The sequence below is a fragment of the Aythya fuligula genome, chromosome Z, assembly GCF_009819795.1.
Source record: "Aythya fuligula isolate bAytFul2 chromosome Z, bAytFul2.pri, whole genome shotgun sequence".
NCBI classification, from domain to species: Eukaryota; Metazoa; Chordata; class Aves; order Anseriformes; family Anatidae; genus Aythya; species Aythya fuligula.
This window is the reverse complement of record NC_045593.1, coordinates 29,007,710-29,296,067: the sequence shown is the minus strand read 5'-3', so window position 1 is coordinate 29,296,067 and position 288,358 is coordinate 29,007,710. Positions and strand designations below refer to the sequence as shown.

At 38.9% G+C, this 288,358-nt stretch overlaps 2 protein-coding genes and 1 long non-coding RNA gene across 6 annotated transcripts; 1 reads left to right on the top strand and 2 right to left on the bottom strand.

Annotated features, from left to right (window-relative positions):
- Positions 1-16,700: 16,700 nt before the first annotated feature.
- On the bottom strand, positions 16,701-31,608 carry VLDLR (very low density lipoprotein receptor). Its single transcript, XM_032205624.1, has 19 exons — positions 31,506-31,608; positions 27,059-27,178; positions 25,975-26,097; positions 24,986-25,108; positions 23,206-23,577; positions 22,986-23,108; positions 22,784-22,906; positions 22,218-22,337; positions 22,016-22,141; positions 21,438-21,609; positions 20,897-21,121; positions 20,617-20,735; positions 20,103-20,242; positions 19,848-19,989; positions 19,388-19,534; positions 18,390-18,479; positions 17,934-18,011; positions 17,656-17,825; positions 16,701-17,340 (listed from the first exon to the last, which is right to left on the bottom strand). The coding sequence occupies exons 1-19, from the start codon at positions 31,606-31,608 to the stop codon at positions 17,305-17,307; spliced, it is 2,652 nt and encodes an 883-aa protein (XP_032061515.1). The 3' UTR covers positions 16,701-17,304.
- A 301-nt stretch (positions 31,609-31,909) lies between these two features.
- LOC116500803 lies at positions 31,910-33,128 on the top strand. The gene is made up of 2 exons (XR_004254342.1): positions 31,910-31,941; positions 32,889-33,128. It is a non-coding gene; the product is annotated as an uncharacterized LOC116500803 (long non-coding RNA).
- A 122,748-nt stretch (positions 33,129-155,876) lies between these two features.
- Positions 155,877-275,236, bottom strand: SMARCA2 (SWI/SNF related, matrix associated, actin dependent regulator of chromatin, subfamily a, member 2). Of its 4 annotated transcripts, XM_032205273.1 has the most exons (35): positions 274,980-275,058; positions 274,151-274,199; positions 265,709-265,969; positions 257,488-257,611; positions 250,109-250,438; positions 249,191-249,292; positions 245,503-245,752; positions 240,338-240,464; positions 238,960-239,133; positions 238,561-238,734; positions 233,825-233,995; positions 229,768-229,821; positions 228,027-228,157; positions 227,764-227,824; positions 224,861-224,961; positions 224,370-224,517; positions 220,942-221,105; positions 219,139-219,205; positions 218,476-218,586; positions 216,909-217,151; positions 216,494-216,607; positions 214,419-214,526; positions 211,803-211,889; positions 210,858-210,904; positions 207,461-207,627; positions 204,270-204,433; positions 202,099-202,326; positions 194,413-194,490; positions 190,618-190,836; positions 176,306-176,523; positions 163,110-163,215; positions 162,223-162,324; positions 158,725-158,857; positions 157,002-157,144; positions 155,877-156,379 (listed from the first exon to the last, which is right to left on the bottom strand). In XM_032205273.1, exons 3-35 carry the CDS (start codon positions 265,931-265,933, stop codon positions 156,344-156,346), a joined length of 4,707 nt encoding a protein of 1,568 aa, XP_032061164.1. In that variant the 5' UTR covers positions 265,934-265,969; positions 274,151-274,199; positions 274,980-275,058; the 3' UTR covers positions 155,877-156,343. The 4 variants fall into 4 exon arrangements, with proteins under 4 accessions (XP_032061164.1, XP_032061166.1, XP_032061163.1 ...); XM_032205275.1 differs by lacking the exons at positions 274,151-274,199; positions 274,980-275,058 and adding an exon at positions 275,217-275,236; XM_032205272.1 differs by lacking the exon at positions 274,151-274,199 and having other exon boundaries at positions 274,980-275,061.
- Positions 275,237-288,358: the final 13,122 nt, after the last annotated feature.

Genomic DNA, 288,358 nt, shown 5'->3' with positions numbered 1-288,358 from the left:
ACTAATGTTTCCTGTTCCTATTCATTGGTTAGTACAATGCCACCTTTATAATTACCTTTATAATTTATAAATTAGCTTTATAGAAGTTTTGGGCTAAACAAAAATGTCAGTAACACAACCTCCCTCCAAAATAAAATAAAATAGAATAAAATAGAATAAAATAAAATAAAATAAAATAAAATAAAATAAAATAAAATAAAATAAAATAAAATAAAATAAAATAAAATAAAATAAAATTGTATTTAACTTCCCCATTAATATGTGATAGTTACTGTGTTGTCAGCCTGTCCTAACTACCTTATCATTTCACTGTTTACTGCCTTAGAGAGCAGCACTTCATACTTATAGACTTCAAACACGTCTTACGTAAATTCATACAGAGGCCACATAGGAGTCAGGAATGTTCAGATGACAGGGTGTGACTATAACTAATTAAATGCCAATCACTTTCATTGAGATGACTGTAGTGATTAATGCTGAATTGGATAGGAAAAACATCTGTGCTCTGCTTCAAAGAACCCAGGGATACAGATACCTTTTGTATTCAAAGAAAATCCACTGTGATTTCCCAGCTTGGACTGCTATTTCCTCTACTTGCTGCAGGTGTAGAAGCTTACTTCTGACTCTCAGTGTTGGGATGGGACTTTGCTGCTGTCTTGCCTTCTCTATGCCTGTCTAAAATGTGAATTTTTGCAGTGAGATCTCCCAACCAGTAACTGTTCAGACATGTTATTATGCCTAATTAAAGCATAAAAGGACTGGCAAGATAGGGAAATGAAAGAGGAAAAAATACATCCTGTGTTTTTCTGTTCTCTGTTAGCTGCTTGCAGGAATGGAAAAAGCCACCAGCTGCTCAGTGATTGGCCAGTACATCAAATGAACAATTTTTATAGCTCACAGCCCTGTTTTAGGCTGTTAGAAAAGTGGGTGTAACCCAATACATGACATTAGTACCTAGGGTTTTTCATGACTGCTGATGCTAAGGCTCTCACCATTTCCACCTGCTTGCACCACAGTGTGCTGTGCCCAGTCCACAGATCCACCACTTTAGCAGGCAGCCAGCAGTGCAGGAAGGCACTGGACCTCTCCAAGCCCATGTGAGCTGGGTTTCTCTTGCACAGCTTTACAACCATTATTTGTTATTACTTTTACAGAGCAGCAAAAACTGAACTTGTAATGGAACATGAAAAGTTCGACAGATGTATAGATAAGGTGGACTGTTTGTCTGATTGATTTTGGCAGGAAAGATTAGGTACTGACTTCAATAGCTATATAAATATGTGGCAGGTTAAACGCTCAATAACCTTAGAAATAGATTTATACAAATGCTGTATAGTATTCCTTTGCTTTCTCCAATAGGCACAGACTGGGACCTCATAATAACCATAACATTCATTTGGACCCCAGATGGTCTTGCAGGTGATGCATCCAAAAAGCTGTGATGCAATGTCAGAAGCATTTTTATTAGTCAGCCTTTGCACTATGGTAGCACCAAGGAGAAACTCAGCTAAGGGTCTGTGCTTTCTTGACATTGATAAACCTTTAACGAGGGAGATATCAGCACATTTCAATTTATATGTAAATAGCTGCAAAATAATGATCTGCAGAGGAGAAGGAGCAGTTTAGAGGACTACCTGTAAGGTCTGGAAATCTCTGTTCCATTTCTCTGCTCCAGTATTAACAATGGTCTACAGTGGAGCAAAAAAGATTATCATTCTACAATAGTTGTTTGGCATTGTGAAAATAAGTCAGTAATTTTTATTTGTCAATGTGCTTCAACACCTCACCATTCATCATAAGGTGCAGTTATGAGCACTCACAGCAGAGATCCCAGTGGTCTGTCTGCCACAGTCTGTTGTTATTATAGTAGCAAATCACATAACGGGAGCAAAGCAGTGAAGTTTGTGTCAAAGTGAGTCACTTCATTTTTTAGTTACCACTTGATTTTTATTTTATCAAATTTAAATTCTATTCTAAGGAAAATGTTTTCATAGATGAAAAATTATAGCCTGCAGAAAATATCTGCAAGTAAATAGTTAGGTGGATAAAGGAGTATGGACACATGTATTTCAGGTTTAAACCAGGCTTATTGGCTGAACATACCAACTTGTACTGTCAGCTTGGGGCAGTTTTATACACAACCAAAATAAATAGCAACACCATGGACCACAAAGAGGTTTGCACTGATTGAGCTAAATTGGCACATTTATGTATGTAGAATTCCCCCGTAACCACTCTCCCACCCAATAGGGTACACCCACCCTGCCCTGTGGGGAGAAGAGCACAACCCCCATCTACCTGGGGCATTCAGCTTTCCACTAGTGTAACAGTTCATGGAATTTCTGCTTTAGTGTTGTATTCCACATATCTGAAGTATATGGGCAGGAAGTTGGCTGGAGAGGCTGTTTGTTTGTTGTTGTTGTTGTTCTTGTTGCTGTTGTTTTTTTTAATTCAGCTGTGTGGCACAGCACTTGGCCTCAGTCATTACCAGTTACAGGAATCAAATCTTTCTCTTAAGTCAGTAAAATCTCAGAGACATGACCGCCTTCCAGCTTGTTTGACAAAGGCACATAATCACAAGAGAGTTGGGCTGGTGCAGAACAAGCACTTAGATAACAACCTACAAGTGGAAGAACAATGGTGCTATTCTAATTAGTTAAAACTATCATTTAATGCGTTTTAAAACATATTGTACGATTAAAATAGTAGAAAATGAAATAAGATTGCTTCCTTACTGCAATTGGAAATTCCTTTGAATTCATTTATTTGAAATAAACAAATGCTTATTTCAGTCATGGAAAATAAACCCTATTTATTAATTTCTATATAGATAAAATATTTTTAAACACATGGTCTGTGGTGGAAAAGAAATTGAATGTAGTCTAGTAAGGATCTCTCCTCTGAAGCACAATTAAACCTACAGCTTAATACTCAAGTGTAAGAGTTAGTTGTAGAGTGAAATTATTATAGGCTGCCTTGTAGCATAAGGTGCAGCCCTGAGCCTGGGAAAAGTCATTAACATGAAAGACAATGGAAATGTTAAACTGGGAAAATATTATCTAGTGATTTTCTTTCCCATCTTTCTTAAGAAAGAAAGGACATTAATGCAATATAAGAAACAAATCGAAAGAATCATACTGAGGAAAACCTAGTTACAGCTGATCTAACAAACCTAATTTACATGCTTGCATAGTTGTCTCCCAATAAATGGAGAACTTAGGATCAATTTTGAGTATGATATAACCAGTGTGTGTGTGTGTGTAGTAGATTTTTTTTTTTCATTTAATTTCTTGGATTAATATATGCTAAAAGGTGGTCATAGGCCAGAAAAAATAAATAAATAAATAATTGCTTCTTTCTTCATATCTTTATTGGCTTGCCCTTTGACAATATCATATTTCAGTGTCTTCTGCCAGTTGAGTGACAGACTGCCTGATTGAGCTTTATCATGTTGCCCTCTCGTGGGTGGACACAACAACATGTCATAAGCAAAGCATTCATGATGTCATAGTTTCAGCCTCTGGTGTACATATGACACAGAAGACAAAAGTTGTAAAACTGATATTTATCACTGAAAATTTCATGGCTTACCTTGTTGTATTTATTATTTTTCTTCCATTAAATGTTCGTAGTCTGCTAAATAACAAAAAATAAATTATATTATTTCTTTAAACCAATTGCATGTTCTTCTGTTTCAGACATCTTGACATTCATGTTTGTTATTGTTGATGATGATGTGCTGTTTGGTTTTTTTTTTTTTTTTTTTTTTTTTTTGGAAACACTGACACTAACATGGCTCTTTCTGCTTATTTAGCCAACATATCCTAAAACTACTAGATAGAACACAGTGCTTCTGAATAAGCCAGAAGATAAATTGTTGCTTCCAATTACTTTTGTCATCCTTTGTTTGTTTATTTATTTAAAGTAACATGGATAATTCTGCTCAAGTATTTGAAACTGTATATGACCACTTCCACTCAGTTTTAGAATGTCACTATTTAAACACTTTATATATATGTACGTTTTCTTTGCATAACTTCAAGTAACAGAATCCCTTATGCTGTAGAATGTCAGTGAGACACTGTATGCTAGCAATGAGTTGCTCAGTCTGTAAAAAACAAAGGAAAACTTCTGTTTTCTTAAAGTTAGATAGAAATTTCTCCCTTGGCTGAGGCATATTCCAGTCTCGGATTGTGACCTTAAAGCTTCACAGGTTTCTTAAACTCATGTAATTGTGGCAAAGCCCATCAAATCAAGATTAAATTGTTATGCAATAGGCCTTCACTGTATGATAGAAATTTCTTGTATCTTGTACAGAGCACTCAACAAGCCACCTGGTAGTTAAGTGAAACTCGAACATTTCACTGTAAAATGTAATTGATACATCTTGATAATCTCTTTGTTTCCATTACCATTCAGGCTATCCTGGTACTGGAGATTACTATTCTGCAAATTGTGTCCTGCTGCATTTAGTAGACTGTTACTTTCAGACTATTACCATGGCTGTGAAGCTGTTTCTTTGAGGAAAACAGGTTCCAGTCCCAGGATTTGATATTTTCAGCAGACTTTTAGGAATGGCTGTACTCCAGAGTCCAGGCAAACCCATCAGATGTATAGAATCTCTGACATGGAAAATTGTATTCTTGTGCTGTTCCATCAGTGTATTGAAAATGGCATCCAACTTTGAAGCAGGATCCATGCAAAACAAATATTCATAATAATGTTTTGTTTTGTTTTGTTTTGTTTTTATTATTGATCTGTGATTTTCCATTTCCCCCTTTATCCAGAACAAATAACTTTATTGTGAATTTGTTGAAAACAGGGCAAAATGTTGTGAATATTTTTGCAATTTTTTTGTTGTTGCTGTTTCACTGAAAGGATTGTTTAAAATACCATTTTCCACTCATCACAATGCTACACATAATGTTGTTTGTTATGGCTGGATACAATCATGCACATGTCTGAGTGTGTGCCTCTACTTTTTAGGTGCATGAAGTGAATTTTAATTAATTGTAGCTAGGATGGAAATGACAACAATACGACAAAACCTGCAGCTTGTGCTGTAGCAAATAATCTATTCTTGCTGCAAAATGACTGCCCTCTTCAGAGGCTGGATTATATTCTGTTTTGCCTCTTGTAGAATCACTTGGCCATACACAAAAGCCAGACAAAACGTCGGTCAGGCTTTAGTGCTGTTTGACTGCCGTTTGGCATGCCCATTTAATTACTGCACAAAGTCGAAAACAATGCAGATTCAAGCTTCGGGTCCCGTGTTAACTTGATTGCACAACTGGGTCTCCACATTTAAAAACAGTTGAACAAAAGAGCCACCATGGAGTGATTAAGATTTATTTGGGTGCTGGAGCACACAGCTGCTGTAGGGAGGAGGGAGGGAGGCGGCACGCATCCTCAGGGCTCGCCTGTGCTTGGCTCAGGTCCCAGACGCGAGGAAAGGAACTGAGCGACCGTGCAACCTTTGTGCTCAATACTTCCTAAGTGCCGGCTTGATCCCCCAGCACAAAATGGACCTGTCTCACGGAAACACCACTCAGCCCCCAGATTTGTGAAATTCACCTCCAGACGGGTCTGTGGCCCTTCTGTGCTGCTGAAGCAGAGCAAAGCGGTAAAGGCTGAGCGAGGACGGGGCTGTGAGCTTGTCTTTCCTAGATTTTCACAAAATTTGATTTCTTCACCAAAACAACTTGAATGCTTAGCAGTGTTTTCCAAAGATGAAAAAAAAAAAAATCTTTTCACCGCTTTGCTGACATCTTTAACAATACAGGGGTGACCTATCCTGCAGCAGAAAGCTGTCTCTTGCTTCCTGAATTACTGATTATCCATACTGCTCATGTTTGCTAATGACCTAAGGAGCCTGTTGAGAAGGCAGAGTAGCAGAAATTAAAAATAGAAGAGTTATGAGCCCAGTGTTAGCACAGAAGCAAAACACTTAATTGTGACTGTTTTTAACGTGACCAATTATGGTGCAAATGTGCCCATTTTCAGGGATTAGACAGTGCAGAATCTGATTTAAGATATGCAGAATGAAAATTATTATCTTCCCAAATAAGGGAGGCCATTCATATATTCAGTTGTATAGCTTTAGCAAACATGGAACAAATTGCTGATTTATTTTTGTTTTTTAATGTCATCAGACTTTTTTTTTTTTTTTTTAACCTGTTTTTAACAACAGGTTTTATTCAATTGTTCATTTTTAAAACAGCAACAGCTGAGCAGGCTGGCAGAGTGCATCCAAATGTTATGCCAGTGTCCTTTGCTGTCAAGACAAAATAAATAGTATAGTGATGCAAGTTGCATTAATTTGATTTTTATTTGATGTCTTTGGGATGAATGTGCTAATCAGCTCCATACACTTTCTTTTTCTCACTTTCACCTTACTTGTTTGATAAACTCTGCACTTGTATAGGACAAAGATATTTTAGTACAGTAATAAGGGTCACAGTCACAGAAATGTGTTATGATTCTGTTAAATTTAAGAGGAATCTTCCTTTTTAATGTTCTTAGTGGCAGAGTCTTATAAAAGTAAGCAGAAGCAGCTGAAGGCCATCCATGCTATCTGCTTAAGGCCTTTGCTCCTATTATTAGCTTGCTGCTTCTGAAAGTGCACTTGTGCTGAGTATGTTAATACATGACTGTGGTAAGCATGTATGAGACTTCGGAGCACCATAAAGCCAGTCCAAATTATTCCTGAACTTCCCATGTAACCTGAGCAGCTTCAGACCTACTGTGGCTCTTATTTCTTCAGACTGTGGCTCTTATTTGACAGAAAAATTAAGCATGTCTTTATGCTCAAAAGCCTTACCTAATCCTGAAGTACATTTACTTTCATTAAGAGAATTATGTTAATTGTGCCAAAGAAGAACACTTTCTTTAATGGTTGACATCTGTATTCGGTCCCTTAGTGTTTTCAAAGAATATCACCATGTATTGTGGCACAGTACCAGAAAGTCTTGCTGACTGCACTCTAAAAGAAATGAACATCGTAATGATATATTGGTCAGCAACTGAGTAATAAAGGCTGACCTAGTTTGAGAATTGTGAGATATTTAGTTATTTCCATAAAGAAGCAGGGCACAAAAGGACCTGGATGTCCTGGTGGACTGACAGAACTCGAGTCAGCAGTGTGCACATGGGCTGTGAAGGGCTGCTGAACCTGAATACAGCCAGGATGTCACCTGATGCCATTGTGTGCCCCTCCTGTACTGGCCCCTGGGTACAAGAGTGGGCAAAGAGTAAAAACAGAAGGACTTTTCTCAGGACAAAAGGACAAGAGAAAGCCTTCTCCAGGTGCAGAAGGAAAAGTATGGATTTAACACATCATAGAAAAAAAAAATACTCTAAAGTCTTCAGGATGTGAGAGCTGTAGCCCTGCACTAGGCTACCCCAAGTTTGTGGCAGCTCCATCCCCTGGATGATCAAAACTTTTCCAGACAAGGCCCTGAGCAGCCTGATTTAACTTTGAAACTAGCCCTGCTTTGGGGGTGTATTAGATGACCTCCAGTGAGCTTTCTATAGTTCTGTATTTAAAATCCAGTCAATGACACATTATTTTCTGTTTACATGCCTTGTAACTTTCAAACTTGCTTTTTGCATCTCAGACTAGTGCAGTACAATTTGCAGAATAAAAACACTTCATTTATGTGGTTGCATAAAAATTATTCATGCAATTTTGGTTCTCTATCTCCTTAAGCACAGCATGCTTAACGCAAAATATTACAACAACAGTGAAGTTTTTATGAGGCACATCAGATACTCTACCTACTGAGAAAACCACAGTAGCAGAGCACTAGAAACCATCTCAAGCTTTTGCTAAAATTTGTCTGAGAGGTGATATTGGCCATACTTATACAAAATCTGACTGTACACATGTATGGTATATGTATGAGTGTGCATACATGCACATGTGTACCCCCATACTCCACTAGAGCCTTACAGGATCTAGTTAATATTCACCAAGCTCTCGTGACTTGTTACAGGTGGAAAAATTGATGCTTAGAATAGAGATTTGCCCTAAATGAAATGGGAGACAAATAGCAGAATGAATGGAATATACTTTCCATTTGCTTACCACGAGAGCTATTTAATGGCCTTTCATACGTACCTAATCCAAAAGCAGCTGTAACTCCTTACGCAGCACAGGGCAGTATTGTCTAGCCATACCTCTAAGGTCCATGAACCATAAACAATTGAACATGATGGACTTGAGCACAGAAACTCTAACGTGCCAGGGGATCCTGTGACAATACCTCTTTGTAGCTAACTATGTCAGCTCGTATGCTTTAGAAGATAAATTGCTGAGTGAGGCATTTTCTTCTGTTCCAGGCTGAGGATTTCTGTGAATTTTGCACATTTGTTTCCCCTTTCAAGAACATTGTACAGAGTAAATTGGACTGTGTTGGTACACTTGTCTGTGTATTTCTTTTAAAAGCAAACTGTAACATCCAAGGAAGTCAGGCCATAAATTTTTCAAGCTGAACAGACATTGATTTAGTTTCCTTCCAATTTGCAGCATATAAAAAACACTAAAATGAATTAAAGCACTGATAGTGTATACTCCCTGCTACTGACTTATTATGGCCTTCTTAATCCTTATCATTTCAGTAGCTGAGCTGTGCCAAACTGGTCTTCTGGACTTTCATTCATATTCAAATGACTGGGACTGGGAATACTTCTCACCTATCCTCTCTGTACTTATTGCAGCTCATAAAGTAAAATCTGTACCAAGAGGCATACCCTGCAAGACAAGTTAATGTGGCTGCTTCACCTCTGACTTTTACTGATTTTATGTTCTTCTTTGTAATCAATTGCTCCAGTATTTCTATTCATTTCTGAAAGTCTTAAATAATACAGAATGTCCTTCTACTTGCTTATTCTTGTTCCTTTGTCTCAAGAGATAGATGAGTCATGGTACACTGATCTTGGAAAGAGATGGAGCCTTCCTGTATACCCCAGACTACTGGGATTTACCATAGTCTGTGTGTGTGGGTCAGAGCCTCATCCTTCAAAGAGCAAAAAGGCTGTCACTGCAGGCAAAATTGAGGCCTTCCAGACTGTGCTTTTTTTTTTGGCTGCCTGACTTTTTGCAGCATGAGCAGCGGGGTTTTTGCATGCCTTGCTAGTGTTTTTGGGCTTACCCGTGCAATAGTTTCTGATTGCTATGTATGTGGATCACATTCCTTCCTGAGACCTATGGTCAGGACAAAAAAAAAATAAATAAAAATTGAAAGTTTATTTAACTCTATGGAGTGACAAAAACATAACAAGTAGATAATCCAGACTACCACCTCAAAGTGCATTCACCACCTTGTGCACCTTGTGGTTAGCAAACATGACATGCTCTTCAACACCAGTGAACTCAGTTTTGTTCACCCTCTTTGTTTACCCATCTTGCACATCTCTGTCCTACAAGACCTTATTTCAGAGTATCAAGAGTCTTCCAAAAAAAGGGGATGGATGGGGGTGAGTACAGGCAAAGAGGAAGGTGTCAGACATCCAGGTGCAGCAGAGGCACTGGAATATTCTCTACTGATAGTTTGCTTCCCCATACCAGGCCTATGGCTCAGCCCCACCACCTGAGGCAGTGTGAAGCTTCCCTTCCTCCCTACAGAGAACAGAACAGCAGTCTGACACTGTTTTAAAACCTCAGGAAGTGAGATCTGGATTAACCCAAGAGTTAGAATAGCTAAATGTGAGTCCCATGTCCCACAGTGGTGGTGAACAACACTGGACTTACCAAGTATCAGGGTTTCCCTCTTTTATTTTTGAATGTGTGCAACTGTGGTTTGCAAAGAGAAAAAGGCCGGTTACAGTGAAGTCTGCAAGTTCCAAACTGACATACACATACTAATAATCACATACTGTGATTATTTCAATTCTTTGCAGATCCATTAACATAATTGTTAAGCTCTACATGACTGGGCTGGATGCTTGACTTCCTCCCATTCCAAAACAATTTAAAGGCACATTCATTTTTTCAGTTGTCCCTATGGTGCTATGTAGAAAAGTGACACATAGTGTTTGCTAAATTAACTAACTGCTGTTGAAGTGTCAGACAACGAGGAGAAGAACAAAATAAATATTGGGTCTAATTATTAGTGCTGACTTCTTTCTCAGTGGCTTGCAGATGCCCCACTATGGAGTGGACCCCTGTAAGTGCTGAACTCTAGATGGAAGTGTTGGGATAGTTCCTACTGAAAGTCATATCAGGGTACTAAAGGTGCTAAACAGCTTCCCACTAGGGATTCTTCTTGGTCAACAGGGGACCTTTGGGTGGTGTAATAAAGCTGTGAATACCTGTTGCTTGCAATTGATCTTTGAATTACCAAAAAAGCTAGTAAAATGTTAATCTCTTGGTGACTATTTGTAGCTGGTACCTAAACTGGTGAAAAAAAAAGTCTTTTTTTTTTTTTTGGTCCCTCTCAAGTGGATACAGTGCATCAAATATTGAAACACAGTTCTCATAACACCATTTAAATTAAGCTGTCTCTAAATAAGTGGCTTTACAGCTTTTCTTTCTCTGTGCTCATTTAACATAAATTACACCAGCAATGGAGACTGCCAAAGAATAAAAAGGATTATGAAGAGCTAGCTGTTTGTCTATGGGCAGGTCATTTTATAATCTATCAGCTATTCAGTTCCAAACAATTGTGCAATTTTTATTACTAAAGCAAGATAATAGATGTTTACCTGGTAGGATCACAACCAATAGCTCAGATATAAATTCAGTGGGGATACACACACACCATAATTACTTTGTCCTATTCTTCAATTAAAAAACACAAACTCACCAACAAAAAAGTGGGTGCTTTTCTTGTTGCAGCTCAGTGAAAAAAAGTAACATTCTCTTCTTCCTGGAAAACCAGAATGACTACGTTGTTCCTGCATCAATAATTGCACCTGTAATTTGAATTTTTGTACTGAGGTTTCAGTAAATGTCATTATTTGAAAAATGTTTGTTATGGTGAACTTCTCATAACGCAGACTGAAATTTAGAAACCCACTGTTTTTCCTAGAAAATATTCTCTAAAGGAAATAAATAAAAAAGGTTCAAGCTTCATACGTGTGGCCTGCAGACTACAAGAACTTGAAGTAGTAATATGTGTCAAAGTATAAAGTTCTTAAGCTATTCATTTCAGATGAAATTGTAGAATAAAATGATGCCCCTTTTCCTGGCTGAGCCAGCCCTGCGCTGCAGCCTTTCAGACCAGAAGTATCTTGCTGTTTGCCAAACCTGACCAGATTTATCAATGTCCTTCCTTCAGTTGGAGGCTGAAACCCAGATGCTGTACCCAGATAAGGTCTGATGACCACTGAACAGAGGGGGCTGTCTCTGCCTTCTCCTGCCTCTTTGGTCTATGCCCCACTCACACTGCTCCTGTCACTGCTGTCCCCTGTTGCCTGTCCCCAGATAGTGTTGCCGCAGGGGTCTGCCGTCCCAGTGCAGGGCTTAGCCTTTGCCCTTGCTAAATTTCATGGGGTCCCTGTCAGCCTACTCCTCCCGCCTGCAATTCTGCAGTCCTCCCAGACTGCAATTCTGTCCTTGAGTGCACCCAGTGGTTGTGCCCCCTGTCAATTTGTTGTCTTCAGCAAACCTGATGATCACTTCCTCCCTGCCTGATAAGCATGTTGGATTCATTCCAGGATAGATCAAGTAGCAGCCCACTTGTTACCCACCCCCATGTAGGGCACAACCCATTAACCACATCTCTTAGAATCCGAACATCTAAACATTTTTTCCCCCTTCTCTTTATCCTTCCATTCGGGCTGCAATGTATCACAGTTTGTACACAAGAATATTGTGGAAGACAGTGTAGAAAACCTGAAGGAAGGCAGGTCATTAAGGTGTGAGCAACCCTTGGTAACTCCATGCAGACTCCTGCCAGAGACCTTCCCCTTCACGTGCCCACCAGCATGTGCTGTATCGTATGATTGAATACATCTCTCAAATTGTGTCATACAGATTGATAACAGTATGTAGGCAGGGGGGATAGAACAAGCACAGATTAAAAACTTTTCCTTGACCTTCCCCAACCATGTTACTTAGACTTCTATGTCCCCATAAAATGCAGGCTTCTAACTACATGTCCAGTCAAGGCCTCAGAGGATTCAACAGCTTCTTAGAGCACATACTTAATAGCAGATTTCATGAGTTAAAAAACCTCAGACACAATCTGTTATGCAGGTACAAAATCACAGGCTAACTTTCCTGAATTCAAAAGGATAAGTGATAGATGTAATAGACAGATTTTATGTGTATGTTTTTTTTTTTTTTAAATATATTTAAGGACTAAAGAAAGCAATAAGCAATGCTTTTGCTGCACTTGTATGAAGCTTCAAAAGGGACCTTAGAGCTGGCAGCACTGCTCCTGTATGGTTATGACATTCTCTGTAAAGCATCAGCCCTTTCGAGGGACCTTTCAACAATAAATACTTTCCACTGGAGGCAAAAAGCTGCTCACAATATTTAAGGTAATCCTCTCAAGTTGCTATCCAACTATTTGAGGTTTAAGCCTATGTACTAACACTACAGTAAAACATTTTCATTTCCAAATAATTTGAAGTTCAAATTCCAGAAATCATGTCTATGGAAGGTTGGGAAAAAGGACCTGAAAACCACCTAATTTTTCTAGAGAGGGCATGTCCACAGAAGAAAAATAAACAAATAGTAGAATGTAGAAGGTTTCTTTTAAGTCTTTGTATTTTAGTCATTTATCTTGAATTAATGCTCAGTGTTTTCTATGTTCAAGCAATTTATTATGCACAAAAGAGTAGCTTTTTTACTTTTGGTTTCTGTTATCTGTCGAGCTTGTGGAATGCATTTTTTTCCATAGAATAGGTCTGATATTGAGCATTTTCTATTACTTGGCAAAAGGTGTGTACAGCTCCTGACCAGGGCCATGGAAGGGAGAATTAAGACCAGTATCATTCAACAAGCAGTCTTTATTGTAGATTTTGAACGGCCCAACTGTATGATTTCACAGAGTCTCTCTGTCCTGCTCTTAAGACTTCTTCGTGGAGAAGGGGAAATCTGCAAAACCTTTTCAAGAGAGTGGAAAAAAAACAGGAAGCCAGGAATGTATTAAGTTGGCTTTTGCACTTCAGCAGAGCAGAACTCTTCAAGCATCTTCTTCTGGCAACACAAACCATTGGTGTGAGTCAGGTCAACGGTAAGAGAAGTGTGGTTCTTTGCAGACATACTGTGGCAGGTCTACAGCAAGCAGTGGCAGGCATTCACTTGCACCCAAGGCTACTGAGAGTACTTCCAGAGCTGTAAACTTCCCCCCTCCCCCGCCTTATCAGAGGTTTCCCACACAAATTCTTCCAGCTTAAGTACTTGTCTCTGACCATTTTCCCTAATCTATGGAGATTCAGCACTCACACAAAAATAGATAGATGTGTCTTCACTGTATTTCAGCAAAGATCTGATGGGAAAAAAAAAAGTTAAGTATTCTCATTAAAAATGTAGGCAAATAAAAGTTAGCTTGGGAAAAAGCACACACTGCAGCTACCTTGTAGAGGAATGGGGTGGAGAAAGGGAAGAAGTGAAGCACTGAGCAATTTCAATTCCCTGCATATGTATCTTCCTCTGCTTTTGCTGGTATTGTAGATATTTTACATTACATTGCTCAAAGGCAGATCAAATAGTAGGGAGGAAAGAATGTGGGAGCAGAGGGATGCTATTAAAAGAAATTTGAGTATTTGTAAGGGAGGGAAAAAAAAGCAAACACAGTTTTAAAGCTAGCTCTGCACTCACATTGGCTAGCAGACACAACAGAAATAAGTAGTAGCCAAAACCAGAGGGCTTCGAATTCAGCCGGGATAAAAAGAATTATGTTATAACCTCGAATACTTCAATAACCAACTGAAGCCATGTTTATGCATCTATTGGCAGCATGTTCTTCAAGAAACATACAAAGCCAAGTTACCCATGAAACTTCAAAGGGGTTATTAATGTCACATTGCTCTGGGAGCCTGTGAGATTGCAGCTGAGGAGCCCAGGCAAGGATGAGCTCCTAGAATCCATTTAGCAGCCATCAGCACAGCCACAGGCTGCTGCAGAGGCAGTGCTTTGTGCAGCTACACCACCTTCATTAGGTGCCAAAAAAAGTCACATGACAGCAATAAAACAGAGACAGAGACTTGCAGATGGCAGGAGAAAGAAATTGTTCAAAGATAGTAAGGCATTTGTCTATGCAAGTTGGATTTTTTTTTTTTTTTCCCCTCTCAACAGAAAGAATCCCTGACTACTCTCCAAGCCTGCTGTGGAAATAAACAACTTCATAACTGAGAAATGAAGAGGTGGGGCAGAAAAACATAAGTGAGATTAAAAGCCAAACATTGTCTATAACTAAGAGAAGGCCATTTTATATAAGCCCCTGCTACTGCTTGATATCTCCCACCCCTCCACAGCTAAGCTGGTACAGAAGCTGAAGAATGGTAAACAGAATTAGTTCATCAACTTCCAGACTTCAGTTTCAGCCTCCACTGAATGTTAATATCAGGAAGAAGTGCCTTTATTGATTATTCTGTCTGCCTTTTGGTATGGTACCAGTGACAGCAAGGAACTTTAGCAAGAAAAAGGAGCTGTACATCTTCTGTGAAAAGAATAAAAAGGCAAAGCCTCTTGCCTGCATTTAGCTACCATGAAAGTTCATAATTAACAAGCTGGCTGAGAATTCTGTTTTAGGCTTTGTCACATTTCAACACAAGTACTTCAGATTATCCCAAGTTAGACAGCTAAGAGAAAAAAAAATATAGTTGAACTAGTAACTAGTAACTAATAACCCTTACATATCAGGGTGAAATAAAGTATCATAGAAAATATTAGCAAAATAGAGTATTCTTAACCAGAAACTTAAAAGCTCTCCTTACACTCTGATCTTCACAACTCATTTTAGTTCACGTGCATTCCAGAGATAGCAAACATCTAGACACAGACAAGAGTTGCCAGAGATGCTGGCTGAAGCTCCAACTCCCCCAAGAGTAGTTCACTTGCTAAATCTGCAGAAGTTGGCAGCTATCCTCATCTGTCAAGAAATACACAGAAGAGCATTAAGAGAGCAGACCCCAGATGTAAATGCAATGAGAACAGACATTAGAACCAAGTCCAGGAACTGATCCAAGTCCTGTCTTGATTTTTATTGTTTCTATTTTAGTGTGAATGATAAAGAATGATTTAACAAGTCATCATGAAAGCATGACCAGAAGATTTTAGCTTCTTCCACCAAACCATGGTGGAAGGTTTGAGGCTATGACAGTGAGTAATTTCTTCATCCTGAGGGAGAAATTAACCATTTTATCAGACCTGCATTAAGATTAGCCACAGTGAAGTATAGCACCATAGCACCCCCAGTTACAGCTCATGGGGGGTGGCAATTCAAGGCCAAGATCCTCAAGCCCAAGATTTACGAAGCCAAGATCCAGGAAATAAATTTGGCATAAGTACACAATTGAGAAGAAGGTGTTCTGAGAAGGTGTTTTGTCTAGCCATTAGAGACTAAACAGTTTTACCACAAAAGCTTCTTATTTTTGACTCCAAACCTAATTGCAGAGCAAAATACTTGAACCACAAGACTTGCAAGGTAATTATTTGCAATCATTCTCTATTGCCTCAGTGAACTATACTTGTGCAGAGAATAAGAAACAGACTAGGTGCTACTAAATTGAGCATTCAAGCAGTATGGTACTAAACTGTTACCAGCAAAATAACTGCTACCGTCTCAGTCAGAACAGTTGTAGTTTAGTTTTCCTCTTCTGCTGTCAATGAAGAAAAAGGCTCCAGCACGGGACATGATCTGTATCTTAGAGCCACTAAGATGAATTGACCATCCAAGATGGGTTACTAACAAGGTTCTCTGACAGAACTTTTTTTTTTTTTTTAACTTCTGCTTGCATTGTACCTTGAGTGATTTAAATTTACAAGATAGCATGCTGAGAAGAGATTGGCATATCCATGTACTTCATCTGTTAAAGGCAGAGCATCAAAAGCAATGAAGCACAAAGGTTAGCCTTACTTACACATCTGGCTCAGTACCTTCCATCCCATACAAAAATCAGACAGTGCCTTTGCTCCCCTAGAGAAGAGGACAGTATTTCACAGTGATGCACATTACAGAGGACTTCTGGCATTACATATGCAGCAACAGGTGCTTTTTAGCCCTGGGACTCCAGGAGGAGGCTGCTGTGATGAACAACCAAGTCACAGTTCTATTCCTTTATGCAAGCGTAGCAGGTAATAAGACTCCACTTACACTGGGGTTGCCATCAAGAATAAAATGTGAAGTACGAGCTAGCAGTAGTGCTGAGTTGTTACAAGTACCTTACACTTACCTGGCCAGCAACGTTGACACCTGTCTTCACAATGTGTCATTGCTGTCAATACTACCAACATGCAAGTGTAGTTCAGGATTGACACTGACTAAAAATACTACCTCAGGAATCCGGCTATGAAGCAAGATGCATTCAGTCCAGAACTCTGCAGACTCTTAGTCTTGAGTACAAACCTCAGTTACCTGGCAGGTCAGCATTATCTTAACAGTCTGGGGTACTACTGAAATTAACTTAAGACAGTATTTTATGCTCTGGCTGGCAGCAGGGTAGCCCACTAAAACTTCCAACTTAGGAGATACTCATTTGACTTCAGGGAAGGAAGAATAATGGAGACTATAATACTTTAACTGCTTTATTTTCTTTTACTTTCCCCCCTCCTTTGCATTTAGGATTTACAGTGATTTCTCAAAGAGCATTCATACCTGTTGAGCTCTGTGAGAGACATACAGGATTGTTTCAGTCATACATACAAAATTACTTATGCTTACAAATTTTTGGCAATCATAGTAACCCGTTTTTTCCTATTGCCATTGCCCCCACTATTGAAAAAGACAGTGTACAATAATTTACATTTGAAGTATTTCAAAGTGCTTGATAGTGATTTTCTAGGAATAATATTTACAAGTGGCATATACACATATGTACAGCTGTTATAGCACAAGTTGTGGCTGGAATATGGCTTTCTATGGAAAGTGCTTTGTATTTGGCCAGTGGTGTTACTGACTGACCAATTCAAGGTTACTGATAAAACAGTAGCCACTAAAAGCTGAATTGTTGTGGACAGGTATTTACAGTTGGTTGTTAAGCTGTATCAAACAGCTATTTACATAAGTGTTCCATACATAGAGAAAGTATCTTCATTCTTCCAAGAATGGAGGAAGTCTTTCAGCCACAAACCTGTTTATCATCCCCATAAGTGTAAAACAAGTAAACTAAAAGTGATTGCTGATCCAGTGCTCAAACCATATCGTCATCTGTGCTTACAACAGATATCTGTAAAAAGATAATGACAAGTTAGCTACAGTTTTACCAATGAAGAATACAAAACAACGCTAGGATCTAGTTCTGCAGGTTAGTGATCATATTCAGTTCTGGTTTACTCCATCCCAGTTATAGGGCAGCAATTGCCTACTACAATTTTAATCCTGATTAAAGTGATGTGTTCTTAGCTGATTGAGCCTAGTAGTTTAGCTCTAGCCAGTAGCGGAGACCTCTCCCAAATTCTAGTCAGATGTAACCTGGCAAGTCTTTGCTGTGTCTACTCTGAGGACTAGCCTGGAGCTCAGGCACATCAACAAGCTTGCTTACCGCAGGGTAGGTGTGTCCTACTGAACCACTGTGTCTTCCAATATCAATAGTGAGGTCCTCTTCTGTAGTTTTCAGATAGACAGGATTATCAAAATTCATGCTTTTCATGTTCTTGTGCTGCCAGTTACGCCACATGAAGTAGCCAGCCACCACAGCCATCACCAGCAATACTTTAAGGAGAGAAACAGAAATACAGAGCAGTGTCAAGTCAAACACCTGAACAAGAGTGGCTTATCCCATCACAAGAGTCCCCAGTAGTCAGCACATGCTGTACTCACAAATGGGAAGAACAGCCCAAGCTCCTGATGTTCCTCTGGCTGCAGCTACTTCAGACACTGTACCACTGATGTTGAACCCTGTGTGAAGATTTGTAGAGTAGTGAGGTTGCTTACTGACAGATTTTGTCAGTTGGCTTACTAAGACACTAAGCCCAGAAGTTGGGCTAACATTAACATGTCTACAAGAAACTGCTAAGAGGTTTCGTCTTATCTTAGCAGAAAGCTTTTATTACTTGCCTACTTTGAGCACTCCTGGGATTTCACAGAACCCATAGGTTCCATAATGCTATGAGCTAACTCTGTTTATCACTCTTCAGCTGTTGTAGTTCTACTATATACATGAACTGTCCTGTATTCTCTACTTGCATGCAAATGAGAAACTTTCAAGTAAGCTAGTGGGTCAGTTTGCATTTCACCTCTCTAATGTTTAGCAGTCTGAGTTATTGGGACCAGTACCTCCAGGAACTAGTCCAACAGTTGGAGATTTTTCTGTTCTGCTGGTATCTTTAGCCTCAGTGTAAGCCACAGTTGTTCCAGTACCTGAAACTAATTATAGATCAAGAACCCAGTTAATCCTGAAGTTCTGCAATGGCTTAGTTATGACAGCCATGGCAGTGAATGTTTAGCAGATGGCAGAATGGTCATGCAGCTTGTTAGCTTTATCAGAAACACTGACAATAGTTATTTCACGATGTACATGTTCTGCTGAAGGTGTTGATCAAAAAATCCCAAGAACCAGGGTAGACAGTTATTTCAGGTATAAGCTCTACATATGTAAAATCATTAAAACCAAAAGCCACCCCAACCCCTCACTTCAGGTTCTCTGTGTAAGAATTAGTTCCACAGACTTGCTAATCAAGTACTTTATCTATAACAACACTTTAGAGAAGCTACTATCCTCAGACACCAGAGGATCACATCCTCATATTCACTGCTCTGACTGTGGCAGTCAGAGTCAACATGCAATACAGTGAGTGACACCTTGCAGCTCCTAGTTCCACTAGACTGGACAAACAAGCCTGCCAGATAGCCAGTGCTCAGGACAGTAGGAGCAGTATGTTTCTTTCAACATGGAAAGTGATGTACACATCCTTCCCTGGTCAGCAAGATTAGCCTACCAGCTTTTCAACATGGTTATTTATACATTGTGGAGCAGTGTTAGTTTATACCCCTTATTTTATAAGAAAGGGGCTAGGCATGTTTTGTGTGCATGCTTGCTGTCTGCAGAAGCCATTGGGTGATGGTGATGATGCAGAAGCCAAGCATGGACTTTGAACAGCACCTGCAGATTTGAAGAGCCAGCTTAAGGCATGCCAAAAGATCTCCAAGATGAATTACATCAGATTAACTCATGCAAAGCTGTCAGTTTGTACTGTCACGTTTGTTTCTTACAGATTCAGTACCCCTCCTTCTTCCCCACCAACCACCCTAGGAAAAAAAGTTTGTTACTATACCTGCACATCTCAGACCATCTTCCTGCAAGAAGTATCCAGCAGGACATGCACAGGTATACTTTGGAGAGTGTTCGTTTATCTGAGGAGCAGGCAGGCACAGGTAGCTACAGCCTCCATTTGCCATGTTCTCTTCACACCAATTTTTACCTGTTGGCACAAGTCAATTTTAAGCAATTGACAGGAGTGAGCCTTCATGCTCCAGAGGTACAACTTTTTTTTTTTTGCTCAGGAATCACTCTAAAATTGTTTGCCTCTGCAGGTTATGTTTGTGCCAGCTCTGCCCAAACAAAAATGAATTGCAACTAAGCCTTCTCTCAAACTGTGAGAGGTAGAAGCTCAAGTAGAGGTGCCTAGGTTGGAAGCAGACAGCAATACAGGGAAAGGATACCATTTACCAGCACCCATGCAGAGCAGCCTTTATAAAAAAAAATATAGAGTGACAGAACAAACTCATAGCTACCTGAAGGCTGAACAAGTTCGTGGTAAATGATGATGTCCTGTGCGTCATTGAGGTTGTTTACTAGGGTAACCAATTCAGATCCAGTAAATTTGTTGGCACCGTAGACTGCTTCATTCTCTCCATCAATCCAGTACACACGGTCCTAGAAGACAGTCATTATATCCCATTCACTGTGTTACTATTACCACCGTAACTGCTAGCCACACACTAGCAAGAAGAGGAGCTCTGACAAGTACTACAGCAAGTCATTCTTACCTCAAATATTGTTAGAGCAAGAGGATGAGGAAGGAACATATGAGACTTTAGTACAAGTCTACGATCCTGGCCATTCAGGTCTATACTTGACAACATATGTAGTTTAGAATCAAGCCAGTACAGTCTGCTTTTTACAAGATCTAGGAGGAAAAAAAAAAGACACATTCACTGTCTACACAGACAGGATATCCAAAGTCCCCTGCAAAGGCTGAAACAACTGCAAGTACAAGAATAGTTGCTGTTTTGCCAGTTTCTTAATGTATAGGTATACACATTAGACTGCTGTAGTGCTGTTTAAGTGACCTGTACCTTGACTAGAATACAGAACAGTACAAGGAAGGCTACTGTTTCAGCATCTGAAGGGTGCTGTGCCTGTTGCAGTGTCTCCAGGCATGTAGGAGCTTCCCAATCTCAAAAGCTGAAAATAGTTCCCTGAAGGATGACCTTGGCTTTTGTAGCAAACAGACTTCTAAAGCTCCAGAATACCTCTGGCACAGTGACAAGTTCAACATACCTAGAGCAATTCCATTAGGCCATTGGATTTCTGTTGTCACAAGCTGCTGTCTGTCAAATCCATTCATTCCTGCTTTTTCAATTTTTGCTGGCTCACCCCAGTCTGACCAGTACATAAAGCTGTGAAGCAGAATTTATGTTGTATAATACACTGCAGTATGTAGTATTACTCTTAATTATGACCATTTGCTAACAAGTAGTTAGACAAAGACTGCCTAAGTCAGTTATTAGAACAGAGTACCAGTAGGTCTGTTCTCTAAAGAACCAGAACAAAGACTTACCCAGAAAGAGGATCTACAGCAATAGAAGCTGGCTCTCTCAGCTCAGAGAGAAACAAAACTTTTCTTTTTCTGCCATCTAGACTAGCCACTGAAATGGTCTTTGCAGATGAGTCCGTCCAGTAGATGTTCTTATAAACCCAGTCAACAGCAATTCCTGCAGGGCTGTGTATGTTGTCCAGGATTCTGATGTGTGTTCCAACTTTATCACGGGTATCAATGGAAGCACTGGAAGACAAAAGTTACTTGCTTTCACCCCTTCCTCCAGACACTATTTGACACACCTCAAATACTGCATATAGCTCTTGGGCAGGCTATTTACAGAGATGTACTTGTAACTTTCCATAAAGTACCTTTGGTTCAGTTGTAGCAGCAGTTACAAAGTGCAATAAGCACACAACACAGTAGTTACATGCACTTGTCCTAAAGACTTGAGTGCAGATGATACATCAGGAATCTAATTCTCTACAAGAGCATCCTGAGCAAAATGCAGGATGATTAGGGAAGCATTCTAATTCTAGATTTAGGGGCTGAGTCCACTTACCTGAAGATCGCTTTTTGGCTAAAGTCAGCCCAATAAAGCTTTTGCTCAGCAATATCAGCATCTAGAGCTACAGTGTTTCTTAGCTGCTCTACTAGCTGAATGTACTCTTTCCTCTCAAGACCGATCTTCCTGATATCCCGGCGGTTGGTGAAAATTAGACATGGCTCTTTTCCTGTGAAAGAGTTAAAAGATTTATCTATATCTCTAGACATATAGCTTCAGACTGTTCTTTTACAAAAAGATTTAAATGTCACCATATTTAGTATTTTCCATTCCACACTTGCTAATAGATGTGGACAGATATCTTAACTGTACCCTACCTCATCCTTTTCTCCCTCCACAACTTCATGGGGAGGGTCTTTCTGCCCAGGGAGCAGATGGAAACAGTTTGTCAGGTAGGTATGGTAGCCTTAAATGCTGTGTCAGACCATGAGATGTTAAGGGTGTCCAGGTCTGTACAATTTATATTGGGATCAGCAGAACTATTGACATAACCACAGTGGCATAAAATACACGTCACCTGGTACCTCATCTTAAAATGGCTTTCAGGCTTAGGGATACAGAAATCTTATACTTACCCACAGCTTTGCACACTCCTGTAGCAAGATCCATCTGATAGCCACGGCTACATTCACATTTATAGCCACCTTTCAGGTTGATACAGATTTGACTACAGATACCAGGGTTTTGGCATTCATCAATATCTGTGAAGACAATAATTTCATTTGTTCTCATCCCCAATAACATTGGTAGGTTCCATATTACCCACAAGATACTTGCCTCCGCAGGTTCTCTTGTCTACAAGCTCAAACCCAGCTGGACAGTCACATTCATAGCCAATAATGAAATCTCTGCAGATGTGGGAGCATCCACCGTTGTTCACCAAACATTCATTTATGTCTAGAAGAGAAATGGCCAATTCTTAGACGGCATACATATGTAGTCTTGAAGTCTCAGTCATGGAGTGCTTTAGCAGATATCCTGAGAAAATGGATGGGTATCTGCCACATCTGCTAAACCACACAGGTGCTTCAAGTCATTTGCAAGACTATCTACTCAAGACAGTATTTGCTCAGCTATCAACATTTTGCTTGCATTACAAGTGGTCTAGAAGCCTCAGTCTTGGTCTGCTGCTACCATTTCAGAGTTTAGTGGCCTCAGGTACCTTCTGGTTATGGAAGAGTCATCCCTTGAATCAGTATGGCTAGGATAGAGATAGCCTATTAACTGGGTTGCTCGCTACTAAGGAAATGCAGATGGGCATTCCAGTCCAACATCTGACAGCTCAGAAGGTGTAGCCAGACATGTCTAGTGGTCAGCACTGTGTAATGAGCTTGTCCACTTACTGCATTCCTTCAGGGGCTCATCACTCCAGTCCTTGCAGTCTCTTTGCTGGTTACACACTTTATTGATATCTATGCATTCTCCACTTCTGCACTTGAATTTGCCAGGTCCAGAGCACTGAATAACTGATAATGAAGACAATGAGGAAAACTACTAGCTTCAGAAATTCCATGAAGTCTTTATTCTTGTTTAGGTCCAACTTACCATTGTTACAGTTTGCTTCATCAGTGCCATCCAGACAGTCTCTCACACCATTGCACTGCCTACTCCCATGGACACAGTTCCCATCTTCACATCTGAACTGGTCTGGCCTGCAGGTCCGAGAAGCTAAGGACATAACCATTACAGAGTTAGACTCCCAAACCCCGCTGGAGAACAAAGGCCAAGGAACACCTCCTAAAGAAGAGCAACCAAACTAACTTACGGCAGTTAATTTCATCACTTCCATCCTTGCAATCAGGATCTCCGTCACATCGCCACTTCTTGTGGATACATTCACCTGAGCCGCACTGCACCTCACTCGCAGAACACTTCACTGGAGGTGCAGGCTGGCGGCCACACTGCTCCAAAGATTCATCCGAGTGGTCAGAGCAGTCAGCATCATCATCACAGACCCAGCTGATAGGGATGCAGGTAGAACTCTTGCACTGGAACTCATGAACACCACAGGTAGGAGGTGCACACTCCAGCTCATCACTACCATCACTGCAGTCATCTTGACCATTGCAGACAAAGCTTTTGGAAATACATTGCCCACTACTGCATGTGAACTCTGCTGCACTACAAGTCACATTGCCTGGAGTAACAGGAGTGAAAAATATTAGCAGATTATCACAAAAGACAACTTTTGAATGAAGGTGTTTTGCTTTGCAGGCTCTTTGCTCCATCAGCAGTGATCTGACAGTAGGTCAACATCATGTTGATTGCTCTAGAAGAACCCAACTGACCACCTGCAGGACGCTTTTGATACATACAGATTATCTTCCTTGTTTTAAGTGCCTGAGTGAGAGGGAGTGCCTCAGTGAAAATAATCTTCTGAAGCAGACAGGCTGTTCTGCTTCAGAGTGCTAGCCTTTGGGAAAACAGGCTCAGACCCTGTGAACCAGAGACAGAAGGTAAGAGAATTGCTAACTCTGGAGTACAGTCTAAGGTTTAGGTAGCCAGATGGTCAGCATGCACTGTAGTTTGAAATTGAAGTGTTTTGTGCTGGTCCCCAGGACAGCAGTGGCCCATTTACCTGGGCCACTGGGGATAAACAGAACAAGATCTTGCACCAGTTAATCCTGTGGCATTAAGCACATCCACACAACTTATGCCAGTACAAATTATGCTGGTTTATTAGCAGTGTAGCTAGCAGCTCAGTATGCCTAGGCTGATAGTTTTATCAGCTTCATTAGAAATGAAGTCTGTGAATCTGTCAGATTAAAGCACTTGCTTGCTGAGTAAGGCAGCTACCCCACAGATGCAGAGCACACATCCAGAGATCTGAATCTCATTAGTCCATCCAGGCACAAGGTAGCTCTGGTAGAAGCCAACCCTGTGGCTTTGCTTACAGTAATTTTGTCTCGGGACACCTCAGGCAAGTCATATGTATCAAGTTCATTAGAATAAGCCAGAAACATTGCACTCTAATGCTGACTGCTGCAGTTTCACTTGTGCACTGGCCTGAAGTTGCCCCTCAACACTTGAAACCTAGCTTCCCTAGTCTGCATTTCCAGACAAGTGTGCAAAATACTGTAGGTCAGGGCTATGAAGCGCATCAGCTTCCCCCTTGGCCACAAGTCCCTGCTACACCTAAGAATGCTTACACTAACAATCCTAGCCAAAACCAGGACAAGGAGACAGATTATTAGTATAGGAGACGAATTATTAGTATAAGCAGCAACTAGAGTTACCTGTTGAGAAATACTGTGGAGAACAAGTTCTGATGGTTTGCTTGACATATAACTATGCCTATGGCTATTGCCAAAACTAGCCAGAGAGCAAGACAGACATTGAATAGTTTATACTACTGTACATCTTGACGTAACAGGGTTATGGAGTGTTAGAACTAGTCTGTTTTGTTAAACAGGCTGCAATACAAATACAGGTTTACAGAAATATTGGTATGAGAAATTTATCTTCCCAGGTATACTGTCCAGCTAGCTCCTTTCCAGACAACTCAATTTCAAATAGAGTTATGCAGCCACCATTTTGTCCCTTACCACAATTCTCTTCATCTTCTCCACTGTCACAGTCTTTTTCACCATCACATTTCCAGGACACTGGGATACACTGGGTTGACTGAGGACCACAGCTGATTTCATTTACCCGGCATGTTCTCATATCTATTGGAAAGAGTTCAAGTTCAATTTAAGAGTTCTGAAATTTAAGAGCTACTGATCTTGGGTTTTAGCAGTTGTCCTGAAAGTTGAGTCTGAAAGGCTTCAGCTCTGGACACAGCTGCAGTTAGATGCCAGTATCCATCTGAATTAATGGCTCTATCATGGAAGTAGTTACACTAGTTAGTAGTATTTGGTAAATCTGTTAGGAACTGGAAGCATCTTCTAAGAGTATCTTTGTAGTGGTAGCTTTGTGATTGCACACCAATTACACTGTAGAAGCTTGAGCTATAATACATAATAGCAGGTAGGAATAATACTAAAGTGCAGTTGAACTTGGGGCTGAAATACAGTGACTGCTCCTCAGTGTAGATCCCACTAATACAGAGAAATGAAGCTTTGCAGATCCCATAGATCTATATCCCTTTAACTACTACAGTTAGTACTCGCTAACTGCAAGACCTCATAGTCAGGGATCAGTCTTTTTGCTTCCCTCCTCCCAGCACAAAGTAATTCACTCAGTTTCTACACTAGCTTTGGTTATCTTGCAGTGTAGTTGTCTTGGAGGACAGTGATCACTCTGAACAAGACACAGCCTGCAGTGTTGTGCTTAGTGACAGTAAAGGTAAGAAATCTTACACTCGCCAACTGTTACCAAGTAGAAGTGCAGATTCCCCACACAATTCTGTAACCTTTTAATACATATGTCTTGACAAGACTCTGATGTGGCCAAAGCCAAGCTAGCAGTTACAAAGGTACATGTCCAAGACAGGTGAAATCTTTTTAGGATGAGAGCCAGGCTGCAAGCAGGCAAGAAGTCAAGATACTACAACCTGCAGGCTTGCCTGCACTGACATGCAAAGCTCACTTACGACACAGCTCAGCACTCTCGTCAGACCCATCTTCACAGTCCGGATCCCCATCACACTGCCATCTGTTTGGCACACACTGACCACTGTTGCACACAAAGTCAGATTCAGCACACGTCTTCTTCACTGCAAGAGACAGGACAGACACTGGTTTAAATACCAGAGGTTAGCTGTTCTGTTGCAGCTACAGATTTGCTGCCTTGCCCTAGTGAAGTGATACAACATCCTTAGTTTTTGGATGTCTGGTGTCTTCTTCCACAAGTCTAACACTTCCTAGAGAGCTACCCAGCACAGAAACATTTATCTTCCTGTAATCAGGCACTGAATGACTGCTAGTGCAAAGGGAGACTATGCAGCTAGAAGAGCTGCTACTTCAATCACATCTGAGTTAAAGGACTATTAATAATAATAATTATACTCATATTTTGAACTTCATGCTTATTACCACAGCATTGGATTTGCAGTGTCATTACATAAGTGTAGTATATGTAACCCAACAACAAGAGTTGGGGTCTGCTTGAGCAGACTGACAGTTCAGCTACACCAGTGCTGGATATGGATTCTGCTTTGCATTGTCTCTAAGTATTTAGAGTCATCCATCTTGGCCTCCATGTCTGCATAAAACACAAGTTGGCAGACAGAGCTAGAATTAGTGTTTATAGGAGATGCAACAGAATCACTTTCACACATAAAAGAGGACATTTAACCATGGAATAGCTAACAGCTGCATAATAATAGCAATCAGTTTCTACTATGTTTTCATGCAACAAACAAGAAGAGGCTTGCGTTCAGCTCTAGGCAATTACCACACCAGCAAACAATTTTTTTCATTAGTTTTTCTCTTATTTACCAGATCCAGGAAACTTTCAGAAACCTAAGAAAAACTCAACTGTATCAGCTTGATACAGGATATCTAGGTAGTCCCCTAGAATTTCTAGGGAATTTGTCCTCTATTGTGTATTCCAAATGCAAAAAGTGATGGACAGTGTAAGCATCTCTCCAGCTATCTACTTTCCACCATTAACCCCCTTCTGCCAACTAGGGAGTATAGCTACAGAGGGATTACTTCTTTTGGCTGAATACTCACCACAAGCACTCTCATCACTGCCATCTGAGCAGTCTTCATCACCATCACATTTCCATAGTAAAGGAATACAGCGTCCATTACTACACGGGAACTGGGATTCTTCACATTTTGCTCTAGCACCTTCAATGAAAAAAAGAATCTGAGTCTCAGTCCTGTTCAGCAGTATTTTCCTTCACTTTCACCCACTGCTGATCAAGGAGATATCCAGCTTAATGGACAGCATATCATCAGCACAAAACTATATCTGAGCTCTGAATCTTTTGGTTGTAGTTACCTTATTCAACCATGACAGCAGAACCAGAAGCTTTCCATCACAGTACAGGTGCCAAGATTAAGCAGTATGACAGTATACTCGTCAGACAGTAGTAAACCAGCCTCAGTGTTCCTATTACTGAGCTTTTCTTTTTAAGGTAGGGTCTAGTTTGCAAGGGAAAAGGATGCTTGTACACAGGTTCCTGCTGTCAACAACCTGACATTGCATTCTAAAAAATCCTTAGACTTTTGGCAAACAGTTTAAACTTGACTAATGTTGACCTGAATTCAGTATTCCCCTGCTCATACATTACAATCCTAAGATGTCTCTAAAGATAGCTGTTCGATTTATTTTTTTAATATACACCATTTTTTCATGATATAAGTTACTTCAGCAGTAGTAGTCCTGAAGCTTGGAAAGTTATAACAATGGACAAAGTTAGTTGCTACCATCTGGTTGTCCCCACAAATGAGGGCAGAGATATTCCTTAGTATACCCAAAAGGAAGTGTGATGACATATCTAGATCTTGCTCATTAAAGGTAGGTCAAGTGTAATATACTAAGAGAGCAAGATAAATTATCACTTCCTTCTGGAATCAAGTCTGTTATCTCCAGACTGGTAAGTCTTAGCTCTTAGTACACTCAAGTTAGGTACTACATTGTGCATGATGCTTAAAGTGCCTTTTTCCAGAATACCTTCAGTTCTGAAACTGTATGGCCCTGTCCCTCAAGGGAATGTTATTTATCTTGAAGTCCTGCTATAACCGCTGCTAAAAGCAGCAGCCTGCTGCTTCAGCAGCTACGGCAGAGCTGTTCTATATAATGCTTACAGGCATGTGTATGATTTTATGAATTAGTTTTGGCTGCACATGCCCATGGCATGATGCAGAACTCCTGCTACTTCTTGATTTATTGCATCATTTAATGGAGGTACTTTGTGTTGGCATTCCAAGGGTCTGGAAGGGCATCTAATTTTAGAGAAACATTACTTGTTATTTTATATCTTCTGTGTATGACATGCAAAATGCAACAGTTTCCAAGAGGAAGATATTCAGCCTTCTGAAACTGATGCATTTCACATTACCCCATACCTGAGAGCTAGTAATGTAATGGCAAACCCTGGACAGACTATAAGCAAGGAAAACAAGGACAGTTTTACCTGCTGAGTGTCTTATGTAAATTCGCACTTGAAATAAAGTATTTGAAACAGCAGGTTATTGAGCTGTGCTGATGTTTCAGCAGTCTTACTGGTCAAGTAAAACACTAACTCACTTGTCAGAGTCAAGCAGTAACAACTCGTTTCCTGTGAATTGTTTAAAAGTTGCCAAAGCAATTGAACATCAGCACATATGCTCTCTACTTCCATGCCTCCTCTACTTTTCAGAGGGAGTGTTATATCAGCAAGCACTTCCCAATAGAATGGCTTTGCAAAGCTACCACTACTTGGTCAGGAGTGGTCAAAAAAGCAGCTTGCCTAGCAGTGCCAGAAGGCAGGCCTCAGGCAGAATACATGGTACAGAAGCCACAAGTACCAGCTTGCTCTTAGCCTAGCATCACCCTGTTATCTAGTAACTTCTAGCAGAAATAGACTTCTGCTTGCAAAGCTTGATCACACATTATTGCAATTATTACTGTACAACTAACTAAAACATTAAATGACTGCTGCTAGTTTTGAGATATTCTCATCCAGGCTTTCAGAGTGGGAACAGACAACCTTTCCCAAAATAGCATGCTAGAGATATTAGACTAAGCCTGCCACTCAGGAGATCTCAAAATAACTCCCGCAGTCTACAGTTACTCTATTTCAAGCTAGAATAACTCAGAAAAGGCTTGCAAAGATTACACATTACATTCTGACTTACAAATGCATTTGGTCAAAGTGATGTTACAACAGGGAAGCTACAAACCAGGCTAAACGAAACAGGAACTTGGAATTACAATTATAACTTCACAATTGTGAGCCATTCCAAGAAGGTGTCATCTCTTCTGCAGTTGATACCAAATGAAGTGTCAAAGCAACTACTTCTATTAGCCCATGAACAAGTAAAGAACTGACAGCACCTAACACCCACCCAGGCGCATGAAGGTAAAGGTCATCATCTGTTGATGCTCCTGAAGACGGCTGTCAAACTCTAAAGGTTACATGGAGTGAGCTCCAGTTAAGGTGAAGGCTAGCTCCAGTCCGTAACTAACTATGGTCCCTCCTTACAGTAAGCACAGTTCTGCAATACCAGGTAAATGCTACCCATCTGATCCACTGCTTTTTGATACTGCCAGTTGCAGTCACTAGACATTTAATTTTTAGATCAGTATCAGTTCACTACTAATTCAAAAGCTTCTCTGCATGTGCTAGTCAAGCACCTTCACACCTTCTCTTCTTAGACGTAAGTCTTGGGCAAAAGATGTTGAGGACCTGTAGCTGCACAGCCTCTGATTGCTAACAAGAATTACTCCACTGTTCCCCAGGTTATCCACTCACTAGAAATTGGCTTATAAGCAATGATGTGTGCAGGGTGAAGAAGCAGTTACAATCACTACGTAAGTTAACCTGACAATTGCTTTACCTTCTTAACTCTGCAGTCACTGTTTGTCTCAGGCCCTTAAGCAAGTCATCAGATTACTTGTCTAGGCAGCCTCAGACATGTGACACTTGTGTGCTGTCATCTGACACCAAGTCCCAGAAAAGCTTGCAGTAGTGATTGGGAAACCCTCATACAGGAACTAATGAAGTAGACTGCCTCTAGACCCTGGCAATTACAACTATTAGTATAAGAGCTGGTGGGCCACTGTCTCACATTGAAGGATGAACTGGACCAACTTGGAAGACTAAAGCTGCCCCCATTTTATATTCGAGTACGATTTCTAACTACAGTGAACCAGCAGCTTCAGCATCAGCCAGTTTCAGCCTTCATTTTACAGCTGTTTAAACAAGGGGGTCCATATCTGTTGTAGACTAGGCAAGGAGCAGTCTACATGATTAGAAACTGAAGGGTGATTTCTCCTTTTCCTTCTTCAGTGAGGACCCGATGCAATCTTCTCCTTGCTGGATTCTACCCTGCAAGCCCAGTGTAGGAACACAGCGCACTGTCGGGACTACAGGGTAGAATTGAGCATACTTAATTCTATATTCAATACTACAGGGTAGAATTAAGCCAATACAACCAAGATAAAGCACTTAAGTATACTTTTGGGTGCTAGTCAGGAGATTAACAGCACACTGTTAATCCCAAACCCTCAACTCAAACAAGATACAACACAGGCACTAATTGCCCACCTCCCAGCTAGACCGGGAGTCTGGACCTCAGTTTCTGGAGGGAAAAAAGGAGCCGGCCAGTTGATTACTACCAAGAGGGAAATATTTTTAGTTGACCATGCATTTTGTTTAACGCACAAGTTACACCGCCTTCGGGACAACTGCGACTATGCTGGAGACGACCACGACTAAGGGCTACTAGGTTTGCAAGAAGGGCTTCGGCGCTGGCAAGACTCAACCTTGCCACCAGGTGGAGATCCTAAGGGATCGTACGGTGGTTGCAACTGGCCCTGAACTAAAGCCATGCCAATGCTGCTGGATGCCACAAAGCCAAAGTTGCTTGCAGAGTACTTTGACAACACCTCCAACACCGCCGGCTTTCCGGGGGGTCCTCTCCCTCCCCAGTCACCCTGACAGCTCCGGGCCGGCGTACCCTCCCTCACCCAGAGGCATCGCGCTGGAATCCCCCCCCCCACCCGCGGCAGCAAGCCCCCGGGGGGCTCCCCCGGGAGAGTTGCTCGGGGCGGGGCGGGCAGGGCCGGCCGCGGGATCGGGCCCACCCGCGCCATCCCCGCGCGGCCCCGGGGGAGCGGCGGCACCTCCCCCCCCCCGGCGGATGGGGGCGGCGGGGCAGACCCCAGCAGCTCCCCCCTCATCTCTATCGCCCCCTTCCCCCCGAATCCCCTCGAGCACAGCCCATGAGCAGAACAAAAAATAATAATAAAGAAGCGGGTGCAGGGGAAAGGGGCATCGCGGGGGCTGGGAGCAGCCCGGGGGTGCGCGCCCCAGCCCTCCCTCCCCCCCCCCCAAAAAAAAAAAAAAAAAAAAAACAAACAAACCCCAGGCCCCTCACTCACCGTCGGCAGCAGAGCACAGGCAGGCGAGGGCGAGCAGCAGGCAGAGCGCCCCGCAGCGCGGCAGCGCCCGCCGCCGCCCCGCACCGTCAGCGGAGCCACCGGGGCCGCCGCCGCCGCCGCCTCCTCCGGCACGGCCGCCACCGGGCGCCGCGGCGCTCCGCTCCTCGCGCTGCCGGCCCGACCGCATCGCCGCGCCGCGCCGGGGGGACAGGACGGGGGGAGAGGGCGGGAGGAGAGGCGGGGAGGGAGGCTGGGGGGTGGGTGGGCAGGCAGCAGCCGCCGCCGCGGTCGGAGAGGCGAGGAGGAGCGGAGGGAGCCCAAGACACGCACGGGGGGGAGGGTGTCCCCGCGGCGCTCTTATAGCAGCCGCCCGGCCGCCCTGCGCGGCCGCTGGTGACTCACGGCGCCGCGCCGGGCCCCGGTTGGCTCGCCAGCGCCGCCCGCCCCCGGCTTCCTCCTCCGCGGCACCTGCAGACACCGGCCCGGCACGGCTCGGCTCGGCACGGCGAGTGGCCCCAAGGTGAGTGGTCACCACCCCTCCCCTCCCCCGGGCTTCCCCGCTGCCGGACCCTGCCCCCGGTGGGAGCGAGGTGGGGGGCTCTGTCCGGGGATACCGGGGTTTTGCCTGGGGGTACCGGGGGTTGCGGGGCTTTGCCGGGAGGTGCGGGTGTTGGCGGCTTTGTTTTCCTCCTTTGCTCCCCCGCAGCGCCAATGCCGCGCCCCGCCACGGGGAGGGGGTGTCGCTGGGCCCCCCGGCCCGGGCAGCGCTGCGAGGCGTGCCGGCATCGCGCCGAGGGATGGTTTTCGCCCAAAAAAGCGTTTCTTCCATTTGGACACCCCCCCATGATTGCGTGCTTCTGCTCGCCTCCCCCCCCCCCCCGCCTCTGGAGCAGAAGTTGACTTAAACGAAGCAGGCGCTGCTGTTGGGGATGAAAATCACTACTTCTGCATTCTGTGATGGGGGATTGTAGTTAATTAGTAATTGCACAAAATGATATGCCAAAGTCGTGTAATTACAAGCTTAACCTTTTATTTTAAGGTGGAGAATTGGTAGTTTTATTCTGCATCTGTAGCCTTTCAAGCATCCAATTATGTCTTGGTGAAATGCAGAAAGAAAAGGCAGATCCTTAAAAAGCAAACGTGGTTTTGTTCACGGCACTCTCAAAGTTTACAGCTGAGGTTTAGTGGCCCTCTTTTCTTTATTCATTTATTGTTATTACTGTGTTCTGTGCTATTAATATTTTGGCGGTGACATAAACCTCAGAAAGCTTTCTTCCCTGTCTGTAATTGATTAAAGATCTGGTTCTAATTTCTTTCCTTGAAAGTGAAGTCTTGAATTAAATCAGTATTAGCTTGGTATTTTAAGTCATTTTCAGTTATGAGGATGGTTCCTCTAATGTAGCAAGCCTCTTTGAGACTGCATATATCCTGTATGTCTTAACATATTTCTGTATGTGTTATTTGCAGAGTGAAGCTCTTCTCGAATCATGTCCAGTTGTATCATAATTCCACTAAAGCCAAATCACACCACTGCATGAATAACGTCGGAGTGGATTATTTCTTGCAGTCACATAATGAACGATCGTCCAAGTGGGCAAATGGTTGATGTAGCAGGGACTTGCTAAAAAAGGCAGGATTTAATTTCATGTAAATGAAGTACATCTGGGACTGGTATTTCTGATATGTGTATAAATGTGAAGAGAGCAACTCCTTGCGCTTGTCTCCCTACAGCCCTCTTTCCTCATGGCGTCATGAGCAGGGCAAAAAAGGCTCTGCTTTCCTGTTCTGCCTTGGATATAGCATTGGCTATTACAGCCATGACCTTGCAAACATACGCTGCTTCAAACAAGAAAAATCTGTTGTGTACAAAGGGGTTGGCTGGGGTCCTCAGGAACATGCCTTTGTGTAAGCAGTACACTGAAAATGTGGTTCTTGCAAATCTTCCACCTGACACATTGCCTTCAGTCGGGTGCTCACTGTTGCATGGTCTGCTGTGCTTTGGACTGAACATCATTTTCACAAATGCCCTGTTATCATTACAGAAATATTTCATTTTCAGCAGCACGCAGCAAGACCCCAGTCATGCAGAAGTACATGGCTGGACATAGCTTAGTATATGCTAGTAGCTGATGGGAGTTGGTTTGTCTATGGGAGGTACAGATTTACTGGAGGGGAGAAAAGTGGTCTGTGTCCCCTGCATTACCCGTGCTACATTAGTGCCTTCACCTGGCTGTGTGATGGGGAAGCCACTTACTATCTTGGATGTACCTAGACCTTTGCACACCTGTAGGTTTGGACTCCAAAGCAGAACTTGTTGAAAATATTTTTTTATGTTTCAACTAAGTTCAAATGCAGTGGTAAGTGCATGAGTCTGATCACCCCCAGCTGTCGTGGAATCTCCAGAAGAGGACCTCAGATGGAAAGGATCTCTTCCCTTTTTCAGTCTTTACAAGAGCTCTGCCTGTGTAAGAAAAGGACACATAGCCTGCCTTTCGCAGAGGTCTGTGAGATCTCTTGGAGCTGGGAGCTGTCTGTGTTGAGGTTTTGTGCCTTTGCACAGCTGTAGTCTTGCAAAAGTCTCATGTGGGAATGGGACGGTGTCTGGGGGGACCTGCAGTATGTGCAATGTGTCATGTCTCTTTTTTCATACACACAATGACTCAAGTCAGAATAGATCTATACAAGAACAGCAGAGTAAAACTGGATTTCTGTTGAGAATACGCACATCTGGGAGAACACCAGTCCTGTCTTGCTAGTTATAAAACAGGGGCAAAGCAACCAGGAGACCCTAAGATTTAGGGAGAGTGACGAAGTTTGTAGAGAACAAAAGATGGCTTTTGCAACTGTAAGTCATTTCATCATCAGTCTGGGAAGTGCATTACCATTGCTTTATTTCCATGTGTGACCCTGAGTCTCTTTCAGTTTTTGCTATATCTGCTCATGTTGTACATCTTCAGCTGTCAGTAAGTCAGGAAGCTGCAAACGGAAGGTGGGTGAGAAAGTGGGCTACCTCAGGGAGTGCAGAGACCATGTCTGAAGGGAAAGCTGGCATTGTCACTGCAGTTAAGCAAGTTCCTGTAGTCAACAACAACCTCAAGTACTCTGCTTGCTGTCAGAAATGGTATAGATCCATCATCTGGAGCTTGCATTAATACATATTTGCAATAATGTTATTAAATGTGCGCTATAAATACACATGGTGCTCAGAGTAATAGGCTAATATTTCCAAAAACATTTAGGCATGATCCAGGGCTAGTTTCTAAGATCAAAATGCTGAGAGATCAGAGAAAAGTATTCCTAAAACATGTTTCTAACAGTGGCTTCTACTGTACTGAGCAGAGAGATTCAATGGAGTTTCACCAGTTGTGAAGTTTTGTCATAGACTTCTCATCTGTGATAGGAGGATGCCCCATCTTTGTGGCACTTGGAACTGTAAAAGGTCAAGCGATAAATTATATTAAATATTATGTGTAGTGGTTTTATTATTGCTTCTTATTGCTTGTTATAGAGGAGCCTCCAAATATGTGTTTTTTTTTCAGCCCTGTAACTGGTAAGTATTCTTGAATATCTTGTGATATCCCCTTGAAAAAAGCTGGAAAAGATTGCCATGAAGTTCAATGTACCGGTCAGGTATTGTCTTTGCCTTGAAAAGTGACCCAAGTAACAAGAGATGGCATCACATTACCTGTCCTTTTGAGAATTGTGGTGGATATCGGGCCCAAGAGACTTTGCAACATCAATTCACCTGATAATGCCCTTGGACTTATAACAGACCTGGATTCTTTGGGATAATTTACCCTTTGGTTATGAAGTGTAAAGTCAAGTTGAAAAAGAAAATAAAGAACAGAAAGGACCTTCTGGAGTACACGTAAAATATGTGAACTAAGTGTGTTTGGTGTTTCTTTTTCTTTTTGTCTTAAAGACCCTATAACTTCCATTTCCAAATGCGTTCCTGAAGCACTGGGATTACTAATTCACCCTCAGGTCTTAAATCAATGAAACTTTTGCCTCCAGTTACTTTGGTGAAGGATGTGAAGTGATAATATGTCCACAGCAGCAACTTAATCTAACAAAGAAAAGGAAAGGCACAAGGGTAGAACAAGCAACAGCTGCATATCATGGGATAACATCCTGCCTTAGGATCACTAGCAAAAATATTTTCTTCAATGTGTGCTGCTATCAAAGACATTTTTTCTTTTTTTTTTTTGTAAGATCGCTGCATACCTGAAATGGCAGTAATCGAAGGAGCTGTGCTTGTGGCTGTATTTTGGAAGTGCAGAGCCAGGATCTGCATAACTGACTTCAGTGGAGATGTACACAGCATAAGAGAGCATCCTTTGGGCATTATTTAAAATAGGTATGTGCATGAATCCCTCTGATCCACATCATTTCATGGCTATATTTAAAGGGGGCAAATTTAAGATTCACAAACATTTCCCCCTTCCAATTATCACCATCCGAGTTATAAAAATGAGGCAGAATAAACTGATAGGTTGCTCTTTATTTTAATACAACTTTTTATGATTTTTATTATTTTTTTTTATCATTAGTGGTACAAGACACATGGCTAGTTCGTCTCTGAAAGATATTAGAAAATGTCTCTTTTGGTTGTATTCTTTGCAATGGAAAACACATTGGATAAATTCTTGGTCAGCCAACATGGATTGGATTTTGCTGCTGATTTCTCTGAGGACAAGAGCACAGCACACTGTGATGTAAATTATCATTTTTCTCTTTATAGTCACTAATGGGTTTCCCCTGTCTGTGAGGCTCTAGCATGTGTGATATGAGCAAGGACACAGTATTGGAGGACCTCACAACAGTTAAAGACGTGATAGGATCAGAACCTGGAAGTACTTACTTTGTTTTCTAGACTAATATCCATGTTTCATTGGCAGTACTTTGCTGCACATACTTTGTAGGGAGAATATGGGTTTCAAAATACCTGTGTCCATTTTGCAGCTGTGTGGGTACCTCTGTATTCTTATGTTTATCTTTGCAAATTAGATATTCTTTAAAAGCATCATTCCCTCGTGTGACATACAAGTAATGGGAATTCCATATGCTTAGTAGTAAACTAAATATAAATTGCTGATACCTCAAGATTTATTTTCAGTATAGTTAGGCTGAACTATATTTTGATATAATTTATTTTATTATATGTTTTATATACTATTTTTTCCTGTGAGATCTAGTCCTGTTAATAAAAAGATTCATCCAAATTCCTCCAAAAGCATGTCTATAAACTTCCAGTGGAAAAAAAAGATGAATTTGAAGTTTGTTTGCATTTTCTTATTGTATGCTCATGAGTAATAGTGACTTTGTGGAAGTTCAGAAGCATCTAATATATGTGTTCCAAGACTGTATATTTGGTGTGGCATGATATTAACATTTTTGTTCTTTGCAAAGGATGGAAAGTGGTGGTGTATGTTAAAAATAACAAATATGATTAATTGATTAATTAAACAGGTTAAAACTTCAGATTGTGTTGTGCCTATATAGTGTAGCAAATTAGAAGGGATATAGAAAGAAATGTTACTGAAAAGTTTTCAATGGGCCATAGTGTTCTTTCATGCTAGTGGGGAGGTTTTAAATTGGATAATGAAATGATGAGGGTGTAATTGCAGACATGAAAATAAATATTACTCTCCCTTAATAGTAACTTGTGGCCAGATGATCTGTAATGTTTTGGAGATGTTCAGATTTGATGATAATATGGAAACAGATTACAGTTTATTAGGCTGAATATGGAAAATTCTGAATGGGTTCTTGATCTGCATAAAAGGTCAACAAATGTGGAAGAAATATGTTTCTGTGTAGAAGGGTATGCAGTGGAGAAATGTACTGGGGGAGTTTTCTTGTTAATTGGGTGGAGAGGCTGTGGCACTTAGCAGAAAAAGAGTAAACTAAGGACATGGCTAGTGAGCTACACTGGGCTCATCAGTTCTTCTAAGTGACAGTGAATTGTGTTTTCCCTGTCCCGTATTTGTTGCAAAAATGATCTGTTGACACACAGTGTTGCCTACTTATATTTTAAATGCAAATTTAATTTTTCATCCCTCAGGGTGTTGCAAACTTTTGCTATTTTCATCAACTAGCCTTTCTACTCTCCGTATGTTTGAGTTTAACATTTTTTATTTATTTATTTATGTTTGGTTACCATTATCTGAGTGGTAGTAAAAGTTTTGATGGGTAAGTGGTCAAGTTCTCTGATGCAGGTGGTGGTTTACAAGAAGTGGTAGACAGACTTACAAACTGAAGCGATGTGCAATAACGACACTTCTTTTAAATTTTGAATTACATTGAAGTAGATCATTACTGATGTCTTTATATGCAAGATAACATTTTTTCTGCATGCTGAAATATTGTTAGATCATGCTTACAAGGGAATTGCTTCCATGGAATGAAATGTTGCTATGAAATTCAGTTTCTCTATCTGTTTAAATAACGTGATATAAATGAGTCCATTTATAGCAATACAAGACTCTGACTTTCATTCTGCTGATTAAAAATCAGATTTCTTTGGCCTGGGCTATTTTAGGACATGCCTAGGCAGGATAGATATAAATATGTTTTATTTTGTAAGGTCAATTATTTCCTTGTTGCGAATGTTTTCAAAAGGAGAAATAAATGTTTATAATAATAACCAGAAGGGCTGAAGGGAAGGTTAAGTCTAGTCTAGTGTCATGCTGCGTAAATTTAAGTCATAAGGAAATAATAAATTGATTATGCATCATGTTGCAATCCTTTTGAGGATTGTTTGGTGATGGGGGCTCCTGAACTTTTTTTCTGCTTCTTTCCCCAATGATGTTTACTGTAAACCTTGTCAAGAGTACACTGACATCTCATTCCTGGGACAATCTTCTGCCTTCCACATAAAATTTGTTTCTGTTCATTTTGTTTCTAATTCTTTTGGGTTTGACCTTTGCCTTCAGTGTCTGTGCCATTCTACCATGCCCTCTCTCAGCCCTCTATTTTCTAAGCTGAACTAGGAAAATTCTATCAGGCACTGTACTGGTGATAGATAGTGCCTCTAACAATTCAGCTCAGACCATCATCCCCTCTTAAATCATCAGCCCCAGCTTAAATCCACCTTTCCCAAGCTTGACAAAATAGAAAGATGGGTGGTCCTCCAGGATGTACAGAATTCTGGAGTGAGTCTCATCCCAGCCCTCCTATGCTGACATTAATACTCTCTTTGCTAGAAATACCTTAACTCTGTGCCCTTTTTTCTAGCTGCATCAGATGGCTCCGTGGTCTCCGTTGTTGGTAACCACCTACCCTCAGTATTTAACTTGAAGTTCAAGAAATGGGAATATACCCATTACCTCTGTAATCAAAGGGGAGAGATAAGCACTTCTGTATGACAATTAACAGACATTTAGGCAATTTCTGCTGTTCAGTTTAATATGTCAGTTGTCTATTAAACGTGCTGTCCAAATTTTTGTCCTTAATTTTATTATCCACTTCCAAATTTCTGTGGCTAGATTGCTGGTGGTGATTTTAAATAAATTGGTCCCATGGCTGAGCACAGATGAACTCTGTTAGTAACCTCTTTTAACCTGATGTTTTCTTTCCAATATTACTCATCATGTTCTCTTCAAGGCATCTGTTACCCATCTGGCAACTCTTGTACAAAATTGCCAGGATTTTCTGCTTAACCAATATTTTCCTGTATAGTACTGTCAGATGCTTTGCTGAGTCGCATGTAGACTAGATCTAGATATTTTGTTCAAAATTCAGATGACTTATGAAGAAATGTACTCAAGTTAGCTGGGCACTATCTAATTCTGGTAAGTCCACATTGTGCTGTTTCCAAGCACATTCAAATTTAACATGTCTTCCATATTTGCCTTAAAACCTTGTATACTATTGAGGTAAGACTGGAGGTCTGATTGACCAAGCAGTTCAAGCTCCTCTTTTCTTCCTTTAAACAATGTCCCTTCTGTTCTCTTAAAGCATGTGTCCTAGGAGAAGGACTGTCTACTCCACTGCAAGATCTCTGGAGTTCCAGTTCCATTTCATTTTGGTGATTCTTGCTCCACATCCTCATTTACATTAGCCGTCCTACCCTTCACTGTATCATCATTATTTCATTTCAAAAGTGAATCAAGTATTAATGCAGTTACAGAGTTACACTTAGAAGATATTTAATCATTATATCTTATGCAACACATACATAATGCACTTTATTTTTTTATTTATTAGTACATTTGATGAGCCTTTGAAGGAATTCCAAACTCTCAAAAAACATTCAGTTCTGTTAGCTTTTTTTTTTTTTAATGGAAAAAATAATTCTATATATCATTTTATTTGAGATAAAGTAAGTCAGCCATGTTCATTCAGGTCAAATCTTATCCTCAGATCTGGTGGAAAATGTGATGAAAAGCAGACGTAAAAGTGAACCACGACAATATGGGTTTATTGGCTATTAGGCAATGACCTTTACAATCAATTATATCCAGAAGTATTCAGGACTGATGGCTATCAATAGTATTTGTCCATTATGTGGAAATTTAAGTCTTTTCTACTAACACCCTGTCCTAACACATTTCTCCCTTTTAATACCATAGACCATTTAATACCGTCTAACCATTGCCATAAACTGGGGTGGCCTGGCAGACTCCAATGCAGCTCCAGCAGAGCTCTCCTTTTCCAGGCTGATTTTGACTCAAAGTGTTTTGTTTGTTTGTTTGTTTGTGTTTTGTTTTTTTTTTTTTTTTTTTTCCATCTCTTTTACTGAAGTCTAGCATGTTATTAACATACACTGTCATAGCAAATACTTCTCTTTATCTGTTGGTACCTGTCTTTGAAATGTAGACATGTACCCTTTCAAAGCTGTGCTTTTGTCATGATTGCTATTCCACCATGTTTCTGTTTTCCTTTTTTTTTTTTTTTTTTTCCCCAGTTTATTATGATCTCTGTAGTTAGTATTACTCATTTCAGCACCAATTAAGTATGCTCTCTCCTGATACAAGATTATAAATCTTATTGGCATATAGTGAATCATTCCTTAGGTTTTTGCAGCAGCATTGTTTTTTTTTTTTTTTTTTTTTTTTTTTTTTTTTTTTTTTTTGGTGTGTGTGTGTTTCTTAATATATCTGTGAGGGTGCTGAACATCAGGTTAAATGTATTGGTTGCCTCTGTAAAAAAAAAAAATCCAGGTGTTCTTGGACTGCTCAGTTTTGCTGTGCATCTGCCCAGTAAAATGGAGATAAAAGTGCTTCCTTGTGTCAGAAGACATTTCCAAGAAGTATACTTATTAATTATTAGCAAGTGCTCAGGTAGTTTGGTAAATACTAGGGGCATAAAAGAGGCAGTCTACAGCCTGCAATATATTCTTACTGTATGTATGGCTGAATACAGAGGACGGTAGTTAATAGATTTTTAGTAAGGAGTAACTTGACAGATTTTTTTTTCTAAATGAAAATTTAGGAAAACTTGAAATACACCAACAATTTTATCATTAAGCCAGCAGGCATTAAAAAATAACCTGATTTCACAAATAAAAAGTGAGAAAATACAGTAAGATTGTTCCCAAAGATAAATGCAAAAGTCTTTGTACATTATTTAGCCAATTCTAACAGTGCTGTTACTGATGCTTTTGATTAGTAAAGCCACACATGTATTACATATACACATATGCATATATATGTACATATGTACATATTTACATATATACATACATGTATATGTTATTGTTGACGTTTTTGACCTTTCTTAGGGAAATATGGTCCATGATTTAAATTTTTAAATTCATCTTGATACATGTAAAAGGGAATCACTCTCACCTATATAGAATAAAGCTTTTGTTAGTAGTTTCTATTATGAGATCCTGTTTTAATGCTGAAATTTTTATTGCCTTTCATTAATTTCAACAATGATGGCTTGCTCTCATGTTTCATGGCAAAAGATTGAAGAGGAAAACAGTATTTGGGAGATGCTGAGAACACGTTGAGCTTTGCTCTATAAACTTCCAAGTTTAGGCTGTGTTATTTGCTATTTGAAAGCAGGGTTGTCAGGGTCTTTTGAATATGTCTTTCACTGTCTTGTTAAACACACCCACATTTTCCCAGGTTCGTATAGTTGCAATCTTGCTACATTTAGAATAGTGAATGTAATCTAATCCCCATACTGTGAAAATTGCTTTAAAAAGGGAGAAATTACAAATCCAGTAGCAGATGATGATAGAAAAGTAAGATATACAGTAGAAAAAGACACTGAAAGAGCTGTAATAAATGGAGGACTCAAGAGATTTACAATAACCGACTATAAATAATTGCAGAGATAATAGTATAGATGAAGAAAGGGAATTATCCACATTCTCAGAAGAAGGAAGAACAAGGTGCAATGGCTTGAAGCTGAAACAGGAAAATCTCAAGTCATTAAGATAGTGTCTCTTACAATGAGAGGAATTGGGTGGTGAAGCAGTGTGTAGTGCAGTTTCACTGCAGATGGGCTACTGAGGCCTTGGGCATTTCTACAAGGTGGAGCTGGATAGATTATGTGACAGAGATGAGACTTTCCAGCTTCCATAGTCATTTTAAATTTGCAAAAACTACTATGTTTCTCTGTATCATCTGTATTAAATCCCACATCCTTCTACAGCTGCCAGTCATGTTCTTCCAATGGGATGTCATGCTGGAATTCATCCTGCAGGCAGGATCATGAGTCCCAGAGACTTCAATGAGGAAAGGGTCACAACCGTTACATCTTCCATTGAAATAGTGCTTTCTGCTTTGGTTTTCCAAGCATGCCTTGACTCTCTCTGGCTGCTGTTTACTCAGCCCATTGTGACCAGGTTTTCATTATCATCCTTATTGTCAAGTTCAAGTGTACTGCTTATGTGTAAGTATCACTGATGCCTTTGACAAGTTGCCAAGGAACCCCCATTAGTTAAGAAAGACGTGAAGTAAAAGGTATGTCTCGTTCTGATATTTCAGCTGTGGGTGATGGTTGAAGCTAGCATGCCAAAAAGGTCAACTGTGATCCTATCCTGTTTCCACTTTTTATGTGTGTTGCTCTGGTTATTGCTGTTAGTGACAAAATCTCTCCTTTTCTTTCTTTTTTTTTTTTTTTCAAAACAAAACAAACCTAAATCAACAAAACAAACAAAAAACTATTTCCAGCAGATACATACAGGTATGTGTATTTTTTATTTATTTATTTTTTAGGCTTTAGTTGGATTATTTAGAGAAAAAAATTAATGGCCCCAGTCCTTTTGCTTTTGGCTTGGATATGGCAGAAGCCTTTGTGGTGTCATAACATTCCAGAAAAAAAAGCGCACACACAAATTATAGGAAAATTATTTTATCTTTTATCCTCTTATGTTAAGAATTAGAAAAGCATAGCACCCTTTATAGGTACTCATTAGTGTAAATAACTGAGAATAACTACCCCTATTTTATCTGTGGTGTTTTTGGTAAGTAGTCATTCCTGTGACGGGTAAAAGCCAAGGAATGTATGTTTTGATATTTGTGAGTTCCAGGCTCTCACATGTTGTGCATTGGTCTCCACATTATCTGTGGCTGTCACCAAAGTAGTTCTTTGTCGTTACTGCACTGCTGTGAATGACTAACCAGCAGTGGAATTTCCTGCCATTAACCCAAGAGTTGATTCAGGGGTGGTGGAAAGTTCCAAAAAAAATGGCCCCAGTGAGAAGCTATGATATGGGAATGTGGCTGTGTAACAACGGCAATGTGACCAGCTTTGGTGCTGCATGCTGCTCCTCATTGGGAGCTGACAGGCCAACCTGCATGGGTTAAGGTCAGTGCAAGACCCAGGCCTTTATCAGCAGACTGTTAATGGCAGTGAGATCTGCTCTGTTTCTTATTTATATTACAGGGAAAGAGCTCTTTGGTACTCACTGACATGCTGTGATCCACAAATATTAATAATTTAAGCTTTGTGACAGTTCAGGGGAAGAGCTTGTGCAGATTAGCCTCAGGGATGGCCCACAAGACTGGTTCAGCAGGAAGGCAATTGCCATGGTAAGCTGTCCTGGTTGTTTACTCACTTCTTGCTGCCTCGCTGCTTGATGGAGTCCCAGTGCTGTTTTATTTGTTTTGACTTCTGAATGCATTTTTTGTCTCAGAGATTGTTCTGGACGAGTCATCCACAGGAACTGTGCACCTCAAAGAGGGTCTTGGTGGCTAAAAAATAATAATAATAAAAAAAAAGGCTTTGGTGTAAGCACCCAGATCTTTATGGAATTATAGTGCTTTGAGTTGGAAGGTACCTTTGAGCTGGAAGGTGATTTGAGATAGCCATCACAGCTTCACCAAAGGCAAATCATGCTTGATTAACCTGGTGCCTTCCTATGATGGAGTGACAGCCTCAGTTGACAAGGGAAGACCGACTGATGTCATCTACCTGGACTTCCATAGGGCTTTTGACATAGTCCCCATGACATCCTGATTTCAAAATTGGAAAGATGGATTTCAAGGGTGGGCTATTTGATGAATAAGGAATTGGCTGGATGGCCACAGTCTGAGAGTTGTGGTCAATGGCTCTATGTCCAGGTGGAGGTCAATGATGAGTGGTGTCCCTCAGGGATCCATCTTGGGACTGGTACTGTTTATTATCTTTATCAATGACATACACAATGGGATCGAGTGCACCCTCAGCAAGTTTGCAGAAAAACACCAAGATGAGTGGTTCAGTGGACACACCAGAAGGAAGGGATGACATAAGGTTCAACAAGTTCAAGTGCAAGGTGCTGCAAATGGGTTGGGGCAATCCCAAACATGAGTACACACTGGGTGAAAAACTCACTGAGAGCAACCCTGCAGAGAGGGACCTGGGGATTCTGGTGGACAAAAAGCTCGACATGAGCCAGCAGTGTGTGCTTGCAGCACAGAAGGCCAACTAGCATCCTGGGCTGCATCAGCAGAGGGTTGGCCAGCCGGCAGAGGGAGGGGATTGTGTCCCTCTGCTCTGCCCTTGTGAGGCCCCAGGTCTGGGGCCCCCAGCACAAGAAGGATGTGGGCTGTTTGAGTGGGTCCAGAGGCGGGCCACAAACATTATCGAGGGGCTGGAGCACCTCTCTTACATAGAAAAGCTGAGAGAGCTGGGGCTGTTCAGCTTAAAGAAGGGAAGGTTCTGGGGAGACCTCACTGCAGCTTTTCAATACATAAAAGGGGCTTAGAGAAGAGATGGAGAGTGACTTTTTACATGGGCAGATAGCAGTAGGGCAATGGGGAATGGTTTTAACCTAAAAGAGGGGAGATTTAGGTTAGACATCAGGAGAATTCTCTACTCAGAAAGTGGTGAGACACTGGATCAGTTTGCCCAGAGAAAATGATGACCGGTCTCTGGAGATGTTCAAGACCAGGTTGGAAAAGGCCATGCGCAACTTGATGTAGTGGGTAGCATCCCTGCCCATGGCAGGGGGGTTGGAACTAGATGATCTTTAAGGTCACTTCCAACCTATATTGTTCTATGATTCTATGAACGAGATCAATTTGAATACCAGTTATTTAATAAAGTCAAAGTATTTATACACTTATGATGCTTAATGTTAGGGTCTAAGTTCTATATTTGGGCCTAAAATTAGAAACATTTTGCTGCTCCCTGTGAAAATTAAGGAATTCTATGTGTCTAACTCCAGGCCTCTGGTTCAGTAAAAGTGTCTGGGATTTTTTGCTCTTCTGTCCTGGTGTAACTGTGAGAGTAACAATTCCTAATTGATTGCTGAGTAGCAGTTTGCCAAAGGCATGCCTGGCAGCTGTCTGTGTATAGCTAGCTGCTGTGGTTCTGCTTTCTTGGATATAATTCAAGCAACAGACTTTCTTCCCAGGCTTCAGTTTTGTCCAAGGATATTATATTATTTAGATATATAGATTTAGCAGCTGGGGAAATACTTACATGGACACTTTGCTAATGGTTTTGCTCTGATTTTTGAAGAGTTTACTGGTATTTCATGCTACAACTTTAACAGAAAATGTTTAATATCCATGCATGGAATCACTCTCTAGGTGTTGGTAAGTATCTGTGTAGACACATAAATAGGGAAAATATGTAACACTGTGTATTCTGTAATATGGAGATGGGTCAGCACAAGCAAAAGAACTGCTTCAAAAATATGTGTTTGTAAAGGTACAGTGCAGTTGCTGTCAGAAACCTAAAGTACAATGGTGTAAATGGGTGTAGAACTGTCTTATGCCTATGGCATAATTAGCTCTTAGTATTTGTTATTATTTTATACCCGTTTTAAAAGATAATTAATATTGATGATAGTAGTAAGTAAAATCTTAAATCTTCACCTATTTTTTTGAACGTATCCAGTGAGACTCTTATCAGACTTGGGGGTGAACAAAGACTGGTGCTAGCTTTTGCCAGTATAAATTGGCATCTGGCTAAGTACAGCTGGAGGTAAGTAGTTTAAGGCAGACTTAATGAAAAACTGGGTTAGGTGATCCCTCCAGAGTCATCTGATCCTCTTCCTTTCTCTAGGGAGGGCTGAGATATTCCCATGTCACTTTTGACAGATGTTTGTCTAACGTGTTTTTAAAGCCCTCCAAAAATGGAGACTCAAGGCATTTCTCTGCAAGAGCAAGACATTGCTGACATTTCAGTTTACCCACAGATTTCCTCCCCTTATTTAAGATGCATTAAGCTTTACTGGGAGAAAGTTAACTGTATGCTGAGGATGCTACATTTGGCTGATTATATGTGGACAAGAATGAGAGGCTTTGGGTGCATTTATGCAAATTTTAAATTACATAGTTTTATTCTTGGTTAAATAAGCCAGATGTTGCTTAAAGCATGCTTATCTTAATGTATGCAGTGATTTTCAAGGACACTTAACAGAGAGCTGGCAACTTCAGCTACAGCTGCTCTGTGGGGCAGAAGCAGCCCTGGGATTACAAGTAAATTCACCTTGTGAATTGATCTGAATGTGACTTGGCAAAAAAAAATCACACCCAGAGTCAAAGGATCTGAGCCCTGTAAATGCAATGCTCAAGCCTATGAGTTGCCGACTGGGCTCCATGCACATACAAGTCACGGAGTGGCTGGGTGATGAAATCTACCCTCTGCTAGCCAGAGGGCAGGATCGCAGCCAGCAGCTCTCTCCCTTCCTGTGTGCTTAGGCGGTGGGGCCCGTCGTCACTCCAGCCCTGCTTCAGGGGAAGGGGCCAGATCCTGCCCAGGCTTCTGCCCATCTCCTGTATCTGCTTCCAAGGCAGAGTTTTCCATGAAATCATACTTTTGCACTTACAGGTTACAGAAAAATAACAAGGTCAATTAGCAAATACTCCTTTACTAGGGACCTCTGCAGGCTCCCAATGATTATTTTCAAGTGGCCAATTCATCTAGTAACAGATACAATCCTGTGCTGCAGGTCCTCTCCACACCAGGTTACAAGACATCTTTGTTCTGTGGAGTATATGGACATCTCTCTTCTCACTCCCACCTTTTGCAGGATGCAGCTCCTGCAAGTTCATGTGGGAAGACTTTCCTCATGGAAACTTGAGCATCACACGCGGTGTGTGCAGGTGCAGTGTGGTACCACTACATTCACAGACAAATTCATATCTGCACAAAAATATCTCTCCTATTCTTTCTTCCAGTGGTGAGCCTCACACCTCCAATTTGAAAGACCAGACTGAGTAGTGTTTGATAGAGTTTGCCTCACCAGAAAGATGCTTGAGATCGTTGTCTTCAATGTTAATGTAGGAAAGAAATACTTACCTGAACACCTGTTGTTTTAAAGTATATTGTTTCTTTATACTTGCATACATTAGATGACTTGACATAAAGATTCTGCATTCTCCTACAGCTCAAATTCCTAGAGTTAAATTGTTATCAGCAGCAGAATTGCACAAGAATGTACATGGCAGAAGAACAATAGTTCCATTATGACCTACTAACATTGTAATCTAATTTGAGTTAAAAAAAAAAAGACCTATATGTTAACGTCCAGTAGAGTAGGATAGCTGAATGCATTTTTTATAATAGGTAAACAGGAACCTGTTTTTAAAGGAATTTTTGTTTCAGTATTATTATAATTGCTATTTCTGATTACTTCAATATTTTGGTTGAATAAATGTTTCTGACTTGTACTGCCTAAACAAGCTCTGTTTTATTTTGATTTTGTATTGCTGTTCTTGTTTAAGGTTAGCATGATTAAAAAGCACACAATGTTGAAAAAAACTTTTTAATTAAAGAATACTTCCTCACTCTTGTTTCTTGAAGCACTGCAGACTTAGAATAGTCTTAATTTACTCCTAATGGCCTAGATTAAGGGTAATGGTGTAACTGCAGTGATCAGTTATAGGCTATATCAGAAACTGAACAGCTCATAGTCTCTAATGTATTTCCTGTCATGGCAGCAATGGGAGGTGGGATGCTCTGTTACCTCTGTTTTACAGGCTGAGGGATCTCAAGGCACAGCTTAAACAACTTTCCCCATGTCATGGCAGGACTTCTATGACAGAGCAGAGAGTTTGAGTAGCTGAACCTAAGATACTCTGTCTCTGAGTCATATTAAAATCCCATACAAAATTGGTGCACTTTCCCATTTGGACTAGATTATCTGTACTGCATGTTAAAAACAGGACCATAAGGTATTCTTCGCATAAAGGAAGCTTATGTGTCCCTTTAGGTCCTGCTCTTACCCTACTTGGAGGTGGTGTGGATCACTCCATTTGTATCGTGGCTCTTTGTTCTCACAGACTACTCTCCATTCCCACTGAAGACATTTCCTATGGGCATACTTTCTAAGGTACTTAGTGAGTTAGGGTAAAGGTACCTGGGGGCATGGGGAAAAGACCAAGTTCAGGTTGCATGTTTAACCCCCACTATGAGCAACATAGGTTCCTAAGTCAGATGGGCAGTTTAAAAACATTCCCTGCCCATTCTAATGAAAATCTGGATACTGGTCTTTCAGACCAGTTATGTATGCAGTGTGGCAGCTGGTACTTACTCCCATTCCCAGAAGGGGAAAATATTGATTGTTTCTTTTCTGTTATTGGATTCTGTGTAGCTGAGCTGTCTCCTTACTGCAGGCAAACCACATTCACCCATTAAGTTCAGTTGCTTAATTAAATCATTTGAAAGTTTCTAATTTCATTATGCCGGTTGATATGCTTAAATTCATTTTTTTTTTTTTTTTGTATGCAAGCAAAATTTTTTCCCAGCTGTTTGAAGACACATAAATAATGATACCTTTTAAAAGAGCTTTGCTTTCACAAAGTCCAGTGTCACAATTCCTAATTCAATTTTAAATAAGCTGTTAAGAATACAGAGATGGTTACAAGTTACATAACGACAAATAATATCAACAGTTCCAAAAACAAACAAACAAACAAAAAGACTGCTGCTCATGACCAAATAAATAGGCCACTCTTAGCACTAGGTAGATGTTACACAGTAAAGGTACTTAATTATTTCATAACTTAGTTAGAAGCCATTGAGTTTGTTGTTGAGATTTTAGATGTGTTAGGTGCACACATTCAATCCTGTAGGAAAATCCAACATTATTCTGACATGCAGAGGTTTGCCAGACTGATGTGAGTTGACAGAATACCTGCCTAAGGTACATGGTGTGTATATACCCCATTTGAAACACTGTTTCAATTTTCTGCCCAGCTTACTTAATAATGGGCCTAATTCTTCTGCATTGATTTTTAGATTTCTCCTTCCTGCTCCAATTACTTACTAACATCTAACAGTGGTCATTTTTTGCACTGTATTTTGTGTAGTCTCTTACTCCTTCTGTACTGAGTTTGGTTTTGCTTTCCCGTTTGTTTTTCTACACTTATTTTGCTTTCCGTTTGCATAACTTCAATGTCTTAAGAGATACGGAGCTTCAAGGCATTCATCTTTGACAATAATCTTATACAGGGGAGAGAAAGAGAGGGCAAGAGGAAAGTTCCAATTGTATATATGCAACAGTGCAAGTAATAAAAATTCTTGCTTTCATGTCAACAATGTTGTGGTAAATAATTGCAGCAGCACTTCTGAAATGCATATTTACCAATGTCTTAAAAAGACAAACTTTGCTGAGCTGCCATAGTGCACTGATATTCATATCAAGTTTGAACAAGGAACACGGCCAAACTTTCGGTCTGTGAGACATGTCAGTTACTAAAATGGAAGAAACATAATGGTGTTTCATATGCCTTACAATCCAAGGTAATTATAGGAACATTCCTTAAACAATATGGAAATGTGTGGCTTCTGCAACAAGAGACTCAAATGGATCCTAAGATTTATTACGAATAAACAATGCCAGAAGATGACTTTACAGTCAGGATATTGTTTCCTTTGTCTCAAAAGGGAAATTCAAGTGAAATACAGAGCATATATGTTATATGTAGGATTGGAAGTCTTGTGGAGAGAAGCTGTATCCTTCAGCTTGATTACTGTGTCTCTGTCTACATTGTTGGTTGCACACAAATTCCCTTTGCTTGTGCTCTCAGCTGTCTGGACACAAGCCACCTCTAGTTCAAAAGCATGTTTGTGAAGCCCAGCCCAGATCGCTCTGCCTCTCAGCACAGCATATTAGCTCAGGCACAGTGTCACCCTAACAAGGTCACAAGGGTTTTCAGTTTGGAGCTGGCTGGGGGCCCATTATATTGGTGTGCTGGCAAAGGGAGCTCATATCTGCTAGTTATAGCTCGCTACCATAGATTAACAGCATGCCAGGACTGGATAGACATCCATGTAAGCTGCTGCTTGGCAATAACATACATGTACTCTAAAGTTCTTTTAAACAGAATTGCTTTATTTGAGTAAGCTTGTAAATTACTTGTGGTCTGGGTCATTGAAATAATTTTAAATGTTATGAAGATACAAATACATATCAGCTGGTTAATGCATACTTAAGTTACTGCTAAAATGTCCATGTAAAGTGTAGGGCAGTCAGGCACACCTGACCTGGAGGACAGTTTTACCACTCAATCCTCACAGACCTGCCTCTACCACCACCCCTGCACAGCTCTGTGGCTCAGCAGGAAATCACCAAGCCTTCCCTGAGGGACATCACAACTTGGGTGTTGTGCTTCACCTCACTGTTTTTGAGTCCCCATCTGGTTCAGGCACTGGTCTGCAACAAATCAGAGTTTCTTAAATCTAACCTGAAGTACCACAACAATTTATCTTGACAAAATATTTTTTTTTCCTTTTTTTCTTAATATATATATTTTTATAACTTACGTTTGTGTACTAGAGGTATATGTATGTTGCTTCATTTTACTTTTCCATGGTCAAAACTACATTTTCAGTATTGTGATATCAGAATGAAATCTTTTGAATGGAAAAGACCTTGACATTTCCTAGACATGTTAACAGGAAGAGTTTTCACTCACCTCACTATGAGAAAATAAAACAGTGGAGTGTATCAAAGAATCTGTCTTTGACATATGACATTGTAGAAGAGGATGGAAGACTGACCAACGGGAAGTAACTCCATATTTTCCATCTTTCATGCCTCATTGGTGTCTTTTCTGATAACTTTAAACTTCAACAAATACTGCATGATAAGAAGTCAAAGATGAAGAAGTATAAAATTATTTATTTTATTTATGAGGGATGGTTTGTCAAAACCAGGAAACGCCTTAGTGATGAAATGTGGTTATTGTATATTTGTAGCTAGGTTAAAAAAAGACTATTCTTCTATGTGGGATCATCTGCTAAACATACTATTGACAGGCACATCAGGCACCTTGTATGGCCACCTTTGCAATTACTATTATGGAGTAGCATTTAATTCTTCAGTAAGAAGTGTCCCTTGAGGAGCAGGAGATGAGGCAAGACTAAAATTCACATAGTTTTAAGTTACACATTTTTCTATAAATAGAGTGCCTATTAAAATGAAAAAAATAGAGCACCTATTAAATCTGCCATGGATTTCAGTGGGAACAGAAGTGGGTCATAGGTCTGCATAGAAACTCAAAAAAAATAATGAAATTATATACATGGCAGTGCCAGCACAATGCCCCAGATTCTCTGGGAGATTTTGTACTGTTCTTTTTCCACATAGATTTAAGTTCCTGCAGTAACTCTTGATCTAATAATGTTCATATTTATAATACATTTCAACAAAACGGCATGATTAGCCTTGTGTTCTGGAAATTGGCTTGTCTCTGTGGACAAATTTTATCAACTCTCATTATTTATATCTTACCCACAAGCACAGAAGTTGCATAGTAACCAACCCTCATTGACAAGGCTACCTTATGACTGCAGCATAGTGAAGGTGGCAAAAGAGGCATTTAAGGCCTGCCAAATTTAATTTACAGCTTTTACATTGTCAAGGTTCTTTATGTTTCTACCTCAGTGTAGCAAGGCCATGGAGAGATGGAAGAGTCATGCCTATGTCTGCATCAATGGAGAAGGATCAGTATTACAGCTGATTGCAGTGACTAAGATTCTGAATGAATGAAGAGCCTGATGTTGGGCTGGGAAACATCAAATCTAGGCAAAATACAGCCAATCTTCTAGTATTTTCCATGTACCACACTCTGAAAGAGGTTTCTTTTATAAAACAAAATTCAAGTCCTAGTTCTGCGCAGTGTCCAGTTTTTCTCTTCATTTATTGTTTTATCATTACATTTATTACAGACTGGATTCATCATTAAACATTTTGTGCTGCAAACAGAAGTAGAGGTTATGCTTTTTGTACAAATAAATTTATTTGGAATATACATATAGCCTACACACAAAGTAAAATAGACTTATGTCAAAACAGTGACATAGTCTCCACCAACAGGGTATATTCAGTTTTTGTTAAGACTCTCAGAAGTCATGAAAGCCTATTATGAAATCTGAATATATAGTAGGTTTTATAGAGTTCTTTTAAATTACACAGTCTGGTGATTACATACAGGTGTGACTGCTGTGGTAGAAAATGACTATTTATAATTCAACTAATCTATACCTAAAATTTTTATATTACCAAGAGACCTCACAAATTAAGATTAAATTAAATTAAATTAAACCAAATAATAACATTAATTTGAATTAGTACCTAGGATGTAATACTGTAAACGTAAAGCTGTGAGCAACATTGAAATGAAGTGTTGCCTTGGAAATATGAGACCATATGGGTTGACATTCCAGATCAGATTATTGATTCCTGTCATCATTAGCAGTTATGATCAATATTTTAGTTTCAAGACAGCTGTTGTTGTCTGCTTCTAACCATTCCTGCAATAGGAGTACATCATAGAACAAATTCCTTCCATGAGTGATTGATCCATTTATGCCTATAAAAGAGATTTTACTACCCTTATCCTGCTGCTTGCATGAACAACTTGAAGTTTTCGATATTTTGTTATCTCTCCTGAACAGCAGAGACATGCTGACTGAAACACATGGATAGGAAAAAAAAGTTGGATGTAAACTAACCTATCTTCTGTGCTATTCTTTAATATCTACAGACAAATAGAAAGGGCTCCTGCCAAATGTGTGGGACCTATTTCAGTTATAACTAATTCCACTGGAGAACTTTTCACCAGTATGTAAAATCCTCCAATTCCTGAGTATTAGGCTGTATTGAACAGAGAGCCAAGAGATTAAAGAGAACACTGACCCTCTCCTTAACTCTCGTAAGCACTCAAGGACAAGAGAATATAAAACATTTCTCATTTAGATTTCTAAGTTCACAATTCTGTCATGTTTCCTTTGCTACAGTTAATTCCACAGTGACTGTTACTGGTAGTGGAAGTTCTGGATTCTTTGTCAGTGTTCATCTATAGGTTGGCTTTATCAGACATTCTAGTTGGCTTCAGTAACCCAGAAATGTAGTAGATTAGGAAAAAGTGTGGAAAAGTAATCATGCAAACAAGAAAATGGAAGTTCCCTTTGCATTTGAAGATGCACTGGGCTGTCTCCTTGGCATTGTGTAGCATGTTATACAATGGTTTAGCTTAATTGGAACTGTAAATGTTTTCATCTTCTGTATCTCATATTTTAATTTTCTGTGATTTTTAATTTTAAGTTCTGACAAGTGGCATTTTTGCAGAGTTCATTGCATCATGGTTTTTTCCTCTCTCTGCCCTTGCAGAGATCACAGATGGTATGATTCCTTTGCTAGATGTAAAGTAATAAAGATCTCCAAAAAATACATATGTTTCAGAGGTGGGGGAAGTGTTTATCCTCCTGGTTCAGGTTTCCATCAAACCTTGCCATGATATCATTTGTTGTCAGGTTAAGGAAATGCCAAGTCTAACTTGCCATGATGCCATTTGTTGTCAAGTGAAGGACTTTTCTGTTGTCCTGCAGGAGCTAGGGTGTCTTCTCATGACAGTCATTATTTCCATTGACGTATCAATATCATCTGTGCATATTGTCACTCTAGTAGATGATGACTTGGTGTATTTTTTTTTTTTTACTGGATCCAGCTGAGATAGTTAACTGTCTTCATAACAGCCTGTACAGTGCTTTGCTTCGCATTTGTGGCTTGACAGGGTTAGCTATGGCTGAGTATGCTATACGATGTTGTGCTCAACAATAAAACTGGAGGAAGGTAGGAAAAGCAGGGATGTTCATGATGATGGCATTTGTCTTCCCAAGCAACCTGCATGCATCTTGAGGCCCCACTTCCCAAGAATTGGCTGGACTTCTCTCTGCTAGTGGAGAGCTGGCAAATAGATTCCTATTTTTCTTTGCATCCAGATGCAGTTTTTGCTTTTCTTACTAAACTGCCTTTATCTCAACCTATTAGCTTTTCCATGTTATATTTTCCCTCTCTCCTGTCAAGGAAGAGAATTGAGAGAACAACTGGGTGTAGGTCTGGAAACCAGCCATGGTCAACCCACCACAGTTGTCTGACATAGGACAGTATTTTAAGATAGGACAGAATAGGACAAGCCTAATCAGTCTCACTGAGGATGTTTGGCATACTTGGTTATACAAAGTTCAAATTATTATAAGTACCCAGGCATTAGGATAGTTTTTGTTCACACAGGAGTAATCAGAACAGGAGTAGAATTATTATCAATGTGAAAACCATCTGTGTGGAGTGCATTTATAAGGAAATGCTACTTCTTCAATAGATGATGATCTATAGTTTGCAAAATAAAAGATGAAAGATTTGATGTAAGTTTAAGGCAGTATCATTACTCAGCCTTCACATTTTTCTCTTCCACACATCCATCCTGTCTTCACAGTGACTCAAGAGCTCCAGAGCTGTTAACACAGCTGATAATCGGAAGGGTTGCTCACTCTGCTACCAGCAGATGAGATAATGTCCATACAAAAACGAGCTTCAGACTGTATATTCTGCAAAGGCTTAGAAGCAGAGAAAGGTGAAAACCTACACAAGAAGTGTATGGGGAAAAATACAGAATAAAATGCTAGTTTGTGGTGAGAAAAAAAGTAGTAATTCTCATATGCTGCAAGGAGCACAGTGCCTGACAAAGCAAGGTAAAACATCCGTGGATGTTATGACTAAATTCAACTCTCCAGCCAGCATTTCCTTGAACAGTACAGTATTGATTCACTCAACCATATAAAATTATAATTAGCCATGTCCCAAACTCAGCACAGACTTGCTGAATAGGCTATATATACAAGATCCTTGTAGCATACTTAGGAGGCACCATGACATATGAAATGACTGTTAATATCAAAAATCAAACATTTTTTTCCCAAAAGCAGCTGTAGCACAGCTGAATTCTTGAGGCCAAAAACATCTGTATGGAGATGCAAGTGTCATATGCAATCTGAAGATAGAAGTTGGATAATTTCTGCAGGTAAATATGGCAGCAGTGTACTGTACACATAAGCTTCTACACTGAATAAAAGAGTGAGCATGAAATCCTAGCTTAACCAAAAGGAGTACAAGCCTTGCCATGGGTATGACAGGATCATAACTACACTAATCACTATGTCTAGCAGAAACTGGTAGATAAGGGAACACATTCACTTCAAGATCAGCCTACAAGGGTGTGAGTCCACACCCAACTTGAGCATGGTGCCACAAGCAGTGGTGTGCTTGGTTCTTGGAAAAATGACAGCAGAAAAGCCCCTGCTTTTTGATGAACAGGTGGTAAGGTTTTGTAGTTGAATGTTCGTGAGGCTGTAAATGGAGCATGAAAAGCCTGCCTGTAAAACACACATTTCAGAGGTTTTTCCAGAGACTGGTGAATATCAGAGCTGGATATTTAGCTGAAAACCAACTTAGAAATGTTTTTTGATGTTTCTTGAGGAAATTTCAGTTAGGAACATTTAGAAAACAAATCATTCCAAATCATTCAAGCAAGTGACAACAGTTTTTTTTTGTTTGTTTGTTTGTTTTGTTTTGTTTTGTTTTGTTTTTTAGTGGCTCAGTGGGTAGTTCAAGCATGTAGAACTATGATTGTCTCTACAGGCATGAATTCTCCCATTCTGCTTGTAAGGAGCACCTTGCACTGGAAGCAGGGAGCAGGAATAGAGCTGGTGTGTATTATGGTAACATAAATCATAAATACAGTAATAATCATCAGCAAATGGGAACACCATGCAGATTTTTCTGAGAAGGTTGCAGAAACATCACCCCAGTACAACAGGCCATGCCACAAGGGACAAGAGAGCAGTCAGGATTCTTATAATTGAAATTAACTGTATGTTGTTTCAATTAATTGTTCCAATTAGTCTCTCTTTCTTTCTAGTTATGTCTTTCTGTAACAATGTCATCTGGGATACTAGGAGAAATTGAAAATGCCCTAATGGTCAGATGCTCATCAGTTAAAGAACTTTCTATTTCTAATTATCTCCCTGAGAATATTTTACTGTGAGAATGGCTTTTTTTATAGGTGGAATGAGTTGTTGTTGTTGTTGTTGTTTTCTTTTAAAGACTTTTTTTTTCTTTTTTAATTGCAATATTTCGGTTGTCAAAAAAAAAAAAAAAGTCTTATTATAGAGGAAAAGAAGGAAATGGTTTGGTTCTACCTACAGGGACTCTCTTCCTCTCTTCCTCTTGTGTGTTACCATTCACAATGATTTGGCATGTAGGGTGTGAACAAAGCAACAACATTAAATCACTTTATTTTCCAAAAAAAGAAGATCCAAAATAATAACCCAAAATAAAATTACTGAAGCTGCTTTTATGAAGTCAGATTCTGAGGTACCATTTAAATTCTTTAATCAATGAGCTATTTACAACAAAGATTAACAAAGAGTGGTCAGGTATAGATGCAGATTTCTGCATTTATATATATACATATATATTACTTTTTAAAAACGGAAAACCAAATTCTAAGATCCAATATCAAAAGTCTCTCTTATTTTTTTCCCCAGCTTTTATTTACTCTGGGTGTTCATATGGTACTAAAAGTTTCTATCAGTTGTTTTCCTCAAGGCTGCAGATGCACAATGACAGAAAGCTCTGGCCTGAACTATGGCCAAACAGATACTTTCTTCCACAGACTATTACCATCTCCAAATCCAGGTGTAAGTATCATACTACCTTGATATGCTAAGACTCTAGAAGACCATCTTTTAAATAAATTTTTAACAGTGAAGCACACCTTTCACCTTAAGCTTGACCTCTGAAGACTGTGCCTTAATAAAGGCTTTCTGTTTAAAAGCTTATCTACAAGTTGAGGTCTGCAGCTATCTCTGGGGTTAGCTCATGAGTAAGCACACCTTCCCATATGGTTTTCAGGCAACAGGACTGTTCAGGAAGCTGTAGGCTTTTTTTCTGCTTAGCTTCCATTAAGAATGTTGAGACAGATTCCAAAAGTTATTGTAATATTGTTCCAGCTGTGACTAAAGGATATTTTGTCACATAAAATTGAAAAAATACAGAGAAATGCACCATATATACCAGCTGATATGTATCTTATATATCAGCTATATTATAGGAACAGCACATGAAGCTTTCATCAACCCTTAAAGATATTTTAGCAAAGTGACTTAACTGAAATACCTGGTCCTCCTGTCTCATTTCTCATCTTTGCCTAAGAGAGTAACTTTACAGTAGTCACTACATATTTGAACAATGGATTACTTTATTTCTCTCTACTATATTTGTATATATGTGTGTATGTGTATCTATCTATTTGTATGTAAATATATATATGTATGCATGCATTTTATGAAAGTTATAAGACAACCACCATTTTAGCCCTTGCTTATGATTTCCATGTAAATAAACCTGCAGTTCACCACAACCTTTAATTCAGTGAGGTTTATAGATTCTGCATTCTCAGTATTTGTTGTCAAAGGTTGCTGACACTTTTGGAACCTCTCACTTAAAATAGGATCAACAGCACATGAAATAGTCCATTTCTAGATCTAATTAAATTTATTACCACAGCATTTAGACAGTCATAAACATAGTGTTTTACAAACCTGTATACTGACAATGTAATCAGTTTGATAAGCTCAAATGTTGATAAAGAAGAAGCATCAAAATCAGCTTATTGTAGATTGTTCACCCCCAAAAAATATTTTTAAGGTAGTATTTGTAATTTTGATATGTGTTGTTCAAAGTCTTGTACTCGTTTATTAATTCAGAGAAAAAAAAGAGAGTACCTTACCCCCAAAATGCTCAAAAGCTGTAGTATGAATTTGCTGTATCCTGTCCTTCCAATCAAGATATTTACATAACCATTAATGATTTATACAGAAATGTATTCCATCTTATTTTCTTCCAATTTATGCCGCTTTCATGTGTTCTTGTGGGAGTAAGAAGAAAGACTACATCAGAACAAAGCAGCTTTTGGCATATGGTAAATCATGGCTTCTCAAAAACCAGTAATGCATTTCTCTGTTTACACAGGATTCCCAGAGTGAAAATTGAATGTTTCTGTCCATATGTAATGTGTAATTTCACAATAGTCTTAACTCATAGGCCATGCATTCCTGCCACCTCTTTTGTGCTGGCATTAGCAGCTACGTTGCTGTACTGTGAAAATGCAGGTTTTTTTTTTTTTTTTTTTTTTTTTGGTTGTGGGGAATAAGCATTCAGTTCAGCATCATTAGTGAGTGTGAGTATTCCACATTGTTTGGGCTTCTGCTGATTGTGAAATGCACCACTAGCTGGGTGGGTAAGAAAAGAATGTGTTTATCAATACCGTAAGGCTGTATTTGCACTGTTCTTCATTATTCATCCTGCATGAGAAAAGTAAATCAGCTAAAAGAAAATTAGTCGGAAAGGTATATGAACTACCTACGCTATCCGGGCATGCTGTTGCTCTTTGCTTCTTCTCCATTTCCAATACTTTCTCACTTGATTGAATTGCTAGTCATGTGTGTGTTTCCTACTAGGACTTATCAATTGTTCCTTCTTCTCCATGTTCATTTTCTGTCTCGTGGCTCTTCGTTCTTTTTCTTAATGCTGAAGTCCTTAAATTCCTACTCTATTTCTAGCTGATTCTACAGCACAGAATAGGATTGCACAGCAGCTCTTTCGAGGAGGACAAAATGACACCATTTGCTTTTACTCGTAAGCAGACCCTGGTAAAGAATTTCCAGTACCTATTAATATTGAACTTCAAAATCTTTGACATATCAGGTTTAGGAGATGGATGACTAGACTACATAGTGGTAGCAAAGTGAAAAAAGAGAGGTTGTAATCTTCTTCACTCCTTCATTGTAATTAATAGTAACAATAGGCTTAGGAATATTTTTTCCATGTATCCCAGTATATTTATTTAATACTGGAGTCTATTCTATTTTTATAACATTCCTCTTTATTTGTGGACAGAATAGAGAGTTAGAAAGAATAATGTCTCCTGAAATAAGCCTGTTTGTTCCCTTTTTATGTGACTTCAGAGACATGACCACTGTCCTGTTTTCTATGAGTTGTGGAGTGCTTGTCATCATTTTATTTTGATTTAAAAAAAAAAAAAAAACAAAAAAACAAAAAAAAAACAAAAAACAAAAAACATAAAAACATTCCCAGGCAGAGTGCATTCTGGATCAAATATATGTGGACTGAGATAGCAAAAACCTCTCCCACTGGTGTGTGCCAAGTGGTTTGCTACATACAAAATCCTAATCAGGGTACACGCATCAATTTTTAACCATGCAGCTGCAAAGATCTGCATCTCTTCATCCCATCTGACTGGTGATTTTGGCATTCTTTGTCTCATGCTACTATTTCAAGCTGATCTATTGCCTCTTTCAGTGAAAATACTTCCCTGTTCCCAAATGTCTCACGTCCATAAGTATTCCTATGCCCAGGTGCATTTGAAGTCTGCACTGGGGTCAAAATCTCTGTTCAGCAAGGAAGGCTGTACCCAGCCCAGGAGCTGGGGAAACAGCTTCAGCAAACAAAACAGTAGGAGAAGGGGCCACAGGCATAAGGACTGTGTTGAGTGACGGCACAAAGACCAAACTGAGTGATGCCAAAAGGATATCTTTATGGGCAAGTAGACTAGTGATCTTGGAGGCAGTCTCTAACTGGTCTGCAGAAGGAAAGAGTATGCTCCTTGAAGAGGTTATTACATGGAGGAGTCCTTCATTAGTTAAGAATACATCTGGTTGAGGCCATCTTTTGTGTGATTCCCTGATGGGACACTGATCTGAGTCATTTCAGGCTCTGAATTGTCTTCCTTGCCATCTGAACTGCAAGGTATTTTGACAGGCTTTACAACTACAGTCCCAATCTTTTGTGAAAGAACATGCCTCAGATTAAAAAGGTGACTTCTAGATAAAATTACTGAACACAGTATTTGGTGTTAGAACTTTATTTATTTATTACAGCAAAGCAGTCCAAATACTGGCTCCATTATTATTATCGTTGTTGTTGTTGTTATCCTTGGGAACCTGGGGATCAATTCCTGATCTCAAATAGATCAAATTCTAATTCCTTTCTACCCAGAGAGAACAGGACCTCTTGGTACCAATGGACAAGACTAGGCTAATTTGTGCAATGTATGCATACTTCTTGAGAATCTTCTGCAGCACCTTTGCGTGTGTGTGTGTCTATGTGTAAGAGCTCTTGGCTAAAACAGACACTGGTGAGCACATTTGTCTTCCATCCACTTTTGTGGGTATTGTCTAATATAATTCCAGAAACCAATTCTTGACAGATTATCCAATTTAGCAATTGGATATTATTTACTTGAATAGTCTCTAATATCTTAGAGGGAAGCAGAAGCCAAAATTTAAAAAACATTATTTAACCTGTAGTCACAAGAGATTCATCATTACAGTAAGTTTCTAAAACTTCATCTGATAGTGCCAATCTCAGATAAGGAAAAGAAACTGAGTTGGCTTTACAGCCTTTCTTTCCACTGCAGAACCTCCTGAAAGTCTATTTCTCTTGGCTCAAATCTTGCTTATCTCACAGCAGCAATTATTATTACTATTTATTATTATTATTATTACCACTGTCTTCATTTTTTGATGTCACATTGTGGAGGATTTCCAAGCATGTAAGCAATGTCTCTCTTTCCAAATTCAGAAATGCAGTTTGGTTTCAAACCTAATTTCTTCCTTCCTTAAGAAAATATTGAGATGTTGTTAAGGTCTTTGTTTCTTAGGTGTCTGTTTTATCCAACTGTTTATCAAAAAAACCTTTTGGGTCAATTTCTCAACGCTAACTTGTTCTGTGCACTTTCTCTCATGATCCTGTTATCTTGAAAGAATCACAGAATCACAGAATCATCTATGTTGGAAGAGACCTCCAAGATCATCTAGTCCAACCTCTGACCTAACAATAACAAGTCCTCCACTAAACCATATCACTAAGTTCTAAAGCTAAACATCCTTTAAAGACCTCCAGGGATGGTGACTCAACCACTTCCTTAGGCAGCCTATTCCAATGCCTAACAACCTTCTCGGTAAAGAAGTTCTTCCTAAGATCCAACCTAAACTTCCCCTGGTGAAACTTTAGCCCATTCCCCTTTGTCCTGTCACCAGGCATGTGGGAGAGTAGACCAGCCCCCACCACACTACAGCCTCCTTTAAGGTACCTGTAGAGTGTGATAAGGTTGCCCCTGAGCCTCCTCTTCTCCAGGCTGAAAAATCCCAGCTCTGTCAGCTGCTCCTTGTAAGACTTGTTCTCCAGACCCCTCAACAGCTTCCTTGCCCTCCTCTGGACTCTCTCGAGCACCTTAATGTCCTTCTTGTAGTGAGGGGGCCAAAACTGAACATAGTACTCGAGATGCAACCTCATCAGAGCCAAGTACAGGGGGACAATCACTTCCCTAGCCCTGTTGGCTACTGTTCCTTATGCAAGGCAGGATGCTGTTGGCCTTCTTGGCCACCTGAGCACACTGCTGGCTCATATTCAGCCAACTATCAACCAATACTCCCAGGTCCTTCTCTGCCTGGCAGCTTTCCAACCACTCATCTCCCAGCCTGTAGCACGGCTTGGGGTTGTTGTGCCCCAGGTGCAGGACCCATCACTTGGCCTTGTTGAACCTCATACAGTTGATCACTGCCCATAGGTTCACCCTATCCAGATCCTCCTGCAGAGCCTTCCTACCCCCGAGCAGATTGATACATGCACCTAACTTGGTGTCATCTGCAAACTTACTGAGGGTGCACTCAATCTGCTCATCCAGATCATTGATAAAGATATTAAAGAGAACTGGCCTTAGTGCTGAGCCTTGGGGGACTCCACTAGTCACTGGCCTCCAACTGGATTTAACTCCATTAACCACAACTCTTTGGGCCCAGCTACCCAGCAAGTTTTTAACCCAATGAAGTTTACGCCAGTCCAAGCCAAGAGCAGCCAGTTTCTTGATGAGAATGCGGGAAACAGTGTCAAAAGCCTTACTGAAGTCAAGGTAGACCACATCCACAGCCTTTCCTTCATCCATCAGGCGTGTTGCTTTGTCATAAAAGGAGATCAGGTTCGTCAAGCAGGACCTGCCTTTCATAAACCCATGCTGACTGGGCCTGATTGCCTGGTTGCCCTGCAGGTGCCGCGTGATGACACTCAAGATAATCTGCTCCATGAGCTTCCCTGGCACTGAGGTCAAACTATAGTTTCCCAGGTCTACCCTCTGGACCTTCTTATAGATGACTATCACATTTGCTAGCCGCCAGGTGACTGGGACCTCCTCTGATAGCCAGGACTGCTGATAAATGATGGAAAGTGGCTTGGCCAGCTCTTCTGCCAGCTCTCTCAGCACCCTTGGCCAGAGGTTGGACTCGATGATCTTGAGGTCTCTTCCAAACTAGAAATGCTGTGTGATTCTGTGATTCTGTGTGACTTGCATACATTTAAGTGCTGTAGCAGGTCACCAACCATTTCCTCATGGATTGTGAGGGCCACATCCTGCTCCCCATCCCCTTCCACCAGCTCAGGGTACTGGGTATCTAGAGAACAACTGCTCTTGCTGCTAAAGACTGAGGCAAAGAAGGCAGTAAGTATCTCAGCCTTTTCCTCATCTCTCATCACTACGTTTCCCCTTGCATCCAGTAAAGGATGGAGATTCTCCTTAGTTCTCCTTTCTGTGTTAATATATTTATAAAAACATTTTCTGTTGTCTTTAACTGTAGTAACCAGACTGAGCTCCAGAAGAGCTTTGGCCTTTCTAATTTTGTCCCTACACATCCTTACAACATCCTTATAGTCTTCTTGAGTGGCCCGCCCTCTTTTCCAAAGACCATAAACCCTCTTTTTTTTCCTAAGCTCTAGCCACAACTCTCTGTTTAGCCATGCCGGTCTTCTTCCCCGCCGGCTCATCTTTGGGCACGTGAGAACACACCGCTCCTGAGCCATTAAGATTTCCTTCTTGAGGAGTGCCCAGCCTTCCTGGACTCCTCTGCCCTTCAGAACCACCTCCCAAGTGACTCTGCAGAAGTGACATCTGCAGAACAGTAGACCCTTGAACAAGAGTGAATCTGGATGGTACAGACCTGGCAGATGATGTTACTCGTTTCCCAGAAATGAAACAGCCTTCTGAGGCAATAAGCAGCAAGTAGGAGAATTTGGCCAGAGTAGCCAAATGCCGTAGCAATTTCTAGCAATTTTAGGCTAAAGACCATAATGCAGCTGAAACAACATTAAGGCTTCTCTCACTTACCAAAAGCTGAGGACAACTCCAGTGGAAGTCTGGGTAGAGGAAGACTAAATAAGAGAAGGGAATTTATCCTGACTCCCATCTGTCCTGAGTGTGCATAGAAAATCACAGGTGCATCTGGGGAGATGATGTAGAATATGGGGCTTTTCTGCTAATGTGTAACAACAGCTGAGCTACAGAGGAAGAAAAAAAAAAAAAAAAGGAAAAAGAAAAAAAGCTTACCTGAGAATCAGACAACAACTCAGTTTATCCAAAGACTTTGAAAAGATACCTTGTACCTTCAAAACTTTATATGGGATTTTTTTTCCCCTGTGATATACAATCTGTTTTGTGATAGTCAGCCTGTTAAAGCAGTTGCAATGATTAGTGCTACTCTGAGCAAAAATATAGTTATTCATTTTCCATTTTGTAAAGCTCATATTACATAGATTGCTTGCCATAGAATCCTAACTGATAGGAAAAATTAATTCAGTAATTAAGTACCTCTCTGGAACAAATGGACCTATGAGTATTCCCAAAACATATGGTTCAAATTAGTGTTGATCAAGTCATAGCATCTGCATTTGCCTCACGTAGTGGCACTTCTAATCAACCAGAGCAGTGCTTGGTACTTACTCCATACAACTTATCCTGCTAGATATCTTCAATGGAACCCTGAAAGCAGTTGAGAATGTCATTGTGAATGATTAAATAACCTTACTGGCTTAATCCATTTTTAGGGCCTTTGTGTTTAATTCTCTAGCTACAGACCTTAGGGATCCAAGGAATATTGGAGACAGCAGTTCTTGTGGACCTGGAGTTAGACAAGTTTCAAGGCTCACAATGATAAGAGATACTACTCTGTCTTCAGATTTAATTCTGAACTCTAAATCTTCAGTTTTAATTCTCCTCTAATTCTGAAAAGGGAAATATTGTTTTAAGTGTTTCGAGCAGTCAGGATCTTCAACTCACCAGTTCAGATCACTTAGATTACCAGCTACTCCAGACCTCTTCAGCCCAGGGGTTTAAAGCTTAGTTTGCTTAACAGTAGTGTAATGCTGGAAAATCTACAACTACTTTGTTAAGCAAGCTTGTAGCTTTTGCAGAGGGTGTTGATTCTCCATGGAAAAGGTCTTTTCTTATTTCAGTAATATAAGAGAAAAGGATAGAGACAGAGAGTCAAAATAAGCAGAAATCTTTAAATGGCTTTTACTATGATTAAGGTTTTTACTTCTGAAAAGGAATAGAGGTGGTACTGAAGGGTATCTCCCTGCTGCTGAATGATAGCACTATTACAGTGTTGTGTGGGTTTATCTGTGCTATGTATAACATAGATAATGTTATGTAATCTTTATGGTAGAGATAGCATAGCTAATAAAATCAGGCCACACCCAGTGGCATGGACTTGTGTGCTAGCAACTCAGACATAAACTGTTCAGGGAACTGGGCTATTCAATCTCTTCACGTTATAGCCTATTAAGTTTCTTGCTAACTGCATAAGTAATAACACTGGTTAGTTGTAAATGATCTTAATTTCCTTTGGGAATGGGATAACAACATATTCGAGTTGTGAATTTCTATGTGTAGGGAATGCAACTCAGCTACATCTTGCAGGATCTGCTTTGCTTCCAGTTTAGTTAAATTTATTTAGTTGGCAGCTGATTTGTCAAAATTAGCTATCATTTGTCAGGTATTTGTGACTGCTGGAAATGTACCTGAATTTCCACTTCCTGTTTAATTAAACTGAAAGACTTAAATTTTTAATATTAATCGTCGATATTAAATTTCAAAGGATTTGGTGGAGGAAGGAGCATCTACAGTGCATTTCACACTTTACTTTCATATTGCAACACAGCAACATAATTACCTTTTCATAACACTGTCTGGCAACTTAAAACATCACATAGACACAATAGTCTCTCATCCCTCTCTTCCCCCAACACGAGCTCACCAACTCCAGTCCTCTTAATCACAGGGCATTATGTTCCTCTGGTTCAAGACCTCCACTGAAGTTCCTTGCATAGACCAAGTGGGATCCTAGGTACAGGAGAAAGTTTGCTGCTTGTTTGTTGTGAATTGTCATGATGTAGAAGAGGTATCTGTTTAGTAGCATCTGTTGTTGCACTTGTTGCACTGCATTTTCAACTTGTGTCTTAAATGTGCAAAACACATTCACAGAGCAAACATCTAAATGTCTGCAACAGGTTAAATACCCTTAAAATAAAGGGTAGAGAGAAAGAAGAGGAAAGCCTGAAAATGGCCACAGATTACTTACACAAATGGGAGTTTTAAAGGCAACAGGAAGAAGTACTGGAATTACTGGAAGTATTGAAAAAGGAAGAAATGATGTTTGGAAACAAACTATGTTTTGTAACTTGGAAATAAAGAGATTACTTATGTGTTTGGAAACCCTTCACAGCACATTTAAAGATGATGTTGCTATACCTCATGCCATCATAGTGTAGCGTCTAACACTTGGAAACAAGAGATTGAGGGGGGGAAGTCTGCTCTGCAGAAGAGTCATATGCATGCATGGCCAAGGGCATAAGGGAAGTTGTTCACTCTGTCAGGAGAACTGGAGATATGGACAGCCTCACACTTGAGAAAACAGCAGGAACAGGGTTTCAAGTGGGAGGTAGAAGGTTCACAGGCAGTGAGTCACGTTTGTTCCTTGCTTGGAGTCTTCTGAACGAAGAACTGCTTTGTGTAATTCTGTGTGAACAACTGATGTGTGACAAATATAGGCAGCCCTCTCAGAAGATGTCTATATTCCAAGTGTGTTCGCCAAGGGAGATGATTTGTATTGACAGACCTCTGACTCCATTATAAACTCGTTTGATCAGCTAATGGAGATGCTGGAATTCTTTCCATAGAAACCTGTGAATCTACTACATGGGGTCAATGACTCAGGACCATTCATGGGCAGGTCCTATCAAATGTTGAGTGCCTTGCAGATCACAGCATCTATGGACTGACACGGGGTTGTCTGCGAAAAAAGCTGTGACCCCACCTCAGCCTGCTATATTTCTGCTTGAGAAAATTTGCCCTGAAATCTCAAACACTGAGGTTTTCTTTTTTAAAGAAATCACAAAATCACAGAATCACAGAATGGTTGGTGTTGGAAGGGACCTCTGGAGGTCACCTGATCCAACCCCCTGCTCAAGCAGGGACACCTGCAGCAGGTTGTCCAGGATCATGTCCAAGTGACTTTTGAAGATCTCCAAGGAGGGAGACTCCACAGCCTCTTAGCAATCTGTGCCAAGTGGTCAGTCACCCAGAGAGTACAGAAATGTTTCTTTATGTTTATACACAACCTCTTGTGCTCCAGTTTGTGCCCATTGCCTCTTGTCCTGGCACTGGCAGCAGTGAAAACAGCCTGAGTCTGTCCTCTTGGCACCTTCCCTTCAGGTTTTTATAGACATGGACAAGATCCCCTGTGAGCCCAAATGTAAGTGGTTCCAACAAGTCATGTCACTTATCATGTCACTAGTGCAAAATAATTCTACTTCCAAGTTCAGAGGTGGCTTTACCATTGTGTGGGAAAATCCCCATGAACTTTGGAAAAAACTCTGGAATCTCTGTGGATAACCTGCTGTTCATTTATATATAAAATATCCCCAGTGCTTCCAGAGCAGAGATTTTCATGAGTTTCTTAAAATTTCATAAAAGCTATGACTCTGTATTTAACTCTATTTCTGTAGTGACTTGTTCCAGGCCAGAGTCCCCTTCTGAGTATCTCTTGGTTTTGTTTGTCACATACCTGTGAAGAGCTGCATTGCCTCTAGGAATTGTCTAGGTAGATGGTGGGCTGAAAATGGCTTCTGAAACATATTTGCTGTTTTTAAATTGTTTGGTCTACATATTAGCTGTGGGGCATACAAGAAGAAAAGCTGCAAGCTGTCTTCTGAGCCTAATGGGTTCAGTGGATAAAATTGAGCAGGACCTTCATTTACTTCTCACAGACTGAGAAACAGAAAAGTGTGGTACAGCTTGTGTTGAGCCTTAGATACAGTGAATTAAAGTAATCCAGCTCATAAGTGCTCATGCCTTGGTCATTGTGACCATTGCTTATCTGGGGAGAACGGTTGACTCCTGCTTGGCTGTAGGTGATAAAAGGCTTCATCTTCCAGGCTTTATACAAGCAGCCTGAGGGCTTGACTTGATGCCCTTTGAGACATGTTGTATGGAGGATAAGGCCAGTCATTTTGATAGTTCTTCAAAGGATTTCTATTCCCTAATCAGCACTACCTCAGCCATACCGGCTCCTCCTGAGATCAGCCTTGAGGCATGCTAATGTGCTATCGGACATCACTGGTGGTGAGCAGACTTCTAGTATTTGCTGGCAGCAGCAGTGGGTCCCGTTGAGCTCCTTTACTGGAAAGGCTTGAAGCAGTCCTGGCTCTGGGACCCTTTCAGTCTTTGCACACAAGGACACTATCTGCCTACATGACAGTCACACTACTCAAAATGTGGGTTACGTTCCTAGACAAGCTGTTGGTCATCTGTATGGAGCTGAGAAGACAGTCAGCAGCGAAATGATGCTGCTCTCTGCAGCAAAGGAGAACTAAGATTGTTAATGCTCCTGAGGCCTGACTTGTTGCTGTCATAGGTATTACAGGGATTGTGCATCTCTGTTCCTAGCACAGCCAGTGGAAATTTAGTATTGCAAGACATGAGATAATTTTCCACACCATCAGTGGTGTGTGGTTTCTCTTTCTACTCCTCTGGAGCATCTTCTTCCTTAAGCCATTCACCTTTCAGTCTCCCTGTCGCTGCTCTCATTGGTGAGCCTGGTGGTCCCAGGGGAGTCCTGTGTATTTCAGACCACTGACATTCTGCAGATGTCACAACCTCTATGGTGTTTATTGCTATCAGGTCCTTTCACAAGCATTTATTTATTTACTAGACAGACATTTCCTCTGCTCTGAGAGGCACCATATTCTCTCCTCATTGAAGTTTTGGGAGTGGAAACAGCAACTCTGTCATGTACTGTTTTCCTTTTGTGCAGAAGGTTTTGGAGTGTTGAGCCAGTGGTGCTTTACCTCATTTCTAAGCAATAACAGCTTTATTAGCCAGCCTTTGCAGCTGGACAAAGAGGGTGGTACACCCTTAAGCTACATACTTAGTCATGGAAATGAAGCTACTTCTGTAAAAAAAATGGGTTGCTGAAGGTTTACACAAAAAATTATCATCACTTCATGCAGCAAACCAACATTATAGTAGGAATGACTTCTTAATTAAATACTTCAAATCCTGTCTCAACTATTTAACAATCTAATCAATGTATTTTGAAGAAACATTTTCTGTTCTTCTTGCAGGGAAAGTGGCATTTTTTCAGCCTTTTCTAGCTGCAAACCATGAACTGAACGTATGAGGCAAATCTCATGATTTTAACACAGTATATTGATTTCTACAGTACACTTGGAAAAGGGGCAGCGCTTTGTTTTGTTTACAGATGATTCCTATAATTGATTATAAGGCAAAATAAACATCCTAAGTGTGGTGTGATTTTCCAGCATGCAATTCTGAAAATCTCCTGGGGATCTAAGAACAAGCTTTTGCATTTTGCAAATATGAAAAAAAATAATAGTGGTCAATTCTCACCTTAAAAATGATGGGAGGATAAGAGGAGGAAATTAGACAAAATGTTTCCCCTTTGATGCCGTAGTCAGGTGCAAATGTATACTTTAGGTAGAATCTTTCCAGTTAAGTTCTACAAAGACTATATAGGTTGTCTGCGTAGAACATAATTCATGCTCCATAGGAATTATTTTGTATACAAAGGAAAGTAATTTTAGTATAAAAAAATTGGAATGACAGATGACAGATCGATACATATGACAAACATTTTTTTTTTTTTTAACAGTCCTTCCTTTGTTTTACTTGCTTTATTTTCCTGGGGAGAAGATTAGTTTTTCTCACCCTAGAGTATCTGACACAGCAGTGCTCAGATCAGCAAATGGTAATCAGTGCAAAAGAACCTGTTGTATGGATAAGTAAGAAAAGCACAGTAAATGCAAATACTCTTAACATTCCTTGAAAAGTATGACATTTATTTTAAGCATCTAGAATGGCTCAGAATATGTTCAACAGAACATGTGTCAGCCCCACAACATGGGCTCAATGGACTCCTGTGGAAACCAGTTAATGGATAGTTTGTTCTATTCATTTTATTTTTTTGTAATATAGTCTTTTCTTGGAAATCTTCAAGAAACATTAGTGAACATATAGCTACAAATCTGCTTCATGACAGTCTTGGCATTTACTCAGTTCCTGAGACTGGCATAAATGGACATCTTCACCATTACAACTCAAGGAATGGGTTGTCTTCCTTTAGTACAGTTGAATGAAAACAGCTTTTGCATGTAGCCAATGTTAATTACACTGGTTTGAAAAGAAACAAATGTACAAATGCAATGGTTATTTTTATGCCATTCAGAGTCTGATAGCTCTTAATACACAGAGATTATAAAGAGAATTTTGGGCAGATGAACAAAGTACATGGCATACTTCCTAAACTTGAAAGGGGGAGAAGGAAAAAAATTACATGGATCTGGGAAAGATTTGGAAAGACATAGAAAAGGATGCCTCCTTTCAGAGAAAAAGAAGCTCTGCCAGTTGTTCTCAATGAAGTTGTTTTCTGTTCTGTGTGCTTTATGTGTGTATATATGCTTGGCAAGGTAGGACATAGAAAACCACAAATAACAAATCAACATTCTTCTAAACCCTATAAAATATGTGAAGCTGATTATATTGTACTGGATGTCATTTCCTGGTCTAAGTGAACTTTCTGTACTGAAAAAATTTTCTTATTTCTGTTCTTTCTTGTGCTAATTTTTTATTTCATGGTTGACAGTATGGTTTCAAAGTGAAATCTTCAATGATTTTGAAGTCATTCTTAAAGACTGATAAGGTAGAATAATTAATTAGTCACAGTGGTTGTTGACATTTTGAGATAAGTCTGGTCTGCTTAACAAGGAAGACATGACAGAGTAACTGTAGACTTGATTAAAGAAAGCCTTAAGTCTACGAAGGATGAATAGGTCATTTGGTGATTATGTAAAAGATGCTTGCAGAAGACCTGTTTGAGTAGGATGACATATCAGAATGATACTTTCTCACAGCAATCTAGGATGGGGGAAGGGGGAAGGAGAACAGGAATAACAGCTCCATAGAAGAAATGTCTACTCTTTAAGAACAGTTGAACATCCAAGGATATGAGCTGAGTAATTTAGTTGCACCTACAAAAAAAAAAAAAAAAAAAAAGGTTTAGCATACAAAAGACTGACCTAGATTACTCTCTTTCTGTAAGGGAAAGGAAAATACAGAGCATATCCTAGCATACTGGGTTTTTAGGGCAATTTTCTCCCTCTTACTCCTCCATGAAGTCACAGAGCTGTTTTATGAAAAAGCAGACCACAGGTCTCCTCAGAACTTGGAGACAGTGAGCTGCAGTTCACTCTGACCTGGTGAGGCAGGAAGACTGCCCTATCACTGCACTAGCAGTGCTGTTCCCTGAGTCTGCACTGGGACAAACAGGGTGCTCTGCCAACAGATAAAGGAGCCTGACACATGAATATATTTTCACTGAGCCTCTGTGAGGCTGGCAGAGAGCTGTATCCACTCCTTCTTCCAGAATCTGTGGTCCACTTTATTTTCCTAGCTGCTGTCTTTCTTCCTTCCACAGACACAGGTGTCAGCTATTATATCTGGTTAAGCGGGTGACTGTTTTAACCAACTCACTCACTAAGTAATTTATTTTCAGGAAAGCTAGGTCAAATCAATGGCGGGTTTGAAGACAAAGAGTTAAATCTGTATGTATTATACTGCTGTGGAAGCTCCCATTGTGGCATAACGTATTATTAGACTGCAGCAGCTTTCTCCTGCTTGAGGGAAGGATAAATTACTGTGATCAAAGAAAAACTGTACAGGACTAAATGTGAGTCCTCACCCAGGGTGAAGGGTTAATGATATTAATTTATACTCTAAACTGATATACTTTTAAAGTCCTTGTAGTAGAGACACCAAATGCCACAAAGGAGTCTGGCTGAAGTTTTTGATGATTTCTTTAAGTAGTGTGGCACACTAAACAGACAAACAAATCCTGTGTCACCTGTTTGATTTGGGTGACTGAGTCAGGCACTTGGCTGCATCTCAGTTTTCACTTGTAGCTGCTTTCCCAATATCAGATCATTTCGCAGGAGTCTGGGTGCAAATCAGTCCTGAGCTGGCACAGTCAAAAAAATACACATTTTAAATGGAAAAACTTTGTGCAATCTTTTCATTTATTATTATTATTATTATTATCATCATCATCATCATCATCATTGTTATTATTATTATTTATTTATTTATTTATTTATTTCATTCAGCTTAGCTGCTGTTGTGTGCCATATCACAAACCCATTGTCTCTATTCCAACCCTCAGCACATTAATAGAGTGATGGCAGTGCACAGATCACAGCCCTGCAATCGCACACTTTTTGCCCCGATGACCATTCTCTATTTTGGTGACCTGAACCACCAAAGCAAAGGTTTCCTGCTTTTTTGTTTGTTCATTTGTTTGTGTGTGTGTATAGCTATGAGCCTAATAAGTACATTCACATGGTCCATGTAAGATAGCTGAGTCAAGAGAGCCCACTGGTAGGCAGATCAGGCTGGCTGTGCAAGGTGTACTGCTTCCCTGGGAAGCATTTAGGCATCTGCAGACTGAAAACCCCTGCAGTATACCTGGAGGCACTGCCTCAGGATCTCCTTTCATGTATTCTTTATTTGATGTGAGACTTGTTTACATGGTTTAGTATCTTTAATTTGTCTGCATTGTAGCTGAATTACTGTCACTGTAGTTTGCATTATAATTGTTCTTTGAAATCTGTAACAGAATATATTTTCTTCCAGCATTTACTACTCATTGCACTTTGTTTTATGTCCACATTTCATGGTTTTCTGTGTAAAAATATTGGCTTTTTGTTGAGCTCAGCAGGTATTCCTATGACCAGTCTGACCAGCTGTCTTCATTCTCCTTCTTTTGTGTTCACAGATCAGATTTATCTCACAGAAACAAATACTGACAAGTGTTAGAACTAATAATGCATTGAAAGCTGCATCCAAAACTGACTTTTTTTTACTACTCTCAAGGAAAAGGATTATTATAAACCTTGAATGTTCCTTTTGTTCCTCCAGTTGGATTGATCTTGAAGGCTCTTGGAATACTTGAGGAAGGCTTATGGGAATGTAAGTGGGTTTTCTGAAAGAAATTTTGTGTATGTATGTGTGTGTGTGTGTTTTTGTTCCAAAAGAGCATATCTCCCATAGCGGAGGAATTGTAGTGAGATATAGAAGGTCTGGAATAATATGCTATCTAGTGGATTGGGAGTGGTTACTCTTTTCAGCTAAATTAGCCAGAATCGTACAGGATTGTTTCCTCCAATGTCTTCTTATTGTTACAGGCTTGCCTGTCTATCTCATCTCATCCACTTAGGGGGGGTCAACTGGCCTCTAAAGATGTTTTTTTACTCTCTGAATTCCCTTCCCCCCTTGAACACCTGTGTCATTAAGGCAAGCAGATATAAACTCCTCCAATGGAACCTCCACACTGATCTCAGGTCCTGCCATCTGTGATCAGGAGGAAGGTGCCTGTGTTCCCTGTCCTGTGCACAACCTGAGAGGGATAGCCATGAGTGGTGATGTATATTCAGGTTGGAGCTCCACAGAGACAGCAAACAAGGCATGATATAAAAGGTTATTTGAAAGCCTGTCCCTCTCGGTTTGGTCGAGCTTGACTTGATGGCCTGCACAACAAATGAGTGACCAATGTGTTTGTTCTGTTCTTGCTTGGGATCTTCTTTTCTCATCATTTTTACTTTTTTTCATAGCATGCCAATTGGCACAGTGGTCAATGAAAATATTGAGGGTAACGTCACCTTTAGTCATGCTGGACTAAACCTGCTGGAGCTCTCTCCCGGCAGCTGGAAGACCTGTTTGTGAACTGGTATAAAGTGTGCTCTTAGCCTTAAGGAAATGCTATGGTAAGAGCCAATGCATCTTCCAAGTTGCATAATGTCATTTTTTCCTTTCTCTCTGCTAACAAACCCATAATTAAGCCACCGTGGTCAGCCTCATGGAGTTACTCTGAAAGATTTTGAGCTATTTCCTATTCAACACATGGTTATTAGCCTGCTTGTTTTTGTTTTGTTTTTCAAACAAGATGTTGTGTTTTCTGCTTTAGTTTATGTTTTTTTCTTCACTCTTTCCCTATTTTTTACAGCCTCACTATAATGACGGATGTGATGAATACCAGTAACAGCTCTGCACTTTGTGCCATGTCTTTCCCAGCCTATAATGCAAATGTCATGCCAGATTCTGGGTGTGACACTCTTCCTATAGCATCTGTCTCTGTAGGTACCCATGAGACAAATTCACTGACACAGGTAATTATCTTGGGTTTGCAGCTTGTCTGTCAATTTGCAATCCATCTGACAGTACTCACTTCTAAATCTGTTTCCATATAGATTGCTTTATAATTCCTGATATATTTAAGGATCGAAATTTAAAAAGAGATGTTATGGCTAACGAAATTCCATCCTAGAAGGAAGGCAATGAGTGTGATGGTAGTTAATTGGTTTTAATGGCACTAGGTGCTTGGTAGACTAACATTTTCATACCTGACATTGCAGATTGACCCTGGAGAAACTGATAAGCCATTGAAATCCACATCAAAGTAGGATATGGATCATTTGTTGATTTTAGAAATCATACATGAACATCTCTGAAATATCTAAAGCTGCATTCTGGGGAGACCTGTAAAAGTAAATGGTGCTTCTTTCTGAAGAGAAAATTGTAACCACTGGATGAGAGTCAGCACACTCTTTAGATGTACAAATTATGTATATGTATATGTATATGTATATGTATATGTATATGTATATGTATATGTATATGCAGTTAGTCATACTGGTACAATTAAGGTGGTGTTTTACTAGGAGAGTGATCTTGAGCATAACTTGTCATTCTTTTAAATAAAGGAATACTAACTAAAAGAAGTTTAAATCTACAGGTTTAGTGGGACTATTTCTTTCCTTGCCTTAGTGGAATCCAGCTTCCTGCTGCAATTTCCTACTGCAATTATCTATTGCAAATTATTTCTCTTATATGCATTGATTGGAAACTGCTGTTGCATTTTTACTCAACAAGTTTAACTGGAGATGCCTTCTGGATCCCAGTAAGAACGTTTCTAAAACACTACAAATATTCTCTATATTTTGTTCGATCCTTTATATCTCCCCTAAGAATGGTTCCATTTATAATTATATGTGGCCTTTTTTTTTGTGTGTGTGTTGCATGTGCATCCTCAGAACACTCAAGTAAGGCCAAAGGAAACAGAGAGAGAGAGATGCAAAAAGTGGGTGGTTCCTTGGGTTGGAGACCACATGTTAGTATAATGGTGTATGGAGAAGATGAAGAGAGAGAAACCAGATAATGTGCTGTTGGGAGGAGAGATCAGCAGTGAGAATGAGGTACTGTTTAGAAGAGATGGATATTCAGGAAGAATGAATGGCTTTTGGTATGGTAAAGTACAGAAGAATATATGTGCTTTTGTATTCAAACACTCTAGGAGTTCTTCAAGTCTAGAAACAACAGACAAAATCTATTACTGTGGAGCTAAGTGAAAATACCAGTATTTCTGTTTTGCCAAGATTTGCTCTATTAGTTCACCACCACATCCCACATCCGTGATATAGAAATGCAATTTTTATGCACAGTTTTTTGATTGAATATGCACCCTCCTGTGAGAAAGCAACTTTTAATGATGTCAGAACAGTTTGCCAGAGGGAGAGATTTTAAAGGCAAATGCTGTGAATTTCATGGGTAGAGGGAAGAGAGAAGGTAAATAGTCAAAAGTAACCTTCAGGGCATCTGTTCACTACACCATTCAGTGCTGACCGCACCCAGCCTGCAGAGAGAAACTGCACAAAGCCAGGCCTCCTCTCATGTCCTGCTTTGAAGATGTAAGTGGCGTGTGAGCCTTGTGCTGGGCCTTTGCACACAGGTATGTTGTAGCCTTAAGGCATGGCTTGCGCTCAAGTGAAGCATGACTATTAGAGCTCCATTTTGTTACAAGGGTGTGTTCTGTCTTTTGTTTTAAGTGATCAAGGTTTCCAGGAAGCTGGAATTTCCAGTGATTACTTGTGCAGAATTTACCCCTTTGGCCAGGGCTGTGCTTACTAATGAGATTATTTCTTTAGCAAGACAAGGATGCTTCACTTCTTAGGACATTAATATGATCACCAAATTTTGCAGTGGTGCAGGTTAAGTATAAAGGCAATGAATGTCACTTATGTTCCTGTAAATTAATAAAAAGGGTGTGCTTATTAAATCATCTTCAGGAAGGCAAAGTATAATGAAAAAACTCAGTTTCTTTTTACACTTACTCTAAGATAACCATAAAGTGGATTATACAAATCAGTGCCAAAATTATTGGATAATAGGATCACATTAGACTTTTATATCTGGTGCCCTTTGCTGTTTCTGCTCTAAGATGCTCTAGGGCATTCCAGGGGAGATTTCCCAAGCTTTCATGAAACAGCAGACTGGATAAGCAGCTCTTGACTACTAAATATATTAAGAATTATCCCTTCTCTAAAATACTCCTTCAAAAAAAGCTGGTCACCTTAACAGTATCAGAAGCATTGGAGATAGATAGAAAAAACATGACCTTGAAATGGCCCAGGGATGAACACTTGAGCTAAAGAAGGAATAGAAACAATTCTTTTGTGTTGTGCTTGTGCTGGGTGATGTTGCTTTCCTATGTACACCTGAAGGCAGGTGTAAGTACAGTGCCTCATCAACACACAGTGACGTTAATGAACTCCAGTGCATGGGTTGTGGCTTTTGAGATAGCCTAGTGTTAAAAAAGCATTTGAAATGACTTTTTAGGATCTTTTGCTATTACAGACAGGTTACCTGTGAGCAGCCTGGGAGGAAAGGGCAGCATTGATCCAAGTGTTGTCACATAACTTCTGCATGTTCTGATCTGTAAAAATATTGTTATAGGAGATGAATGCACTTTTGAAACAATTTTTAAGGTTGAACTGGAGCTAGAAAAAGCACACTGTCCTCCTTGTGTGCATATTTATTGAGGAAGATCAATTATGTCAAATATCCATTGATTCCTTTAGGAAAAGGGTTGAGATTAATTCAAGCAAATGGAACAAATACTGAAAAATGAAGCACATGGAATTCATGCTGTACAAGTGCCTTCTCAGATTCTGTAGCTAAGAACTACATAGGCCGAATCTGGTTCTCTCTGGTTACAGGTGTTCAAAGGCAGAGCAGGCTATGGTGAAAGATGTAATTCAAAAGCAACTTTTTTTTTTTTTCCTTTAATTTTATTTTTCAAGAGGCTTTTCAATGCATACCAAAAGCATGGAAGAACCTGCTCTGTTTCAGCTGCATTGATGGATCATTTGGTCACAGAAAGAAACACCTAAATACACTGAACTGACAACCCATAATTCTGTACTGATCAGACTGGGAAAATAATAATAATAGTAAAAGAAAAGTACTTTTACCAAATTACCAATTCCTTTGCAGGATTCTCAAATTGTTCCAAGCAATGTGAGGGACCCTTAGTATTCATGGAAAATTAGTCTCAGGATACCTGATAAAACATAAAGTTGCTTTTGTTACAACAATTGTTTTAAACATGGCTTATAAACACTTTGAATAAACAGGACAATGAAAATGAATGGTTCTTGTAAATTAAACTGAGAAAATTTGAACTGGGACAGATTAATTTCCCCAAAGATATTGTGGTTTAAATAAAATATACATGTAGACAAAATGAAACAAATTTCTATGGCAATAAAAGTGTGGTAACTGCTCTGAATAGGACACCATGACCAAATTTTGCTCATGAAGTGTGATCTTTTCATGTTCTTCTATGCATGTTTTTTCAACACATAATTCATTCCAGATGTTTTTTTTTTTTTTTTTTTAAGTGGCCAGAAAGATAATCAGGTACTTTTAGCCTATTTCTTGTCACTCAAATGGTTTGTGAGTAAAATGACTACCGACTACCATGGAGAACAACCCATTGGCAGACTTCAAGGCTTGAGAGTGGAAAAAAGAAACATGGCTCTGATGCTTTGAAGGCTACTCATTTATCTCAGGTATGAATACAAAGTTCGGACAATAGAGAGGAGCTGTCTCCTCTTGTTTCAAAAACTCATGTCAGATACTACACTCAACTAAAAGGTATTAAAATATATATATGTTTCAAACATTGTATCTTGAATGTATAATAAGAAAAGACACCAAAAATTGAGCAATACCATAAAGTGTTTATTGATGCTTTTACATTTAAGTAAAAATAGTAAGGAGGGTAGCAATCTGTGCTTGCACAGGAGCTGTAATTTTGATTTGCCAATATTTACTTATCCAAACTTTTATGGCAGTCCCTTGAGATAGAATAGTTGGGTCTGTGTGGTTGGCCCATCCTTACTCCAGGGGTGTCTTTGCCTACTGGCAAGAGCTCAGTAGGTCTGTAGCATTGAGACATACCTGGTAAAATCAGTGCCACATTCTGCCAGGATTATATCACATGCTTCCAATGATTCCAAGACAATCTGTGTTTCCAAGCATTTACAGTGAATTTAGTGAAAATTTAGTGAATTGAGATAGAAGATAAGCTGATAGTCAACTTTTTTTTTTTTTTAACACAGCTACAAATGAGGGCACAGATTACAGTCAAGCTTGAAAAATTTGGAGAGTAAGAAAACTAAGCTCACAAAACCTTTAAGCAAGTAAAAAAGACTTTTTCTTTCCTCCCAGACACCCAGGAGACCACTTTCAGTTTGGTAGCACCGCTAAAACAAATTTGTGTAGAGAATTGTAATAGAAATGTTAAGGGCAGAAGAAGGGCTATAATATTAGCATGTGTTGGTTGATAACACCTAGATTAGCAGATCACTAGGACCCTAACACTAGCACATACAAGAATACACAGCATGAGAAGTAAAGGACACCCTAAAAGAAGGAAAACCCTGCTACTAGGCTAGAATAATAGACTCAAGGAATTTAAAGATCATGTCAGAAGGCAGAAAACAGAGTAAGAACTATAAAACATACAAATAAGTAAGAAGGATGGTGAGAAAGTTGTAGTGATCCACAGAGGTGAGTGGGCTGGAGAAACACCTTCAATGGGTACAGAAGAGCAGACCAAAGGCTGGCACAGAGTTTCCAAACTCTGGGGAATCCAGGGTACAAGAGGACTCAGCAGTGGATGGGTGTTCATCATCCTCCATGTCATGCAAGGAGTCATAGAATCATAGAATCATAGAATATCCTGAGTTGGAAGGGACCCATAAGGATCATCAAGTCCAACTTCTGGCACCACACAGGTCTAACCAAAAATTCAGACCATGTGGCTAAGTGCACAGTCCAAATGCTTCTTAAATTCAGACAGGCTTGATGAAGTGACTACTTCACTGGGAAGCATGTTCCAGTGTGTGACAACCCTCTCAGTGAAGAACCTCTTCCTGATGTCAAGCCTAAACTTCCCCTGCCTCAGCTTGACACCATTCCCACAGATCCTATCAGGAGTCCTGGGCTGACACCTTGAAACACATACTTTTGTGCCTGCCTGCTGGGCAGGCCACCTGAGATGTATGTAAAATCACTTCTGTTTCACTTTTACTTTAAAATGAACACCCTTAACCACCTATAGGTCTCATGTTGAGATCTGCTACTTGGCTGTTGCAATACTGCAATGCCGTTTCTTACATGCACATCCTTGATTTTCCCAGTTTAGTGCATGAACCTGAGTGTAAACATGTAGTGTCTGCCTTTGCTAGAGGTCACCAGTGAAAACAGGTCTTCCTGGCCATGGACCAAATAGATGACTGCAAGTCTTGGCTGCCTACTTTTTCTAGCAACTCTGGAAAACTGCACACTGTTTCCAGATGTGTAGCCATTGAAATCCTATCATCCCTGCAACTCTTGGAGAGAAATCTAGTGGTGATCTTTGTTACAAAAGCACTTCTAGTCTGGCAGGTGTGACTCTAAAAAGCAATTGATTATTAATTCGAAAAGTTTTGTTACCAAAATAACTGAAACTATTTCCTCTCCTTATCTCCCTGGATAGTTCTTTAAAGACAAAACAAATTCTCATCTCTATAGTTTGGATTCTCATCAGTATATTTTGCTCTTTAGTTTCAAGGTGACTGTACACTCATGATGGTTTGTTTTCATTGTGGTTGGGGAAATCATATGTTGTAAAAACTGATCAGTTTTCCAAAACGAGAACTGGGCTTTAAGGGGATGGAAGTGCTCTTGCTGACTCTTGGTGCAGAAAGCAATAGCTTCACTTTTTGCAGGACAAAGAATAATGTCTTCCTGTGGTTAGGCCAGGAAAAAACTGTAATTTGCTGTAATACCCTTTGCCAAGATAATAATATATAGAGCATGATGTTTACTTTATTAATTGCATTTTTGGGAGTCTGCTGTGGTAGGTAAACTGTAGTGCATAAAAAGTTAGGACAAGAAACAGCCTCTTGTCCGTAAAAGGGTATCTAGATAAATGGCTTTTGTTACCATCTTTACCTCTCACTCCTTGCATGCATACTTTGAATTTGTAGTGCATCTTATTCAGCCTTATTTCAGCACTGACAAAAGCCCTTGGGTGTGCAAGGAGTTTTACAAACATGCTGAGCTGACCTGTAGGTTCACTGACCCATATCATTTATACAGTAGAATAGACAGTGTACCCACATACTTTTGCCACATTTTACCAGGATATTTTGAGTGTGAAAGAATACAGCTTCAGCTCTGACCTTGAAAGTTTACAACTGGTTTTGCTCCCTCTCACCAATCTGTATTATTCCTTTTTGGGACTGGGATGGAGATCTCCAAATCACTTTGCATCTGCAGAAAATACTGCCTGGGCTGCTGCAAGGTCTGCCCTGTGTGGTTACCTAGTTCATATTCAGGTAATGCAGCTGGAAAGCTAAACATGAACTGTCCCTGATTGCTCAGTGGTCAATAGGTAACGGGACAGCATGGTCTAGGTCTTTGACTGAGAATAAGAATAAGGGATTTACCACTAGATCCTGTCCCTGATATGCCCATTTTTTAGGTTATTTCATAAGCTAGTGATGATTTCCAGTTCTGAAAACACAAATGGCCACTGCTTCAGTTGAGATGTAGCTCAGTGCACAAAAATTTTGTGCATAATCTGTCCTGGTGAAATCCTCCATGCAGACATAAAAAGCAGATGATATCAGGAGGATGTGTGTCCTTACGCTCCAGCCCTTAGTGTGCACCTCTTTTGATGTGTGATTTGTCTAAACTTGTTATGAAAAACTGGGGCGTTTATATGGTACTGGCCTGGCAAGACTTCTGTCTAGGATAATCAGATGTCCTCTCTTGCCTGTCTTTATAATCATCAGGACAACTCTGTGCTCACAAGTAGTTTCTAGGACATAATTGTGCACACAGAGCTTTAAAGGTTGTTATACATAAAGAAGTTCTTTGTAGAAAATATTCTGTTGTCCCAAATTAGCCCTGAATTGTAGTCTGTGTGAGCTTTATTTTTAGAAACACCAGACACAGTCTTACAGAAACAGCCAGCATTTGTCAACGTATTTGTTTTGCTCAGAACACAGACTAAAATGCACTGGAATTGGTTGTTACGTGTCTTCTCTCCCCTACTCAGTATAGTTTGTCATATTAAATCAGCTTAGCCAAAGGTTTTCAGATCTTTCTGTGGGATTATGCATGTCCCCAGATAGAAAGAAGCTTGCATGCTTTGCTGTGAAGCAAGTAAGCTTTTTTTGGTTTGTTTTTGTTTTGTTTATAAGATAAAAGTAAGATATTATGGCACATACAAATGCCTTGTTTGTCCTGCAGCACTTCTCTTGCTTTCAAAATAGCATCTTGGGTTCTGAACTCTGAATCCCCCTGCTCTAAGCAAAAACAAGGATTGCTCCTACGGACCTGTCCTCTGGCCAGCCTCCTATGGCAAGAGTCAAAAGGCAGTTCACGGTCATTAGTTTGACAGCAAAAAAACAGATATAAGCAAAACTCAGCTGAAATTATACAAGCTCTCTTCTTTTGGATTGAATGCAACACAGATGTAGTGGAAGGCGATAAGCTTAAAACACTCCCCTCAACCCCGCTGAAGAGATGGAAACCTTATAAGGTCACACACTCTCTTTGATATATATTTCATCAGTTATGCCACAATACATACACTGAGGTGAGTACTGTACAGTCCTCGAAAGAGAAAGGTAACAAGAAGGGAAAGGAAGGGGACATGCCCCAAACCTTTGCATTAACTGCTAATCCTTTATGGAGCTATAGTTGGCCCTAAAACCACTTGTGTTCTGTGATGAAGAGATATGTCCTGACCTCGGCAATAACTGGTATGTCCATAACCAGCTGCTTAGCAGGAATAGAAAAGGGTATTTACTTTTATGTGATACCTACACACAGTTCTTAAATGTTACCAAGCGGTTTCAATAGATCTCTTCGGAGACCATGACTGGAAACAAACCACAACATTTATAATGCGCCTGATCTCAGAAAGTTACTTGCTTCAACTGCTGTTTAAAAGCTACTGGCATGTTATTGAAATGTTGCTGGCTGCCCACCTCAGTTAAACATCCATTTTGCAAATGTGTCTCTTATAGGGAACTAAAATTGTCCAGGACAATATGATTTCCTGAAAATGTTGAAAATTGTGGCAGTATACATGTTATCTGCAAGCACAGTAGTTCTCAGTAGTAACACAAACATCAGAGTTTATAGCAATTAATTTAATCTTGTGTTATATGCATTTTTACCCCCTATTATATCTTAGGTTACCTCTGAGGGATGAACAGGGTAAAAAATTCAATGGCTTACCTTCTTGTTTAAACATACCATTCTACTGCTGCTAAAGTAATTGTATTAGGACTAAGTCCTCCATGGACTAAAGTCATCTGTCATGCTTGGTAGCCCATGCAAGCTTAAATGTACAGATGATTGCTGGTGTCACAATTTAGCATGCTGCCCCTTTTATATACAGAGCAGAGATGATTTGCAGGGTTCCAGGCTGAATGGCAGGCATGCTGCAAAGTCTTGAATTAGCAAAGTGTGGTATGTGGCAAGAGCCTGTCGTTAATTTATTCACCAGATTTGAAATGTGCCATTCTGATGCAGTGATTTGCAATGGGGAAACAGATTGATCTAGCTCTGATTGTCGTAGGTAGCCACTTTTTTTCTGATAACACTGATGCGGGAAGACTGCTTTCCCTTTGTCTGCTGTACCAGTAAATAAATAAATAAATAAATCACTGGGGTCTTAGATGATTGGTTTTTTGTCTCCAGCTGTGATAAACTTTCCTACAGAGAGGGAAGGAGGAGGATGGGCATACTGTTAGCCCTTCCTCACACAGTGCTCTGAGGTGCAAAATGACCTTCACTACAAGAGCACAGGGCAGATGAACAGTGCCTCGCTGCCATCCAAATAGAAGTTGTGGGTGTGGTTACTGACAAGAAGACTAGAAGAATTTAAATGAAAGCAATGAACAATATAAGAACTTCAGGTGAAGTGGACAAATTGATTTTCTAATTTTCTGGTTTATGTTTGTATTTCCTTTGAATCACACAATCTCACATCTGTGTAAGTACACAGATCATGTTTCTATGAAGAATTTATTAATGCACATCCTGAACCAGAGGAAGGCATTTTCCTAGTAAGAAGTAAGGATCCCTTTTCTTGGGATGAAAGAGTCTTGTGGCTAGGCACTGTGCTAGGACCCCTTGAGTGTGGGGACAGTTTTGGCACTGATTGAGTTTTGACAGCACTTTGTCCCTCTGCCTTGCACACAGAAAACAGGGACCTACATGCCACTCCCTTGTTAGACTGCTTGCTGATGATAGGATTTTTACTACAGGAGTCTGATCTGACTCCTGCATCATGTAGCTTCTAGCCTTGGTGTCAGCTTTTTTTTTTTTTTTTTTCTTCTCAGAAATTAACCTAGAATTACACATCATTACACATCACACCAAAAAGAAGTATGGGAAATTAAGCTCCTATCCAGCATTCCTACAACTTCTCAAGGAGATGTTTCTGTCTTATATGAACATATAAAGATTCAGTCATGAAATCTCTGTTAATATTCATGCACCAGAATGCATGTTTAGTTCTTAATATCTCTGTTTCACACCAAGGCTGTCATTGTGACATTTTTAGAGTAACAATGCCTGGAGCAAAGCTGACTTCTGTGAACCTGTGACTGCATTCTTAAAACTTCTTTAACATTTTCATAAAGTCATATAGAAAACAAAATATGGGACACAGACCCTGAACACTGCAGAGGAACTGAGCACAAAGTTGAATCAGAGCTCTGATTATTATTATTATTTTTTTTTTTGCGTCAGGCTTGCAGAATTAATTTTCTTAGTATATTAAACCTAGAAGGATGCACCCTGCAAATGCAATACAAAGCATGACTCATATCTAGATCAGTAACTACTTTGAAGAGAACTGTGTAAAAGAAAAGAGGTAAGAAGGGCCTGAGACAGTGAAGAAAGCAGGAGATATTAGGACTTCATTTCAAAAGGAACTTCGAATTTTAACTGTGTTCAGAAATGTTAGTAATAATCCTGATCATACCTAAACATTGTGATTCTCGCACATGAACACTTGTTTACCACTTGTACTATTCCTTAAAGAGTGTGGATCCCCATGTTGAAAGACCAGTCCTTCCTAACATATGAAACATAATACACCAACACAAATAAGTCTACATTTCCTATACTTCTAGGCTTCATTTTGCTGCAGTATTCACCAATGGGCCAACAAGCTGGAGCAAGTAATGACTGAATCTAAGGTTGTAGTATGATAAATGGGAACAGAGCAAGAGAAGCAACAGGTGTTTTTGTTGTTGTTATTGTTGTTTTTTTGTTTGTTTTCTCTCAAGTCTTTGACCTGGTTAATGTGTTTTCCCTTGAATTCTTTGGTCTCTACAGAAGATTGGTCTCTACTCAAATACACTATAGTTGAACTAACCTGAAGTAAGAAGTTGATAATGAGGCAGAAGATCCTGTCAGAAGAAAGCTTCTGCTTTCTGTGCACTTGCCACTAACATCCTGGGGAAGAATATTACTGCATATCTCAAACCTTGAAGGATTTATTCTTCAAATATTAAATCTTCACCTACTAGGAGCACAAAAATTTTCATTCTACAGGCCATACTGTTCCTGCTCACATAGGTGCCAGTGCTTTTTCAAAGTGTGTGTTTAGTTATCAGCATGCTTTCATGTTCTTAAACTGGATACTTTTGTATTTTCTCATGTCCAGAGGCTCAGCAGCCATAGGTTTACTCAGTTTAGTAGTAGAATATCTTTTCATAGTAGAATGTCGTCTCCGAAGACACTGTTGTCTTATAAAGTCCTATTTATTTATTTATTTATTTATTTATTTTCTGGAGAATCATTTATCCAAGAACAAGGTAATCTTCACTCTGTTTTTGACAATGAAAAAGACCAGCGTTTAAGGGATATACCAACACAGACTTTGAGTAATAAAGACTGAAGATTACACACTAAAAACAGCCTGAAGATATTTATAATGCAATAACTGGTTTCTTACCAACCAAGCTACATTTACTAACAGTCTTTAAACAACTGAGCATGCTCTGTCAAAAAGAGGTGTTAAAAGCTGAGTAGCTCAAACAATTTGTTATTATTATTATTATTATTATTATTATTGCTATTGCTATTGCTATTATTATTATTATGTGAGGAATAACAAATTTGTTATGGAGAAGGGAGTGAATTTGCACCAGGAACTAGCCAACATAGAGCTGAAACTTTGCACTGCCTGGGAACATCTGTTACGATAACATCTATTATATGCAGTTGGACTAGATGACCAGGGGTCCCTTCCAAACTCAACAACTCTGTGATTCTGTGATAATGAAATTTATGCCTGGAAGTAAGGTTTGTGCATTGAATCCCTGTATTACAGAGTCACAGGACAGGATACACTGTCTCTGCAGAATCTCCCTTAAATCTTTTGACACTTACATTGCTGGACAGTGAGCCACGGACTTGTTTGTGTAAAGGACAGCAGACCTGTGACAGAATGAGGCAAGCTGACTGTACTGCTTGGATAAACTCTCTGTAACACTGCATTCCTTTCACTAATACCTGTCAGAGGTATAAAAGATATTCTGGAACTTCTGTCTGTCAGTGATGCTGTGTGCATTTTGCTGGGACCAGAAAACACAGAACAAACATACAGGGCAGACCAACACCAGGGATCACAGAAGAGTGCCTAAAGAAAAGCTAAATGCCAGCTTTTCTGATTCCAGGGTTGATAAAAGCACTGTTTGTGACAGAACTTTGAAATCTGGTTAAGGTCACTTAGGCACGGAATTTTTCCCTTTGGATGTTCTTGTCTGACAAGCAATTAATCTGAAACATGCATTTGGCATAGTTCTCTCATGTTTTGTCAGTGATTGCAACCACACAACTACCTGACACTGCTAGTACTTTAAAAGAAAGCATGTTTTTTGAATCAGTGAACTGAACTTTTGGCAGACACACAAACCATATTTAAATGTAGCTCTATATTTGGAAACTGCATAGACTGCTGAACTGATTCCAAATCTGTTTATGAAGTGGTGTGCATGGAGAAAGGGAATTGCTCAGCATGCGGATTCTCACTGGTCAGAGAAGTTTCCCAGGTAGTATTTAGACCTGTTCACAATGGCTGTAGTGGAACTTTTGCCATCAGATTATATGGAAACAGAAAACATGTCCTCATAACAATATGACTTCAGAAAGTCTTTCTTTTTATTCAGTGAGATATTTTGTGCTGGAATGATAAAAAAGTGGCAAATGATAAAAAAGTGGCAAAATTTTCTGCTGACATAGACCAGTAGCAGCCTGTTAGTAGTTGTCCTAGTGAGTCCTGCTTGGAGGTTCAGCTTTACAGCCATACAGTGTATTTGAATAGGAAGATCTGTTACTGCTAGAGAAGAAAATATATCTTAGAACATAGACCAGCTAAAATAATAGTTTCATTTACTTTCTTCCTATTTTCTTGGAGGCTGTTGGACTTTACATTTTTATTTTTTGTTTTGTTTTGTTTTGTTTTGTCTTGGTTTGGTTTGGTTTCTTTTTGGAAGGGGGGAGGGTGGGTGTGGAGAAGAAGTGGGAAGAAAAGCTACTGCTTTTTCTTTAAGCTGTCTAACAGTTGCTAATAGAAACTGTCTGGCTGACTCCCTCTTGGGTTTTAGTAATCATAGTGGAGTTTGCTACATCATTCCCAAGTGGCTTGTTCCTTTACAGTACTATCTTGTACATGAGATTGAACAATGTAGAAAAACAAGTTCATTTACAACGAAAAAAAAGTATGGGGTTATAAGCTTTCTCTCTCTTTCTTGTTAAACATCTTTTTTTTTTTTTTTTGAAATATCTTTTATTTATTTATTTATTTATTTATTTATTTTTCCATCATGTCACTATCAGTCAAGTTCATTTTCGGTACCTCAAAGATGCACCAAGACTTGCTATCACACTTGCAACTATCTCAACAGATTTGTTACTGAAATTTTCTGTGCAAGAGGAAAGGAGAGAGGCAGTTGTAACACACTGTGCCATGGGAAGTGGAATGAATTTCCTGAAGCATTATGTACTTACTGAATGTACCTGGTGAGGTATTTCTGACATACTTCTGAAGCACAAGACAAACAGAAAAATGAAAGAAACACAAAAAGGGCCAGGTACTGCTAAGGCTTGGAAGAAGAGCTTGCTCTTCATGTGGACAAGTGTGTGCCTTGCCAGTACTGTTCTGGCCTTTTGTTATGGTGTGTTATGTTAGGTGTAGGTTAGAGCAAAGCAGGCACAAAATTATGTAGAAGCATTCTCCCTTCCCCCCATTCATTACAGTGACAGAGTAAAATGAGGTCAGACAACTTCTAATCCTGGAGAGGAGTGATTCCCCCAAATACTTTAAGCTGTCAAGAACTCATCTGTCAGATCTCTGAACTGGAAATGCCTATGTAGTGCTCACAGTGCTCAGCCCCAAGGTGTCTGTACAGTATAAAGTTGCCACTCCACTCCTATCCCAATATTTTGCCTAATGGCAAGTAAGCCATAATGTTAAAACCAGATTAATTCAAGAAGTCCATGAATAGTATTCCACAACAAGAATCACTGCATTAAAGCTGTTCTTCCATGCATATTATATTTGAGTTGTAATGAAAGGGTTTTGAGAAAATATCATCATACCCTGCTAAGTGGAAGATTCATCTTTTAAATACATCTTCCTGTTTGGAATGCTGGTTGCAAATATGCATTTTTGTAGCAGAAGAGCCTCAATACTGATGATTTCAATTATAATTTCAGATGTTGTTTCCACACCTGTCAGAAAGAAACTTAGTTAAAAATATAGAATAATTTATAGAATATTTTATATACTCTGTGAGCTTAACTTGGAACATCTCCCAGATCAAAACATACAAAATTAGTAGATATGGAAAACCACCACCACCACCAACAACAAAACAGTTTAAAGTTTTGCCAGCATTGCCAGCTTTGCCAGCATCTAACTTTGCCTTTTGGCTTTCCTAGGATCACCAGTATTAGTTACACACTAGTTTTCCCTTGTTCTTTGTCTTTTGTATTTTAAGAGACGCAAGTGAATTCTGTGTGTTGGGAATACACAGAAAATGGAAACATTAATAAGTCAAGACAGTCATTCCAGTCTGATGCACAGAACCAGAGTAATTCACTGTGGTATAATGCAGTACTTTAAAGGTTTATCTGCACCCTTTAATGAATGTCCCAGTATGCTAGGACGTGAGGAAGACAGGATACATTTTTGCCACCCTGCTTCACAGCACTGGTGGTCAAATATGGAGTAACGGCTGTGCAGCACAACATCTGTTCTTCATCGTACAGCACTCTATCAAAATTAAGGGCAAAAGTCCAGAAAAATAAAGCTTCATTTTATCACGTTGAATTATGTCTTGGGTAATTAGCAAGGTGACAGCGATTCTTTAACATCTTAAGAGAAAATACTACTTGCTGCAATCCAGAAGGGTGAAGGCCATTCCTATTTCATGGTTTTGAACTAAATAACCATAAGTTTCAATACAATCAAAGCTCTCTATATATGGCAATCCATATAAGTGTTTTGTGCTCCTAAAATATGAGGGAAAGGGAGGATCCCTCAATAAATTTCTCTGTGCATAAAACAACGTTATTTTAAAAACCTGAAGTTAGCAGCAGCTAGCAGAGAACACAATACCAACTACTTTGTCTTTCTAAAACAGAGACCTTATTCTCTACATATTTTGTTACTCTGTTAACTGTGTGACAGGGAACAGTAATTTCTGCATGTCTTACAGCCTGCCAAGGCACTGCTCTGCTTCAAACATTTTCCTCAACTAGCCAAGCAGTAGACTTCTAACTTGTATTGTCAGCTTTGTGCTTGACCATAAGATTTACAGGCTTACAACTGAGCCCTGCACCAGTCTTATGGCATGTATGTCTGTCCAACTGGCAGGAACAAAACCAAGAGCTTTGCAAATTGGCAAGCACACTGAAAGCCAGATAACACGTGCCTTTCCCTTCTCCTTTTTTATTTTTTTCCCTTTTTTTTTTTTTTTTTTTTTTTTTTTTTTTTTTTTTTTTTGGTTCTCTTTTTTTACTTTAGCAATAGAAAAGAAAGATATGGTAAGCAATTATCACCTCAGTATAGAACTATTCTGCCATGCAACCTCAGTAAAATATTTCTCAGAAGCCTTCATTTTGAAGTTTGAAGGACTATAAAAATCAACATCTAATACTTTCATTCCCTGATATAAGAAAAATACAGCAATAATTAGCACTTTTTTTTCAAGATATGTGGCAGGACAGATTGAAACCAAGTAGTTTCTCTGCTGCCATACAAGGGCATTTGTAAATAAAGAACATGAAATAAAGTACATAAAGAACACGAAATACCCTTCAGGCTAAAAAGACTATCATTCCAAGTTAATCACTGATCAATTTTGTAAAGGATTCATAGTCACCATCTCACATCACTTTTAATGCAGATGGATTTATACCTGATATAGCATACAGAATTATATGCTTGCTGTGGGACTGCATTTATTCCATCAGATATATGAGGCTGCAGGAACTGGACTCTTAAGGACTTTCTCCTTTAAAACTAAGAGGTTTAAGGCACTGGCAAAGGCACAGAAAGTGCTTCTTGACTGTTTCTGTATGCACAGGAAACATTACTGTTTTATGTAGTTTATGTAGTTTTAAGTAGTAAGAGATTCCACTTATATGGTTACTCAAGGAGCCAACCTGACAGGACATTCAATATTATGAAGAATCAGACTTGTAGTGAATTACACACACCTAGAAAATCGTCTCTGAGTGTTTCTTCCCTAATTTCAAGGAGGGCAGCAGGAAATGAGAGGGGTAAGTGGGAGATCTGAAGTTCTGCACAGTGCATTTTTCTGTCTTGATATTTTAGAAAACATACTTTTTCATATATTAATACAGAGCTCATTGTAAATTTCTCCTTCATGTGGCTTATGGATTTTGTGATATGACTTATAAATAACTGATGAAGCAGTTCAAGGAAAACCACAAAAATACTTAAAAGGATGCTGTCAAAATGTATGTTACCTTTAAGATTTTTTTTTCATGTCCCTGAAAGATTAATGAGTTCATTTTCCCTGATTTTTGCTTGAAAGATAGCTCTACCGAACAGCTGAGGTGTTGATCTTTTTAAAAATTAAGTGCACTTGAATCTCACTTATCTTAGTGTGTGTATGTATCTGAGGATTTATGAGATAAAATGAAAACAAAACAAAACAAAACAAAACAAAACACACACACACAAAAAAACAAAAACACAAATGTATTATTGTGCTTTTATTAGATACTATAAGACAATGCTCTCTATAAGTACATTAAAGGAGGCTGTAGCGAGGTGGGGGTTCGTCTATTTTCCCACGTGCCTGGTGACAGGATGAGGGGGAACGGGCTAAAGTTGTGCCAGGGGTGTTTTAGGTTGAACTTCTATTATATATTAGGAAGAACTTCTTTATGGAGGGTTGTTAGGCATTGGAATGGGCTGCCTAGGGAAGTGATGGAGTCACCATCCCTGGAGGTCTTTAAAAGACGTTTAGATGTTGAATTTATTGATATGGTTTAGTGGAGGACTTATTAGTGTTAGATCAGAGGTTGGACTTGATGATCTTGAGGTCTCTTCCAACCTAGACAATTCTGTGATTCTGTGTGATTCTGTGATTCTGTTAAAACACAACAGGCTTTGTGAATTATTCAAATTGGTTTTGAAGTGTCCCTATATGTTTTGAATGAGACTTGCAGGTTTTTCAAACTGGAAACGCAGAGCACAGGAAGACAAGGAGTTTGTTTTTGTTGAACTTCAGAAGGACACAAATTTATTTTCTTTGATGCCATTTTGATTTGGTGAGTTCAAAGTTCATTACTCCCCATGTCTTCCCAGAGAGACAGGAGGAATCAATGAGGAGTCATTATTAGGTACTTCTGATATCATGCCTATCTAACTGAAAAGTGTATACCAATCAACATTTTTGAGTACAGGTCATGAAATTACAGGAGAATATTTCCTTGTTTCCAGCCATAAACCTCTTTTAGCCAGTATTCAATCTGAGACTTCACTTGCCTTTTCCTCAGTCCATATGTAGAGTTTCAGTGAAAAGACATGATCTAGTATTCACAACTGAGATTATCTCCTGGATCTCCTTGTTTTCTTGCTCTTGCTGTGTTTACTTTGGTCCTGAAATAAATGAAACTTCCTCAAAGAGAGTTTGATGTGCTGTGATGTGTGTAGAAAGTGGCTGTTTTGTTACACGTCTTTGTAACACCTTTTTGTTACACCTTTTTGTTACACAAATGTAAAGTGAATGGATTTTCCCACCTTAGAAAGCAAAGCTGCAGTAGTAAGATAAAGAGAAAAATTGAGCTGTAGAGGCACTGAATTCTTATTCATTCAGAGATATAAAGATATGGGTAATCACTTTCTAGTCAAAGGTCTAGATATTTTCAGAGATTTATAGCTACATGTATATGCCTTGACACAAAGGTATTTTGACAAATTGTTTTATACAATGATAGCCATTGTACAATATAACAATCAAGAAGAGTAGAAATAAAGTAAAAATTATGAAGGCGAATAGTGCAAAATAATAGTGAAATAGTAGTGCAAGAGAATAGTGTAAATTGCAAAGTTCCCCGCAAAGATTTGGAAAGAGAAGGTTACATGGAAGAGTCTCTGGAAGAGTCTTTATTAGGCTATTGATGAGTTTATATGACATCATTATTCACCATGTTGGCTAGGCAGCAAATCTTTAGTGACAGTTGAGGACAAATAAAGCAGTAATCATAAACTTCACATTTAGATCTCTTTATAAAAAATTGTTTGTATTATCAATTTATCAGCAACAAGGGCATATTCCTTGGTAAACTAATTTTGGGATAGGCCTGAGCAGGCTGGTGACCAGAAGGCAATAAAAAATTTTAAGATTTCATATAAAGATGGAATCAAACAACTTTCTTAGGTGATTTGCTAGGCTCTACTGCGGCATCTGAGAGAGAATATGAACAGTCTGGAACAACAAATATCTTAGGATCTTCACTGCCATACATTATCCCCTCCCAAATAACAAAAATCTCTGGAAAAACATGTAGCTTTGGGTGTTTCAGTACAGCCTGAATTGCATTGAAACAATTCAGGCTGTGATCCAAAACCCATTAAGGTCGATGGAGATGTTCCCATTCGCTTTCAACAGCTTTTGAACCAAAGCCTTAAAGCTGGCATTTTGCTATCAGAATTTGCTTAGGCAGACCATGAAACATAAGTATGCATTTCTCAGAAGAGCTGGAGAACATTGAAACTGTTCTGTTCCCTGCAGCTATATCAAGGATTATGCCTGATTGGCAAAGCTTTCTAGAATGTTTAATCTTCAAATTAATTTGATGGTCCTGCTCAGCACAGGGTAAACACAGCAGCAAAATGTTCTGCAGTATTTAGTCACATTTTTAAATGGGTGGTTGTCAACAGTATTTCCTTTCCCTTTGTTTACCTTTTCGATAAATCATTCTCATGAACAAGTTCACTAGCAGAAAGGAATTGCTGAGACAGCAAACCTTAAATTAGTTGCTCTCTTCAGTCTATTAGTAATGAAGTTCATGCATGTTATAGCCAAAGGTGCAGCTGCATTTTGTGTGGTCGTGCACAGGCTGGTTTCTTGCTAATAGCTGTGCTGTATGGGCTATTTACCTATCAGCTCACAATGCTGAATATAGACACTGCAGATTTAGTTGTCACGGTATCCAGTTAAATATAAGACTGACATGGTTTTGTCTGGTGAAGTGATTGCCCAGTGTAGCTCCCACTGTTGGCAGTATATAAGAAAATGCATCCCTTTTAACATCTACAAGTCATAAAGAATTTTTATCTAATATGAAAAATACACATAGGCTGGTTTTAAATGCAGCGCCCAGTGGTAATGAAGGAAGTATGAAGGTAGATTAGGTGCCAAATGTCTTCATACTCACTTTGTTGAGAGCTTAAATTCATTTCAGATGACATAACACTTGATATACATGTTTCTTTGAAAGTCAACTCCCATTGCATCCATCCCTTTCTTAAAAGATTTACTCTCTTTAAACAATAAAGCCCTGCTAAGGTAATTCAGAGGTTAAAACCAAATATTCATTGTGAGAGGAAAAGAAGGATGGTTCTGTGACTGATTATCTGGAAAACTGTTTTAGAGGCCTGGGCTCTTTCTTTTCCACAGTTTTTCTGACTGACTTCTAAGAATTTGCTCAGTCTCTTGTCTCAGTTCTGTTCTGTGAAACACAAAGAACCTCTTGATTTTAGTGAGGATATAAAGATGAATTTGTTACTGTATGTCATGAACTCAATTGTATTAGAAACTGAATTAGAAGCAGATCAAAATCAACACACTGAAGATGTTGCTAGGACGGGTATTATTTATACTGTGGTGCCATTGATCATACATACAACAATGACAAGGCACTTGCTGTACTCAGGGTTAGAACATTTCTGAAAATCTAGGAGAAGAGCTATCACTCTCAGTAGATAGTTAACATGTGGCCAAAACCTCCTTGTGAACTTCTGGCTGTTGGAAGAATCATCATGGAATCACATGAAAGATTGTGTTTTGGGTTGGGATGGAACTTAAAGACCACCTTATTCCACCCCTCCCCTGCCATGGGCAGGGACACCTCTTACCACACCAGGTTGCCCAAGGCTCCATCCAGCCTGGCCTTGAACACTTCCAGGGATGGGGCATCCACGGCTTCTCTGGGCAGCCTGTGCCAGGGCCTCACCACCCTCTGAGTGAAGAATTTCTTCCTTATATCTAATCTAAACTAACCCTCTTTTAGTTTAAAGACATTCCCCCTTGTCGTATCACTGCACTCCCTGACAGAGAGTCCCTCCTCAGCTTTCCTGTAGACCCCATTTAGGTACTGGAAGGCCATTTTAAGGTCTCCCCAGAGCCTTCTCTTCTCCAGGCTGAACAACCCCAGCTCTTTCAGCTATGTAGGAGAGGTGCTCCAGCCCCTTGATCATCTTCATGGCTCTCATCTGGACCCACTCTAACAGCTCTTTAGTCCTAGAAAATGCCTGTGTGCCAGAGGCAATTGGCATGGTCCCGGGAGCTGCTTATGATAAATATTGCCTTCTCCAATAGGATTCATGTCCTAACTCTGTGGTCAGTGTTTCATAAAGGGGATGGAAGAGGGCTAGGGAAAGGCCACTCTTGTGACTTCCTATAATATGTTTCATTGTATCTGGCAGGCTGTGCCAATGTTGAACCCTGGTGCCTGCTCCCCCTGTGTGTCCCAGGCTGCAAACAGCAGGACCCCTCTCTCCTCTCAGTGCCTCCCATACCCCCAGTTTAAGGGGCAACTCTGTCACTGCCCCATGAAGCACCACTGTGGAGCAAGGCAGACACACCTGCTTTTCAGAAGAGTTAATGAGGCCATGCACGCTGGGTTGCATCACCACATGTCTTCCCAGCTCAGGTGGCTCTGTGGAAGCTTAACCCTGATCCCTGTGAAGTCAGCAGCTAGACTAACTATGGCTTCAGTGCCTGCAGAGCTGCATCTGCTATACGGGGAGGCTGTAGCAGCCAGAGCTCATACAAATTGCACAGCAAAACTGTGTTAAAGGAGCACTCTGCTTTCAAGACAACTCTTATAAGAATGGAAGGACATTTGGCACAATATTGTGGGAAGAAAAACAGTCATAGCACAGTAGAAATGCTTTGAAAATATATGGTTTCATTAAGAAATTAAATTTATCCCAAGTTTCTAGGAAAAACAGTATTTCATTTCAGCTGCACACATCTATCCAGCGTAGCTTTAAGTGTGCAGCCATGTTAACACATACTGTTTAAAAGCTCTCTCCAAGAAGAAAAGAGCAACGATAAGCTTTCTCACACTCCTTCTCTCACACAGTCTGTTGTGGAGCACTGAGCAAAACCAGATGAAATTTAGTACATCTTCTGCTCTCCTCATTCGTGGAAAAGAGGAAACAGAAAGGGCCCCACTATTTACATGCATGCAGTGTTCTGTCATTATGCAAACAAAATAATCTCCCCTTCTTTGTTTCTCAGCAAGGACAGCAGGACTCACCAGGTAATCCAGCAGGTGATGTCTTTAGTGTTCATAGCACAGCTCTGCAGGATATCAGTGAACAGGGGAAAGAAAACTCCTTTCTTCCTTCCACCACTTCTCTGGCATGTTAAACCAGCCCTGTCTGGAATTTATTTGATTCCTGGCTCTGGCTGTCTCTTGTATTGACATTCCCAGCAGACCAAGAAATGCTTTAATTAAAAAAAAAAGGTTCAGGCTGGTGTTCTGACTGCCTGCATTGGAACAACTTTCACCAGGCAGTGATGGGACTTCATGTGGGCCTCCTAGTTTCCAGAGACAACAGTCTGGTGCTGACCACAAGCTGGCTTTTGCACAACCCATTTATTCCCCCAGAGCTGCCTGCAAATCACCGGCACTAATCCTTGTGTGTGATCACAGCCCTCAATGTGCTGCACAGGTCAGTGGCTGCACGACAGAGGAGTCAGACACCTTGGTCTTCCAGATACTGCTGCTCTGCTGTGGACAGAGAGTGTTTTTAACACACTAACCTTTTGCTGTAACTCCTTAAAAATAAATAGCCATCAAAGCTGCCCTTCCTTCTTTTCATACACAAAGATGCAGGTGATAGTACTGAAATAATTGTGCCTACAGCAGGCTGTTAAACTCTCCGAAGCCACAACATTTTAGTTTTTGAAACACACTGGGCAGAATTGTGTAGCCACCATTATCTAGAAGAGTTTACTTTCACAAACGTCTAACCTTGTAATCCCTCCCACTAGGCTTTGTTGTCCTTTGGTTATCTCTGTGACCTCATTTGGGCATACAGGTGACAGTGCCTTTGACTTTGACAATGAGTCGATAATATCAACCCTCCTTGGAGGGAATAAAAAGTTACAGTGAATTTGGCTCCATCATTTTTATCCTAAATTAGTTTCTCGGTAAAAATGTGGGGGCTTTTGAGATTTCCGGGGGGGGGGGGGGGGGGGGGGGCGGGGGGTAGGAGGGAGGAGGGAGGAGGGGGTCGATTTGGGGATTAGGCTTTAAAAAAGGCAGTAATTAACTGAAAAAAAGTACATCTTTAGGTTATTTCTGCTGTTGAACAATGATGCAGTGATTAAGTGCTGGTGACACACAAGCATGCTTTTCTAGAAAAATAAAATGAAATCCCACAAACCCAAAGGCTTATGACAGGTGCTGATGCAGGGTAGCAGCCAAGACTATACCAGCTCTTAGCTGCTGGCTGGTATCACAGCACCAGTGTGTCCTGACTGTGAGAAGGGGAAAGCACAGGGCAAGGTAAGGTGTTGTCCATGTCCAAACAAGGTGTATAAAGTTAGTGACACAGAGACAGGGAGACACAGAGGTACAGCTGAGATAGGAAGCAGTATTTTCTTCTTTACTCACAGAATATAAATTGTCTGTAAGCACTAACTCCAAAGACACATCTGAACCATGACAACCCACTAAAAATCAGTGAAATTAGGATGGAGAGTACTGGTGGCTGACACAGCAGGGAGAACTCTTTCATGGGACTGGAGGCACTGCTGCTGTTGACTGAGGAAATGCTGAAATTTCATAGAGAAGGCAATAAGTAAAGCTCCAATGAGTCCTGTGGTGCAGCTATAGCTACAGCACGGTGCTCAGGGTGCAGCCTGCAAGATAAGAGCTTCTGTCTGTGCTCTCTGTAGCGGAACAATTTCATAATTTCACCTTTCCACATGAAGTGGCTTTTAGACTGTGAGAAGGCATTCTGGAAAGGCCATCTCTCAGTGCTCTGAAGCAGCTGCAGTGCACATCTCACTCACTGGAACATCACGAGTTTCCATCCAGGAAAGTGCTAGGCATACATGAGCACAGAACACTGTCTAGGATGTAACAGGCTGGCTGGGGAGAGAGAAGGAAGAGAGGATCTTCCCCTTTGGTTGTTACAACTGAGAGCTCCAGCCACGGCCAACTGCTGAAGGAGTGGGATGCTGCAAGCAGTACAATACTTCATTACTCTGAACAGGTTGCACACAGCAATGAGGTGACAGGTTATCCCTGACTGAGAATGTAAGAACTGCACATGAACAAGACTGGATTTTATGTAGAATCCTGGACTGATCTGAATTCAAGTTGATGTCTTTTCCCACTCTTCCTTTAAGGGTACGAAAAATTGCAGTGACTTTTAAAAGTTTTCTGCTATGAAGATTTTCCCAATTCATTTTGGTTACCATTTTTGTTACAGATGTCCATTACAGATGGACACAGAAACAAACTGGTGTGGCATGATAAATTTATTTATTTATTTATTTATTTTCAGCTATTTATCTTTGTCTATCTCAATGAACCAGCTGCAAAGGCAGGGTGTAACTCAGCTTGCAACACAAAGCCAGACAGATACACACTTATTTTATGGCTGAATCTCCCAAAGAACTTAACACAAGCTCAGCACAAGTGGCAATGTCCTGCAGAGTGAAAACTCTTGCAACAAGTCATTGTTCCCTTCCCTTCAGCAAGGGGATATGTGCAATGGCAGGAAAGAGAGGTGCCTTTACTTCACATGTTGCTAAAACCCTGAGACAGTTATTTGCAGGTAAGAAGGTCTTGGTGTGGCTTTGAGATATCTGTGCAAATTGATGGAAAGAGGCTGCAATACAAATACAGCAAGGGAAGGAACTGGGACATGGTTGCATTTGCCTGAAGGGTACAACAACAGGGGTGCTGACAGTACTGACTCAGCCAGAGCTCATTCATTTGGTGCCACATGCTGTGTATATGCATGCTTAAAAGCCAGTTTAGTTTCATAGTCACTTAAAAGTCCTCATTGTGTAGTTCATAAAATAATCTTAAATTGCCATCTTGATACCTCTTATCGCATATCCTCTGGGAGTCATTAAAATGGAAGACACCTTCCAGGATTGTGTGGCTGCTCTAATCACATAAAACAATTTTTAACTATTCAGATAATTCTACTGTTGCCTTTTATTTTCCTTGTTTAAACTTTGTATTTGTTTTCTAAGGCTATCTACAGCAGTGATAAAGAGTCCAGGCCAATTTTCTTTTTACAGAACCATGGATAGGAACTTTGTTACATCTGTGGTAGAATTTCATTTAGGATTTGGGTATGGAAACACAAAATATTTGCCCTCCATATAGATCAAAGCACAAAGGTTATCTTATCAAATATAGACAATCAATTATCAAAACTGTATAAACTCCATTGTGGTCATTTGCAAGTTTGAGGGCAATGTTGTATCATCAAAACTGAGGTTTTCAACCTTTGCAAATACACAAATGCACAGGCGTTCTGCCTCCTGTGTATGTCATTGGCATGTTTGCTACTCACTGTTTATTGATCTTTATATTGTTTCACTACTATTTTTGCATCCCTTAGTGCTATATATCCCTTAGAGATGATACAGACATTTACTGCTATGTATGCTGCACAACATAACCACTCCTTCCACTTGCCAACACAGAAGGTATTTTGTTAGAACAAGGTTCAGCCTGACAGTGGCTCTAAGTTACACACACAATGAGAAAGACCAGTGGCTGAAATCAGTTATCCTGTTGGATATTTCAAGTACAGGCTGGAGGTATGGTTTTACAAGGTAAGCAAGATTTTTAATGCCTGAAGAAAATGGGAAGATCTCCCCTGTATGATCACGTATACCAAGCATGACCATGTGGTTCTGGGGCTGATGGTATGAGGCCCAGGTTGTCTCACCTTAATCCTGCTGGTGAGAGGGAAGGACCTAAGAAGGACTGGATAGATTCTGTAGGTCCACAATCGGTTGTCTAGCTAGTAGGAGCAGCAGAATTTTGGTTTTGGAGACCAAAGGACCTTCCATTAGGATAAAGAACTGCTTGAAAGAGACAGGATCCACTTCATCAAGTAGAACAAAAATATTTTTCTCGACAGACTGGCCAACCTGGTGAGGAGAACTTTAAGTGGAGAAGGAAGCATGGAAGGTGAGGTCTCACAATAAAGCAAGGAAGTGACAGACTAGTTTGGAAAGCAATAGGTACAGGGTGGAGTGCTCTTGTAATCAACCAAACAGGCCTGAAGTGAGGTCACCCCAAAGTGTTTGTACACAAACAAGGGTCTACAGGACATTATTACAGGGGAAAGCCATTTTGGGAAATCAGCATGCTTGGAAGCTTTTCTATATATATAGCCTGCACACTATTGCTGGCAGTATGGGGAGCAAACAGGAGGATCTCAAAGTCTGTTTTTTGTGAGCGAGCAGTGGGTATGCATGCAGCTCTGCCTGGATACAGGAAACAAACAATCTGAGAGTTTATGGATTACTGGGCAGACCAATGTGGTGTCATGGGTGTCTGCCACAGAGAACACCTGCTCAGGAGGAAGAAAGAAACGAAGTGTTCTTCAAATAACTGGAAGAAGCTCCACATTCAGAGGCCCCGAGACAGTGAGTTACTTTGATACCTTCTGGAGGGGCAACACAGTAGTACACAAGCACTGCAGAAAGTTTCTGGGGTGTGTTGATGACAATTTCCTGACAAAAGGGATTGAGGAGCCAAGCAGGGTGGAGGTATACAAAATCCCACTGGACACAGCTCTCAACAATCTGCTTGAGCTGACCCTGCTTTGAGCAGGGGGGTTGGACCAGATGTCCTCTAGACAAGGTCCTTTTCAGCCTCAGCCATTCTGTGATCCTGAAGAGACAGAGTAAAGAGTAATCCAGTTGCTCACAGCTCCAGCCCTTCCACAGCTGTCTTAACACCAGGAAGCATGTTTCTATGAGGCAGAACTACTGAGGTAGCCTTCCTCCATAGTATTTCCATCATGACTGCAGCCAGGGAGGTCTAGTAAAGAAGAAATTAATGAAGAGCATTCATCAAGACAAATTCTCTGAATTTCTGGCACAGCCTATGGAAACAGGGACACACTAAGCTCTTTGTATATAAGCACCTGTGCTTTAGAGTGTAACCCAACTATTAAATGGTAGGAGTGAAGAAGAAACTTTCCCAACTTACTCCATAAATACCAATTAACAAGTCTTCAGTATTTTCCTTTGAAGCACCCCACCACTGGACACAGCCAGGGAACAGGTTCTGAGATACTAATCCAATAATTTACAAGGTTCAGAAAATACCAAATTACCTTTGTTAATTTTCATTCAGGTGTAAAAACTGGCTGAATATTATTCTCTGTAGACAAGAGTTCAAGGCTTATCTGAAAAAAAAAAAAAAAGGTTTTTTGTTTTGTTTTGTTTTTTAACTTTGAAAATGTTTAAGAAGTTTTCCTAAGTTTTCTAATTTATTTTTTTTTTATCCAATTGAAAAGAAAAATGCCACTTTCCTTTCAATATCACTCCTATATTATTTTTAAATTTATACAAATATGTCCAACAAATTTCTGTTTGTCTATCCCCTTTACTCTTCAGTTTCTTATCTTCTCATCACCCTTTCACCCTTTGTGGAGCAGATGAGACTGTGAGCTTCTGGGTCCCACACAGAACATGAGTTACATGAGCAGGCTCCTCAGACCCCGCATACATATACCATGATGGCTAATGCTCTGGCTGCTTGGGGTGAAGGCAGAGGGAAGTACAAATTCCTTTCCATATAAACATCAGATCTTAAGTACTCTAAACCCAGCAATGACAGAGTTAAACAAGATTGTGAAAGCGAGGTTTTCAGAGCCCAGGCTATGCTTGCAGCTTGAAAGCATACTGTAGCTTTGAGGAGAGCTTTTCATTATTGGACAAGATCCAGCATCTCACCATCTATATTACAGTTTGCTCAAAAGCAGGCAGATTATGAAGAAATAGCAGCCACATCTGTGGCAGCCACATTTATCCCATCTGCTTTTTATTTTATCAACTGGGAAAGTAAAATCCTAGTCATTGCACAAGACTGTTTTATAAGGATTAGTGCAAATAATTTGGCACTGACAAAACATATACATAAACATTTTTCCTTCTGGATGAGACATTTTAAAATTACATTTCCAATGGTTTTAATTACAGTTAAAAGCTTTCACCATTTTTTTCCAAGTCATTACAGTACTTACAAGATTTTTTCAAGTAGTTCTGTGCTTCTCCTGCCCAGGTAGTTTTTAGGACACACTTAACATCACCACCCAGCAGTCTTTAAAAGCACAGTTCGGGATGCCCTCATTTTGCCTTTGTTCTCATTGGTGTCATTGCTGCTACCATGTGAAGGTAGGAAGCTGATGTGGAAGTGAAGAGTGAGAAGGAGCAGGGAGTTACAGAGGCAGGAGGATAGAAAATACAGCCCTGTCACACACTTTCTTGAGTCACTGAGACCTGTCCCTTGTATCACCAGTAATAACATCACGTAGTACCGTTTTTAGAAGGACCCAACACTTCAATGTGATCTAGTTACTTTAGGAGTCCAAGCATGTATAGTCTTACTTGGGGTTTAGTTCTGCAGATATTGTCCCTTTGTCCCCAGGCCAACATCGGTTAATTGACTTCTTCCACTTTTGTTCACATCTTCTTCTTTCCTGCATACTTCTCAAGAGAAGTCATAACCTCTTTCAAACCAAGGTTTTGCTGCTGTAGTCAGGCCAAAGTCATTTATGTTACCTCTTTTAAGACAGAGCTTTTTTATCATTTTGTTGGTCCTGTCCTATACCTTCTTCAGCTTAGGTAAATCCTTCCTAAGCATGGGAAATTATAAACTCACACAATGTGCTGGGGAGATCTTGACAATGCCCTGTGTAATGACATTAATATGTTCTTATCTCTACAGGAATTGATTCATGTGTCAGAGAGTTTGTGATCTCCTCAGTCACTGAAAGCTGCGTCTCTGGCACCAAAGCACAGCTTGCTCAGCTCTTAGTCATTGGTTCCTACACACAGTACATCTGAAAGCTCTTTCAAAAGGATGCTAGTATCACTGTCCTCATTTGAAAAAGGCAATTCAGATGACAAAATAACTTGCCAAAGACACATGGCAGGCTGATAGCCAAAATGAAATAAAGATTTTGCGTGCCTCGACCAACAAATGATATGTCCTCTAGACCACGGACTGCAAAGAGAGATCAGACAGGCCTTTTTAATCTAAGGGTTAGAGGAAAAAAAAATATATATATGTTATAGTTGAGAAGAAAGGAAGACCTTTCATATAGATAAAAAGGAGAATGACCCTGGTATGACATTCTGTTGGCATAATATTCATAAGACTTTTGAAACAACAGGAAACATAGCAGAATATAGCATCAGTTCGCGCTCACATGGGGTCTTTCATCCATGGGGTACAGACTAGCCTTGCCAGGTAAGTCATTTACAACTAGCAAACAGACAAGTAGCTTTATTAAATACCCAAGTAATATTGCATGACTCCAACTCTGTAAGACCTAGATTTTTAACTTAGCAACTGCTGACATGACTTTTCGTTAATACTCTAATGAGTCTTTGGAAGATTTCAGTCAAAGTCACTGGGAGCTGGAAACTGAGAGGCTTCTGATACCTATCCTGATGCACTGTCCTCCACGAGGTTTCTTAAGATGTTTCTTTTACCTCTGTCTTAGATAAAGAGAAAGCTTCCAGGAAAGTATTTATCACATATGTTTTATTGCTTGAAGAAAGAAAGAATATTGCTATTCTGAAAGAATATCTTTCACTGAGTTTAGATCTTTTCACAGGTTTGTAAATATTTTTATCCTGATAAAAGAGTCACAGAGCTGTTGAGATTAGGAAATAACCCAGTCCAACTTCCCCACTCAGAGCAGCTTAGCCACAGCAGGTTGCTCTGCTGCAACCAATTGTATCTGAATATCTCCACAGATGGAAATTCCAGAATGACTCTTCAACCTGTTCCAGTGTTTGACTACACTCAAGGGAAAAAACATATTGTCTCATGTTTCAGTGGAGTTTCCCGTATTTCAATCTGTGTCCATTGTCTCTTGTTCCTTTTGTGGATACTGCGAAGAGGAGTCTAGCTCTGTTTCCTTTACTCTCCCAGTCAGGTATTTATACACATGAATAAGATCTCCCTGAGCCTTTTATTCTCCAAGCTGGACAGTCCCAGTTCTTTCAGCCTCTCCACATACGGCAGATGGTCCAGTCCCTTTATTATCTTTGTGGCTCTTTGCTGTGCTCACTTCAGTTATGTCCATGTCTTTCCTATACTGGAGAGCCCAGGAATGCATGCAGCATCTCGTATGCCTCACCAGGACTAAGCAGAGAAGAAATATCACCACCTACTACATGTTGGCAGTACTCTATTGCAGTCCAGGATGCCATTGGTGTTCTTTGTCACAAGGGCACATTGCTGACACATGGTCAACTTGTTGTTCACCAGAACCCCCATGTCCTTTAGTTAAAAGGTGTTCTCCAGCCAATTGGTCCCAGCATGTACTGCTGACAGGGATTACTCGTTAGTAAGTGCAGGGTTTGCCATTTCCCTTTGCTAAACTTCATGAGGTTCCTGCCAACCTCATTCCTCCAGCTCTCCAGGTTTCATTGACTGGCAGCACACCCATCTTTACCACTCTTCACAGTTTTGTGATTGACATTGACATCTATTGACAAGCCAATGCTGCATTCTGTCCCCATCTTCCTGATTAATATGTTAAACAAGATTGGACCCAGTATTAACATGGAGGGCACCCTTCGTTATTAACCTCCAACTGCATTTTGTTCCACTGATCACAACCCTCTGAGTCTGCCTATTTGAACAGTTTTCAATCCACCTCACTGTCTACTTATTCTTCACCAGTTTATCTATGAGGATGTTATGAGAAACAACATCAAAAATCTTGCTAAGGTCCAGAAAAACAACATCCGCTGCTCTTTACACACCCACTGAGCCAGTAACCTCATTGTAGAAACCTATTGGGTTGGTAAGGCATGATTTTCCTTCCATAAATCTATGCTGAGTTCCCCCTGTCACCTTCTTGTCCTTCATGTGCCTGTAAGTGTTTTCCAGGGTTAGTTGTTTCATCACATCATGTACAAAGTGCAGGTCCATTTTCTTCAAAAGTTTCCTACCTTGATTGTCCTCTACTGAAGATGAATCTACATTACCCTGGACTTTCCCACTGGTCTCAGGGGTCTGGAATACCTTAGTGTGTCATACCTATAAAGGGAGAGACAAGGAGGGCATGGAGTTCCTCAGCCTTCTCCATGTCTTTGGTCACAAATGGGTCTGCTCTGTTTAGCAGTGGGTCTACATTTTTCTTAGCATTTCTTTTGCTGCTGATGTGCCTATAGAAACCTTTCTTCACATCTCTTGTGACATTTAATTCCATGTGGGCTTTGGCTTTCTTAACCTAATCATGTCAGACAACATCTCTATATTCTTCTTGTATCTCCTGTTCCTGCTTCTACTTATATATTTCCTTTCTGTGTCTGAGTTTATTAGGGAGATCCTTGCTTATTCATACAGACTTTCTACCCTCTGCTTGATTTCTGTTTGTCAGCACAGACCACTCTTGAGATTAGATACTTGAAAATCAATCAGCTGTCCTGGACCCCTGTTCTCTTCACTATTAAACACGGGATTCTTCCAAGGAGATATCTGAGAGGATTACAGACTTCTCTCCTGAAGTCCAGGGCCGTGGTGCCATTTGTTCCACTACTCCATCGCAGAATCCTGATCACCATGTCATGGTCACTGCTGTGAAGGCTACTGCCTATCCTCGAATTCCCATCCAGTTCCTCCTTATTTGTAAGTATCACACACATCTTTGCACATCCCCACCTTTTCTCCTTGATAACACGTTAGGAAGATATTATTTACACTTGCAGTGGAAATTTCTTGAACACAAGGTCTATTGGGGTGCAGGGTAGGGGGGTTGAAAGAAAGAAAAAGAGAACATTTCCTTCTTGAGATAATCACTTGTTGCTTCACAGATGCAGGTTAATGTGAACTGGCTGGTGTCAGCCTGAGAAACATATTTGTAGTTTTTGCTTACTGCTCAATTCAGTGGTATATATATTTGGAGGCAGGGCTGAGTACAACAGCAACTTATTTCTCAAATGAAATTGGCACAGATGTCAGTTTTTGCACTCCATCAGACAGTGGAATGACAGTTAGGTTTGTCAGCAAGTTGTCTATTTTAGGAGCAAGAAATATGTTCTGCTGGATTGTGAATTAGAAAAAATTAGAAAAAAGCAAAACAAAACAGAACAAAACCAACAGAAAATATTTCAGCTCTGTGTTTCTGAAAGATATTTACTGCACATATTTGTGAAATTATATCCAACGATATGGACCTTAAGTTTTTTTAATTTTTACTTTACTAATATGTCTTCTCATTTTACTAAGTCTGATTTATTATTTTCATTACTTTTTTTTTTTTTTTTGGGGGGGGAGGGTTGTTTTCTTGTTTTTGTGCTAGTGATTGCTTCAAGAATTACTTTCATAGTGCATTTGTGAAAGATTATTATAAAGACAGTCTCTGAAATGCAGCTAAGTCTTGCTGCATTACTTGCTATATTTTTAGGTTACATTAGTACGTGAAGAGACTTGGTTTTTTTTTTTTTATTATTTTTATTTTTATTCTAATTTTGGGGGCAGAGGTTTGAATGATGTAACTGTTTGGCATACAAACCAAGATGGAGGAACTCTGAAAACATCTGTATTTAATAAGCATGTTTTTTCTGCAATATGGGACAGGTCTTCTTTTTATTTCAGTGAATGCAGAAGAACCTTGTGGGATGAGGGATCATTAGCTCAGCTCTCTTGGATTACTGAAAGGTTCCTCAGGGCTTTTTCAAGGGTCTGGTTGGAGCCTGTAGTGGGGAAGAGAAGAAAGGAACAGGAGTTCAGAAAAGAGGAGACAGGAATGTCACATCCAAAAAGCCTTTAGCGTATCAGCTATTACAGTGTTATTGCTGTAGGCTTAAAGGGTGGTCTTAATGCTGTAAAATAGATACAACCCTGTGACACTAGGAACAGCTACTTGCGAAACAGTCATTGCCAACGTGGTTTTAGAAAAATCTTCTCATCCTGTTTGCTGAAACCCCCTGAATCAGGAGGCTTGCAAAGCACAATGCAGCTTTTAGTGTCCAGCAAGCCTTCAAGAAGTATTTTTTTCTACTTTTTCACCAAATTTCTTAGTTCTCTTACTCCTTTGGCATGTTGTCAACTGCAACTATAAAGTACAATCAGTTCTGTGACTGTTCTTGCAGAGAGCGTGAAATGTCCCATTAGACAAAGTGTCCCATTAGACAAATTGCAATTAAAGAATTGTATAAATATGTTTTTCTATTACTAAGCATGCACATCAAACGAGTTCAAAATCTGAAGCTTTCTGCAAGTGTGTTCATTAGCACAGACAAATTAGTCTTGATTTCCATTTTCTCTAATCCAGTTAAGCTCAGCGGATTTAAATGTATAGCAAGGCACATGCACTGATACACCTGTTAGACTTGTGTGATCACTTGATAACATACTAACTTTGAGCAACAGATTTCACTCATAAAACATTTGGTTAAAAAGTTAAAAATCTAGAAGGAATATGTTTGCTTGTTTATTTAGATAGGTGTTGTAGTGTTTCCATGTAAAAGAAATTGAGAGGAAGGCAATGAAAAAGAACAGATGGAAGATAAATATGATCTCCATGATAAGTCTTTACTGTTCAAGGCTATTATAGAAATAAAACAAAATGACACTATTCCTGGAAAAAACTGGGGCAGTAAGGAGTGGCTTGTTTATCTGTGTTAACTAGCTGCCTGCTGCAGCATCCAAGCTGCAGTTGTCAGCTGTAGGAAATATTTCAGAAACTGGTTGTACATGTAAGATCTCACAGGAATATATTTCAGTCATCACACACTAAAGTGGGTCCATGCTCTCCCTACTCATTGTGCTTTCAGTCAACTCTGAGTATGCAGTAGCAAACTTATATGGAGTTGGGAAATGTGTAGGAATAAAGACATAGAAACTTTATTTATTTATTTATTTGTTTGTTCCTGGACTTCTGGACATTAAAACTAGATACAGTTTATATTTTATACAGTCAAGAATCACTGACATTCCTTGGCAGCTACCAGGTGCTAGCTGTGTAAAGTATTAAATTTATGCTGTTTCAAAATCTATCAAATATACATATCAAATAATATATATCAAATCTATTTCTGCCTGCAGAACCAAGCTACCTAATGGCATGGTTTCACAGAACAATACAGTTATCAGCAGTGTCACAGCTGCAGAAGAGGTGATTTGAAGATCAGTTCACACATGTAAAGAATTAGGCCCTTTTTGAATAAGAACAGGTATGTTCTGGAAGATAATTATAGACAGAAGGCAGGTTTGATGGCTAACAATTTTTAAAAAACAAGGAGTCCTTGCACAGTTCTGGCACACAGGTCTGTGCCTGGAGAAACACCCAATTTTTCTATAAAAGTCAAACAGAAACCATTCAGGAGTTACAGCAGTTAGCATATTTGCATTACTAAAAAACACCACCATAAACAGCACTCAATTTGAACAGCAGGACTAACTGTCTAAAAGCTGGTAGAAACCCAAAAAGTAAAGGTGAATTTGATGCCAGATTACATTATTTTATGGAAGTTCATGCTAAGGAGAGAAAGTTTCCCTGTAGAACAATTACATTCAAGAAACAAATGCAGGAAAAAATCAGGAAAAACAAAAACAAAAACAAAAACAAAACAAACAAACAAAACAAACAAACAAACAAACAAAACCACAGTGCAGATGTTTTTTTGCAGAGATACTTTTTTAATATTTAATTGCTATTTTTACTGTACTTCAAGCAGCTCTGTACTTGTTTATAAAGGATTTCTGATCTAAGCTTTTGTGAAAAATTTTCCTTAGAACAATGATACTTCCTTTTAGGGTGCAGAGGAGCTCAAAGCCAATACACAAGAATTTGCCTTTTAGCTCTGAGTTGTCCAGATTTATTTCAAACTAGATTACTAAACTGAAAAGGAATGGAAGTTTTATAACTTTTAGCTTGAACTTTAGTTTCTTGTTTGTTTGTTTGTTTGTTTTTTACCTAGGACACATCAAATTGCACAGATGATCTGTGATCTTATGTCTGTTTTGACCAAAGCACCTCTATGAGGTACAGATGTTTGTATGAAATGTAGTGAAATGAAGATGCTTTGTGATTTAAAAAAATCACAAAAATCACTTACCTGGCCACATTGCACACTACGTGTAATCTTCCATTAGTGCAGAGTCTATCCACACTTTCTGCCAAGGTCAGCCAGATGGATTGTGCAAATCAACATAGCATTGTACTCATTAGTCTTTAATTGTAAGTTCCATTGTATCAGCTATTCAGAGAAGAAATGTACAGTTATTCCATCTTTAAGAAAAGAGATAAGCAGATTGAAGTTATGCTGATTTTTGTTGTTGTTCTTGTTGTTCTCCCCAAAGGTTCAGTGAATAGATAATACAAAAAGCAAAAATTATGGGCACAGTGTATGCAATCCAAGTACCTAAGTATTCTTGATCCTTGTAATCATTCTTGTGTTTTTGTTCATACACCCACCAAAGCATGAGATCCTTAATACTGAGAGTTCTAGCATTTTTGGATGTAGTAATAAAGAGTAGATTAAGTATTTTGAAGGCAAAAGAACAGTTAGGACATTTCTGTAACATTTCTTGTCTGCTTGTAAACACAGCTTGTATGTGGCTTGAAGTTAGTGGTCCTTTTTAACAATTTATGCAGATTTTAACAACTCCTACCCAGAGTTTGACTTATCAATGACTTTTCAACATTTTGTCCTCTAATTTAATCTCTCTCTCTTTTTATTTATTAGTATATTTATTTGTTTATTTTATGCCATGTTTCAGGTAGTCCAGTGAGACCTGCACTTACAATATTTCAGGTTGGATGTCTACACCAAACGAGAACATGCTGAGATTAAATTTTCTCACTATTTCTACCAGGCAAAGAAGAGTTTCAGGATTAAAAGTATAGTTTTTTATTAAGTGTAACTGAACTACTAGATGTTACAGAGCTGTTATACTTTATTATTATCAAATGTACCTGTGAGGTAAACACTGAAATGAAAGTGTACTTTTTATGTATCTTTTGATTATGAAGAATCACAGAGAGTGTACTAGTAACAGTGAGACTTTATATATCCTGTCAGACATTTTGAATGACAGAAGGATAATACTGTAAAATTTCAAATGAAAAGCTCAGAAACGTGTCCGTACAACTCCATGTCCTGATGCATGGCTGCAAGAACTACCCAGAATTTATGACTAAAATCTATTCTGATGTGGACTGATTGTACTTTGGTAAGAAGCAGTATTTGAATTCAAGGATGGTGTTATTCCTGCCAACACCTCTTGTCCCTTTACCTCTCACAAACTTTTTCACTAGCTGTCTGTATGAATTTACTCATATGTTTTACTTCTGGAGTTGTAGGGTTTTTGTTTGTTTGTTTGTTTTCATTTGACATTTTCTCATATACCTATTGAAAATGGAAGAAAAAGGTTCCTCTTCCATATATAAGCTTGCAACAAGCTCTAGTATTTGCTTACCTTATAATAGCTGGCCATGTGGTACTCCGTAATGGGGCTAGGTGTGACAAAGGGCAGTTGACACTAACTGAGCCTTGGGAAGTTCAATATTATCATTAGAAAAATCAATTGGTAGCAAAAGGAGTTTTTCTTTAGAGTAACTAACACACAGTAAGAAAGTGTGGAGAGAAGGTCTTGTGTTCTAAATTAACCTTTGTCTGGACAGTCCTTCAAGACAAATTCTTGTTTCTTCACAGTAGTGTGTCCCTTTCTGAGACAATTTGGTAAAGATAGGAGACAGTCTCCAATGTTCTGTTCACTGCAGCTTTACTTTAAGTGACTGCTCATTTTATTTATTGGTAGATACCTGAGGTTTTTATGGGTAAGCATAGAAGTATTTTCCAGATGTTTTAGTGGCGTCCCTATGGCAGCATAGCCTATATGTTGGAAGTTCTCTAAAATTTATCAGGTCTGATTTTGATTCAGTAGTGAAGATATTCTGGAATACTTTCCTTTTCTGTTAGATGTTAATATTTCTATAAAGTTTTTTGTACATTAGCCTTTCTTGAGATGGTTATGAAGTTACTGCACATTCAGCCTATGTTATCAACAGCTTGCAAAATGAATTGCAGTTTAGTAACAAAATCATGCAAGAATATATTCTACTTGGTCCCTTCCCGTGCATGCCTGAAGTGTATTTAATCAGCAGCTCTGTAGTGCTTAGAGCCTGTTCCCCCCAGCTGTGCTAAGCTGCAGTCAGTCCTTTCTGAACAATATAGTTCATCTCTTTGTGGTGCTGATTCCTGGCACAGTATTAACAGTATTACTGTATGAACTGGAAGAAAAGTACAGACAATTTCTTTTTATTTTTGTCCCCTCCACTTTTGTATCTCTCTATTTGCAATTGCTAGACAGCAATGGAAAATCTTTTATATGAATAAATCCAGGTCAAATTTTTCCACAAAACAATCTCTGAAATAATTTTGGCAATGCAATAAGAGGATTATCTACCCCAGCAACATACTTCCAGATTTTTATATAGAAATCAGAGGCCATGAACTTATTTCTAGGGTCCCCTTACTACTACAAAATATAACATTAGCTCGCAGAGTTATTTAATATTTCAGAGCCAGTTAAACCCAGCTGAACTTAATCTTTATCCATAATTACACTTTCAATTATTTTCAGTTTTGTTCCACAGAAATGTCTAAGCTTGACATTTTGGATAAAGTTGTATTCTTCTTTACAACTAAATTGGTATAGACTGATTTTCTGCTCTGTGAGAAAGCCCTGGCAATAAACCCCTAGATTGGATTGGGAAAAAAAAAAAAGTTGTGAAATTCTTGTATAGAAATAGCAGGCAGCCCATTTTTTAAAATATATTTTGGTGGTTCTCAGTATTTAGAGTCATACATTTCTGCTTTAGGGGCCCAAGCCCCATTTTCAAGATGTCTTTAGCTCTCCAGGGAGAATTTATAGCCTCTGAATATGGCCTAGATCTTGGTCTTATTGTTGAAAAATAGGTCCGGAGGAGGGCTACGAGGATGATCAGAGGGCTGGAGCACCTGTCCTATGAAGAAAAGCTGAGAGAGCTGGGGATGTTGAGGCTACAGAAGAGAAGGCTCTGGGGGAACCTCATTGCAACTCTCAGTATCTGAAGGGGACTTATAAAAAAAGATGGAGAGCAACTCTTTGCTCAATCAGGTAGTGACAGGATGAGGGGAAATGAATGGTTTTAAACTAAAAGGGGAGATTTAGAGTAGAAGTTCTAATCTAAAATTCTTCATTCAGAAGGCAGTGAAGCACTGGAACAGATTGCCTGGGGAGATTGTGGATTCTGCATCTCTGGAGGTGTTTAAGACCAGGTTAGACTAGACCTTGAGCAACCTGATCTAGTGTGGGGCACCCCTGCCTATGGCGGGGAGGGGGGGGGGGTGGAACTTCATGATCTTTGAGGTCCTTTCCAAACCAAGCCATTCTATGATTCTATGATAGCTCCTCCTCTGAAGGTGTTGTGGCTGCACGCACAGACCTTGACAGGTCTAGACTGTACAGCAGCCTCTGCATCAAAGTGACCTTTTAACTAAGCTTTTCTCTGCTCTTTATTATCCCCACTGCATAAGTGAGCAGGAGCAGGATTGTAGTCATGGCTTTATGTGAAATGTTCATCCTTATTTCACTGGTATGGACACTGTAGAGCATTGACTGAATGTTTTCTGCCAAAGAGAAAACATGTTATGCAGGTTCTCTTTGAGCATTAATCTTAAATATTTGACTTTGTAACATTCATGAGATTTGTTCTGTATGCCAGTCCCTGTTAAAGGTATAGCCATTCCTTTATTGCTATAGTTTCTAGCTCTAGAGGTCAACTTCAGCCTCCCTGCTATAGCTTTACTAACTACAGTTCACATTTTCTCCATAGCCTCTAACAATTCTCAAGCATACTGTTGTCTGGACAACAGAATAAGTTATATATACAGCATGTGTCCTTTGCCAATCAAATGATAACTAGACTCATAGATAGAGTGCTGTCTTATTATATTATACTTTTGGTTAATTACAAGGTACAGTAAAAATCTTGGCCATGAGCAGTATGTCGTCCTTCCTTTGAGAAAGCAAAACTACCTTCCTTTCTAATATTCATCATCAAAATAAAAAATCTATCCCTGTCCTGAGATGAGTAGCTGAAAAAATCACCAGGACAAAATAGCCCCAAGAGAACTGCAAATTTTCTGAATTAATTTTTACCAGATTTTGGCCTGCTCAAGAGGCAAAATTTTTGTTGTCATGAAAGGTGACTTGTTTTCATTGTATTTCCAGTCAGAGATGTAAGGCAAAATAAATAAATAAATAAAAAATCAGCATCTGCTCCCCATGTACATCAACATCTATTCATAGATTTAAGCAAGGATATCCACTTGGGATTTATAACCCACCAACAAGTAAGCACTTGAATTATAAAAAAGAGTTAATTCTAAAGAAGGGGGGAAGGGAAAAGAGGGCATGAAGGACTGGTTAGGGGATTCAAAGTCCTCAATTCATTGGTTTGTATGCTGTGTCATAGAATCTTCTGCTGAGTTCTAGTCAACAACAATTAAAACAGCCTGCCAGAGGTTTCCCATGCTAAAAAAAATAACATGCTTAAGTCAAAGCTCTTGCATTCAAATAGGTAACCCAGGAGGTATATGAAGAGGAAAGGAAGTCTCATGGCTGTGTTATCCAGCCATGAGACTGATATCCAGGACCTCTAGATCCCCTTCTCTGATCTCACCCAGATGCACTGAAAGCCTCCTGCAGGGCAGCTGTGATTAGGCTGCAGCTCAACTAGGTGCCTAGTTTAACTCTTTACCACTGAGTGTCTGGCATATTTTTTATTTATTTATTTATTTTTAACCATTGGAAAAAGGAGAAAATCGACAAGAAGTTAGACAGAGGTGTGGTTTCAGTAAGCCAGATATTGAGGAGAAAGAAGTGCAGAGCAGCAGGCAGTAGCAGAGGCTGCATCCTGGAGGGTGTCCTGCAGAGTGTGGCTTCCTGTGATGCTGCACTGTGCCCAGGCAGCCAGACCATGAACTACCACGGGTCCTGCCTCAGAATGTCACAGCCTCTTTAGGAGATTTCCCACTCCTAAAGCAAGATACCAAGTATGAAAACTTTGGCCAGGATAGTGCAGACCTGTTTACCTGTATAGTCTATAAGAAATATTGATAAGCCACACAATGTGTTCACACTTCTTGGGATGCTTGCACTTGTCCAGAGTTTTAAATTATGCTTATTTTTCCATAAACATTGTCAGAACCGGCTGAGGGTCTATATCAGTCGAAATGTATGTGTGTTTCATCTCCTCAGGTGGACTGAGACAGCTCTCTTTTTCATAATGAATCTGACAGCTAGATTATTTAATGAAAATAACTGAGTTGCTCTAGAATTGCTCTCATCGCTGACTCAGTGATTATTTCCATCTAGTTGACTAAATTCTCAAGCTGAATCTGTTTCATTTGAACCCTTCCCTATTTCTGGAAAATAATAATTTCCACACAATCAACACTTCTCTTAGAGGAGAGAATTTGCTTGGCTAATGTCCACATGTAGACTTTCCTCCAATTTAATATCCAAAAAGGAAGCAGTTGCAGCCTTAAGACATACAGCAGGAGGGAAGAGGCATCTGTAAGCCAATTGCTGTCTCAAGCACTGTTGTTGATTCATTTTCATCCTGGCATGCATTAAAACCATACAGTGCAGAGCCAATCCCTCTATTATCCTGGTTCCAGGTTCCTTCTCTTCTGTAATGACTGTCATGTGAAGGTTTCAGTAGTCTGGGGTGGAAGAGGAATTAGGCATTGTCTCAGTGCTTCTTGAGCAATGCTGGTAACTGCATATTTTCCTGTCCCTTCTGGCCCCTCTTCCACATGTATGTTATGACATGATCTTAGTCAGGCACTAAAAAAAAAAATGAAACTCTTGTAAGATTTCAGAAGAATTAACATAACAGAAAGTTATTAAGTGTATAAATCTCTCCAACATTGCATTTATAATAAGAAAGCAATCAGAGGAAGAGAACAACAAGACAAATTAAGATTTTGGCTTCCAGCAAGAATTTTATGTTTAATTTCCAATCATCTGTCAAATACATTGAGAAAAGCAAAAGCCTTTTTTTTTTTTTTTATATCTCTCATTTATTAGTGTTTTTGTTTGTTTGTTTTTGTTTGTTTTTTAAAATTTATGAACTCACTGGATTTCTAGTACACATTAATGTGTTAGTGTGACATTTTCAGCAAAACATTCTCATCATCAAAGATCTAGCTTCCTGGGAATTCAGGTTTTTTGTTAAGATTCCAGATGTTTTGCTACCTGCATCATCATCATCAGGAGAAGCCATTCAACATGAGACACTTCCAAAAGGGAAAAAAAAAAAAAAAAAAGAAAAAAAAAGGAAAAATAGCCAACAACAACAACAACGACAAACCTGCAGATGGAACAAGCAACATTTGATCTTCTGCCTACATCAGAGCTAGAAAGGCTTTGTTCTCTATGAGTCTGCAGCAATTATTTCTTTCCTTTATAATCTAGAGATTAGTGCATATGCCACATACTTTAACCTCACACACTGTGTTTGTATCTATGAAGCAGATAGATCAAATTGAGGAGAACAAATTGCAAGACCAGCTGAAATCTTCTTGATTTGTCCACAGGCATTCATCCACAACTCTTAAGGTATTGGGAGGCAGTGTAGTTTTCTCCTCTTTGTTGGATACATGCTAGGGCTGTGCAGAACTACAGGTAAGACTGGATGATTTTTCCTTCCTCTGCATGAGGAAAGCACATCTGAGACATAGCCATTATATTCTCATGGAAGCACTCACTTCAGCCAAAACAGGTGTTAGATTTTTTGGGAAGTAGATTTTGTCAAAACTCTTATGTTGATCTGGTCATTGCCCTCAGATATTTAGCTGAACACAAGTTTACTGATTTCACATTTCTGTTAGTCCCAGAAATGGGATCTAAAGTCCCAGGTGATCTAAAAAACTACTCTGAAACAGCTTTTACAGAGCTATTCTTGGGGGAGATTTTATTAAATATATTTCTCTCTTTTTTCCAGGTTGAATCAGTTCCAATCTGTGAGTTAGCTTCCTCGGCCAGCTGAGGCCTCACCTCCATGCCCGATTTTTCCAGCTTCTGAAGACAGGATAGTTGTCCCTTGGTCCTTGCTGGGAACTAAAGAAATGTTAAGTTTATCCAAGATTTAGCAACCTGTGCCAGGAGCTGGAAACTCTTTGGCTGTCTTATTCATCTGCACAAAGGCAAATCAGACTCCTACACAACAAAGCTGTGTCAAGTTGGCAGGCTGTGCTTCCCTCTCCTCCTCTTCTTGCAACACAGACAAAACTGTTCTCAGACATGGGTCTAGTAAGACTTGCACAAAAACTAAACACGGACATTAATACAAATTTAACCCACACAAACAGACAGGGAGGCTGGGGCTGCCCTGTGTGGAACCAGACACACGATATGCTGCACACCAAACCATCAGCATATTAAAACTATCAAGTGATGTGCTTGTGTCAGTGACATACTTGATGCTGAAGTCTGCACAGATACTTATACATGCCTTAACCAGCACTTCAGTCTTTATTATATAGAAAATATGTCAGAAAGTTATATTTTAGAAAAAAAATATACCTTCCGTAATAAGTAATTACACACCTGATCTTGCTTGGAGCAATGGTTAAAGTGCAGATTTATACATCACAAAACTTCTTTCTTCATGAGAACTGCAAGAGACCCAAGAAGAGCACATGGGACTCATTGCAACATAGTTATACTTTAAGGTAGCTTTTTTTCTGAAAAAATGCTAATTTTTAGACTGGTCAGACAATCTCAACATGAATAATCACTAAGAGAAATCTCTGAAAAGATAGACATCTTCAGTTCCCAAGACCATGTTCCTCATAGCTTTGGAGCAAAGGTGGTTTGTCTTGGCAAGCCCAGCTCTACCTCAGCTGTGCTAAGTTGCTGTCCCAGGGCAGTGGGGTTCCTCTTGCTCTCTGAGGAGGCCTTTAGCCACATTTCACTTCAGCATTTTGTTTGCAGATAAGATACTTTTCAAAAGCAACGTTTTATGATAAGGCTTTTTTGGATGCCAAAGTCCCAGCCTGCTTCACAGGCATTGAAACCAATCCTGGTGGAACATCGATTCACGAGAGGCATGGCGTCCTGGTGTTCTTACTCAGCTGGAGAGAGACAAGGTAGTTCATTCACAAGGCAGCCTCTCCCAAATCCCTAGCTGGGACAAAGCTCCCCCTTTACAGGTTCTCTTTGTGAACCAGTTGTCCACACCATCCACAGGTACCATGACCCTTCCTTCCAGTCATGTAGCTTCATGTCTTTCTCCAGACTGTTGCAACATTCATATTTTGTGAATACCTTATTGCTATAAAGCAGAACCAGGCGGTGGCTTCTAAAAGAGATTAGGCCATAGAAAAAATACAAAATTTAACAACATGATACTTAGAGGAAAACAGGTAAATACACACAATTCTTTCTGTGCAATAATGCAGCAGAATGGATTCATTGCACAGCAGAGTTGCTATTTATTTTCCCTCTCTTCTCAGCATGTGGAGTTTTAAGTAAAACAGTTTTATTCATAGCCAAATTCACTTGTGTATCCCCTGTTGGCTGTTTGCCAACTGTGCTGACATTTTGGGTTCCTAACGTCTTAATCCAGAGTCTTTACAATACATAGAAGGGAGTCTGAATGTATGAACATCCCCTTTCCTGGTGACTTGTCCTTGGGATTTTAATGTAAAAGGCATCTGTATTAATTGAAAGCTGGTTTGGAAAGACAACGTGGGTGAAAGTGCTAACCTTGTTCACACTATCCATTAAGAAAGCACAGGAGTTTTTGGTGTTTGCACTCAGCCCAGGGAGCCTCAGTTTCTGGAGCTGTTGCCAAAGAATGTTCATGATAATGTGTATAATTTTCCTGGAAACTGGGCTTATTTTCTAGACATCAGTGAGACAAAGAAGATTTATAGAAAGTACTGTGTTGCAGATGAGTCAAGGTTTCATGAGAAGCTCTGGCAAGTTAGAGTAGAAGGAGCTATCTCTTTGACACTGTAGGAAAGGTCCAAGAAGAAAGACTCTCATTACTGAGTTTACCATTTCTTGACCTTGAAATTACATATTTCTTTGGCCTGGAAGCACACACACACACACAGTCTACTTAAATGAAAATTCATTATAGAATGGGAAAACTTTGTAAACAAATTTATGACTTCGGTGAACTTGCTCCAACAGAGATGACAGGGATGTTAATGTCTGTATGGAATAACATGGTTTTCTTTCCATATTCAGTCCCATCTTTCTAGTCTCACAAGGATCTACAGGCAAACATTAGTTATCTGACTCACTTTATTTTTAGTTCCAAGCCAAGATGAAGAAACTTGAGGAATCTTTTATCTTCTTAACAAAGCCTCCTGCCATTTCAAATCTTCAGTGCATTGAGTGGACATGGATGTTTAATAGTCAGTTAAACCCAGTCTAGTAGAGAACTGCAGACACCCATGTTGATATATTGGCATGTCTCCTTGCTGGTGCAAGGTTAAGGTGCCAAGGGGCTGGCCTAAGCCATGACAGGCTGCAGGTAGAAAGCAAAGGAGATATACACATTAAAAAGTTAGATTTGGTAGAAGTGATACAAACCTACCACTGATTTCAGTCTGAAACAAAAACACTGATAGAATGGCAGCACAGAGTGCATCTCCGGTATTGACCTTAAGACATTGTTTCCCACAGCGACAGTCTTTTGACACAGAAAGAGTAAAGACGACAGAAAAGGAAAAAAAAATACAGGAAGCAAACATTTTTTGAGAAGTGAAGGAAAGGGTGACCACCAGTAAAACCATGATTAGAGTTCATTTTTTTTTCAGTTTCATCTACAAGATCCTGTTTGCTTATGGTCTTCATGTTCATCCAGCTCTGGTATTTCAGGTTGAGGCTCTGCTCTGGAAGAAAGCAGGTCAGATGGAGAAAAAAAGTAAAAGACCTTAAAAATCAGGCACGCTGTCTCTAATTCTAATGAAGCATTAGCCAAATAATGCCCCTAAGGGAGCACCAAAGGACAAATTGCTTCTAGATTGAAGATCAGTTAAGTGCTAAAGAAAGAGTGAGAGAAAGAATTGAATTGCTGTAGAGATGGAAACAATAAGATGGCTATGGCTTTTCAGAAATGAAGACATGAAAGTCAGAGGGACTGAGGGAGCTGCATACAGTATTATTTTTGTTTTAAATATGGCCTTTCTCCCCATCATTGCTGCCTGACCTCCAGCTGTACCCACCATGGATTCCTTTGTTGCTACTGGACAAAAAGTTGGACAGAGGCCAAGGTGGACACATTTCTTGTTTTGTTATGGAGGATAAATGCCAGCTTAAGTGCTCTGGAAGCCAAGAGGAGACCAGCTGCCTGTGGAAGAGCAAGACAAGAAGAGATTGTCTGGGCCATGAGCTCTGCTTTGTACCCCTAAGCAATAGGCCACAGAGCAGTGAAGTATGGCATTGGAGTGGGATTCTCAGGAGGCACCCGGAGGGCAGCACTGCTATTAGGAGCCTTTCTTTGCATGCTCAGTATAAAGGACATGTCTGGAAACAGGGAAAACAGCCAGCAGACCTCTTCACCTAGCTTCTTTGGAGACCCTGCCACCCACAGCTGCCCAGCTTGGACAAGCAGCCTGGGGAGCCTCAGGGACCACACTGCCACTTACAGTCCTCATGCTCAAGAGGATGGGGAGATGACCAGCATTGTTTTCTACCTCTACCTCCTCTAGCTGTAGACCATAGAAGCCTTGACCAGCCTATGGACCAAACCTTAGCATCACCCCAGCCTTTCCAGAACAGGTCTCACCCTAACTCCTGACCCTTTCTTTCTCCCACCATCAATGGCAGAACAACAGTCTTCCAAACAGTCTTGTGTTTATATATATATATATGTTTACATTTATATATGTAAATATATGTAAATTTATATATGTAAAGCACCCATCACCATATTGATAAACACTGAAACCACTCTGATGGCAGGCATAAGAACAGGAGTTGGCCTGTTAGTACCTGAGAACTTGTTTCCGACCAATTAAAAAAGAAGAAAGAAAAAAAAAAAAAGCCACAAGACTTTGTTGCCAGCCTAGCTGGCTGGCTGGCTAGTGTTTAATACTGATATTTCATTAACCTATTGTTAATGGCAACTTCCAAACTAGACTTGTTCTCGCTTATCTTCCAGAGGCTCTTAATCCCTCCACAGCTACATCCTGTTGCTTCTTCCAGAGCTCTCCAACAACATCTGGGCTCTCTAGCCTTTTGCAGCTGCTTTTCACACTTCACAGACAGTAATTAATTCAACACTGGCGGGCACATCCAACTTCTCCTTCAGAGGTCCATGTCCCTTCAGACCTGTCCAGGCAGCTGGAACAGCTAGTACAGCAGAGATTTAGATTTTCTCCTTCCCCTGTGAGTGCTGTCTTCCTGAGATCCTGGCCCCAGAATCACACTTTCTGATGGCCGATGAGGCAGGAAGGGTAATTTTTAAAAGCCCAGCTGCCAGAGAAAGCAATAGTAGCTGGCTGAAATACCAGTGAATCTAAACAGCCCAGAACTCACCCTCTGAGATAAAATGATGGCATGTATTTTGAGGTCTGATACATGGTCATCAAGTCAAATTAATTAAGAGAATAGGTTTCTGTACCTTTAGTGCAGTACTCACGACCTGGATCACAGAAGTAGTACTTATTTACCATGCTTAGTTTCATGAGAAACATGACAGACAGCTAAAGTCTGACTGAACAAAACTAGCTGGAAAAAAAAAAGAAAAAAAAAAAAGAAAAAAAAAGGTTGAAAAGATTCATCTAATTACTATGCAGATTTATGATTTTATTCATATGATATACTCATCTAGATTAATTTTTATTGATCAGAAATAGGGGAAATTCTCTTTTGTTATGGGATGACATAAAGCAGACAGACTTTGCTTTTCCTCCTCCCTTGTTTTTATATATATAATTTGATTTTATCCACATGATGTGTCTTTGTGATGTAGGAAACAGGAACTGAAAACACAATTCCCTATTTATTACATCAGAAAATATTTATTAGTACAAGCCTGTTTCAAGGCTTTTTTCCAGCTGTCCCCAACAAGAATAGATGAATGATCCATGCAGTAATATTGTAGGCCCAGCTGGTCTCTTGAACCTTTTGATTTTCCTTTTGGATGCTACATAGATAAGTTCACAAAGTCATCTTCCCCACACCCCAACATGCATGCTGTTTGCATACACTTAGTCTGCAAAGTCACTGCTGGGGAGAGGAGAGTGTGGGGGAGAAGAAGACGAGTCAGAGAAGGCACAAATTATGTGAGCATCCTCACAAGCAAAATCTCAGAGCCTGAAGGATGCAAAAAACATCATTGTAAACCCCTCCTGAAGTTAACCTCAAGATGTTTGTGTCTGGGGATTTCTGATCCATTTCTTCATGGAGAAAAAAAAATAAATCAGTGGAATGCAGAAAACATATTTGTCTGTGTAGTCCGTGCTGAGGAGGGAGGCTGGAGAAAGAATATTGTTTCCTGCCTACAGCCTGTGTTGGGAGATGTAGTCTGCTATTTTTATTGTGAAACTGTGGGAAGACATTTTCTTTTTAATCCCAAAACTGCTGTGCTGATGTTTTTGTTTGTTTGTTTGCTTGCTTGCTTTTCTGGATGATAAAGTAAATACCAAACAGTTATGGTCTATACAAGAAAACTTGTGTACAGATAGGAATCAAATGAAGGTTAGGCAGAGATAAGACTAAAAACTAAGACTAAAAAGTACGTGTATATATACAGATAGATCTGTGCAAAATGTAGTTATTTATATGTATATAAGAATATATTTTTACTATTATATACGCACATAAACTCCCCTCCTCTTCTGAGTTCACCTTTTTCCAGACTGTAGGACAGTGTTATATGTGAAGAGTTAGGATTTATTGACCAGAAAACTGATATGAATCTTAAATGTAGCAAGAAAATACTGTAGGAATTTCACCTCAGTTGTGTGCACTGCGAGAGCATGGGAAATTATCCACTCTGCTGGTGTAGCAGAGGGATTGCAATCACTAATACAAACTCCCTGTAGACTCCTTAAGGAAAGCAAAGTTGTGTGTTTTAAGGTATGTGTTTCTGAAGTATGGTAAGTTTATTCTGAAATAACTATTTATTTACATTTAGATCACAGTAATCAGATGGTTTATTATACAGACAGCCCAAGATTGTGCTCTTCTTTGTTTTTTAGGATTTGTAAATAATGTGAATGTTATGATACTAGTGACCTGGTCTTCAGTACTGATTTGTTAGTTTTTAGGCAGAGGGGCAGATTTTGAAGTATTTGACATCCACAGACAGAGGTAACATAATTAAAAGCAAAAAATCTCAGTAACTTCTTTCAAATATGTTTATCATTTCACTCTTATTTTTTCTCCCCACGTCCCCCTTTTTAAAGAATAATTACTAAACAGACTATGACTACATTAATTTGGTGAAGTACCTATAGCTACATAGCATTTTTCCCTTTAAAAATGGGTTGGGGAAATATAGCAAGTGAAAACTTATGCATCTGTCTCACTCAGCAAATTCAATATGAGCCTAAGAATGAAGATAAGATAGATCAAAAGCTGCTTTTGTGAGTAAATTAAGAGGGGTCGGCATCTGAACTCCCATAGGAAAGGTCCCTCTGGCTTTCACAAAGGGGTCACTGGGAAATAATTGTTAGCACTTTCCAACTACATAGCTTCACTGTGGGAATATACCATTATTATTTCAAAGCTGGGAAAATCATGGCACAGAGAGGTCAACAAGATTCCTCCAAGGACAGATAATGAGCCAGAGGTGGACCAACACGGAATGTTGCTGTTCAGATTTCTGGACCAGGGTCACTGCTCTTGGGTGCACCAGCTCCCACGCCAGTACCAGGTGTTGGACATTTCTAATTATTTAGCAGTTGTGGAATTCCTGTCTGCACTTCTGATAGAAGCCTTCAAAGACACAGAGCAAGGCTCAGACATCTCAGTACCAAGTGTAGGCAAATGTTAGCGATTACAAAAATGTTTATGCTGAGATAAGAGCACAGATGCAGAAATGCAGCTGTGTGCATCTAGGCAAGTTCATGGAGGTTCTGTGGAGGAACAATATACATGAAGCAAATTTAAGACCCTGCAGTTTGTTACGTACATGTGGTTTTGTGCATGTGTACAGATGTGAATGAGAGGCATTAGAGCCATGTGTATTTCCCTATAAATTCATGCCAGAATGAAAGTTTGTGGTTTTAAATGAATTAGTGATTAGTTTTTCCTGTTAATTAACTTGCCCTGGCAGGTTCCAGGGTGTGGAATACATCACCCTGCTCACTGTATTTCCAAGCTGGTATGTCAGCTGGTATGTGAAGTTTGTTGACACTTCGTTAGGATGCTGAAGGGACACAAAGATCAATTTTGTACGTCTTTGAAGTTGTCTATTTCATGGTCACTAGCACATAGGTCAGTATTAAAGTATCCAGGAGTGGTAACAATGATATACACCTCAGTCAGGGAAAGAAGCATCTATTTTCTTGTATTTCAGATCCAAAGGAAAAACCTGTAAAACATAGCTTTTGACTTTTTTTTTTTAAATATATATATATATATATATATTTTTTTTTTTTTTTCCTGACATAAGTGCAAGTGTATTTTCCCTTCTTTGCTGTTATTTTCAATTTACCTGTTTGTTCACCAGCCCTTCAAAGCAGGACTACTCTGGCATTTCCTGCAGGTGAAAATGTGGCAATTGCAACAACTCTATTGTGGGCAAGTGTTGTAGGTTGGTTGGGTTTTCCAGATGGTGGGGAGAAGAGTCAGAAAACAGACTACTGGGAAAACCACAGATTTAAACCCTGGCTTGATTTTTGTTTCTTCTCAGACATGTTGCTGACTTTTCATGTCGTATTCTTATCAGTGATATTGAGGCTTAAACAGGAACCTAGATACATGTGGGGATAGGAGGATCTTATTTGTAGGCGAGGGAGGGAATCTCCATCAGGGGAGGCCACATCCTCGCCGCTGGCACCAGTTGTGAAGAATTTTCGGGGAATGACCTTGGAGTTTCTGCCTCTTAGAAACCATGGCAACCAGCATTTGTTCTTGTAAAATAATTTCTTGTCTCACAGTGAGTGATTGCATGCCTCCTCTGAACTCAGAGGTAGAATCTCTCCATAAAGAGGAAAAAATATATACCAGAAAGAAAGCCCAGCTTGATCATTTTGAATCCCTATATCCTAGATAATTCACTTCAGTGTGGTTGTCTGATGAACAACCAGCTGCTACATGACTGTCCATTCCTATTTCTAGGTTAGCATAATTAAGTCTGAAATAAATACAGACATCTTTGGTGGCAGCTTGTTTGTCTCCCCAATTAGCATCTGACAGCTATCTGGAAAAAAAACATTTCAAGATTATACTGAGGCTTTTGTTGTGTAGTTTGGGAATCACTCACACAGTCACTTCCCAGTTCTTAAGCGTGTTTTAAGGGGGTAAAGGCCATCTGCAAATTATCTCTTCCTCTGAAAATCAGCCTGTGCAATTCTAGCTGTGGCATGTTGTGTATCTTGTGCCCCATTCATGCAAAAATTCACAACTGCTGACCATGTGAAGGAAAAAAATGTCTCTCGTATACCCATATAGCTCAAAACCATCTGCAGCAAAAGGAAGAAGAAAAAATAAATAATAATAATAATAATAATAATAACAACAACAACAACAACAACAACAACAACAAAAAGCTACGGTAGTGGCTTAGCTTGTCCTTGCACCACAACAAGCATCACTTGTGGCCTGTGTGTGGTGCAAAAATGTGCACAATAGGCACAGGCAAGCCTCTTTGCCTGCTGTACGGTCATTTCAGTTGTTTCATTTTGTAAGGAGCCAGACAGCTGTGCTCTACCCATCACGGCTTTGTAGCTTTTCCCTCTGATCTGACAAAAAAGGTGTAGATGCTGAAAATTGCATATTTGAAGCTTGGGTCCTGAGGAAACGTGTCTTACGGGGGCTCCAGCTTTTTCTTCCTGAGAGCAGTCCCTCTCCTGCAGTAACGCCCAGCCCTCAGGCAGAGTTTACACACATCTGAAGGAGGAGAAAGCCTCAAGGACACCGATGCTCTCACAAGGGCTGCAGGTGAGGAGGAAAGAGCCTCCAGGTTTCCCCCTTTGCCCGCTGTGCCCAACGAGCCCTGTGCGTCCCAGTGAGTCACCAGGTGGTGACACCACCTCAGTCCCCAGGACCTGGAAGCCAGGTATCCTGAGCTGTCTTCACCTCACACCTGCACAGCAGCCCACTGAAAAGCCTGCAGCGTGTGTGCTGAAATATCCCTGCAGATAGTGCCATTTGTTGTTTTCTTTTTCTTTTCTGTTTTTCTATTATCAGAGGCCAATCTCTCCACAACAGGCATAGTTATGATTCCGGACATTATCAGTGACAATTAAACATTGTACTGGGGACTAGAAAACATAAAATCCTATTTCATTGCCAGACTGCCCTCCTGTTGTTTGGCTGTAGCAGTGACTTTCCCTCACAGCATTAAATCTCTGCTCTGGGGCAGGCAGCACAGCAAGGACTCATGGTGCTCCTCTCAACACCAGCTGTCTTGACTAGTCCACAAACATCCTCAAAGGAAAACATGCAGCCAAAGCTCATTTTTATCCCATGGGAACAGAAAGAAGCTGTGAGGGTCTGGAGACAGGTTGCTCCTGAGCTGTGACAGGCACAGTAACCAGGAGGGGGACAGGGGCTTCGCAGAGGGCTGCAGTGATGTTGCAGCCAGATACACAGGAGCCCAGTGTCTGATGGATCCCCAGCCCTCCTGGGACATCAGCAACACAGTGCCCAGGTGTCTGTGCTGAAAATAAATGCTCAGCAGACATGTGTGTTAGCTCCCAGCTCAGCTATGCAGCCTTCTCCAGCTGGTGATTAGGAAGGAGTGTTGGGATCTGACAGCACTGCATGGAATTAGCCATGCACCTGCTGTAAAAATCAATCCCATGCACTGCTCTGAAAATCTGTCTGCAGCTGTCTGTCTCTGGGACACAAAGAGAGAAAAGAGGGGGAAGAAGAAACGCAGACTGAACCCAGATACTTCTCAGGTACACTTTTGTAACTCCATAACACTGATTAGTCTTATCCTAAGAGGTTTACCTTATTCTTCATGTCAGGATCTTCAGATTATTTTAGCTCAATTTCAGCTCAAAATGTCTAAATAAAGAAAAGGATGATATAGTAATTAGGGAAGAAAAATGATCTGCTTGTTCTATAACATACTGCTGGACCCAAATACAAATTATCATAAGTTGGGTCCTGAACAAATACATTTTCCCACTAGATTTTTCAGAAATATGCATGCCTATTTTCAGTTGTTTTAAAATATTTTTTTTTTCATTTGTTTATTTCTGAGCCTTGGGCAAGGTTAGGACTTCAGTGCTTTCTCTGCACTGTGTGTGCTGGAAACTTAAAACATTCCATCCCTTGAAGTTCCCCTGTGATAACTCATTTCCAGGGGTTACCACTGTCAGAACCAGAGGCTTGCAGGCACAGCAAGTGAGCTGCTGTGGGGAGGACAGTCATGACTGGTGCACAAGGGAAAGAAATAAGCTAGAGAAATAAAATAAATACAGTGAATGAGAGAGGTGAAATCCCTGAAGTAAGCAGTTAGGTGTTTCTGTGGTCACTCACTCCCAGGGTGTTTTCCAGAAGGACACTTTACATGACAGTCAGGGAGAAGATGTGGCAACTGTTGTTGTCAGGGAAAAAAAAAAAAAAATCACAAAGCAAATACAGTTAATTCCTAGCTTTGGTCTACAGCAGTTTCAGGCCCAGGTCTTGCAGAGACAGGAAGGCATGGACAGGGTGAGTGGCCTGTCCTCTATCCCCACTTTGTTAAAGATCAAAACCTGTGTTTGGGGTAGCAGCGTGGCAAAACAAAAGATGAACAGCCAGCACAAAGTGAGAGAAGGAGGGATGGTGTGAAATGACAGATGATGTTAGCACATTCCCATGGGATAAGATGACAAGGAAGATGAGTGGGGAGAGGTGGCCACTGCAGGCTGAAGAGTGACTCTGCAGCAGAATTCGAGGGAGGAGGGATTGTGAGGAGTGTCACTGCTGAATGGGCTCTGCAATTGCCCATCTTTAGCTTGGGAGCCAATCCTAGCTAGTATTTAATTCTTAACGTGATATTCTATTTATATCAGCTAAGTGGAAAACTGAAAAAAATCCTTATTGTACCCAAAAGACTTGTATTTCCACGTGAAGCAAAACATTTCATTTTGCAGCCTGTGTAATGAAGGCAGAGGAAACAACACCATGAGGATGAGCACAACACAGGAGAAACAGGGTGTCCCTTCTTTCCAACCACTTAGCACATCCTTGCAGGAGCAAGGGACCCACATTCAATGCCCTGCCTTTTTTTTTTTTTCACCTGCATTTACTTTTTTGATTTTGAGTGCTCTGCCAGAGACTGTAGGACTTTGGTCTCTGGAGCACTTAGTTACTTACCAAGTGGCAGCATTCGGGCTGTTAAGACACTAACCAGAGACCTAAAGCCTGAGGGTTCCTGTCCCTTTTCTGACCAATATCTCAGTGATTTCATCTCAGAAATTCTGCAGCAGTTGCTTGGATCGGAGGATGACACTGAGCCTCAGTTTCACACATCCTAGCAAGTGTGGCAACCCCTGATAAGAGAAGCTGCTTCATTGGTGGTGTGCCTGTTGTCTACCATCCCACACCTGACCGCTTAATGCAAACAGCTTAGAGACATATTAAAATACTATGCAGTGAAAAAACAATTTGCTCAGATCCCACAGCTGAGGAGGAAATTTCACAGTACAGTTATTTTAACAGCTATAACAGCAGACAATGAAAAGACTGTGAAATTAAAAGGGAGGGGACGTTGTTCTGTGTTTTTAAGCATTTTGAAATTATCCATGCGATACAAACAAGCAAACAAACAAAACCCTAGCAAACTACAGAATAAGAGGGAGTTCAGAAGCCTCAGACTAACGTGAGGAAGAGGGTGAGTGGAGATGCTGAGATAAGAGCTGCCTGAAAGAACAATGAGGTCAGAGAGAGACAGTTTCATCTGCATGTTACATTACGAACCACTTGTGACCAGCAGAGCTTCAGGATGCACAAGGACGTGGAATAATAAGGTCAGTCGTAGCTAGATGTAGAGACAGCTGGAGCAGGCTTTGCCGTCCTGCAGCCTCCACCAGGAAACTGCTGCCAGCACAGTCCCAGAGCTTGGGAGAGGATTTAGAAAAGCTATCTGCACCCAAGTGTGTACTAGAACAGCCCTGTTGCCACCAGGCTCAGCAGGACGCAGCAGCTGCTTTGCCTCAACCTACCCCAGCTCCCTGCAGACTGTATGCATTAGCAGGTCCCTGACTTCATGAGGGGAGAGCAAGCATACCCATCCTGTTTAAACATCAACTTAAATGTCCATGTGGCAACACATGTTAAGTCCATGCAACATAAAACATGTCAAACCTGACATCTGGCTCAAGAGCTCCTGTGGGTAGGGAAGCACTGAGTGTGAGGTAGTTTCGTCATCTCCACAGAGTTGAGATGTCACCTCACACTCCAGGAGAGTCCTTTGGTTGGCACAAATAAAGCCTTTTGGCACAGTATGTGAAGCAGTAGCTGTTCCAGGCCTGATTCATCACAGGCATGAACAAGCCCTGCAACCGCATACCAGCCATTGCAGTCCCCTGCCTTGCAGGGGTCTGTCCTGCAGCATAGAGAGAAATCATAGGGTTGGAAGGTGGCCACGGAGAGCTGTCTGCTTGCAGGTCCCTCTGAGAGCAAGGGGAAAGCTCCCTTGGGCATGAGCACAGCGCCCAGGATTAGTACATTCCTGAGATTGGCTCCAGCCTTATGTTGCAGCAAGGATCCACAACATAACACTGTGTCCTCCTCCAGTGCATTGGAGGCCACATCATTTATTTTTCATTTGATTTAAAGTGAAATGCAGAGAGACTTGCTAGTTAGCAGAAGTATGAGACTACAGCACAAGCGGAATTCAGGTGACCTTTGATAAGATAAAAAAAAAAAATTCCACATTGACATTAAGAGATTTTTGTCCATACAAAAAGGAGTTCTTCTAGCCTTTGGTGTAAATTATTCTGAAGAAAATCAAGTGTTTTATTATAACAGAATTATGGTCACATCAAAAATAATTATGTTTTGCCTTCAATTGCTGGTCCTTGGCATTTTCAATACTCTCTATTGTCTGGTGTAATTTCTTTCTTGCCTATCACAAAAATAACAATTAAGAGCTTAGAGCCAAATAGAGGGTCTAATACTACAAATTGAAATAGATCAATAAAATGGCATAGAAAATAACACAAGAAACAACAGATATTTAAATAATAATAGTTGGTTATCTAAGATACTCATCCACCTTTTACACCCAGTCTCTCTCTCTAGATCTAGTAATTTATGAAGAAAGAAAAATGTGTTTTATTCTATAGTATGTTTATTGTAAACTCCACAGTATCTGAAACATAATAAGATCCCCTAACTGCCTTCTGTGATAAACTGTGATAAAGACATTACACCATACACTGTCCCTGGCTAGCAGGCAGAAACTATACTTTATGACAGGGTTATGGCAAGGAATAGCTTTTGGAATCATAACACACAACAAAATATCACTACCTCAGGAAACAAAATGGACAGCAGTAGACAGAAATATACCTTATTTCAGTGTAAGGACTGAAAGGGATTTTTAGATAGTATCCTGCACTTGACAGCACCAGGGAGCAGACTGCAAACTGTTAACCAATGACAATGAGCTGTAAGCAGTGACTACAGAAGTAGGCTTTCACTCTCTTCTACAAGGTAGTATGTACAGACCTATGTGTCCCCTGTATTGATTCAGGAAAAGTCTTCCTCTATTTCTTCCTATGGCAGCTAGAAGTTTCCTGAGACAAGACCTGGGGCCCTCAAAGGCTCTCTGCCTTGCTTGCTGCCCTGTGCTTAAGACATTATAATTGCAGGCTGCAGCAATTCAGCATCTTGTTTCTTCCATCCAGGCTCCTGCATCTACACTTCCAGCACTCCCCCACCCACAACAGCTCTCTTTCCAGCTAAAAAGCCAGTTACACTGTCAGTGAGGGTGAGCTGCCCAGATGTGATGTTCTTTGGTGCCCTCTTTGGGACTGAGAGGGGACACAGGGGTGGGCAAGGGAACTGACCTTATGGCTATTGCCATAAGGAGAAGGAGGAGGCTGGCCCGAGGGCAGCAGTGGCAGAGCAGTGTCCAGCACAGCCCAGAAAGCGGGTTTCTGTGTCAGTTTGTGTCATATCAGCAGCTTGCACTTTGAGGCTTTGTCAACTGTTTTCCATCCACCCGTGCTAGCAAGTGGCTTAACCACTGCACAGGTTTCCTCACAGGATGACAAGCTGAATTGAATTGCCCAGACTCCTAGTGTCAGCTGTACCCCTGGCTTCTCCTGTGCACTTTTCCCTTCCATGCAGTCCAATTGTGTATCTAAATCTCTCCAATTAATTAACTGAGTACTCAAGCTTGGAAAGGGGACCTCTGAGATCTCTAGCAGCAACTGGAGAAGTTGTTTGCCAAGGGGAGGAGGGCAGCCAAGCTAACATCACTTCAGCATTTTCAAGCAATCTAGCCTCATGGGGCTGACAGAAGGGAAAGGGGATGGGAAAGAAATCCTGGGAACGCTTTACACCACTTGGCCTTCGCTGTGTTGGAGGAATGCAAGTACAAGCCATCTGCTCAAGGTGCTGTCTTAGGGGTAGGATGGAGCCACGGGGATCTGCTTTAGGCACCCCCATGACATTCCCAGTCTTTTCTTCTCTAGAATCCCTTGTAAAAGGCAATGGCTATCAGCTTGCTCATAGAAGGGCCTCTGGAAAACAGTATCTTGACTTTGAGCAAAAATGTCATCTAAGTTTTGGAAGGTGGGACTGGACCCTGAAGCAGTGAGTCTCCCTTTCATGATAAGAGCACACAAATGAGGGCTTGGCTTTTACATGAGCATTGGGTTACAGGAAGGCACTCAGCTTCTTAAACAGAACTGGTGTAAGGAAATCAAGGAATTGTGGATTGGTGGTTTTTTGTTGTTGTTATTGTTTGTTTGTTTCTTAATTTTGGCTTACAATGAGATGGCCAAAACCGAGAGTGATTCCTCACGAATGATGGCAGTGCTTCAGAATTTGCCTGAGAAAGACTTACTGTAAATCAGGCTTTTTACTCAGATTGCAGTGTTGAAACATCTGCACATAGGATGTTCAAAGTTCTATCCCACAGATTTTTCTGATTTAATTATCCTGTCAGAATCATCAGGTGTTAAGATGGGCTTGCCAGGAAACACATAACAACAAAAGTATCACTCTTAATCCATACAGGAAACATTTCAGTGAAGCACACACTCCTAAAGAGAGCATCTTACCTGTGAATATAACTAGCTGAAGGGAGGCTGCAAAGTCACCTGGACATGGTGCTATGCAAATAGCTCTAGTGTCCCTGCTGGAGTGGGGGGTTGGACCAGTTGAACTCCAAAGGCCCCTTACAACCTCAACCATTCTGTGGTTGTGTGAAAAGCTGTATTGCCTTCAACAAAATTAATCCTGTATTAAAAAAGCATGCAGCTTTTTACTTGTAAGGACAAGAAAGTTTTTTCATCTGTTGTGCAACAAACCCTGTAGCCTGTATCCTTACCTGAGGAATGCTGTGATAGAGCAGTTCTTTGTAAGTCATCAGTTTTATGCCCACTAAGTAAACAGAAGGATGTGGTCCACAAATTTTTCATGTGTAATCAAAAAATGTTATAAAGGATCTGCATGAAATCAAATCAGAAAATGGATGTGCTTCATTTACTCTCCATAGTGACAAGCATATTTTATAACATAACTTGTACTCACACTTAGTGGTGTTATATATGGAGTGGTAATTCGTGTCAGAAAAATGGTTGATATTAATAAAGAAGGGGGAGATTTGGGTATGTAGCAATGGGAGTTGGAAAGCCTCGTGGTTGGTGATAACATCAAACTCTTAACGATGAGGTCATCAGGAATGTAAAGAGTTTAGAGGAAATAAAGAAGGGTGATTGAGGCAATGCCCTGCCATCCGGGGTTGCTTGTTTTCCCCTCTGTTAAGGCATGGAAGTTACCGGGGTTACCGTGTGTGTGTGTGTGTGTGTGTGTGTGTGTGTGTGTGTGTGTGTGTGTGTGTGGTGTTGCTGGTTAGAACTGTTAACATTTATTGTGTAATGTTATATGATAATAATATTATTAGTGTGGTTTCACGAGGGTTAATGAAACGGGTGAAAAGCAATCACGTTTTGTTGCTTTTGGGAACCTCGTGGTGGGCAGAGCATGTGCAGAAGAAGAGGGAGACAGTCGAAGCCGCTCCTGCAGTCTGGAACAAAAGGTTGCTAATGGTGATGGGGAAACCGTGAGCCTTTCACCCACAACGACCACCACAAAGAGAATTATAATATGAAGCGGGGATAGGATATACATATGTATAGGTGTACTCGGGTTTCTTGTAAATATGTAACAGCAATGTCCTATATATATTTGGAAAGTTTGAAGGTTGGGTGTGCGTGTTGGTAGAGCATAGACTCCCTGTGCACCCAGCGCTGTTTACTTGCCTTTATAAATATTCTTTTATGTACTAAATTCAGAGTTGAGACTTCATTTATAACAGTGGCAGGGCAGATCATCCCTAATTCACCATTCTTTGTCTTGGATGTTATGATGCCTGAAAGTACAGCGCTGCTTCCTTTGAGATCAAGGTTTAAATTCTCATTAAGCTTAATGAGAGGAGGACTGGTCTACCTGCCTTAATTTGAAAAGAGTCTGACACTAAGCAGCATGAAATGAAGTCAAAACACTGCACAGCCCTTCTCTGCATTCAGCGTGTTGTTACAAGGGTCTCTGGGCATAATCAGGGAGAACGCTGACATAACAGGTTGTTATGACAGACTAATGGTTCCTTGTTGTTAGATTATAGAAGAAGAAAAGGTATATCCGTTTATTTGCATAGTACAAGACACTGGGATTGTGATAAAGCTATGTTTTGTTTCACTTTGTTTCCTCATAATTGTTTTTGTAGATGTTATCATTTTTATTTTTGTTTTCCAGAGGAATGTTAGGGCAGTCCCCCTTTCTTACCCTCCTCTGTTCCAAGTGTCAGAAGGGAAAGATTTAGTTTTCAACTAATTGAAATTTCAACTAAGGCTGCATCAGCTATTAAACAGATCCATTTTCTAAAGGCAAAATCACTAGATGTTTCAAACAGATGTGTGGATTAAAAATGCACAAAATGGGGTTTTAATCAAAAGGTTATGCTGCAGAAACACGGTGCATTACAGTCTGGTCGACTGGGCAACAGCTAAGAACTATTGCACAGCTGTGACAAACTTAAACTGGTTTACTGCAAATTAAAGCCTTGGGTATAACTTGTTCTTACTAGAGATGAGGCAGTGTACTGTCTGTGAGGCTGTTATGTCCCCAGGACTGCTCAGCTGGGTTCCGCAGAGCTATAGTCCTGGAGTGAATCCAGCCTAGTGCTTTCAGATCGTACTTATTTGCCCTGGGATCACATTGCTTTAACTTCCTGGCAAAAAGGAATTTGCAAACTTATTGGCATGGGGTTCCCAAAAAGCTTGGTTCATGAAGGCAAAAGCAAAGCTGATGTAATCAGCAGAAAGGTTAACTACCCAAATCAACTGTTAAGAAATAGTGGATCCTTCATCTATTGCTCTTTGCTGACCTGGAATGGTTGTGGTTTGTTTGTTTGTTTGTTTGTTTGGTTTGGTTTGTTTTCTGAAGGTAATGCTCTCATTAGACATTATTATTATATCTAATATTATTAGATATTAGACATAGAGATATTATGTCATTAAACATAATAGCAAGACTTAACACAGAGTAGCTGAGCAAAACTCTGTGGTGTACATCATGCCAGAATTCAGTGAAAGTGACCTAGTACTGTGTTTTGAGCTTTAGGTTTGTTAAATGCAGGTAACAAAACCAACTGCATCACATTGCATAGGACGAAGGCCCTTTGGACTGATATTATCCCTAAACAGAAAAAAAAGCAAAGCAAACTACACATAAATACTGTTTAAAATTCTGTTTTGTGTACTTTGTGATCAAGAAAGCAGAAGATTCCAACAGGAATCTACTATGGCCATGCCTTAATTGAGTATGTCAGCTAAATTGTCAAGAAAGAAAGTAGTCTAGGAGATAAAGTTGTGAAAACACATTTGATAATGACTTTCATTTAGTGCTATTCAGGCCTTTACACAGCTACTGGCATGGCAGTATCACAGCTAGATGTTAATCTAATTCTCCTCATCATGACACTGCTTAACTATCCTGCACTGCCTAATTGTTTCTTCTGTTAATGTTCTTCTACCTCTTTGTTGCACTGACAGTGGCAGTCCTACAACCCCCCAACAACACTCCAGCCCCAACAACACTCATCACTTTCTAGTCCTGGAGCACTGTGCTCCTGTTCATACCTTGCTGGGTCTCATTGTCAGACCAAGCAGAGCATCCCTCACACCAGACAAGACAGGAGCTTCTCAGGCAGCACTCAGAAAGGAGGTCCTTCCCTTTCTGTAGATTGTAGCTAGAGTGGTATAGTGTATCCTCTTTAAAATAGCCTAGGTCATAAAAATGTGTTGTCCTCTATATTGTGTAACAGTGTCAGACCCCCAGATGTTTACTGAAATTTATTTACTTCATAACCATGGTCCCTGGTCTGCCAAATGTCTACTCTACTACAGTGTTAGGAAAGAGGAGAGAAAGTGCCGTGCAGAAAAATCTGAAAAAAAAAAAAAAAAAAAAAAGAGAGAGAAGTCTTTCCCTAGATCATCCTGTGAGTTTTATCTATGTCCAATTCAAAAACTGCATGCTAGTCACAGCAGAAATGGTGTTTTGTTGGTGTTCAGGTAAGGCCAAACACATTGTTATTGCTTGAACACATCATGGTAGGTAAGCACACAATGTTAGTTAAGGACCAAGGTAAAGAGATTAAGTATGTTATTTTCCTTGTCCTACTTAGGCTGCCTGGATTTGTCACAAAGATAAATACATTCATCAGAATTTGAATTAACCTGCTTTATTAACTGGTCTGAAACCACCTGCAAAGACCATACATATCCTGTTAACATCTTTTTCCAGTGGTAGGTGTCCTTCATCATGAAAGTATGGGTGAGAGAAAGATAACGACCAGTATTCAAGGAGTTTGGTATGAACAGGGAATATGTTTCAACCACTTCAGAAAGGCAACATCATGAAAAGGAAAAACAAAAACCAACCAACCAAACAAAAACAAACAAACCAACAAACAAACAAAACCCCCTCTCAGAACAGCTTTTAATAAATGGACATTTTTAAGAAAAGGTTGCTCGTTCTCTGGTTCTGCTCCAGTTGTGCTGACATGGAAGAAGTGCAGTGTGACTACTTGCAGCTCTAGGAGCACTGCCATCACTCGTGCCTTTGGGGTTCTGGTTCTCTGACAAGCCAGAAATCCCTTGGTTTGCCCAGACATCTATAATAATGTCTCATACCTATTGAGATTTTACAGAAAAGACTGACCTAGCTGAGCTTCAAGTGCAGGATAAACTTCTGAAAATAATCACAGTAAATGCTCCTCTGCACCATTAGGTACATATGAAGCTAAAACCTCAGAAATCCACAGAAAATTAAAGGCTGTAATTCAAAAATACTGGTATTTTTAGACACTAATGTATCTAACAGTCTATTCTTTGGTATTGTTTTTTTGTTTGTCTGTGTGTTTGTTTTCCACTCAGACACAGTCACTTCTATTCAAAACAAATAATACTGTTAAATACAGTGGTGGTATGGTCTATAAAAAAACACACTTGATTTTGCTCACTGTATCTCAAGACAGATATAGCAGTAATACAAGAGCAAAAGGAGTGGCAGAGCAATGGGATGTTAAGCAAAATTTCCTTTCAAGCACAAAGTCGGTAGCACAAGAATGGAAGGAAAAGGATATGAGTGTGTTTGACCCAGTGAAGTCAACATAGTCACTGACCCTAGGAAGGATTTCACCCATCATTAACAAGAGGTAAAATATTGCCTCATCAAATACTACACAAATGTAAAATATCATTTAAGCCTAAGGAAAGCTCCCTATATATTTGGCCTTCATAACAGTAGAACGGAGGCAAACTGAAATGAAGAACATTTCAAATCAATATCAGGAAATTATTTGATTCAGATAATGAGCCCATAAGGAAATCATTGCCACAGATATAAAGAAAAACTAATAATTTAGCAGGATTATGGAAGGTCTGTATAACATATTGGCATCATGATATCCTGCTATTGCAGACAGCGGAAAAATAATTACTACCCCAAAACAAACATTGTGCCATCACCATGGGAATAATGAAAGGTTTCCCCTTTGGGCTGAGTAGCTAGCAACAGATTTTCTTGTATATTCTTGTAAAATACATAATATTAGCCTCTGTCAGAACAGAGACAGAAGCAGGACAGGTCCACCCCACTCCAGCAGTTTGCAGCTAGTTTTGTAGCTTTTATTGATGTTTTTGCATTTCTTTATTAGGCAGGAACAGTGACAAAAGATAATAAAGAGGCTGTTACATGTGAGGAAACTTTTCTCAGATCTTATAGCAGAAAGAGCCCCAGTCCCTAAAAACAGTCCACTCATAAATGAGATGTCACTTGGTGGCAGTCAGCTCCATTATGGTTCTTTCTAAAAATAAAGCAGGTTTGCTTATAGTGGTGGGTGTTTGAACATGCTGACACTGACAAAGCAGCACCTCCTTTATCCTCATATTTTCATCTTGAAGTCTAGATAACACTCTAATGTCAGGTATTTAGAAGAAAGCCATATTTTCCCAATCAAAGTATTTACTCATCCATAAATGCTAATTGAAACTCAGCACCAGGATAAGAAAGAAACACAAAGAGGGCAGCAATGCTGTACTTTCATCTGCCACTGATGATCACTACTGTCAACACTATAAAAACCACCCAACAGACAGGCATCCAGATTTATGCTAAGTAAACATTTCTTGAATTCATTACATACAGCATGAACTTAGTTTTTCTCTGGTCATTGCCCTGAGTAATAATTTCCCAGCCTCTCTTTCCTATCTTGCATACTAAGCCATTCACTTTTATAGTAGAAGACCATCGGGTTGATCAGCCATGATTTCCTCTTCTCATATCAATGCTGAGCACTCCCAGACGCATTCCTATTCTGCATAATGTCTGGAAGTGGTATCCAAGATTAGCATCCTGAGGGTGGATGTGAGGCTGACCAGTCTGCAATTCCCTGAATCTTCCTTGTCCTTTTTTGAGACAGGGCTGACACTTGCTTTCTTCCTGTCCTCAGGATCTCCTCCCAATCAACACTGTCTCTCCCATGACCTTTTAAAGATGACTGTGAGTGGCCTCACAAAGGACACAGGCCAGCTACCCCAGCACACATGGGTCCCTCACATCAGGGTCCATGGATGTCTGTAGGTCAAGCTTATTTAAAAGTTTGCTAACCACATTGTCCTCTAAACAAATCTACACCACCCTGGCCTTTCCCACTCATCTCAGGGGCCTGACATAACCGAGAAGAAATTTTACCAGTGAACACAGAGGTGAAGAAGATATAGCGTACCTCAGCCACCTCTGTGTCCTGTACTACAAGGCCTCCTACCCTATTGAGCAGTGGTTTTTTTTTTTCCCTACTTTCTTCTGCTGGTAATGCCATTGTAGAAACCTTTCTGGTTGCCATTCACATCACTTGCCAAATTCAACTCTACTTGAGCTTTGTGTTTCCTAACCTTATCCTTCCCTGATCAGGCAGCATCTTGATATTTCTCCTGGATCTCCTGTTCCTGCTTTCACCTTTTGTACACCTCCTTTCTGTGTCTGAGCTTAGTTGGGAACTTCTTTCTCATCCATGCAGGCCTCCTAACCCCCTTTCCTTGATTTCTGCCTGATGGGATGGAACATTCCTGAGTTCAAAGAATGTGGCCCTTGAATATAAACAAACTCTCCTGTGTTCCTCTTCTCTCCATGGCCATATCCCATGGCATTCTTCCAAACAGGTCCCTGAACAATCCAAAGTCTGTTCTCCTGAAGTCCAGGGTTGTGGGCCTGCATTTTCACCCATTTGCTCTTCTTAGAGTCCTGATCTCCATGCTCATTGCAGCCAAGACTGTCCCCAGTCATCACATCCCTAACAAGTTAGCCCTTGTTTGCAAGTTTCAAATCCAATTTGAGCACCTCTGCTCTTTGCCTCATTGATCATCTGTGTCAAGCAGTAGTTGTTTTTTGTGTTTTGAAAATGTCTTGAACATCTAGTCTTTTGCTACAAAAGCAAGCAAGAAAACAAACAAACAAACAAAATAATAAAATAAAATAGTAGGTAAAGAACAGTTCCTTTTGGAGAGAATAGCTTTGTAGACACAGGTTTATGTTAGAGTCCCTGCAGCAAGGAGAACTCCACCACTATCCCTTGTCACCCAGTGCTGCCAGGGGTCTCAGGTACAGCTGGCTCAGAGGTTTTATGGGACAAAGGTCCCAGACCCTGCTGGCTGCCAGAGTCCTGAATTTGTTCTAGAAAAAAAAAAAAGGGGGGGGGGATAGTGGTGGAGGGTTGAACAGGAGGAGATGAGTAGGGGGAATGATTGATTGTTTGATTGTTTCAACAAATGAGCCAGCAAAACTGAAGAGAAATTTCAGAGCGGCTTGAGATATGGTGAAAAAAAAAAAAAAAAAAAAAAAAAAAGAATCTGATCAGTGAATCTCATGGTAAATAGTAAAGACCCTGACATTGAGAAGTCAGTGTCATGACTTGTGGAAACAGCAACAAAAGATATGCAGCAATTGTTGGAAGGCACTTACAAAACTCTGAGAGTAACCTGATCAGTCTGACACTCACCAAGGGCTAAATATTGGTTTAACTCTTTTTTTTTTTTTTTTTTTTTTTTTTTTTTTTTTTTTTTTTCAGAAGACCTGAAATACTATTGAATTTAGAGATGAAATTCTTAAACAGTTACACTTTCTCTAGTTTGCATGCATTCATCAGGGAGAAACAGCTGCTACTTCCCCAGAGAAAGCCTCACCAGGCACAAAGTGGATGGAACCAGAAACTCAGCAGGATGCAGCAGGTTACTGAACCGTCATACACAATTCCAGTGGGAATGCAATTCCTTATTAAGCTGTATTGAACGGGTAAGGAAAAGTGGGGTGAAGAGCCAGGAAGGAAGCATGGGCTGGATGCGCCTGCTGTTTCATTCTTTTACTGCTAAAAAGCACCCTTTCAGGTACTGCCAATTCCTCCATACAGCAAAGAAAGAAACTTGTAAGATCTGTGCTACAAATGAAATGCCTAAACACAGAGGTATGGCAAAAGCAGTGCTGTCTTGGAATTTGCTCCATTAGACGTCTAATTTCCTCTTGCAGGACCAACAAGGGGCCTGTACACGACAGTGCTTTTCAATGGGTCACAGTCTGGTGATAATGTTTAGCGTATGCTCAAAGGACTTAGCTCTATGCCTGCCAGGCCCCAGACCGTGGTAGTGACCAAGGATGGCAAAATGAAAGAGTTAATTTCTAAAGACACTTCATAGGAAACTGGCAGGAGAGGTCAGAGCAGGAGAGATGGCAGGCTGAAAGAAACATGAGGAGAAAAAAGGAGAAAGGAAGACACCTGTTTATAACGCCTGACTGAACAACTGAGCTGAGCTCTTACAAAAGAGAGCATCAAGCCCCCAACCACATTTGGGCAGAAACACATAGATAAAATTCAGGGCTGTTGTGCCTCCTCAAGTAACTGTCTTGTATGGGTGTAATTTCATTTCTTAATTAGTTTATATATACAGCTGTAGGTATAAATATTCAAGAAAGACAATTTTATATCAGAAAAATATTGTGTCTCTCCCAGGAGGCTTTAGCTGGAACTAGGGGACAAACACACTGCCACAAGAAAAACACTTTATTTCAATGACTTGCTGCAGCCAGAAAAGAAACAGCAGATCTACTTATTTCCAGTCTCAAGATCAATTAGACAGGAAGGAACTTCTTTCAGCCTGAGCAAGCTCTTCCAAGATCTGAATGTTGGCTAACTTTATTATGCCAAGTAATTGAGACACAGGCAAAATGAAGCTTTCCTTGAGTGGAAGGATCCAATCACAGGATACAACAGAGTGCACTGAGTCGCACAGGGTGAGGCTCCAGGGCTGGTGTTGACCCAAATCCACCTGCAAGCTGCTGGTCCCAAGCAGGGATGTCCTCTGGGACTTTACATTCTTACATTCTGCAGAATACTAAGGACAATTGCTTAAGATTTTAGATTTCTGCACCTTAAAGACTTTGAAAGCTCCACGGGGTATGGTGGTCACCTTTGTTGTGCTAGTCCTTGATCAACCACCAGCTGAAATCCTATAGCAGGTATATTTCAGCTTGTGTTGACCTGGAAATATGGAAAGAAATTACTCTGTATTTCTTTGGGATGATATAGTAAAGTGGCTTTGAATTTCTTGAGAAAAGATGCTGAGGTTTACATTCTATATGCTATGAGTTAAGAGGTAAAAGTGTGCTCCAACAAGAAGCCACAGTTATCTGAATTTTACTGCCTTGATTAAGAATTAAGTACACTGTCACAAACTGTTTTTTGCATTATGATTACCATTGCTGCCCTGCTGCTGGAAAGGAAGACTGCAATGAGAAGAGGACTGCTTGTCTTCTGTTGCAGAGGACAAGCAAGAAAAAGGTGAGAAAAAGCAACTGGGAACAGCCCGAGACTGACACAAGCTGAAAACCTTACAGATAAGAGCCTCTGAATTTGATTTTTAACCATACACTGACCTTGAGGACATGTGCACTTCTCTGCTGTTTAGGTTTTTGATGCTTTTGGCTTTGCCTCTCACTTAAAGCTTTATTTCTAAGGAAAGTGACACTGCATTCCTGAAAACAAGGAATCAGGTTCTAAAAACTGACATTTGAAAACCCACCTTTTCTTACCTGCTTACTCAGAATATGGAACAGCAAACTGCATCTACGCAGTCCATCTGCCTACAGAGAAGCAAAACTTGAGAGTACAGCAATCAGCCTGAATTTACACATACCTGCCACCCACAGAAGGACTTGTTTCAGAAGGGCTGTCCTCATTTGGCTGCTGACGATATTATGCTACTTCAAAGTGCAACCAGCCACTGTGGGTTTGTTCAGAGAATACATGATTGCTTCTCACATCGGTGTTTCATATATATATATATGATTTATTGACATTGACTGTTCAATGCATGAGTTTGCAGGATAATACTCTTCAGAAATTCAAATTATTACCCCCAGCTTCAGCACTACAGTGTAATTTATTAAACACCTTTGATCTCCATCACTTTAGACTTCTAATTATAATTATCAGAAGCAGACCAGAATGATGCCGTAATGAAGAGAGTTCAAGAAGAGAAGCTATGCAAGGTTTTATACCAGCAAGATATTTTAGAAGTGAAAAAACCTTGAAAGTGAAGACAGAGAAAACAGTCTCAAACAAAAGGTGGGTGCTCAGGAGCTAATTTCTCCATTCCACTGCATGGCCCTGGAAAAAAATCACAGCTTTGGCCTGCTGCTGGGGCTCCCTGTGAACTCAGGGTAGTCCATGCCATCCTCTGTGCCCAGGTGGTAGCTAGGCATGGTGTCACCTGCTGAGCCAGGTGACCCACACACAGGCTGATCACCCACAAGTCCACCCTGCTGTCACTGACAGCTTCTGGCTGCTCTTCCCCTGGCCCTGATCAAGGCTCTCACAGACAAACCTGCTCCTGGGCTGTGCTCCAGGACTTTAAACTATGCCTCACTTTCTACCTAGGATATATTATAGATGCATTAATTTACAAGGAGAAAAAATAATTAAAGAGTCTTAAAAACATAGTCATTAATCAAATGCCTTTGTCATGGAGTAGTCACTGTCTTTATATAGCTTTCTTTAAAGTTTGCTATTATTATTATTATTATTTTTTTTTTAACATACCAAAGCCTGAATTGTTTCTTACATGCTGAGATGGCATGAAAATATTCTATCTCTATATATTTATTTAAACTTAAGATCACCTCTGTCATAGAGCCAAGAAGTTGATGGGTTGCTTAAGGAAGCATTACATCAAAGCACACATGTATTTCTGCCAATTAAATCTACAAAAAGCTGAGTACTTACATGCATAAAGGTTTTTGTTCTGTTTTGTTTAAATAGATTTTATTTACTAATATCATCCAAAGATTGCTGTCAGCCTTGACATACTCCAGTACTGCACGGAGATTATGGGAAATTTTTTCCTCTTCCTTGGTCTGTGAAATTCTAGAGAAGAAATAGACCATGATGAAAAGTAATGAAACATAAGCAAAACTTCTGAGTAGAATAGAACAGAACAGAACAGAACAGAACAGAACAGAACACTTCAGTTGGAAGGGACCTACAAAGACCCCCTAGCCCAACTACCTGATCACTTCAGGACCAATCAAAAGTTAAAGTGCGTTATTGAGGGCATTGTCCAAAAGCCTCTTGAACACTGACAGGCATGGGACATCAACCACCTCAGTAGGAAGGCTGTTGCAGGGTTTGACCATCCCCACAGTAAAGGAATTTTTTCCTAATGTCCAGTCTGAACCTCTCCTGATGCAGCTTTGTGTTGTTCCCTTGTGTTCTGTCACTGGGGACTAGGGAGCAGAGGTCAGCACCTCCCTCCATGTCCCCTCCTCAGGAAGCTGCAGAGGGCAGTGGGGTCACCTCTCAGCTTCCTTTTCTCCAGACTAGACAACCCAAGTATCCTCAGCATCTCCTCACAGGACTTCCTTGTTATCAGCTTTTTTTACCCTCTTCTGGATGCTTTCAAGTAACTTAACATCCTTTTTATGTGGTAGAACTGCACACAATATTCAAGGTGTCGCTATACCAATGTTAAATACAGCAGGAGGATCACCTCTTTTGACTGGCTGGCTATGTTGAGTTCAATGCACCCCAAAAAGCAGTTTGCATTCCTGGCATCCAGGGCACACTGCTGGCTCATGCCGGGCCTGGTGTCAACCAGCACCCCCAGAGCCCTTTCTGCTGAGCTGCTACCCAGCCACTTGTCTCCCTGTCTGTGCCTGTATCTGGCATCACCCCACCCCAAGTGCAGAACCTGGCACTTACCTTTGTTGGACTTCATGCCATTGGTAATTGCCCAATGCTCTAATCTATCTAGATTTCTCTGAAAGGCCTCTTGTCCCTCCAGGGAGTCAACAGCACCTCCCAGTTTAGAATCATTTGCAAACTTCTTGAGGATGAATTCAATTTCTGCATTCAAATCATTGGTGAAAATGTTGGACTGGCCGCAGAACTGAGTTCTGCTATTCAGCCAGTTCATCACCCAGCACAGCATGAACCAGTTCATCTCACAGTTGGACAATTTGTCCAGAAGGATGCTGTGAAGGATGGTATCAAATGCACAACTAAAATCCAGAAAAATTATATCCACCACTTTCTGTTCATCTGCTGAGTAGGTGGATTGAAACTAGCAACTGACCAAACAGACTTTTTAGCTACTTTTGCTTGTTTGTTTAACATTCATAGAATCACAGAATAGTTTGGGTTGGAAAGGAACTTACAGATTACCCAGTTGCAAGGTACCTGACATGGGGGTCCAACATAGTGCTTCTAATCTAAAAGGTGACTAACCTAAGGGCTCATAATCCTATATTTATTATCTTGGTGTTTCTGGCAGTTCTGCTACAAACCATTTTGTTATTATTATATCTTTATTTCTTTTTCAGTGAAAAATACAAGTCTGTTTTCACAGCCTCATTGTTAGAATACATTAAGTCTGCATTTGGAGCAGCAAAGGATTTCTTGCCGCTTGGGAAAGCCTGATGTATGGAATCAGCACCTTATAATGCTTTGGGAGAAAGGAAGGCTGATGAGTACAAGGATCAGTTGAGATTTTGAGTTCTGTGAAAGTTCACAGGTGACTGAGAAAGGAAATTAAATCACATAGCACTTAGCAAAAACATAAGCAGAAAGAAAGAAAAGATGTAAATCTGCTATCTGGTGTGCAGCAGGATGATTCTGTAATGGGAACCATATACAATTATAAATAATACCATTTCCAATTGTGGCAGCATACATTTTTTGATGTCTTTCTGTTCTAAAGTTCTAAAAAAAAGTCTTTTCTAGTATTTTTTTGAACGAACTATATATATATATATATATATATTTCCCCCAAAAAAGCCATTTCTTCCCATTTCTCCTATGTCTTTGTCATAATCACTTTCCAACCTTGGGACAGTTAGGATTGGAGTTTTGGGATCTGATGGAACTCTGCTGGAGAATCAGAAGTATCCAGAGCACAGCACTAGCTGGTCCAGGGAGAGTGTATGTCCTAAGCCCAAACCAAACTTAAATCCTCACTATAGATGGCTGCCTTCCAAAGCTGTTGTATGAGGCCACAAATAACAAAGAGAAAAAAAAAAAAAAAAGGTACAGAAAAATATACAAAATATAAGCTTATTTTCAAGTTAGCTGTAATTCACTGATCTTTTACATCTGGGTTTTAGTTTCTGTCAGGTCAAGGAACAGCTTTGCTGAGGTGTTTGTCCATGTGTTTGTGAATCCTATCTATAGGTCGGAGTTTAAAAGCAAATTGCAAGTCAGAGATAGAGAGATACAAATGCAGAGGGGTGGAGAAATCTTTATGCTCTTGTTATACATTATACTGTATATTCTTCATAATGGAAGTCTATTCAAGCGGGCTTAATGCGTTCTATTATAGAACATGGATTTCAGAAGAAATCTCAGCGAGCTTGACCTTTCTTTCTTCCCTCTGTAGCATTAAAAATTTTGCTTTCCACTCACTGTACACTTGCAGATAGATCCTATCACTGCTAGTACTCCCCAAACACTTTCTATTGTAATGTTGAAACCCAGACTCTGATTATGCTCCATTGCTATTCACATAAAAGTAGCAGCAGCCATGTAGATGTGAATTAGAAGAAAATACTGTTCAGCAAAACTAAAAACAGGCTACTGCATAGCTCAAAGGATCAATAGTAAGCTCTGAAACCTGGCAGCTCAATTTCAGCTCTTGTTGGAGGAAATAAAAGTGATGTTTGAATTTATTCAGACAAAAACTGTTATCAATTTCCATATGAATTATGGTTTACATGAAATTTTGACAGCTTCAACTCTAGTTGGGCTTTGGCCACACGAATTTTCTCCCCACAAGCACGAACAGCATCCTTGTATTCCTTCCTCATTGCCTGACCTTCCTTCCAGCAGTTGTACATTTTCTTTTTTCATCTAAGCTCCAGTAGAAGATCCCTGGTCAGTCAGGCCGGCCTTTTGCCCTGCCTGCCTGACTTCCAATATTTTGGAATCGCCTGATCTTGTGCTTTTAGGAGGCAGTGCTTAAAGATTGACTAGCACTGATGGACACCAATGCCTTCAAAAGCAGTTTCCCAGGGGACCTTGCTGACTAGATCCCTGAGCAGCCTGAAGTCTGCTTTCCCCATATCCAGGGCTGAAGTTTTGGTGGCAGTTTTCCTTCTGTTGCCATAAATTCTAAACTCTACCACTTCATGGTCACTATGACCGAGATGGCCGCCAATTGCAACGTCTCCCACAAGACTCTCTCTGTTCTCCAGCAACAGATCCAGGAGGGCACCTTTCCTAGTTGGGTCCCTTAGCACATGCACCAAGAAGTTATAATCTAGAAGTTACCATCTTTATGAACCTCCTGGACTTGCTCGTGTCAGCCGTGTGGTGATCCCAGTTGATGTCTGGCAAGTTGAAATTCCCTGTAAGGACAAGGGGAGCTGATCTTGAGGCATCTCATAGTTCTGCAAAGAATAATTCATCGGTGTTGTCATCCTGGCCAGGTGGTCTGTAATAGACTCCCACTGCGACATCCCCTTCATTTGTTTGTCCCTTAATCCTTACCCGGAGGCTCTCAACTTTGCCATCACCAACTTGAAGTTCCACACAGTCCAGCCCATGCTTCACATACATCGCCACCCCGCCACCTTGCCTACCCTGTCTGTCCGTCCTGAAGAGCCTGTAACCATCTATTGCAGCACAGCAGCCACAGGACTCATCCCACCAGGTTTCGCTTATGCTAATGATGTCGTAGCTGTGGGACTGGACCAAGACTTCTAGCTCATCCAGTTTATTCCTCATACTGCATGCATTTGTGTAGAAGCACTTCAAATGCGCCTCCCTACACACAGCACCTTGTGGAGGCGACTGAAGGACCTCACCAGCACGCAGTCCCTCTGATTCTAGAGCACCATCCCTTAGCTCATCACAGGCATGCCTGGTTTTATCCATTTTCCCTTTAGACTTTAGTTTAAAGCTCTATCTATCAGCCCTGCCAACTCCTGGGCCAAAATCCTTACCCCTCTCTGAGAGAAGTGCATCCCATCTGGTGCCAGCAGGCCTGGTGTCACGTAGACTTTCCCATGATCAATGAAACCAAAGTTCTGCCGGTTGCACCAGTCCCAAAGCCACGTGTTAATGTGGTAAGCCCACTTGTCAGCATTGATCCTCCCAGAGGCAAACACAACCTGTGCCCTTGATCCTTTAAGTAGTTGTCCCAAAGCCCTAAAGTCCCTTTTGATTGCTCTTGGACTTCTCATTGCTCCCTCGTCATTACCAGCCTGAAAGACCAGCAGTGGGTAGCAGTCGCTGGGCAGTACCATGCGCTTGGCTTTCCTAGCAAAGTCTTGCACCTGAGCCCCGGGGAGGCAACAGACCTCCCTGTGGGTTGGGTCCAGTCGGCATATCGAGCCCTCTGTCCCTTTCAGAAGGGAGTCCCCCATGACAGTAACCTTTCTGTCTTTCTTGACAGACGATGTAGCAATGCAGTGGGTAGGCTGCCGTGCCTCAGGCACCCTCTCCAGCTGGGATGGGCTTTTGTCTCCTTCATTGTTCTGTCGTGTTCTAGACCCTCATATCTGTTACATACAGGTAGATGGGAAGGTGAGGTGGGCAGGGACAGGGCTCGCCTACCACCCCAAACAGGAACCTGCCTCCATTCCCCTCCTTGGCCTAAGTCTCCTCCTGCTGCCTGGCGGGATGAGGGAACTTTTGTCTTCTGTGTGGCAGGAGACACTTGTGCTGTGGCAGACTCCTGAGTCTGTCTCAGAGAGGGCAGAGTACAGCTCCACCAGTCAATTTCCCTCTCTGACTCCCTGATGCTCCTGAGCCTGCTCACCTCCTTCTGAAGCTCCTTGATCTGCTTGTTTGGGGTCTGTTGTTTTAGACAGTAGACTTTCCTGAGCTCCCTCTCCCTCCCTTGCATTGACAAGGAAGCTCTTTGCTGGAATGGAGAGCACTTGTGGACAGAGATGGCCTTCAGACCCCAGGGACAATCACAGTTCCTCAGAGCCTTCTGAAGAAGGCATGCCTGCAAGACCTGTCATCAGGCTGAAATTCATTTCTGTGTCACAAAATAAGAGATACTTCAGTAGCTTCAGTGTATATCTCAAAAATGACTTTCACAGTAATGGAAGTAGGTTTTTTGTGTGTGTGTGTGGCGTTTTTTTTTTTTTTTTTTTTTTTTTTTTTTTAGTCCCACTCATTCCTCACTTAGTGAGTCATAGAATTATTAAGGTTGGAAAAGACCTCCAAGATCCTGAGTTCCACTTTAATTTAAAAGTCCTCCAGGATTTAGCCTTAGGAAAGTTAAATCGTCTTTGCTATCTAAAATCTTAAAGGCAAAATACAATCTTCAGCAAAGAGGGATAGTTTAACACAATTGATGGGTTACTGCTTTTGACATGATTGCTTCCATTGTAAACCTTCCACTAACTACTGAATGTAAAGGTTATCAGAAGACAGCTGATACATCTATGTGTGAGAGAGTATTTTCTAGAAAAGACAGAGAGAACAAAAGGCCTCCAATAAATATTCCAATGAATATAAAAAATCAACATAGATATGTGACCTTCCTGAAAAGGTTTGCATCTGCAGTGAATGCAGCTTTCATAGGAGTATATTTTCTGTAGCTCTCTGTATTACTAAGGGTAAGAAGTATGTTCAGAAATTTCATGTTTATCTTCGTAATGTTTTTCAGTACTAAATGCCCTAGTCAAATCAAGCAGTGACATCACATGGTGTACTGTCAGATCCTACTCTCACTGAGAATCATTTCTCCTGCACTAGGTTTAACCTAAGCAGATAAATAGAGGTGGCCTGACTCAGAATTGTTGCTTGAGGTCCTAGTGCTTATGAAGTATAAAGTATACGGTAAGACTGAGGTGGGGATAGCAGATAGACTAATAGCTGAAAAGGATGACATGAGTTTAGGAGCTCATGATGTGCTGGAGACAGTCTCCTGGCAACTTCTCAGAAGCTGCTCCCTTTTAGAGCAGCAAAGTGTAGAGTGGTCTCATAAAAAATCTCTCCTTTGAAAAGAAATGTCATTGCACAAATTGTGTGAATTCTGCACAGCAGGTCAATGTGTTTTGGAGTTTTAAATGATGATATTTCCATGAAGCTGTCGTTACCCAACACTGTACTTGTTTGTTCTGTGTCTGGACAGATACAGTTCTGGGATAAGTTAAAAATATTTCCTTGTGCCTAGTTTAAAAATGACTAGAGATCACTTTTTTCTGAATGTCTTCCAAGGCTGAATGAGCTTTGATGGGCCTCAGGCAGGTGGCTGGAGAAGAATGAAACACTATTGCATAGTGTAGATGATGGAGGATATAAAATAGCCTTTGCTATTTTATAGGATTAGTGTCTGTAATGTAGTTTACCTACCTAATGCTGCTCTAGTTGATTCCATCAGGTTAAATTATAGGAGTCTACAATAGCAAGTGAGTCAAGCAGTGACACAGGTGTCTCCAGGGAGAAAGCCAGCCCATACTGCCTATTCCCAGACAGGCAACGGGGCCGTTCTCCAAGGCTAGACATCTCTCATCAGACAGATGTTAAGCCACTAAAAACAAGCAGACTCACAGAAGCAAGCAGCACTCCTTGATCCAAGGAACAGTGATACAGGCAGAATACGCAGCCAGACTACTGCTGAATTCAGCAGGGATGTCACAGGCTGGGATGAAATGGTTCTGCTCACGTGAGCTCCCAAAGAGGTGACAAGCTGTCCACTCACGCAGTTGGGCCCACCAGAATTTTACCTCTTTTATTAATCGCTGTGCACCATCCAGGGGAACACTCACCTGGTAACGTTGATTTAAATTGGTTACCACCCCAGGGACTGGAGCAGCAATGTTTCTTGTGCTAACTTGCAATCGGATCTGGTACAGCTGGAAAAGAAGCCCCAGATGTACTCAGAACAAAAGAGGAACTGCATGTCACCTGCTAAGAAAAAATGTGTCACTTGAGTGCTTATGAAAAATAAACTAGAACTTCTCCATTTAACTTACAACTTGGTGACTGAGTCTCAAGTGGGCTGATTCTAGCATTTATGTTCTGGGAATGGGGAGGAGGATTTGAAGTGCATAAGTCTGAGTGACACAGGAGAAAGATGCACCAACATCCTTTTCAATTTGTTTACTCCTAATCAGAAATTATAATCTTGCAACGTATAGGATACACACACACACACAAATATATATATATATATATATTTTTTTCTGTAATATCTCTAAGGTTTTTATTCTGTTCATCTCAGGGAAACCATCACACTAACATACCTAGATTCAGGTGTGGGTCCTGTTACACACTGTCACTGTATCTTTCAGGTATCCCAGAAGCAGTGAAAAAAATGATTTAGGATGCAGGATAAATGAGTTTCCTATAAATGCGCAGGATGACTAGGATTTAAATCTTGACTCTCCATCTTTGACTCCTTTCATTAGCTCATCCTGTCTTCTTCATCACCTAACTGTCCATCACTGTTCCTGAGGCACAGGTTTTCACAGAGAAACAGTAGGACAGACAGACAGCATGAAGAAATTGCACAGCTACTTCCAGTGATGCGTGCAGCGAGGGAAGCAAACTCCTGTTGCCATAACAGGAGTTTCCAAAGCAGAAGTATAATGCTTCTAATTTTGGTAGGATTGCCCTTTATGTAGTTTTAACGAAGTGTGAAATTTTAAATATATTACTAGTGATTCTAAGTGCTTAAGTGCACTGACAGCAGCGCTTACAGTACAGCTTTGCTGCTTTATTCCTTGACCTTAAGAACTGCTCAAAGAAACCTCAACAATTGAAGGAACACTAAAGTGTCCCTAGGGTTGCACCAGCAGACAGCAGCACTAATAGCAACATGGTGTCCTAATCTCACAAAATGAGGAGCTCTAAATGAATGGTCAGAAAATGCCCTTTTCCTCCCACTTCTTTTCTCTCCCATTTCATGATAAAAGGACAAAGAAGATGGGAAGTAACACTGCACAATGAAGCAGCAACTGCTTCTAGTCTGTAAGGCATCCAACTGCATATAAAATTGATTGCAATGAAAGCTGATGGACAGAAGAGCAAGCAAGCCTAAGCCCCAAAGGGATAATGTATATAATAGGTATTGCTACAGTAAACGGGATAAAAAACATCTTACAATACAAGTAACACAAGTGGATACAAAGTCAATGCCACCAAAAACTATGGGTCTTTCAGAGAAAGAAAATGAGGTTTGGCATGCAGATACTTCTTTTTCATTTACAGTGCATTCATGTCTCAGTATTGCAGTCTTCTCAGTCTCCATCTATTTTTATCTCTATCCTCTGGTGAAAGAATAGCCCATGCAACTGTTGTATTCACAGGTAGTAATAATGTAATACAGCAAGACTGTTCACCCCATGAAAAGCGGTAAATATAATGAAGCAATATGAGCTTATGTCACCAAAACAGTGGACTGTGCACGGTAATGTAACTCTGATACCAAGCACAAACCAAGAAAACAGCTGCCCAGTCTGGAAATTGTTGTAAAAACATTCCCTCTCTCAGGTATCATTTCCGATACACATCTTCTGGTCAGTTAGAAAGCACAAGAAGTCCATGTTGCAGTATTTATTGTGATTCAGATTTCAATGGCAACTTGGCACATGTGGGAAGAAAACACAAGCTGTCGTCCTCTAACTGGAGAATAATTTTGTCCTTATTATGTCTGCTGCGGTCATGAAAACAGGGGGTAATTAGCAGTACCATATGGATTGAAACATAATGTCATTTTAACAGAGGCACAGGAATAGAAATATTTAACCTCACAACAGTGTCAGATCAAGGCAGAGAGTTCAGTGTGTTCTTCAGCACATCCATTTCTCCATTTGAAAGCAGAGTGAAGAGTAAGGTAAATATTGCCACATTCTCAACATGAACAAACACAGAAGATGAAGACAAGACCCAAAAGTGTCTGGAGAGCAGATGTGACATCTGCATGAAAAAGCAGATACACCTGGAACAAGCTTTTGGCTCACTTCAGGAGAGAGCAATCTCCTGGTTGCTAAGGAGAAATAAAAGAGTGTTGCTGCAACTTTTGATTAACTTTTGTGTCATATTTAAATAATTTTTGGATACAACCTTTCTGACTTTCCTTGCAGAGAATGGGCAGGCTGCATCTGAATAATCCTTCATGGCATTTTTGGTTTTCATTTTAAAAACTACCCCAAGGACAAACATGGCCCTTGATGTTTAAACATTTAAAATGTAGGACTGCACAGTCCTACAGTACAATGAACTGTACCCTCTGAAAGGAATGTGCAATTTCAATAAAGAAGAACCAGGTACATGTTGACTGGTGAACTGCTTTACATGTTTATTTTCTGTCTCATCTGCCTTCTTGCTCTTGTTCACAAGAAGATTAGAGGTGAGGGATCCCTTTTAAAATAAAATATAATTCTACTGCAAAAAAAGAATCAAAATTGATTACATTTACCTCTTTGCTTGTTGTGAACCTACTTTCCCCTTTACACTACGGCCAAAACACACATGTAAACTACTTACACTAGCCTTTTTCATGAACCTACAAAACTCAATTTGTGTTCGTGTTTCACCATACAGTTTAAGTCCCTGTATAGAAAAAGAATATTTGTCTGTTTCATCATTATTATTTATGAATTTTAGAGATATCAGAGATTTTAGGAATATGAGCAGAAGGGAACCAAAGGGAGCATTCCAAAAACCCTTCTAAAAACTTTCCGTTTTGTTTTTAACCTGTTGTGAACTGCTTTGCAGATAAGACATGTTCAATAAACCTCACTCTCCAAGCTTTTTTAATGAGGAAGTGACAGCAGATTGTGAATTATTAATAAAGCTCTTAATGTACTTCTTGGGTAGTCAAAAGTATTAAGCATGTACCAACAATGTACTAATTGCGCACTTCTTTAATGCTTACTGCTACCTCAGCGTTGCCTTTGATTTTTAGTGCACAGGAACTGTGGCTCTGTTTGCCAGGACACACCCTGCCTTGATGCACTGCCTCAGCAATCAATGAATTATCGTCTTTATTCAGGAGCTAAGCGAGTTAAAAGTACACCTCCAGGGCCAGAGTAAAGGGGGAGAGGGAACAGCTTAGTGTTTTGTTATTTTTTTCCTGAAAGCAGTATACATAACAAGGTTTTACAAAAAAGCTAGTGCAATACTTTGCAATGAGTACTAAACACATTTAAGCAACAAGCTATTTATATTAATTAAAGTACATAGTTTTGCATTTTCTTTGTTTCTTTCAGAATGTGTAAGGGGAAAAGAAAGAATATTAATAGCATTTGAAATAAAACTGTTAAGTGTTATTCACCTGGCCCACTTACATTGCTGCCTACTCCCCAGAAGAAGCAAATGCAACAAGCAAACCTCCCCCTATTTATTTCGTTGATGTCCTCCAGTGCACAAGCTACACTGTATCCAGTTTTACTAGGCAGCTTCCTTTAAGTAAGTTACTGAAATTAATGTAGGAAATGAGTTATTTTCCCTTAATATGGATTTTAATATTGTTCTTTTATGTATATATAATCAAAAAGGTGTTCCAAGTGTTTTGCATGTCTTCATTTTGTATTAGAAAAGGAATTCTGCAGAAGTGCGTATCCAGCTTTAACATATTTGTACCTACTTGAAAAAAAACCTTTGTTTGTAAAGAATTTGGAACATTATGTATGACAACGATTTAACCAGAGCATGGTTTTTTCTTTTTTCTTTCTTTCTTTTTTTTTTTTTGTATACTAATATTGGACTCGATGGACTCGATTGGACTCGATTTTTTTTTGGTATACTAATATTGGACTCGATGGACTCGATTGGACTCGATGATCTTGAGGTCTCTTCCAACCTAGAAAATTCTGTGATTCTGTAATATTCTGTAATGTACTCAGATTACTACTAAAAAGCTCATCTTGAAAAGTACACTAAATTTGCACAGAGAAATAGCAAGATAACAGCTAAAACATTAGTCTGGGTAGCAGTGGAATTCACAGAATCATAGAATGTCCTGAGTTGGAAGGGACGCTTTGAGGATGTTCGAGACCAACTCCTGGATCCCCAAAGGACCACCCAAAAAATCAGACCGTGTGTCAGAGAGTGTTGTCCAAATGTCTTTTGAGCTCCGTCAGGCTTGGTGCCATGACCACTGCCCTGGGGAGCCTGTCCCAGTGCCCGACCACACTCTGGGTGCAGAACCTTTCCCCAGCCCTCAGCCTGACCCTCTCCTGTCCCAGCTCCATGCCGTTCCCTCGGGTCCTGTCGCTGTCCCCAGAGAGCAGAGCTCAGCGCCTGCCCCTCCGCTCCCCTCGTGAGGGAGCTGCAGGCCGCCATGAGGCCTCCCCTCAGCCTGCTCTGCTCGGGGCTGAGCAAACCAAGGGGCCTCAGCTGCTCCTCATTCTTCTTGTCCTCTACACCCTTCTCCACCTTTGTTGCCCTCTCTAATAGTTTTATGTCCTTCTTATACTGTGGCACCCCAAACTGGGCACAGTGCTCGCGGTGAGGCCGCCCAGCGCAGAGCAGAGCAGGACAATCCCTTCCCCCACCAGCTGGCAGTGCTGGGCCTGGTGCACCCCAGGGTAGGGTTGCCCCTCCTGGCTGCCAGGGCATGCTGCTGACTTTTGTTCAACTCCCTATCAGCCAGAACCCCCAGATCTATTTCTGAACTCCAGGCCCTCATTCCCCTGTCTGCATGCCAGGGTTGCCCCTTCCTAATTGCAGAATCCAGCAGTTGGTTCTTGTTAAATGTCATATTGTGGGTGATTGCCCAGCTCTCTCATTTATCAGGATCTCCTCAGAAGGCCTCACCACCCTCAACCCTTCATATGCTAAGCCAAATAATAGGACCAACTGCAATGGTCCTTACTTCAGTTTTATTCTCTACCTGCACATCTATCTGTAAATAATCGGTTCTTAAAAAATAAATAAAATTGGGTCACTGTAAAGTCACCAAGCACTCTGTGAATAAGCAGTGTGATACTGTACCTGTTATATATAAGTTGCTAATTAAAAAACAGTCTAAATTATCAGTGACTGAAGCTTATTGACAGCTGTTTCTTGTCATGTGTAATGGGTTGGTAGACTTGGTTCATTTTAAATGTCAAAACTTAGCATAAATATGTATGGCCTTGAGAAGCAATCCCTGAAGACAAATTGGCCTCTGGAAACCAAACGACCCCAGAATCATAGAAAGGTTGAGAGTAGTAGTGACTTTTGGATGTCATCTTGTCCAACCCACCTGCTCAACCAGGGCCATGCAGCGCCACTTGCACATGACCATGTTTAGGTGGCTTTTGAAGATCTCCAAGGAGTGAGACTGCATCCTCTCTGGGCAACCTGTGACACTGCTCCATAACACACATGTAAAAAAAAGTAATTCCTGACATTCAGACCTCCTGTGTTTTGGTTTGCACCCATTGCTTCTTGTCCTGCCACTGGGCACCACTGAAAAAAGCCTGCCTCCATTCTCTTTGTATTCTCCCTTAATATATTGACTCACATAGATAAGATTCCCTCCAGGCTTTTCTTCTCCAATTTGAAGAGTCTGAGAATAAAACTTTCTCAGGCTCCTCTTGTACATCAGTTGCTCCAGTCCCTTAACCATCACTGCGCACTGTTCGTGGATGTGCTCCAGCATGTCCATGCCTCTCTTGTACTGCAGAGCCCAGAACTGGACACAGAACTGCAGGTGTGGACTCACTAGAGCTGAGTAACAGAAGGATAACCTCCCTTGACCTGCAGCCCAGGATACTGTTAAACCTCTTTGCCACAAGGGCACATTGCTGACTCATACTCAACTCAGGAAGCCCAGGTCCTTTTCTTCAAAGCTTCTCCAGATATTCATACACATTGATGAGATCAGTGTATCCCTCTGAGATCAATGTTTCTCTGTGAAATACAGTGTCTCCCGTGTGGCTAGTGCACACACTGGATATGTTTTTGGCAAGAAGCTGTTCTTGGGAAAGATTCATTTTTCAACACCACCAAATTGTGGGAACCTACCAGTTTTCTGTTTAGACAGTGCATAGAATCCTTTAGGTTCGCAGGTCATGAAAGTGTATGCCCAAGTAATTGCTTCTTTACTTCAAATCTTGTTTCAGAGTATCCATAAAGTAAATCACAGTAGCTACCTCTATAGAGAGACAAACAAGTATTACAGTAGGCAGATGACTTCCATTTCTATTCTCATTGCTTAAGGCAAACTTATGAACAAGAGAATAATCTTTACTTCCACCTGGATATACTGTTACCATCCAAGGCTATTATGCCCATAGGATAACAAATGAAATATTTGAAATTGCTAAAACTAACTGAAGCTGACATTATCTCAGTGTGGGGCTAACACACACAAATGGACACCAAGCAAACACAAAAACCACTTTTCAACCAACTAGATGAAAAAATTGAAGCAATTAATATAATAGCAAAGCAGCAATATGATCTCAATATGATTCATATTGAAAAAGACATGTTCTGTTTACAAATGAAACCACAGGCTTGTACATATTCTACCAAATTTACATCAAATCAAGAAGTTTTGATTTCCACACAGAGTAGAAACATTAACTATGTACTTCAAGCATCTACGCTACCACATCTTAGTGCATCACAGCCTTCACACCTCAAGGTAACACCTAAAAATACTGATTTATAGATGTGCCTGACAGGCTACATGCCTGCCTGCATAAGTGATTGTATTCATGCCCACTAACGCCTGGGGATATATGTTTCCTGGAAGAAAAAGAAAACAAACCATTTATTTTATTGCTTAATCACCTGAATTGTAATTAGGTAAGGAATTACACTTCAAGTTATTATTTTATTACTTCAACTTTATTTTTATTTTAACATGTCTCAAATACCTTATCTTCATCTCTGAAGATACTTCTGTGGTGATAAAAATGAGTTCTTATTTTACATACTCTGGACAGACCACAGTGGACCTCTCTACAGGAAACATACTTGTCCTCCCATCGCTACTATAAAAATGATTTTTGTGGAACTCATAACACAGGACTGTATCTATTAAGCTAAATTATCTCTTTATTATGAAAGCACCAACACCACATTCTTCAAAATTACTGGAATTTTATTTGCCTCAGGCTTATGACTTGCAACCAAAGACATTGTGCAAAGAAAGCAAAGATTAAGTACACTTTAGGGAAAGGTGATAATCCACATTGGTAACATAGAAGATCAGTCTGATGAAAGAAGCCATCCATTACACTATATAGATTGCAATATTCAATAGCATTTTTCAACCCAACTTTTTTAATCAAGGAGAAAAAAGTTAAGCAAAGTTTACAGTAGACAAATTTGATACAATTCAAAAAGCATTTTTCTGAAGATCGTCAAGCATAAAGTGGAAAAACATAAATGGGACAAGATGAATGAAGGCTAACTACTGTACAATTATAAGCTATTAAACAAAGTTGCATATATGTACCACAGTGTAAAAAAAAAAAAAAAAAAAAAACAGTACAGAACAATTAAAAACCTTGAAAACTGCCTGATGAAAAATAAAATAACCAGTGACTTTTAATGGCTTCTCCTGGTTATCAATGCTACAAAAGACTTTTTTTTTTGTCTCTCTGATGCCACTGAAAAACTTACTATCAAATGATAAAACCAGGCACAATTAAACTATTACCAAGCTAAAACCAGCCCATAGAAATATACTACCAACCCACATTTTCCATCAAAAGATCTTTTTTTTGCTTTGTTGTTAAATCTTTGAGGCCCATTTGGTCACAATATGTTACATTTTTTCCTTTTTTACACCATGATATCATATGTTTGTCTGGCACTACCCTAAAGCTAATTTATAGAGAATGAGAATACAGAAACAACCCAATGTCTATTTGACAAAATGAATTCACTGGGCATAAAATAGGAGAAGGGAGAAGAGAAGGGAAGGGGGTCAGTTCTGCCAAGAAAATAAACCCTATGGATCACTCATCATCACTTCCGCTTGCTTCCGACTGGTCCTAGAGGTAAGAGACACAAGACAAGTCAGAAATTCTTTGCCAGCTATTCTATGGAATTTGTTAAAGAAGAAAAAAGAAAGAAAAGTGGAGAAAGATGACAATTAAACTGACGAATCAAGATAGCCTTAAGAAATATACTGTTATCTAATATTTCTCTTTCATGACATTTAATTCAGTTGCTGTAGGCTTCTTTAGAGAAGAAAAGACACTAAGGAAACACCAATTTTTCTATCTACACGGACATTTAAAAACAACTGCGGAGAGGTCTGCTTTCATTTGTTCCATTACTAGAAGAACCCACCAAAGAAAAAAAAATCAAACTAAGAGTTTTTCATTTGGGGATGAAAGCAAACAAACCATGAGGCGTAATGTTACAAAGAAAGTAGGAACAACTCCCAAGAAATAAGCTCCAAACTTAGACTTCTTGTCTTTCAGCACAGGGCCCAGACCTCCTAAGCACATACAGATACAGTTAAAAACCCTTGCCAAATTCTCTCAAGATAATGAATACAGATTAAATATGTGCTTAAGCATGAATAGGTGAGAATTCTGACAGCAAGCAAGACAGGGTAGAGACGTAATCACTGCAACCACTTCCACAGTCTCAGTGAACAAAACTTACATTTTCATCTTGATCCTCATCACTATCATCATCACTCACAACAGGTTTCGCTTTTGCTCGGCTTTGCCTCTTCTTGCCTTTCCCTTTCTCCCGACTCTTTTCATCCTTCTTATTCAGCTTGATTTTGACTTTCACTGATTTTGCTGCAGAAAGTAAAAACACATACAATTTAAAAACAACAACAACAACAAAAAAACAAACAAAAAACAAAAACAAGAAAAAAAATCAAACAAACAAAAAAAACATAGCCACTCTTTGCTAACTCAATAAAACAACTACTGAAGATCACTTATTAACTTCTAAATGCTGTCTCTGTTCATAGAAGTTCTCCACTGGTAGCAACCTGAAAACGTACTTTCTCTGTATTTTTATCTGCACTGTGGAACAATCAGAGCTTTTGCTTTTATTTCTCTACTTCTTTATAGATGTAACAATGATTTGTATTATGCCATAAAGAACAACTTGAAGTTGACCATGTGCATCTTATTTTTCACTTTCAGAATGCGTAGTGTCCACAGGTATTATCTGGTTTTGTGAGAAAACGCACACCTAAAAATACTTTATTTGCACATAGACATGTTTATGATTTGTACAAGCACGCAATTGTGTTGTTTTAGACCACAGAAATGCCATGTGAAGATAACACATTTGGAGTATACACCTTTCTGAAGGTCATGTTAAGTGTCTGATTTCCAAATTAACTGCTTAAATGTCATGTTTTGCAGAACTGCTTGCTGTACGTGGAAGAGTACTTCAGGGCAAAGTACTACAGTTTCTGTAACAAGACAAATGGGGTAGCTGGAGAGCATGTGTAGACGTACTGAGTGGCACAAAGGGGGAATAAAGGATGTCTCCTTTTCTACTACATCATGTCTCTGAGTCTTGAGGGACTTCATGATTGGTGCTTATGTTTCCACTGAGGAAATCTGAGCTGACAAGACCTGGAAGACATATTGAGCTTAGGCCCTTTGTATGGGCAATCCTGGCTCCATTTTGGCCATCAGCATGCTACAACAATTTCAATACACTAGTTAATCAGTGGAACAGGATATACACAGCAGACTAAAATTCAAACTAGAAGCAAAAGACAAATATTTTCACCAAGAGGGATAATATATTGTCAGAATATTTTGAGAGGATAAGAGGTCTCTTCTTTGAAGACGTGCTCCAGTTTTTCCTGCACCATGCCCTGAATTTCAAACTAAGTTTATGCCCAGCCCAGTCTTTTCTTACAGATGGGCCCTCTGAAAAATTGGTGTCACCTCCTACTTCTGAAAGAATCTGGAGTTTCACTTCATCACTCTCTCACTGAAGAATATTTGCTGCATCTTCTGGTTCTTAACTAGGTGATGATTTTTGTGTGTCACATCATGCCTGAAAGGTTGACCACCTATGAATAAAGATTGTATCTAGCATTTGCAGGTAGTTGTAATTAAAAATAACATGAATAGGATCAGAGGATTTATCAACGCTTATGGCCAGTGAGACCTGCTCCCACCAAGCACTTCTGTGATTTGTTTTTGGCTTAAAAGTAGTTTACTATACTCCAACAACTACAGCAATAACACAAAGCTACAAGAATTAAGCTGAATGTAAACACCCAAAGCAGAAAACTTTTTAAGAAGTTACTTTCTTTCATAGAAAACGGATTCTTACAGCAGAAACTAGAACAACTAATTACCCCTACATACACTTTATCTTCTCTACCTAGCAGGGGACTCACATTCTGACTCTGACTCGTCTTCTTCATCATCATCTTCATCATCATTGCTTTCATCCTCGCTTTCTTCTTCTTTGGCAATCTTCTGTCGTGCACTTTTGAACACAGACTGAAGAACAATGGAATCCTCATATATCTACAATATGAATACAAATCTATGTTAGAGCTGTAAAGTCAAGCAACATCAAAAATTCACAGGATAGACCTTCATTTCTGGTGCAAATCCACAGAGTGTATGTCCTTTTCAAATTACAAGTAACACCGCTTGTTGCATGTGTTTTAAAACAAATGTCAACATTAACTTTTTGTTTTCTGAATGAAGAAATTTATCAGCGACTCACAAAAATAGAATTCTTAAAATGTATTAAATGTATTACATTTTAAATGTTCAGTTAGAGCATTTTTCTTTATTGTTTTTATTACCACGGGAGCTATTCTGTAATTTCATTAGATTACAACAGTCTTGAAAACCTGCCAATGTGACAGTCTTCAGCAGTAAGCATCTCAATTAAAGAATTGAATTAAAGTCTAACAATATACTTGATAACGTCAAACGACTTGCTCTCATGTTAATTATCCTTAGTTGTTTTTTTTGTTTTTTTTTCCTGAAATCCAAAGTGGCCACAAGGAAAGTTGTTTAACCCAAGCAGATCATCCCTTCCTTCTTCTCAGATCGAAAAAGACTGAAAAATCAGTGTGTGTTCTAGACTTATCACCTGTTCTTGAACACAATGTAACCTTGTTAAGCATCTTTCACAAATCAGATTTTCAATTTAACCTCTACCTCTATGAATTTTTCTACATTTTCAATTTAACCTCACGTCTACAAATGAGATGACTACATTTGGTTTGCAATTCATTTCTTAGATTAGCATAACAGAAGGCTATGGCCTTCTATAGGAAGGCATACCATGGTCTTCATAACTGAGGCTTCATAATCATCTTAACAAAGAAGATCATCTATTTTGCTTTGTAAGAAGTCAGATGCCAAGCACTGGACAATTCAGCACTGAACAATTAAGAATATTTAACAGAAGGGTATAGAGTCATAGAACGTATTTGGTTTTCTCATCATCCTGCGCTGAACTGCTTTAGCTGCCACACTATTCCTTCAGCTTAATTAAACACTTTCTTGTATAAAGGGACATTCTATAATTGCAAGAAAGATAATGGAGGGAGTTTTGGTGGCCATTACAATCTGTACATTAAAACTGATAAAAGCACTAATATTTTGCAGGTTCAGTAAAATGAATTAAAAAATCTCAATTCAGAATACTTTATGTGAAATATGTGATTTTTTTTTCCAGTTGATCACCAAGTCTGCTTTAGAAAAATTTCCTCTCAGTACAGATTGTTCCACATTCTTTAAGCACTCCCATGCACTCTGTTATGAGATGTTTGACTGCTCTTGAATGTGGTAAAAGTTGTTTGTTGACACCCATAATTACATAATAATTATGAATGTTTTGAAATGGCTTTTTTCCTTCAGTTGTGTGACATGAGTTTGCTGTTGGACCCCAGCTTTTTTTTTTCCTAGAAGTCAAATCATTATTGATGTTGTCTTATACTTACTGTTTATAAAGTGTGCTATCCTTAGAAGCCCCCTGAGTTCCTCTCAAGTGTAGTTTATTTTTCCGTCCCATAGACCTAGCATTTCTGATTGTTCTTAAGAATTACTCTTTCAACTAACTTTGCTGTCCTTTCTCAGACCAAACACCTTTCTAAGACAAGAAGATTCTATTTTTAACTCCAGACACTACATATTTAACAACTTGCTATGAGCCAGACTTTTAAACAAAATTTCCTAGAGAAATGAAGTATTTTTAATTTCTTTAACCTTCTTAATTTGGGATTATCTGTAGATATTCAGTAGCTAGTCTGACCCAGAAAAGACTGGGGGGCTACATCAGGAAGAGCTATGCAAATAAAAGATTTCTTATTCTGATGAAAATCAGATTCCAACAGGTATCATCAATGGAACAACCATAACAGTGGAACTTCCTTCAAAATGAGAAAAGCAGTGACAATGGAACTTCAAATTATGCAAACTTTTAAGACAATTTTTTTCCATTTCAATAGACAAATACTATTTTTAACCCCTTGCATGTCTATTTTTTCCATTTGACCCTTACAACATGAAAAACTTTTCAAACTGCTGAGGTTACATGCAACTCAAAAGCCTCAAAAAAGTCTGTCTCTCCCTAAAAACCCTTCTTAAGGTTCCAGCTCAGATGGAACTGCTTTGCTCCCAGGAGAAGCAGCACGCATCATACTAATGAAATGAACATGTAGAATTTCACTTGAAGTCACTGTGTACTTAAACAGCTCTGTCTGAATTAGATTTTGTTTTTGGTTTTAGTACACACACAAATAATCTAGTTTACTGAATTAAACTGGTATACTGGTATGCCAGAGCAAAGGTAGAACCAAACTATCAAAAAGAATATAAAATAACCTTAAAATTGGAGAACTGCTGCAGAAATGTCCCACAATTCATTGGAAATAAAAATCAACATAGAGAACATACCAGGCAAACTTTAAAAACAAACTAACAACAACAACAACAAACAGCCAAAAAAAAAAAAAGGTAACAAAACAGAACAAAGCAAAACTTTAGTATTAGTTATTTGGGCTTTGTATTATAAAAATTAATACTATCTCTGGTAGTTATTATTGCTATATTACAATGGAAAATAATTCTGCAAAACTGTGATACAGGTTGGTTTATTTCCAAACAAAGCAACAAGATCTACTGAACATTTCTATCCATTCAGGATTGTTCCTGTCAATTCTAACACCTCCACCTCTCACTCTGTGAGACAACTTTCTCAACCGTCATCCAGATTTTGTAGTCAGCATCCTTTTGTGTCAGCATCTTCTGATCCAAATTCACAGCACTATACACATTCATTTATGTAAAACATTTAAGTTGAGAGATTTTGCTTTCTAAACCTCTAAGACTCAGCTGGGATTCATTATTACTGACTGGTCAAAATGGACATTGATCTTTCAAAAAAAAAAAAAAAAAAAAAAAAACAACACCAAGAACTTGCCAGAGGGTTCAGAAAACATAAAACTTTATACAGAAATCTTTACTGCTGGACAGACCTTGAATTTCTATCTGCCACTGCTAGAGCTGAAGTGCTCACTACGAAGCATTTCATGTATATCTGGTACTAAACCATACTGTTACATCTGCTCCTTCTGTCATCCACTCTGGTAAGCCCAAGCTGATGAACATGAAGAGTCATTTATTATAGATTCAAATGGTTCTGCAGCAGCTCTGAAATACGTACAGATCAGAACACACTGATCTCAGAATTAGACTCCAAACCTGCATGCTCCCACTCCAGCTGTGACCAGAGGACTCCGGATAACAGTAAGAATTTGGACATTTTTATCTATTTAAAATAAGAATTCAAACACAGGGTTTATAGACATAAATAATAATTGTTTAAGAACCAATACTCTTATCCTTAACACAAAGAATTTCAGTCAGACCTGTGATCCCTCCAGATTGAATGTCTGCGCATTGTGACACAGCAACATGACATCCTTCTCCAGGTCTCCAAGACTCCGATACTTGTGATTGCGAATTCTTTCCTGTTGTATTTGTTGAGGAAAATGGGAAGTATGGAGGGGCAATGGTACAGAGAAAAAACAGGAGACAGGACACTGAATTAATATTTGATTTCAATACATCAAAAACATTCTCTTTTAAAATGTTACCACCTAAGCAAGCATCATGACAAGTGCCTGTTTAAAACAAAGGAATGCTAAAATGTATCATAAAGATATTACTCACAAAATCACACCATGGCAATAAAAGCAAAAAATCATGCAATTTCTTTGTGGTGTGGAAGGGACAAAAGTCACAGAAACTGAGCTCTTCTGGTAAAAGACTTCCAGTTTCTTCTTCCCAGCACAGACACAAATAAACTATGAAATGAATGAAACTCAAAGAGTTTCAACATCACCTAATGTGCAACAAGTTTGCTTAAACCCCATCTGCCAAACTGTTTAGATCTAGTCTAGCTATTCCAAGTCACTAGTTTAGGGATGTCTATATTCCCCTATAAGCACTAAAATTTTGCAAAAAAAATATTTTTTTTTACTAAAGATTTCTTTACAGATTTGTGATTGGTTCTTTAAAAAAGACAGATGTCATCTCTGAAAGCAATATTTATGTCACTGCTACATTTTGAAATTACAGTGATATAGTGCAATATAAATGAAACGAGTTCATTACAAAGGATTTAACACTGCTTGAAGTACAAGACAACCACAGGCACGTACAATATTCATGCTGTAATTTTAAGACTGAATGCATATTTGCCCTGCCTAACAAAAAGAAATGTAGGAATCTCTATATTCCAAAATGTTCCTACCTTAATTTTTTTGAAGTCCACTGGTTTTCTAATCAATTCATAATACTCTGGTAGTTCTTTCCTAGATGGGAGCTGAATGAAGACTTCACTTAGCTGCCGTCCAGAACTGTTGAGAAAATTAAACTTTTGCAATGTAAGGAATTACTACAATTCCCTCCACACACACACAGAGAGAAAAAACAAACAAACCAACCAACACAAACATTTATTTCAAAGAATTAGAAACTGATATCTGGATTATTTATCATTAATAATAAAATAGTAATTTTAATTATTTCACAAATATAATTACCAGGATCAGGACCTGAATCTGAATTCTGTAGTGGTTTGCCAAATACAGTCTTAACCTTTTCTTATGTTTTTTATAATTTTTTTTATAATTTTTAGCATGTCTCTTTTGTCTCTTTCCTGTCACTGTAAGTTTATGGTCATTTTATACTTTTTTTTTCTTTTTTTTTTTTTTTTTTTTTTTTTTTTTTTTTTTTTTACATCCTAGTCATAGCACACTTACAGAATCATAGAATAATTAAGGTTGGAAGAGACCTCCAAGATCATCTGGTCCAACCATCCCCCTACCACTAAACTATATCACCCACTAAACTATGTCCCTAAGCACCAGGTCCAACCTTTCCTTAAACACCCCCAGGGACAGTGACTCCACCACCTCCCTGGGCAACCTGTTCCAATGCCTGACTGCTCTTTCTGAAAAGAAATGTCTCCTCATTTCCAACCTAAACATCCCCTGGTGCAACCTGAGACCATTCCCTCTAGTCCTAACACTAGTTAGCTATGATAAGAGGCTGAACTCCATTTCCGCACACCTTCCTTTCAGGCAGTTGTAGAGAGCAATAAGGCCTTTCCTGAGCCTCCTCTTCTCCAGACTAAACAACCCCAGTTCCCTCAGCCGCTTCTCACAGGACTTGTGTTTCAGGCCCTTTACCAGCTTTGTAGCCCTTCTCTGGACACGCTCAAGGGCCTCGATGTCCTTGCAGTGAGGGGCCCAAAGCTGAACATGGCACTCGAGGTGCAGCCTCACACCAGAGCAGAGTACAGGGCAATGATTACCTCCCTGGCCCTGCTGGCTACACTATTCCTGATACAAGCCAGGATGCTGTTGGCCTTCTTGGCCACATGGGCAGACTGCCAGCTCAAGTTCAGGCAAGCATCAACCAACTCCCCCACATCCTTTTTCTCTCCACAGCTTTCCAGCTACTCTGCCTGAAGTCTGTAGCGCTGCATGGGGTTGTTGTGACCAAAGTGCAGGTCACAACAACCATGTTGAACTTAGCCATGTTGAACCTCATCCCATTGGCCTCTGCCCATAGACCCATCCTGTCCAGGTCCCTCTGCAGGGCCTTCCTACCCTCTGGCAGATTGACACTTCCCCCCAAGCTTGGCGTCATCTGCAAACTTACTGAGGGAGCACTCAATTCCCTCATCCAAATCATCAATAAAGATATTAAAGAGGATGGGCCCCAACACCGACCCCTGGGGAACACCACTGGTGACCGGTCACCAGCTGGATTTCACTCTGTTCACCACCACTCTCTGGGCCCAGCCATCCAGCCAGTTTTTAACCCAGCAAAGAGTGTGCCTGTCCAAGCCATGGGCTGCCAGCTTCTCCAGGAGAAGACTGTGGGAGACCATGTCAAAGGCCTTGCTGAAGTCTAGGTAGACTATGTCAGCAGGCTTTCCCTCATCCACCAGGTGGGTTGCCTGGTCATAGCAGGAGATGAAGTAATGGTCAGGCAGGACTTGCCTTTCATAAACCCATGCTGACTGGGTCTGATCCCCCCAGGTCCCACATACATTGCATGATTATATTCAGGATGACCCGTTCCATCACCTTTCCTGGCACCAAGGTCAGGCTGACTGGCCTGTTGTTCCCCACGTCCTCCTTATGACCCTTCTTATAGATGGGTATCACATTAGCAAGTCTCCAGTCATCCGGGACCTCTCCAGATGACCATGACCACTGATAGATGATGGAAAGCAGCCCAGCAATCACACCTTCCAACTCTCTTGAACATTATTAATTAATCCCAAGAACATTATTAATTTCCATTACTGAGTGTTAGGTTCCTGGGAAGATCATTCCTACTGTACTGAAAATCACTACTGTGATTTGTGCTTCTTCAATCATCTGAAATAAAGTAATGGGTTATCTAAAATCCTCTCATACTCTAGGAACATTTCCTATCATTTACAGGTGTTCAGAATTTCTAAGCTTTCCAGATTTCCTATTGTCAACCCTTTATTTATAGCTATTTTGACACTTACAAATTGAAGTTTTTTGTGTTTGTTTGCTTGTTTTAAATCTTCTCATTTGTGGCTTCACAAATGATAGATGACTGTAAGTCACCTGGAGAGGAAATGTGTTAATGGCACTTACAAGCTTCATTTTTTTTTCTTTTCTTATTTCTCCTCTCTGTGCAACTTTGTTCTTGTCACAGACAAAGTAGCAGAAAAAAGTTCTGATGAGATGAACTGTAATCCCTTGTGCTTAGCATTCACAAGCATTCCCTGCCCACGTTCACATGCTTGCTTCTCTCATTACACTGATTTCTCATTTCCACCTTTGGATGATAATTTAAACAAATCAAACCCTCACAGCAGTTGGACAAGACTTGGCTGCTGCCAAGTCTTCACCTCCACTTGAGCTTCTCTCTTGCAGTCACCCTCCTTAACAGCGTGGGATATTATTAGACACGTTAAATCAACAGTGAAACACAGGTTAACTGAGGCAATTCTGTTATGAACAATATAAGGATGATAGAAAGCACTGAACAGCTTTGTCCTTTATGTAAATCATGAATGCCTACCATATCGTAGGTACTTCTTAATGCTTGAGAATCTGCGGAGACGAATTTGCTTGGGGAACATTGAAAGATCAACGAACAAGCAGGAATGAGCAGATTTTTCTCATTTCCTAAAGAGCTATTGCTCACCTAATTCAAGATTTCTTAATGTTCTTATTTTAGTTTTGGGACACTTTTGCTCCTTATACATCTTGCATCAGAGAGAACAACAAATATAAACGTTTAAGTCATAGCCTGCTAATCAATGGTGTCGATCCAATATCCCTGGGACAACCTGGTATCTAGAGTATTTTTCTCTCCAGTGCTAACCTAGTAAATGCGTCTGTCTCATCCTGACAACATTTTTTGACTTGCAGCAGCAGACAATAACTGCCAGCTGTCTCCTGGGAGTTCACATAAGATCATGGCACATGCAAACACACTTTTTGGTGCTGCTGCTGCACAAGGAGACAAAAAGGTGTACTTTGCATCTCTGTCAGGGAAGGATAGATAGTCATGCCTATCTATCCTTCCCTGACTATAGATAGTCATGCCTATCTATCCTATACAGATGTTGGTGTAGACCACTTGTAACTCACGCTCCAAGCAGTTTACTAGCAACTTCAGCCAAGAGATTTAGTTTACTTGGGAAGCACCCTGTTACTGAAATAGAAGAAATCCTAAAATGACCAGATAATTGTCATCCCAGGTGACAAGCCACTGCATCTGCCATCTCCTTAGAACTGATTCACATTGAAAAGTCAAATTCATTACTTTCCTACTTTCTCAGTGAAAGTCGGAGGTGTTTATGTTATGGATTTAAAGGCACCAATCCTGTTAATGATTCCTGTCAGTGACAACGTCGTGTCACACAACAGAACCTGTCATCATCTCAGGCTGTCCTCTTGAAGAGAAAGAGAAAGCAATACAAAAGCAATGCATTAAAAATACACTACACAATTTACTAAATTAATCTGTTCCCACTCTTCTGGAAATTGAAGAATATATGTATTTATATATACAGTAATACATTGTTAATAAAGGGAAGTGCTGAACACTCTCAGCTGCAACTGAGATCATTGACATTTTTTCTGAATCTACTAAACACTAAATACTCTGAGAAATAAGATCTCTGGTGCCCAAATTATTTAATGAATTTAAGTCTCTGGTCTCTATTCTTCATATGTAAAATGAGAATAAAACATTGGGAAGAATGACAGCATAATATTGTGAAAAAGTGATGTGTCCAGAGAAGCCCGGGAGGAACCTGGCCATGCATTAAGTGCTCATTGCCCATCTTCTATACACAAGGCACAGGCTCTGTGCAAAGCACAGGAAAGCAAAGCAAACGAGTAGGCTGTAACACCTTTACACAGCACACAATGTTATGTTCCTAAGACAATAGGAAACATTAGGTTTACACATTTTTTTTTTTTTTTTTTTTTCCCCTCTGTTATATCCTATTTTCTGTGTGCTTGACTTGGTAAATTTTAAATGCTTTCAGTAAATCTGTACAATATATTTGTGTATAATACAGATACAAGCTAATCTTTTAAAATACAAAAAGTTGCTTTCAAAACTTTGTGCAATGTGGATTTGGTATGCAGAGGGACTGAGTTGTCACTGCTGTGTTTTAAACTTCACCAGCATTCTTCTAACAGAAATATCTATTTCAGAAAAAATACTAAAACACTGATGCTGGTGTTGCTTCAATTACACTTCAGATTTTAACAGCAAATATAACCATATTTAATCTTATTTTAGTATGAACAGCTGCTAATAATCTCCTAATTTTGATCAGACTTTAAAACATGTTGGTCATATTTGCCCTCGTAAAAACAAGCTCCTACATATATATATATATATACACACACACATATGTATACACACACATATATATATGAGCTTAAACATATATATATGTATGTTTATCTCATGGCTACATAATTCTTCCCCTTCCCACTCCTTTTTACATATACGCACAGGCCCTTATATTGTATTTCACATGAAAAATATAATGGTAGTAAATTACTAAAATGTAATATCCTATTTTCAAGATATAAATCTATGTAACTGTAGCTTGTTCACACATTCTATTAAAGGAAGAATGCCATAAAAAACCTTCAAGCTTTTGTCTGATATAATTAATTACTGAGAATCACTTAAGGTCATGGGAGGAAAAAAAACAACACATTAAGTGCATGAAATATGCAACAGACAAAAGACTAGTGCCCAGTTTTGCCTACCCAGATCAATAACAGTTTATTCTACTGTACCATTTTTATAGAAATGCCTTTCACAAAGAAATGTTACCTTCTGCTCCCTTTGTATACAACCACATATACTGTAAATGAATGTTATCTTTTCTGACAATCTCAGGTAGCTGTATTCTGGGTACAACAGGAGAAAATTAGTAATTATTAGTGCAACACTGATTTTAATCCTCATCTTCAGGTTTAGAAAATAATAACCACAACTGCCACATAAAAAGCATGCGCAGTAAAAGATCACTTACAGTTGCCTAGCAACTAGCAGGATACTTGCTGAAGGGAAAAAGGACCAGAATAAATTATTAGAGCTCACTGCAAATGAACTAAGAGTGACAGCTCACTGCGACTGCAGTACCTCAACACATCAGTCCTCTATGTGCTCACATGCAAATACTTACATGGTATGCAAAGTCGTTAATAGATAACTGATCATTTAAAAAAGATTTTCACTCAGAAAAGTATTTGTGCTCAGTGCTTCCAATTTTCTCTCAGTTCTGTCAAACTACTTACAAGGTACATTAAGTATATATTTCCACTCATTTAGTCAGTATTATCTTCAGTAGAATTAAATGCAGAAACCATTAGGCCTAATTTATAAGTATCTGCTTTTGTACCCTTTTTCTCTGGCAGTATGTGGCCAGAAACAAGCTGCCACTCACCTATCAAAATTTCTACTACTATCAAACCTTTTTCTCTTTAGGAGTCAAAAAGGAGAGACAACTGCGAAGCTGACACTGCATAATGTTCTCACATTTCTGTCAAATTTCACACTTTTTAGCAAACGCTGAAATTCAGTAGAGGGTGGTTAGAATGAATGCTCACAACCAGAACTACTGTGCACAAATTGCACCTCCTATTCAAGTGTAACTAAAAATGATGTTTGTTAAAACACAAACAAGTTGTGTGTATGGAAAAATGAAGAGAGCATAAATACAGAGGAATGACCTTACTATGTGAAAACTTCAAACCACAATCCAGATAAGTAGGAATACTATTCATTTCTGTTAAATGTATTTATCGATTCTTCTTTTTTTGAATCGACTACAGTAATACATGGTGGACTTGTCCCTATCAATGAAATGGAAATGGGTAGAAATACTAATTCTTGATTTTGACACATGGCTATATACTCCATACCTTTGGATTGGGTATAAACTAGAATTATTTCCTTCGCGTGTTTGAATACTCAAGAGTACCAGTTGGCATAATTAATTACTGGTTAGATCAGTAATGGCTAATTACATTACTCATCATTTTTCAACAGTTAAAAACTGGCAAATTCAGAAAACAGCTGGAAAAACTCTGAATAAAATCAATTTCAAATACACAGAAAAATACTCTCTCCCTATGCCCTGTCAAAATTAGAATACTGTGGCCATTAATTTAAACATTTTAGCTTTAATGAGGCAATGATTGAAATACTAGGCATCACAGACAGGCGAAATCTGTTGCCAAGGCACAAAACATGGGTTGGACGCAACAACCCCAGCCTCCAATTTTCTTATCAGCTTTCTTGAATGTGGTTAACTACTACCTGCAACAGGGAGGAGGTTTTGTGAAGCTAATGGGTACACCAGTGCAAGTCCTTACTTTATTTAAGGCTGATGAGCAGAGAAGAAAGGAGCTGAATAACGATTGTAAATCACTGCATGCAACTGAGCTGTTAGGGTCCTGGGGCTCATAAGTAAACTCTTGCTATCTAAACAAAGCTCATGCAAAACAGCAGGTGCACCAAATTGGCACCTAAACAGTAAATATCAAACTGATGTGAGGCAGAAGAGGACAACAGATTTGTACATAGGCTGAAGGATTATGATTATCCATTTTTTTTTTTTTCCCCCCACTAAATTCTAACAATCAGGAACGGGAAGCAAAATTTACAGCATGTCTTCCTCTGTAACAAAAAATAAAAGAACACCATAAAAAGAGGAAAACGATGGTTCTGGAAAGTAAGCATGCATGTGCATGATGCAAAATCAGCAGCTGGAGACTTGAGCATTTGGCATGCAAATTCCTTATCCGTGGAAAAAAACATCTCTCTCCAGTAAAATTGTTCCTGCTTTCAAAAGGCTGGACTATGCTTCCTGAAAACATAATGTACATACAACACGCTATTCTCCGCATTATCCACTCCTAATTTTAGAGGGGATAGAAGACAGGTTAATATAATCAGAACTAACAATGAGTGATGGTAACCTAAACTGATACATTTCAACTCACTCTCTTCTGAACAGCTGTATATAGCAAGATTTAAATGAGGTGCAAGATCTGTAAGGGCACTGGAGTACTAGTTTAAGTGAAGCAGTAATTTCAATAAAATAACAAATTAAATTAAACTGAAATTATTTCAAATGGAACCCGCAAAGGCAATGAATATAGTTTACATTAGAGAATCAGGATCAATTGTGTAACTGGAAAGGTGTTTCCAGGTCCTTGAATCTAAGACCTTGGTAACAAACAATAATGCAAAGCTTTTTAATCAAGGAACAAGTCGTAAATCTAGTTAGGTATTCCCATGCCACTACTTCAGACAGGAGAGTGTTCCAGAATCTTTTAGTTACCAACCTGAATATATTCCTGACTGTTTACACTCATATAACCTTGTGACCACCGTTCTGTATGTTATATATTTCTATATTACAGAATCACAGAATTGTCTAGGTTGGAAGAGACATCAAGATCATTGAGTCCAACCTCTGACCTAACACTAACAAGTCCTCCACTAAACCATATCGCCAAGTTCAACATCTAAATGTGTTTTAAATTAAATTAAATTAAATTCTCCCCGTGTTTATGTTTTCTTTCTTTCCTAGATGAATTTACTTAGAGCAACTGTTTTCCCTTCTCATGTTGTGCTGTGTGAGGATAAACAAACCAACATGTTTCTTCTTGCAAGACTATCCCAACCTTGAAGTAATTATTTACACTTTCAGTATAAACTAATCTTTCTTGAATGGAAGGTATTCAAGAACAGCAATCCAGACACACATTGATTTCATCACATATAATGATACCTGTATTTCTTCATCCGTACTGGTAATAGTGTAGGGGCCAAGGGTGTTTTTTTTTTTTTTTTTTTTTTTTAAATAGATGGACAATACTGATTGCTCATATTTAATTTTGATCAATAATTTCTCTGTCTAGATCTTTCTTTTTCTATGATTTCCACATAACGAGCTTCCAACTCAAGGAAAAGTTTCCAATTTTTAGTCTGTAACTACCTTTTAATGCAGTCTGAGCTACATTGTTTCATGCCAGTTCTTTGACTCCAGATTTAACTGTGTTCAGTCCTCCATAAATAACATGCTGTATTCCTTTAATATTGATACTTTTGAACTTCACGTTTGGCGAGGACACTCCTCATTTTAAAACACATATAATTAATATATTTTGACCTATGCCAACACCAACCTTCCAAGAACTTTTGTGGCATCTTCTTTCCAGTTTAATACTTTTTGCTGTTGTTAACACTGTCTTTAGTTACATCTCAATCTTTGCTTTTTTATTTTTTTCACTGAGATTAGAAAACTTACTCATTAGATCTCTTTCATCTGAGCAAATAGGTTTCCTATTGGACCGTAACACATGCTTTACCAAAACCCAACTTTGTAAAACATCTCTCTCTTCCTTTGATGAAATAGCATACCTTGGCTACAGAATCAGCTAGAAAGCTAGTCTTGCATGACAAATCTGATATCAGCTTCTATACATCAGTCCTTTCAAAATCCTGAGATTTCTATCACTCAGAGGCCTGTTCCCACAGAGGAATGCTTGAGTTCTTCAAATATTCCATTCCTCTTGGTAATTTTACTATCCATGTTCTCACTGTTACCATAGCACTATCCATTCTCCCTGTCTTCATGGCCAATATCATTATTTTTACTGAGAATCAAGTAAGAATCATTTAACTTTGGAGTTTTAAATATACAATCTTCATTTATTCTCTATGTCATCCCCACCGCACACTAGCTCTCCTTCTTTCCTTGTTCTCATTTTATTAATATAAATGAGTAACTATTCCCTCAATGTTCAACATTTCCTGCAAATTTTAATTAACGTGTGGGAATTCTCACTTTCTCTCAACACCTCTTTTTCTCTTAAATGACAATTTTGAAATTGCTTCAGACTTCCTCACCGTTATTTCTAGAAATATCCTTTGTTCTCCCTCTTTCATCCAGTCAACCTTTTCCCAGAAGATTATCCTTCTCTTTGACATTAACATTTCATAATTGTTTTACCTTAGCAAACTCCAGACCTCACTCACATTCAAACTTCTGTGGTCTTCCATTATCAAGCTGTTTTCCTTAATTTATCAAATCTTACTCTTTCCTCAATCCATCCATTTAACTTACAATGAAGAAAGCAGATGATTTAATCCAATGTTATCCTGCACAGGTGTATTCCCCCTTAGCAGATGATATGCCAGCAAAAAGCTAGAACTGCAAAAGCTGCAGTTAGAAAAGCTAACATAATGCAAAACCATCTAAAACTGTTTCCCTGTCATAACCTTATTAGGACATTTTTCCTTTAAGTCAGAAGAATATGACCACCTTTTCTATCTTGCTTTTCTTCCAGTCCACATTTCTTCTTCCTTCTAATCCATTATAGATGAAACTTAATTAGCCTTCACTTACAACGGCGAAGCAGCGTAGAACAGAAAAAAGGCTCTGCATCTGTAGTACTGCTCTGTATCTACAGCTAGTAATATGCTTTATCATTTGATACTCAAAGCTAGGTAATAGAGCATGGGTACAATTTAGCAGGGTGAGCACTGAATTCAACATGCATTTTTATTTCTTAGTAAGTTGGAGCACTTTATTTCTTAGTGAGTTGGAGCACTTGCCACACAGTTCTGCAAACTGACGCATGACTATTTATCTCAACAGTAAGATAAATACAAAGATATGATAAAGAAATGTGTATCAACACAAAGAAGAGCTTAAGGTACATCACTCAATAGTAGAATCCAAAGCACAGCAGCCTGCAAGAAACCAGTGTGAACTTGACAAGGACCTCAATAGCTCTCACACCAAAGAGTCCAAACAGAGCTGAAGATTTTAACAATGCATTACATCTTTGGCCTTTTCTCCTTCTTTACTATTTCCTTTATTAAATGGGATTCACCTCGACAAGGAGATGACCTCATTGCTAAACTCCACTGTCTTGCATAGAGTTCTTTAGCCAGGCTTTACAACTAGCTGTGTATTTATCTGAGTTTTGTTTTCAAAATGATCATATACTGCATTCCTTTACACCAAACACTTATTTCAAATGCTGCCAGTTTGTTTGTTTAATCTTATTTTGATGTTTATTTAATAACTGTGTAGCTCAAACTGCAGTTTAGTAATGATTATTGTTTGTATTTTTGTAGCCTTTAGCTCTCCTATACATAAGCAACCGAACCTATTTTGTTGGATGCTTTTTAAATAAAGAAAGAAAAGATTCTACTCTTCCCAAAATGCTTACAAAAGAACAAAAGACAGGACAACAATCATAGAATAACTTGGGTTGGAAGGGACCTTAAAGATCATCTAACTCCACACACACACACACACACACACCCTGCCATAGGCGGGGGAAAGTATTAAGAAAGTATTTGGAGACTATATCAACATTATCTAATTATCTAGAACCTTCACCAAAAAAACATACAAAAAAACCCACTCAACTACAACTCCATATATCTGTGAGAACCATGGAAAAATATTTTTTTAAAAGAAAGGTTTTAATAAGAAAGGAGAAGTGGTTCTTTGTTTACAAGGAACTCTTCTCAAATGCGAAGAGAAACATGAGAGAAAAAATACAGAGATATTTAGTAGTTTACCAACACATTTTCTTGGTTTTTTTTTTTTTTTTTTTTATTATTATTTTTTTATTATTATTTTATTTTTTTTTTTTTTTATTTCTCCCCGCTCCCACCTCCCATCTGCTACTAATTAACTGTAACAAAACTTCAGACTAAAGATCATCAATTTGCTTTTGACAATGTAACTAAGGCCAGAGATAGTAAGATTTTGGATGGTTCCACCTTTTGGGATAAGATCAGCTGTCTGTGGACTATATTAACCCTCTGAACTTGCACAATGAAGAGATGCAACTTTTGTTAGTAATGAAAATATAAGCCAAAGACAAAGATGGTTTCCAGCATTCAGATAGTAATACAGGAAAGAAGAAAAAAGAAACAAAACAAAACAGTTTTCTCCCCAGACGAAGCTCATTGCCTTTCCTTCCAATTAACCTGTCCCTCTATACTTGCCACAATTTCTCTCACAAAAGCCCAGAGCTGAAAAAATGGGAACAAAAGCTGAAGGCTTCAAATGCCTAAATCCATTTAATTCTAAAGCTGCAAATCCTGAAAGTGTTCAAACTCTATAGTAACCTTAAAAAAAAAAGTTTTTAAAAAATTGGGGTTAAGTAGTGAAGTTCCTTAGTGCCTAATTTTTCAAATCTTTTCTGTCCCAATCTTCACAGGACTGAAAGGTTTGATGTTGGTTCAAAAACAAATCAGAATACAGGAACTTGGAATTCCTCTGCAAAGTTCATCACATTTAGGAGCTCAGTTTAACAGGTATTTTTAATTTCTAACTGTCTAGGGCACTGTACAATTTTATCAGTGGCAACCAATTTGGTCTTGCAGAATCATGAAACATGCTCCTGGGAGGGTGACTGGTAGGCCTTTTTACTACATAATAGTACAGTAGTTACTTGTGTGGCAGAAATCAGATATGAACATCCTGGGGCACAAGCAACAGGCAGTCTTCTACTTCCCCAGTAACTATTGGTTACTATCAGTTACTATCTCCAGTAACAATTTTATGATATACTGGAGGTCAGCGGAAGTAACTTGTTCACTATTTTTGAAATGAGAAGTAGAAGCCCTATTCAGAAGTACCTGGCTTGAGGAAAAGGTTCAAGGCCAGGGATCCAAAATAAAAAGAGATGCTTCCTTATTATTCTCTGATTGGTATATCTGAACTTTCATCACTTTTCAGCTTCTTTGTTATAAAGTAATAGAAGCTGAATATACTGAGCTTGTAGTGAGCTTCCTGGTCATCACATCAATTGCTCTGAATCCTGTTATGATGCAATAAACTTTTTAAAGTACTCTGTAGAGAGCCCACAGATCACAGAATGCTTCACTTCAACAGTAACGTGACAGAAAGGTCAGGCTTGGTATCCTTCACCACATACTAACTCAGTTAACTTTACAGCCACACCCAGAACACTAGTTACAAAAAGGAAGAAGTGCAACTTGCTATTTGAAGTCACAGACTCTGGAAGTTCGTTTATACACAATCTTGTATTGTTGAAATGGTGCGGGTCACTTAATACAAACACTATTTGATTATCTCTGAATGCATTTTATATTAATTTTATATTAATTTTAGCTTAAAATGGTTCTTTATGTGATTTCTGTAATTCAGCATATGGCAAAGAAAGGATACATGTATATACACAATAAGGCTATACTGATTTTTGGGAAATAAAAGCTGAGTTCAAAAACACGACTTCCTTAAACGAGTCTGATTCAAAAGCGCTATTAATTAACAGCTTCTCTATTTCTTCCTCACTAAGCAAAGATAACGTTCAGGTTAAAAACCTACAAAATAGGAATCTTCAAATCACATTTTGGATTAGAAGCTACATTTCTTCCTAAGGTTAAGATACTTAACATTTTTTTATGCTGAATTGGCAGGACAACCAGGCTTCTAGCTCATCTGTAGACAACCTTATGCTCAGAATTTCTGTACTTTTTCTTTTGGTTGGTCAAGGGCTGCCAATTTATTCAAGGGCCCATTATATATTTTGGTCAATCTCATGGGTCATATGGAGAACTTGCATTAAGAAATCTGTAGTCATGTATTTAAAGAGATTGATATTAATACGGGCTGTACCACTAAAGTAAGAGCTCAATGCCTTATTTATTTATTACGTATTTTTATTTCAACAGCTTCCTATCAGGTGGGTCTTTAAAAACACTCTACATAAAGGAAGACTTACAGGGTCAGGTCCTAAATAGAATTACTTTTTAAAAATGCTGTGTCATCAATTCCACCTGAAGACTGATAATAAAACTGATGCTGTTAAAAAACAGAGAGGGACAGAGGGGGAAAGAGAGCACACTCACCTATCTTTGTAGTTTATCACAGTATCAATGATAGCATTCATTTGTTTTGTCAGTTTGGGTGGGTTAGGTGACAACTTCTCTGCAGGAGGCCTGCCTCTTCTTTTCTTTGCTTTCTCTCCATCCTCTTTCCCAGAATCCTTATCCACATTTCTTCGTCTCTTCCGTTTTTTAAGCCGCACTTCCTCTTCCATCTCTTCCAAATTGCCGTCTTCAATTGCCTGACAACCATGGATTTGAAAAGTATGATTAAAAAAAAAAAAGACATACGGCAAAGGGAACTAACAAGCTACATTTAAAAACAAAAAATGCAACCCCACAAAATACAGATAACTCTAAATATTCAGTTTATTTAAAAAAAAAGTTCAGTGAAGAATTGAGTTGCTAGAAAAGAGAAACTGAACATTAATTTGTTCTAAGAAACCTGTTACCATCCAAATAAATGAATATTTATCTGAACCTTTAATTCCACTCCAAGTCATAGTTTCACACAAATCGAGGGCCTGTGGTACGGTGCCAGTAAGCTTACAGGAAACAGTCATTTGTTCACATCAGTGGCAGTTCTCAATTACTTAGTTCCATGCAAAACAGACTTTGATGTCACATGTTTTCAAAGAGGACAGTCTACACTGCACTCTGTTCCTCAAACCAGATCACACACAGTTCTTTGGTCACGCAAAGGACACACAGATACTTTATGCAGTAACAAGTAACACTCAGCTTCTCTTCCAAATAGTTTAAGTGAGTTACAAATCACCTAACCATTAAAACCAACTCTAAAATGTATAATTCTATTCTAGAATAGTAACTAACAAAAGGCAAAAGGACTGACAATGCAGAGTTTTGCTGTAAAAAGCACTCATAAGATTGGATGCAAAAAAAAGAAAAAAAAATACAGCACACAGTCACAAACAATGAACACCAGTTTCAATTACCTGTATGTATGCTTTTACCCAGACTCAGCAGCAGCAAACAGCGGGATTAAAAAAATCACTACAAAAAAACAAACTAGGAATAAAGAAAACCTGTTCACGCAGTGACTATCAGATCCATGTAACACACCAAGAAGCTGAACTTTTCTTGCTTTGGGAAAACCAACAAACAAACAAAAAAAGGAAAAAAAGAAAAAAAAGAGAACTGAAATTAAAACGAAAAAAATACTAAAGAATCTTAAAACTAGGATTTCTGATTAATGCTTTCTCAGAACATAACTGATGTTGATATTTGTCCCTTTTGCCTCTCAATATTGCCTGGAGTACATGCAAATGCTAATCACTCCTTTCTCGTAACTGAAAGAGCTCTAATCATAAGGCAATTACCTTCATTTTTCCACAGCACCAAACATGGCTAATATTTATGATCATGTGAGCATAACAATCTATATAAAAAGAGTGATTACAGCCCAGACATAATTTCTTTCAATTGTGTACAATGTCTCTTGAAAAACGTTTCGTGAACAAAACCTGGTACACAACACAAAACAACCTGGCATGTTAAAAACACCAGTGGGATTTCAAAATCTGTTTCCTATGCATTCTCCGATGTACAAATCCACAGAACAAACACGAACACAGAATCCTGAGGGACAGCCTGAAACTAGGCCTTAATAATCAAAAGACAATTTACATCATGCTTCCACAGCACTCAGATAACCACTATGAAGGAGGTTTGAGATCTGATGAGTTAGGAAGAAAAAAAGAATGAAAAAAAATCTGCACACAAATTCATTAATATTCATTTGGCTAAAGCAGGAAACCCACTATAAACCACTGCAGCTAACGAAGATAAAGAAAAGGAAATTTCTCTGCATATCTTGGAAGCTAGAAATGCTAATAATAAATACAGCATGCAAGGCTGTCAACAGTTAATGTCATTGCTCTCCTTAAGCACTCAGTTGTACATAGAAATACGGAGAACACCGACTTTTGATGTGTTACACACCTACACATGCCTGTGATGTAGTTCTACTGAATCTTCAAGACGGCAATGAAAAAGGATATTTACCTTACCACTATCAGCAGGCCGGCTATCGGAAATCACAGTTAGTGGGGATAAAATTAACAAGCCAGCAAAGCAGCGAGCTGCTAGTCTCTTCATCAGCTGATCAGGAAAAAAAAGAGAGCTGGGGAAAGGCTATGTTTTCATATACAAGTAATTTTATTTTACTGAAAATTTAATACTGAAAGGATTGTGGATACTCAAATCTGCTGTTTCATTCTACCTACTACAAGGCCCAAAGCCTTCCTCCTTCAGACTGCTTTAATATTGACAACTACTTATCATATTTTTCCCTTATTATTCTAGGCATCTAAATAAGATTTTTAGTTGGGCAGCTACTTACTGTTTCTAACATTTTAATTATAATAACAAAATTAAACAATTTCATGGATGATTTTAAAACTAAAATAGGTTGCATGCATTTTAAAGAGGTATTTATTACAGAAAACATATTCCTATTGCTCCACAGTAAGCAGATTAGGTTTTGGTTACTGAAATAGATAAAGAGCTATTCTGATTGAAAAGAAATTAAAAACAAACAAGTAACCATTTTGTTAGTTTTGGTATCACTTTGTTGTCCTGCAGAAAATGCATATTTACTCGATTATAATACATTTATATTTCTGTTTGCTTGTTAAATTTACTGTCCTGAAAAAGTAACAGTTATGCTATCATCACAGAGTGTACTGACATCTTATTTTAGAATTCTGCATATAGTTTTTGCTTGGAGTACATAATATTTTTAAATAAATTATGATAGAGAAGGTAAAAATATATATTTTTAAACACTTCATTTAGTAATGTACTAAAAACACAAAAACAAACAAACAAGGAAGCTAACATACCCTTGCACTCTTAAAATTAGGGGCTAACGGGTAGTGAATTAATTCCTAGCGTACTAAAGAACTGCTGATGAACACTAAAATCTCTATACTTACTATTACAAGGTAAAAATGCATTAGTTGATTACTATTCTCGCATTTCAAACTTTATGTGCATACGTGTCAACTCAGGTAGTATTTCCTTAATTTAAGGCTTAACCTAAGATCTCTTTTGACAGCACTTCAAAACCAATGTGAGAATACCAGCAGTCCAAAAATGTTGTTAATGTGATACCCAATTAACATTAGTTCCTAAATAGCAAGTTTACATTTTGGATATAAACTGTAGTATATAAAGCCAAATTTACAAGTTACACTACCCCAGAAGATGACTTAAAACTACATCACAGAAATCAAGTATCAGCAGAGGTATTAATGGTCAGCGTATGTCTACACATCTGTATGAACAACAAAATATCTACTTAGCCAATCCAACTAACAGACCTCTTTGATCTAAAAAAGTACTGTTCTAGGGCTGAAGTGCTACACCAAAGAGAATGCCCTTCCAAACTTCTACTTTCATTATAATGCATATGCATCCCAGGTCCGTCAATTCCTGACAGATGATACAAAAATGCAAGATAGCACAGACATCTCCCATGCTCACATGCCTCTGCGTTACAGAGGTGAACAGCTAAGGAGTCAAAGAAAATGGTAAACAAAAACTTAGAGCTTTCCTTCCCCAAGGAAGCAGGACACGAGAGTACAATAATCTGAAACCTTTATTTTTGAAAGAAAACTGTGATAACTTAATTAAATCCAATTTTGCAAAGGATTGGGTGCCTCATGAAAGGCAAAGAAGCTGGAAGCGTTAGGATTCAACGTTAAGTCCAGTACTGACAGTCTTCAGGCTTTTCTGAATCTTGTTGCTGTATCCTAGTCTATGTAGACAAAACAATTTATTTGCTTAGGAGCTAAGACCATGAAAGCTTCTCGGGGCACCAGAATTATAATAAAGAGTATATAGGCCATTAATTACAGAAGCCAAATCCCCTTCATCCAAAACGGGAGACCAGCTAAACGCACACATGCATAAAGTGGATTTTTCAGAATGCAATTTGTTTCTTAGACAGTTTTCCTATTGTGGCTTGCAATTACATTTTCCCCTTTGAAAACAGAAATAACTTAGCTGTTTTGAGGTGGAAGTCTCAAAAAACTGGAAACTGAAACAAAGTAAAGAAAAATCAAAACTGAAACTATTTTGTTCCCCCATTAGAAGAGCAGGTCATTATGGATGCATTCTTAACTATATACAGATTTTTGAAAACATAACACCATGACTGAACACATTTTCAACTGATAATTAGGAACCCAAATAAACACTAAGAGCTACTACTGCTCTGTGTTTTGCTTTGTGACTGTCTTCAGCAAGTCAAGCATCATATAGGCCTTAACATTAGTTTTGAACTCATTTTACAGGAATCAAACAACTCGACTCTGGTCATACAGTGAATCAGTGGTGGTGCTGAGAATAAAATGAGTTTTATATGATGCCTGTTATAACAGCAATGTACATAACAGCATATAGCAGGCATCTAAAGCCTGTCTCTAGTTTTCAGTGGCACACTGCACGACAATTATTTTTCATTTGATCTGAGGTAACTATAGCTATCTGAAAGCTAAAGCATAATGAAGGGCACTGCTATTACTTAAGTTAAAGAAATTGTACACACAAAATAAAAGAGGTGATGTACATCTGGTTGACATCTACTTGACAATACTGAAAATATGATGAAAATGCTGAAAACATAGGTGAACAGAAAAAGGTGTTAGCTTCACAATTCCTGAAGAATAAATACTAACCTAACTATGCAAATTTTTCAAAAGTGTGGAATTTTCTAGAGGCAACAAATAACTTACTTAGCCACTGCACTGACCATGAGGAACTAAACTTAAAGGCTGTTAAGCACTTAAGCAGCAACAGAAAACTTGTCAGTAATACAGCAAAGAAGTGAAAGAACCCATCAAAGGGCTAACAACAAACATCAAAAGCACTAAAACGTCACCAATCTACCTGTACCTACTAATTTATCTTTTCTAATAATCCTCTAAATCCCGCAGTGATATTCCAACAGAAACTCCACTGTTTTCTTCTTCTTCTATGCATATTTGAAAAGCTATTCGCCTATATTGTATGTGTTTACTCAGATCATACCTGACAGTCCATTTACTCAGATCATACCTGACAGTCCATGAAGATATCGATATTCCAACTTGAAATTAATCCTCTCCAAAAGATATATTCAAAATACAGTTCTCTTGCTTCGTTTCTCAACACTGACAGTCCAGATACCTGTTGCTGTTTAAGGCTTCTACACAGTGAAAATACTTGCTGGCTTTCTGTGGGAAGTTCCCCTACTCTGTAACTGAACAGCTCTTATTATGCTACTGCATAGAGGTCAGTCTGTTACTGACAAAGATTACGAAGAAGAAAAATAATAATACTTGGCAACTAGATGAAAGGGCATAAAATTTAAGATCTAATGTGCAAGACTAAATACCTGAAGCAAATACAAGAATTGATAAAGAGTTAATTTATCTGAACATTCCTTCCTTCATGGATAGCACTGTACAACAAATTCACCAAGCTGACTTTGTTGGGTCTAAACTATGACACTATAGATAAAAATATGCTCAAGGCAAAGAATTAGTGAACACTTCTAGTACCTCCCTATTTATTGCTGACTCATTTTGCTCCACAAAAGGAAAGTTCCAAAAACTCTATGCAACCCAACTCAAAAATGTATTTTTTTTTTTGTAAAAATGCAAACTAAATTCAATTATTATGAAAAACACATAGGCTTGTAATGTGTTCTTCTCAAATTTGCTGAATTTCCACAAAATAAGGAACTCTAACCTTTCAGTCAGTGTTCATAATTCAGAGTCTGCACCTTTACATTGCTGAAGATTGCTTCTTTTTGAGAAGTGGGAGAATGTAGTTTGTTTACTGTTTTGCATTTGAAAACTGCTAACAGTTGTTTATTAATTAGCACAGAAATTCCAAGTGTCTATCTTTAATTGGACATTAAGGATAGCAAAAATGCAAATTATAAACAATTTTCCCTTGCATTTTAATGTAAAGATTGATGAAAAAAAATCTTGACAGTATAATGCAAGAACATTTTTTTTCTTTTTAAATAGTCTCATCCAAAGAAACAGATCATGTAATTAAAAAAAGTAACAATCTAAAATTTCACAAGAATAACTTATATCCTCTGATTTTTGTTTCTGGTTTGAGAAAAATACTTCTGATAAACTATTGTAACATTTAATCATCATCTTTAATATGACAATTACTAAGTAAAGCATCACACACAGACAGCACTGATGAACTTGCTCCAAGTCAGAGCAGGCCACATTGGTATGATTCACTGGGGGGAAGGAATTGGGTGATAAAAAGGAACAGTTGTATTAGTTTTATCAGGCTGACTATGAAGATGCTTTTCTTAGCCAAAAAGAACTTTGAGAAAACATGCATTCACTGTATTAAGACAATAAATGCCAAATTATCATTATCTTTATTCTGTGGTCTACATCTATGCAGCCACACTCTTAAAATATCTACAGAACTATCTCTAACGGTCTTCTTCAGGTTTTCAAAAAACCCCTCCCATACATGTGTACTTCATGCCTTATTAAGATTTCATTTGCAGAAACAGCCTCTTAACCTAGGCAAACAGAGGCAGAGCATAAAAAAAAAAAATAAAAAACAAAAAACACCACATGTTCCAAATAAATTCTAAGCCAGAAACAACTGGTATCAACTTCTTACTTTTTATCATGGAATGATAGGGTTTTTTTTGTGTGTGTTTCTGTTGTTTTTTTTTAAAATCTCCTCTCCTTCTCTTTGAAAATCTAAATAACCTGATGGACATCTCTTGTCAATTGGAGTAATAGCCAGGTTTATTACTGTGTTTGGAAACACTCTCATTCAAAACTTGAGGACAATACAAAACAGCATGTGAAAGTTCCTGATGATGATAAACATAATTCTGAAAGGGATGTTATTATAGCTGTTCTAAACTACATGTCATCCTGCACAGTTCAGATTGTTTAGAACCTTATGGGATATTGATATGCAATTAGAAGAAAAAATTACAGACTGAATGTAAAGAACTTAAAGACACTGCAAGACTATAATCTATGAAAATATTGCAAGAAAATTTATGAAGGAAAAAATATTAGTTGTTTACAGACTGACGGTTGTAGAGGAATAAATTTAATGTGACTGAAGCTATCTTTCAAGGACTGATTTAACTGATATGTTAAATATATTTTTAGTTTACAATTGCAACTTTCAATAACTAAGAACAGAAAATAACTGTTCAAGACAGTGAATGTTTTTTGAAAGGTAGCATGATATAATTTTTCTCTATATATATTCCTTAAATTATATGGAGAAAACAATCAATTACAAAAAGTACATACACAACGATAACATTCAGTTGATACGTTGCCTTTTTATGCATCTCAGTTTCCCTTTGTTCATTTATTGTTCTCTAATATTTATAAATAACACTATGGAGTGCTACACTTTTTCTTCCTTACTTGAACAGGAAATGATTCTTTGAAGTTTCCCATGCCAAAAATGAATTGGGAATAAAACACAAGGTGAAGAAAGGTGAAAAAGGGCTCTCTGAGTGCAAATAAGTCTGCCTTGCTATTTGCTTCAGCCTTTCTACTTGTGAATGATCTATTACATACAATTTTCACCAGCTCAGGAAAACAGTTCAAGGAAGATACATGTTTCCTGGCTTCAGATTCAATGGTAATCCATCTTCAAGAAAAACCTAAGAAGACTGACATGCCTCATTTTTACCATTTAACTTGTTCAGTATGACATAGATGCATATGTTTGTTGAACAGATGGGATTCTGGAGCATTTAAGGACTGTTATTTCATTGAGAAAGACTAGAAGAGGAAAGTTTGTTTGTTTGTTTGTTTAATTTTAAATTTTATCAGCATTTTCTCTCCGTCTTACCCAGAATTCTGAACTAGGACAACCTATTTTAGCAGTGTACACAACACTACACTAACAAAAGTATTGTGAGAACATCACTACTCCAGTTACATTTTTCTTCCTTGTCCAAGTCTATGTTTCCTAGAAGAGCCAAAGAAAAGCTGTTACATTACAAACTTACTGGTTTTAGCAGGTGACAGAGAAAGGTGGAGGTGATTACTTTTCTCATTTTACCTTTAATTCATTGTAAACAATAAACATTTAATTTGGTCAACTGTATAACACTTTTGTGTCCTACAACAAGAGATGTTTTATTTTCTTCATCACCTCACACTTCATAAGAAATAAAGTTTTTTAAAAAGAGGTTGCTACAGCTTATGTTGAAATGTGGGTTTTGCTTCTAGATTTATTTCTGTGGTCTAAAATAAATCTACTGGTGGGCCATATCATTTTATTGCCCTTCTGAAAGTATTTTTTCTCCCGTTTTTAATTACTTGCTACAACACTTAATTAGCTTAGACATTATAAACAGAGTATTTTTGGTAATGACTATATTCCTTTCACTGCTGACAGACATTTTTTTTTTCTAAGCAGGAGGAAACAAGCTGCACTTATGTCAAAAAGACATTCAGTAATCAAGAATGGAAGATTCCCAAATACAGGAATTATACTATATGCCAAGGATTTACTCTCTCACATTCAGACAAGACAGTTTGTTTTATGAGGACACCATGAATATAAAACTCCATCAGAAACACATTTCTATGACCTCTAATAAAGTAGGATGGTTTCTCTTTCCAGCCCTCAGACAAGTATTTCCTGCTGCTACTTACTTTGTCTTTCTATACTAATGGGAACTTTTTGTACTATAAAATGTTAATTTAGCTCCCCCCGTCCCCCTACACACACCTTGAATAATAGGGTGTAATTGGATATTTAAAAAAATATAAATTGGATATGGATATTTAAAAATATAAATTCTTCTGTTCTGGAAAAAGGTAGGATATTAGTACTCTGTATGGTTATTTGTCCTGGCAGACAGGCAACATGGCTGTTTTGCTGCTCATAATATTAAAGAGAGACCTTTCATGTTTTTGTTCTTCTTAAAAAAAAAATAATCAAAATTCACTCCTTTGGAATGGGAACTACATGGTTGTTATTATATTTTCAGGGATTAACCTTTCTTCATTCAAAGAGCATTGCCTCCCTTTTCTTCTGAGACCCTACCAGAAAAACATCTGGTATAATGGCAGTGTTTGCACCCTCAACAGATCAGTCCTTTGGAAGGACAGTGCAATCCTAAATCTTTTGTATCTTTTGTGGACCATATTTGCTTGTAATGTACCTTGCTAGTATTAGGCTATGGAAGAGATAACTTTAGTCACCAGAAAGAAGAGATCAGCACCTCCCTCTCTGACAGCTCATGAGAAAGTTATAGACTACAATGAGGTCACCGCCCAGTCTCCTGGTCTCTATGCTGTACCCTAAGCTGCTCCTCATACATCTTGCCTTCATGTCACTTCATCATCTTTGTTGCTCTCCTTTGGACACATTTTAGTATTTTTATATCATTCTTATATTGTGGAGCCCCAAACTGCACATAATACTTAAGGTAAGGCTGCACCAATGCTGAGTATAGCTGCGTATAGTGGGACAATACATTTTTTGACCACCTAGCTATGTTGTGCTAAATGGATCCCAGAATAGGGATATTTTTATCCCAGGATAAAAAGGTTTATCCTTTTTGCTGACAGGGTACGTTGTTGACTCACACTGAACTTACCACCAAACAAACCCACAGCTCCATTCCTACAGGGCTGCACTCCAGCCAGTTGACCCCCAGTCTGTAAGTACACCACAGAATGGCTGATGTTGGAAATGACCTCTGGAGGTCATCTGGTCCAACCCTCTGGCTCAATCACATATCTAGAGAAGGCTGCCCAGGACCATATCCAGATAGCTTTTGAAGATCTCCAAGGAGGAAGACCCCACAACCTCTCTCTGGGCAACCTGTGGCAGTTCTCCATCACCCAGACACAATAAAGAAGTGCTTCCTGACATTCTGATGGAACTTCTTGTGCTCCAGTTTGTGCCCATTGTTTCTTGCTCTGGCACTGGCAACCACTGAAAAGGACCTGACTCCACCTTCTCTGCACCCTTATTTAAGGTTATAAAGGGTTATTTATCCCTTTATCCTTTATTATTCCCTATATATCCTTTCAGTTATTTATACACATTGATAAGATCCCCCCTGACGCTCCTCTTCTCCAGCATTAGGTCCCAACTCTTTCAGCCTCAGCTCACAGGATTACATCCAGGATTACGCTGTTCCAGGTACAGAATCTGGCATTTGTACTTCGTACTGATTCCAAATGTGCATACATAAAAGCAAAACTGTCTTAGAAAACAACAAAACCTAGTTTGTTTTTTTTAGTAATCAAGCTGTTGTAATAAGCTGGGCCAACTTTACTAGCTGTGATGCAGGACCTATCTTTTAAAAAACTGTTAGAGAGAGCATGTAAAGTCAAAAAGTCATTTAAAGTTCCAGTTGATGAAAAAATAATTGAAAATACGTTTTACCCTAGCTAGTAAACATAAAGAAGAAAGCAAATAAAATTATGTCATAATTACATTAAACAGTATTCACTAGATATTCTTCCATTACTGGTTTTCTTTAAGTAAGACTGACTAATTACAGACTAAATGCTTAAATTTCACTTTGATTTTTTAGATCAGCAAAACAAGTAGTTTGCAGTAGTTGGAGATTTGCATTTGTGCAGGAGAAAAACCAGATAGTACTCATTTTGGAATCAAACATGTTTCCCCGGACAATATACAAAGCTATTTAAAATCAACTGCACAAGAAGACAGAACTTTGTTCATGTCACTTAGACAGCAATTAAACTGAATGAGAAGCAGAATCCAGAGATTTAGCTTCAGAGTCAGGGTTTGTAGGATGACAGACAAAGAACATGAGAACTAGATAAACTGTCTTGATCAGGAAAGACTTGTCTTGGTATCTCTGCCTAAGTTGATGGTACTGGAGTGAAGACGAGGACACAGTAAGTATCCGAGATGGGGAAAAAAAAAAAATGTTTAACAGGGAACCGGTCATTTTAACTGCTCCTTGATCAGCAGGTCAAATGCACTCTTTCACAGTGTCTCAAAGAAATGTCCTCTGTTCTCGAAGATCATCCTAAGCAATGCAGACTTTAGAACAACTCTTATAACCCTCTAGGAAATAATCTGCCTAGAGATCCAGCAAAATATTTTGCAGTCCTGATAAAGGTGGTGCAGTGATAGAATCTATGACAGCATGATATACTTCCAGAATATAAATGCTTCCTAAGAGCAGAAGAGGCGAACTCCTCCCTCCTGTTTTTAAGGAATCTGGTTGTCATGCCAACAGCTACAGAGCAGCAGGCTGCAGCGACAGCTAGTGATGATGTTTCTTACAGCTTGCTTGAGAGGTTGTTCAGGGCAGCAGCACAGTCTCACCAGACACTGTGTATGCTCATATTTGTGGCTTATGTAATCGTTTTGTCTCCTGCTTCCCAAATCAGGTACTTCCCAGCAAGGACAGAGCTGACATTTTTGATAGTATGCTTGTGTGCATATTGGCCTTGAGGTGTTATCTTTCCTTTACGGATCTGCTATGAAGCCTACACTTACATAGGTAGGACCCTAACTAGACTCTTCAGTGCTTGGTGTATCAGTAGAGGGATCAGGGTCTAGCTGAGAAGCAGCAGGTACCTGATCTCTACAGTACAGTGTGGCTGCTGATTGATGCAAAACCCCTTAGAAAAGAAGAGATGAAGTCAACCTGCCAATAAAGATAAAACCAGAGAGATAGCTCAAGTGCTGGATATTGATATTAGCAAACTGACTTATTAGTCAGAAATGCAAAGTTTTGTTCTGCAAAGGCCCATTAGAGGAGAGTTATAAAGCTATTAAGAGCAGCTACAGCATGAGAAAAAATAAGGGACAACCCTTGCTGCTAATAAACAAGTCCTGTTTTTCTGTAACACTGCAATAAGGGCAGAATTATCCAGTACCTGCAGAGTGGCATGATACATAGGTAAAAGGGTGTGTTATGAATTAAAGTACTATTCTTTATTTTGAATTTATTAGCTCTTCTTTTATTTTTTCTTCTTCGAGTTTTACTGATATAAGTAGTTCACTGCATTTCTCGGGGAATGACTAATTCAAATTGTCCATACAACATGCATAATTCTCTTTTTACTCAAAAATTACAGGGGCAAAGGCACAATGTACAAATTAACAGATTTGTAAATTAGCTTATTAACCATCTATGGTAGTTTTACTTACTCAAAGACTTGCTTGAAAATGTTTTACAAGATTACTCTTTTCCCACAGCTCTCCTGTGCTGTTACTTCAGAAAAAGTAAAAAAATAAATCATTTCTTTAAGAAGTGTTGGTGGTGGGAAGACAATGTTTGTTAACAAAGAACTGTTTTACACGCACACACATGAAAGCCAGATGCAAAAACTCAGGAAAATTGATTTAAGATTTTCAGTATCCACACAACGGGGGATTTTTTATTCTGAACCTTCATAAGATTGTTAACACTAAAAATCTGGTTCATTTGAATAAAAAGTTCGAAAAATATTAGTAGTTCCTACAACTGCATTTGTTTCAATACTCTCAAATGTAGAGATGTTACCTGAAAAGGAGTTAAGTTAAAACACATACGCAACAGTCACAGTAGTGTCCACAATGCAAAATGCATCTGACTTAGCTTTTACTTAGCTAATTTGAAAGCAGATTTAACAACTCAGTGGAGAAGGAAGGATTTTTTTTTTTTTAAACAGAGTTACACGCCATGTTGAAAAACTGATAGTCTGTATACCACCTTGACTTTAGCATGACCTCAGTTATCAGAACAAGTACTAAATCAGTTTAAAATCCAACAAGAAAATTTTTAAAAAATATTAAGAAAATCTAACAGTTAAATATATTTCTCTGTAGAGTTTTAAATTAACTGTTAGAGAAGGCTTTGGAGAACCGACCGATGAACTTCTATTATAAATGACATAGAATAGGCTGAATCTGCCCTGAGTACAAGGGTGGATTAGATGACTTGTAGAGGGCTGATGTTTTTCAACAGTACAGAAATGAAGGTGAACTTTAGAAGCAAACCAACGTGTACAGCAGAGAAGTCCAAGCTAAATTCTATGAGTATTCTATAAATACTATAGAATACAGAGTATTCTATAAATACTCTGTGCCACAGCCAGAGTATTCTGTCACTGAAAATAACCAGTTAAAATGACATACAGTGTATATATATATATTTATATATATTTATATACATACACACACACACGTATGTACTATACTGTGAACACTTCCACTGTAGGAAAGGGTAAATATTGAAGAATCCAGAGGGGAGTTCATGTTTCTAGGTCTTGCTTCACGAATGCCTACTTGAAAACTCATCTAGTTTCATCATTTTGCTGCTGACGTGTAATTCAAAACTTTGTTCACGTAAACTTCACACCCAGCAGCTGAATCTGGATCAGCTCTTAGCACAGCATCTCACAATGCACTCTCACAATCACTTTTGTAACTAAAGTATGCTAGATTTCTACCCATCTTTATACACAAAAACTATATTCATGTTGGTACCAAGGGTAATTATTTTACAATAAAATATACTATACCAAAACATGTAGATGAGCTTTGCACATACAGTAACTTTACTAATACATTTTAGAAATAATAGCATTACCAAATTTGCTGGTTTTGAAAATATTTCCTTCAACTCCTTACTACCACTCTGAAAAGGCATGTGTATTGGAATTCAATAGACATGTATTTTGCAGAAAAATGCAAGAATAATCAAGTGCAAAAAAAAAAAAAATCATGGAATCTTTACTTTTAGGTCTTAAATTCAAGTAACGTATCATTTATCATGATTTTTGACCTTAGTGGAGCCAAAAAATGCTCAGGACTTGGAAATGAAAGACCAAGAGAGAAAGAACACTTCTGTGAGAGCTTTCAAATTCTTAGCAAGATTAAGATTCAGATACTAAAAAAAGTTTTTTTAAAAAATATAGCTTCTACAGCACAGGAAATTTCAATATACACTGATCACCACTCTTCTCCACTGCAAAAGAATGTATATTAAAGACAACATTTACTGAAGTACCTAAAGACAGAAAAAATGTAAGATTCATGGCAACAGAATAGTTGCAGTAGAAAGTTATCACTGTTCTGATTCAATGTTTAGTAACATTGACTTAATTTTCATCAAAACAGCTTAGAAGTTATTAATGCCTTGAACATAGTTGCAAATGCTGAATAACAGTCATATGTGGGTCTTAACTATTACATTGTGCTTTCGCTTGTGCAACTGTGCAATCTTCAATAAAAACATAAGAAAATGAATAAACTTCAACTGCAAAAGACAACAATAAATAAATAAATAAAATAAAACGAAGGGTTTACCCTACCCGCAGCCACTGTTTCTCTGTGAGAGCATCACTATAGTCCACATCCCTGCGTTGACGGGATCCTCTTCCAAATATTTTTTCTTCCTCTTCTTCACACGTGAGCCTTTCAACTTCAGCATCATCCTTAATAATCCAGGATGGCAATTCATCCTCCTCCATCAAGCGAGGCTTGCGCTTGGGGTTTCTGGCATCCTCTCTACGACGATCCATGTCCATACGCTGTAATGGCAGTTGGGAAAGGATACAACAGTTATAAGGGCAACTATTAAATGAACCAATGGATTTCCCAGCTATCTAAAAATAGCTGGAACTTTAAACCAAATCCCTCACAGGTATTTCCCTTCCATCAGCCCAATACTTCTAAAATGCAACTATACAAAGAAGTAGCTACACTTGACAGTTGATTTTCAGTCAAGTTCACTACTCCATAGCTAGCTTAATCTGAAGTAAGTGCAGAGCAAAACAAAGTAGATTACAAGAACACAAAGAAGCTGTTAGTTAAAAAAAAAACTCTTGTTTTCCACACAAGTTTTGTGGTTTCTTTGTATTCATAAACGTGATCTGTGAATACTATTCATTCTTTTTAACATCCCCATAAGGTGTTTTTATTACTTAACTAAGAAGGTAACTGACAACACACTAGTTTGGTGAATCTGAATATCAGAGGACATAAATTTAAAAGGTTTTATTAGAAAAAATGAATTGAGAAAGAATTAAGAAACTCAGAGAAAAGACTGCCTACTCAGTGCCAGAAAGCCAACTAACTTAAACACAGAATTTTCACTTCTGCTGTATTAAGCAAAAAATCAAATCATGTACAAAAATATTATGTAAGATTGAAGTATTAAGAATATTACAAGTATAATGTTGTGCTTAGACTTTAAGCTGAAAATGAAATCGCAAATTCATTTCAAGTATGGTGAGCAATTACCTCATAAAATAGATATGGATACTCAGAATCCATTCCAATGAACTACTGTGGACTCAGTGAGGTGGTTTATAGTACTCCCAGGAAAGCATTCATCTCTATCTACAGACTATATACTCCTGTGAATCTCATTTAGATTACTTAAACAGTCCAAATCAGATAATAGGTATATCCTTTTCAAATACTCCTTTTGAAGAGTCATACAGGATTCATTAAAATAAAACCCCAAGGTACTCAATTTAAAAACACCAATTCATACAGAAAACTACTGCTGTATTGCTGTTTTGAATTCTAGGAGTTAAATTCTATCAGCACAACTATTGTACCCATTGCACCCATTTTTCTGAGAGGCCTATAATTTCACTTTATTGAAAGTTTTTACATAAAGAATCTTTAGACAAAAGATAACTTAAAGTTTTTGTTCCCATTTATGAATTTTGCCAGGAATAGTAACCCTTGCTGAAGCATACTATTAAGAAAAGACAAGAGTTGTACAGGTCACATTGAAACACTGACTTCTGTCTCTGAATTTTGCCTACACTTTTTACTACGTGATGAAAAAGTAGAAATGTCGTAATTTGCATTGAATGCAAAAAAGTAGAACAACCGTGAGGTCTGATGCTATCTAGAGTTTTTACCTATGCATATGGAGCCACCAAAAGGTATGGGAAAAAAAATCAACTTGTACACATCCTTTTTCTGTGTACATAGCTAAAAATACATGGTGAGCTCTACAAGTACTTCTAAGGATCTATGTCAAAGAATACTTTTAACCTAAAAAGTGACAACATAAAAAAGGTTTCTCAGCTTCTTGAGAAATCAACCTGCTCTCTCACCTATTGTTTTGGAACTGGTTACTTCAGATAAACATATTTAATTTATATAAGGAAAACACATGCTTTTGCACCTCTAAGCCTAGTTCAATAAACAAACCAAAACTTTTTTCCTGGATACCCCAGCTGGCTGAATTCTGATTACATCTGCACAACATCAACAGAGGGAATGAGGCTGCCTGGGTAACACTGAGATAAGGAAAATACAAACCTATCTTTATACTCTATGTACGACCTAAAATATTGATAAAAAGAACACGAACAACCTTGGCTGCCAAACTTGTTTTTCAGACTTTCCTTTTATAATTGAACAGACTTTTTCTAATAAATTGAAAACAAATTTTTTATTAACAATTAATATATTTCTTAGCCATTAACATTTAACTTTTGTTTCTATCTTCAATATTTTCAAATCCCTGACTTTCAAAGCACATTAACTTTGCATCTTCAAATTTTTATTATCTACTACCAGTTCTTTACTCTCCTTTAAAACCTTTCCTATAGATTAATATGATAAACATAATTTAAGCACATGCAGTGATAAAACTGTCTTCAGTCTAGGTCCCTCAACTGTTTGCCTGAATGGCTGTAAATAACCTCTGAATGAAATCCAAAAGGATAGAGTCACAGAAATTTCTGGAAAACAGCCATAAATTAATCAGCTACTTCTCTTCAAGGATTAGTTCTTTCCTTCTGGATCTGAAGAGAAAGCACTAAGAAAGCATTTCCAGCAGTAGATCTGTTTTCACACAACTCAGGCTACCTCTTTTTTGCCTGGATTTCTGATACACTGATACAACAGGCTTACATTGATCGTTATGCACCATGTACATTCAGCTAGTGAGGACAGCTACAGTAGAAGCAAAAGTCCTATGGTACATGTACAAACAAGCTGTGATGGAGAACATAAAGGAGATCAGCCAGATTAGTCTTTTTGAGTTTTGTCATGTAAAAAGACAAGTGTCTTTAAGCACTCCTTTTCCATGCAGCTTATCTTCAGGGATTTCAGTTCTTCTAAGATAACATTAAATACTGTGATGATAAAATGCATGCACAGCCATGTGGGAGAATATGGCCTTTATCAATTGTGCCCTTGAAGAACAGTTACTTATATAAGAATGGCCCCTGAACACTTACGTTACAGCCATGTTTTACAGATGAATACTTGAGCAGTCACCAAGAAATTAAAAAGTTGTGGTCCTATTAATGGTGTTTCAGTAGATACTACCTCCTGATACACTTTCATTCACACACGTCTGTGTTGTTCAATCTTGCAGAAAAAGAAGCTTACGTAGAATGAGAGGGGATGGTACTTTCTCCTCTACTTAAATATTTTAAGTATTTTTTCTGCTGCTGTGCCAGTGACTCTTGAAGTCACCAATTCACCAGCAAGCAACACATTAAACAGATGCTAAAATGTGAAGGCCATTTCTACTCTGACATTTTAACAATTACTCCATTAATGTTCTAATAGCACTAACAAGTAGGGAAGTGCTAACATAAAATGAGTTCCCCACATTTGAATCACTGTCACTAGCTCTACTTCGGTAATTTTTCAACAGTTCTATTGCAGAAGAGATGAAGCTAACGGCCCTTGACAAAACCACAGCAAACCCCAGCTAACTCACAGAGACCAGCACTATCAGTCTACGAATTTACTATCTTGCTCAGTTCCTGTAGCTGTCTTTGCCAATATCATAGCACAAAAGAGAGAAGAAATGTCTAAAAAATAAAAGCATGTTGTAGAACTACTAAGCCAAACAGTGACTTTCAATTTTAAACTGTCTTATGTCATGCCAAAATCTTCCTCCAGCAGACTGGCATTGTTCCACTACTGTCTGCAAGGATCTCTGAAGTCTGTCTTGTGAGGAAATCTGCATTTAAGTAGATTGTTCTTCTTTCCTCAGATAAACAATGCAAGTAAATAAAACTATTCCTCTAACAAGGTTTTCCAACCCTGAAATGATAAAAAGGTTAAAACCTTTGCTAAAAATGCTAGAAAAGATATTCTACTTATGATCGTATCATCCTTACCATGAAGAGATCGAATTCCTCCTCACGTCGAGCAATCATCTGATTCAGAGTCTCATCGTCAGGAACCTCATCTTCCTCCTGGTCACACAGATGGATAAAGGCATTAGGAAAGAAGCTTTCATGTTCAACATGAAGCAACAGTCTGCATCATGTCAGCATCATACTGAGCCTCCCTCCTTCTGTCAGGAGGCATATGAAACACTAAGAACAAAACTAAAACTTTTAACACATTCAGCAATTCAAAAGTAATGCAAAATAGACATCATAAGAGACAATTGGGACTTATTACTACTTTCATAAATTGAGAATGAGGAAATGAGCAAACATGTAACCAGGAAATTTTGGTTTGTGGTTTTCCTGGGTCAGAAGCACAGCTAGTGCTTCAGTTAAAATATATGCACTTCTGTTCTGCTGTTCTACAGTACTGCCTCAGAAGTACCGTTCTGTACAATGAGGTCTTTGCTGTCAAAGCAAGGAGACTGAAAACGGTCCTAAATTTAAAAAAAACAAAACAAAAACAAACAAACAAACAAACAAAAACACCCTGTCACTGGATTGGGGGAAAAAAAAGATTGCTGAATCCCTCTGTCTCTTGATCATCAGCTGCTTACGAAGTGAGATGCTAACCTCTGTCTTCAGACAAAAATAATTATTTCATAAAAGTAGAAACATTCCTTGGAAAAACAAATCAAAAGTCTAGAATTCAACTAAGTTAAACAGCTATTACAACCAGGCTCCACAATGTTAATTTTCCCTCTTGAAATTATTTTGCAAGCACATTTCAAACTTGACAACAGGTTAATACAAGCTACAGACTAGTTCCGTCATAGGGCTTATTGACCCTATGTTATAGTATGCTGCAGACACACCATTTTTAATGAAAATTTATGTTCATTATTTAGTGAAATGGGAGTATAGAATGCTGCAAATAAAGCCTAACATTGTGTAGCATTCTTTCTTTCCCCAAAATAAACAACAGAAAGCCTGTGTCTATGCCCACACCTCCAATTTTCCCACCAGTGGTAAGACATCTTCACCTCAGAAAAGAGTACAATTTTTATTAATGCAATTCCTACCACTTTTGTAACTTAACGTGCATATAATTTAATCATGAAATAAGAAACTAGAAAAACAAGACAGTTCTTCTTACTAGTCAAATGCTCCTTCACAGAAAAAAAAAGTCTACATATCTCTTCTGCATCTTTTATGATCAGTGAAGAAAGTTACCCCCATGAAAGTTTCACATGCTTCCTTTCACCTTAAATGGAGTAACTTGTGACTTTTTTTTTTAAAAAAAAAAAAAAAAAGGCACACAAAAGGGATCTCATTGCAGAAACTGTAATAGCACCAACTGCATCATGTGTTGTTAGTCCAAATAATCATGTTGCCAACTAGGTAGGTATCACAGAATGGTCTGGGTTGGAAGGAACCTTAAAGATCACTCAGTTCCAAACCCATGCCATGGGCAGGGACACCTCCCACCAGACCAGGTTGCTCAAACCCCATCCAGCCTGGCCTTGCCCTACGGGATTGGGCATCCACAACTTCTCTGGGCAAACTGTTCCACCGCCTGACCACCCTCAAGGTGAAGAATTTCTTCGTAACATACAATCTAAATCTACCCTCTCTTAGTTTAAAGCCACTACTCCTCATCTTGTCACTACGCTTCTTGACAAAGAGTCCCTCCCCAGCTTTCCTGTAGGTCTCCTTTGATAATGGAAGGCTGCTATAAGGTCTCTCTGGAGCCTTCTTTCCTCTGTGCTAAATAACCCCAACTTGCTAAGCCTGGCTTCATAGGAGAGTTGTTCTGGTCCTGTGATTGTGATCCACTCTAGCAGGTCTATGTCCTTCTTGTGCTGCAGGTCCCACAGCAGAACATGGTACTCCAAGGAAGAGTCTCATGACAGCAGAGATGATGGGGAGAATCATCTCCCTCAACCCGCCAGTTATGCTTATTTTGGTTATGGTTGGCTTTCTGGGCTACGAAATGGTGGATTGGTGGACGAAAAGCCTAACGTGAGCCAGCACATCCTTTCCTGCAGAGCTGCTCTCCATCTTCTCATTCTCCAGCCTGTTTCATGCTTGGGATTGCCCCAACCCAGGTGCAGGACCTTGCATCAGCCTTATTGACTGCACATTTTTCACACAGGCCCACCTCTCATGGCTGTCCAGATCCCTCTGGTTGGCATCCCTTCCCTCCAGCAAGTTGACCACACCACAGAGCTTGGTGTGCAAAACTGCTAAGGGTGCACTTGTCCATGTCACCAATGATGTTTGACAGGGCCAGTCTCAGTATTCCTGAGGAAAACCACGCATCACTGTTTTCCACCTAGATAACAAGTCCTTGACTGAAACTCTTTGAGTGCGACCATCCAGATAATTCCTTATCCACCAAGTGGTCCATCCATCAAATCCATGTCTCTCCAACTTGAAGACAAGGATACCATAAAAGCATGAAATATTTTGCATAAGACAGGTAGTTAATGCTAGTTAATTTATCCACTGATGCTGTAACCCCACTGTAGAAGGCCACCAAACTTGTTAGGCATGATTTGCCTTTGTGAAGCCATATTGGCGGTCACCAGTTTCCAGGAAGATCTACTCCATGATCTTGCTGGGTCCAGAGGTGAGACTGAGTGGCCTGTAGTTCTCCATTTTTTTTTTCCCTTTTTAAAAACTGGACTTACATTTCACCTTTTCCAGTCACTGAGATCTTTGCCAGACCGCCAAGACTTCTCAAATATTTTAATGGATACTGGATTAGCAAATATTTTGATGGATAACATCTTAGCAAATTCATCTGTCAATTCCCTCAGGACCCTTTGATACATCTCATCAGGCCTCATGGACTTGTGCACCTCTAGGTTCCTTAAATGATCTCACACCTGATCCTCTCCTACAGTGAGCGGTTCTTCATTCTCCCAGGCATTGCCTTTATCTTCTGTGATACAGGAAGCATGGCTAGAACACTTGCCAGTGAAGACCGAAGCAAAGAAATTCGAAGAATACCTCAGGATCTTGAACTCTACTATTTCATGGTCACTTCAGCCAAGGCTGCCCTTGAGCTTCACAATCCCTGTAAGCCCCTCCTTATTGCTGAGAATGAAGTGCAGCTTAACTCCTCTTCTTTTTGTTTCCTCTATCACTTGGAGAAGGAAGTTATCATCAATGCACTCCAGGAACATCCTGGATTGCTTATGCTCTGCTGTGTTGTCCCTCCAGCAGATATTGCAGTGGTTCAAGGTCCCCATGAGGACCAGGGCTTGTGAACGTGAGACTTCTCCAGTCTTTGAAGAGCCATTATCAGCTCAGTCTTCACGATCAGGTGGCCTGTAGCAGACCCCCATATTATAATGTCACCCGTCCCTGCCCTCAATTTAATCTTAACCCATAAACTCTCATCCAGCTCCTCATCCATCCCCAGGCAGAGCTCCAGGCACTCCTGTTGGTCAATACCATATAGAGACACCACTTCCTCAAATCCCCTGCCTGTCCTTTCCTGAAGAGCCTGTATCCTTCCATTACTAAATGAATTACATTACCAAATGGATTTTATGAACACCATTGCCAACAAAAAAAATTCTCCATGAATTTTTCCTTCTAATCATGTCACGCATTCATATTATTCAAATGTATCTTTCTAAATACACAGAAATGATCTCTTTTTTATATCTAGTTATGCTAAAAGTGGAAAAAAGAGTAAACAGGAGAGCAAAGAAAAAAGAAGAGTTAGGGGAATTTGATGCTGCATTTAGAAGAACTAAAAAGCAAGTACAAGCAGAACATGGTGCTCTTCATACCTGAGTGAAAAGCTTTGGTATGTAAGTTTACAGCTCACTTAGTTACTATGTAACTAGCCAGTCACTAAGCAATCTCTTTATTAGATGTACTGGTCCATATTTGCAGGTCAAAGTTCTTTTGATATTAATAATTTTTGACTGGTAAGATTTACTTTTTCTTGTCAATCTCACTCATTTGACACTCAAAATTTATCTCAAATGCTGTTGCAGTGAAGAAGCAATGATTGATCAATGCAGGGTGGTGCACATTCAATCCCTCTTACTCCCTCAAATGTTTCAGTGTTTGGGCAAAGTTTTGCATAGTCTCTGCTCATAGAGAAATTTTACTTTGCCAAAGCTTTAAAGACCTATTCTACTATTCTGAGGATATTGTTTTGTTTCTGTTTTTGTTTTTTTCATTGTGCCTTTTTTTTTTTTTTTTTTTTTAATTAATAACATGTAAGACAGAGTTGCTACTACAACTTAACCTTCAGAGATTTTTTTGATGTTTCAAACATAAAACATCTGGAAGAAAGCTGTTCCTTTTTTAAAACTCACACATGTATTTTGTAAGTGTATATATACCTCAGAATATATACAGAATGTGTGTCTGTGTACGACAGGAAACAGATAGAAGAGGTGTATGGAAATACAGGAAATTTCAAAAGTTAAATAAAAGCATCCTGTGCCTAAGAAAATGGCATAATCTATAACAAATCACCAAAGTCCTTCAAAAGAGTGTAAGAAACAGCTTGAAGTCTTTGTCATCTGGACTAGTGCAGCTCTATGCATGTGTGTATATACGCATTTACTGAATTTTAATTACTTGATGATGTCTGAAGTCTTTTCTACAGTTTAATTTTATTGTATTTTTCTCTACAGTCAGAACTGTATAGAAATAGAAAACGGAACAGTTATGAAGGCAGATCAGGATTTTGAAAGGATGATGAAAATAATTACAAACTAAAAAAGCCTTTCAATAGGCTTTTCATTAAGTTCATGAAGCCACAAAACTAGTATTAAGTGCCTGATACTGCATTACTCGTCTAATCTACAGTGTGTCCCATGCATGTGAAAATACTATCGTAATAATGGTGAGGAAATGAATTGTTTTAACCATCCCATTACTTATTACTTTCACCTATGAAAGTATCAGAACTGTTCCAATAGAACATTTTCATAGACAACATCTTCATTATGGCTACAGTCCATATGGAATCTTTTCAAAGGCTTGTATGAAGAGAAAAAAGCAAAACCCTGAGCTGTAACATTTTCTAATGACAATGTAATTGTTTCAAAACTATTGCCAAATACTTCTAAGCAGCCTGGACAGTGAAATTCTATACATTTTCAGCAACAGAAAACATACTTAAAAGAAAATAGATTAATGAAAAATAGTATATAAAAACATGTTTAGAACCTGTGTTCTTAGAGTATATGGATGACAGACGAGCTCAAATTATTCTCCATGGTATTTTAAGCAATTGTATGTTAGAACAGTTAATCTCTAATTGCCTAGGCAGTAATTCTTTTCAAACAAAATTGATGTTTTTCAAACCTATCTTGCTACACAATTTGTTTAACAGCCCAACATGAAGCATAACAATGTTAAGCTAGAGTCAGAAGTATTTGGTTATATTACTAATCTATATGCCTGATTTTATGTATATGGGTAATGGATCTTTTAAACTGTTATTACAAAATAATTGCAATAATTGTCATATATATAAAGAAGAAAAAAGAGAACATATTAAAGTTTGAAAGAAACAGTTTAGGCAAGTAATTAGAATCAGCTAATTAATATGATCAAGACCATGGAATTGTTTTCTAGATTTTTAGACAACGAAAAAGAGCACTCCATGTACAGTTTAATTTCTTGTAAATCAGTATATTTTAATAAAATTATCAGATGAACGGTTAGAAGATCAGTCCTCTAGGATTTTATGTAAACCTGTTTTTGTAAATGAGCATACCTAGCTCATTTCAAATACTTAAGCGTAAATCAGTAAAGCATACAAAGCAGTCTCAAAAATGGTTGTCTGTCACTCTGCATTTGGAATTCAGTTTGGTGGGTTCCAACATCCTCGTCTACTGCTAAATCTGATTTTCAGAAGAAACACGTTATCAACTAAAATTTTATTATTTATTTTATTGGAATTGAGCAACTCCAAAGCAATTTATATATAGCCTGGTAATGTCTCTTCCTTCGTTAAAGTGGAGATGTGGTCATCACAAGAAACTGTAGTATGTGGGACACACAACACAAACAAAAAGTGTGTTTCTAGGTAAGTTACGCCTCAGCCCTTTTCAGAATTGATTCAGTTTTGCAAATATATTCCCTTACAGATGTTTCCTAAGCACCAGACAGGGAAAAATAGATTTTTTAAAATTTCCCATTACTAAGTATGACTATGCTTAACAAGCACAAGGAGAGAAACTGTCCAAATATACTTTGAGCAATTAAATGTTACTGAAGTTATTTTAAAAATAAAAATAAATATAATTTTAGGAGTCAAACTATAGCACCAGTTTGTGCTTTAAAGACTGATACCAGGTTATAGTAAGCAAACATTGTTTAAATCTGTGCATGTCCTCCCAAATATATTTGAAAAATGCACAAAAAGTAAACAGCTTTAGAGTCATCCATCAAATAAGGCGTGCCCAGTAGGCCTGAACTACAGTCCTGAGCTTCTGAAACATTTTAAAAATAAGTATTTTCTATGGAATTTTCTATATGAAAATACAACAGTAAGATCTAAATTTTGAAAACAAATCTACAGGATTGCCAAAAGATTTCTACCGGTTTCAAAATTTATACATTCATACAGATAGTGATGGCTATATGTATGAGAAGTAAGGTTTCATTTAGTCAGAAACAGTACACATACATCATACCATTTCTGCATTCACACATAAATAGTCATTACTTACGAAACAGACAAGCCTTATGAAAAATACCAGAACAGGTACAAAATAGCAAACACTTTCCTTATTGATGTACTAGGTTTTTTTTTGTTTTTTTTTTTTTTTATAATCTGTGCACAACATAAAAAGGAGTTTACACAAAAGGTTTAATTATTGAAGAAGTAAACCCTTTGGTCTTTGAAAATTGACATCATAAAATGAAAGATGACTGTGAAACAGACTATAGAATCTTGTTTTCTTTCCCTGTGTACCATGTTCAGATGGTATGAGCCATACTGAGAGGCAAAATTAAGGCAAGGAATCTCTGCAGTCTTTAGCCAACAGAGGTTGCTTTTTTTTTTTTTTTTTTTTTTGAGGCAGGAAAAATCATTGCAGCATGGGACATTTTGCGTGTGTGTCTTCAGGATAACTTAATACATCTATACTGTCCATCCCAAATGCAGTGCTGATGCAAATTATGAACACTGTTCACAGCAAGAGAAAAATCTGCAGTGACAGGCAAAAGAAGGGGCTTACCATTCCACAATCCCAATTCCAAAGAAGAACACAATGGGATAAATGATTAGTGTTTCTACAATCTCAGTTCCCACTATTATAAAGAAGAATTTAATAGCTGTTTTGAGACAACTAATTGTTTCCTGAAGAGAAAGTCATAACTAGAATTCCAGTTTGGATATAGCACCAGAAAGAAACAGCTATGTTGCTGGCTTCCTCTAAGCTCAAAGCACATCTTAAATCTCACCCAGGACCCAAAATAGAAAAGCAGAGGCAAGCAGGCTCTTACATGATTGAAACTAGGTAGTCCTAGTTATTCAGTATGTCTGAAAATTCCACTACACAGTCTAGCATTATTTCTTTGACTGGATGATAAGAGTATGTTGACAGTTCTAATTTTGAAGGCGATAAAAATCTTTGAAATTGATGAAAAGAGTAATCTTCCCCTGAAACATCCTCTTACCAATTATTTCTAACTACTTTTTACCTCATTTTCTTCTTCATGCTCCAGTATAGCCTGTAGAAAAGCCCTCCTTTCGTGGCTTGAAGATTTCTGATCAAACATTCCAGCCTGAATAACTTTTTGATCCACGTTCAACTTATACTTTGCAGCAGCAAGTATCTTCTCTTCCACACTGTTCACAGTGCACAGTCGCAGGACTCGAACTTCATTCTGCTGACCAATTCGATGAGCTCTATCTTGGGCCTGCAAGTCCTATTAGGCAAAGAACACAGAGAATGATTTATATAATTGTGCTACTCAAATCACTCTCTGCTTAAAGGACATTATAATGCTGAGTTATCCTTTGACATAAAGGAAGTACTCAAACCACAATCCACCATAATTCACATAGTTCACTCCTGATTGTTCTGTTTCCCAACACTACTTCAGACCCAGACAGGGAGAAAAAAAAAGTGGAAAAAAAAAATGCACTTTCTCCACACACTGCACATACAGTAAGCCAAACACTTCCTGAAAGCATGTGCAGTGACTGAGATGGGCTTACGTATCTATTTTTTCTCTTCTACTCAAAGATTGTGACCTTCCAAGCCAGAATGAACTCTGAAGTAAAACATTTTTTGATTCCAGGAAAAGAAAACAAGTATGTTTGTATAAAATTCATATATAAATTTATCTAACAAAAGGCAGTTAGTAATTCATAAAGATGTTAACTAAAAACTATCTGTGATATAGGCTTTTATATTGACCTTAGAATATTTGTGTTAAAACAGCCTAAAAACAATGTTAAATTATTTTTAGAACACCATGAATCCACTAGTTTTTGTTCAGGTGATTGCACTCAGAGATGGCAGAAGTAAAAAGCGCACTGTAAATGTTTGGTGAAGAGCTACTTTTACTATTTCAAAATTGTTTTTCTTTTCTTCTTAATTTTCTTTGGAGAAAAAAAGAAATCCAAGAGCTCCTACTCTCAATGTGTTTCTTTCAGCAACCAGATAATGAAGGTACGGTACCTAAGTTCAAAATGCTCCTACAGTTTTGTCCTACCTCATAAAACAGAAATTCTTTGAAGTAGAAAAAAAGAAGAAACCAGACAATGAGTTTGCCATTTCACTCCAACACCTTGCTCTTACTACTCTTGTTAGCTCTGTTCTCTTGCAATACCCTTAACAACCCACAAAATGTGGCTGCTGGAATTTAAAAGGTACACTTGAAGTTTTTATAACAGTCAAGATGAACCTATAATATTAATTTACGTAAATTAATTTTCAGGAGCATAGGTAAAGTGAGTAAATAGAAGGTTTTACTTCTGGAAATATGTTGTTTAAGTGCTTAAAAAAATAAGCAAACAAGTATTCTCTTTTAGCATACTGCTTATCAAAATCAACAATTTACTCCCAACCACAAGAGAAGTGAAACTGCATATATTTTATAGTTAAGCAGTCTGTTCACTAGATTCTACAAAGAACATTCTGTAATTTTTGCTGCAAGGACGTATTGTTATGTAACTGTTGAAATATACAGGACACTGCATTAAAAAAGTTTTTAGAAGTGACCTAGAGATAACCAAAAATGCAAAGAATGAAGTGCCTTCTGAGGTACTTTTGAAGCCTTTAAATGTAATTGCTCCAAATTTCTCAAACCCTGTTTAAAAAAAAAATAAAACGGCACTAAGCAACAAAGACCATCTTCTTTTCTTTTTTCCCTTTTTTTTTTTTTTTTTTTTTTAAAAAAAAAACTATGCTGAAGTAGTTTGATACCCTCGTTGTCTGGTGATCTGTACTCACATCTCCCTCCCTACTGGTGTATTCATGTGGCCATTAACTAACTTCTTGAGACAGGTAGCACTCTGTACAACCTTTACTAAAATACTGCAACCTACTGAAGAATCAAAACTGGGAGATACTTGTTAATTCCCTAAGGGTTAAAGAATAAGTACAGCTACACTACTGGTACAGAACCCTAACTGAGGATTCCCCCAGACTCAGATAAAATATATACATTGACACAGAATTACTTCAAACAAAAGTATTTCTTGGTTGTAGGAGTTTGTCTTACTAATTCATCACAATGTAGCACTTTGTGATGTACCTTGATCTATTCTGTTTGCCTCAGAGTATATATATGCAAGCTAAAGAAGCAACCCAAAAAGCATTAATTCTTTGCAAATTGCTTGAAGACAAGTAAATAAAAATAACCTGATGAGGATTCCAGTCACTATCGAAGATTATAACAGTATCAGCAGCCTGGAGATTCAAGCCTAGCCCTCCAGCCCTTGTACTCAGCAAGAAGATGAAATATTGTGACCCAGGCTCATTAAATTTCTTCAAGAGAGCAGCTCGATCCTCTGATTTTGTTGTGCCTGAAAAGAAGTAAAAACACTCTATAGCAACAACATGAACTAAAATAATCTCAACACAATGTCAGATCCTGAGGGTACACGTTGAAGTGAAATTTTAGCTCACTTGCTCTTTGACATCTCGGCTTATTTCCTATAATACAGAACAAAACACTGTCCGTGGATGTTTTGGTCAATTGACTACCTATTACACCTGAGAGAGGGACTGCTAAATATTTAAGCATTTTTTGTTTGGTTGGTTGGTTTTCTGACATTTCAAAAGTGGATTTTAAAATGTCAGTGAACATTGTTACACCTTTTTATGATTCATATAAATTACAATTAAAGATATTATACACAACCACAATAGAGCTGCAGTTTTGATTAATATGTTCTGGCCACAACAGCATCTAAGTATTTTTAAAAGTTGTTTATACAGAGACTTATGAAAATATCTCTGTTTGCCTTAAGAGTCATCACTAATATGAAACGATTGAAAATTCTTAATATGTCGTATCTTGAGCATAATGGTTTACCATGGGTGAGGGAGAGACAGAAAGGAATTCAATCATGGTAAAAACCTAGATGAAATTCTAAGCAAAAACCAAGAACTGTGCAAATCTGGAAACTGAATGAATTTTCACGTGTTTTGACAAAACTATATATGAATCATCTCAGCCTGGTCCAACAGTTGCTTTATAGTTTTTTAAACTTCTGTCTATAGCTGAAAACCAAAGAGAGTCTGCTTTCTTGAATCAGGTATAAATACATGTGTAACACAGAAGATGAAGGTCTTCTGTTACTGAGGGGGGATTGACCTTGGCTGACTTTCAGACCTCCACCCAGTTGCTCTCTTAATCCCCTTCCTCAACATGACACAGAAAGAAAATAAGATGGTAAAGGTCATGGGTTGAGATAAAGGCAGTTTACTAAAAGCAAGAGCCGCGCACAGAAGCAAAGCAAAAAGAGGAATTTAATCGCTACTTCCCATCAGCAAGCAGATGTCCAGCCACTTCCTGGAAAGCAGGACTCAGTACACACAGCAGTTGCTTGGGAAGACTAACACCATAACCACAAATGTCCCTGCAACCGTCTCCTTTCCCTCAGCTTTTATGGCTGAGCATTATGTCACATGGCACAATATTCCTTTCGTCAGTTTGGGTCAGCTGTCCAGGCTCTATCCCCTCCCCATATCCTGCTCACTCCCCAGCCTGCTGGGTGGGAGGGGCAGTTTGGAGAGAAAGCCTTGACACTGTGCAAGCACCCCTCAGCAGCAGCCAAAATGCTGGTGTGTTATCAACACTGCCTAGCCACAAATGAAAAACACAGCACTACATGGGCTGTTCTGAGGAAAGTTAACTCCATCATGGCAGAATCCACTACAGTCTCACAGCGGAAACGCTGGCCCACAGAAACCCATTTCTTTAAGAAGTACATGATGGGTAGAAAACACATTATGTGACAAAACACCAAGAAAATAGAATCTATGTATATATGCTAGTTTCCAGGATGGAAGGTATAAAACTGGAAAAGATGACAGAAGTGTTCATCTCATTCAATTTAATTAATTACCTGCAAAACCTTAGAAAAAGAAACTGCGTATTGCTATTGACGTTCTAGCATTTGAAAGACTCCACGTTAAAACACATCATGTATGGTAACATGTAACATTTTAAATGTATTATAATTCAGCTGTCTTAAATGGAAGCATCAGACCATCTTCAGGTCAGAGATGCAATGAAGGTTTTGTTAGCATGTTACCATATACTTCAGCCAGTTTTGACAAAGACATTCTGTGATGCTCCAAGAGAGTTCATTTGCGTCTTAGATTCATTACCCTGATTTTTAGGTTTTTTTTTTTTATTATTTTTTTTAAGTTTAGTTTTATAATCCTGATTTACATTTGAAGATAACAGTTTTTGAAGTTTATGCTTAGTCATGTTTGAAAAGGACTAGAATACTTCCAGCAATAATTTTTCTGCCAAGTGAAGCCTAAAGCAAAGAGCCAACTTAAAATGCTGTAACAAGAACAGTCAAAAGACCTTAAACTCTCATTTTACTCAGGCTGTTTTTCATATTTTTCTTATATAATTCCTTTTCTATTAAAAAGGGAATTCTGATAAATGCTGTTGGTTCTGTATAATACTATAGTTTGTGAGATAAATACATTAAGTAAAAAGTAATTAATGTTTAAGAAGGTCAGTGTGAGACAGACCAAAAACATGGAAGAAGGCCAAAATTGAAACTTCTTTCAAATAGGTTAAAGTTTCAGACAGGACTTGCAGTTCTTAGTTATTTTCTTTTTGATATTCCTCCATTATGTTTCTAAATGCTTTTTGCATTTACAGGTAATAAAGCTTATCCACATGTTGAGATATAATTGAGGCTGCTGACCTTCCTCTGAAATTCAGAGAGAAATCTATAGGTACCACTTTACCTGAAATTCAAATTCTGCTACCCTGTGTAGAATGACAATGGTACTCTAAATAGGCACCAATCAATTAATTTCACTGGAATCTAGCCAGAACATTGGCATTAACACCTCTCATCATGAGAATATTTTCAGGCAACTTAGGCAGTGACAACTGATTGGGACCTTGGACTGCTGATCTCCACAAATCTGCATGCCAGGAACAGACCCAAGCATTCTTCAGAACAATCCCTCAGTCTAAATGGCTTGCAGGTTAAACAGATGAAAAACAAGCAAACAAACAAACAAACAAAAAAAACAGTCAAAAAGACAAGGAGACAGAAATATTTAAGATCAGTTCTACTGAGAGAAGCAAAGTAACACCCTGCTCAGTATCTTCGCTGTAAGAGGGAGAATTCTAGTGTAGTGTAGCTTAGTGGTCTGTAGCCATATCTTCATGACAAATACCCTTGCAGACTCCCTTCATGGATTTGTTGAATCATTTTTGAACCTGCTTGCACTTTTGTATAGTTACATGACACCACTGGCATACTAGGAAGAGAACCCAGGTGTCCCATGACCCAAACTAATCAAGCATGCCAGCTCCTAACTTCTTTATTCTCTGTTTTCATTCAGCTCACCATCGAGACGCAGGTAAAGGAAATTTCGAAAGGCGAAGTAGTCTTCCATAATGGTCATGAGTGATGTCATTTGACAGAAAAGAAGCACTCGATGGTTAGTAGCTCGTAACTTTGGTAGAATACGATCAAGTAGCTCAAACTTCCCTGAGGCCCGATAAAGTTCAGCTCTGTTAAAGAGAAAAAGCACAGTAAATGCCAGAATGAGCCTGCAATTAGACAAATTTTAGTCATTAACATGTCGGAGTTTAACAGAGACATTCACTTAAGATAAACAAGACTAGTAGCACTTTTCTCTCTTTCAAATTGTTTACATTGATTAAAATAAAAATAAGCACCTACATGAATTTTTGTTTGGAAAGGAAACAAGAATTTTTTCTTTAGTTATATAAACTTTGCGGACCTTCAACCATGTGGAACATCTACTTTTATGATAAATAGCGAAAACAGAATTCAGTTCCAAAAACCAAAAATTATTTCTCAGCAAGGTAAGTCTTGTATCGGTTAAGATATTCACCTGCTATTTTTGCTTTCATTTGGCATTTTTGGCACCTACAAGTTGCACTCATCAGGTGTATGTTGGAAACAACTCCCTTCCCACTTTACTACTATGTCCATGGAATCAATGCATTCCAAACTGGAATATATATACACAGATAATGGGAGAAGTCTGACACTTCAAACATGCACCCTTAACAGACTTGCATGATGTTTAGTAGCTTTAACTGCTTTTTTCTCTTCTATACTACGAATTGCAAAACATGCTCTTATTGCCTAAATGCAAGCCATAACTAAGAAAATGAGTAAGTCAAGAGGACAACTAAATCATCATGACAGTGATAATACTTCATGAAAATAAATTTCACAAAAGTTTTTTTCTAATCTTGACTCTGTACTCTAGAAATATGACTTATCATTAGTAACTATATACTCAAGTCCACAAGATATCCAGCATTCTGATTTGCATACACAGGTATGCACTCAGCAAAAGACAAAACTGTTTAGGAACCAAGTGGTCTGCTGAACTAGTGAAGAAATCAATACAAGAAGTGTCATTACAGTATGAATAAGAACGAGGTCAGGTGGAAGATACACACCTTTCCTTTAAAGGCAACCATCTACAGACAGTTGGATGAAGAAGTGCCAAGAAAATCAGTCTCTTTCCTTTTGAATAACTAATGAAAGAAGTGCTACTTTAATTTTGAATAAAGATGGTAAAGAGATAAAAGAACGAGGCAAAAAGAACATGGAAGAGGAGAAAATCCTACATGGTATCTCTGAAGAGTCATTCCAATAAATTTCAGATGGTATCCATGTAGTTTCAAAATAAGGAGAAGGGAAGATGTCAGTTTACAATCTTCTCTGACTGTTCTCCTGAAAGGGATAGAGGGTCATAAAATCCTTGCATAACACTTCTAGTACTGGTATACTTTGCCTTAGATATGCGTCCTGTGCCTCCTCTGCCTTCCTATATACAGACATAAAATATAATGTGATAAGAATTCTCCTTAAGTTTCTTCATAAACTGAAGTCCATACTACTGAGAAAATGCTAAGCCATTTGCATACATCATAAGGCTGTCATTTGCCTCTGATAAGCAAGTCACCTACCTATGAGCATTCTTCATAATATTAAACACTTGACCATTACACTGAGCACATCCTGATACCAACTAATTTCTACTGGCAATCTTTAACTAAGTAAAGGGAATTTCCTTTTCATGCAGGTCAAGAGCTAAGAACACTCTTGAGCTTTGAGAGATGGAATGCTAAAGGGAAATGTTTTTATGAAGAATTCAGAATGATATGTATTTGAATTCAGTTTAGGAATAACATAATTTTGCTTTTGTTCAGAATGAGAAAATACCACATTATCCTGCTAACTCTGAATTATTTTCTGAAATTTCAAAAGCTCTGCATTACCATGTGCATAGACAAGTGAGACTCAGCCCTCAAATGGACACAGTAGACATGGAATAAAACAGTAAAATGTGGATGTGGTTAAAAGAATGATGGAAGCAATCCTCAGAACAGTCATCTGCTTAGCCAATGCTAACCTAATCCAGCAATCTTCTGTCTCCACAAGAAGGACAATGGGTGACACTTATCTTCCCAGTAGTCTTAATGCTCTATTTTTTTCTTTGTACAATTGCTTCTGAGCTAGAATTTTTACACTTGTGTCTGACAAAGTGTGTATACAGACTAACACAGTGAGTATGCTCAACATACACAAATCATCTACTCCTTTTCATCCTTCAGAGGCTGATACCCCAAATTTGAAATCCTATTTCCCATTTCGTATAATAAACAATAATATTTACTAATAATAGTATAAGGGGTAGTAATAATAGTATATATAGTAAATAATATTTACTAATATAGTAATAGCTTATATAGTAAATAATACTACTTAAAAATAGTATACTGAGAATTGTACGAATTAAATTTAATATGAATTATTTTTCACCACTAAACTTTAGTTATGCTTCAGTATGAACAAATGATACAAGTTGGCACATGTGAAATCCATCATAAAAGAATTTTGCACAGGAGAGGTCTCAGTTGTGCAGATAGGTGTAATCAGATGACACATGAGAAACACAATAGTTCAGAAGCAGCACAAAGACTTTGGAAAGCTTTCAGTTTTACTCTGTGGCATACAGTAAATGTTTGGACATTCATCTTTCAAAGTCTACTTTTTAGCCTGGATTAGCAGAATGACAGGAGAGTTGTAGCTGGCCTTATATAAGAAAAGGGACAAAGTAGCTGTACAACTATTTAGACATCCAGTCAAGCATGTAAGAACTTCTAGACAGATCCTCCTGGATGTATAGATTAGTATTAAAAAGGCCCTTGACACAATACAAAATACACTTTCTATAAAACCAGAAATATTTCTGACATGTATAATCCAACTCCAAGAAATGGAATTTCATGGAAGAGAAGGATCCTGTCTGATGTTAAAGACAGTCTTTAGGTTCCTATTCATCTTCAGGTTCCTATTACCATTATCTGTTTAAGGTGAATGCTTCTCTTTATGATACAAGACTCCTTGACATTAGTCAGAGAAACAACTTTCTTGTTCAGAAATTAGTGACAGAGCACAGATCCAGCATTACTCAAAGGAAAAATCCTCATTACCACTGAAAACCAATAAAAATGTTTAATTGCTAATTCAGAGAGGAAATAACTCTTCAAGCGAGAACATCCTCTTGCGGAGGGAGGGAATACTATAGAGATAGCTTTATGTTGATTAGGAGTCTTCTTAGTAACAGTATTTCTATGACTGATTTAATTTAGAAACCACTTAAATTTGTTAGCACGTATCTTCTAGAACAAGGATGTGACGTAGTGGTTCCAGTACATCATATATGAAAAAGAAGGAAAAAGAAGAGAGTTACCCATTGATGACACCATTTGAGTAGCCTAAATGTTCAGCAAAGGACTCCTGCAGAGTTAAAAACATTGAACAGATTATTACAGACTCCATCAGAAACCAAAATTAAGCATCCTTATTTCAATTAAATTAAATACACGTATGTTGGTGTTTCACTTCCATTATGGTCACACTCTTAGAATACACCCTGTAGCACTAGTCCTCTGCTTAATGTTTTCCTGTACTGCTATTATTTGAAATTCATGGTCTGCAGGAGTAATTTCTGTCAGCATATATCTTACCAGATTACAGATACAGTAGAATGTTTATAATTTATAGTAATTACCGGAAGAGCGATTTTCAAATTACTCAATTTCATAAATTAGTATCCAGAAGAACAAACAGTAAAAACTACAACATCATAGGTACTTGTTCATTTAGATACAAATGTAGCTCCACATCAGATATTTATGACACTTTCTATATATACATAAACAAATTTATGTAGTTTGGGTCCTACTGAGAGATGCTATATACTAGTATAGCTCTACTAGTATAGTAGACGCTATACTAAAAAAACAAGGTGGAAATAGGACAATTTTGGCAAACACGGTAAGAGATCAGCAGTCTGCTAGTTTTAAAGATCCTACCATTTGCATTTTGAACTAGTATCTCTATGTTGTAAATTAAGTCTAAGTAGATGTTAAGTTGCTCTGGAATGTCTTGAATTCAAATAAAAAGTCACATTTTAAAACAGCACCACCAAAAGACTAAATACTTTAAGACTGGACTTTAGATTGCCAATAAAAAGCTGGTGGTTCATCCATTTTTTTCTAAATACAACGAACTCCAGCACAAACAACATGGATAGAGTTGCTCCCTCCCACGCACAGAAGCTCCAACAGAAGTTTTCTGTTATACTAGCCATCTGAATAAAAACAACTCTCAAAATCAAACCTGGCAATCTTACCTCAATGTGTTGAAACATATATGGGTGATTGCATATCTTTCTCAGTTGCATGATAGTGTTCATTAGAGTTTTTGCACCACCTTTTCCCTATGGGGATAAACAAGGCAAATCAAGTGATGAATCTAATTTCGTAGTTTTTAAAAAGATATTTTTAGATTCAGGTATAAAAATACCTCTACCTCTAACCCAAACACCAAATCATTTTCAGAAAAAAAAAAATCAACAAAAACTATAAGCTAGTTACCTTGCTGTATAATTTCACCTATCATAAAGATACTTCAAAATGTAAAAGGAAGACCTGGAAATAATTTGCAAAATGCATTCTGTCTCATATTCACAGTAAGAAGCAGCACATCTTCTGTCCTGCTTACTGCTTGAAACCATATGAATTACTTTGGGTCTGAACCCTCCTAGCAGAAAATAGTACTAGCTGGATGCTTTTCAGTTCTACAGTGTCTCCTCTTCTACCTTTAACCTTATAAGGTTAAAGAGAATCACAATGTGATTCTCCTTCCAAGACAAGTCAAAATTCAAGGCAAGACATAGTGAAAAGGCTAGGTAAGCATATTACATGAGACATCCTGATATTTTACCAACTGTATTTTCAAAACCTACTCCATAGCAAATCCTTTTGAGAAGCAGGACTGAATTCAGACAATACTCAATTCAGCCATAAGACACAATGCCCTCTGAACAACACTAAAGTATTACTAGGTACTAAGCTGTACAGCTGCAGTTCAGTTGCACCTGCTGGACACATGTTTGGTATCATCATATTACATCAACACTGCCAAACATTAGTCACTTTCAGATTCCATTTTGATTTGCTGTGATGTTATGAAACTGCAATCAAATTTGCCACAATATTCCAAGCTTACTGAACAATTTATTCAGATTTATTTGAAAAAAAAAAATCTCAGTGAAAGCAATTTAGCAATTTTCAAGAGTAAAATTATGTACTAATATAAATAAAATAAAATTAGCTAATACAGAAAAAGTACACTGTTCTATTATATTATATACTCCTAATACTCTACTCTTCCCTGGAAAGTACAATAAAATCATAACTTCTAAATCTAAAACTAAAATCATAACAAAAAGAGCAGGGATTTTTTATCTGAAGAGGCACTCCCAATATATTAAACTTGCTTTTATTCTTCTGAAATTCCTCTCAAATTTGCTTCACAATGTAGTTTGTATTTGTTCTAAGAATTATTCCCTAGAGCTTTGCAACTCTACAAATCCTCTCTAATCTGAACTGTGTGCAGACTGGATTTGCAGAAAGACTGGACTTTTTTTTTTTTTTTTTTACTAACGGTAGTTCTTTAGTAACTGAAGCCAAGAGCACTCCGTAAGCACTTCCTCTGCTGGTAACAAGTAGTATGGATAACACAGCCTAATGAAACAGTTACAGAAAAGAAAAAAAAAAAAAAAGGAAGGTGAAAGGGAGGAGAGGGAGGTGTTGAGAAAACTGCAGGGGCAATCTGAAATGAATAAACAAAACGCTCAGTATAGAAGCATTATTGGAAGACTCTGAGATGGAGAATGAAAGGAAAGAGACCAGAACATGAAAGAAGTAGGACACCGTGATGCAAAATTAAAATGTGTAGAACAAAAGGACAGACAAACTACAAAATTTCATTTAAAATACAACAAAATAACATAAATTAATGTTTCCAAAGCACTCAAACTATGGATTTCAATGCCAATATCCAACAGTAAGTACCAGCTTTGTCTGGAATTTGAATAATCAACTGCAGAGTAAACAATCTGCATCAAACAAGCAAGGTAAAATAAAATACCAAATGCCACCCACCGTACAAATGCATCTGCAAAAGAATGCTGGAAAGATAGTATGCGATCACAACATATCAGTAAAATGCACATAATGGGGCCTATTAGGGTTCTGGCATGAATACAAACCTACATTCAAGCTGTTCTGTACAGTCTCTTAATCTATGAACTCTCATGGTGAATTCAATGTATTTCACATTTATTATAGCGTATTTTATATACACATGTAAACCAATGGATGGCAACCTGTTTCCTCTATATTAACTGGGTCAAGTGGGTCAAGACTAATGATGGCATAATCAGAATGTATTAATATGTATTCTAATATCCAATTATATGACTTTGAATCCTACTGTTCTTTTAAAAACTTTTTTATTAACAGATTAATTAAGTACAAATGCAGGCATAAAACCCTGGCTAGCCAAAACAAGGTTTATACTTAACTAATAGTTCTGGAAGATAAGATGAATAACCTCCTGTAGCCAGTGCTGCCACAGTTGCAATTATTCAGATAACTTATTTGATTAAACTCAGCCAAGGGAAGTGCTGTTTGTTTGGTTTGTTTGTTTTTTCAAATATCATCTATTTGCAGAAATGTATAGTATACTATGTACAGTGAATACAAGTAGTATTTTTCCACGTGAATAGAGAATAAAAGCTGAAGTCTTTTCAAACAGGTACGTCTGATACAGATTTTATTTCCCATGAGAGGTATATGTAGTAAGAGCTTACATATTAATTTTATGAAACAGAAATCATACAGTTAGCATGTAACTTTAATACATTGTTTCCGATTTGTTCTATCTAGTCTTTCTTTTGTACCTTCTTGTCTTTCTCAGAACCATCTGTAAGAAGGATTCCCTTGGCTTGCATGTGACGGTACAGGATCTTCTGAAGAGCTGACATATCACATTTGATCACATATTCCACCTAGTGTAAAAAACAGTACAGAAATACACTGACATAATAACTTTAGCAGGATCTAACTGCAGGTTCTTGTCATCCTAAAACACAAAACAAAAAACTATTACTCTTATCTATAACCTAACAGCACCTTTGATTTCAGTGAGCAGCAATTCAAGTGCAAGCATAGCAATAAGTATCTCAAAAGTTTCTCTATGAGAGTCACAATTATTAGACAGGTGGATTCTAAAAATATAACTGTAGAATTGCCAAACATTTGTTTCTCATTCTGCAATTTTAACGATTAAAAATATTTTTAATGAATTTTATTTTAATGTTTATTTAACATGTAGCTTAAAAAACCCTGTAGGTTTAATAGCCTGTGTACAGTATTATGTCTGCACAGCATAATAAAAACATCATCACTGTTCACCTAGCCAGTAAGACTAAGTATACCTTACACTGCTTATCTAGCATTATGCTTGCCGAAACGAGTGGAAATATTTTCTCCATATCAACTAAAAATACAGGGAATTAATGAAACACTGTATGATCCCCGTAATCAGTTTAGTTTCCTATCCATACTAAAGCAAGTTTTGACTGCATACTATCCTTAAATACAGTAACACAGGATTTCATACCCTAATTTAACCCATTTTTTATATTATCCAATTTCCAGATTTTAGCTACATTTTTAATAAGTGACACAAAAGAAAAATAATCACAAAATAAAGCTAGATTAATGGCTAGATATCTTGTAAGGGATTATTAAAAGAGTAAAGTGCCTAATAATTAATAAACAGAATAAAAATTATCATGTTATTTTCATCTCAAAAGGACAAGAAGATCAACTCATAGAAGAGCACTGAGTACCAATCTGTATGCAGCTCCTAACTCCTACATCCCCAATGCCTAATAATGGATTTATCAAATACTGTGGCTTTAAGTGGCAGAAATCAGAACAGAACTAACATTTTCAATAGTATTTCTAAACTAACTTAAAATTTTTCAATTTATATTTCCTTCTCAAATACATATTCCATAAGAGGATACTGAGCATCTGACAGTTGGAGGAACAGAAACTCACAACAGAAGTGTTCACAATACTCCAAAGATAAGAAAGAATTTGAAAATAAGCTTTTCCTTTAATTACTGTCACTGATCATCTGTACAGAGTTATTTGTTCATTCAGCCAGTGGTAGTCAACTCAAAACACACCACACGAAAATTTTATTTTTAGTATGGTGTTAACACAGCAGACTTTAGAAACAAATTTTTCCTATCTCACCTTAAAATTTACTTTTTTTTTTTTTTTTTTTTTAATTTAGTTGCTGTTGTCATTTTGGGAAGGGTGAAAGGGAAAGTTGATATAAGATTGCAGAGGAAGACATGGTAAGGCATTGCCCACAGATAATGATCTTTTGAATTGGAGAATTTTACCTTCTGAGTTACAACGCTAAATACTGAGAATTGAAAAAATAAACAAAAACTTGTGCAATATTAACAAGCCACTTCACAGAACTCAAAACTCCTGGAATATTAATTTAGGATTAAATTGTGCCTGCTTAATAATGTCCAGAAATCCTTTAGGGATTTCTGTGAAATAGTTGAGAGGAAAAGGTTCTACGCAACTGGGGGAAAGGTGTAGGAAAGGAAGAGGGGAATAGACAGGACAGAATCTAATTCTCAGTGTATGGTCAACTCATTTACAATTTGAAACCAATTCCTACGGAAATAAGTAGCAGGCCTTATATAAACCATGGATAACTACAACTAGAATTAAAGCTGTAAGAATAAGGATGAAGCCTGAGAATGCAGAAGCTTCAGGTATTCAGAATTTCTCAGGTGCGAGCTTTCTTTGCAAGAAGTTATAAACAAACCACAGTAATAATACATGCTAGTAAAGTCTTCTGTAAAGTAAAACTGAAAAAGAAACATTACTTAACGCTTAGAAAAAGTATTAAAGCCCTTCCACAACTCCTCTCATTGCAAACCTTTTCTGGTAGTTGAGACTCAACCTCTTTCTTCAGTCTTCTCAGCAAGAAGGGTCGGAGTACTTTGTGGAGACGACGGATGATCAGAATAGTTTCTTCCTCATTTAAATCCACCTACAGAAGTTTATAAAAGTCACTACAAGACAACTCAGTATATTAAGTAATGTCTTGTCTCACATGAAAGGTGAGTATGTGCAGTAATTACTTGTATGTTACAATCAAACTCACTCAGAGCCCAGAAGAGATACTCAATATTATTTTTTTCTGGCATTATAAAAGGTGGCTTTTAGTTAATGTTAATTCCCTAAGTATCAGAGAGAGTTCAAGCACTACTGCTTCTGTATAAGCTCCATTTTGTTTTCAAAGTGTTTTGTTTCTGATGTTAAAAAATAAAACCAAAAAACTGCCACAGTACCCTTTCTCCAGTCATGGCAAATGGAGCGTTGAACCACTGTTCAAAGGTGCTACAACTCTTGAAAATAGTTGGGAGTAGGAAATTGAGAAGAGCCCACAGTTCAGGCAATTTGTTCTGTAATGGAGTCCCAGTCAGCAGTATTCGCCTAGGGGCCACATAATGAGTGTTCAAGACCTGAGTCAGCTTGCAATGATGGTTCTTCATTCGATGGCCTTCATCTACTATCATATATTTCCATCGAATCTGAAAAAATAAATGAGGAGAAGAGGAAAAGCTAGGTCACAGAGTCAATTTCCTTCCAACACGTGTAGACCAAAAATATTTCAAACCTGCAACATTTATCATTCTCACTTATGAGGTAAAAAGAAAAACACAATCATTATTGAAGCATCAGTGGCCTCAAAAGAAGCAAAAACAGGAACATACACTAGGTATGCTAAACCCAACACTGATGTATGAATTCTTACTTGAATTGCAACAGTAAATAGCTAATTTCCCCCATTTCTGGGAAAGAGTTTAAGGTGACTGGCTCTTTAAGGTCAGAATATGGTTTAGGCAGGAGGAAAAAGACTACAAAATCTCCAAATAAATCTGACCGTAACAAGAACCTTGAACAACGGACATGAGCATTTTCAGTCAAAAAAACTGTACTTGCAAACAACAGCAATAAAGCATATGAATGTATGAACATATGAACCATATGACTAGGAAGGCCTCAGTTTGTATTCCTCTGGTACTTTCATAAATGCTAACCAATGCCATTTTCCATGACAGTGCTGTTCCTCCTATCTTTTAGCAAAGGAGGGCAAGTTAAAGGTAGAGGTAAAGGAAAATTCTATAGTCTCAAACTGGGTTCAGAATCATGGTAAGAAAATGCACTGCCTTTGTATCAGAGAGAAAATAGCTCATCTATCTAGTTAAGTAATAGATTGAAACAAAGTGAAAATGAAAAGCAAAGGGACAGTAAGTCCATGCTTTCTGTACATGGCCGAATACCAACTTAGTCTGCTCTGTGTGTACATGAAACAGCCTGACACTCAACTAAAGCTTTCAAATACATAGATTGGAGAAACCCTTATTGACAGTTTTGAGCCTTTAATAACTGGGCAACGTGCAGTGAAGAGTCTGGAAACCAAAATCATGATACATATAATTAGTTACCTGAGGAAAAGCATGACATGGCTGGAAAGGATCTAATAAGAGCGAGCTTCAAATCAAAAACAGAATGAAAAAAGCAAGCATAGCACTGCAGATTAGAATAAGTGATATTAAGCAGAGAGGAGAAAAAAAATGCATTTTTCCAAGGGCAGGCAGGTCTACAGTACTGATAAAGTCGCACAGCAAAAAATTACTAACCTAACCATATTCAGAAAAATCCCGGTGAATACAGGGAGAAAATGTAACTGACAAATCGAGCATAAACAAAGGAATGGAGAAGTGTGGTTTAACTTTACTGAAAGATGAAATAACTCAGGATTTCCCTATAAAACAAAAACCTTCAAGTGGTGCATAGCAGAAAAAAAACATTATCTTAGAAGTCCTGCTGTTAAAAGACAGTGATTATTACCTTAGCAAGGATATGTTTGTCCTTTATTATGTACTCATAAGTAGTTAAAAGAACATTAAATTTTCCACTTCGAAGCTGAGGAACAAGTGAACGGCGCATCGCAGGTGTACCCTAAAAGAGAAAAGAGTCGTTATTTGTTCTTCTGATGAAGTAAATAGATCCATCTTTTTATGAATTAGCAGACAGAGAAAGCACATGAACTAGTAATCCTACAGCATTGCAAACAATACATTTATACATTCCAGACTTCTTCAGAGTCCTTTCCCTAACTGGCTGCTAGATTGTAAGACTTTGTTTATGAGAGACTGAAAATATGCTAGCAGTCTCATCTTATTACTAATTGTTTGTCTTAACCATTACTACAGCAGCCAAAAAGCAAAGTAGTCAGCTAAGTATAAGATGTAAAGTATTTCTCATTTGTATTACTCTCATTAGAAGCTTTGCAATGTGATAATTAACAATTTTCTTCTGCATTTCACTATCTGAAAGTAATTATAGTTTATTACAGTCATCTTCTTAGGATGGTTAACTCTTACTGCTTAGTACATGATATATATGACAAAATTTTACAGGCAAGCAATTTACAAATGCATGCACAGGCAGGGGAAAATAGGCTGTATTTTCATTCCTTCAACTTTATAATCATATAAAAACAAATCAAACCTTGTAAGATATCTTAACCACAGAAGGGGCCCATTTGTCAAATTCGTATGTCCAGTTGGATAACGTCCTACCATAAAAAAAAATTTATAATATTTATTTGTAAAGTAAATTATTTCCTCTGAGCAGTTCCTTAACTTTCAACACATTCCATGTAATCAAACTACATAATTAAGAGGAAATAAAACAAAAAAGCTTTGTACACTCTAATAAAATACATGCATCAAAGAAAAGAGGAAACAAAGTGGGAAGGCTGTGTTTCTGATCTCATTCAGGAGTCTCTTCAAAATCTATTCAGAATAGTATTCTACAGGAATATTCATATTCTTGAGCATACTAAGGCCAAAAAGATATCCGTGAACAGAAAACAGATTTGCATATTACTTTATGCCACTTATGACCCACAAACTGAGTTTGCAAATTTGCATATATATCTTGATGATGTTGGCAATAGCATTCATCTGTTTTCCACTCTAATGATGTTATCGCCACCCAGTGAAACTATGCAGATCCATTTTTGCACTTCATTTCTGCCATAAGGTCACAACAAACAGCTTTTTAAACAGCTAGTCTAGCTGCCAGCATGATATTGCAAAAATAGATCTATTTATTTATTTTTAAATTTACTGGACCTATGACAGTAACAAGTATTAATCTGGAGGAGGGAAAAGGCAGAGAAAGAAGGCTTTTAAGATGTCTACAGAAAATAAATTTCAGCTCCTTTCTTTTAGAAACAGAATAAAAGCATTTCAGAATACTTAAAAGAAATTTGAATTTTTCTGTGCCTGCATGAAAGCCGATGTTAATGATATTCTCCCTTTATTTTTAACTTTGTTATAGAGTTTCTCCTTATACTAAAACTCATCTTTTGTACTCACAAAATACTTTTGTACTCAGGCAAATCTGTGGTATTTATGCTAGTTAGCTACTAATGCAGCAGAGTGAGAAGACAGGATACCACAAAAAGAAATCGTAAGAGATGACCATGAATATATGCCAACCCTTCCAGACATTTACATGCTCTGCACAATCAGTAGATGAATTATTTAACAAAAAGGCCAAGGAACTTCTATACAAATCAAGACTTTTACCATGTACACAAAGAAAAACAAACAAACCCTGAGATACTACATCTGTTTTACGATGCCTGACAGTTCTTATTTGAAACACGGTATTTCAGATCACTGAAAGCCACACCTTGTTTTTTTGGGAAAGGAAAATGCATTAGAAGAAATCTATAAAACAAGAAGTGTCTGGGAAAGCTACAGAAAAAGAAAAGGAGGTGGCATGACAGTCATAATATGGTCAGCTGACCAAGGTGTGAGGATCAGACATCAAGACTACACAATGGGCTATCTATCCAGTACTTAAAAGATTACCCTATATCAGTAAAGCATGATTGCATAGTATTTGGTGGGGTGGCAGCTGTTTAAAGAACTAAGTAAGCAACAGATTTTTAATATCACAATTCAAGTAGAACAGGGATCTGCAAAGATGTACTATTAAAGGAGAAACATTCCCCCCCTGTGGCTTAAGAGTAACTAACAGTAAATTCACTACACATTTCACTAAAAGAATAAACATTAAAGCTAATGGAATAAGGTGCTTTTATTAGCCATCTGGTCACCCTTCCAATGCTAGACAATTACCTGGGAAGACATGATCAATAGAAGTACAGAACACATGCTCAGTGTAATCCTACTGTGCCACCGCAACTTGTGGTAATGTTAAAAACAACTGTGTATTCCTAATAAAGCAATCTGCAATGCTTACAGTGATAACAACAGAATGAGATCCTCTACTTACGAAAGGGGAACAATGATGAGATAGGGGCCATTGAGTCTTTTGTGCTCCATCAAGTAAGTGATGAGTGCAATAGTCTGTATAGTCTTTCCTAGTCCCATTTCATCAGCTAAAATTCCATTCAGATTGTTATTATAGAGTGAAACCATCCATTCCAGTCCCTGGAGCTGAAATGAAGAATAATCATTTGTGTTATATAAAACCCATACAAGTAATTAACACTGACAGTACAGAAGTAAAGGTTCTAATGACCTGCCTACTTAGATGCTGGATTTCCTTCAGTAGTACTTAGAAGCATGGGAATCCCTGGCTAGCTTAACCCCTTTCCTGTGTCTCTTCTTCCCCTACTTACCCAACCCCTCAGCCCCCACAACAACAGACACAACAACAAAAGCTTTCAAGGTAATTTCTGGTAACAGAAAAAGAAGTCATCCACTCCTGTTCAGAACCAGTAAAGCTCAAAATATGAAGTCAGACTTTATATATGGAGAAAGGTTTTTTTTGTACTGTACACAAAGCAACATAGGTGCTCACATGTAAGACTGATGAAGAAACACAGCATTACACAAGTTTGTCCTTCAGCTTCAGCACTACAAAATTTTAAACTTTTTATGCATATTTAATACCATTTGTCTGCCTCAATAAAAATCTTCCAAAACCAAATCTGCTGAGTCTGTGCAATAAAATTAATTTTAAGTCTCTTCTTGTATTTTGTTCCACCTCAGACTTCCCAACTGCATCACTGTTATTCTGAACCTCTTGTGGTACATGTCCATCTAGTGTTTGCTGTCTGTAACTTCACATGTCAAAGAATGCCCCCTTTTCTTCAATTATGCCTTATATAATAATACACTACCACAATCCCAGAGCTAGAAAGAAGCCAGAGATATATAGCTCAGAAATGTCTACATAACAGTTTTACATTCTAAGGAGTACTGCTAGAAAGCACAATCCCAGTATTGCATTTCCGGACACAGATTATTCCCTTCTCATATGGCCTTCCATGTATGTAACTAATACATCATTCATAGAAGTGCAATCTAAGCTTCTGCGTCAAAGAGCCAGACTTTCAGTGGGTCTCACGCATAATGACAGAACTAAATTATGGTATCTGAGAAAGTCCAGGGAGAAAGCAATATATGTTTGAAGTAACCTTCTGTTGCCCCTGCAAGAAAGTATTCAAAATAATGTTGATGATTTACTGGCTTTATGTACATGCTGTTTGATTTATATTTGGATACTAAATTCTCTGGAAGCTACTTTTACTGACCTCAAGACACCAAGATTTGACAGATTTTTTTCTGCCACTGTATGCTTCCCTTACAAAGTAGCTTCAGAAACAAGAATAAGGACACTGTCCTTTCAGTATCATTCAGCTTTCTCCACTGACATACACTGATACATCTGGAAAAGTCAATCAGACCCAACTTAACAGTAAGAAACTCGGAAAAGCAGAAAAAATAGTTAAGATGGAAAAAGCATATGAAATATAGAGGACGGAGAAGTACAGGGAGACAAGGGGACAGCTGCAAAACAGTCTCCTTCAGAACATTCTTGCTAGAATCAAGGCCAAGTCTCAATGCTCCTTCCATAAAGCTCCTTAGAGGAGCGTGCCTCTTATTTCTAGTGGTAGCAATCACTATAAAAAAAACACACTAGGAAGAACAAAACTCCTGATTCAATTGCTAGATACCACATTAAGCAGCTGAAGGACCTGCTCTAATTGGTAATCCCTGTGAGTATGTCTGACTCTACAGACTGAATTATTTTGCTCTGTAACACACACAAAAATTGTACACAGATCTGCATAAATTAATAACATTTCTGTGTAAGTAATTAGAATTTAGGAAGTATAAGAAGTGTCACAATCCTGTCCATGGGCATTTTAAGCCAATACAGACATCGCATTAGTATTGTTATACACTGACTTCATTTATTGCACCAAATAAACCTTGCCACACAATGAATCAGGATTATGCAGTAAACAAGGCTGCTGAATGCAACTGTTGAATTACTGTTTCATTTGGTGCAAAGGCTAGACAACATATTGACAATGAGGCAGCAAAAATAAAGAAAGTCTCAGAGCTGCGAAAGTGCCATATTTCTCTGAATGATTAGATCTTGTCTTAGTAACAGATCTCCTCAATGGTGCCAGAAAGGTTATTTAACCCAGCATTTTCAAAATCAGTCACTGAATGACAACTTCCTCTTTAGGTGAGGGCTCAAAGCAAGAGACCTAGAAGTGCTAAGAATTCAAAGAATTTAAATTCAGGGGGAGTTTTGCTATGAACAAATAGGACCATGCAACAATTCAGTCTCACTACGTCAATCCCCTGCCCAAAGCAGATTCAACCATGTTGCTCTGGGCTTCATCTGGTCTAAGACTGAAAACCTTCTAGGATGGAGATAAACCTCTCTGAAACCCCACTCCACTACTCTGCTGTCCTTGCAGGGACGATGTTTCACTGTATAACCAATCTGAACCCTCTTGTTTCAGCTTATGTTCACTGTAGCTTGTTCTCCCACCATGTGCCACTGTGAGGAGCTCAATATAGGAATACTGAACTGATTCAATAATAGAGAACCAGCTTAACACTTGAATTTTAATTAGCTTAAACAAGCTACTGCATTGATGGCAGTGCTGAGAACCACAGGAAGCAGGGACTGTAATCATAATACTCTGCACACTTAGGAAACAGTCTTCCTTCTTTCTAGTTCTTTGCAAGTAAAAATAGATACATATCTTTATGACACTTTGGTGAATAAGTACTACTTTTTGTTTTATGTGGATATACAAATATAGTGGCCTGACTGCATAAAGATGCGAGTGTTGCTGGAACTTCCTAGAAAACTACGCAATATCACAACTGCTGAAAATACCTGTCAAGGACATTTTCAATTGTACATGAATTTAGCTTATGTCAGAACAGAAATTCTTAGTTATTAAATCCACTGAATGACTGTAAAGAGTATGTGACACCATCCTCCATAGTAAATGTTTCCCTTGTTTCCAAATTGTAATGCATCAGTGCATTACAATTACAATTGAAATATTGGGATTTTAATTAAAAGATTAAATCCTGAAGTTTTAAATATTAAAAGAAGAAAAATATTATTAAACTACCAGAGACAAAAACAGTAAGAAGAACTGAAACTCTAGGTCAATAAGAATAACAAAACCAAAACTGTTGGTCTACAATGAAAAAAAGTTACAATGTAACATGCATAAAGTTGTATTATTATTCAAGCACTATACATAAAACATTATCTATGATAGGTAACTACCATTTCTCTGCCCACATGATTCCCAATTTCTAACCTAATTGAATTCTTGTGCTCCTTAACAATTTTTTATTTTTTCACCTGAAATATTATATTGAAATATATCTAGCACAACACAAATTTTAAACACTAATGTTTCAATTTCTCACCTGATAATGTTTTAATGTGCCATTAATGAGAAGAGAAGACTGCTTTTCCACCCTTTCTGTGATCGCATGTGCAACAGTGTAGTAGGATTGAGACCCTCTAGCACTATATTGCATACTATATTCATCATCCACATCTTGTTTGGCTGTCCTGGAAAGCAGACAAAGAGCTAAAGTAATTTCCCACAAACAAACAAACCAAAACCAAACCGCCATACAGTTTTTTTGACCGTAGCTCACAGATGTATGTGTAAAGAAACAGTGCAAATCCCAAACTTTGTCAAGTACACTGTATGGTGCGAGGCAGGTGTTTTTTAGGAGCACACAATTAATACCAAATGATTACATTCCATCTTCTGCAGATGTTCTTGCCAGACAAGCAACTAGAACTCACTGTAATCTACAGCAAGCTATTCTTGGGGAAACCCCTTCTAAGAAATCAGAATTCATAACAAAAAGGCAGGTAAAAAAAACAGCAGCTAAAGAACACTCACTCAATGATTTGCTTAGCATCTTTCTCAGAAACTTCCTCACTGTTAGGATCCAGAAGTATCTTCTCATCTGCTTCTAACCTACTCGACTCTTCCTCATCATCCTGCAGCAGACAGAAAAATAAAAAGGTGTGAGCGAGTGCAATATCTTCGTAATTCGTACCTTCAGTGGGCGTTCACAAATTGGTAGCTTTAATTGGTCAATGCCCTATCACAGGAACTTTAATCATGAAGTTCACCTTACACCTATGCTACAACAGAATTGCACTGTGGCATAAAAGATACTAATTTTTGACACATTAATCAACATGAAGTCACAATACTCTGAAATAAAAATTAATTTCCACTTTAATCATTTTATTTTAAAAAGCCTTCTTCTGTCTACCCTACTAATGGAGTAGATTCCAAACCATTTGTATTTTTATATTGTATTCCAGATTTATGCTAATTTATTACAGCTTAAAAAAAGTGGAAAGTACTGCTGTGGTAGGCTTTTCAATTTTAATTAAAAACAAATTGTACTTTTATCGTCATTTAATTTGCCCTCTGCCTATAGTTGCAATGGATAACCAGCAACTTGAATTCTCAGAAATGAAGCTGAACAAAACAGTGTTCTGAGGTTAAGTGTATTCTTTTGAAAACAATTTCCTTAACTATAAACAACACCGTTGCTAAAGAGTCTGTGCTAAAAATGAGGGCACATTTCCTTTTGACATTCCTCCTAGGACATCACATGGTGTCACCCAAATCTGACAGGTTATCAGGCTCTCACCTCCTTTCTTACTGGACAGAGTCTTATAAAATTACATTAACAGTAATTAGTCCTACAAAGACATATATATGTTCTTAACATCAGATAGCCCAATCAGTTTCAGTGTCTATTTGGTCTACTACTGTAAATACTCCTAGACTTACAAGATCCAAATTATAGCTCTACCACTACCCTGTTAACTGAACATGGTCCTTCTCTACTTCCCAGTTTTCTCTACTTTAGAAAGTTGTCTGAAAAATGCTGTGCAAGCATTGGCATTGAATATGCACAGTATCTAGTGTTACGATCCTGATGGAAGCAGTTACGGAGGTAACTTGACTGCAGTGAGAAGGATTTTGACATAAAATAACTGCTCAACACAAACAAGAGAAAATGACTGCCAGCCTAAAAACTCAGCCTGGAAACCAGGCCTGAGAACTTGGCCTTCAGTCTGGGAACTTAGCCTGGGAACCAAGGGCATCACTTAAGTGTGACTGAATACATAATACCAAAGGCATCCTGAAGATACCACTGATAAAATGGAACAATAAATAAAGCACAACTTATCGCCTAAGAAAGTAGGATCAATATGAAAAACAAATTTTTTGTTTAAAGGAAAATAATAAATATTATCATTGCCAGTCTCACAAAGAAAACTAAAATTAACAGCACCTATTTGGTCACCAAAGTGGTGGTGTCCTACGCCCTCTTGTGTTTCAATGAGAAAATGAAAAATCAGAGCCTGATTTTTACTCAAGACAGAGCTTCTCCATCTGAGAAGCTTCCCATGCTGCATGTACTCCTTTCTCTCTATTGTTTGCTTTAGTTTCTCTTCCCTCTTCAAAGAGGCTGAAGCTTCACTAGAAGTCTGATTAACTCTGTGACTCCCCGATATCAACACCTGAACTCTGTGGCACTCCACACCTCACAAAACAGACCAACTTCAAAGTGAGACTCAAAGTGAGACTGTTGCTTTGGTTGCCCTTCTGGGACCATTCCTGGGAGTGCTCAGTCTCCTCTCAGATCAGTTTTAGATTCCCCTGCACACTTCTGGATTCTGTTTGATTTGCTTGATACCAGCAATTTTATGAACTTGAATGTAGTACAGTAGTGATAAATATAACCTACCATAAGTCTATTTGCTGTTATAATATTACTAAGTTTGTAACCCATTAATGTTTTCACTTCCACAGTATTATTAATATGTTTGTTGAAACTGTAATTATCACCAAGCCATATCTGTTGCTATCATATTGATTTTCCTACCTCAAAGTGCCTACTGCCTCTAATTGCTGCTACTATTAACTGGCACAATATCCTTAATATTTGTTATATCTAACAGCTTTTTATCCACACACACACACACATATTTATATGTGCCTTATTAATCATGGTATTCTTGCTAGAGTTGGTTGGAGTAATGAGCTAGAGTAATGAGGAATCATTAGTAAACAAAGCCTCCTGTCCTCATGTAGCATGGTCACTGTTGTGATCCATATACACCTGCAGGTCAGCTACAAATCCCTCCCCACACCTTTTGGATCACAACAGACCCTTCAGGGTCAGGATCTTCGTATGTCTTAATGTTAAGCCTAAGGGTTTGTTGTTTTTTTTTTTTTTTTTTCCAAAATTTTCTAACAGTAGTATTTAATTCACCACTGAAGTACTGAATCAAATATACTTAGTTTGAACTATCTGAACCTAAATCTTTGACTTCTTAAAGAATATAATATATAAATAACTATGTTAGTTGGAATTGCCAATAAAATCTCCAAAATATGAACATTAAAGATGTTAACTTTATTCAGCACAAAGCCCCCACACAGCTTTTTCTACTATACATTTTAAAACAGGAACTTGCTTATACTCTGAGTCAAGATTATTAACAATCAGAGTAAACTATTTCCCTTTCCTCTCCCCAGCTTCCAGTTAGGCATTTGCAGCATATATGAAGGACAACTTTTGTGAACTGAATGCAGTTACAAATCCAGTTATCTTTCCTGTTTGTATTATTCTTAAAACAAATGGACACATGCTATTAATTTCCCTTCCTTTCTTACGAAAAAGGAAGAAAGTATCACATGGGATATGAGCTTGTTTTTTACTGCATTACTTGTCACTATCTATCTATATATGTGTATTTAAAGACACATACCTCCTCTTCATATTCAGAACCACTTTCATCTTCACTGTCTGACCTGGGAGCAACTTCATAGCTGTAAAGAGCACACAGAATATGGATTACAGATAATAAAAGGATGAGGGATTAGATTCAGTAAATGTCCTACTCAGCTTACATATAGTAAATTAAAATGAGAATGGAAAGTCAAAAGAGAAAAAAGAGTAACTAGGACAAGCCCACGAAAAAATACAAAAGCAAATTGGAAGAAATAGCCCATTTGTACACTAACTACTTACCCAGGGTTCATTTCCAGCCATGCATCCAGTTGACTTGCTTTTGGTGCTTCTGGTCCAAGAAGAACTTTGCCTGTTTCAGTGTGAGTCACTTTGACTGGAAGGTCACTCATCTGACTGCTCTCATCTATGGGCTAAGAATTCAAATGAAATGTCACACCATAAGGCAACTAAATTTCATCCTTGTCACGCATAATGACAAGACAAAACAGCATCTTCAAAAGTACAAATCCGTACAAGCATCAGAGTTTCATGAGAAGACACAGCTTCCCATATGGCTACCAAGCCACACTGACTCACAGTATTTTTGTGTGCAAATTATCTTTACGTGAAATACACAAATATAACAAAATATTCCAAATAAATTTAAAAGAGCAAAGTTGAACAAAAGAAACTGCTGATTTTTATAAAAAACACAAGGTATGTATCTGTACAGTTGTTTAATTCCAGTTGTTTATACCAACAGACATCTGCAACAAAAAACATGCATCAACTTTATAGACTATTCTCCTATATGGAGAGATAAGGATGTAACAATTTCAGAAACTTTTTAGGTAAAGAAGATCTAATTAAAAGATTTGGTGTTCTGACTTCTTCAATAATGCCCATAAAGCATCTGCAATCAGAAGTCATTTAACTAATTACAGTGATCTAACATATCCAAATACAGATGAGCCTATTTTTTTTTTCATTTACTTATTTAATCACAGAATTTCTACTTTAAAAATTCTTTGCTTTCTACTATAGCTTCTACTGAAGCATCCTTTCCTAATTTATATGAACATGAAAAAAAAATCTGGTTATACAAAAGTGACTGAGTGTAAAACCTGCCTCCTTTCTGCAAATTCCAGAAGTTATAACAACGTTACATGTATTTTCCTTCTACAATTTCAATTATATTAAAGGATTTTACCATAGCTATTTAACATCAGAAAAAACGTCAATTGAAAGAATAAAAAAAGATGAAAAGTAAATTAACACAACGTTCTGAAATATTTATATAAAAATAGTGCTGTTTTTCTTTTCCATTTTAACAGAATAGTTCTGAGGCAGAATATACTGGGTTACCACAAAAAATCTTATGCAAAGAATTATACAGAAAAGGTATTCATTTTATTTGCCTGAGTAAGAAAGAACATTCAAATCTTAAGCCATCATAATACTGGGGCAGTGATGCACTGGAATAGGTTGCCAAGACAAGCTGTGGATGCCCTATCCCTGGAAGTGTTCAAACCCAGGTTGGATGGGGCTTTGAGCAACCTTGCCAGGTGGAAAGTGTGCCTGCCAACAGCAGAGGGGTTGGAATGAGATGATCTTTGAGGTCCCTTCCAACCCAAACCATTCTACGATTCAATACTATAATGTATCCTATGCCTGAGAGATAATTAATGGTGCCAACAATGCATTTTTTTAAAATGAAAAGCTAGAATGTATTGAGTTTACAACTACATTTAAAAAACTAAATTACATCTACACATGGGTTGCAAGAAAATTATTTATTTTTAAGCATATAACAAAGCCAAGAGGCATTCCTCATTGATACATTAAATAAATTTTTATTTCAGTTTTCCATTTTTTGAAGAGAAACAACCTTAGCATAAATGCTTGTGTGGATAGTTTTTTTTCCTTGTTAGAAACAACAGGTGTTAGAGCATTTATCTCCATGATTTATTGCAAAGCTATCTCAATGGCACTCATCACATTAACAATCACTGTAAGAGTTGTAAAATCATAAAATTCATACCTCTCCATCAGGACCAAGACCAGATGCCATTCCTTCTGCATTTTCTTCAGCCTTCTACAATAAATAAAGAAGCAAAGAGTAACATGGTCAGATCATCAGTATATAGCAAATACTTTCCAGAATTACAGAATCAACTAGGTTGATAGAGACGTCCAAGATCACTGAGTCCAACCTCTGACATAACACTAGCAAGTCCTCCACTCAACCGTATCACTAAGTTCTACATCTAGACGTCTTTTAAAGACCTACAGGGATGGTGACTCAATCACTTCCCTGGACAGCCCATTCCAATACCTAACGACCCTTTCAGTAAAGAAGTTCTTCCTAATATCCAACCTAAACCTCCCCTAGCACAACTTTAGTCCGTTCTGCCTCAACTTGATGTTATCTAAGCACTTTGGACCAAAAATAGGTTTCGTTCCATTTCTGCATAGCCAAGGATGCATATAGTTTAGTGAGGGTAGATATACATGTAGATAGAGATTTGTACAGTCACTATCACACAAGCAAAGCAGTTTGAGTATGGTTATCTACAAAACTGTACTCATTCTAATAAATCTACATCTAGGAAATTGCTAGCCTCCAGACCTAGAGCTTAGCACCTACAGACTGTGCTAATATAAATAAAATAGCAATTTGTTTTCATGGGGTTTACTATAAATTTCCTCTAATCTGATTTAAATTCAGTTTCAGAGATGTCACCAAGCATCACAGAGTGTGTATTTGTGTGCACACTTTTATTTGGGGTATGTATATGATTTATTTTTAAATAAATTAATTAGTCTGACAACTAACAACTAGTGGTATTTGGGCAATTCTTTGCACTGTCTCGATTAAGTCCAGACCACAATTGCTCAATTTTCAGAGAAAAAGAAGTCTGAGCATGTTAGTTGGAGTAAGCTGGATGTTTTTCTTCCCAAGTACCACTCTAAGAAACACTGAGTTTCTTCAAAGTATCAAAAATATTTCAATCAAAAAATATTTAAAAATATCAAGATGGTATGAGAAAGCAGAAGACTGTTTCCTTCCCAAGTGGCACTTTCCTAAATAATTTTGACAATGGGCAAGAAAGGACAGAATCCAGCTTCTGTTCCCATCACAGTGCAGGCTTTGAAGTACAGCATGGTTTTACTTGGGTTAAAAATATCAACAGATCAGACAGAAAACAAGAACAGATCTTTTAAATTGTATTTTATAGATAAACAATTTTTAAGTATTTGTAACATGTACTATAAATTTAAATAATCCATTCGACTGCTTTTTTTTTGTTTTTTAATTGAATAAATACACTGAAGTAATAGCTGAACTTCTGAATACCGAGATGATCCTCAATATCTGCTTCTCATCAAGACAAAATTCTTTGCCCTTAAAATCCACTTTCCAAGGCACAAACCTCAGACAAACATGCAGTGGTAGACATGGGTCAATTCTACATTTTGAAAAGGTATATTCTTATTTCTTTTGTGTAACCTTCATACTTCAGCACACATGCCTAATTATCTTTGTTAACCACTCCTTCACTTGAAATACCAAAAAGGAAGATTCCAGCTAAGCTCAGTTCTGGCCTTAAGCCTTTAAAATATTTATTAGCTATAATATTTTTAGATCAAACAAACAAAAAAAGAGAGACTTAAAACATTTCTCTGAGCTATAGAAGTATCATTGCATTGAGCAGGACCAACAATAGTTGATGCTCAGTCTAGAACATCAATAGGCTGCTTGCTTCAGCATTCCTGGTCAACATGCATATCTGTTGACAGAGAAAGGACCTGTGCCAGAACCGAAGAGTTCATAGTAGGGTAAGTTACGTTAACGTGTCTGGCCCAAATGAAGAGGCTATATTGGATGACAGTATTCTTTCCTTGGATGAATAAGAAATAGACAGGTGTCTATTATCCTGCATATGAGACTGTTTTCTAATACGCAAAGATTACAGCTTAGCTATAGTCAATGCTTACAACTCAAACACACCACCACAAAAAAGCAGTAAGCAATGTTTTTCATTGTGCAAAGCCCAGATCCCGCTGTGAGGGCAAGCATTTACAACCTAGGTCAACAAGGATTTTGGAAAGCAGAAGCATACATTTCAAAGGAGATGAATGTAAAAAATAACAGATTTCGTGCAGCTGTGTTTTGGGCAATACAAAGATTTCTTTAATGTACACAGCAAAACCAATTTTTTAAAAGTAGGAAATTCCACGGTAAAAGGAGAGGAAAAGCTCCTACAGATAAAGGTGAAAGTTTGCATAGCAAGTTCAACTGGCCCATCATATCAAAATTTCATCTGCTCTATTTTTTTTCCCCCATCTATGACTATGTAAGTAAGTGGGACACGAGCTGAACAGAAGTCTGGAGACAGAAGGTGCAACTACAAGAATGTAAAAAATAGAAAAAAAATCTACCACAAAGATTTCCCAAAACTGTGTTCCTGAGAAAACATGGACTCATCTGAAATTTTATTCTCTGAAGAACATATGGTTCACTTGGACAGTACGTAATGTAAGCCTTTTTCACCATCTACTTCCTCATTGTGATTTCTAGGAGAAAATCCTAAGACCTCTCTTCTCTTATTTCTCTTTTAGTACGAAACACTTCACTACTGGTGTTAGTAGATTAATCTAAACTTTATATGGATTATGAAACATACATGGAAATGTATTAAGAATAGAAATACTACATAAAGACCAGGGAAATGACAATGCAGCTACTAACTTCAATGAGTGCTGCAGCCATGCAACAAAAAAAAAATCATAGAATTATAAATAACTCTTTAAAAAAGGATAATATTTGCGTGCACTCCTATATTCTTGACAGGTGAGCAAAAGCTTAATGGAGAGCATCATCACAAGCAATAAGTTGCAGTTGATCAGGACAGAGATCAGATTTTTTTCTACTAATTTTCGGTTAGTTTTCAGGCCAGGAAGAGGCCTGGATTTTATTCCTCATACATACTTCGGCTAAACTGAGCATCACAGAGGCAAACAGCCAAATAGACAGTCGAATTCAAACATTTTGTTATAGCAGTGCATGTATACATCACACTTTCTCAGTAAGCACCATCTCTACTGTGAATTCTGTACACTAAATCAGGTCTGTTCTCATGGGCACTGTGGGTCAAAAACTCCATTTAAATTACATCTTAGTTGTGGAGGCAGGGGACTGTGTCTATATATTAACAACATACTCAACAAAATTACAGACATTTTGGAGAATGACAGGAGAAACTACAGAGTATTTCTGAGGTCATTCATCTTCAAAATTACAAGTTGTTATATCGTGGTATTTATTAGCACATTTGGAGTGCTGCCTATAAACAATGTAGATATGTTTATATTTGTATCAGTAACTAGTAGCAAACTAGGCACAGAAAAGGATTATAAAAATCCTCTAATCCATCCTGCAAGAAATTTAAGATAGTTATAGGACACAAAATGGCAAATCATTGTTTAGTAATCATTTCACACACAACGTAAATTTTTCAAAACTGTTTCCACAACCAGTCTCTCTGACATGGTAAAATATTTAGTATGAACAAAGATAATTTTGAGAAGTTTCAATTAAATGGTAAGAATGCACAATGAACATGTTACTGGCAGAATACCTTTTTATTATAAACCTACCCAAGTTCTTCCGAGTTATTTGCAATGGTCCTACAAGGTGGACTGAGCCAAGTTCAGAATAAGTAGGTCTAAGCAAGTTTTCCTGCATGTAACAACTATGTAAACAAGACTCTTTTAACCTTCTCACAACTCATTTTGGATCTATTGGATCCGTTTGAGTATTTTAATTTTAATTTACACACCTGGCCCAATTTTGCCTTTGCCAACCACCCACAATTTTCTAGTCTTGCCTCCTCGTCTTCTTGGAAATTAGTGTCAGCAAATTTCTTATAGATTTCAGTGGAGAAAGAAGAGTACACTCAGTGTTAAGGATTAGGCAGTGTTGATGACTTTACATACACTGGTATGTATATGACCACTGGAGATCACCATATTAATCAAATTAAAACTGTATTTAAAGAAGACATGGCTTAAAGATGTCAGATATAACTACTTGCCTTCTTTCTTCTCCTCCTCTTCTTCTTTTCTTTGGCTGCTTGTGCCTGTTTATGTTCCCATACCAGATTAGTCAAGTTAGCCACGTACTCATCTGTCTGCTGCAATAGGTAGGCCAGGCGTCTATCCTTCTTTTGGTCAATCAGCTTACGGTAGCCTTCTTCATCTTCAGCCTAATAATACAAAACAAACATGAGCCATAACAGAAATGTTTTTGAATACCAACAACTCCTCTCTCTATAATCATGTGTTATCTTGGGTTATGTCATTACAATCTGTGTAGCTAGACAAGTATATGGATAAAGAAAAGACTGGATGACCACGCCAAGAGAGTCATATGCTTTGGATTAAGGGTCATATCCTACCTGGAAGCCAGTAACAAGAGGGATGCCACAGAAGTCTACCTGGGGCATGTGTTTAACATCTGTCAGTGATAGAGAGTAACAGATAAAAGACTTCACGATAGTCAGGTTTCCAGATGACATAAAACAGGGGATACCAGTTGATGTGCTGGGGCTGGCTGTCCTTCAGAAGGACCTGAACAAGCAAAATAAATGGGCCACAAATGGACCAACACAAACCTGATTAAGTTCAAAGACAGAGTCCTAGAGGTCCTGACAATGACACAGGCAGGTGAAGAACTCCACTGCATCCATCCATGGAAGTCAATTTATTCTGAACTGGATTTGTCAATGTGGCCTGACAGTAGAGAACGTCAACAGCATCCTGGACTGTATCAACTGGAATGTTACCAGTAGGGTCGTGGGAAGTGATTATATCCTCCTCTGCTCGTTCCTCATCAGACCACTTGTAAATACTGCTTCAAATTTCCCTAGCATGGAAGAGACCTTGATTGAAGCTGAAACTGTGGAGGCTCAGACTGGATTTTAGGAGACACTTTTTTCCCCCAGTCATGCAGTACAACAGAGGCCCAGAGAAGTTATGCCATTTCTAGATCTTAGAGATTTTTCAAGACATGATTGAAAGAAGCCTTGAGAAACCTGGTTTGACCTTTATGCTGACACTGCTTTGGGAAGGAGGTTGGACTAGAAACCTCCTGAGTTCATGGTCAGCCTGAGTGACTCTGGAATTGAGGGATTCTGTAATTCTGAACACATCCTACCCTCATGGAATGATTGGAAAATCTACAACAGTTTTAACAGGAAAAAAAAAAAAATCACAAAAAAACACCTCCACATCAAGGAAATTACGATGCCCTAGAATCATTAAATATCCTAGAAGGAACCCACAGAGATCATACAATCCAACACCTGAACCCCCACAGGATGACCTAAAAATTAAACCATATGTCTGAGAGCATTGTCTAAATGATTTTTGAACTCTGGCAGCCTTGGTGCTATAACCATTTCCTTGGGGAGCCTGTTCCACTGCCCAAACACCCTCTCTCAGTGAAGAACCTTTTCCTAACAACCCAAACCTCCCCAGCTTCACTCCATTCCCTCATGTCCTGTTGCTGGCACCAGAGAGCAGAGATCAGAGTCTGCCTCTTCACTTTCCCCCATGAGGAAATTGTAGGCTGCCATGATGCCCCTCGTCAGTCTCTAATCTGAAAAACCAAGTAACCTCAGCCACTCCTCATACATCTTGACCTCTAGACCATTCACTGTCTTTGTTGCTCTCCTTTTCTTCTCTAGAATTCGTCTTTTGTATATTGTGGCACCCTAAACTGCATTCAGTACTTGAGGTGAGGCTGCACCAGAGCAGAGCAGGACAATCACTGCCCTCAACCAGCTATCAATGCTGCGCTTGATGTACCGCAGGATACGGTTGCCCTTTTGGCTGCCAGGGCATGCTGCAGGCTTATATTCAACTTGCCATCAAACAGAACCCATTTCTGTAGGGCTCCTCTCCAGCCTCTCTTCCCCCAGTCTGTGCATATAGCCAGGGCTGCACCATCCCAGGAGCAGAATTCAGCATTTCCTCTCTTTAAATTTCATACAACTGGTGATTGCCCAGCTCTCTAATTTGTCAACATCTCTTTGCAAGGCCTCTCTTTACCCTCAAAGGAGTCAGCTCCTCCTAGTTTTACATCATCTGTACACTTATTTAGCATACATTTGAGTCCTGCATCCTTCTCATTTGTAGAATTACTGAAAACAACTAGCCCTAAAATGGAGCCCTAGGGGACCTGACTAGTGACTGTACTGTACTGAAACACTGACACTTGGTAAATCTTCTGTGATGTCTTTTCAAAGACATGAAGTGCAGGTAACTCATACCCAGAGAAAGAACATGGAAGCTGGATGGTGACCTTGTATTTGGTCATTTTTCCAGTAAGAGTAAGAACCTTTTCTTTAAGGTGTCAAAAGGAAATTTTCTTTTCGGTAGATTTCCTATCACCTTTGTGTTTTTTTGTCTTTGATACAGAGCACTGTTAGAGAAAGGATTCACCGTATCAGCTGCATCTCTGAATCATTCTGGAAACTTTGCATACGTACATGGTGCCATAAGGATACAAGTTAGGATTAAGACATACTATGAAATATTATTTTTGTGTGTTGTGAAGACACAACGCGCTGTCTGAGCATGTCAGAAAAACACAAGGAAAAGCAGCACAGACACTACTGTCAATTTTAGCCAAAACGAGATCAAAGAGGTATATAATCCTGTATTAAAATAAATATGAATATGAAGTATTTTAAAGATGATTACTTTAAAGGAGTGCACTCTTGGAGACACAAACAATCTCTTGCCTTTCTGGAAAGATACCAAGACTGCAAAAAGCTGCAAAGGACAGCTGTAGTGTTGAAATTCAGCTTGTAAAATCGCTCATAAACTTCTGTTGTAAAGTTTAAGCCATCAGAACTACAATGCTCAGAAGCTAAGCTTTTACAACTATTATTATTATTATTGAACAAATAGTCAATGTAATCTGGCCAAGGTACTTCCTTCACGCATTCAAGCTTGTCTTGACAGTTTCCTTTTAAATCATACCAATGACCATTCTTGCATGTAATATATACTAATATTTATGAGCTGTGACACAGTCACCATCTCTAATCACAGCCAATGAAGGACAATCCGTGTAATGAATTCAAAACTGATGGGAAAGTATATGTGAAGAGTTTTAGACACAGCACGTTTTCACTATATCACACTACACCAAGGGCTTGAGCAGGCATGTTTGTAAAAATCTCTAATACACCTCTGAAAATTAAAAACATACCACAGGTGGACTGAAACTAAATAGGCAAAGCAACTCAACATACATAACAGACAGTTCTCTTTTGCAGAATTTAAATGAGCACTAGGGGCAGGTACTTCTGAGCGGAAACTCCCAGACTGAAAATGCCTATCAAGACCTTTACATATGTTAAGAGATTAAGCAAAAGCCTTGGCTAAGGAATTTTAGGAGAAAGCATTGGTATTCCGTATCATTTCTGGACATTCAAATCAGCTTAATTTTTCAGTAGTGAACATCGTCATTATTTACTTTATCATACGTTACACTTAAGCTCAACCTCAAAAACAACGTACTAAAATATTTCTAAAACATCAGTTATCTTTTTTTTTTTTTTTAAAGTCAGTTATATTTATGTTCTCTGTTAAAATTTTAACAACTGAAGTACACAGACTGCTGGTAACCATCTCAAATTACAAAATTGCTTGACAATGCAGATTAGTATGCAAATTTCAGAAACACTCTAGGGTCTAAACATTTGTTCTTCTCTTGTGCAAGTCCCTTATTTACATTTTGCATGTGCTTTTATTTCTAAGTTTTTATCATTTTTATATTTAATCATTTCTATATTTTGTTTTGTTATTTTTTAAAAGCAAACTGCTCAGTCTTTAATTCATGACGGGAATAGATTTTGAACAGGGTATAGAGCTTTACTTTCTTTAGACGCTTAATTTTTTTTTTATTTTTTATTTTTTATTTTTTTTTACCATCTCTGTTTCAAAGATGTCGATTCCTATTCAGTTCTATGCTAGTGAAGTGTTAGTTAGCGGTAACAAAGAGCAAGCCAAGGTTTTGAAGACATTTTTCCAGTCCCAGTTGCTCATACACTTGCCCATACACATTACATTCCACAATTATTTTAACTCCAGAAACGTAGGCAGCCCACTCATCAATCCCACAGTGTTCTGACAAGACACAGTTACACACCAAAATCATTTTACTGTGTCTTAAAAAGGATAAAACTGATGTTGTTCAGGTGCAAAAAAGAGAAAACTATGAAAGAGCATGAAGCAGTATGGTCCTGAAGCATTAATGGGTAGTACTGATTGCCCTTTACACTCATTGTTATGAGTTATGTATTTTTGTATGTGAAATCAGTTTTATGTAAAAGTTGCTAAGAAATGCCATGAACAAGATAATTAAACGGAAGCTTCAAAAACTCTAAGCCTAGAAAAAAAACACAGTATTTATATAGTGGGCAAATATTCCCTGCAGTTTTGTAAAAATGTTAGTGTACGAAATTAATTAGATTAAGTGATGCTGTACACTAGTGGCTGTGCTAAGTTTTCAAGCTGATAGAAAAAGCAATTATTCTTGACAGAGAACTTCAAAAAAAAAAAGTAGTTACAGGTTAAAATGAACAGTGTCATCATCAGAAATCGAAGTGTAGCAGTTTTAGATTGATACTTTTTGAGTTATAGAGCATTTACTCTGCAAAGGAAATAGGTGGTTGTTTGAGACAGGATATGAAGCATTAAAAAGGATAGAGTTTGTGATTTTAGCTAACACAATCATATCTCTCCCTCCATTCCTTACCATTAGTCTTCTCATTCTTTCTTTCTCAATTCTCTCTGTTTCTTTCTTCTGCTCACGTTCGGTGTTAGCATGCCAAGTTGCCACAGCTTTAGAAAGTTTCTGAATTTTCCCAGCCACTGACCGGTGGTATTCTTTGAAATCTTTAGCATGCTGCAATATACTATTGAGGTATTCCTAGAAAAAGGAAACAAGTTAGTACAGACACTTGGACAAAGCATATGCTTTGAAATAAGGAATATAGAAGTTATAATCTTATTGTTTTCCTATTTATTTCACGATTTGGAGGTTTTTTGTGTCTTAAAAACTCTAAATGTGAATAAAATACATAAAAGGAAAGATCATCACAACAAAGCAAATTGAATTTCTGTGACCAGACAAACAGCTAATAAGTTAAAATACCTGATGCTTCTGTCTACGCTTCCTCTCCTGTTCTATCTTCTGCTGTTTCTCAAGCTTTTCTGTCATACGGGCCTCCCTCAAAGTCTGGCGCTTGCTTCGCTTGTAGGCTTTGGAGTTCAGTGCTGTCTCCAATGTTGTGTCACGACGCATGCACGCTACCACCTCTTGTCTCAACTACCAATGGGTAAAAAAAACAAATAGACAGTTTTGATACATGGAAAAACAACCATAAGCATTGTTATGACATAGTAAAATAATAAGCAGAAAATACCCCAGCTTCCATTTTCCTTATTATAGTTCTACTAACAGCCAGCATCTACACAGTTGCAGCAGATATATCTGTTTCCCTAAACAAATCTTAAGCCTCCACAGGGTGGCCCAAAGAGTTCATCCTTCATAATTTTTTCCTTCTTAACAAGATAGCACAAATCACAAATGTTCTGTTGCAATGCAAGGACCTAGCCAAGATGTTACGTCATCCAAATAAAACACGAATGAACAACATATATAAGATGCTTTCTAGAGCTGGAGCAGAACAGAGTTGACAACTCCTTTCATTGTCAGCTGCACAGGAGACAGCAGGGAGAGTGAAACAGTAAAGGCTTGGAACAGTACAGCCACAGTCCCAGCACTGCAGCAGGGAAAGCCTGATGCTTTTCATTTAACCTCCAACAAAACTTCATTACAAAGAACTGCCAGGGCAGTGGGAAGGAAGACTCAGGCATCATAGTACAACTACTGGCAGAGACTTCTGTCAGGTAGTATTTTTGCTTGACCTGCCAAATCACATGTTTAGTCCTCCAAACTAGCTGAAAAAACCTACAGCAAGAGGCCCAGAAGAGTCTGGCACTGTGTTTCTTTTTCTGAAATTAATTTGCTGATACATACATTCAAGACCAAACTTCTGTTTTATGTGTGATCTTGTTAAGCTTAATTTTCAAAGTCTGTGCTACCGTGAAAATTCTGAAAACAGTTCGTAAGAAATACCACATACCATCACCATACAATTCTTCCCAGAGCAAGAGGACCCATGACAAGTATAAAGAATGTCCAGGAGATGTCTACGGGGATTTGTATTGAAAATGGATTTGCAACCTGTTCTGCTTGTTTTCTCTTTGTGCTACTATCATTTTCTTTATAAAAGGCACGGTTCTATGGTTACTTTAGACTGGCAAATAAAGCAGGATGGAGAAAATTCTTGTGCGTTTTTAGTAATCAACCAATTTCTGTGACATGCTTATCAGTAAAGTTTGCTCTAATACAAAATCTCCTGCTTAGATTCAGAACTGTTGTAAAGATCTCTTGCCAATTCATCCTGCGTAACACATACACATTTGACTATAATCTCTAACAATATTCTCGAAGCAAAAGGCATTACCTGACGCTGGAAATTCAGTAGCCTAAGTGCTTTCAACTCCACTGTCGCCTTGGTTCGCAGATCAGGGGGCAGAGAACCAGGCAAGTTCTCCAGTTCCTGGATTCTGTGAGCAATTCGAGCTTGAAGCCTAAGTGAATACAAAAATGGATAAGACATTAGGAAAAATATTTAAATAGTTATCAAAATGACACAAATAAAATAGGCATTTTATCTCAGGTATTGATTTGGCTTTTACCACTTGTTTCTAAATTAAGAGTTCTGCTGAGATGGAGATTAGGTATCCTTTTCCATGAATTGTCAATTAATTAAAATACTTGTCAGCCTTTCTTCTAATTTTGACCAAAAAGACATGCAAGAAAAGCAACTTAGAAACTGCATTTTACTTATATATCCAGGATTCTGTTTTCAGGCTTCTTTGATGGGTATTGTTTTGTGCACTCTACCTTTGCAACCTCCTTTTGCATTCATTTGCAAATTCAACAGAAAGAGAATAATGGACAAGCCATAAGAACCTTGTTTTATTATATTTTTCACACTGAAAATCAAGATCAGAGCTAACAGTTATATAGGTTTCGTGGTTTTATTTACAATAAGTATTTTTGTGAACTATAAATTTTGCTGAAGCACAAAAATAACAGACCCCAAAATTCTAAGTCATCCAAAAATTGCATGCAATTCAACTGATTCAGTGCCCTTCATTTTCGAAATACATGAAGAGAGAGAATGAAATAGTGAGCACAAAAGCACGAGGAAAAGTGGGTGAGCAAGGAAGAAAGTGAAAGGGAATAGGAGAGACAGCAAGAAAGAGGGAGATAAAGGAAACGAGAGAGAAAGAAAACAGAGTCCTCTCTCTCCCAAAATCAAAAACCTAAAGCTGAAGAATGGGAATATCTTTTATCTCCCTATACTGCACAGGACTCACAAAAATCTCAATTTTCTTTATTTTCCTGAAGCCCAAAACATCAGATCACATTAAGAACAGGCTGCTGTTCTTCTGTGATGAGGACTTTTGAACTGGTGTGAAGGCAGAAAGAAAACACTTCTATGGAGCTTTTTTGCATACAGTGTTCTTTTCCATGTTTCCCCTGCCTTTCACCCCCTCAGCACTCCACATTGTGGTTTGTGTACTGTGCCACAAATTCTCATACACTTGACATGTAAGTCTTAGCGCTGGAAAGTAGATCACATATCAGGCAAAACGGCTACACCTGATATATGGAGTTAGTATCAGAGTAGTTACGTGCATAATGACTCATGTATAATCTGAAAAACAACTAGAATCACTTGTAAAGTGGCAGACAAGATCTGTTCTGTAACAGTACTCCTTCCCAAAATTCTAGAACAACATACTTTGTCTTCCCCAAAGATTTCTGAAGTTCCTGAAGAAAAAGTATGTAATGCTGCATAACTGCAGAAGACTATGTGCCCTCAAGAGAACAAATAATTGAAGCAAAATTGGGTTAGTTAAGTTTTTCATAGACTGAAACGTAAAACCTAAAGAGTTACTGTCCTAGCCAGAAAGAGTTTCATTAGAAACATCGGTACATTTTGTTCTTTAAATAGGCTGTACTACACTAAAAAAAAAGTCTACACTTTTTACAACCTCACTTGGAACTGGGCATTCCAGTTACTGAGAAGACATTTTTGTGCAACTAAAGGTGTAAAATTCTGAGAATTATGTGGTTTCCTTGGAGATTAGATGTGCTATTGTATATCCATACAGAAAAGCAGCCATGGCATACAAACAGAATACCATTAGTATTCTAAGTCCATGATGGGTGCTCAGACTGTTGATTATTCACACATTGATGTAATCATCAATCACAACTATGATTTATTTCACTACCCAAATAGCTGCCATGCTTCTGAAACAATTACCTAAAAAAGTTATAGCCAGATCCTGGTTTCACTGACTTCTAGGAACTTTAGTGAGTGAAGCAGTCACAACCTTCCCAGCCTCCCCTTTTGAGCTGTGGACTTAGTAAGGCAGCTGAATACTGAACATATTTTCAGTTGATTTTTTTTTTTTTTGCTAGCATAGAGTATTCCTTCTTGCACTATACAAGGAGATGAGCACAAGACGTTAATCTAGCTTTTTCCTACTATTCCCTACAGTTTTAGATAGCTAAATTGACAAAGCATTTTGCAAAAAAACATGATGTGAAGTGTTCGCTGACTGATTCTGTCAGAATTGGTTTGTTAGCCTAACTCTGGTAAGAAAATAGATGAAAGTGCCTCCTGAACATAAAAGTTTACGCATTATAAATTTAATTAAAAGCCAAAGTTGGGCTGGAGTTTGCATTTTTATCATCTAAATTATTAAAAAAAAAATCAAAATATACAATCTCCTTGAGATGTAACTAAACATAATGCAAGTTTACACAGTGTGCTGCTACGTCCCATTATCACACTGAGCAGTCCACTCCATATAAATGAGCCTTCAAACCGCTAATCATTTTCTTTCTTGTCCTCAATCCTGCTTTATTGAAAGGCTGATCATGAATAAATACACATAAAATTATTATATTTATTATGTATTATTATATACAATGCAACTTAGTGTTTCAATGTTAAGTTTTCCTCCATATGCTGAAGTAACCAGAAGAACAGAGGTTTGCACTGAGCTACCCTCGCAACACTTACTCTTTCATGAGTGATTATCATCCTTTTACAATACAGCCACATGGAAGGAGTAGGAAAAAAAACAACAAAACAAACAACAAACAACAAGACAAAACACAGTATCTCAAAGTCAGTACAGATGCTAACTCAGAAAACTCTCACAGAAACTCAGGTTTGTTCTCAAAATAAAGTCCTGGTCAAAAATATGTACATATTAATGAAAATATAAAGCATACATAGAAAAGAGTGAAGAAAAATGGAAGCCAAATGAGTTATGTATTAAACAAAAAAAAAAAAAAAAAAAAAGGAAACTTATTTGGCAGTTTTCTTTCAGTCTTTCCTGGAAGTATTAAACGTATTGCCTTGGTTATTAACAGCAGTAGAATTTTCCTGGGTAGTCAATAGGATTTTAAAAAGAATTTCATGGCAGACATCTCACCTCAACTGAATGCCACAACTGCTTTAAGTGTTTTAAAATTACAGCCACCTTCAAATCTTTAAAGAGAATGCCTGTATTTTATTGGACTATTCTTGTCTTCATGGAAAAATTCTAACTGCTATTAAGTCAATGGAATTCAAGAAGAGTTTCCCAGATGATTTTACTAGGACTTGAGGAATATGATCTTATCTTACTGAAATGATATATTTAATTAATCTTTGCAGTTCAGCAATTTATCCTCATCCATGAAGAAAGTGGCTAACGTATCTACACACAAATCCCTTTGCAATTAAGTGATGTACACCGCTTCCTCGTTAACTGCGGTCAACTATAAAGGTTATTCTTGCACATTCCAGCAACTCTGGAGTGGACACCATACAGCAAGTAACGAATATACACAAAGATTTTGCAGATAACAGAAAGAAGGTACTAACAGTCCACAGGACACAAGTACTTTTTTTTAAATTAATGATAAGATGGAAACAAGCCTTTCCATATAGCAGAGTAACTTTAAATTACACTGCATATAATTAGCTTTAAGGGATCACCTATTCACTAAGACTGAAAAGCAGCACTCATTTTGAAAGAAGTGTTAAGGGGAGTTTCAAAAAAAAGCACGGTATGAATTTATCACCTCAGCAAGATTTTAAGGACCACAAGTTTAACAGCTCTCCACATATAAATACTTTAGAATTATTACATTATTCAGGATTTTAAATATCTAGGTATCTTTTTATCCACCTTCAGCCAGTCATACAGAGATTTACAGAGATTGTATTATCATACAATCCTTTTTTTAACACATGCTACAAATAGCTTCTTGGCACAACCATGTGAATTTTACTACAACATTAACTCTACACTTTCTTTCTTTCTGTTAATTTATGCCAGAGACTTTTTTTAAATAAATGGATCAAGGAGTTTCAGGGAGAAGAAATAGTATGCTTATTTTACACCCCATTCAAAGCTTTTTCAGACCCAGGAATTTTGTTAATAGGTCCACTACTGCTTCTCCATCTGCAGCAGTCTATTTAATACATGGTTAATGGATAGGAACACTGTGCTGTACTTGTATGTGCCTATTTGATAAATTGTCAAACTACATAACATCCTAGTAACAAGGAAGGGAAAAAGAATTGCTGTCACTGAAATAAATAGATGTGATTTATTTAGTGTAATAGCAAAAACTAAAGTATTTCACCTTTACAGCACTGTAATGTGTGCAAGGAAGACATACTCTAATACAGAAACAATACAAGTGATCCATAAAAAAATGAAAGTGTACACAATAGCATGTATCCTCTACCAAACAGGAATTTGAAGAGATTTCATTAGTCCAAACCAAACAATATGCTATGTGAAGTCTTTTCCCCCCAGCTGATAATCTTTAGAAATGTTATACGTGCAGGTCAAGATTCTTCCGCCTGCAGATTCTGAAGGACAACTCTTGTTGTCTCAAGGGCCTTGTTGATAGGAAAAGGGCAGGAGAAGTCTCTTTCTAGTTCTACAAGAAATGCTATCCTCTACACTTTGTTATGAATGTAATTCATCAACTAATTAGGGCACTCAAGAGACAACTTTTAAAGACCATATTTCCTGGTAACCTTTTCTTTAATCTTGCCTGTGTCATCCTTAATATTCTCTTTATTCTTTGGTAGTCCAGTCAACACCATGATCACTAACAATTTGCTTTTGCTTTGGCCACCCATTTGACCTCCACTGCTCCCTTCCTTATTTGTTTGTAATTTTGAAAACTTACCACACTAAATTGGTTTCTCTGTAGATTACAAGGATTTTGATTTCCTAACTTCCGCTTTCTGAAAAATCCAAGTAACATAGTAACACAGCAGAGAACTTGAGCATTTTTTAAACTTAGATGGTTTGCAACGATACTGCCAGTATGCTTTGTCTAGGTTGTAGCTTGAGGTGAAATTAAATTATCAATTTGAGTTTGATGTTTCTGTACTTCTCTTTGACATGGTCCCTTCTCTGGAAGCTTGATTTATATGACTGTCACTACAATACTTGATAGTAAGGACTACCTGTTGAGAAAGTGCAAAACAACAATCTGCTTATTCATTTGAATTACGTTATTCACTTTTACCTATATTCACGTTCTTGAAGTATTTCAACAGGGTCTAATCCTTGTGGCTTTTGGATAGGGCTGATGCGATTCTGCTTTTGCTGCAGCTGAACAATGGGTGAAGGCTGTCCAGGTGGTGGTTGTGGTACAGAAGGTCCAGGCATGGCAGCAGCAGGCTGGGCAGCAGGAGGGGCAGGAGAAGGCCTTCCGCTAGGTGGAGGTGCGGGAACCTTTTGAGGAGCAGTGGAGACACTCATATCTGGGGTTTGGCCTGAATCATAAAAAAATATTTATTTATAACATGAAATTTGGAATATAGGAATAAATTCAAGATGGATTCTGAAGACAAAGCATGAAGCTAAGACCAACATACAAAATTACCAGAAAAAACACACACTGAGATAGACTTTACTCTGTATTTAAAAAAACAGAGCATTAAAATGGAAGTACAAAACACATTGCAGGAATTGGTTGAAAGAAAAAAAAACTTGAAACTTTATGATGAATGTCATTATTTACCCACCCGTGCTGACTTTTAAGTTTAGCATTAGAAGACAAAACAGCTCTATTTGGACTAGATGATCTTCAGAGCTCCCTTTCAACCTCAGCCATTCTGTGATTCTATTTCCCTTAAGATCTAAGTCTGCTTCTTGTTTGTTGTCCTTGCACCACTTTAGAATACATCTATAATCACCGAATTATAGAATGGCTGAGGTTGGAAGAGAGCTCTGGAGTTCATCTGTTTCAACCCCCCTTCTCAACCAGGATTACACAGAGCTCCTTGCCAGGATGATGTCCAGATGGCTTATGAAGATCTCCAAGGATCTCCAAACTCTCTGGGCAATCGATGCCTAAGCTCAGTCACCCACACGGTAAAGAGGTGCTTCCTAATGTTCAGGCTTAACCTCCTTTATTTCAGTTTGCAGCCACTGCCTCTTACCTGTCTCTGTACACCACTGAAAAGAGCTTCGCTGTATACTCTTTGCTCCCTCAAAAATACCTTTTGAGGTACCTATACACATGTAGATTTATAAAATCTCCCTGAGCCTTTTGTTTCCTAGGATGGACAGTCCCAGCTCTACCAGCCTTTTCTCATAGGAAAGGTGATTTGGTACTTTCATTATATTTGTGGTCTTTCAAATTAACTCCTCAGTTAATACGAATACAGTACTCGTCATTTACTGTGTTCAGCTCCGGGGCTCCCAACATGAGGACAAGGACCTGTGGAAGCGAGTCCAGAGGAAGGCCACAAAGATGATCAAATGGCTGGAGCACCTCTGCTATGAAGAGAGGCTGAGAGAGTTGGAGTTGGTTCATTCTAGAAAAGAGAAGGCTCCCAGGACACCTTAGAGCAGCCTTCCAGTACGTAACGGGGGCCCACAAGAAAACTGGGGAGAGAGTCTGTCAGAGTGCAGTGACAGCACGAGGGGTAAAGGCTTTAAACTAAAAGAGGGTAGATCTAGATTAAAGTAAAGAATGTTCTCCTTTATATATCCTTTAGATATATAAAGGTGGTAACGCACTGGAACAGGTTACAGGTTGCCCAGAGAAGCTGTGAATGCTCCATCCCTGAAAGTGTTCAAGGCCAGGCTGGATGGGGCTTTGAACAATCTGGTTGTGTGGAAGGAGTCTCTGCCAGTTGCAGGGGGATTGGAATTAGATGATTTACAGACACTACCTTTCACGTATTTCAGTACATCATTATGTCAACAAGTCACCCATGCATTCAGATATGAAAAAAATTGTCACTGACAACAACAGACACAGTAACAATTAAGCTGTCACTTAATTGTCTGAGGAGTCATAGTAATTTAATGCCAGGAAAAACAACTACAAATTATGTTTGCAATCAACATAAACAAATCCAACATTCTGAAAACTAGATAAAAAGACTCCTAGTCTTCAGAGATCACCATTTGTCATTGACACATCCGCTCCAAACTCCAGAAATGGAACTTAAGCACAAACTTCGCCATTTTCACAGAATCACAGGGGTTGGAATGGACCTCTGGAGATCATTGAGTCCAAACTCCCCTGGGGACCCCAGAACTGGGCACAATACCCCAGGTCTGGCCTCACCAGGGCTGAGTAGAAGTGGGGGATAACCTCCCTCTATCTGCTGGCCACACTCTTTTTAATCTACCCAGGGATGCCATTGGCCTTCTTGGCCACGTGGGCGTACTGCTGGCTCAGGGCCAACCTGTTTCCCATCAGGACCCCTAGGCCCCTCTCTGCAGAGCTCCCCTTTAGCAGGTGAGCCCCTAACCATTACTGATGCATGCAGCTATTCCTCATCAGAGATATAAGACTACACTTGCTCTTGTTGAACCTCATCATTGCATTTCAGCTTTAAAAAAAAAAAAAAAAAGTAAAGACAGCAAAGCCACCAAAAGCCCCTGTGTAGTCTCACTTTTCAGTCAATCATGCAAATTAAACTGTAGAACACACACTACCATGAAGGACTTCATAATGAATGAAAAATAAATCTAAAGAAATAAACACAATCTTTAAAAATGCGTCAAATAAATCCTTGTAACAGATAAAGCAAGAACAGAATTTTTTTTCCTATCAAAAACAGCAGTGAAAAAAGACAAACTCTAAGCAGCTTATACTTGAACAGGACAAATACATTATTATGGCATACTGGATTACTTAAATAAAACTATCCATCTAGTGATTTTATACACCTTCCAGCATTTTTCAGTCACAGCATTTGAGCTAGAAGGCACTGTGCCTGATAAACTCATACATACAACCTCTCAAGAAACACTTTTCACCCTCTTTATTATCCCACTCAAATTGTAAATATTTGTTGGGAGTATTCCAAGAAAAGCACTTCTACATCTGATTACATACTATTATTTCATTTCCTTTTTATGTGGCCCTAAGTAGCTGACTAATGACTGATTTTTTTTTTTTTATGACATCAACTATCACAGTCATCACTGTCCCCAGATTTACCCACAAGTAACAGCACTGCATAAGATTTCTAATGCATGAGAAGCATGTGTTATTCTCAAGTCTATAATATTGTATTTCTTTTTAAATCTCTCAAAGAAAAAAACAAACCAACAAAACCCTTCAAACAATTTACTATTAGGGACTTCTAATTACTTTCAATACAATCCTTCTTTTACTCTACTTTCAAACCATAAAATGAGCCTGTAAATCCAAACACAAATTATTTGATTCAAAAATTATTATCAAATGTGGAAAAAAAATGATGATACTCTGTTCATTAGACCTCAAAGACTACACTGTACTTTCAAAGCAATCCAGTTAAGAAAAATGCTTCATTCTGCTACATCTTGAATACTTTTTGTTTACAAAAATTTTGTTTACAGTAACAAAGAATATGTTTTAAAGACAAGTTTCCTGCAATTAAGCATTCTGAGAACATAACTTAAGTAGATTTTATGGGTGTCCCTCAGGCAGCTTATATATTTCATTCTGATTATAAAAAGGTGCTTTATGTTCAGGCTGCCTAACAACTGCAATAATTTCATCTGGTCAATCACTCATGGATGAATAAATGGTTAGATTCTCCTTGATATTTAAGTCCTATGCACAGTAAAGGTTACACTATTTCTTCTGTATGACTTCTTACTTTCCCTTTTTTTTTTTCTGCATCTTTTTTGTACTCTCTACCTACACCATTTAACCATAACTCTGTGTATGACAAAAAAAATTATATTATACTCCTCTATACCTTCACTCCAAGTTTTAGGGGTAATGGCAGCAGTATGTCCGGGTATTCCTGGAGCAGGCCCTGGTCCAGTTGCAGTACCACTCATTGCATGTAACCCAATACCTAAAATTTGACATAGGAAAGAAATGTGTTGAGATAAAAAGCATTTCCAAGCATGCAACAATCAGCTGCTTTCCAGCATGCTAGTCTATTCAGACAAATAGTATTTTTGTGCATTAAACAAGGTTTTGAGAAGATTCTACTGTGAAAAAATACATAATGAAGCATATTAAAATCACATCTAAAAAAACCCTCTATTTGGTAGCTAAGTCATATGCACTGAAATTGAGTGACCAGTGGAATTATTAAAACCATTACTAACGAGAAAACAAGACCATCTTACATGTAGTGCTCAGTTTCTAATGCTAGCTCAGTAATGGAAGTGTTCAGAAACTACAAACGGTATTTAACGTGCCAGTTTTCTTAGGACCAAAATGTACCTGCTTACTACATCGTAACATCTATTACCATTAGAAGAAAAAGAATACTAAGAACATTTTCTTTTCCTCATGTTACGTACTTGATAGAACACTATACATGGTTTGTTTTACCTTCAGTCAGCTTGCTCCAGATTTCATATCTATTTTTTCCCCATAATGACAGGAGACTGAAAATTCACTTTAAGAAGAATAGTAAAATTGTGATCAATTAATTATGATTAGCATTCAAAAAATATCTGACATAACAAGGCAGATACTTTAATTTCAGTGTTGACAATATCCTATTAATAAGAGATGTTTTATGCACTTGCTTAAGGTTAAAACCGGAGGCCAGAAAACTGTTTGAAATTACAATTCTGAACACCACATGTTTCTATAATGTTCCACAAGAACTTCCAAAAATTATCTGTGCAGTGACACAAGGCCTGGGTGCACTTACCAGACTGTCTGTTGAAGGCACTGGGAGGCTGCTGCTGTTGAATGCCAGGCAGGGTCCTTTTTCCCTGAACAGCAAGCTGAAGGTTTTCAGGTAAAGGCTGACCTCTAGCTAACATTTTGTATGCTAGAATCTGAGCCCGCAGCTGATGCAGCTGTACAGGGCTGAAAGGGGAAGGACCTCTGTTGGGTTGACTCATAACTTGTGGGTCTCCAGGTATAATGGGTCCTGACTGGCTGGGGGTCATCTGAGGTGGAGTTGGACCTCCTCCAGACATTGGACTGGAAACATGTTCTGGTGCTCCTAGTGGAGATGGGTGCGGAGACATATAACCTAGAACAGATGAGATGATTGCAAACTTACCATCCTGTGTAGTCAAACCTAAATTCCGTTAATTTTCAGTAGTAGTACATAGAGTATATAAATGTCTTTCAAGTCAGGATGGTTGTAGTATTTTCTACAAGAGAAAAGTGCCACCAGAAGTTCGCCTGGGGTATCAAGATAGCTACGTGACCTCTTGTCTGAACAGTTATGATTCTGTGGTTTAATTACTCCTGGAAAGAACAATTACTATCATATTTGGAGTAAGACAAACTTGAACATGAAATAGAACACAGGAACATCAGGATGGCATACAGGTTCACTAGAATGTTAGACAAGTATTTCACTACAATAAATACACAGTAGATTCTGCATTTTTGCAGCTGGATGCTGTAGCGTCTTTTTGATGTACAAATGTCAAGGAACACCTATTCACCCTTACTGACCCTCTTTCCAAACCTCTCCAAAATACAGAAATAGAAATAGGCAGTATTTGGTTTCTACACATTTGTTCCTTAATATATACAGATTAAGGCTTTGAGTCAGATGAAGAACACTCAATACTGTTTACCATCTGGGTGCTCATCTTGAACTTGGAACATCAACTGCCAGCACAAAAATCATCTTCTAAAGAAGCTGCTGAAGACTAGTACTCTAATAAAACTCAGAGAGAGCAAGCACAATTCTGAATCAAATGGTGCTTGTGCCTTTCTATAGCAGTTTTATGTCTAAATTTTAACTGCACTTAATTTAACTACACATAATACATATTTCCAAGAATTTTGTGACTCATCCATGAAAACAGATGGTATAGGTTTTTGGTGAGATCAAGAACACATAGCATATCAGAAAAAAATATTAAGAGTGATCTTTCAGGTAAAGTGCTACAGACAGCTAGATTTTAAATGTCTACCAACAGTGAAAAAAGGTGATGGTATTTACCCACTTCACTCTGGTATTGTGGAGCACAAATAACGTTCTAACCAGTTTGAAAATATGTATGTATACACACACGAACACATATATAATAATTAAAAAATAAATTAAAACTAGTATCAAGAAATCTTCTGGCTCATGTTCATATGCTTTAGCTTTACCAAGCCAAGGGATATGGAACTCCAAACTTCACGTAAACAAAATAAAAATTAATTTTGACCTCTCTTTAGCTTCACTATTCTCGTTGGTCTCCCATGGACAAAATCTCAGTCTCAAATTCTCTTTTGTGAGACGACATAAGCTGTAAGTCACTAGAATTTCTACAAGTAGATGGATGAGAATGCTAAAGAACTGAAAGTCTAGCGATGCTGGGCCTCTGGGGATGAAAATATTTTACAAGCTTTACATATCTCTGGATGTCTAAATAAAGGAAAAAGAACACAGGATTTTGAGGATCTCTCCTCAAAAAGGAAAATGAGATCGAAGTACGGTAGAGGAGTAAAGGTATTGTAATGAGAAAGGCCAAATAAAACAAGACAGAAACGGACTGGGCTCAATCTTGTAACTAAAGATGAAGACCAGAAAGAAGATTTTGATAAGAATAAGAAAAATTAAACAATTTAAGAGAAAAATGAGGAAAGTAAGGTGATGAGTTCAAGAAAAAAAATCTTCAAAAGTTAGTTACTGAAGTTATTTACTAGATCATTACATAAGCTGTTTACCCACCTATTAGTAGTGATAAAATCAACAATAAATTAACTTAAGTTTACTTCACTTATTTATCTCCTTTCAGTTACTTTTGCCTTAATTTTTTTTATTAGAAGCTGAAGCTAGAAATTCCTCTTGCTAAGAATACTGCTTTAAGACAACAAATACTACACCACAACACCACCACAAAATTGCATTATTGTTTTATACTTGAAAAATGCAAGATTTATTGCTATGTTTATCCAATACTATTACACTTATAATCTCAGAATTTGCTTTAAAATAACACCTACTTTGAATTAAATTGTTTTCAAAACTGCCTTTTGAAAAACAGTTTATTTCCCCTTCAATGTTTTCCAAGTTATATATTCCTTAATCACTGACACATTTCAGACCCAGGATCTTGAAATCCATCTGTACTACAGAAATGAGAATTGTCGGACATGATTTTGAGCACTTGTTTCAAGTCCTGGCAGTTCCAGCTACAATTCTGTGACTATTTTGTAGAGACGAGTCTCTGGAAATATGCTTTTTTTTTTTTTTAATTTTTAATTCTTTTACTTTTCTAGATGTGTGTTAATTGCACCTTCTTTCTCCCTCAAAGTCCTTTGTACTAAGATTCTTAGTAATAAGGAAAAAAGGCTTGGCAAGAGTTAAGACTTAAAACCATTCTAATCGAATATCTCAGAAAAGAACAAAGGCCCTTCCATCTTGTAAAGGCTGTAAAACGTAGCACTTAGAGGACCTAAAATTTGAGAAGTTATATGGAAGTTTTCCCTTTTAAGTTTAAAACTTTTCAGAAGATTTAGTGATGTGAAATAATAGTTAACTGCCCTATCCTCATAAACTATATACCTATCTTATCACTCTACTACAGGTAAGTGTGTACATATGGGCTCTGAATAAGGACACATGAAGACTCATGAAGATTGCGTTTAACAAGCATATGCTGCAAAAGAAAATATTAAAGACACAAGGCTTAAGAATGTTTGTGTACAGTTAAGAAGGACATCCTTTTTAACTCTGCAAACAAACTTTCATCTGCCATGAAGCTCGTCAAATGCATTTTTGTGGCATGCATGAATTCCCACAGTAAACATTCTGTTTTTAAAAATCTCTACATCATTGTTTCAGGATGAAATATCAAATACCCCTTCCTCTACATTTGCTACGTAAAATTTTATCTTCAATACAGGATAAACTCTTCAGCTTAGTTTAATCTTCAGAACAGAAGACAGCAAAAGCACTGAATGATAAAGTTGCAAAACACTTGCAACAGAGGAGTTCTATGAGGTGGCAAAAAATAACAGATAGTTCTGAAAAATACACAGAGTAGAAGACATACAATTCTAGCAAAGGGAGGTCAAATAGCCCCAGATATCATCTAAGCTGGGGTAACTCAAAGTATCCAGTTTCTCCAGGTCTCATCTAAGTAAGTTCTGAAGATCTTCAATGATGGTGATTCTTAATCACTCTCATGATTATTTCCCTCCTTCAGTCCCATTGTGCTTTACCTATGCTGGAGGAACTGATTCTGATTATGTCTTCTCCATAATCCCACAGTGGGATTAGTGAAACTACATCAGAAATCTTTCTGAATTTTTAAGCAATTAACAAGTGCTGCTTTCTTAACTGTATAAATGATTAAAAACATCTGACACCAACTTTTTTTGAGAGAAATGCATCATAAGATGTCATAAATTGCATATTCTCTTCAGTACTGACAACAGAAGAAATCTTATTCGTAACACTTCACCAAACACAAGTATTTTCGAAAGGCAAACCGTATAAGTTTCTGCTCTAATTGCTTTTAATTTCACTTTAGTTAACAAAAGCGAAGACCAACTTCCTCATCTGTTACAAAGCTGAAGAACTAGAAAGCTAAAAATTAAGATAAGACCTTTTTTCCCTCCACTTTTAGTGCTACAATTAAACAGAAGAGAACACAATTGAATTCTAAAGTCTGACAACAAATGGTAGATAAAAGAGTCAAAGTTTTACCACTCCAAATACTGCAATATTTAAAAGAGATCTTGACTTCCACTAAAAATTAAGTAGACTTGAAGGATGATGATGTCTGAGGATCATATACATAAAAACTTTCTGCTAAACCTGATTGGAAGGTTACATGCTTATCCAAAAAGATCAATGTAAGAGAATATTTTGAGGAGAAAGATACAAAATTGAAGAAATTTAGTTCAGTATAGCATTCACCTTAACTGTCATTTCAGACAAAAATTGAAGTTTATTTTTTAAAAAATAAATCACGTACATGCTTGCAGTAACAGTGGAAAAGCATAATACCTGAAAATGCACATTGATAAATACATTCATGTTGGGTCAAACCTACAAAATTTTTTTAAGGTAAGCAATATATAAAAGCTTCCGTTTTGGAGGTATGGCCAGTGTCTCTTGTCTTTTGTGAAACTTTCAGCCAAGAGAAAGACATAGAGGCCCCATGTGTGCAAGTAATTTAAAACTAGGGCTGGAGAAATAAACTCTTGAGAGGTCTTATGCTGGCAGGCAGATGGATAAGGTGACCCAACACAACTTTTCTCATCTTTAAAAGGAAGGAAAAAAATCCAAAAAGAAAGTGCAGCTAATTGAAGAACAGTAGGAACAACAATCATTGTTTGTACAATAGCAAAATCATGGTGAATTTTATAAAATAACTAAATTGGTGTATCTTTATAGTGAGAAGTGCAACAAATACGGGTTTCTAATTAAAAATATATACAAATTAAGTCCCAAAACCTTAAATACCTACACTTGTTATCCTTCATTTACCAATAGAAAGCAAAACCACCCACACTATTCAAACAGGTCTATGTGTCACTGTTGTGTCACCGTAAGTACATTTACTTTGTTCTAAATTCCAGAAAACTGAGGAAATTTGTTTCAGTGTACTTATATCTCTTTAAGAATTATAATTAAAGAAAAAAACAACATTGTCACATATATATTGGGCTTTTTGCAATTTCTCCCCATTCCTCTTACAAAATCAAATCTAAACATAGATTTAATTTTCTGAATAACTCTGTTTAGCAGTTTAACAATTTACAGTAAATTTCATACTTCTAATATCAACACTGGGACTTCCAGCACAGAAGTTCACAGAAGCTGAACACACTTTCTAACACAGCTCAAGTTCAGTTAAATGGAGTATGACTATTATTTAAGCAGCCAGCTATGAAGTCAGAGCAATGGACTTCTATTTCTATTTAACTCATTAGCATTAAAAAAAAAAAAAAAAAAGGTTTTAATACTGAAACAAGGACATCACTGTGTATGCATTCAAGAAAAGGAAACTGGTCACTGCAAATGGTCAGGAATGTTACCCTTTCTGCCATTTGGCAGCAAGAGTGGAAAGGAGTAACTGCTGAGGAGACAGATACCAATTAAGTTTTCCCATAAATTAATGCCCAACGTTTTTGTAAAGCATGGTGTTGCAGTATGACTGAAATAAAAATGTAACAATCTGTCTCAGATTGTAAGAGATTCCTCCCACGTGACTAGCATGCCACTGAAAATCAAGGGAAAAAAAAAAAACATGAAGTAATAAAGTTGCATATCTTGTTTTAGTAATTATCATTAGTAAAAAAAAAAAAAAAAAGGGCAAAAATCTCAGAACAGTAATTGCCATGGAAACAGCAAATATGAATTTATGAGCAGAATGACAAAATTGTTGCAGATTTACGTTAGAAATGTTTCTGATTTGCTCATCAAAGCACATCCTCTTACCACAAAAAGAGTCAGTTGATTGTATCTTAGTAGACTGTAATAATCACTACTTCCAAAACTCTTGATTGAGACTTGCTCGAAGTTCAGTGGTCCTTATTTCAAGATTAGTTATTCACAGCAGCATGTTCAATTTACATAGATTATATATATCTACAACTCCATGTACAGTTTATCAATTCATTTATAATTTATAACTCTCATATATGAGCACATATTCTATATCCACAATTTTGTTGCTATAATTTCTGATGAGATGCAAAATTTATTTTTTTATGCCTTCCCCCCTCCCCTGCCCCCACACTTTCTAAAAGGTATACAGAATCATAGAATGCCCTGAGTTGGAAGGGACGCACAAGAACTATCAAGTCCAACTCCTGGGTCCCCAAAGGACCACCCAAAATCAGACTGTATGTCTGAGAACATTGTCCAAACACTTCTTGAACTCAGGCAGGCTTGGTGCCATGACCACTGCCCTGGGGAACCTGTCCCAGTGCCCGAGCACCCTCTGCATGCAGAACCTTTCCCTAACCCCCAGCCTGACCCTCCCCTGTCCCAGCTCCATGCCGTTCCCTCGGGTCCTGTCGCTGTCCCCAGAGAGCAGAGCTCAGCGCCTGCCCCTCCGCTCCCCTCGTGAGGGAGCTGCAGGCCGCCATGAGGCCTCCCCTCAGCCTGCCCTGCTCGGGGCTGAGCGAACCAAGGGACCGCATCTGCCCCTCATACATCTTGCCCTCTAGACCCCTTCACCATCTCCGTACCCCTCTTCTGGACACTCTCTAAAACATCACACAGTACTGGAGATAAGGCTGCATTAGGGCAGAACAATCCCTTCCCTTAAACAGCTAGCAGTGATGTATCTGATGCACTGCAGCTACAGCTGGCCCTTCTGGCTGCCAGGGCATGCTGTTGACTCATGGTCATCAGCTAGCTGAACAAAACCCCCAGTGTGCCTCTCCTACCTCTCTTCCCCATCTCTATGTATAGATGAGGTTGATTCTACCTAGGTGCAGAATCTTGTATTTGCTCTTGTTGAGTTTCATACAACTGGTGATTGTCCAGCTCTGAGCTTTGGCAAGCTCTCTCTGCAAGGCCCCTCTACCCTCAAGGGAGTCAATAGTTCCTCCCAGTTTAGCATCATCCACAGATTTACTCAGTATGCCTTCAAGTCCTACATCCAAGTAATTTATGAAAACATTAAAGAGAAATGGCCCTAAAATGGAGCCAGGTAAACGCAAAGTCGGGTAAAACGTTGCTCTCAAATCATCATGTTTCCATCCCCGTGAATTCAATGGGAAAGTTTTAGCTGAATGTCGAATACCTAAATGCAAAAGTAATTTTTCATTTAACCAATACTGTGAAGTGCAATGGAAAAACAATACTTTCTAGTGTTCATGGTCCTAGATAGGGGGTCAAATTTACGCATTAGGGTTTCAATCACAGACCACTGAGTTGAACCTTACAAAAATGTCTGGTTTTTTTTTTCCAAGTGGATGACTGATGAGCACTCCAGACAAGACGTTATTCACCTTGGTATGTTATTCACCTTCCCCTTTGATACGAGCTTATTTTTTCCAAACAAAGCTGAATGGAAATAATTAGAAATCTGTTCCACAGAACTACTGACTCTTTGGGGCATAATGGGGGCCCAAAACCACAGAGCATGCACAGTATGTATAAACCTTGGCTATGCTGGTCCATTGGACTCTGAGGTGGACCCATCCCAGGGTGAGGAGGTCGCATACTCTTCATGGAGCCACAGTGAACATCCTCAACCATTCCTTTTTCATGCAAGCCATCAATGGACTGTGGAGAAAAAAAAAAAAGTATTTAAACAGAGACAGTGTATAAATCCACTATAAAAATGTAAAGGAGTTTAACTTAAAATCTAAATAAACATGAAGTACAAACTTCTCTTATCTGACATTCAAAATAAATACAATGGGAACCATTATCCCTGGAATCATACATATCAGGAAGCACATAGCACCACTGGAGCGCTTGTCCCCTTTCTGTTTCTCTTTTGACAAGTTTTTTTTGTTGTTTGTTTGGTTGGTTGGTTTTTTGCTTCCTTATGAACTGTTTGGCAACACCAGGGAGGCAAACCATCCACATACAAGCACATGAGCTGTATTGGTCTCATATTACAAAGCTGTGTAACACACACCAACTTATTAAAGTACAGCCTGTGGCTTGGCCTGAGCTATTTTTAGTCCAAACTTTGCCCTTTCAGTCTTTACTGGAATGCCCCAAACATTGTTTCTCTTCAAACATAAAGATACCATTACAGGAGGTTCCCTATTTTTGCCTACAAAGAAGAGGTTAAGGCAGTCAAGGAAGGGAAGACATTGTTCTACTCAAATACTTGTGCTCCCTATAGTCACTGTCAACTCATTCACTCCTCAAAAACTACAGTTCCCATGGTACTTGGAACGCAAAACAGGACCAAAAGCCCTTCTCAGACAGTGAAGAGAAGACAGCCTGGGGTTAGAAAAATATGCAGAAGGCATGCAGAGCACTGGAAATTGCTCGCTAATAGAAACCTCAAAACTCCGAATATGAAAACACAGGAAAAGTAATATAAGGAGGAAAAGACACCTCTTAAGAAAACTAAAAAAGTTTACCTGAAAGCAAAAATTATACCGGATCTCTAATGCTTATTAACTACTGGCTTAAGAGTGTTTGCACAGCTTTTTATTAGGAAAGGAAAGGGTGGCATCACTTACCTTTTCTATACAGAAATATGAAACTATGCCTTTCTAACACATACTTGCACACACACTAAATACTGTCTTGCAAGCCCTACTATAAACATAGACCCTGCAGCCCATTTTCTCTGAATGTACACCTACATATTGATGATACTTTTTTTTTTTTTTAAAGAAAAAAAAAAAGGAGGTAGGAATAAGTATTCCAATGGAAAATGCAAGTTGTTAGAAAATGCATAAGAAGCTATAAAAAAGTTAAAGAAGTTACAGGGAAAAAAAAAAAAAAAAGCTATACAAGTTACAGAAAAACACTGTAATATTTCCTCTCTTTGATAAATTTGTTACACATTACTAAATTTGAATTAAAGAAACATTATCCTTTTATACAGAAAAAGGAAAAAAGCTAACTTTTATATAAAGGATTTACAAATAATTTTTCAATCTTCCATTGAAATAATTTTGTTTGATTGAAATTATCTTTAAATAGAGGTTGGTTTTTTTTTTTTTTTTGGTTAGTAAGCACTTTTGAAATATTTCACCATTGTTTTCCTTGCCAGAAACTAAGGATAAAAAAAACAGAAAACTTACCAAGAAAAGGAGAAGTAAAATGGATTTTTGTTTCAACAAATTCTTTAGTCATGACATTATAAAAATGTCTGTGAAAAATCTTTTATCTGATAGACTATTTTTGATTACATGAACTTGGGATGTGGAGTAGGAATGTAGAGATAGGTTAATAGACACATTAAAAATAGGTTCAGTGTGCTGACCAAGTAAAACCCAATGCCATTTTCTGAGCATGAAGAGCTCTCTCCCTGTCCCTTCTCAGCTATTTATAGACAACTAACGCTGACAAGAATGCTCAGTTCACATTTTGCCTGCAGGAGCTAAGTACTACACAAACCAAAACACCTGTAAAATCAGATCCATTCCTATTTTATCGGGGCATACGCTCAGGTCTAAATCTTCAGGGCCTCCAAGAGAAGGAAGACACTGTGCACAAAATTGAATCTGTTTTTGAGAACAAAGGGCTGTGACTGTATACTCTGTGGTGTGACAGCAGGGATGGGTGTCACTGCACTGAACTAATGGATGGCAACAGTGAAGCCTCTGTTGATGTTGGCAGCTTTGAAAGGACCTAAGATGGGACATGGCACACACATCCAGAGCATCAGAAGTACTAGCACACAGGAGGTGGGAAATGGGGCTAGCATTAATGAAGAGCAACAGTGAAAAGGAAGACAAATACATGCCTACAGCTGTCCTTACAAAAAGAGAATTTAAAAAAAAAAAAAAAAGGAATGGAAGGATAGGCACATGACCATACATAGACACGTCAATTGGAGGAGTACTTCTGTGGGAAGAATTGATGAAAACAACAGTTTTTGTAAAATATGTGTTTTAAAATAAGTAAATAAATAACAACTGGCAAACTGAAATGTTTCTAGTCTAACAGAAGGGAGCACAAGTACAGCAAAAATGGGTTTGCTTCTGTGTATTTGTTGAAATTATAATGTAAAAAACTAAAAGTGAAATTCATTAGAAACAGGTAAGGAAAAATAGAACTGATTGATCTGTTTTTAATTTGAAAGCTAAAAAAAATGAAGATGGCACAATTTTCTTTCAAGGCAAAACTAGTTTCAATGATCAATGATTAAATGCAAAGAGACTTATGCTTTCAAGAATATTTTTAATCAAAAAGCACCTCTACTGTCTATGGGGAAAAAAAAAAACAACCTCCAAAACCATGTAGACAAGGACTATATAACTTGAAAAATGGTTATTTTTCACAACCTTTTTGAATCACTATATAGTTACAAAGTTAGGTAACTTTAAACCTATGTAACAGGTTAAAAATCACAGAAAACATCCCCCACACAAAGCAATTTCTGTGAATTCTTCTGTCCTGTATAAATTAGAGATGTCTTCCACAAAGACATTGTTGGCATGAAAAATATAACCTGTACCAGCAATACAGCACTACTGTCACATCGGTGTGTTCTATTTTTCTTTTAATATGACAGAACAGATGGGAAATAGGAAGCTGAGACGTACTCAACTTTGAGTACATATTACTATTATTGTCCCTGTAAGTAAGAACAGGTACAGAGAACAGGACAGATATTATGCAATGCTTCCTTAAGACCTAATGAGGGGCCTTAAGACCTAATGAGGAATAAGTCTCAACTACATGTAAGCTCATACTTACATGGCTGGCAAAGCTGGCAAACTTGCAGACTTACGTATTGCCTAAAATACAAGGAACATTTTACCTACACTGCTTTTACTCTTCATTAAGTAAGGTCATCTCATAAAGAGTGTTACATCACGATTTGACCTATTTCCAGATAAACTGCAGATTACGGTGTCTTTTTTTTTCCCTCCTACTTGCTTTTTAAACAAATAAAACATGGGCCTTGAAATCAGAGACTAGGATTAAGAATCAAAATAGGTTTCTTCTAGACCACACTCTAACAAAAATTACATAGACCAAACTGCACTAACAAAAATTACACAGACCAAATAGCAACGTGTTGTCACCTAACCACACAGCCACATCACTGACAGACAGGCAGTCTGACTGTAGTTGTCCTTGCAGTAGGGATTTAACCAACAGTTCTGTTAAACTCATATAAATCACCAGAATGCCATCTCACACAAAGTCCCTCTTAATTTTTCAAGTTCAAGAACAATACATTCCTTTTTCACTAATGTAAACCATGCAACAAAAATAATACAGGGAACACTAAAATCATCAATCCCTATCTTCTGCCTCCAGAAAAGCCTGTATGGATATGTGGAGATGATGGTTTCACAGAGATAGACAGCTAAGCTTTACCATCCCACCCTCTCACTCCCACTCCTCAACAAAACCGGAGAAGCAAGTATGATGAAAAAAAAAGGCTTATGGACTGAGATAAAGACATAATGGTAATCACTCACCAATTACCATTATGGGCAAAACTGAATCAGCATAGGAAGTTTTGTAGTTTATTGCCTATTGATAACAGGCTACAGCAGTGAGAACTAAAAGCAAACTATAAAAACCTTCCCCCCGCCTCCACCATCCACCCTCTTCTATGCCCTCCCCCTGAGCAATGCAGGGGAACGGGGGCTACTATTAGTCCCCGACACTTCATCTCTGCCGCTCCTTCACAGTCCCTCTCTGCCCCTGCTCCACGCAGGGTCCCTCCCATGGGATGCCATGCTTCCTGAACTGATCCTGCAGGGGCTACCCACAGGCAGCAGCTCTTCAAGCACTGTTCCCACATGGCTCCGTACCACGGGGTCCATCCATCCCCCAGAAGCAAACTGCTCCAGCACGGGTCCCCCACAGGCAGCAGTTCCCACTAGGCCTGTAATGATTTCCTTGGCAACATCATTGGTAGTCTAAAGATTACTTAAGGAAGTAGTAAGAAAAATAGCTAATTTATTGTTTCTGTCAAAACTGAATTACATAAATCAAAAGTAAATTTTCCTGTGGAAGGTTTTTTTGGATTATTATATGAATATACAGTCTTCATCTTTCATATTAACAGCAGTTAAGTAAATGAACTTCAGGAATTACAATTTGTTAATATCAATTTATATCGATCATTTCTATACCTACCTACTTTTCCACGCTTCATTTTTATGCATCATGCTATGCTCTGTAAACTAGTCAAACATCTAACACAGAATTAAGGTGCTTTACCACTTAATCTGTTAAATTTAGAAGTGAGAACCACAATACCATTGCACATATGGATGTACATCCCACAAACAGTTGCACAATTGGGACACTTTTTGCACACTCCCCCACTTTTACTACGCTTGTTTGAAAAAAAAAAAAAAAAAAAAAAGAGGAAAACAAAAGAACAGAAATGCTATGTTACATCATTACACAGAAGCCAAGCTGATTTAAATAACACTAAGGAGAAAGAAAAAGTTTACTTGTTCAAACTGAAACATGCAGGTGGATGATCGCTCACTTTAACCGCATGGAATATCACTCAAGTAACATATACAAAATGGTCCAGAGGAACACTTTCACAGCATTTCTTAAACAGACCCTTCCCCAGCCTCTCCCTTAGTTGTTGTAATAGACTGTTTCTGTAGTTGTACAGGAAAACAGGACTGAAAACCGATTGAGACTGAAAAATTAAATTAAAAAACAACTTTTTTTTTCTCCAACTGGATCTGTTCAACAGACCCGTTCTTTAGTATAGTCTCATTCACCCACCACCTCAATCTCCCCCCCAGCTCCCAACAGGCATGGTGGAACTTAAAAAGTGGCAAACTAGGGGACAGCAAGGCTGTTTAAACTTCAATACTTAAATAAGGGCTTTTAAAATTACAGCCTTTGCCCCATTATCAGAATAAAGGTATAGAAAAAGGAAAGTAATTCTACTGTAAGTATACTGACTGGTCACCTCTGAATTAGCTATCTGGACTCTTCACAGACACAGTGCCTATTTCAAAACATTTCAGTGGGCTACCTCCCTGGGAGAATTTCTATATTGGTTCACAGAACTTGTAATATGCTCTTAAAATCTCTGAAAGGACTTTGTCCATTTGATTCTAATGCTGACATAGCATTTGACATCTGAAGAACAGACAGGGTGAAACAGGATATAGCAGTTGAAGACAATGTGTGGAGTATTAAACTGTTCTACTGCAAAATTACTGGTGTTGGCCTTTTTGTCTGCAGGTACACAATCTTTTAAAAAAGAAAGAATTGAGAAGATTGAAGGATGTAAACCCTGGCTGCCTATGGTGTTTGGAACACTCACCAGAGTACAGGCATCTTGGACTGCAAATGACCTCACAAATAAAGAAATGCTAATAGAAGATAACAAATCTGGCTAACAGCTAAAATATGCAATTCAATATTCACATGCAATAATTTTAGTTACTGAAGGTATTAAACTCAGAGCTTACAATTTCAATACTTCAGTACAAATGGGTCAGTTGGATTGTGGCCTCCTTCACTTCATCTGTCTTTGTGCTATTACAAATTTTAACAATATAATTCTTCATGCAAAGCCAGTAGTGCCATGTCCCTGCTGTCTGGACAGTATTCTAACGACTGAAACTGATCCATATGTGAAAATGACAACAAGAAGCTGACAATTCATGAGGAAAGTTAAAATATGTTTATGATAAACATTTTTTAGTTTTTATTTGAATTTCTTTATGTGCTTATACATTGGGTTTACACGGCAAGGTTTTTGGCAGCAGGGGGACTGCAGTGGTGGCCTCTGTGAGCAGAGCCCAGCAGCTGCCCCATGTCAGATCAGAGCCAGATCCAGCCGACTCCAAGAGGAACCCAGCCAGAGCTGAGCCACTGACATTCGTTGTATTGCTGTGATAAGATATTTGAGAAAGGCTCACTGCGGAAAAGCATTGAGAAAGAGAATTGAGAAAAAATAAGAGAACCAGCCCTGCAGCCCCCCAGGTGAGTGCAGCAGGAGGGCAGGAGGTGCTCCAGGCAGGCAGCAGCAGTTCCCCTGCGGCCTGTGCAGGGAGAGGCCCCTGGTGGAGCAGGCTGTCCCCCTGCAGCCCATGGGTCCCACATGGAGCAGATCTCCACGCTGCAGCCCCCCCATGGGTGGAGGAGCCCCCGGTGGAGCAGGTGGATGTGGCCTGGAGGAGGCTGCAGCCCATGGAGAGCCCCCGCAGGAGGAGGCCCCGGGCCGGAGCTGCAGCCCGTGGAGAGGAGCCCACGCAGGAGCAGGGGGTCTGGGGTTGAGCTGCTGCCCACCCGTGGGGGACCAGTGCTGGAGCAGTTTACTCCTGGGGGATAGATGGACCCCGTGGTACAGGCCCATGTTGGAGCAGTTCCTGAAGAGCTGCAACCTGTGGCAAGGACTGTATTCCTGTGGTACGTGCCCCATGCTGGAGTAGGGGAAGAGAGTAAGGATTAAGGAGTGGCAGAGACAAAGCGGTATGGACCAACCTCAACCCCCGCCTCACTCATCAGGCCCCTGCACTATTCACAGGGAGAGAAAGCAGAAGAACTGAGACTGAAGTTGAGCCCTGGATGAATGGAGGGGTGGAAGGAAGGTTTTTTTTTTTGTTTGTTTTTTGTTTTTAATTTTTTTCCCTAGTTTTCCCTGCTCTACTTTACTATCAATTGGCAATAACTTCCATTAATCTTGAGTTGCATCTGTTTTGCATGTGACAGTATTTGCTCAGCAACCTCCCTGTCCTTTTCTCAATCCATGAGCTTTCTCCTTGTGTCTTCTACCCCCTCCTGCCCTGTCTCACTGAGGAGGGGGAGTGATAGAGCAGCTTGGTGGGCACCTGGCAGCCAGCCAAGGTCAACCCACCACAACTTACAACAGTGCTGTACAGCATCAACAATAGTTACCAAAATGCCTTTAGAACCTTGGCTCTTTAAGCGGTTACTTCATATTTCTGAGAGAACAACATAAGTTAAATTGAAATTATTGTTATTTCTTAAGCTTTGGTTCACAACCAAACAAAAATGGAAGTATGTACGAGGCTGGTCTCAAAAAGGAAATTAAAGACAAGCAAATAATGTCCTCAAAGCAGAAGACATTAATGATAGCCTAAGCACACAAGTAACTCTAAGTGTATGACAACCACTTATATCCAACTATTCGTGTTGTTGTACGTTACACAATTTTAAATTCATTACTAAGGTGGACGTAACGTAATATATTTTGAAAACAGGTTTTCATAAACATAGGATACTAAACAAATTTTTAAGTACAAGCCCTTTGAGAGTTAAAAGTATTAAAACAAAAAAAAAAAGTTTAAAAATCAACTTTCATGGAAAACAAGAAAAATCCCAGAAAAATGTAACATAGCAGCAATATGCTTCGAAACAGATAATAAAGAAAAATAAAAGTTGGTTAGACTGATCTACTATAAGGTTTTAACACTGTAATTCCATTTATTTTCCTCTAGTAAGGTCTAACCTAGTGAAAAGCACACAGTTTAAAAATGAAAGCTTGCAAACCACTCAGTCTGTAGTTCAAAGCAGTTTACTAAGAACAAACAAGCTGCCTTTAATCTAGAATATGCATCACCTTTAGTGATGAAGACAGAATTAAGAACGTAGCTGCAGTTTTGCAAGTGAAGTGTAATAGCAATTATGCAGTTCTAAGTGTAGTAGAAGTAGTATGGTTTTTTTATTAAGTGGAGATAGCTCTTAGGAAAAAAAGGTTCACTTGTAATGAACTATTACCTTATGCATTTGGTGCATGCCTTCCTGTGGATAATCGGCAGGTCCCATTGCTGGCATTGAATGCGAGACGCTGGGTGGACCAGGACTTGGCCCCATCATGCTGTGAACTGAGCCAGGAGATGGCCCTGGTCCTGGGCTAGGTCCTAGAATCGGTCCAGGTGAAGGTCCTGGTCCAGGGGAAGGACCAGGATGAGGCATGGCGCCAGGGTCTGTAGGCGTGGACATCTATTTTCTGTCTCCTTTTCAATTAGCAGAATAGCTCTAAGAACAAACAAAAAGAGAAATTCTATGTGACATTAGGTAGGTGCATTGGAGATGTAATAAACAGAATCTACGGGCAATCACCACACACATGCACACACACACACACACACTCATCTGAAGAAAATGCTTAAATCATCCTTAACATGGCACATTTGTCTGATCACCCCTCAAAAAGCACCCCAAAAGGAGAAAGATTCTGACAATTCACTCAATTTCTTCACATTTATATGTTACTCACAGAACAAAGAAGCTGGTAGGCTATCAGAAATATCTACCAGAGAAAACCGTAGTTCAGTAGACTTGCTTTCATCAAATTATAAAACGCGGTCAAGAACAGTACTGCTAAAGACAGAGGAAGACAGCTGTGCATCTCTATTAACACATGTGTTCAGAAATGTTCCCCTAAACTCAACATATATGACTGCAACAAAATTCTTATAAAATCCATGGGAACACAGCAAAACAAGTACTATTAACACTATCTTCTGACTTCTTTTATTTAGTTAGATATTAATTTAGGACCTCTATGCTTATCTCTGTATGCAATCATAGTATCAAATGAAACAGACAACAGAAAAGACAATTATTTTGGCCTGAACACAGTTATAATTCACTTGAGGGGTTCTGCTGATGTCACAAGCCAAGAGAATGCAGCTCAAGTGGCTTATAAAACAGTAAGGGCTCAGAGAACAAATGGCAGGCTTTTACAGGCTGGAAAAGCAACCATTGCTATTTTCTATTTCTGTGTTCTTAACAGTATAAGTTGATGCAGGCTAAATGCTTGAAATATCCTTCAGCTTTCTGAGAACTTCTACCAATGTCTAATATTGAGAACTTTTAGTCTACTAATGCCAGAATACTGTAACGCAGTGACACATCTGCTTGTTTGTTTTTTTTTTTTTTTAAAAAAAAACAAAATTGATAGTTGCTGCCAACAAGATCGGTTATGTTTCTTGGTATTCCCCACTCCCAACTGCCCCATTTTCATGTGTTTGATCATAGAGTGACCTCATTACTTGGGCAGTTAAGTAACTCTATACAAAAAAGAAAAATAAAAAAAATTAACAACTTAGGTTACCAAACCAACTTTCTGAAAGGACATATTACATTCACTGCCAGCACTGAACAGCAGGTAGGATCACCACTTTCAGCAACAGCTAGCCATTATATGGGCCTAGCCTGCTTGCTTAATTAACTTTGGATACAGGTTTATAATAAGGTTACCTGTATCATAATAATAAATCCAATACAGTGAAAAAATTAATCTTTTTAAAATGCACTGTAATTTGCAATATTTTGACAGCACATTATGAGGCTCACTGACCCATATTCTCTCCTAACAGCATTTATCACAGAAGATTGTTCCACCTTCCACATCTGATTTTATCCGCTATCCATGGTTAGCAGTAATTACTTTCTAACAGGAGTAAATGGTGTAACCCTGCCATGACACTGCTCTTATAAACCCACACTGTAACACTACAAACACCCAAGCTCAAGGAAGACAAATTAAGAAACAGGCACTGGAGACAAGCAAAGTACCCTCCTAGATGTTCCCAACAAAGCAAAAAGGAGGCCCATCTGCAAGACATGACAGAAAGAGGAAAGGAGAGGAGCAGAGGATTGGTGATTAATATTGGCAAGTAGGAAATTCAAAGTTTACAGAACTCATCTTTTCTTTTACAAGCAAGAACCTTTACTTTCCAGAAACAGCAGAGAAGATGAAATACTACTACATCAAGAGCATGTTTACTTATTTACCCCCAATTATCTACACATTCTTACAGGATCGAAAATGGCTTAATAGCTTTTGCTTGTAAGTTCCCTTTTGCTATGTTTTGTTAGCTACTACTCTGTCCTAATTCAAGGTAATTATAACAATGGCTCTTAACTTATTTTAAATAAGTTATTCTCACATGAAATAAGCTACCTTGGGATCCTATTTACTTGCAAGGTAAAACAAGGTGATACATGTGAAGCTTCTCTGTTCAAAACAAATGATAACAACAAAACACCAGAGTCACTAATTAGTCTCTCACATTTCCACAACGTCGCCACAGAAGGAATTACATTATCAAATGTTCACAACTGCATACACCATGCCATGGTTTCGTCTAAGAGGCCTACAGTTTAGCCTTATGGAGGAAAACAGACATTTCCACAAAACAAGCCTGTTGTTACGCTGCAAAACCTAACACTGACACTGTCATGGCTGAGTCCCTCTGTATGTTATAAACAAAATTCAGCCTATTCAACAAGGTAGAAACTAGCACCAACACCTTTATCTAGAAAACTGTATACAGAACCACTACTTAATCGACTACAAAACTACTATCCAAAAATGTTAGATTTCACAAAACTCTTCACTGACACCTCTACATTAAGATGAGGTATCAAAATCTCCACTTCTGTTTACCTTCATTTTAAACTTAATTTGTCATTCTCATAAAAAAATAACTGGCCCCAATCTTAGCCCTACTAGTTACAATGTAATTTACATACACATTAAACATTTCCAGCAAGCAAATTTGGAGTTCTTATAATTATTTTTAATGGACCAGCAAGTGTCCAACCTATGAAAAACAGTGATTACCAGAGAGTAACCCTGCACTTCTCACTCCAGATCAAGTTCCTATCAAGTTCCTTCTTTTTTTTTTTTTTTTTCCTCCCCCAAATCTTTAAGAGCACATAAACTCAATCTTAGATCATTGTGAATATTCCCAGGATTTGCATTCAAATATTTTTGTACGTCAAAGAACAATTCTATGGACAAAAAAAAAAAAAAAAAGTAATTTATAAGATCTATATAGTAAGAACATAAAGTATTGTAAACTGTCGCCTGAATGCAAGTAATAAATCCTGTCAAAGGACACCCATGGTTATAAAGAGACAAAGTGGTTTTCTCTGGCAAGAGTAGTCCACAAAATTAAAAACAAACAAACAAAAAAACCAGCCACTAATATAAACAAGAATACACTATATGTAGCCTTCCCAACTAAAGATCCGTTCAAAGCATAACTGGCAAAAACTCTTATGATTTATCATAATTCAAAAATAGTTTAGTTTATATTTACTAAGATTGAGATTGTATTTTAAAAAAATGCACCCCATTCTCATTAAAACTCAATAAAAATGAGATACCTCATTCTTCTAGGCCTTTATAAAAGTCTCATTAAAATAATAGCTAAAAACTAGAAAGAGACAACAGATGCAACCATGGACAGGCTCTATCCAGATAACATAAGTATTACTTTGTGTAAATTCTGGGGCCTTTATTGTAATAAGCAAGACGAAACCAACACTCTGGCAAAGCCAGAGTTAACCCATTTGTTTTGAACTGTTTTTTTTGTTTGTTTTTTTATGAGTAGCTCCTGTGAAAGTTACAAAGAAAAAAATGGAAAAAAAAAAAAAAAGCAAATGCTTCTAATAGATTGTGAGAATTTTAATAAAATGAATGAAAAAGGAAAAAAAAAAAAAAAAAAAAGGAACACCAAGACCACAAATTTTCCCTCTCCTTGTCCTAAAGGATGTGGCTGTTGGTCCAGATTTTCATATGCATTACATACTAATTGTTTCTCAAGCATCCAATCTGATCAAGTTGAGACAGAAAAGCAAAAACATAATGTCAACTTCAGCCAAATGCTGTGTTCAGGAGCCACTGCACTGAGAACTTAACAGGGAAACCTGGGAGGTCTGCTCAACTATTTCTACATCAAACGGTTCAGCAAAGAAAGAGTCTGTATTACAAAAAGAATCTGAGAACGCTATGAGGGAATATTAGCTAATCACGTATGTTTCTGCACTGTGACTTTAGGTATACCTAGAAGGTTTTGTAAATACAGCTATGTGGTACATCAGCTCAGAGTTTCAGAACGCAGCATCCAAGCACATTATAAGCACTTTGACATAAACCTAATACAAACCCAAAGGTAACAAAGGCATGGATTTCCAGCACATGAGGACAGGTACACAATGTTGGTAGATACAAAAGAAAACCATACTGGGCAACTAACCACCAGCACTACTTAGGAATTCAAGACCAGCTGGACACCCAAATAGATCCAGAGATTATAGACTGCTTTGGCACAGAGCAGTCACACTGAGTCTAGGAACAGATGGAGCAGCAAGTATTTATAATTCTTCTAGTTGTTTCTCCTCACCATTCAGTATGACTTCTGCCTTCCATGACTAAGTCAACCTAAACTGAATTTCAGTCAGGGTGTTTTCTACCAGGTCCCCTGCCTTGGATTGGTAATTGAAAGCAAGGAAACTGCACCACTTATATCCGATGAAAAGGCAACGTGGACCCAAGCAACAGCCACATGCACACTGCAAAGCACTCCCCAGAACTCCACAGAAAAATAATTACAGTCCTCTTCTCCCATGACATCTCCAACAGAAGTCACAATTTAAAAGTGGCTTAGAAAACATTCACTGTGAAATTGAGATACGCTACAGAATAACTTGTTATTCTGTATTATCTGCATTATAATACTGTACAAAACACAAAATGATACTGCTAATGGTTCAGTGTTTGCCTGCTCTGCTAACCATAATCAAATGAAGATGCTCAAAGTTTAAGAACAGATAAATAATGACAGTAATCCATTATAATTAAAACAAACGACTTACAATCTTTAGAAGCAACTCAGTGTTTTACAACCTCACAGGACACTGGAGTAGCATTTATCAGGATTTAACCACTGTCATTTCATCAATGTTCAATCAGTGAACCGTAGGTGTACATGTAACAATGTAAAATCAGTAACAGGGAAGAGTTGAGTCTCCTACTAACATAGTTACTCAGCTCACATAAGAGAAGTAAAACACACTCACTGCTGAAAGATCCTGCCTTTGCATACTCAGGTGCATTAACTTCAAAATCTTCTGGAAGGGAACTCACAGTCTGAACAACAAACCACAGAATCAGAAATACTGCAACTTAATTGCTTATCCAGATACTTAAGTTAGAGATGAAAACCTCTGGACGCTGCCTGATCTTCATGGTTAGCTGTCTACCGAAGACTGTCTGCATCCTCCTGCAGAAATTCCTATTTCTATTGTGTAGTTGTTTAAGTTTCCCATAAAGCAACTTCTGAATTATTTGAACTTATAGCCTATCCTCTTCCAAAAAACTAAAATCAGCACCAGGAAATGACTGGCTAACAGCTGGGGGTTGAACATATACTACAGCCAGTCACAAAGAAGTCATCCTAAACCAAGAGCTCACAGAAGTTGGTTTAAGCTACGACACCAGACTTCAATGAAGGTGCAAAGGCATATACATATGACCCCTTCTGTTGCTCCTGCTGCAGAAGGCAATAGCCTTCAGGAAATCTGGAGGGCAGACAGAGTTGGAAGTTTAAGGAATTGCCTTTTAACCCTGTAGCTATATTCACCACTGACAGTCTGTCAGTGCCCAAGATAAAACCCATGTTTGCTATGTATGTAGATTCTATTGTGTACTTAGGGCACAGAAAACTGACTCACGACAGCACTGACTGATTACAGATTAAGATTCCATACAGTGGCCTTTTCTACAAGTATTAATCGCAGTAATTCAACATCATCTTCACATTAGATTCTGAAAAACAACAGCCACAATTAGAGGTAGGCAGAGGCAAAGGAATTCATTACTGACAGGCCTTGTCTTTAATTAGAGGGGGGAAAAAAAAAGGAATAAGGAAGAAGATAGTTCTTAATACAAGTTACTTTAGGTAAAATGTCAGTGAAACTGAGGCAAAGGTATCATTTTCGTAACAACAAACATTCTTAACATATTTGTTAAAGGTCCCAAATGATTCACCTGGGTACTCAAACCCTACAGTAGTTCAAGAGAAATGTTCTCTACGAAGTGGAGGCAAAGAACAAAACATTTAACCACAAGAATTGACTTAAAATGTGCTAGGAAAAAAAAAATAATAATTTTCAGTCTTAATCTTTTTATCCTGCTGTACTTGTAAACTACTGAAGCAATGTTTAAAGGACTTCCTTCTTCCCCTAAATCATCCTTCCTTACTTTCTTGCAAATAAGACAAAAGCTTTTCTCTGCTGTCATTTGCATTACAAGTGATCTTTATGTCATAATGTTGTATTTACTACTCCACTAGAAGATAAACCAAAAAAAACAAACAAACAAAAAAAAAAACAAACTGATATAGTGCAAAAGACAAGAATGTCCAGGAAACACTTTATAGAAAGAGAACTTCAACTGCAGCAGAAACACATGCACACAGAAAATAAGTATTTTAATGAATGATTTGCAAAAAATGTTTTCATTCACATGTAGAACAAAAAGGCTCCTTCTGAAAAGGATCACTAGTTCACACCAATATTACTAATCAGGACCATGACAATTGGTGGAAGAAGTGCAGACATTTTTTAAAGTTGCTACTGTGCACATTGTAACCCTAACTTCAAAGTCTGACAAAAACTGAGAAAATACATCTGTAGATATTAATTTCATATACACCTTTGTCAAAAATGTATTTAATATAAGAATGCTACCTGGAGCACTTTTTCGTCTTGTCAACTTCAAGCCTTAGGTGTTGGTCAAAGCGTTTTTCAAACTTCACAAGAAATGCTCACAGACCACTTCAGAAATGAACAAAAGAAAAGATCTAAGACTGCTTTGAACACGCTCTTCTGGCGCATATGTTCTGTGAAACACCACAGAAATACCAGTCCTAAAGCTGAGACATAACTCATGAGAGAAATACTGTATTTAATGAAGCTTTACCTTCACCTCTGTCAAGTCCACATGTGCCGTATGACACGCTAACTTGGGATTTATTTTAAAATGCTCATTACTCGATCTTTTTGCTTTCTACTGCTGACACATGCGCATGAAAAACTACCTTCACTCCTATCGTTCTGCTACATCATTTTTTCCTTAGAATAACAAAGGGACAAAAGAAACAAAGTCAAAGACAGTAAGTAATAGGGCAATTAGGCTCCCAAAGAGAAAGTGTGCCTTCATTTGCATAACAATACCCTAGCTTACACAGAAGAGACCTCGAACATGTAACTGGTACACTACTAAAGGAATTTAATTCCGATACAACGTTTATTTGTACGTGTCACAGGAGCCGTGGGTAAAATTAAGTAACGCTGAAGAAATGGAAAACGAAACAAAAGAGAACACCGATGAAACAATGCAGTGTCGTAGATACTGCATTTTACAGAAAGCATGCACAACACTGGAAATGCTAAAAGAACTAAATGCGCTATAGTTTCGTTGCTTCAGTCGGCTACTTACTCACCTGCGTAAGATACTCATTAAAAAGGCACCTTCGAAAAGAGCGGGGCTCGCCGGAGCGCCGAGTGCCAGAAACAAACAACAGCCGCGGAGCGGAATGAACTTCGGCGCGCCCCGTGCCGCCACACCGATGCTCGGCCGCGCTGCCCGCCCCACGCGAGGCGCTCCAGCAGCGAGGGCGAACAAAAAAAAAAAAAAAAAAAAAAAAAAAAAACACCCCACGACTCCTTCAACAACCGCGGCACAACTTGCGGGGGGGGGGGGGGGGGGGGGGGGGGGGGGGGGGTGGGGGGTCAGCGCCGCAACTTTCCCCGCGGGGGGACGCAGGCAGGAGGGCAGGGCGGGGGGCCCCGAAACGGGACGCGACCCACGGGCCCGGCCACCCGCCCGCGGGGCCCGTCACGGAGGGGCCGTTGCGGCCGTTACGGGCGGGCCCGTTACGGGCGGCCTCGGCAGCGCCGCGCGGGTCTTCCGGCCCCGCCGGGCGCCGCGTAGGCCTCGGGCGGGCGCCTCTCGCCGCCCCCGCTCGCCCCCTCCGGCCTCGCCGCAAAGTTTTCTCCCCGGCCGGCGGGGCCGGACCTCGGGGACGCGGCGGGCGAGCAGCCGCCGCCGGGGAGCGCCTCAGGGCCGGGCCGGGCCCGCCACCATGTCACGGCGGCCCGGCGCTGCCGAGCTGCCGCCCGCCTGCCCGCCCGCCTGCCTGCCTGAGGCGGCCTCGCCACCCTCCGCCGCCGCCGCCTCCCTCTCCCCCCGCAGAGGCTCGGGGACGGGCTCTCCCCGCCGCCCTCCTTCCTTCCCCCCCGGCCGGCCCCCGCCGCCGCCGCTGGCCGGGCAGAGAACTTTTCACGGCCCCCCCCCCCCCCCCCCCCCCCCAAACACACACACACACCACACACACACCGCAGAGCAGCCGCCGCTACCTGGGGATCCGAGCGCCTTAACACGCATCCTCCTCGCTCCCGCCCCGGCCTGATCGTTAAATAAAAAAAAAATAATAAAAAAAAATAAAAATAAATAAATAAATAAAATAAATAAATATATTTCCGCGCACACCGGAAATAAAACGCTTTTCGCTTGGAAGGCGATTACAAAATTGCAAGCGCATGTTTTGTGCTACTCCGCTTCGCCGCCTGCTGCAGGGCGGGGGGGGGGGGGGAAGGGAGGGGGGCCAGGCACGGTTCCTGCAGGGAGAACGGGGCTGGGAGGGGAGCGGGGGGGAGACGGGCTATTTCGGGAAGTGAATCGCGACACCTCCACAGCGGGCGCGACTGCACGGCTACAGGCAGCGGCTGGAGGCAACAGGAGGCGCAGCCTCCCCCTGCTCCCCCCCCCCCGCCGCGCTGCTGCTGACAGGCAGCCGGGCAGATGATCCGGATCACGGCCTCCCGAGCCGGCTCCGCCGGGTAACGCCGCCGCTACCCCCGCCGGCCTTACCCCACCTCCCTCCCCGCTTCCCCTTCCCCGTGCCGTGCCCTGCCAGGAGGTGCCCCGGCGGAGCACAGCCCCGGCAGCCCCCGGCAGGACAGCCCCAACTTCACGGCCGCCACAACAACAGCCGCGGCGGGGCAGGGGCGGGGACAAGCGGGCGAGGCCGCCCCCGGCTCCCCCGGCCCCTTGCTGCCGTCCCGGCGCCCCGAGCCGGCTGCTGCCTTGGCGGCGGCGGCAGCGGCCTCCCCCCCCCCCCCCCCCCCCCCCATCCTCACCCTCAGCCCTCCCCTCCCCGGCGCCCCGCCGCTGCGGCTGACTCACAAGCCGGCCGCCTCCTGCCTCCCCCTCCGCCGGCGCCGGGCGCGATGATGATTCCAGAAACGCCGGATCAAAACTTTCTTCTCCCCACCCACAACGCGGGGGCGCAGACAGCGGGGCGGAGGGCGGGCGGGCGGGCTCGCCGCCGGGGGAAGGCGGAGGAGAAGGGAGGGGAGGGAGGTGGGGGGGGGGGGGGGGAAGGCAGGCAGCGGGGCCGCGCTGCCGGGACGTGCGCCTCACCCTCAGCCTCCGGGCCCTCGGGCCGCCCGCCCAGCCGCCTGTACGGGAGGGAGCAGCGCCGCGCCGGGAGCCGCCCGCTGCCTGCCGCGCCGTGCCGTGCCGTGCCGGGGGAGCGGGCGAGGGGCTAGGCGGCCAGCATGACTGCACGGTGACAGCCGGGCCCTCCTCTTCCTCGCCGCCGCCCCGCCCACACACTCACGGCCGCCCCCCCCCCATCTCCGCCGCTCGGGAAGCGCCGCGCCCATTGGCCCGCCTGCAGTGGGACGCCCGCCCCCCCGCCGATAGGGGCGCGCCTATTGGCTGCGGCCGCCTGTCGCTCAGCGCGGGGGAGAGGCGCTGCGCGGCGCGGCGGCGGTTGGGGCTGCCCGGCCGGGGCCCCGCGCGCGGAGCGGAGCGGGACGGCCGCGGCCTCCGCCTCCGCCTCCGTGAGGCGGCGGTGAGGAAGGTGCTGGAAGCGCTTCAGAGCTTCCGAGGCCAAAACCCGTGGCAGAAATAAAGAGAGAAGCCGCCGGGCGCGGCGTGCGGAGGGAGCCTGCCGCGGAGAAGGGAGCGTGGCCGCTTCACGGGGGGGTCGCTGCTGCGGCCGCGTCTGGCGTTAAGGAGCAGGTACTCGGTAACGCCGGGCACCGGCTGGGCGTGTCAGCCACCGCCCGAGTGAGCCACCAGGGCTTGGGGGCACCAAAGGCAGCGTCTGGCCACTAACTGACAAGTGTTCCAAGTCTGTATGCTGTTTCACACTTCTTTACTTGCATAACATAAACTATAATCACCTGCTTCTAACGTATACAGTGCTTTTTTTAAAATTATTTTTCCTCTTTTTCTGTACTTCACCACAGTGTTACAATCCGATCGCTCATCGTGTTCGCTGTATAAGGTGGCCGCCCAAATGCTGACAGGTAGCAGCGCGAAACAACTGGTGCTGGCGCTGGGCAGCACCGCGTGTCCCGTAAATAAGGCATCCAGGGCTGCGTGCTCGATGTTGTGTTCGTTGTTGGCCGTGCAGAACACATTTATCTGGGAACAGAATCAAGGAAATGGAAGCATTCAAATCTGCATCTACAAAGTAGGAAATATCGCCATCTAAAACTTTTGATCCGTGACTAATTTAGGATATTAGTTTAAGCTTTGTCTTCAACTGTAAGTTGTAATCCATTCCTGGAGATGAAGCAATATAGTTCACATTTTTGGAAAAATTATGCTAATAAAAACAAAAGGGTTCTTTTTAATAAAAACAAGAGGTTCTTTTCTTTATTCTTCATACCAATTTACTGAAATCGATGTATCAGTAAGTTTTTTTTACCTGCTATAGCAGAAGCTTCAAGAACAGCAAACGTGCAAATATAGTAAATGACAACATGCTAAAGGCTGAGTTAGCTTTCCACTGATTAGCTTTGCTTAGGAAAAGGAGAAGAGAAAAAAACGAGGGCGGGTCATTGCCATTAGGGAGTTGCAGATAGTTGCAGCAGCCTCACCATAACACCTCAAAAGAATCTTTGCTGCAGCAGTTCGTGGTGGTATTTCTCTCTCTGCCAGAGATTACAGCCACTGCAGAAGAAATGGCAGAAAGGAATGGTTTTTAGTGCCTCAGTTAGTTCCCAGCAAAATCCAGTTGCTGAGGTTAGGGGGATAGTGAAATTTCAGCTCAAATATTCTGTGAGGATAGCTTCATGCTAAGGTTTCTGTATAATTAACAACAATAGATTATTTTTCTTTGTATTATTTGTATTTTTTAACATATCCCAGGAAATTAGAAAACTCAAGACTTGTCTTAGGGAAACTGCCTTTCTGATTACCTTTACCTTACCTTACTTTTCTGATAACAGGTAACTTTTCTAAACAGGTTGCCCAGAGAAGCTGTGGATGCCCCATCCCTGGAGGCGTTCAGGGCCAGGCTGGGTGGGGCCCTGGGCAACCTGATCTGGTGGCAGGTGTCCCTGCCTATGGCAGGGGGGTTGGAACTGTGTGATCTCTAAGATCCCTTCCAACCCGAGCTATTCTATGATTTTATGATTGTATGATAATGTTGACTGCTGGTTTGGTGGACAGTGTTCACCCCAAAAAGCAATGAGAAAAAGCATGCTGCTCCGAACTTTAATGGAAGAGTTCAAAGGTGGAAATGGGATGAAGGCAAGATAATTCAGCTTTGCAGTGAGTTCAGTTTGTTGAGATCATTATCACGTGGGGACGTGTCTTATGACCTCCATGAGTTTGCTGCGGTAAGGTGGAAATGTCTGATGTTTTACATCAAGTTAATTCATGTGTCTGAGTTACTCCAGATTAAAAGAAATAGCCTTTTTGGTGGTTTTGTTGCTTGTTTGGTTAAGGAGTCAAGGTAAATGCTGTGATGAGGTAAATCAGTGATGTAAGAAACCATGGAAAGCGTCAGTTCTACGTGTGCTGTCTGCAAAAGTCTTCTCATGTCCTAACCATTGTGCATTGGAAATTACACTTATTTCTTGAAGCATGTGAATCCTGAAGGGAAGGATATTCTGCATTACCCATCTATTGATCTGTGGTATGTAATACTACGAGTGTGACAGATTCCATTAGAATGGTGCATCCTGACAACAAAGCAATTGATTAGATCTGGTTAGAAGTTTTCCTTCTCATATGGAAGATGCAGTTGTTCCCTAATTTAAAAGTATAATTTCAATTCTAAAATAACTTTCATGAATGTGCTTGGTACTTTGCCCTTTCTCTCTCTTTTTTTTTTTTTTTTGTTGTTTTGGTTTGTTTGTTTCTTTGTTTTGTGTTTTTCAGTGCTATTGTTTTGTTTGTTTGTTTTGTTTGTTTTTCCTGGAGACAAGTGTTCATCAAGCTTTCCTCATATTTTAAAAGAGAGAGTCTCTTTCAAAGCATCTTCATCAACTTTAAACTCTCCAGGTGTATTTCTACGAGTGTGATGTCCAAAAGATAATGTTAAGCTGAGATCTTCTCAGGTGTAAATGGAAGGGAATAATTAATGTCCTTTGTCTAAGGAGTGTTTCTGAATGCATTCCAAAACAATATATTTATGTGTGAGAAAGGTGAAGTGACTTGCAGTGATACTCCATTTATGTTCCTGTTTTGTAGCCCACAAATTTCCAGAGTTTGGTCTTGTTTCTTGTTCTAAGGGAGAGGAGAAGCAAATTTTAGTGTTGATCTTACTTCTTTCCTTGCTTTTTCTTCAGGTCAACATTTTGCTTCCTAATCAGGTAGGCCCAGCTTTGCATTCGTGTTTCACAAGAGTATTACCTCATGCCTGATTTTATTGAACTCTTCTAGTTTCTCTCCAGGTAGGAAACTCTATTTTATATACAAAAGTTTATTCTCTATCAAATATCAGAATGTTAATCTGAGATTCCCTCCTACCTCAGGGTGGAACTTTTGAGACAAGTCCAAGAACTTCAGATGAGTCTTTGTATCTCAAAATGCGTTTTACCAAAAATCGACCCAGTGGGTATGGCAATAAAAGAAACTCAAACAGCAAATGGGACAGAGGGTTGAGGAGGGAAATTGAGATAATTGCTTCAGTATTTTGGTAATTATATTTACAACACACAAGGGCAGTTTTGTCATATGTAGTGTGAAAACGATTTCCCTGTGTCAGTGGCAGCTACATGCTCAGTTATTCACAAACTGATTAGACAGGCCAAAGGCAAAAAACAGACCTGGGATGTGCAAGCTGTGCGACCATTCAGCAAGATACAGGCTTAAGGTTGTTCTGTTCATGCTCATTTATGAGCTCATTTTCAACATCTATAGATAAGCAGGATCCAAAATGCTTTTATTTTATATTCATACTTGTTCCTCAGTATATTAGTTGCATGAAAATGAAATATGGCTGCTTGATAAAGAAGGTATATGATAAAAGACACATAGCTGGATTTGAGCTGGATCATACTGGCCTTATCAACATATGGACTTTTCCTAATTTAGTGTTCAGACTCAGGTTAGGGTGTGAAAATAATTTGTTTCTGTTTAGCTGTAGTCAGTTGGTCTTAAAGACAAAATAAATCATTCTCTGTGGAACCACATACAGGGCACCCGTAAATGAAAGCAGCTGAATCCAGAAAGGGACATCCATCCATAAATAAGAATTCATAGAAGGGATTATTAAGTCATTTAGATCTCCTGAAAATCATATATTCTAGTTAAGTCAGCGACATTAAAAAGATCTGTGGGGTGATTTAAGAAAACTTAATGAATTGTTCAACTGTTCATGTGTTCCCAATGGGTCACAGGTAGATTCTCCTACCTTACCTTGCATAGGTTTTGTATTCATTGCTGCGTGACTTTGCCTGATGTCTCTGAGAATTAGAGACTGTTTATCCTTTACCATCGCCTTCAGTGGACTGTTTGCTTGTTAAACCAGAATTTGTGAAGTGCTGTTTTATTACAAGACATTTTAATCTCCCTCAGTCACTTACTTGTGTAAGTCATTGTGATGTGCTTGGAAGCGTCAAGGTGGGATAGTGACAGTGATACTTACTGTGCAACTTGTCTCATGCAACAAGCATTAAGTGATACAGCTGAGAGAGCAGTGAGCTGAACAGTTAGTTCTCAAAATGGCTGTAGCTACACATTGTCTTCCTACTTTGGAAAATGTTGCATTTATTAATTCCAGGAACTACATATAAATACAGAAGAGGCTGGAAGTGAGACTCAGCATGAGACTTGGCAGTGAGAAACCTCAGAGACTCAAATGAGACTGTACTTGAAGCTTTGCTAGATACCTCCTATGAGAAACTACTAGGCTCTTCTAAGTTCCAGTAGGCACAAATACTGCTCTCTCTTATTTTCCACAGCTCTGACACAAATTCTAGTTGATGCATACAAAATAGTTTAATATAGTACTACTTCATTGACTGGCTTTCTTTCCCCACTCCCATCAGCCCCATTACCAGCTCTTGGTGTAGAGTCAGGAATGAAGAGTATGTTCCTGGAGTTGGCCTGCTCAGGTCTTAAATGTTTGTGAACAAGAGCGACTGGCAGAGTCTTGACCCTGCTGTCCTAATGTAGCCTGCAATAGCTGAGGTGTGGACATGACACTGCTTTTGAGCCAAAGCAGTGAAGTGGTGATTTCTGACATGGGGCATTGTGTATGCGTAGGGGTGTGGAGCAGGATGCATACGTCTTACAAAGATATGGAAGAGGAGCTTTTTCTGAGGATTGGTTAGGGATTTGTCTGCCTGCAGGTGATTTTAAATAGGTTCCCAGCTGAGGAAGTGTAGCATAGAAGTGGATGTGTATGCCAAAAAAAGGAAAATGAGTAGACATGCAAGTTTCAGAGGTAAAAATTTGCTTTAAAAGAACATGAAAGGGTGGTAGTGTTGCCTGACCTAAAAGAGAAAAAAAGTCTATTACTGCCCATTCTACAAAGTCACCCTGTGCTTTTGTTGAATTGAAAATATACAGAGACTTTACATCACAGTGGCCAGGACACTATTGTCCTGGCTGGCAGAAGGCAGAACAGCCTGTGTTAGTAATGTCTTTAACTGCTGCAGCAGCTTTATGCAATGCTTGTGAGTCAGAGCCCTACATCTCTTTCCGAGCACTCCGTAACCCTCAAGTAGAATGTGAGAGAACATTATCACATTCAAAACATTGTTTATGGTCCACCTGTTTCATTTGTAAGACATAAGAGCCTCTGTCAGTTAAAAACTGTTAACCATCTCAAACCCAGCCTCGAGCTTTATTTCAAAGACAGAAAAACATCCAATCTATGTTTTAATGAAAAACTGTTAATAGAGTTACACTTGATTTTTTAACTTTTCTTTTTTTTTCCTGCTTTTTCTATGTGTGTGAGTAAAGGAGCAGAACTGGATACTTATTTTGAACCACTGAAAATAACCCATTTCTGTGAAATATACGCAGGAGTTATGTTCTGGTAACAGGCTGATTACATGTAGTTTTCAAACATTCTATTAGAAACTGTCAAGAAACAGAATGGATTATTTTTTTTCACTTCCTTTACTTTCTATACAACTGATGTGGTTAGGCAGCTCTTCTTAATTTCTGACAGTTCTTCCACTACGTAAAAATAAGTAGGACTCCTCTGTCAAATGGCTTTAATGAGTATTTTTTTCTTCTATACAATGTACATGGATCAACCTGTTATGAGCAATAACGTAAGAACTCTAAATGGGAGGCCCCTCCCAAGGGAAGAAAAAAATCAGGGAAAAATTTTGTTATCATTTGTTATCTGAGGTAGTTTTCAGGGTCAAGAAGACTTTTAGAGGACATTAAAGTATTTGAAAGCTATTACTGTAAGAAATTGAAAAGGAGGCCAAGAAATCTTGACATAATAATACTTAGGAAAAAATAGGTAGGTATTAAACCTTAGGATTAATTCGTTCAGTCTAGAAGATGACAGTATCAATGAAAATAGACCATCAGGCGACAGCTGGTTTGTACTAGAAAGACGCTTGGCACTCAGAGAATTAAATCTAGTGGATTTCCTAATTTCAGTCAGTATAAAGGGGTGCGTTTAAATGCATCATCTCTGGTTAGAAGCTTTCAAAAGCAGAATGATTCCACTTCAGGGAGGTTGATGAGCTAGGTGAGCTTAAGCTCCTTGGTTACTGAGAGCCTTCTATTGGTATTTTAGAGGATAAAACTGTACATGTGTCATTATTATGTTGTCAATGATGTCCACAATTTTGTTAATGGTTACCTGTATTATTTATTGGCTTTTTGTTTTACCTGCTATTTAGCAAGATAAATGGATTTTTCTAGGGATGTCAGACACACATTCCTCTACCACAGTATTGACACCATCCATTCTGATACATGCTCATGATAAAAATAAGAACTATAGTTGTTCCCCCTTTTCCTCTCTTGCCATCTGCCTCTTGACTGGGCTTGGTACTATGAAAAATCATCAATCAGAAAGGTTGGAATCTGGCAGCTCACAGAAGCAACTCATTTTTGATGAACAAGTAAGGCTATGGTAGAAATGTGTGCTAAGTTTCAGCTCATGCGTGTTAGCAGCATTTAATGATCTACGCTACAAAGTGTGGTATATAGACAGATAAGCAGCACAGGTGTGTAATTGTATTAAACTTCATGATTAACTTACTAAGAAGCTTTCCAGAAAGCATAGAGAACCTGCATTTTGCCAGTGAACTTCTGAACTTTTGCTAATAAGACTGGTTCTGGACCCTGAGAATAATTACCAAGGAAGAAGACAAATTTATGAGTGGGTAAATACAAGCAGTCTGAGGTAGAAGAGTGATAAGACAACTGTCCCCGCAGTAACAAAAGAAATAAGATCACATTTAAAAGATAAGTGGAAACTAGTACGAGGCTGTTGTTTAAGAGAGTCCCAGGAACAAGGAAACTGAAGTAGTACCATTTACAAAAAATATGCTAATACAGCTCTACTCGTAAGGGAAGTAATAAGAAAATAAAGAAGTCTAGTGACAGTGTAATTGGAGATGCAGTTACATAGAGCCTGAAAGAGGCATAAAAAGACATGGAAATCTCTAGAAATCTCTTGCAAATCAATCGTTATCCTGCACTGCAATAAACAAGTAGAGCTATATTGTTTGTACTTAAAACTTTAAAAAAGGTGGCTGGGGTTGAGGAGAGGAGGAGGGAAGGAGTGGTGCATTATTGTTAATTAATAAATTCAGATTTATGATCATAACCTTCTCCTCCCGCTTGATGGACAGTGATCAGAAGAAGTTATTACAACAGGAGTAACTGATGTAAGTTGTGGCTACAGATACCTCTCTTTCAGTTTGTCTTCCTGCATCACTCATGCTACAGAAAGCAACTGTCCTGCATACAGCAGGCTGCTCAGAAGGGACTAAGCTTACCGCCTCTTTTGTCTTTGTGTGGCACAGCCGGAAGAAAAGGACTCACTACTTTTGTTGTTAATATTTGTTTCTGCTGCTGCCTTGCATCTCTCAACTTCTTTCTCAGGTGCCAAGGTTATGCAAGTAGGAAGTAAAAACTGACTCTTCTGGTTGTAAAGGCTGCTGAGGCAGCTGATTATTGTCGTCTTAGTGCAGGCAAAGCAGGTAGTCTACTGTTCTAAGTTGCTGCCTATTGTGTCTGAGCCAAAAGGTTGTCCCTTTCACCTGCAACACTCCGAACAGGCTGGATTTCAGAACCTAGGAAGGAACTAAATTTGGAGTAATCCAAAATGAAAGAGAATGCACAACTGTCGATGCCTCTGAAGCCACTTAATAGAGGACTTTACTTCACAAGCCCTGAGAGCAAAGGTGTGGCACAAATCCTTATACAGGACAGATCCCAACTGTTAACCCTATATGTACCAGCAGCATATTTGATTCTGAAACCGTCCCAAACATATAATAGGAATTGCCCACTTAATTGGTTGGTTGGACAGACTTCTAGCTATTCAAGATGCACAGCAGACCCACAAGCATGTATCTGTCACCAGCTAAAGATCTTCGGAAGGAATTGATCAGACCATATGCATGAATAAGGTCAATAGGAGCACAACCCTTTTCAACCCATGGGTATCTTGAGAACAAAGTTGTTAAAAACTTATGGACTATTGAGGAGCAACCCAAATACAGTGGAGAAAGTGTGTTCCACTGCAGTGTAGTCAAGGCCCACAGAGGATAACATTCACAGAGCATGGGACCATTTTACTCTGCCAGATCTCATCTTTGAGACAAGGCAATCAGCATTATTAATGTATCCATAACTATTCACCCCTCCCTGTTCTGTCACCCACCAAACCTGCAAAGTTTGGCCATTCTGAAGGATGAAGAATCCCCATAGAGAACATTGCTCCTTCTAAATACCCATTCTCTGTCCTGTTGTGAATCTCATTTCTGTTCTCCACATGCACACTTTTCTTTAAATTGTTTTTGTAAATACACCCTCAAATATACAAATGAACCTGACACCTGATAGATGACTTCTTAGTTCTGAGTTAGTATGCATGGTGTGCCTGGAAGAAAAATGGAGATTTGTACATCTGAGAGAAGAACAGAGGAAAGACAATGAGTATTAGCAGAAGCACAAGAGGGGGTAACAATGACAGAGAAAAAATGCAAAAACAAAAAAAACAGCTTAATCTGTGGGAGAAAATTCAGGCCAAGGAACATGAAATGGAGATTCCTAGCAGCTAGTGAGAAGACCAATTGACTTGAGTCGGTCCTTTTGCCTCTTCATGGCTGTTACAGCTTTTTACCTCGCTAGGCAGCTGAACTCCCCCACAACCACACTCTTACTCCCCCTCCTCATAAGAGGAGGGGAGGAAGGAAAGGAAAGAAACAATTCATGGGTTGAGATGAGGATAATTTAATTAAAGGAAAAATAATTATTAAGGGAAAATTATTATTAATTAAATAATTTAACTAGAGGAAAAAAGGAAAGGGGGAGAGGGGAAGAAAGAACACAAGGCCGTGTGGAAACGCAGAGGAAAGAAATTACTCTCTCTTCAGATAGATGGCTTTGGAACATCCTACATAAGTGATTTCATATGGAAGCAGCTGTGACCATAGTTGGTTAGAGGATGATCTCAGAGATAATGCAGATTGCATAGAGATTGTAAACAATCACCCGCCTAACATGCTACCTTGACTCACACTACTTCAATTATATTCTATTACGCTTAAAGTGGTGGTAACTAAACTAATTTAAGGAACAAGAACTTTAGCAGTTCTCTGATACTGGAGAGGTTAAAGCTGAACTGAGGAACCAGAAAGTCAGCCTTTAGAGATCTCAAATTTCAGCCACTAAGAAAGTGTCGTTTTCCAGGCAGTATTATCCAATGGATAGTGGATAGTTTCTTTTCCATTGTGGAATCATTCGACCCAAGAACCATTCTGGCTATTAGCAGATGCTGATGAGTAGAAATTTTGTTGTGAAAAGGACTGTAATAGTTAATACAAGCCCTGCAAAAGACTTGTACAAGCCACAGATCAAACAGACAGGAGTGAATGTCTGCAAGTATACTGGTTTTTGTGTCATGCTGTCTAATGACCAGCCTTTGATAGAGACCCTCAGGAAAATCAAAGCACTGATTTCATAAATTAGCAAACAAAAATAATTGTACAGATGGGACTTGAGATGTCATGGGTGGAACCTTTCCTGCTCTGTTTTTGAATGCACACATATTTGATCTGTGTTTGTCTCTCTTTGGAAATCCTTTCATTTTGAATTTAAATAACAGCAAGCAAATTCATGCCAAAGGGTGCTGGAACTATACAGCACGTATTAACACATTTTTTCTTGTTCATTTCTTTTGTACCTTGGTATAAAGAAAGCACCATTCATTTGCTCTGGATGCTAAACTGAGTTAGTAAGCTATATCGACATTTCCATTCAGATCCCCAAAGCTCGCCTTTTTTTCAGGTATTTCTGGTGTGTGGAGCCATATTGACACATGACTGTAGGACTGTGGACTCAGCATGCCACAGCACTGAAGCTTTTTACTAGTGTAATTTGGCCAAGCACCCAAATTACTGCAAGACAGACAATCCCTACTATGAAAGCACTGTATGTGATTACCCGAAAGAGAGAATATGCTACTGGCAGAGATATGTATGGCACACAGAGTTCAATCCTTTATCCTGTGATCTAACTTGTGGTAGTGTTGAGTCTTTGTTTACATGCTAAATTTCCCCACGTAGCTCCTTGAGTTGCATGAATTACTTGATGGCAAGAAAAGAGGTATTTACAAGGCATTATATGGAACAACCACCTTCAACAGGAATTACGACAGGTATATTTAAAAACTTTTGTTTTTAAATTCACTTCCGTTTAGTAAACACTTCTTCAAAAATCAAGCCTTTCCAGAATACACAGTGAAAATAAATAGTGACGTATCTTATCCTTGTAATGACTTGTGTAACTTCCCAGAGGTGGAAACGTTTGTAGGAGGTTTTTCTTCTATTTCAAATATAAGCAGGACTCTATAAATGTGTTCAAATCACATGTACCTATGGTTTTATGCCTAGAACATACTCAAGATGGGTTATAAATACAAACCTCATGCTGCAGCTGTAGTATTATGTAATTAACATCTTTAAAGGTTCAGTAAGATACTTTGCAATATTCTTTCCTATCCCATGAAAATTCTCCTATCACAGAACTTTGTAAAACAAAACAATTTTGATTCCTTCTCTAAAACACATAACAAATCCACTACAGTTTTAGGCTGTGCTAGTTTTGCCTCAGAGGTAGATTGCTGATTGGGTAAATCTGTGACTATATCCTGTCCCATAAAAGCCAGTTTTTGTTTTCAATTGGTACATTTCACCATCACTCACAATCCACTGTTGTTAAGATCCACTATTCACAACTACTTTTTGGCCAAATTTAAGACTGAAAAGAAGGGACCAAACAGTGGCTGAGTCACTTCTGTTGTGTGCCAACAAGTTGCTCGTTTGCTGATTGGCCACCTGCCTTTGATCTATATTATATCATTCCAGGGAGCTGCTCCAGCTGGCCAGAGACTGGGGAATATGAGCTGTAGTCAAGGATACCTGCAAAGCACTGGGAGCTGCAGCAAAGAGTCTTTGAAGAGAAGCACAGAAAAAGGCAAATTAGAGGGAAGGCAAGGGAAAAATAGAGGCAAGGAGCCAATTTCTGATCTCAGCATCACTGATGTCACCAATCAGAATCTGGTCCACAGAGTGCTGGGGAAAGAAGAAAAGAAACAGGTCAGAGAGAAAGGTGACAGACAAGCTGAGGTGACAGAGAGGGGATAATTAATCATGTCTCAACTGTAATCTTAATGACTACTCTGCTTTAACACTTCTAATGCCTCTTACAAAGCCAAGAGCACAAAATTAATAAAATCTTTCCAAGACACTGACATGTCTGTCATAGCAGCTCCAGCAGCGATTTTTACCAGCGGCACACTTGACTGCAGATCCATCAGAAGAGCAATATGCACAGATCTAATGCAGAGAAAAATATTTAAATCTCTTCATGCTTAGGGTGAAATACTGTAATAGCAGACTTGCTTCTACTTAAGACCTACCTTGTTTTCATTTTCTAAGCATTTCTAAGGTTACTTCATTTGATTGTACAATAAAGCCCAGACAATGCCTACAACCTTTTTCAAATTTTTGAATGATTCACCTTCATTTTAGAATACATTCTCCTCAAAAATATCCATGCAAACACCAAAAAAAAAAAAAAAAAGAAAACTAACCTTCCTGAAATATTCTCTTTTGAAAATGCTCATGTGTTGGAACTCTACTGGCAAGTCAAAATAAGTGAAAAGAATTGTTATGATCAGTGCAAGGATTTTGTATTTGTTTCACTGAACTATTTGTTCTGAAAGTATTTTTTTATCTACTAAAATAAGGAAAAAAGTTATACATGACGAACTCTTTATCTGTTCTAAATACTCTTTCAAGCTAGAAAAGTCATTTTTAGCTTAAACACAGAGAAAAGCTGAGTTGTCTGCTATTCCTGCCGTGTGGATCCTTGGAGGCCTGATCTAGCAACAAGATTTGCTGTGCTGTTTTTATGACCATTGCATTAAGAACTGCAGTAAGGCTGGGTTTGTTGTTGTTGTTCTGTTGTTTTGTTTTGCTTTTGCCTCAATTCCTTTGCAAGTAAGAATTTAAGGGAGCTTCTCTTTGTCTTGAAGCTGGCAAACTTTATCAAGGCTGAAAAATAACTTCCCACAAAACAAGCAAAAAAATTCAACTTTTGATTAGTGACAGTCTTAGAAATAACTGAAACAGGTAGTGCTTGTTAGAGTCATGAACCTACCCTATGCCCTGAGAAGCAAAACTATCATCTGAAGTCAGCAGCTTACATTTAAAAGGTTGAAATTCTCATTTGATGATATTTCTGTTGCAGTTTGAATCCCTTCATCCTACGCTACTTCAACAAGCCGGATTTGCAGGTGGAAGTCATTGTGTCGCCTCAGACTTAAGCCCTTGCAGAATTGCAGCTCACACAGGACAGTCCTACTGATGTCAATGTGATTGCTTGCAGTATATAACACTTGGCAGGTGTTTCAGCTTGGAGACTAAATGAAGAAGGGTTACACTGAGAGATTTAACTGAGCTAAATGAGCTTTTCAAAAGTTCATTTGAATACAGCATGAAACTTTTCAAATAAGATACAGACCCTAGATTTAGTCCTGCCAGTGGAGGTCATTTTCCCCTCCTGAAGTGGAAGAACCTTCACTAGAGAGTGATACCAACAGATAA

Coding starts and splice junctions, on each gene's coding strand:
- SMARCA2 (XM_032205275.1), bottom strand. CDS start 265,933: ATGTCCACGCCTACAGACCCTGGCGCCATGCCTCATCCTGGTCCTTCC. Junction 221,106..224,369: donor GCACATTAAAACATTATCAG/GTGAGAAATTGA, acceptor TCTTCATTTCAG/CTCCAGGGACTGGAATGGAT. Junction 163,216..176,305: donor GTGATAAACTACAAAGATAG/GTGAGTGTGCTC, acceptor TTTTCTCAACAG/TTCTGGACGGCAGCTAAGTG.
- VLDLR (XM_032205624.1), bottom strand. CDS start 31,608: ATGCGGTCGGGCCGGCAGCGCGAGGAGCGGAGCGCCGCGGCGCCCGGT. Junction 17,826..17,933: donor TTGGGCTGTTCTTCCCATTT/GTGAGTACAGCA, acceptor CTCTCCTTAAAG/TATTGCTGGTGATGGCTGTG. Junction 17,341..17,655: donor TAGGACACACCTACCCTGCG/GTAAGCAAGCTT, acceptor ATCTTTTTACAG/ATATCTGTTGTAAGCACAGA.